The sequence below is a fragment of the Oncorhynchus keta genome, chromosome 14 (assembly GCF_023373465.1).
Source record: "Oncorhynchus keta strain PuntledgeMale-10-30-2019 chromosome 14, Oket_V2, whole genome shotgun sequence".
Classification (NCBI taxonomy): domain Eukaryota; kingdom Metazoa; phylum Chordata; class Actinopteri; order Salmoniformes; family Salmonidae; genus Oncorhynchus; species Oncorhynchus keta.
Window position 1 is genome coordinate 46,849,637 of NC_068434.1, and position 288,358 is coordinate 47,137,994.

The 288,358-nt window shown below is 42.3% G+C and overlaps 10 protein-coding genes across 16 annotated transcripts in view; 3 read left to right on the forward strand and 7 right to left on the reverse strand.

Annotated features, from left to right (window-relative positions):
* Window positions 1-8,398: 8,398 nt before the first annotated feature.
* Window positions 8,399-73,938, reverse strand: nf2a (NF2, moesin-ezrin-radixin like (MERLIN) tumor suppressor a). Of its 3 annotated transcripts, XM_035786258.2 has the most exons (16): window positions 73,130-73,938; window positions 71,239-71,364; window positions 70,911-71,033; window positions 64,487-64,570; window positions 57,069-57,137; window positions 56,314-56,396; window positions 55,603-55,678; window positions 46,840-46,974; window positions 46,529-46,603; window positions 45,511-45,624; window positions 45,170-45,292; window positions 44,531-44,748; window positions 35,510-35,615; window positions 16,771-16,889; window positions 15,434-15,593; window positions 8,399-11,269 (listed from the first exon to the last, which is right to left on the reverse strand). In XM_035786258.2, the coding sequence occupies exons 1-16, from the start codon at window positions 73,241-73,243 to the stop codon at window positions 11,219-11,221; spliced, it is 1,776 nt and encodes a 591-aa protein (XP_035642151.1). In that variant the 5' UTR covers window positions 73,244-73,938; the 3' UTR covers window positions 8,399-11,218. The 3 variants fall into 3 exon arrangements, 2 of the variants coding, with proteins under 2 accessions (XP_035642151.1, XP_035642153.1); XR_008064107.1 differs by lacking the exon at window positions 16,771-16,889; XM_035786260.2 differs by lacking the exons at window positions 8,399-11,269; window positions 15,434-15,593; window positions 16,771-16,889 and adding an exon at window positions 27,064-28,465.
* Window positions 73,939-82,202: 8,264 nt separating this feature from the next.
* Window positions 82,203-92,344, forward strand: LOC118393524 (F-box only protein 21). Of its 2 annotated transcripts, none has more exons than XM_052461828.1 (12): window positions 82,203-82,463; window positions 84,291-84,426; window positions 84,742-84,836; window positions 85,148-85,269; window positions 85,648-85,794; window positions 86,088-86,224; window positions 88,477-88,613; window positions 88,837-89,016; window positions 89,250-89,382; window positions 89,685-89,875; window positions 90,149-90,306; window positions 90,797-92,344. In XM_052461828.1, the coding sequence occupies exons 1-12, from the start codon at window positions 82,237-82,239 to the stop codon at window positions 91,072-91,074; spliced, it is 1,941 nt and encodes a 646-aa protein (XP_052317788.1). In that variant the 5' UTR covers window positions 82,203-82,236; the 3' UTR covers window positions 91,075-92,344. The 2 variants fall into 2 exon arrangements, with proteins under 2 accessions (XP_052317788.1, XP_035642156.1); XM_035786263.2 differs by having other exon boundaries at window positions 82,204-82,463; window positions 84,727-84,836.
* A 354-nt stretch (window positions 92,345-92,698) lies between these two features.
* Window positions 92,699-105,251, forward strand: LOC118393526 (calcineurin B homologous protein 3-like). The gene is made up of 8 exons (XM_035786267.2): window positions 92,699-92,928; window positions 99,977-100,046; window positions 101,184-101,264; window positions 101,548-101,687; window positions 102,123-102,184; window positions 102,384-102,491; window positions 103,142-103,189; window positions 105,102-105,251. The coding sequence occupies exons 1-8, from the start codon at window positions 92,865-92,867 to the stop codon at window positions 105,183-105,185; spliced, it is 657 nt and encodes a 218-aa protein (XP_035642160.1). The 5' UTR covers window positions 92,699-92,864; the 3' UTR covers window positions 105,186-105,251.
* A 2,681-nt stretch (window positions 105,252-107,932) lies between these two features.
* fbxw8 (F-box and WD repeat domain containing 8) lies at window positions 107,933-137,689 on the reverse strand. Of its 2 annotated transcripts, none has more exons than XM_035786266.2 (11): window positions 136,272-137,689; window positions 136,078-136,182; window positions 135,747-135,911; window positions 135,490-135,578; window positions 132,830-132,987; window positions 132,345-132,541; window positions 131,786-132,016; window positions 126,181-126,308; window positions 110,838-111,011; window positions 110,374-110,490; window positions 107,933-108,325 (listed from the first exon to the last, which is right to left on the reverse strand). In XM_035786266.2, exons 1-11 carry the CDS (start codon window positions 136,716-136,718, stop codon window positions 108,160-108,162), a joined length of 1,977 nt encoding a protein of 658 aa, XP_035642159.1. In that variant the 5' UTR covers window positions 136,719-137,689; the 3' UTR covers window positions 107,933-108,159. The 2 variants fall into 2 exon arrangements, with proteins under 2 accessions (XP_035642159.1, XP_035642158.1); XM_035786265.2 differs by having other exon boundaries at window positions 131,786-132,031.
* A 362-nt stretch (window positions 137,690-138,051) lies between these two features.
* LOC118394107 (RING finger and transmembrane domain-containing protein 2) lies at window positions 138,052-144,701 on the reverse strand. The gene is given in 8 exon segments (XM_035787359.2): window positions 138,052-142,498; window positions 142,745-142,881; window positions 143,121-143,149; window positions 143,382-143,718; window positions 144,005-144,368; window positions 144,371-144,417; window positions 144,420-144,496; window positions 144,688-144,701. Coding segments are annotated over 5 exon segments (561 nt in total). The 3' UTR covers window positions 138,052-142,498; window positions 142,745-142,881; window positions 143,121-143,149; window positions 143,382-143,659.
* Window positions 144,702-145,031: 330 nt separating this feature from the next.
* On the forward strand, window positions 145,032-148,381 carry LOC118393527 (SREBP regulating gene protein). Its single transcript, XM_035786269.2, has 5 exons — window positions 145,032-145,731; window positions 146,220-146,376; window positions 146,619-146,770; window positions 147,075-147,188; window positions 147,313-148,381. The coding sequence occupies exons 1-5, from the start codon at window positions 145,639-145,641 to the stop codon at window positions 147,394-147,396; spliced, it is 600 nt and encodes a 199-aa protein (XP_035642162.1). The 5' UTR covers window positions 145,032-145,638; the 3' UTR covers window positions 147,397-148,381.
* A 19,377-nt stretch (window positions 148,382-167,758) lies between these two features.
* Window positions 167,759-198,821, reverse strand: castor1 (cytosolic arginine sensor for mTORC1 subunit 1). Its single transcript, XM_035786270.1, has 9 exons — window positions 198,507-198,821; window positions 176,400-176,470; window positions 173,199-173,392; window positions 172,532-172,667; window positions 170,639-170,762; window positions 170,265-170,375; window positions 169,985-170,067; window positions 169,767-169,861; window positions 167,759-169,097 (listed from the first exon to the last, which is right to left on the reverse strand). The coding sequence occupies exons 1-9, from the start codon at window positions 198,617-198,619 to the stop codon at window positions 169,029-169,031; spliced, it is 996 nt and encodes a 331-aa protein (XP_035642163.1). The 5' UTR covers window positions 198,620-198,821; the 3' UTR covers window positions 167,759-169,028.
* A 1,807-nt stretch (window positions 198,822-200,628) lies between these two features.
* Window positions 200,629-207,086, reverse strand: nipsnap1 (nipsnap homolog 1 (C. elegans)). Its single transcript, XM_052460761.1, is given in 9 exon segments — window positions 200,629-200,672; window positions 204,588-204,625; window positions 204,627-204,669; window positions 204,942-205,036; window positions 205,195-205,226; window positions 205,663-205,771; window positions 205,773-205,801; window positions 206,661-206,686; window positions 206,996-207,086. Coding segments are annotated over 9 exon segments (507 nt in total).
* Window positions 207,087-214,068: 6,982 nt separating this feature from the next.
* lrrc74b (leucine rich repeat containing 74B) lies at window positions 214,069-230,514 on the reverse strand. Its single transcript, XM_035786271.1, has 11 exons — window positions 230,201-230,514; window positions 229,656-229,857; window positions 225,259-225,401; window positions 224,421-224,553; window positions 223,568-223,774; window positions 215,990-216,099; window positions 215,458-215,573; window positions 215,099-215,177; window positions 214,761-214,856; window positions 214,517-214,633; window positions 214,069-214,322 (listed from the first exon to the last, which is right to left on the reverse strand). Exons 1-10 carry the CDS (start codon window positions 230,360-230,362, stop codon window positions 214,517-214,519), a joined length of 1,365 nt encoding a protein of 454 aa, XP_035642164.1. The 5' UTR covers window positions 230,363-230,514; the 3' UTR covers window positions 214,069-214,322.
* A 490-nt stretch (window positions 230,515-231,004) lies between these two features.
* Window positions 231,005-288,358, reverse strand: part of nos1 (nitric oxide synthase 1 (neuronal)) — a 64,798-nt gene continuing 7,444 nt past the window's right edge. Inside the window, exons 2-29 of one of the 3 annotated variants that reach the window (XM_035786273.2) lie at window positions 288,290-288,358; window positions 283,145-283,274; window positions 280,018-280,155; window positions 278,173-278,318; window positions 276,710-276,872; window positions 273,406-273,497; window positions 267,524-267,665; window positions 267,091-267,230; window positions 265,778-265,952; window positions 250,306-250,407; window positions 249,853-250,047; window positions 249,580-249,665; window positions 248,498-248,642; window positions 247,285-247,389; window positions 247,097-247,155; window positions 246,533-246,649; window positions 245,739-245,913; window positions 242,556-242,691; window positions 242,324-242,402; window positions 241,948-242,141; window positions 241,500-241,669; window positions 239,642-239,852; window positions 237,553-237,640; window positions 237,091-237,212; window positions 236,682-236,830; window positions 235,574-235,768; window positions 234,757-234,875; window positions 231,005-234,195 (exon numbers count right to left, since the gene is read on the reverse strand). The exon at window positions 288,290-288,358 is cut by the window's right edge and continues 699 nt beyond it. In XM_035786273.2, coding sequence (XP_035642166.2) covers window positions 234,180-234,195; window positions 234,757-234,875; window positions 235,574-235,768; window positions 236,682-236,830; window positions 237,091-237,212; window positions 237,553-237,640; window positions 239,642-239,852; window positions 241,500-241,669; window positions 241,948-242,141; window positions 242,324-242,402; window positions 242,556-242,691; window positions 245,739-245,913; window positions 246,533-246,649; window positions 247,097-247,155; window positions 247,285-247,389; window positions 248,498-248,642; window positions 249,580-249,665; window positions 249,853-250,047; window positions 250,306-250,407; window positions 265,778-265,952; window positions 267,091-267,230; window positions 267,524-267,665; window positions 273,406-273,497; window positions 276,710-276,872; window positions 278,173-278,318; window positions 280,018-280,155; window positions 283,145-283,274; window positions 288,290-288,358 — 3,658 coding nt within the window. In that variant the 3' untranslated portion in view covers window positions 231,005-234,179. Of the gene's footprint in view, window positions 234,196-234,756; window positions 234,876-235,573; window positions 235,769-236,681; window positions 236,831-237,090; window positions 237,213-237,552; window positions 237,641-239,641; window positions 239,853-241,499; window positions 241,670-241,947; window positions 242,145-242,323; window positions 242,403-242,555; window positions 242,692-245,738; window positions 245,914-246,532; window positions 246,650-247,096; window positions 247,156-247,284; window positions 247,390-248,497; window positions 248,643-249,579; window positions 249,666-249,852; window positions 250,048-250,305; window positions 250,408-265,777; window positions 265,953-267,090; window positions 267,231-267,523; window positions 267,666-273,405; window positions 273,498-276,709; window positions 276,873-278,172; window positions 278,319-280,017; window positions 280,156-283,144; window positions 283,275-288,289 lie in introns of all 3 variants that reach the window. The other 2 variants (XM_035786272.2, XM_035786274.2) reach the window with 2 other exon arrangements.

Sequence of the window (288,358 nt, forward strand, 5' to 3'; positions counted from 1 at the left end):
CATAATTCCAAAATGTATCAAACAAATCATCTCTAAAGATTTCCATCATAGCACTTTAAATGAACTCTCTGCATCAGAGACTGAAGCCAAATTGCTGGGATGTGTGTGTCGCACAGAACTTGAGGATGCGGTTCCCTGTTTCTTGAGGATTGACCATGTCTGTCACCGTATCCAAACAGACAAAGTCATGTCTTTTGGGATACAATCAATAGAAAGGAAAGCAGAGCAAAGAGAGCATCTGGCGTGTCTCACAGCTCTGGTGTACAGAATACAAACAACAGAGGTACCAATTACATCCCTGTCCTGCTCCTCCTACCTCTCCGGTACTACCTCTGCTCCCTTGTGTACCACTTTACAGCTGCTGGGTCCCGGTCCTGACTCGCCAACAGAGCCATGGTCCAGAGAGCTCAACTATGGACCTCCCCTCTTTTGGGTGTATCTCAACATGTTTTTTTATTGTATACTGAGTATATCATGTATACTGAACAAAAATGTATACACAACATGTAACAATATCAGATATTTTGTTGAGTTGAATGAAATCAGTCAATTTAATTAAATGTATTAGGCCCTAATCTATGGATTTCACATGACTGGGCAGGGGCGCAGCCATGGATGGGCCTTGGAGCTCTGTTTAACTGATTGTACTGTTTGTACTTATATTTGTATTTTTTCAAACCTCACTTGCTCACCATTTTTACCAGTTTATCTGTACTGTTTTGTCTTGTTTACTTTGGTGTGAATCAGTGGCGATCAGTGCCATTTATTCATGACCATGGCCTTATTTCTATTACAACATACAGTGGGGCAAAAAAGTATTTAGTCAGCCACCAATTGTGCAAGTTCTCCCACTTAAAAAGATGAGAGGGGCCTGTAATTTTCATCACAGGTACACTTCAACTATGACAGACAAAATTAGAAAATCACATTGTAGGATTTTTAATTCATTAATTTTTAAATGATGGTGGAAAATAAGTATTTGGTCAATAACAAAAGTTTATCTCAATACTTTGTTATATACCCTTTGTTGGCAATGACAAAGGTCAAACGTTTTCTGTAAGTCTTCACAAGGTTTTCACACACTGTTGCTGGTATTTTGGCCCATTCCTCCATGCAGATCTCCTGTAGAGCAGTGATGTTTTGGGGCTGTTGCTGGGCAACACGGACTTTCAACTCCCTCCAAAGAATTTCTATGGGGTTGAGATCTGGAGACTGGCTAGGCCACTCCAGGACCTTGAAATGCTTCTTACGAAGCCGATCCTTCATTGCCCGGACGGTGTGTTTGGGATCATTGTCATGCTGAAAGACCCAGCCACGTTTCATCTTCAATGCCCTTGCTGATGGTAGGCTTTGTTACTTTGGTCCCAGCTCTCTGCAGGTCATTCACTTGGTCCCCTCGTGTGGTTCTAGGATTTTTGCTCACTGTTCTTGTGATCATTTTGACCCCACGGGGTGAGATCTTGCGTGGAGCCCCAGATCGAGGGAGATTATCAGTGGTCTTGTATGTCTTCCATTTCCTAATAATTGTTCCCACAGTTGATTTATTCAAACCAAGCTGCTTACCTATTGCAGATTCAGTCTTCCCAGCCTGGTGCAGGTCTACAATTTTGTTTATGGTGTCCTTTGACAGCTCTTTGGTCTTGGCCATAGTGGAGGTTGGAGTGTGACTGTTTGAGGTTGTGGACAGGTGTCTTTTATACTGATAAGTTCAAACAGGTGCCATTAATACAGGTAACGAGTGGAGGACAGAGGAGCCTCTTGAGACTCTAGGGGCAGTATTTCATTTTTGGCTGAAAAAACATTCCCGTTTTAAACAAGATATTTTGTCACGAAAAGATGCTCGACTATGCATGTAATTGACAGCTTTGGAAATAAAACACTCTGACGTTTCCAAAACTGCAAAGATATTATCTGTGAGTGCCACCAAACTGATGCTACAGGCAAAACCAAGATGAAACTTCAAACAGGAAGTGAGACAGATTTTTGAGGCACTGTGTTCCAATGTCTCCTTATATGGCTGTGAATGCGCCAGGAACGAGCCTACACTTTCTGTCGTTTCCCCAAGGTGTCTGCAGCATTGTGACGTATTTGTAGGCATATCATTGGAAGAATGAGCATAAGAGACTACATTTACCAGGTGTCCGCCTGGTGTCCTCCGTCGAAATTGGTGCGTAATCTCCAGCTGCATGTATTTTCCCATGTGATTCAGAAGAGAACAAACTGCCACGAATGACTTATCATCGAATAGATATGTGAAAAACACCTTGAGGATTGATTCTAAACAACCTTTGCCATGTTTCTGTCCATATTATGGAGTTCATTTGGAAAAAAGTTTGCGTTTTAATGACTGAATTTTCGGGGGGTTTTCTCAGCCAAACGTGATGAACAAAACGGAGCGATTTCTCCTACACAAATAATCTTTTTGGAAAAACGGAACATTTGCTATCTAACTGAGAGTCTCCTCATTGAAAACATCCGAAGTTCTTCAAAGGTAAATGATTTTATTTGAATGCTTTTCTTGTTTTTGTGAAAATGTTGCCTGCTGAATGCTAGGCTTAATGCTATGCTAGCTATCAATACTCCTACACAAATGCTTGTTTTGCTATGGTTGAAAAGCATATTTTGAAAATCTGAGATGACAGTGTTGTTAACAAAAGGCTACGCTTGAGAGCCAATATATTTATTTCATTTGCGATTTTCATGAATAGTTAACGTTGCGTTATGGTAATGAGCTTGAGGCTATAATTACGATCCCGGATCCGGGATTGCTCGTCGCAACAGGAGAAGAAGAAGAAGTTACAGGTCTGTGAGAGCCAGCAATCTTGCTTGTTTGTAGGTGACCAAATACTTATTTTCCACCATAATTTGCAAATAAATTCATTAAAAATCCTACAATGTGATTTTCTGGATTTTTTTCCTCATTATGTCTGTCATAGTTGAAGTGTACCTATGATGAAAATTGCAGGCCTCTCTCATCTTTTTAAGTGGGAGAACTTGGTCTGGTCCTTCTGTAGCTCAGTTGGTAGAGCATGGCGCTTGTAACGCCAGGGTAGTGGGTTCGATCCCCGGGTCCACCCATACGTAGAATGTATGCACACATGACTGTAAGTCGCTTTGGATAAAAGCGTCTGCTAAATGGCATATATTATTATATATTTAACTTGCACAATTGGTGGCTGACTAAATACTTTTTTGCCCCACTGTATACAGTAACCATGGCATTGGTGTACCAGGACATGTCTTTTACCTGTCCAGTCAGTGCAGAATCAGATGGAGGAGAGAAGACGAGAAGAGGAAGACCCTGATACTATTTAGATGCACCCCAGGAGAGGAGGCGGCTTCTGGCAGATAAACTATGCAAATCTCCCTCCTCCTCCATGTCCCTTCACAGTCTCTCAATTGCACCTCAACACAACAGACTAGTAAGCCTAAAACTGGGTCAGTAAAACAGGGCAAGAAAATAAAAAGATTTGTCTTGCCATCTAATTAATGCCCTCCGGACATGCAGTTCGTTCTGAGGTAATTTTTATACTACTATAATTTGGGTTTAAAAACAGACTGAAATCCCCCTGGGGCCCACTGGACGACTTCGTTAGTCTGACTAATAGACAACATTCAGGCAACAGCAATCTGTCACGACACTCTGAGATGGAGGAGATTACTGCAGAGAGAGAGAGGAGGATGTTTTGCAGGTAACAAACAAGAAATGCATCAGTACACGGGCAGAGCCCAAAGATCTGTATAGATAATGATTTATTATGATGGGATAAAGAATTGTAAGAACATCATTATGTCCAGCCTCCCCTCACCCACCCTGTCCCAAATAATAATCTCATCATTAATAATTTACTATTGGCTTCTCGTTAGTGACTCTCAACGTTGAGCACTCATTAGCATTCTAACACAGTGGAAACCCATAAACAGCTTTCTAGCAACAGCTGCACATTTTATGGGGCTGGGGGAGAGAAGATGACAGGGATAGAGAGAGGGAGATGATGGCTGATAGATAATGATAATGATGAGTTTGCTCACTACACAGCACAGCTGCAACAGCCGTCTGTAATTGCAAACAGAGAGAGAGAGAGAAGAGAAAGAGGAACAGAAAGTAAGACAGAGAAAGAGAGGCATTAAATAGATACAGTGCCTTCGGAAAGTATTCAGACCCCTAGACTTTTTCCAAATGTTGTTACATTACAGGCTTATTCAAAAATGTATTCAAAAATATTTTTTTCCTCAGCTATCTACACACCCCATAATGACAAAGCACATTTGTTGCAAATTTCGATAAAAAACAACAACTATTTTCTACATTGTAGAATAAAAGTGAAGCCATCAAAACTATGAAATAACACATATGGAATCATGTAGTAACAAAAAAAGTGTCAAACAAATATTTCAGATTCTTCAAAGCAGCCACCCTTTTCCTTGATGACAGCTATGCACACTCTTGGAATTCTCTCAACCAGCTTCACCTGGAATGCTTTTCTAACAGTCTTGAAGGAGTTCCCACATATGCGGAGCACATGTTGGCTGCTTTTCGCTCACTCTGCGGTCCAACTTATCCCAAACCATCTCAATTGGGTTGAGGTCGGGTGATTTTGGAGGCCAGGTCATCTGATGTAGAACTCCATCACTCTCCTTCTTGGTCAAATAGCCATTACACAGCCTGGAGGTGTTTGGTCATTGTCCTGTTGAAAAACAAATTATAGTGCTACTAAGCGCAAACCAGATAGGATGACATATCGCTGCAGAATTCTGTGGTAGCCATGCTGCTAAAGTTTGCCTTGAATTCTAAAGAAATCATTGATAGTGTCACCAGCAAAGCAAACCCCATACCATCACACCTCCTCCTCCATGCTTCACAGTGGGAACCACACATGCAGAGATCATTCGTTCATTTACTCTGCGTCTCACAAAGACACGGCAGCTGGAACCCAAAATCAGACCAAAGGCCAGATTTCCACGGGTCTAATTTCCATTGCTCATGTTCCTTGGCCCAAGCAAGTCTCTTCTTATTATTGCTATCCTTTAGTGGTGGTTTCTTTGCAGCAATTCAACCATGAAGGCCTGATTAATGCAGTCTCCTCTGAACAGTTGATGTTGAGATGTGTCTGTTACTTTAAATCTGTGAAGCGTTTATTTGGGCTGGAATTTCTGAGGCTGGTAACTCCAACGAACTTAACCTCTGCAGCAGAAGTAACTCTAGGTTTTCCTTTCCTGTGGCGGTCCTCATGAGAGCCAGTTTCGTCATAGCGCTTGAAGAAACTTTCAAAGTTCTTGAACTTTTCTGTATTGACTGACCTTCATGTCTTAAAGAGAAACGACAGTCCATCATTACTTTGTTTATTTGAGCTGTTCTTGCCATTATATGGACTTGGTCTTCTACCAAATAGGGCTATCTTCTGTATACCACCCCTACCTTGTCAAACAACTGATTGGCTCAAAAGGAATGAAAATCCACAAATGAGCTTATAACAGGGCACTCCTGTTAATTGTTATGCATTCCAGGAGACTATCTCAAGAATCTGGTTGAGAGAATGCCAACAGTACACAAAGCTGTCATCAAGGCAAAGAGTGGCTACTTTGAATATATTTAAAATATATTTTGAATTGTTTAACAATTTTTTGGTTACTACATTATCCGATTTATGTTATTTCATTTGATGTCTTCAAAATGATTCTACAAAGTAGAAAAGAGTAAAAAAAAAGAAGAAAAATCTTGAATTAATAGGTGTGTCCAAACGTTTGAAGTTAGTCAGTTAGGACATCTACTTTGTGCATGACACAAGTAATTTTTCCAATGATTATTTCACTTATAATTCACTGTATCACAATTCAAGTGGGTTAGAAGTTTACATACACTGAGTTGACTGTGCCTTTAAACAGCTTGGAAAATTCCAGAAAATTATGTCATGGTTTTAGAAGCTTCTGACAGGCTAACTGACATCATTTGAGTCAATTGGAGGTGTACATGTGGATGTAGACCTCCACAAGTCTGGTTCATCTTTGGGAGCAATTTCCAAACGCCTGAATGTACCACGTTCATATGTACAAACAATAGTACACAAGTATAAACCCCATGGGACCACGCAGCCGTCATACCGCTTAGGAAGGAGCCACGTTCTGTCTCCTAGAGATGAACATACTTTGGTGCGAAAAGTGCAAATCAATCCCAGAACAACAGCAAAGGACCTTGTGAAGATGCTGGAGGGAACAGGTACAAAAGTATCTATATCAGTAAAACGAGTCCTATAAAGTAAAACGAGTCCTATATCGACATAACCTGAAAGGCTGCTCAGCAAGGAAGAAGCCACTGCTCCAAAACCTCCATAAAAAAGCCAGACTACGGTTTGCAACTGCACATGGGGACAAAGATTGTACTTTTTGGAGAAATGTCCTCTGGCCTGATGAAACAAAAATAGAACTGTTTGGCCATAATGACCATCGTTATGTTTGGAGGAAAAAGGGGTTTGCAAGCCGAAGAACACCATCCCAACCGCGAAGCACGGGGGTGGCCGCATCATGTTGTGGGGGTGCTTTGCTGCAGGAAGAACTGGTGCCCTTCACAAAATAGATGGAATCATCTAGGACAAAGTCAAGGACAACAAAGTCAAGGTATTGGAATGGCCATCACAAAGCTCTGACCTCAATCCTATAGAACATTGTGGGCAGAACTGAAAAAGCGTGTGCGAAAAAGCGTGTCAGGAGGAATGGGCCAAAATTCACCCAACTTATTGTGGGAAGCTTGTGGAAGGCTACCTGAAACGTTCGACCCAAGTTAAACAATTTAAAGGCAATGCTACCAAATACTAATTGAGTGTATGTAAACTTCTGACCCACTGGAAATCTGATGAAAGCAATAAAAGCTGAAATAAATCACTCTTTACTATTATTCTGGCATTTCACTTTCTTAAAATAAAGTGGTGAACCTAACTGACCTAAGACAGGAATTTCTGGGGGGGGGGGAATTGTCAGGAATTGTGAAAAACTGAGTTTAAATGTATTTGGATAAGGTGTATGTAAACTTCCGACTTGAACTGTATAAGTGAGTGATATAAAACAACTCTACACCTTGACGACTTCACACCCTCCAGAGAACGCACATCTGACAATTTCACACCCGTTGTGCACATCGCCTTCTTTCCAACTGCCCTGAACTCCTTCAATTCTGGGGTCTTGTATGACAACAGCAGCCCCTACCCTCCTGCACCTCGCCCGCATCAGTGACATTCAGGGTGGGGAGGATGTATTCTTGGCCCTCAGTCCACTTGTGATAATGCGTGCTGTTGGACACAAAAGCTTGATAGGTTGCTGGCAAGGACTTACAGACCTCTGTTACTATCTGCTTCAGCAGGCAGGGTGACTGGATCCCTCTCCCAGATCTTCAACTGATCTGCATGTGCTCTGCATCAGGTGGCCCAACTTTGCACACCCTGCAGTCAGCAGGCTTGAACACAGGCTGGCTGAAGACATAGTTTGTGACAGTAGGATGGAATTATGGAACAGTTACAGGACATCACACTCACCCTCAGGGTGCATTCAGCTCGCACACGTGGAGACACTCACACACACAGAGATGCACAAACACATGCGTACACACACAAAAACCTACATCCCACAGGCACGTGCACACCAGTGGTGTAAAGTAAATAAGTAAAAATACTTAAGTCTTTACTTTAACATAATTACTTTGTACAACTTTTACTCCACTACATTTCAAAATAAAATATATATTTTTTACTCCCATACATTTTCCCTGACACCCAAAAGCACTGGTTAATGTTGAATGCTCAGGCAGGACAGTAGTATGGTACAATTCATGGGCCTATCAATAAATCAGCCAATGATCTGGCGGAGTCACTAAACACAAACACTGCGTTTGTTAATTACATCGGAGTGTGCCCCTGGCAAAAAGATGTTGTCTTGTTTACTTAATACAAGCCATTTGATGTATAGCAATTACTTGAACTTTTCACTTTTACTCAAGATTGACAACAGAGTACTTTTTTCCACCACTGTACTTAAGTAAAACCTGATACTTTTACTCAAGTAGTATTTTACTGGGTAACTTTTACTTGAGTCATTTCTACTAAGATATGACAATTTAGTAGTTCTTCCACCACTGGTGCAAACACACACACTTCAGACCTTGTCCTCATTATGAGATCTGAGCTGACTGCTACTAACTACATATTTGGAGAATCTGTTTCTTTTTTAAATATGTCTAACTGGGTGTGTGGGAGGTTGTTACATAACATTTTATTCATTCCAAAAGTATAATGTTATTTTCAGAGTGGCGTGGATAACATTTTCTCCATTGTGTGCAGAGGGGAAGAAGACCATTTTAGCAGGTTACGGTTGTTAGTCATTGACAAAATAAGGCTTCATACAACCTTGGTCATTCTTGAACATTTTAATTATTCGTCACAAATGATCAGTTCAAACATACAGTTTTTCTATAAAATAGTATAGTGTTTAAAAATGCACCTTACAACACACGCAAAATAATAGTATTTCAAAAATAAAAACACTGTTCACTGTCCTCGTTTAATGCCAACAAGAAAATAAAACTGTTTTCACAGATAAGACACATAACAATGCATTCAGAAAGTATTCAGACCCCTTGACTTTTCCACATTTTGTTATGTTACAGCCTTATTCTAAAATGGCTGAAATTGTTCAGGGGGAAAAAAACTATCGACTCACAATACCCCATGCTGACAAATGTTATTTTAATTAATTTAATTTTGAAAACTGAACTACGTATTCAGACCATTTACTCAGTACTTTGTTGAAGCACCTTTGGCAGCGCCTCAAGTATTCTTGGGTATGACGCTACCAGCTTGGCACAGCTGTATTTGGGGAGTTTCTCCCATTCTTCTCTGCAGATCCTCTCAAGCTCGGTCAGGTTGGATGGGGAACGTCACTGCACAGCTATTTTCAGGTCTCTCCAGAGATGTTAGATCAGGTTCAATTCCGGGCTGTGGCTGGGCCACTCAAGGACATTCAGAGACTTGTCCTGAAGCCACTCCTGCGTAGTCTGGGTTGTGTTCTTAGGGACATTGTCCTGTTGGAAGGTGAGTCTGAGTTCCTGAGCGCTCTGGAGTAGGTTCTCATCAAGGATCTCTGTACTTTGCTCCGTTCATGTTTCTACTCGATCCCGACTAGTCTCCCAGTCCCTAAAAAGCATCCCCACAGCATGATGCTGCCACCACCATGCTTCACCGTAGGGAACCTACCAGGTTTCCTGCAGACGTGACGCTTGGCATTCGGTCCAAAGAGTTTAATCTTAGTTTCACCAGAGATGGTTGTTCTTCTGGAAGGTTTTACCATCTCCACTGAGGAACTCTAGAGCTCTGTCAGAGTGACCATCAGGTTCTTGGTCACCTCCCTGACCAAGGCCCTTCTCTCCTGATTGCGCAGTTTGGCCGGGTGGCCAGCTCTAAGAAGTCTTGGTGGTTCCAAACTTCTTCCATTTAAGAATGATGGAGGGCACTGTGTTCTGTGGGACTTTAAATGCTGCAGACATTTTTGGTACCCTTCCCCAGATCGGTGCCTCGACAAAATCGTGTCTGAGCTCTACTGACAATTCCTTCAACCTCATGGCTTGATTTTTGCTCCGACATGCAATGTCAACTGAGGGACCTTATATAGACAGGTGTGTGCCTTTCCAAGTCATGTCCAGTCAATTGAATTTACTACAGGTGGACTCCAATCAAGTTGTAGAAACATCTCAAGGATGACCAACGGACACAGGATGCACCTGAGCTCAATTTCAAGTCTCATAGCAAACAGGCTGAATACTTTTACAAATAAAAACACAGAAATACCTTATTTACATTAGCAAACATTTATACAAACCTGTTTTCTCTGTCATTATGGGGTATTGTGTGTAGACTGATGAGGCAAAAAAATGATTTAATATATTTTAGAATAAGTCTGTAATGTAACAAAATATGCAAACCGTTTCAGAGTGCACTGTATTAGATCAATACAATGGAAAGGAATGCAAACTCAAGTTTGTTCAAGGAGCTAAAAAAGAAACATAACCCTAACATTTTTCCCAAAAGTACCAATGATAGGCTAGATCAGTGTTTCCCAATCCTGGTCATGGGGATTCAAAATGTTCACCCCACACATTTTCGTTTTTGCCCCATCCCAACTGAATAAACTAATCTAAGCATTGATGAGGAGCTGATTAGTTGAATGAAGTGTGTTAATGCTAGGGCAAAACAACAAAAATGTGCATCGCTGTGGGTCCCCAGTATCAGGATTCAGGAAAAATGTGCTAGAAGTACACCGGATTATTGTACTGTAATACTCTTACCATTCCTTCATCTTCACCCAGTCTGAGTTCAAAGGCTATTCCACTCTGCTTTTAAAGGGTAGAACAGAATATAGTGCACTTGGTACCTTCGTACTAGAGAACACCTATACAGAAATTCACTTACGGCAGCCAGAGGCTTGAGGTGACGTGATACGAGTTGATAATATTTTACTGTAATTTTTCAGTGGTATTTACCTGTTAATACTCATTATGCACTTATTTGAGTGGTAAGGATACTGATACATAATTAAACATACTTTACCTATCTGCTAGTAAATGGTGAATAGTATGTTCGTTTCAATGTATCACAAATAACACAAACTATAGTTATTGTAAGTATTGTTTGGTTATTTTAAGGTAAATATCAGGTAAGAAGTAGTGGAATGTAAATTAGTGTAACTCATGATTTGTCTCTCTTGGCCTATACAGTATGTAAACTCCAGTTCTGAAATTAGTTTTGACCTAGGCAGTGGTCCATCGTTTGACCACAGTTGTGGTGAGTATCTCCCAGCAAATGGAGCCAAAGGCCACGTAGTATGGAATATACTGTAGTGATAAAGTTTTTCCAGAGACATGTCCACACAGACACGCGTGCACGCACATGGACGTGGGCGCAAACAGACGCACACGCACGCACGCACGCAAACAGACACACACACAGTCAAGCATGCACACACACAGTCAAGCACGCACACACACAGTCAAGCACGCACGCACACACACAGTCAAGCACGCACGCACACACACAGTCAAGCACGCATGCACACACACAGTCAAGCACGCGCACACACACAGTCGAGCACGCACACACACAGTCAAGCACGCACACACACAGTTAAGCACGCACACACACAGTTAAGCACGCACGCACACACACGTCCCTGGTGACATCTATAGTTCTTCAAAGTAAGCCACTCTGGTCTTGGTGCTCTGTAGAGTTAGCTGTAAGAGAAAAATACATTCATTAGATCTCCAAAACACCATAAACATCTGAACAGGATCAGTTCTACTGCTGTACAACAGTGCTACGTCACATGAAATAGCAGCTGGAGTTAGTTTCAAAGTGGCAAAGACTGTAAAGGTGCCATATCCATTTACAAAAACAGACTAGGACAGGTTTTTTGATACTAGAAGTGACTTGTTAGCTGGCAATGTGGCTGTTTGTGAGGTGACATGATCCACCTAGGAAAATGCTTTTGCATGTACCACCTCACCCTCTTGACGGTCTGTGTTTACATTCAGCATTCTGACAGAACACGTTGAAGTCATTGTTTGTTTGTTATTTTGATTGAACCCCGACCATATCCTTATGGAACGCTGACACGTTTAGAATCCTGACTTAATCTAGACACTTGTTTACTCCTGGTTCCCTTAGCTGAACACAAGTTTCAACGTTTAAAGACGTTATGGGGAGAACAAATCGAATAGAGAGCGTTGTCGTCTTGCCGGACACTTAATGGGCATGATTGTCTTGTCCTGTCAAATACACAGCTCTGACTGTGATCTAAGGGAGTCACGATGACTGACATGTCTTTCTAGTCTACCTCTGCTATATACTTTGAAACCGTCTCAGAAGTTCGGGAGAGTACCACACGGCACAACGCCTCTCCCCCATGTGACCTACTTTTTGTGTGTATGTACTGTAAATTGTAAAGTATTTTGTCTGTAATGTCTTTTTCGTTGTGTGTCGGACCCCAGTAAGACTAGCTGTCGCCATTGGAGTCGGCTAATGGGGAGCCTAATAAAAATTGAAATAAAAAATATCAGAGGGAGCAGCAAGTGGTGGAGGTTTGAAGCACTACGGGATGAATCCAAAGTTGAGATTTGTGCATGTACTTTAACTCAATTCTCTGAACAAATATCCCATTGATATCAATGCGTGATTATGAGTTATATCACCTTATCTTAAGTCTGTTGGAATTCTTGATGGACAAGAATTTTAACAACCCCCCCTAAAACCTCTATAAACTGAAACCTAATTCAGTCAGGTAAAACAGAAAATGTTTTTTTTTTCTCCTGTCCCCCATTAACCTAATGTAACAGGCGTAAAATAAACACTTGAAAGGATGCCCCGCATTCTGGTCATGGCGAGAGAGAGAAACTGTCGGGGGAGGTTCTCTTCTGGGGACTGTAAATAGCGAGGCACGCGCCCAAAAGTGGAAATCGCATCACAGACTCTCTTCTTTTCCCCCTGAAAACTGGATGTTTCCAGCTTATCAGGGGGACTGCCAGCTTAAATACTAGAGTCGGGGGGGTTGGAATACATTATTGGTGCTAAACTGTTAGCTAAATCTGTAGACACGGGTGTTCAAGCTCATCAAAATATACAATATGAGGGAGAGAAATGGATGTGCACAGTCTCTGTTTATCATCTTCTATGCTTGCGCGGACCTAAAATCCCCAAATGTCCCCTCAATATAGCAAAACAAGGAAAATTATCCCTCGTGGAGACGTCCCCATGAGGACAAATGCGATGTTAAGCTTAGGTTAGGGTTTGGGTTAAGGTTATGGTAAGGTTAGAGAAAACAACATCATTTTGAATGGGCATTAATTTTAGGTCCCCACGAGGATAGAAGAACATAATGTGTGTGTGTGTGTGTGTCACCATATTATATTTTCCATTTCCTCTGTTTAGTCATCATGCTGATATTAATACAGATACTTACAATGAGCCATTTCGCAAAAAGATAATATTAGTTTTAAGAGTGTTGAAGAGTAAGTAAGCCTTGTCGAGCCAGTTAATATTCTCTAAAGGTTATTCAATAATGACTTTTTATCTATTCAATCACGACAAAGTCCATAGCAGCCTAAGAAAATCAACCTAATCTTTACCTCCTTGCTTCTCTTCCCAAACCCACAGTGTGAAGTTCATCATAACTTATTTCATTTGTAGCCAAATAAACTGCATGGTTTACAGAGTCGTAGTGGGAGGAACACACACAATATCATTGCGTGACTCCAAGTTTACTTCAATATGTGTTATTATATGAATATTTGCGCATAAAGGTGTTTCCACCACCATTTCTCGCATGATTAATTTTACCGACACAAAAAGATCCCACCGTGTCGAACGACAAAAATTATAAGGGCGGCATTTATAAAATTGTTTCCATCACAGCTGTCGAGATTTTTTTCATACAGTATGCTGTTACTTGCATAAAAACTGTGGAAGGAAACATGGTTAGTGATAGTTATTTCCTGCAACTTTCTGAAGAGACAACAAAAATTCCCTGTGTCTGTGAATGTGCAGTACTTTGTGTAGCCGTTAGCGATGATGCTGATGACATTTCTTCTGGTAGATGGAAAGGCTTTCGCAAATAACTCTCAATTAAACTACAAAGTAGACCATGCTTACCTGGCAGAATAATATCCGGATTATATGCATTAATCCAGTGGGTATTTGTTTTTGTTTTCTACCATCACCAAAACACTGCTAAACAACAGCCTCTTGCTAGGTGCTGCACTGGAGTTAAATGGTAACTACACCCAAAACTATCATTGTCCAAAATTATTCCCAGACCTAAAAAGTGGTCTCTTGATGTGGTTTCGTCACCCCGCTCCTCCGCTCTCTCCACTGGCTTCCAGTTGAAGCTCGCATCCGCTACAAGACCATGGTGCTTGCCTACGGAGCTGTGAGGGGAACGGCACCTCAGTACCTCCAGGCTCTGATCAGGCCCTACACCCAAACAAGGGCACTGCGTTCATCCACCTCTGGCCTGCTCGCCTCCCTACCACTGAGGAAGTACAGTTCCCGCTCAGCCCAGTCAAAACTGTTCACTGCTCTGGCTCCCCAATGGTGGAACACACTCCCTCACGACGCCAGGACAGCGGAGTCAATCACCACCTTCCGGAGACACCTGAAACCCCACCTCTTTAAGGAATACCTAGGATAGGATAAAGTAATCCTTCTCACCCCCCTTAAAAGATTTAGATGCACTATTGTAAAGTGGCTGTTCCACTGGATGTCATAAGGTGAATGCACCAATTTGTAAGTCGCTCTGGATAAGAGCGTCTGCTAAATGACTTAAATGTAAATGTTAAATGTTTAAGCATTGTTGTGAACTTAGAACATCCAAATGAGTTGCTTTTCTATTAAATAAGTGTGATTTTGAGAGCGAAAATCATTTTTAAAAAACAGGGGGAAATTGAAACTTGGAAAAACAAAACGGAGAAAACAGAATTTGAGAAAAAACTTAATCAGGCAAAAAAAATTATTGATTTTATAGGGCCCCTAAACCAGTGGTCCCTGTCGACTCCGGGCCTCCCTCCCTTTACTCCATTACCCTCTCTGCCTCCTTCCCCCTCTCCTCCCACCTTCTCTCAACCCGTCTGCACCCTTTCCTCTCTTCTCCTCACCCCTTCGCAGCCTCCCCTTATTTTTCTCAGGGTAAACACACAGATAGACATACCAGAGAGCCACACTGCAATGGCAGTGCAGTCTCAGTCCCCAACACAAAGAGTATTGCTCACTGGCCCCAGTTCAATTAAACAAGCAGTGACTAAGCCCAGCTAAAGCTCAGAACACCCAAGGTGTTTCCATCCATTCCAATGACTGATCGCAGTGCTAAAATCAATTAGTGCTACTCAAACAAGTTTATTTTACACACAGAGACAGAAGGGGTGGCAGGGGGAGGGAGAGGCATTTTGTATGGATGTGCCAAAGCTCACATTTCACCTCAATGGTTTTACAGATTTAGCGAAGAATCTGAGGGTTGCAAGATAACGGTTCAGGTTGTGAGCTTAATTTGTTAATTCCTCTTGATGATAGCAGAATAAATCTCTATGTGAAAGTAGTTAGACGGTTATCTAACGGTTATGTTTGATATGCAAGTCTGTGGTGTTTGAGTGGTAGGCTATATGAGGTGTGTGGGAGCAGTCTGTAAGGAGTGATGTGAGAAGTCTGTATGACAATTGTTTGTGTGAGATACACCAATGCATGTTTCATTGACACTGGATAAGTTCGCGACAGACATCACTGTACCTTTTTGAAGTTGCTGTGCTAGCTGGTGCCTCTCTTAGTGTTAGGTGTTTATGACGATTGTGTAGAACGTAATCCTATGTATGTGTGTGCGCGTGCGTGTCTGTCTGAGGAGATATAGGGCTTACCTTTTTGAAGTTGCTGTGCTTGCTGGTGCCCTTCTCAGTGTTCTCGTTGTGGAGTATATCCAGAGGCGTTTCTCGCTCCTTCAGCTTCAGAGACTCTATCTCTGTCTTCAGCTCATTCAGCTGCTCTTGAAGGTGCTTACTCTTCTCCATATACTCCACCCTGAGAGGACCACAGAAATAAGAATGACAATCCTCCACCTGGGTCATACAGGCCGAAACAAGAAAATATTATCCAAACTTAAGAATAAGATTCCCCCCCGTTCTCTGTTCCACAATGTTTTGAATTAGTTCTGCCCTAATGAATAGAAAGAATCCTGATCAAGACCTCCACAGATGAAAATTGTTGAGTTATTAGTCTTCCCATGTGACAATCTGTCATTTTGATTCATGAATATGACAAAAAAACGGTTGTAAAATCTTGAATAGCTGCTTGAATTTCATTGATTAACATGAAGTTATAGATATACAAACAAGACGAGTGAAAACAACATGTCTACATCATTATTTTCAGAACTTAAACATCATGAACGAGTACAACCTGTGCCACATCTTTACAAACAAATATCAATGTATTGTGACATTTCCGTACACTATAATATCCATTAATTATGAAATGAGTGCTTCTGACTGGAATGCGTCAACATTGTACCCCCATGAGTCACGGTCCATGACATTTCTGTGCTCAACGCGTGATAGAGCACACGGGACATGTCTCATTCTGTGGTGTACTGTACATGTGTACAATCAATCAGTATCTAATTGGATGAAGTCAGGTGGCAGGACAGAGAGAGTGGCCAGTGAGTGACTCACTTTTCCGTCTTGAGAGATGGGAGAAGAGGGATTAAAAGATGGAGAGAATTAGACAGGGAGTCGGAGAGAGCGACAGAGCAAGAGCAGGAGATGCGGTTGACAAAGACAGGCAGTCCGAGAAGGAGGGGGAGAAAGAGTGAGAGAAAGAGAGCTATGGAGAAAGATGAGGGACAGAGAGAAGAAAGTGACAGGTGAATACAGGATAGAGAGGGAAGGTTACTGTAGAGTAAGTACATCTGATTGGATGAAGTCAGGCAGAAAGAAAGGCAGTAATGAAGTCAGGTAGAAAGAGAGCCAGCTCCTCGAGATAGAGAGCAAGAGAGAAAGAGAGAGGGGGACGAATAGAACAGAGACGGAAAGAGGGACAAGTCTGTAATAGTGGTGTACATCTGATTGTTAATGCTGCAGGATGGAGCGTGGTGGTCAGTCACTCACTTATCCTTCTCGAAAGAGGAGAGAAGAGAGAGCAATAGAGAGAGAAAGAGAAGGATGAGAAGACAGAGAGAGCGAAGTGGTCAGTCACGCACTTCTCCTTCTCGATCTCCATGGAAAGGCGCTTCATGTCTGTGTCTTTGAAGTCGAAGCTCAGGTTCTCTCTGCTGAAGCTCAGGTCTGGAGGCATCGCATCACCTGGGACGGTCGAGGGCTGGGAGGAGGAGAGAAAGAGAGGTAGAGGGGTGGGGAGGGAAAAGAGAGAGAAAATATAAAATGAGAGAGGGGGATAGTGAGTAGCAGCAGAAGTGAGTGACAGAGAGAGAGAAGTAGACGAGAGAAGATAGATGGAAGAATAGGATGACAGAGAGAGGGATGGAGTGACAGATTCGGATGGAGTGACAGATTCGGATGAATACTTTGATATGAACGCAGACACACGTAACACACTTCGGAATGGTGATGGAGGCAAAATACCCTAGAATGCATTAGCCAAATCAACTATATGCCCTGAGCTTGTCTGATGCTTTAAGCTAAATGTTTGATGAAATAATTAAGACATAAATTACGAGAGCGGGTCCGACAGCAATTGATTTGATTGTGCCGGGCCTGGCTCAGACTTGCTGCTGTGTTAAAAAAAAGACAGCGAGTGACTAGCACCCGTTGTCGCTCTCTACTCCCTGCTGCAGCGCCACATAACATTAACAGTGTGTCCGCTGTCCGTGTTGCTGAAGCTGCAACATAATTACAGCCATTTCTGACTGAAAAGTTACTGTAAGTATTGAAATACGGTATTAAGACCAAACAGGATGTGCTCTTAGGCCTGCATTTCGATGGTGGTGATACCAGGCTAATATACTTAGCCTAATAAATAATGATCATAATAATAACAATAAGAAGGATATCAATGAATAAAATTGGGTTATTATTATAATAAATATAATTTCTGACAATTTGGAAGTGTAAACAGCAATAACTAAATTATAAATAATAAGAGAGGCTAATCTAAAAGTGTAAAGCCTTTATTACAGCATAGCAAAGAATAAAAACAGCAGAATTTGTTAGTCCGACATGTGGTTGCGTGAGGCTTGGTGCTCACGGAGTCAGTAAGATATTAAACATACACTCAAACAGGCAACAGAATCTGTCTTTTTAAAATTTGTATATATATGGATGATTTATAAAGCCAGGCACATAACAGTTATGCTATTGATTATAAACCTAATAAAGTTTATAATCACTTTTCAATAGGCAATTAAAGCAAGGGCTGTTTTCTCGTATCCTAACTCTGCTGCTGCCTCTGTCGCATTGTTCTCAACACCAATATGCTGGTTAACTTAGCTATTATTGCACACAGCAACATGGTCTTGGAAAAGTCACCAATTCAACCCGCACTGATGTCTTTCAGAACCATGGACAGAGACCACTATATCCAACGCGGGAGAAAGTGCATGTTATAAAAAAACATTTTTTTTTGTTATTACATAACCGTATAACCATATGCAATTTCAGTAGCATGTGTCTTAGACTTATGACTGTGCCATCCCCACAGCCTCTACAATGGATCAGTCCACTCAGACAGGTGCGACTCAGACAGGTGTTTTTTACATGGTTTTTTTAAACTTATTTTTGCTACTTGCTCGACTAAAGAAATCTTTGTCGACCATCAGCCTATTGACCAAACATTTGACCAGTCGACGAAATGAGGTCAGCCTAGTACACACAAGTAGGTCACATTGGGGAGAGGCGTTGTGAGGTGTTGCTTTATTTTTTTTTTTTAACCAGATTTGCTGTTCAATTGAGCTATACGAGATGGAAGGGAGTTCCATACACTCATGGCTCTGTATAATACTGTACGTCTTCTTGAATTTGTTCTGGACCTGGGGACTGTGAAAAGACCCCAGGTGGCTTGTCTAGTGGTAAGTGTGTGTGTGTGTCAGTGCTGTGTGTAAGAACACTCTACCAACAATTTGGAATCTCCAATACAATGTTTCTTATAAAAACAAGAAGTGATGCGTCAGTCTTTCCTCAACTCTTACCCAAGAGAGACTGGCATGCATACTATTGATAATAGCCCTTTGATTACAATGAAGAGCAAAACGTGTCACTCAGTTCTGGGACAGCTGCAGCTACAGTGCCTTGCGAAAGTATTCGGCCCCCTTGAACTTTGCAACCTTTTGCCACATTTCAGGCTTCAAATATAAAGATATAAAACTGTATTTTTTTGTGAAGAATCAACAACAAGTGGGACACAATCATGAAGTGGAACAACATTTATTGGATATTTAAAACTTTTTTAACAAATCAAAAACTGAAAAATTGGGCGTGCAAAATTATTCAGCCCCTTTACTTTCAGTGCAGCAAACTCTCTCCAGAAGTTCAGTGAGGATCTCTGAATGATCCAATGTTGACCTAAATGACTAATGATGATAAATACAATCCACCGGTGAGAAAAAACACCACCCAGATTGGCTAGTCGTGTGAGAAACTCGTCATCATGCAAGCGGTCAGACAAGTGAAAATGATGGTCTGTAAAGAAAACTTTAAGCTTGTCTCTCAATTTTAAAAAACGTGTCAATACTTTGCCCCTTGACAACCAGCGCACTTCTGTATGTTGTAAAAGCGTCACACACAGTCTGTGCTTGTATTTAGTTTTCATGCTAGTGAGGGCCGAAAATCCACTCTCACATAGGTACATGGTTGCAAAGGGCATCAGTGACTTAACAGCGCAATTTGCCAAGGCAAGAAACTGCCCATATCAGTGCATTGTGCAGAAAATACATAAGAGTTCAGGGGCTTTGCTTTAACAAAGTGATCAATTTTCACTGTTGTGTCCAAAACGTCTTTCATGCTGTCAGGCATTCCCTTGGGAGCAAGAGCCTCTCGGTGAATACTGCAGCATATCCAAGTGGTCATCGGGAGCAACTGCTTGTACGTGTGTTACCACTCCACTAGGTCTCCCTATCATGGCTTTTGCACCACAGATACCAACACATCTTGACCACCAAAGTCCATTTGATGTCACAAAGCTGTCCAGTAAAATATCCTCTCATGTTGTCCTGGTTTCCAGTGGTTTGCAGAAGAGGATGTCTTCCTTAACTGACCCCCCATAAACCTAACTGACATATACCAGGAGCTGTGCCAGGCCAGCCATATACCAAGAGCTGTGCCAGGCCAGCCACGTCTGTTGACTCATCCAACTGTAAAATTCACTGGCTTGTACGCAAAGCAGTAATTGTTTCAAAACATCTCCTGCCATGTCATTGATGCGTCCTGAAACAGTGTTGTTTGATGAAGTAATTGTCTGTATAGTTTTTTGGGCCTTTTCCCCCAGCATTGTCCCAGCCATATCCGCGGTAGCAGGAAGAATTAAGTACTCCACAATAGTATGGGGATTGCCTGTCCTAGCCAGTCGATAGCTCACCATATAAGATGCTTATAGCCCCTTCTTATTAATGGTGTCTGTTGCTTTTATACATGTCTTACGACTCGACAGTCGTCTTTATTCTCACTCAAACAACTCCCGTGGCTTATTTTTTAAATGGTCATGTTTGGTTTCTAAATGTCTGCGAAAGAGTGAAGGTTTCCCGTGAGAGAGTAACGGTTAATGTGATTATGACACTGTTTGTCGTTATATCATATTCCAAGCATTTAAAAATGTAATTATACATTGAACTTGAACCTGTAAAATAACTGGATTTTGCTGTTGGACACTTTTTGTATGGAGATCTGGGAAGTGCACTGTAACCTCGTAACATTTCGTATCTTTCTATTATTACGGTGTAAAAACAGTTTTCATGGGCACACATATCCAAAATAAGGTTGGAGATTGTAAAATCTAATGCTTCTAACCGAAAGAGCAACTTAAAGATGATTAACAAAACTCAAATCCATTCTGTCATTAACAGGGTTCTTCAATAATTATCCATAATAGTTGTTTGATGCGCATTTGAGGTCTAGCTGTTAAGTTACGAGAGAACATTCTCACACTACATCAGCTGATTCAGGAAATATTGTTCTGAATGACAATCAAGTGATAAAGGGCTTGTGTGATATGGCAGGCGATTGAACAACAGCCAAAGTGTTGGAATTAATGTTGATCTCAAGGATTGACAACGTTTGTGTGTGTGTTGTTACGAGGGGTCAAGATAAATAGCCGGTCTATTCCTGAGGATTCTTGAGGTAAGATTACAATGACAGCTGTAGTCTAGTTGTCTGTTTGACTTAGGGCAGATTTGTTACATTGAGCAGATAGTGTCAAGTTCATGAGAAAAAGTGATGGGCGATGGAACGCTAGCTGACTTGTGATGGGACAGTGAGTCTGTGTGGTAGAGTCATCGTCATGCACAACATGAGTGCAATGTGCATACAAAACATACACTTCTAAAGGCTTTCCCAAAAAAGCGTTCCGAATTAAACGTAGACTGCAATTAAAAAATAACTGGCAGAATGGTATCAATTGGGTGGGCGTTAATTTTGCAAACTCTCCCATCACACGTCTAGTAGCCAACAAACACCCTAGCGAAACAGTCAATTGCAAGGTGTGCAGTTGAATTAAAGGGGAATTGCAGCATTTTTTGCAAGGCACACAATTGAATTAAAGGGGAACTACACCAATTATATAAACTTGTTTTACTCAGTGGGACTACTGATATGGTTTAAGCATTTGTTGTTAATCTGTAAAAAGTGATTTTTAGAGGGAAAATCTGATTTTGTTTGGGAAACATTTCCTAAAGTATTCCATAGGCCGACTTGTTGTCCTTTATTTATGATTAATATACAGTATATGATATTATTATAATTGTACATAGCCTGCCAGAATACATTGTTAGACAGTTTTAAAATACACTTTAAAGCATTTGATTGGATTTTGTGTGCCGTATTTCAAAGTTCAAAGTTACATAATGGCATAAGTATAGTCTCAGGAAGTAGGGGTGATGCAGCACCTCCTGATAAATCAGTATTAAAATAAAAATGTATATTTATACTCCTGTATGTGCAGAGCGGGGAGAAAAATTGAGGACATATTAAACAAAGGACAAAACTACAACAAAACAGACATGAGATGTCCCTTGCTTGTAGTATACTAAAAGAGGAACGTTTCAAGGTGACTGTGAGAAGGCAAAAAAGCTGGGAAAAAATGTATAATGCCAGAGCTTCTCAGCAACAAAATAATATTTAAATGTATATCTATCCATTTTGAAAATTTGACCCCGATGTCACATTGGTCGCTTTATTTATAGAAAGACCCATTTACAGTGCCTTGCAAAAGTATTCATCCCCCTTGGCGTTTTTCCTATTTTGTTGCATTACAAACTGTAATTTAAATATATTTTTATTTGAAAGAATATGGCACCACAACAAACCTGCCAAAACTCACAGACCAGACAAGAAGGGCATTAATCAGAGAGGCAACAAAAAGACCAAAGATAACCCTGAAAAAGCTGCAAAGCTCCACAGCGGAGATTGGAGTATCTGTCCATAGAACCACTTGAAGCCGTACACTCCACAGAGCTGGGCTTTACAGAAGAGAGGCCAGACAAAAGCCATTGCTTAAAGAAAGAAATAAGTAAACACATTTGGTGTTTGCCAAAAGGCATGCGTGAGACTCCCCAAACATATGGAAGGTACTCTGGTCAGATGAGACTAATATGGAGCTTTTTGGCCATCAAGGAAAACGCTAAGTCTGGCACAAACCCAACACCTCTAATCCCCCCGGGATGGTGAAACTGGTCAGAATTGAAGGAATGATGGATGGCCCTAAATACAGGGAAATTCTTGAGGGAAACCTGTTTCAGTCTTCCAGAGATTTGAGACTGGGACAGAGGTTCATCTTCCAGCAGGACAATGACCCTTAGCATACTGCTAAAGCAACACTCGTCACCCGTCAAAGCCCAGACCTCAATCCAATTGAGAATCCGTGGTATGACTTAAAGATTGCTGAACACCAGAGGAACCCATCCAACTTGAAGGAGCTAGAGTAGTTTTGCCTTGAAGAATGGGCAAAGATCGCAGTGGCTATATGTGTCAAGCTCATAGAGATATACCAAGAGACCTGCAGCTGGGGTGAATAGTTATGCATACTCCAGTTTTTTTTGTCTTGTTTGTTTCACAATAAAACATATAGGCATGTCACATAAATCAAATGATAGAAACACCTAAATAATCTATTTTATTTCCAGGTTGTAAGGCAAAAAAATTGAAAAAATGCCAAAGGGGGTGAATACTTCCGCAAGTCACTGTATAAAGTATCTCAGAGTAAGAGCGATCTAGGATAAGCTTAACCTTTAGATTATAATTAATAAGAGGGAAGACCTGAACCTAGATCAGCACTCCTACTCTGAGACACTCTGAGGCAGGCCCTGTACTGTATGTTATGTACTGTACTCTGTAATACTGAGAAGTGATGTAATATATGAACACAATTCTCTTGTGGGCGGGCAGGCAGGCAGAGTGCAAAGGCTACTGTGCTGGAGGTGGACTAGCTACTGTACACCTAAGTGGTGGAAGGGTGATGAGTTCATCTACACAAGTCAGTCATTTAATGTAAAGAGATTTGGATGTGAATGCTGCTGCATCAATGACAGAATTTGCTGTATAGCACACTGTATTACTTATACAACTAATATACTGTATAATATAAGTACAGGACATGAGTAAAAACTAACGTGGGCATTGTTTAATGCGTTTCACAAGACAAAACATCCCAAGCATTCAAATGTATTTAATCAGGTGGGCGTTACAGGTGGAATAAAGGAACATACTAGAATATCAATGAACAACATATTCCTCTCCCTTTACTTTTGATGCCTCATAAGGGAAAAGTGAATATTCACTGTTTCGCATATTATTTTATTTTTAACATAGCAGTTCTCTTAATGTAAATAAAGGAACTTTTCAGAATAACCATTTCTGAACAAGGCAAAGAAGGTAGATGGCCTCAGTTCCCAGACTTAACCCTGGGTGTATTCTGCCCCAATGTCGGAGGTTAGTCAGAACTAAATGTTCAATCTTTTAAGGAAGTCATCTTTCTCTCTCGTTATTAGTCGACTGGTCGACCGAGAATGTTTTAGTCAAGCAGTAACACATATACACTACCGTTCAAAAGTTTGGGGTCACATCGAAATGTCCTTGTTTTTGAAATGTCCTTGGCCCATTAGTATTACCATCACTCCTGTGTTCCAATGGCACGTTGTGTTAGCTAATCCAAGTTCAGAATTTTAAAAGGCTAATTGATCATTAGAAAACCCTTTTGCAATTATGTTAGCACAGCTGAAAACTGTTTTTCTGATTAAAGAAGCAATAAAACTGGCCTTCTTTCAACTAGTTGAGTATCTGGAGGATCAGTATTTGTGGATTTGATTACAGGCTCAAAATGGCCAGAAACAAACAAATTGCCAAGAAACTGAAGATCTCATACAACGCTGTGTACTACTCCCTTCACAGAACAGCACAAACTGTCTCTATCCAGAATAGAGTGGGAGGCCCCGGTGCACAACTGAGCAAGAGGACAAGTACATTAGTGTGTCTAGTTTGAGAAACAGACGCCTCACATGTCCTCAACTGGCAGCTTCATTAAATAGTACCAGTCTCAACATCAACAGTGAAGAGGCGACTCCAGGATGCTGGCCTTCTAGGCAGAGTTGCAAAGAAAAAGCAATATCTCAGACTGGCCAATAAAAATAAAAGATTAAGATGGGCAGAAGAACACAGACACTGGACAGAGGAAGATTGGAAAAAAGTGTTATGGACAGACGAATATAAGTTTGAGGTGTTCGGATCACAAAGAATAACATTTGTGAGACGCATAAAAAATGAAAAGATGCTTAAGGTGTGCTTGACGCCATCTGTCAAGCATGGTGGAGGCAATGTGATGGCATGGGTTTGCTTTGGTGGTGGTAAAGTGGGAGATTTGTACAGGGTAAAAGGGATCTTGAAGGAGGAAGGCTATCACTCCATGCCCTGTGGACGGCTCTTAATTGGAGCCAATTTCCTCCTACAACAGGACAATGACCCACAGCACCAAACTATGCAAGAACTATTTAGGGAAGAAGCAGTCAGCTGGTATTCTGTCTATAATGGAGTGGCCAGCACAGTCACTGGATCTCAACCCAATTGAACTGTTGTGGGAGCAGCTTGACCATATGGTACGTAAAAAGTGTCCATCAAGCCAATCCAACTTGTGGTAGGTGCTTCAGGAAGCATGGGGTGAAATCTCTCTAAATTATCTAGAATGCCAAAGGTCTGCAAGGCTGTAATTGCTGCAAATGGAGGATTCTTTGACATACAATTATTATTTAAATTAAAAAACCTTTCATAACCTTATACGTCTTGACGATATTTCCTATTCAAATCTGTCGTTCTGCCCCTGAACAGGCAGTTAACCCACTGTTCCTTGGCCGTCATTGAAAATAAGAATTTGTTCTTAACTGACTTGCCTAGTTAAATAAAGGTAAAAATAAAAAATAAAATAACAATTTTGCAACTCATTTAATGTATGTTTTCCTGGAAAACAAGGACATTTCGAAGTGACCCCAAACGTTTGAACGGTAGTATATATATTTGCGCTCATCTCAGTGAACTAGTCCATTGGAGGCCTAGACTAAAAGTCAATTTATGCTTGATCCCAAAATGTGGTCCGAGGCTCCATATGGATGGTGTAATGCAATTGCGGAGCCTCCAGAGGCCAAATCGAGCTCCATACCACATCACCATGCTCCTCCCAAATTTTGTAGGGCTCTTGTATAGCTCCACATTGACATGATTGGTTGACGGTTTTCTATATCCTGTAAAAAAAACACAAACTCACTTCCTTGACAACAGCTCTGCACTGCTCCGCAAAGTGCAAGAAGTACGAATGCCCTGACTTCTGCTGAGGCCATATCACCGTAAATGCTGCATGGGCAATGCAGACGTCGGATTGACCATGCACTCAGATGCACAATGCCCTTCTTACTCCAGAATGCGCTCTCTCCCGCCAATTTGTGCACATTTATTGTATCAAAGCTTAATTCTGTTAATTGTTCGCGCTAGATTTTTAGCATATATCAATTCCACATTACATATTTCACCAGTAATTTCTAATCTCTGTCATTTCTGTTAATGCATACAATATTATTATTCCCGTTATCATTGTCGGAGTGGACACATTATTTGCAGAGTACACAACACTTGTGAGAAACACGTTTTGGTTCATTTCATTCCATTTACGAGGTGTCAATTTAGTCATTGTCTTTTTGTTTGGAGAGCTCCTGTCAATGTTGAGTCAATGTTGAGACACACACGCATTTAAGTAGGGCGATAGGCTTCCTGGCCTGCGTGCAAATGTAGGCATATAAATGTGCCCATTTGGGGATCTGATAGTATTTCTGATTGGCTTAACACACTACCACTAATGAATGACCTGTGGAGCTTCTCAAATTAATGTTTTCTTCACCTCAAATAGCAAGCAAACAAAGTCTGTTTTTACACCCATTGAGAATTACAATAGTTCCTCAATGTATTTGAAAAACCTTTCTAGCTCTCTCTGTTTCGATAATCAGTGTGAAAGGGAAAAATGTCATGCTCTGTTCGAGTAGAAACGTCATAAAATAAGCATACCTGATTACTTATCAGTGCTTGGACTGAAATAAATTCTGGTACTCATTTTGATTGCTGGTACTGTTTATATTTAGGTGCAGGAGCTCCACAATATGTGAGCTAATATTCTATAAAAAGGAACTGGAACTCAAGCAGCAGAACATTTTAGGTGCCGGTACTCAGCCCTGGTGAGCTCCTGCCAAGTCAAGCAATGCTTCTTATCCCTTGAGCAAATAGCCTACAGCTGTGTCTGTCCCAAGCTCACTGGCACTGGAAACTCTGAGGGCCCAGAATATTTTATAGGCAAGCTTCAAGCAGGACCCAAGTTAATTTAATAGTTACAATGTTTCAAGTTCCTTGCAGATTGGCTACACTTCACATGGCCTATGTGATTTATAGGATATTTATTTTTAAATTCAGGATATTTTCTACCTGCAGCCTGCAATGTTTTTATGTGTTGGCTATTTTTACATAGTTGGCAGAGTTACTTTTAGGTTTGTATCATTTTCATTTAGATATAATTTAGATTAACCACATGACAATGATTTAGATATGAAGTTATTATAAAGTAAAACAAACTGATTCACAAAAACCTAAACTGGCACCCAGATAGGTAGAAATGGTAAGATAAATGGGCATTCCACATTCGTGTAGCCTATTACCGGCAACTTCAGGAGAGCAATGGCAGAATCTGCGAAAGCGAGCAGGAGCAGGAGGAGAATAGTTGGGTCAGGTTATCTAGATCTCTGGCGCACTCAAGGCATTTGTCTTATTTCATAAAACCGTAAGCTTAAAGTATCAGACAAGCACAATGTATATTGTTGATTTTATTAAAAAAAACACATAGGGTGTGTCTATATGGAAAAATTACACAGGTGCCCATTTTTTGTAGCATGGGGGGTGTTTCTGTAGGTCAACAGGAAGGTGTTTAGGCGTCTATTGAGGGCCCTGTTCTCTTGTGATGTTATTAAAGCTTGCTCCTTTTGTCTGGACAAAACTTTCATCTCTTCATCACTGCAACGTCAGGCCATTTGCTGTGTGCGTCGACTGCAACTAAGAACATATTATCCTCCAGTGGGCCTGCATAGTCTATGTGGACTCCCTGCCAAGGCTCCTCTGAGAAGTCCCATAGCTGAGGCATGTTGCTCATCTTTTGACATGCAGAACGTCACTTGGCCTTGTCTTTGATAGCAGCGTCCGAACCTGGCCACCAAGAGTAGCTGTGTGCAATCTCCTTCATTCGCACCATGCCACAGTGCCCTGAATGAAGTTCAAGCACCTGCCTTCACAGAGTAGCGGTATGATGACTCGAAAGCCCCATAGCAAGCATCCAGACTGAAGTGTGAGCTTGTATCTCCTCACCAGGTAAGGCTTTAGGCTGTCCAACGGCTGTCCTCCTTTCCCACGAGTGACAATGTACACAATCTCAGACATCACTGGATCAGTGTGGGTGAACTTTTTCACTTGGACAGATGTAACTGGGGTGTGCGTCACTTCCTTGAAGTAGAAGATATGAGCCTGGGAGTGCTCAGTGTGTGTGACAGGTAAGGGAAGCCTTGAGAGGCCGTCTGCTGATATCATACCGGTGAGCAGATAACAGTAATGCCCATCGCTGCATGCGGCTGGCTGCGAGCAACGGAATACCGATGTGGGGACCAAAGATGGAGATGAGGGGTCTATGGTCCGTCAGCAGTGTGAACCGTCGGCTAAACAGAAACTGATTACATTTCTTAACACCAAACACGATGGCGAGTGCTTCACGCTCCATCTATGCATAATTGCTCTAGGCTTTATTTAAGGTCCGTGATGCGAAAGCTCCCATTCTGTGGGGATGGAGTTTCTGCAACGACCTTCACCTTTGATGTCACTTTGTGGAGCGCTGAACTGTTTGACGTGGCCCAGGTACTCAACAGAAGGCCGGAAAAACTTGAATTTGCCCTTCTGGACCCTCAGACAATACTCCTCCAGTCTCTGTAGTGTAGCGTCCAGGTTTCTTAGGTGCTCATGCTCATCTTTGCCTGGTGATGAATAGATCAAGGTAACACTGGACCCCGGTGAGCCCGCTCAGTATCTGGTCCTTAGGCCAGAGCTGAGGTGATTCCAAAAGGAAGAATCCGGTACCTGTACAGTCCTTTGTGAGCCACTATGGTCTACAGTTCTTGTAAATCTTAATCCACATGCATCTGTAGATAGACCTTTCTTACTGAATTTCTGTCCTCCAGGTACACCAGAAAAGAGAATCAATGAGAGGTAGTTGTTATTTTTCAGCAGTCAAATCAAATTATATTGGTCACATACACATGGTTAGCAGACGTTAATGCGAATGTAGCGAAATGCTTGTGCTTCTAGTTCCAACCATGCAGTAATATCTAACAAGTAATCTAACAATTTCACAACAACTACCTTATACACACAAGTGTAAAGGAATGAATAAGAATATGTACATGTAAAAATATGGATGAGCGATGGCTGAACGGCATAGGCAAGATTATGTAGATGGTATAGAGTACAGTATATACATATGAGATGAGTAATGTAGGGAATGTAAACATTATATAAAGTGGCATTGTTTAAAGTGACTAGTGATACATTTATTACATCCAATGTTTTATTATTAAATTTAATCAGTATGTTGGCAGCAGTCACTCAAGTTTTTAGTGATGGCTGTTTAACAGTCTGATGACCTTGAGATGGAAGCTGTTTTTCAGTCTCTCAGTCCCAGGTTTGATGCACCTGTACTTGATGATCTTTTTGGCCTTCCTGTGACATCAGGTGGTGTAGGTGTCCACGAGGGCAGGTAGTTTGCCCCCGGTGACGTGTTGTGCAGACCTCACTACCCTAAGGAGAGCCTTACGGTTGTGGGCAGAGCAGTTGCCGTACCAGGCGGTGATACAGCCCGACAGGATGCTCTCGATTGTGCATCTGTGAAAGTTTGAGTGTTTTTGGTGACAAGACAAATTTCTTCAGCCTCCTGAGGTTGTAGAGGCACTGCTGCGGTTTCTTCACCACGCTGTCTGTGTGGGTGGACCATTTCCGTTTGTCCATGATGTGTACGCCGAGGAACTTAAAACTTTCCACCTTCTCCACTACTGTCCTGTCGATGTGGATCTGCTGTTTCCTGACGTCCACCATCATCTCCTTTGTTTTGTTGACGCTGAGTGTGAGGTTATTTTCCTGACACCACACTCCGAGGGCCCTCACCTCCTCCCTGTAGGCCGTCTCGTCAATGTTGGTAATTAAGCCTACCACTGTAGTGTCGTCTGCAAACTTGATGATTGAGTTGGAGGCGTGCATAGCCACGCAGTCATGGGTGAACAGGGAGTACAGGAGAGGGCTGAGAACGCACCCTTGTGGGGCCCCAGTGTTGAGGATCAGCGGGGTGGGGATGTTTCCTACCCTCACCACTTGGTGGGCGTCCCGTCAGAAAGTCCAGGACCCAGTTTCACAGGGCGGGGTCGAGACCCAGGGACTCTAGCTTAATGACGAGTTTGGAAGGTACTATGGTGTTAAATGCTGAGCTGTAGTCGATCAGCATTCTTACATAGGTATTCCTCTTATCCAGATGGGTTAGGGCAGTGTGCAGTGTGATTGCGTCGTGTTTGGACCTATTTGGGCGGTAAGCAAATTGGAGTGGGTCTAGGGTGTCAGGTAGGGTGGAGGTGATATTATCCTTGACTAGACTCTCAAAGCACTTCATGATGACGGAAGTGAGTGCTACGGTGCGATAGTTGATTAGATCAGTTACCTTAGTCTTCTTGGGAACAGGAACAATGGTGGCCCTCTTGAAGCATGTGGGAACAGTAGACTGGGATAGGAATTTATTGAATATGACCGTAAACACACAAGCCAGCTGGTCTGCGCATGCTCTGAGGATGCGGCTATGGATGGCGTCTGGGCCGGCAGCCCTGCAAGGGTTAACACGTTTAAATGTTTTACTCTCGTTGGCTGTGGAGAGCCCGCAGGTTTTGGTAGCGGGCTGTGTCGGTGGCACTGTATTGTCCTCAAAGCGAGCAAAGAAGCGGTTTAGTCTGTCTGAGAGCAAGACTTCAGGGTCTGCGACGGGGCTGGTTCTCTTTTGTAGTCCGTGATTGACTGTAGACCCTGCCACATACCTCTCGTGTCTGAGCCGTTGAATTGCGACTCTACTTTGTCTCTATACTGACGCTTAGCTTGTTTGATTGACTTGCGGAGGGAATAACTACACTGTTTGTATTCGGTCATGTCTCCGGTCGCCTGCCCTGATTAAAATCAGTGGTTCGCGCTTTCAGTTCTGCACGAATGCTGCCATCAATCCACAGTCTCTGGTTGGGGAAGGTTTTAATAGTCGCCGTGGGTACAACATCACCGACACACTTGCTAATAAACTCAGTCACTATCCGGAAAATATCCCAGTCCACGTGATCGAAGCAATCTTGAAGCGTGGAATCAGATTGGTCGGACCAGCATTGAACAGATCTGAGCACGGGCATTTCCTGTTTTAGTTTCTGTCTATAGGATGGGAGCAACAAAATGGAGTCGTGGTCAAATTTGCTGAAGACGGGGTTAACGGTGACATCTTTTATGACTGGAACAACAGGTATAGCCCATTCACTAGATCCAATACTCCACTCTCGACTAGTCTTTTTAGCTAAGTTTCAACTTTTGGTTTTATGGTGTACGCGCTTTGAAGCATTTTGGCTTGCTGTCTGGTTACATGGTCAGTTTAACTTATGTCCTTCATACTTCCAAGTTCTCCATTGAACATATGCGCGTTTCCTTAATTTCCTCAAGCTTTGTGTCCTCTTCTGCAACCATGTGAATTTCTTGCCAGTTTATAGTTTGATATTTTTCAGCCATGTGCATCCTAGCAAAGCTGGATGGTTGTCATTCATGATGTAGATTGGTAGCTTTAACTTCTGTTTGTTACAGTAGAGATGAACAATCACGCTTCCTCTCACTGGAACAGTCTCAACAGTGTATGTTTTCAGCGTCATCTTTGTGGGCGGTGGTGTGAGGTGATGTAGTTTCTCCTTGTATACCGCCTCAGACAGCAAAGATACGGCTGCTCCAGTGTTCACTTGCATCCGTACTACTTTTCCAACCAGTAGCGGTGTCACCCAATATCTGTGTCCATTGTCTGAAATGGACAAAACATGCAAAGATTCGTCCCCTACTGACAGGGTATCAATTTGTTCATCCTCTGTGTGCTCCAATTTATGCACTTTCCATTGTTAAGTACTTTTGTTTGATTGTGCCTTTTTGCTTTTACATGCACGTTCGATGTGACCCTTTTCTTCTGCTGTCTAAGTACCAACACTCATTTGCTTGATGACTTGGTTTCCCACCGTTTTGTAAATCCGTAGACACCGTATGCACTTGGGTCGATGCACTTAGCTGGTGTGTCTTAGTTTGCTATTTCCATTGATGTACTCAATTATATTGCTCTCTGCAATGTTAAGTTACTTTCAGTCAAAAGGCGTTTCAAATCAAATCATATTTGTCACATACACATGGTTAGCCGATGTTAATGCGAGTGTAGCTAAATGCTTGTGCTTCCAGTTCCGACAGTGCAGTAAAATGTAACAATCCCCAACAACTACATAATACACACATCTGAGGGTGAATGAGAATATGTACATGTAAGTATATGGACGAGCAATGGCCGAGTGGCATAGGCAAGGTGCAATAGATGGCATAAAATACAGTATATACACGTCATGTGTAATGTAAGATATGTAAACATTATTAAAGTGGCATTATTTAGATTGACATTGTATACAGTGACTAGTGATCCATTTATTAGTGGCCAGTGATTGGGTCTCAATGTAAGCAGAAGCATCGGAGTTAGTGATTGCTGTTTAGCAGTATGATGGCCTTGACATAGAAGCTGTTTCAGTCTCTCGGTCCCAGCTTTGATGCACCTGTACTGACCTCACCTTCTGGATGGTAGCCGTGTGAACAGGGAGTGGCTCTGGTGGATGATGTCCTTGATCTTTATGGCCTTCCTGTGATATCAGGTGCTGTAGATGTCATGGAGGGCAGGTTGTTTGCCCCCGGTGATGCATTGTGAATACTGCACCACCTTCTGGAGAGCCTTGCAGTTGAGGGTGGTGCAGTTGCCGTACCAGCCCGACAGGATGCTCTCGATAGTGCATCTGTAAAAGTTTGTTAGGGTTTTAGGAGACAAGCTAAATTTCTTCCGCCTCCTGAGGTTGAAGAAGCGCTGTTGCGCCTTCTTCATCACACTGTGTGGGTGGACCATTTCAGTATGTCTGTGATGTGTACGCCGAGGAACTTAAAACTTTCAACCTTGTTCACTGCTGTCCCTTCGATGTGGATAGGGGGTGCTCCCTTTGCTGTTTGCTGAAGTCCACGATAATTTCCTTTGTTTCGTTGAGGTTGTTTTCCTAACACCACACTCCGAGTGCACTCACCATCTCCCTGTAGGCTGTCTTGTTGTTGTTGGTAATCAAGCCCATTACTATTGTGTCATCTGAAAATTTGGCCTGTCTGAAGTTTGCCAATGACCATCTGGATGATCCAGAGGAGGAATGGGAGAAGGTCATGTGGTCTGATGAGACAAAAATAGAGCTTTTTGGTCTAAACTCCACTCGCCGTGTTTGAGGAAGAAGAAGGATGAGTACAACCTCAAGAACACCATCCCAACCATGAAGCATGGAGGTGGAAACATAATTCTTTGGGGATGCTTTTCTGCAAAGGGGACAGGACGACTGCACCGTATTGAGGGGAGGATGGAGCCATGTATCGCGAGATCTTGGCCAACAACCTCTTTCCCTCAGTAAGAGCATTGAAGATGGGTCGTGGGTGGGTCTTGCAGCATGACAACGACACAAAACACACAGCAAGGGCAACTAAGGAGTGGCTCCGTAAGAAGCATCTCAAGGTCCTGGAGTGGCCTAGCCAGTCTCCAGACCTGAACCCAATAGAAAATCTTTGGAGGGAGCTGAAAGTCCGTATTGCCCAGCGACAGCCCCGAAACCTGAAGGATCTGGAGAAGGTCTGTATGGAGGAGTGGGCCAAAATCCCTGCTGCAGTGTGTGCAAACCTGGTCAAGAACTACAGGAAACGTATGATCTCTGTAATTGCAAACAAAGGTTTCTGTACCAAATATTAAGTTCTGCTTTTCTGATGTATCAAATACTTATGTCATGCAATAAAATGCAAATTAATTACTTAAAAACCATAAAATGTAATTTTCTGGATTTTTGTTTTAGATTCCGTCTCTCACAGTTGAAGTGTACCTATGATTAAAAAAATGCAGACCTCTACATTCTTTGTAAGTAGGAAAACCTGCAAAATCGGCACTGTATCAAATACTTGTTCTCCCCACTGTATATATATATATATATGTATATATATATATATGTATATGTGTATATACACTGCTCAAAATAAAGGGAACACTTAAACAACACAATGTAACTCCAAGTCAATCATACTTCTGTGAAATAAAACTGTCCACTTAGGAAGCAACACTAATTGACAATACATTTCACATGCTGTTGTGCAAATGGAATAGACAACAGGTGGAAATTATAGGCAATTAGCAAGACACCTCCAATAAAGGAGTGGTTCTGCAGGTGATAACCACAGACCACTTCTCAGTACCCATGCTTCCTGGCTGATGTTTTGGTCACTTTTGAATGCTGGCGGTGCTTTCACTCTAGTGGTAGCATGAGACGGAGTCTACAACCCACACAAGTGGCTCAGGTAGTGCAGCTCATCCAGGATGGAACATCAATGCGAGCTGTGGCAAGAAGGATTGCTGTGTCTGTCAACGTAGTGTCCTGAGCATGGAGGCGCTACCAGGAGACAGGCCAGTACATCAGGAGACGTGGAGGAGGCCGTAGGAGGGCAACAACCCAGCAGCAGGACCGCTACCTCCGCCTTTGTGCAAGGAGGAGCACTGCCAGAGCCCTGCAAAATGACCTCCAGTAGGCACAAATGTGCATGTGTCTGCTCAAACGGCCAGAAACAGACTCCATGAGGGTGGTATAAGGGCCCGACGTCCACAGGTGGGGGTTGTGCTTACAGCCCAACACCGTGCAGGACGTTTGGCATTTGCCAGAGAACAACAAGATTGGCAAATTCGCCACTGGCACCCTGTGCTCTTCACAGATGAAAGCAGGTTCACACTGAGCACATGTGACAGTCTGGAGACGCCGTGGAGAACGTTCTGCTGCCTGCAACATCCTCCAGCATGACCGGTTTGGCGGTGGGTCAGTCAGGGTGTGGTGTGGCATTTCTTTGGGGGGCCGCACAGCCCTCCATGTGCTCGCCAGAGGTAGCCGGACTGCCATTAGGTACCGAGATGAGATCCTCAGACCCCTTGTGAGACCATATGCTGGTGCGGTTGGCCCTGGGTTCCTTCTAATGCAAGACTATGCTAGACCTCATGTGGCTGGAGTGTGTCAGCAGTTCCTGCAAGAGGAAGGCATTGATGCTATAGACTGGCCCACCCGTTCCCCAGACCTGAATCCAATTGAACACATCTGGGACATCATGTCTCGCTCCATCCACCAACGCCACGTTGCACCACAGACTGTCCAGGACTTGGCGGATGCTTTAGTCCAGGTCTGGGAGGAGATCCCTCAGGAGACCATCCACCACCTCATCAGGAGCATGCCCAGGCGTTGTAGGGAGGTCATACAGGCACGTGGAGATCACACACACTACTGAGCCTCATTTTGACTTGTTTTAAGGACATTACATCAAAGTTGGATCAGCCTGTATTGTGGTTTTCCACTTTAATTTTGAGTGTGACCCAAATCCAGACCTCCATGGGTTGATAAATTTGATTTCCATTGATAGTTTTTGTGTGATTTTGTTGTCAGCACATTCAACTATGTAAAGAAAGTATTTAATAAGAATATTTCATTCATTCAGATCTAGGATGTGTTATTTTAGTGTTCCCTTTATTTTTTTGAGCAGTGTATATATATATGTATATATATACATATATATATATATATATATATATGTGTATGTGTGAGTGTGGGAGAGAGTAGACTTGTGTAGCTGGGTTGATGTGTAGGCGGGTTTGTAAGTGTATGTTGGCTGTTGTGTAAGCGGGTGTGTGTGGGTTGCATCCTTCCGTGGATGGATTTCTGAGTGTAAGAGCTGTTCTTGTGTAGGAGGATATGTGTGTTGCCTGCCCTTATGCAATCACATTTTTGTGAATATGTGTGTGTGTGTGTGTGTGTGTGTTTGCGCGAACGCACAAACGTGTGTGCCTGTGTGTATCCAGGCTGTTACCGAGTAGGTAGACTTGCTGGTGATCTCTAGCAGCTTGTGTTTGGCCCTCCTTTCAGAGTCCCTGGCTTCCTGCAAGTCCTGCTTCAGCTGATCAGCCTCCATTGCCCTGAAAGGAGGCAGGGAGGGAGATGGGGAGAGAGGGGGTCAGCAAGAGGCTGAAGTAAATAGACGATTTGTATAGAAGCATTGCATGTACACTTTTTTATACCATGTAATTACCATTTCTTCATTACACACATTCTATTTACTCTGTATTTATGTTAGTAAAGCACGGGTTGAATCATAACCCGCAGTACCCATGGGGCGGATGGGTTTAAGGTCATGAAATACTGTGTGGGTGAAGGGCGGGTGGGTTGATAATCTAAAGATAATCTTTTTCTAAATCAATCTTGTGCAATTTATATCTATAGGCTACATTGAGGTTCTTTCATTATTTTAAGGCTATCTGGCATTAGTGCTTAAGTCTATGCTTCAGGGCCTAACTTTACCTGCACCAAATAGCCTACACGCCAATCACTTTTGAGAACAGGCAGAAAGTTCAAGTCGATCCACTGAGACAAAAAGGACAACGTCAGAGTTTAATTTAATGAGAGAAAAGCTGTGAAATGGAGAGTTAAAAATAAAGAGAATGGGAGAGAGAAAAGTTCGGGAAAAATTTGATGAAGTGGAAAAGGAGGATAGCAGTTGTGTAATTTGTGAGACGCTATACACATTTGACAGTCACAAGATGGGGACTTAAAAATAGGCCTATTTCTAACGACGACACAGGGAGTAAGGAAGCAGATGGTGAGTTTAATAATAACGAACATAGAGAGTTACATGATAACAGAACTAATACTGCCTGATGACTGAGGTTGGTGAGGGCTATATGAATGGAGAGTAATCAGGGTGGTGATGAAGCCCAGGTGTGCTTAACGATGGGGAGCAGGTGTGAGCAATGATTGCCAGGTATGCAATGTGGGTTGCCAGGACCGGTGGTTAGTAGACTGGCGACATCAAGCCCAGGAGGGAGCAGGAGTGACACCTATTATACGTCAAGGGAACAGTAGCATACTGTTCAGATGGGTTAAATGGAAACTGAAATCTGGAAACCAACTGTAGGTCGATAAACTCTGTCTTTGCTGTGTCTTTGCTGTGTAGAGTAGGCCAACAGGCTAAACTGAAAAATAGAACCGCTATCAAATTAAAACGATTGCAGAGCCGCAAGGGTGTTTCTTTAGATAGTGATTCCGGAAGAAAAAAACAGTACTGCCACCAAAGGTATACATTACGGGACAGCTTAAAAACAATGCTGACCCAACAACAGCTCAATCAAAATGGCCCTCCCTTTGAACTGAGGCTACTTTTGTAGGGGAAACCCCTCCCATCAGAACATACCAAACACTTTAATTAATTAAGCAATTACCAACATCCAAGCCTACATTTTTTTCACTCAGCTAAACATATCATGAACTATATACATTGCACCTTTGAAATCTGTTTATCATGATACAATATTACACATTTACATAATCCCATCACTACTGACACGGTGTCTTCCAATACGCCCATTCCCATAAACGAGCCATTCGGGACAGGCACTACAAAGCCAACCCGATTGCCATAGCTCTGGTCCTTATCTCAGCACACCCGGAAGTTACAGAGACGGAGAGAGAGGAACAGAAACAAACAGCGTGCTCATCATAACATTGATAAGTACAATAAACATTGCTTAAATAAAACATGAACGCGTGTCTGTATATTGTTTATACTATAACAAACTGTTACTGGAGGTAAGAATAAAGTGTGTAATGTATGTACTAAGATAGAAGTTAACTTCACTGTGTTGACCCACATTGCTATAACGTAGCTGATAACTGAGCAGGGAGGGGGCGATGAGTGTGTGTGTGTTAGTGTACCAAACGCTGCCTTCGGCCAGTGACTGACTTTTCTGTCACAGTCTTAATATTAACTCCTGCAGAATTAAGCATTTCTTGCAGTAAAATTATACACAATGTGAATTGACTCAGGAACAGGAGCGGAGAAATATGATTTATTATTTTGGCATCTTGCGAGAATGCGGAGTTAAGTACCGTCTGAAGAGGTGCCATCGTTAAAGCACAAAATATCTGTAGATATTTATTTTTTTACCTTTATTTAAACAGGCAAGTCAGTTAAGAACAAATTCTTATTTACAATGACGGCCTACCCCGGCCAAACCCTAACCCGGACGACGCTGGGCCAATTGAAACAGAAACCTCCTTTTACTCTCAGTTCCAGACGTTCTAGACGACCAATTCTCATTGCTTTTAGCCGTACCCTTTTACTACTCCTCCTCTTTTCCTCTGGTGATGTAGAGGTGAATACAGGCCCTGCAGTGCCTTGCTCCACTCCTATTCCCTAGGCGCTCTCTTTTGATGACTTTTGTAACCGAAATAGCCTTGGTTTCATGCATGTTAACATTAGAAGCCTCCTCCCTAAGTGTGTTTTATTCACTGCTTTAGCACACTCTGCCAAACCGGATGTTCTAGCTGTGTCTGAATCCTGGCCTAGGAAGAAAAATTCTTAAATGTTCATCCCTAACTACAACATTTTCAGACAAGATAGAACTGCCAAAGGGGGCGGTGTTGCAATCTACTGCAAAGATAGCCTGCAGAGTTCTGTCCTACTATACAGATGTACTCAAACAATTTGAACTTCTACTTTTAAAAATCCACCTCTCTAAAAACAAGTCTCTCACTGTTGCCGCCTGCTATAGACCACCCTCTGCCCCCAGCTGTGCTCTGGACACCATATGTGAACTGATTGCCCCCCATCTATGTTCAGAGCTCGTGCTGCTAGGCGACCTAAACTGGAACATGCTTAACACCCCAGCCATCCTACAATCTAAGCTTGATGCCCTCAATCTCACACAAATTATCAATGAACCTACCAGGTACCTCCCCAAAACCGTAAACACGGGCACCCTCATATATATATCATCCTAACCAACTTGCCCTCTAAATACACCTCTGCTGTCTTCAACCAAGATCTCAGTGATCACTGCCTCATTGCCTACATCCGACCTCCACTCATCACTGTCAAACGCTCTCTGAAACACTTCAGCGAGCAGGCCCTTCTAATTGACCTGGCCGGGGTAACCTGGAAGGATATTGATCTCATCCCGTCAGTAGAGGATGCCTGGTTATTTTTATTTTTTAAATGCCTTCCTAACCATCTTAAATAAGCATGCCCCATTCAAGAAATGTAGAACCAGGAACAGATATAGCCCTTGGTTCTCCCCAGACCTGACTGCCCTTAACCAACACAAAAACATCCTATGGCATTCTGCATTAGCATCGAACAGCCCCCGTGATATGCAGCTTTTCAGGGAAGCTAGAAACCAATATACACAGTCAGTTAGAAAAGCCAAGGCTAGCTTTTTCAAGCAAAGGCTAGCTTCCTGCAACACAAACTCGAAGTTCTGGGACACTGTAAAGTCCATGGAGAATAAGAACACCTCCTCCCAGCTGCCCACTGCACTGAAGATAGGAAACACTGTCACCACTGATAAATCCACTATAATTGAGAATTTCAACAAGCATTTTTCTATGGCTGGCCATGCTTTCCACCTGGCTACCCCTACCCGGTCAACAGCACTGCACCCCCCACAGCAACTCGCCCAAGCCTTCCCCATTTCTCCTTCTCCCAAATCCCGTCAGCTGATGTTCTGAAAGAGCTGCAAAATCTGGACCCCTACAAATCAGTCGGGCTAGACAATCTGGACCCTTTCTTTCTAAAATGATCTGCCGAAATTGTTGCAACCCCTATTACTGTTCAACCTCTTTCGTGTCGTCTGAGATTCCCAAATATTGGAAAGCAGCTGCGGTCATCCCCCTCTTCAAAGGGGGACACACTCTTGACCCAAACTGCTACAGACCTATATCTATCCTACCCTGCCTTTCTAAGGTCTTCGAAAGCCAAGTCAACAAACAGATTACCGACCATTTAGAATCTCACCATACCCTCTCTGCTATGCAATCTGGTTTCAGAACTGGTCATGGGTGCACCTCAGCCACGCTCAAGGTCCTAAATGATATCTTAACCGCCATCGATAAGAAACATTACTGTGCAGCCGTATTCATTGATCTGGCCGAGGCTTTCGACTCTGTCAATCACCACATCTTCATCGGCAGACTCGACAGCCTTGCTTTCTCAAATGATTGCCTCGCCTTGTTCACCAACTACTTCTCTGATAGAGTTCAGTGTGTCAAATCAGAGGATCTGTTCTCCGGACCTCTGGCAGTCTCTATGGGGGTGCCACAGGGTTCAATTCTTGGACCGACTCTTCTCTGTATACATCAATGATGTCGCTCTTTCTGCTGGTGAGTCTCTGATCCACCTCTACGCAGACGACACCATTCTGTATACTTCTGGCCCTTCTTTGGACACTGTGTTAACAACCCTCCAGGCAAGCTTCAATGCCATACAACTCTCCTTCCGTGGCCTCCAATTGCTCTTAAATACAAGTAAAAGCATGCTCTTCAACCGATCGCTGCCTGCACCTGCCCGCCTGTCCAACATCACTACTCTGGACGGCTCTGACTACGTGGACAACTACAAATACCATTTACTTATAATCGGTCCAACTGATGCCATTTGGACATTTTGCACAGAAAATCTTTACCATATTTTTTGTTGTTGGGTTATTGCATTTTCTCCCCGGTCCCTAAATGTCTTTGCGCTGCGAAAGGAGAGCTGACAGAACTTTATCGATGTATGCTTCAATCTAGTTGACATTTGATCATTTATTACCTTCCGGTGAGCAACGGTTTATTTAGTCTTCAAGGGCAACATACACTGAGTGTACAAAACATTAAGAATGCATTCTCAATATTGAGTTGCACTCCCCTTATTCCCTAAGAATAGCCTCAATTTGTCAGGGTATGGACTCCACAAGGTCTCAAAAGCATTCCTTAGGAATGCTGGCCCATGTTGACTCCAATGCTTCCCACACGTTGGCTAGATGTTCTTTGGGTGGTGGACCATTCTTGATACACATGGGAAGCTGTTGTGTGAATACCCGTCAGCGTTGCGGTTCTTCACACAAACCGCTGCGCCTGGCACCTACTACCATAGCCCGTTCAAAGTCACTTAAAATCTTTTGTCTTGCCTACTCACACTCTGAATAGCACACAATCCATTTCTCAATTGTCTCAAAGCTTAAAAATCCATCTACACTGTTTGAAGTGGATTTAACAAGTGAAATCAATAAGAGACCATAGCTTTCACCTGGTCAGTCTCAGGGAAAGAGCAGGTGTTCTTAATGTTTTGTAGACTAGGTGTACAATGACAGAAGAGAAGCTGCATTTATCTAATTACAGACAAGTTAACTAACAGTCTACCTAAATGATAAGCAGGAACATATCTAAATTAGGTAACACATTTGTTTTATATTTTTATATATATATATTTTTTTTCATCACATACAGCATTCAGGAGGTTACGGATGGGTTATTAGCAATTGTGGGAGGGTGTGGGTGAACAAACATCTGGCCCACGCACCAATAGCGTGCATGTGTCCAGGGGCGGAACTTAAATGGGTGCGCCGCACCTATGGCAGCCAATGCAAAGGGCCCCCAAAAAACATGTCATATCACTTTTAAAAAATGGTCACAAGAATAGATGGTGCGGTATTACAACACAAAAAGCAATACTCTGTAAATCAGGTAGCGATTTTCCATACTGAATAACATTTCACACAGGAGGGGGGCGGGGCCTGGCGATGCCTTGCACCGATGAGAGTGAAAGCTAAGCTCCGCCCTGCTCGTATCACAACAAAACACTCAAATTTAAACTTAATCTAACTTCACAACAAAAGTCTGGCTAAACTTTAAACTGTTTTACCATTGAGCACCACATTGAAAGCATGTGTTCAACTTAGTTTTTCTTTTCATTTTTTGGGGGATCCAATTAGATGACCAATAATCGGTCGGGCCGATATTTATGGCCGTATTAGCCTATGGCCGTATTAGCCTATCGGCCCTTGAGTATTGGCGCAGCTGATATATAGTGCTATAGTGCCAGCGCACTTGCCTCATGTGAGACTCCTGCAGAGCTCCTCCGGAGCAACACATTGCTAGTTAGCCTGTCCTCGAGGAACCTCTGGGCTGCTTGCCCAGCTACCCACTCATGATGAATATAAATGTAGCACACTTTAATAATGCCCCATAGAATGTAGAAAGTATTAATTAATTTACTGTTAGGCAGTGTTGTACTCGAGTCCAGTCTCGAGACCACATATTGAGTGTCTCGGTCTTGTCTGTGTCGGATACATTTGTACTCGATCTTGACTCCGTCTCGGAAAGTGAGTAAAAATCTCAATCAGCTTCCATTTAATCAGCGCATAAAACCACTTCCCAGGCCAAATATATACTCTCCTTTCTTGAAACATTATCTTAACAGCCTTTATATCTATTATACACATTAGCGCAGTGGCGAACCTATAGGCCTTCATGTTCTTGATTCTGAAGACAGCAACTAATACCAGCGCACTCATGTAGGAGTGCCTTTTATAAAACGCAAAGGGCCAGTGGTGTAGTTGAGGCTATACGCAGGTATAAGCCGTATATACACACTTTTCCCCCCATTGGTTTTGTTCTGAATGAAAATCTGAAAAATCTATAGGAGTTTTCAAAAAAAAGGAAAACACTGAAATCCTTCGCTGGGCTGGCCGTTTGAGAACTTTTTGTTAATTTGAGTATACCCACTTCTCCAGGCACCACTACATATGGGCGATGGAAAGATAGCAGTCACACACAACATGATGATAAAGGACAAGCAGTCCATAAACTCTGACATAATAAGCCAGTAGCTCCCAATCGTAATACAAAAACAACCATTACAAAAAACATTTCTAAAATATGAACACAGAAATACTATACATTTTGAACTCTTATGGTGATTTGACTAAATTGCATGCGCAGTCTTGAATTGGACGCATTTTTTTGGTCACGGACCCCTTGTCCCCCTCCGGTCTTCACTCAGACTCGATTTGCTCTGGTCTTGAATCAGTCTTTAGGTGATCTCGAACACAACACTGCTGTTAGGCAAAACAATGTCCATACAGGCTGCAGTACTTCACAAAGCAACATACCGGTAGCTTGCTTGCTAACTAGCTAGGTTAACAAAATTCAGCATTCATAAAGCTAACTTTGATTGTTATGACGCTAACATCAGTTCACTACCCTAAAACTGAAAGCTAATAATGCTAAATATACTAATTTCAAAGCTGATTATCCACAACTAACTTTCCCTTGCTGAGCCAAAATGCCTGGCTACAAGATTAACAAGTGGTGTCTTTTCTCTTTCACAGAAGTGACTTAGTTTTCCTCTAAAGTGTTGATCAGTAGGCCTAACATGGTCCCAAATGAAAAGGAACACCGATTATTTGTCATCTGTAGCCCCATAGACTGAAATAAGCCAAAACGACCTGCATTGAATATGAATTCAGCTGTATTGTGAGTAGGCCTATGCCACCTTGATTTACCCAGTTTATCATGAGATTTACCAATATGTTGTTACATTGTTAAAAAAAAAGTAAAAATGGGTTGTAATTATTGATTTATTAATGCAACCAAAATTGGTTGTATTATTGATTTGTTAATGCATACATGTCTGTCTCTGGAAAAATGTACCATCAAAATTTTTACATTTAATTATATTTATTATCATCATAAAATATCTGCCATTGGCCCCCTTGTCCCCAAAAATCAGTACCTGCCCTTAAAACCTGTTGTGACTAGGGGCAGTATTTTCATTTTTGTAAAAATAACGTACCCAAAGTAAACAGGATATTTTTGTCAGGACAAGATGCTAGAATATGCATATAATTGACAGCTTAAGAAAGAAAACACTATAAAGTTTCTAAACCTGTAAAAATATTGTCTGTGAGAATAACAGAACTGATATTGCAGGCAAAAGCCTGAGAAAAATCCAATCCGGAAGTGCCTCCTGTTTTGAAAGCTCTGCGTTCCAATGCGTCCCTATTGAGCAGTGAATGGGCTATCAACCAGATTACTTTTTCTACGTATTCCCCAAGGTGTCTACAGCATTGTGACGTAGTTTACGCATTTATGTAAGTGGTCACCTGATGGCTCTCAGAGTGATTCTCGCGTAAAATACAGAGGTAGCCATTTTTCCAATCGGTCCTACTGAAAAACCACTTGTCCCGGTGGATATATTATCGAATAGATATTTGAAAAACACCTTGAGGATTGATATTAAACAACGTTTGCCATGTTTCTGTCGATATTATGCAGATAATTTGGAATATTTTTTCGGCGTTTTCGTGACCGCAATTTCCGGTCGATTTCTCAGCCAAACGTAAATAACAAACGGAGCTATTTCGTCTACAAAAATAATATTTTTGGAAAAAAGGAACACTGGCTATCTAACTGGGAGTCTCGTGAGTGAAAACATCCGAAGCTCATCAAAGGCAAACGATTTAATTTGATTGCTTTTCTGATTTTCGTGACCAAGTTACCTGCTGCTAGCTGGACATAATGCTATGTTAGGCTATCGATAAACTTACACAAATGCTTGTCTTGCTTTGGCTGTAAAGCATATTTTGAAAATCTGAGATGACAGGATGATTAACAAAAGGCTAAGCTGTGTCTCAATATATTTCACTTGTGATTTTCATGAATAGGAATATTTTCTAGTAATATTTATGTCTGTTGCGTTATGCTAATTAGTGTCAGTCGATGATTACGCTCCCGAATCCGGGATGGGGTGTCACTAGAGGATAAAAACCCATATTGGTTGTTCTCTACATCCAATGCACATCTTGTTGTGCTATTTTTCACCCAAAGAAAATAAATTGAAGTTGAGAAACATTTTATTTTACTTTACAATTTTGTAATTTTAGCAGACGCTCTTATCCAGAGTAGTGAGTACATACATTTTCATACTGGTCCCCCATGGGAATTGAGCCCACAACTCCGGCATTGCAAGGGCCATTCTCTACCAACTGAGGCACACAGGACCATCCATTCGACTCACCTCCTCTCGGACTCATCAGCCATCTTGAGGGCCATCATCTCCGCCTCCAGCATCTTCTGCTCCATCATTCTCCTCTCCTCCTCTGAGCGGATGGCTGTCACCTTGATACGCTGCATTTCGGCCTCGGCCTCACTAGCCTTCTGGGACAGCAGCGTCGCTTCCTCCTCAGCTATCTGGGCCTTCTCAGCCAGGAGATCTGCTGTCTCCTCAGAACGAAGCTAGAGAGGGGGACAGAAACAGACATAACATGTTCATAGAAGTTAATAAACATTTGTAAAGCAGTTTAGCCTCCCCCTCAGCTGGTCTGCTGTCTCCCCACTATGCAGCTACATAGAGGGATGGAAAGAGACAAGGCCTTCATAAGCATTTCATATGCAGTTCACAAACATTCATAAAGCAGCTACGTGGGCCTGCTGTCTCATCTGAAAGCAGTAAGAGGGAGGGAGGGAAAGAGAGTAAGACACACAAATCATTAACCACATGTTGTGTCATAGCAGAACAATTACAAAAACGACATTATTTTGACTCACAATCTTTAAGCAGGACCCAAAATTCCTGGGTAAACCATCCCCTTTCCAAGTAAAACATCTATTTATATATGAGATGTGTCTGGGTCTAGGAACACCCCACTGTTCTTACCAGAGCGTCATTGGCCATGTGGGCTTCATCCTGTAGCTGTATCAGTCTCCTTTCCAGATCGTCCCTGGCTCTCTCTGCCACCTCTCTCAGGTGCTTCTCCCTCTCTAACCGCTGCCTCTCCACCTAGACACAGACAGAGAGAGGCGGGGGCGGGGGCGTGAGCAGGTTACAGGTTTGACCAAGAGGGACATAGTCAGGATCACAAAGAGACAGAGGGCAGATGTAATGAGGAACAAGGGGGACAAAAGCAGCAGCTGTAAGGGCAGAAAGAGGAGCACAGAGACCGTAGGGGTGGTAAACCACCATGTCTCTTCCAACGACTCAGCCTCCATTGCTCATACCCGTTTCCTGGCCCTCTCCTCTCGGGCCTGGGCCTTCATCTGTTGCACCTCTAGAGAGTCCACCCTCCTCCTCCGCAAGAACAGGTCATGGTTCCCCATGCACAGCTGCAGGATCTAGAGAGGAACAATTAGGTGAGTTTAAGTACACTTCAAGGTCCAATGCAGCCATTTTCATCTCAATATCAAATCATTTCTGGGTAACAACAAAGTACCTTACTGTGATTGTTTTGAATAAAAAAATAAAAATAAATGTTTTAAATGCTTCTTAGCAAAAATACATTTCTCAAGCAAGAGAGTGGCATGGGTGGGGATGGGGAAACTGAAAACTGTCTGTTATCGGTAGAGAGGTTGGGAACTCTTTCGTATTGGTCTATTATAGTGTGGAAATATAAACTGAGTGTACAAAGCATTATGAACACCTTCCTAATATTGAGTTGCACCCTGCCTTTTGCCCTCAGAACAGCCTCAATTCATCAGGGCATGGACTCTACAAGGTGTCATAAGCGTTTAACAGGGATGCTGGCCCATATTGACTCCAACGCCTCCCACAAGTTGGCTGGATATCAAATTGGCTGGATATCCTTTGGGTGGTGGATCATTCTTGATACACACAAGAAACTGTTGAGCGTGAAACTCAGCAGCGTTGCAGTTCTTGACACGAACCAGTGCACCTCACACCTACTACCATACCCTGTTCAAAGGCACTTAAATATTTTGGCTTGCCAAATCACCCTCAATGGCACAAATACACAATCCATGTCTCAAGGCTTAAAAATACTCCCCTTCATCTACACTGATTGAAGTGTATTTAACATGTGACATCAATAAGGGATAGACTGACCAGGTGAATCCAGGTGAAAGCTATGTCATGGAAAGAGTTTTGTACATTCAGTGTAGAAAAGACAGGAAATCAAGTTTCGAAATCAAGCACTGGGCCTTTAAAAGCAAGAATCTAGCTCTCACATAATACAGTCAACAACAACAAAAAAACATGTTTCGTTGTCATCACTGTACTCACCAACTTGTTAACCTTCAACTTGGAGGAGTTGAACTTGAACACGTCTGTTTTCTTGTCCAGAGGCTTTATGGCAAACTTAATCAGAAAGTTGACAAGACACATTAAAACCTCAAAGTAAGAAGTTACACAAACTGTAAAAACAGACTTGTTCGATTCAGGGTTGGGGTCAATTCCATTTAAATTCAGTCAACTCAGAAAGTAAACAACATTACATTTGAATTTCTGTTTAATTCCTGAGTTGACTGGATTGAAATGGAACTGATCCCAATCCTGGTCCAATTTCAGAGGCTGGAGGAGTAACGATCCAGTACCTCTCTGTCGCTGTAGGAGATGTTGCGAATCTCATTCCAGGGGAAGGAACATTTGGGGGTTAACTTGTTGTCTGGATCGTAGATATGTAGCCCCAAGGCATCCACTCCCAGCAGGAGATCTGTTCCCTTCTTGTTCTGGGGGAAATAAAAGAACAGAGTGACTAATGAAGAAAGCGAGTATGAAACAAAGAAAGTTACCCACACACCCTATTTTTATGTATCCTTTTATTTAACTAGGCAAGTCAGTTAAGAACAAATTACTTACAATGACCCTAATAAAGAACATTTAATTCCATGTAATTTATTTAACCAGGATAGTCCAAATCAGTGACTTAGTAACACTTTCCACTATTTTCCAGGAAGTTTTGGGTGGTGAATGAAAAGAGGAAACAAAGCCCTCAGTAGCTGTGAGATTACCAGACTTCTCTAGTGTGTTTGTCTTTCTGACAGACAATTCATTACTCTCCTTTATGCTAATAAATACCAGCGGCGTTACAAAGTAGTGCTCTTTGTTGCCTGCTCTACTTTCTCTGTTGACTGTTCTACACTCGTGTCTATCTATCCGACAGGCAGTAGTGGCAGTGGCACAGCCTGGCAACCACAGGAGGTTGGTGGCACCATAATTCGGGAGAAAGAGCTTGTGGTAATGACTGGAGTAGGACGGTATCAAATGCATCAAACACAGGGTTACCATGTGTTTGATGCCATTCCAATCGCTCCGTTCCAGCTATTATTATGAGCTGTCCTCCCCTCAGGAGTCTCCACTCCTGGCAACTCAATTAATTATAGAGCTGGGCAATATGGGGAAAAAAAATCCAGATTGCAATAAATTGATGCAATAACGATAAATAGAATGATGTGTTTAGGGCTGACACCAATTAGTCGACTGGTCAATTGTTTGATCGTTAGTCTGTTAGTCGACCGAGATTGTGTTACTGCTCAACACACTATATGTGTGTATTTATTTGTGCCCATCTCAGTGAACTAATCCATTGTGGAGGCCTAGACTAAAAGCCGATTTATGCTTGATCCGAAAATTCGGCTCCATATGGAGGGTGTAACGCAATTGCAGAGTCTCGAGAAGCCAAATCGAACTCCGTACCGCATCGCCACAAGACTCCCAAATTTTGTAACAACTCTGTATAGCTCCACATTGACATGATTTGTTGACGGTAGAAACACAAACTCACTTCCTTGACAACAGCTCTGCACTGCTCAACGAAGCGCAAGAAGTACGAATGCCCTGACTTCTGCTGAGGCCATATCACCATAAATGCTCCATGGCCAATGCAGACGTCGTATTGACCATGCACTCAGATGCACAATGCCCTTCTTACTCCAGAATGCGCTCTCTCCCGCTAATTTGTGCAGATAAATTGTTTCATAACTTCATTGTGTTATTTGCATTTGATTGTTAGTGTATATCAATTCCCAGCAGTACATTTACCGTTAATTCCTAATCTACAATGTTTGTTACTATGGTTACAGTCATTTCTGTTAATGCATTCAATATTACTCCAGACTTCCCGTTATCATTGTCAGAGTGGACACATTGTTTGCAGAGTGCACAACCTATGCTAAACTTCTGAGAAACAAGCTTATTTCACCCCATTTATGCTGCTCGATCATCCTATTTTTCCAACTTAATTGAGGAGAATAAGAACCTAAATGTATTTTTGATACTGTCGCAAAGCTAGCAAAAAAAGCAGCATTCCCGGAGAGAGTATGGCTATCACTTTAGCTGTGATAAATTTGTGAACTTCTTTGACGAAAAGATCATGATCATTAGAAAGCAAATTACGGACTCCTCTTAAATCCTCATATTTCTCCAAAGCTCAGTTGTCCTGAGCCTGCACAACATTGCCAGGACCTAGAATCAAGGGAGACACTCAAGTTTTTTAGTACTATATCCCTTGACACATTGATGAAAATAATCATGGCCTCTAAACCTTCAAGCTGCATACTGGACCCTATTCCAACTAAACTACTGAACGAGCTGCTTCCTGTGCTTGGCCCTCCTATGTCAAACATAATAAATGGCTCCATATACACCGGATGTGTACCAAACTCACTAAAAGTGGCAGTAATAAAGCGTCTCTTGAAAAAGCCAAACCTTAACCCAGAAAATATAAAAAACTATCTCCCATTCCTCTGAAAGTTTTGAAAAAGCTGTTGCACGGCAACTCACTGCCTTCCTGAAGACAAACAATGTATATGAAATGCTTCGGTCTGGTTTTAGACCCCATCATAGCAGTGACACTGCACATGTGAAGGTGGTAAATTACCTTTAAATGGCGTCAGACCAAGTCTCTGCATCTGTCCTCATGCTCCTAGACCTTAGTGCTGCTTTTGATACCATCGATCACCACATTCTTATGTAGAGATTGGAAACCCAAACTGGTCTACACGGACAAATTCTGGCCTGGTTTAGATCTTATCGATCGGAAAGATATGTTTGTCTCTGGATGGTATGTCCTCTGACAAATCAACTGTAAATGTCAAGTGTTCCTCAAGGTTCCGTTTAAGGACCACTAGTGTTTTCACTATATATTTTACCTCTTGGTGATGTCATTCGGAAACATAATGTTAACTTTCACTGCCATGCGGACAATACACAGCTGTACATTTCGATGAAACAAGGTGAAGCCCCAAAATTGCCCCTCCCTGGAAGTCTGTGTTTCAGACATAAGAAAGTGGATGGCGGTAAATGTTTTACTTTTAAACTCGGACAAAACAGAGATGCTAAGAAACAAAGAGATCTTCTGTTGGATCTGACAATCTTGATGGTTGTACATTCGTCTCAAATAAAACTGAAGGACCTCTGCGTTACTCTGGACCCTAATCTCTCTGTTGATGAACATATCAAGACTGTTTCAAGGACAGCTTTTCCGCATCTACGTAACATTGCAAAAATCAGGAACTTTGTCCAAAAATTATGCAGAAAAAATAATCCATGCTTTTGTCACTTCTAGGTTAGAATACTGCAATGTTCTACTTTCCGGCTACCTGGATAAAGCACTAAATAAACTTCAGTTGGTGCTAAACACTGCTGCTAGAATCTTGACTAACACCAAAAAATACCATATTACTCCAGTGCTAGCCTCTACACTGACTTCCTGTTAAGGCTAGGGCTGATTAAGATTTTACTGCTAACCTAAGAAGCATTACATGGATGTTCTCCAACCTATCCTTCCGATTTGTAGTGTAGTAAGTTGGTGGTTGAAGATATCCCTTTAGTGGTGTGGGGTTGTGCTTTGGCAAAGTGGGTGGGTTATATCCTGCCTGTTTGGCCCTGTCCGGGGGTATTGTCAGATGGGGCCACAGTTTCTCGACCCCTCCGGTCAGCCCCCAGTATTTATGCTGCAATAATTTGTGTCGGGGGCTAGGGTCAGTCTGTTATATCTGGAGTATTTATCCTGTCTTATCCGGTGTCCTGTGTGAATTTAAGTATGCTCCCTCTCTCTTTTTCTCAGAGGACCTGAGCCCTAGGACCATGCCTCAGGACTACCTTGCCTGATTACTCCTTGTTGTCCCCAGTCTACTTGGTTGTGCTGCTGCTCCAGTTTCAACTGTTCTGCCTGCGGCTATGAAACCCTGACCTGTTCACCGGACATGCTACCTTGTACCGGACCTGCTGTTTTCGACACTCTCTCTCTCTACCACACCTGCTGTCTCTAACTCTGAATGATCGGCTATGAAAAGCCAACTGACATTTACTCCTGAGGTTGCACCCTCTACAACCACTGATTATTATTATCCAACCATGCTGGTCATCTATGAACGTTTGAACATCTTGGCCATGTACTGTTATTCCTCACAATCAAATGCAGACCTCATTATCTACCAAGGGAATTCTCTTCGATCATAATCACAGTAGTGTATATTCCTCCCCAAGCAGACACAGACGGCCCCAAAATAACTTAATTCGACTCAATGTAAACTGGAAACTACATATCCTGAGGCTGCATGTATTGTAGCTGGGGATTTTAACAAGGACAATCTGAAAACAAGGCTCCCTAAATTCTATCAGCATATCGATTGCTCTACCCGGGCTGGCAAAACCATGGATCATTGTAATTCTACCTTCCGCGACGCATATAAGGCCCACCCCCGCACTCCTTTCGGAAAAGCTGACCACGACTCCATTTTGTTGCTCCCTGCCTTTAGACAAAAACTAAAACAGGAAGCACCCGCGCTCAGGTCTGTTCAAAGCTGGTCTGACCAATCGGATTCCACGCTTCAAGATTACTTCGATCATGTGGACTGGGATCATTTCCGGATAGCGTCGAACAACAACATGGCTGAATACGCTGATTCGGTGAACGAGTATATTAGCAAGTGCATCGGTGATGTTGTACCCACAGCATCTATTAAAACCTTCCCCAATCAGAAACCGTGGATTGATGGCAGCATTCACGCAAAACTGAAATGGCCAACCACTGCTTTTAATCAGGGCAAGGCAACAAGGCAATCAAACAAGCTATTATGCGTCAGTATAGAGACAAAGTAGAGTCGCAATTCAATGGCTCAGACACGAGAGGTATGTGGCAGGGTCTACAGTCAATCACGGACTACAAAAGAAAAACCAGCCCCGTCGCGGACCATGATGTCTTGCTCCCAGACAGACTAAACAATATCTTTGCTCGCTTTGAGGACAATACAGTGCCCCTGACACCGCCCGCTACCAAAACTTGCGGGCTCTGCTTCACTGCAGCCAACGTGAGTGAAACATTTAAACGTGTTAACCCTCGCAAGGATGCAGGCCCAGACGGCATCCCCAGCCGCGTCCTCAGAGCATGCGCAGACCAGCTGGCTGGTGTGTTTACGGACATATTCAATCAATCCTTATCCCTGTCTGCTGTTCCCACATGCTTCAAAAGGGCCACCATTGTTCGTGTTCCCAAGAAAGCTAAGGTAACTGAGCTAAATGACTACCACCCCGTGGCACTCACTTCCATCATCATGAAGTGCTTTGAGAGAAAAGTCAAGGACCATATCACCTCCACCCTACCTGACACCCTAGACCCACTCCAATTTGCTTACCGCCCCAATAGGTCCACAGACGACGCAATCACACTGCCCTAAACAATCTGGACAAGAGGAATACCTATGTAAGAATGCTGTTCATCGATTACAGCTCAGCATTTAACACCATAGTACCCTCCAAGCTTGTCATTAAGCTCGAGACCCTGGGTCTCGACCACGCCCTATTCAACTGGATCCTGGACTTCCTGACGGGCCGCCCCCAGGTGGTGAGGGTAGGTAACAACATCTCCACCCTGTTGATCCTCAACACGGGCCCCACAAGGGTGTGTTCTCAGCCCTCTCCTGTACTCCCTGTTCACCCACGACTGCGTGGCCATGCACGCCTCCATCTCAATTATCAAGTTTGCAGACGACACTACAGTGGTAGGCTTGATTACAAACAACAACGAGACTGCCTACAAGGAGGACGTGAGGGCCCTCGGAGTGTGGTGTCAGGAAAATAACCTCACACTCAATGTCAACAAAACAAAGGAGATGATCGTGGACTTCAGGAAACAGCAGAGAGAGCAGCCCCCTATCCACATCGACGGGACAGTAGTGGAGAAGGTGGAAAGTTTTAAGTTCCTCGGCGTACACATCACAGACAAACTGAAATGGTCCACGCACACAGACAGCGTGGTGAAGAAGGCGCAGCATCGCCTCTTCAAGGCTGAAGAAATTCAGTCACCAAAAACACTCACAAACTTTTACAGATTCACAATTGAGAGCATCCTGTCGGGCTGTATCACCGACTGGTACGGCAACTGCTCCGCCCACAACCATAAGGCTCTCCAGAGGGTAGTGAGGTCTGTGCAACGCATCACGGGGACAAACTACCTGCCCTCCAGGACAGCTACAGCACCCAATGTCACAGGAAGGCCAAAAAGATCATCAAGGACAACAACCACCCGAGCCACTGCCTGTTCACTCTGCTATCATCCAGAAGGCGAGGTCAGTACAGGTGCATCAAAGCGGGGACCGAGGGACTGAAAAACAGCTTCTATCTCAAGGCCATCAGACTGTTAAACAGCCATCACTAACATTCAGTGGCTGCTGCCAACATACTGACTCAACTCTAGCCACTTTGATAATGGAAAAATGTTATATAATAAATGTATCACTAGCCACTTTAAACAATGCCACTTTATATAATGTTTACATACCCTACATTACTCATCGTATATTGGGGCGGCAGGGTAGCCTAGTGGTTAGAGCATTGGACTTGTAACCAAAAGGTTGCAAGATCAAATCCCCGAGCTGACAAATCTGTCGTTCTACCCCTGAACAAGGCAGGCCCTGTTCCTAGGCTGTCATTGAAAATAAGAATTAGTTCTTAACTGACTTGCCTAGTTAAATAATTTGATTTGATCTCCACCCAGCACAGCAAGAAGAGGACTGGCACCCCTCAGAGCCTGGTTCCTGCCTATGGAGTTTTTCCTCGCCAGCGTGCTTCAACATCTGCATTGTTTGGGGTTTTAGGCTGGGTTTCTGTACAGCACTTTGTGACATCAGCTCATGTAAAGAGGAGTTGATGAGTTCTCAATTTAGTCATTGTCTTTTGTTTGGAGCACTCCTGTTAATGTTGAATAATAACCTGTATGGTTATTATTTGTTGGCTTTATGTAGGCTATTTTTACATAGTTGGCAAAGGCAATAGAATTTACTTTGTAGGTTTGTATAGTTTATTTAGATATAATAACTGCAATCGCTCTGGTCAGAGCAAACTGCAAGTTGAACTCTGATAGACTCCTAAATTGATAGTGCAGTTTGTTTAAGCGATTTTATAGCTAGCTTGCAACACTGAACAAAAATATAAATGCAACATGTAAACTGCTGGTCCCGTGTTTCAGTAAAGTCTTTGAAATTGTTTGCATGTTACGTTTCTACACTGAAAAAAAATAGAAAATACAACAATTTCAAAGATTTTACTGAGTTACAGTTCATATAAGGAAATCAGTCAATTTAAATAAATTCATGAGGCCCTAATCTATGGATTTCACATGAATGGGAACACAGAGATGCGTGCTTCAACATCTGAATTGCTCGCTGTTTGGGGTTTTAGGCTGGGTTTCTGTATAGCACTTTCTGACATTGGCTGATGTAAAAAGGACTTTATAAATACATTTGATTGATTGATCTGTTGGTCACATACCTTAAAAAAATAAGTAGGGGCATGGATCAGAAAACTAATCAGAATCTGGTGTGACTACCATTTGCCTCATGCATCTCCTTCACAGAGTTGATCAGGCTGTTGATTGTGGCCTGTGGATTGTTGTCCCATTCCTCTTCAATGGCTGCGAAGTTGTTGGATATTGGCAGGAACTGGAACACACTGTCGTACTCATCGATCCAAACATGCTCAATGAGTGACATGTCTGGTGAGTATGCAGGCCATGGAAGAACTGAGACATTTTCAGCTCCCAGGAATTGTGTACAGATCCTCACAACATGGTGCCGTGCGTTATCATGCTGAAACATGAGGTGATGGCGGTGGATGAATGGCACGACAATAGGCCTCAGTATTTCATCACGGTATCTCTATTGTCAAGTCAAGACTTTGGTGACTACAAGCACGTAGATGAGCTTCCCTGAGACGGTTTCTGACAGTTTGTGCAGACATTCTTCAGTTGTGCAAACCCACAGTAGAATCAAGAGGCTGCTTTCAGACATTCCGGCAGGTGAAGGAACCGGAGGTGGAGGTCCTGGGCTGGTATGGTTACATGTGATCTGTGATTGTGAGACAGGTTGGATGTAATTCTCTAAAAACGATATTGGAGGTGGCTTACGGTAGAGAAATTCACATTAAGTCGCTGGCAACGGCTCTGGTGGACATTCCTGCAGTCTGCATGCCAATTGCACATTCCCTCAGAACTTGAGACATCTGTGGCAATGTGTGTGTGACAAAATGCACATTTCAGAGTGGTGTTTTATTGTCCCCAGCACAAGGTGCACCTGTGTAAAGATCATGTTTAATCAGCTTCTTGATATGCCACACCTGTCAGGTGGATGGATTATCTTGGCAAAGGAGAAATGCTCACTAACTGGGATGTAAACAAATTTGTGCAAAAAAATGTAAGACACATTTTAAAATTTCTAGCTCTTATTTTTACTAATGACATTTATATTTATGTTCAGTGTACTTCATATACTGATATTGACTGGTATTATTGTGTGTAACTACATTTGCTAGCTAGCTAGCAAGCCCAAATAGAGCATTGCATTGTGGGTTTTGTAGTAGACTTGAGCTACAACAGATTTCCACATGTTGCTACATGTTGTTGTAATGACAAAATTAAACATCCCCACATTTTTTCCCACAAAGTGTAATTTAACACTGTTTGGGGTGGATTATCCCTTTAAAAAACATCATGATGAAGTAGTAATACTGCAGTAAACCATGGTCACTTTTCTTATTAGTCACTCATGACAGACTGTTAGATTTGGTTCTCGGTGCCGAGATTACTTTTATAAAGCTTAAATCAATCCCACTATATTAGGATCCAGATATTTTATACTACAACCTCCTGAAGTACAAATTAGTAAAGGATTCAACTTTCATCTTATTTCTTCATTTGAGGATAATAGCTTCTTATTGGCTTACTGATAGATGCATCATCCAGGATGATGTTGATCATAACTTTCCATGAGCTTAACGCTTCTAACGTTTCTATGGGCTTATTGTATGGGCTTAACACCTCTCTCTTTGATTGGAAACAAGCAGAAAAGGTTCAGGCTCACCCTGATGTGAAAGTAATTGATGCCGTACATCTCCAGGTCCTGAGCTATTTTTAAGTACTCCATCTCAGCATCTTCCCTGTGTCAGGAGAAGAGAAGACGAGATCAGAACATCATGTGTCAATGAGAGAGAGAGACCTCTTTCTAACTCATGCATCATCATGTGTAATAGAGCAGTGGTTCCCAACTCCAGTACCCCTAACAGTACACATTTTTACTGTAGCCCCGCACAAGCACACCTGATTCAACATCAGCAGGGGGTTTCACACTAACGTAGAGAGTAATTCCCTGAATGCACTTGAAGTCACACTATGTGGTTTAGGCAGATAAACATATTCTGCTGCAACTTCAAACAGCCAGTTACGTTGTAATGTCATGATGAAAGTTAATTCATTAGCTTTTTTGTCCTTCTAGGTTGTCAGACCTGACTCTTCTTCTGGGTCATCTCCAGCAAGAAACAACATTTGCATACTTTGACAAAAAACACAACGTTGAGACTCGTTTCACTTTTATCTGATGTTCTTTTGATGTGGCTGGCAAATACAAGCAAGAGGGTAGATCCACAAGTGCATTTTCATGTCTGCCTTTGGTGTTAGCCCGAGTACATAAGCCTAATTCTAAGCAAGGGAGGAAAAAACTCCTAAGCACTGGAAACTGTCATAGGGAATCAGTGAAGACAGACCCTTTATTCCTAGACAGACATTGCAGCCTTACCTTGTTCTCCCTCTATGCTCAGCATAACAAGAAGTGATTCTCTCCTCCCACATCTCTGCTGTCATTTGATAAAGGTTGATCACCTAAAAAACAGAGGATAGGTAGTTACAACAATCACTCAAACGTTTATTCCAAACATATGCAGTACAATAACAGAAATGTGTTTTGTACATGTGTTCCAGGAAATCCAAGGAAAGTTTACCCCTTTTTCTCCCCAATTTCGTGGTATCCAATTGTTTTAGTAGCTACTATCTTGTCTCATCACTACAACTCCCGTACGGGCTCGGGAGAGACGAAGGTTGAAAGTCATGCGTCTTCCGATACACAACCCAACCAAGCCGCACTGCTTAACACAGCGCGCATCCAACCCGGAAGCCAGCCGCACCAATGTGTCGCCTGGCAACCTTGGTTAGCGCGAACTGCGCCCGGCCCGCCACAGGAGTCACTGGTACGCGATGAGACAAGGACATCCCTACCGGCCAAGCCCTCCCTAACCCGGACGACGCTAGGCCAATTGTGTGTCGCCCCACGGACCTCCCGGTCGCGGCCGGTTACGACAGAGCCTGGGCGCGAACCCAGAGTCTCTGATGGCACAGCTGGCGCTGCAGTACAGCGGTTAAGCCACTGCGCCAATGACGGTAACGTTATTACCGTCATTGATAATGTCCTTACCATTTCTGGCAGAAATTAAAACTACAAGGTTACTACGATGGTGCTTATGTATTGCAGCTAAAAGACTAATGGCAGTCACTCACCCTCTTTGGTAAGAGTTCCTCTTGAGCCAGAAAGCCTAGTTTGTGGACATTGGGGTCATAGTCTCCATACTGCAAAGTCAAGAGAGCAAAAGCAGTTAAAAGGAAATGGTCAGGCCAATAGAGATAATATGATAGTATATCTCTATCCTTTTATCCTTATAAGTTTATGATGTGATAAAGTCACAGTCGTAAGATGAGAGATGAATCGGTCAAAATGAACAGGGTCAGGTCTTCCATCAAAACACAGACTAATTTACTTGCAGCACACACACACACACCCCTTCCTGGTCGTCAGGAAATGGTGACATTACATAATGTCATTAAGATATGTTTCACAAATGAGAGAGGAATAACAATAGACGAGAGAAGAGAATGTCAAATACCTTCAGTGGTGACACAAAAATTACCACCCAAGGGCTAGAGAAAACTGTGGTAGTTCCTTTATAATGCAGTATTTGTTTATGTGTATGCGCGTGTGTCAGGAACACAGTTTCAGGACTGGCACAAAAAGGCCAAAGGAAATGGGTATAAAATTTGTGTATGGACCAGACACTGATGGGACCTGATGATTATGGCAGGTAGCCTAGTGGTTAGAGCGTTGGGCCAGTAACCGAAAGGTTTCTGGATAGAATCCCCGAGCTGACAAGGTTAAAATCTGTCGTTCTGCCCCTGAACAGTTCCCCGGTAGGCCATCATTGTAAATAAGAATTTGTTCTTAACCGACTTGCCTAGTTAAATAAAGGTTCAATTTAAATAACAGCTACTGACCATTTAGCTTTCATCAGTTGGAACTGAATGGTAACTAGGGAATCATGGTTAATGGCAAATTCATCATCATTCAGAAAAAGGACACAGTAGTAGTTTTGGAAGTGTGTTGGATACTGTTGGTTGTTGTAGTTGTATAGGAGGGTGTGTTGTTACTGTATTTCAATTCTAAACCTTGAATTACAAGACATTCAATTGACAAGAATCCCTTTTATATGCCAATTTATCAAATCATCGATGTCACCTGCCAGAGCAGACTAGTAATAACTGGTCGATCAGACCAATTCTGTGTATTGTATTCTATTCACACAGTGGGATTACATTGCAGGCTGCCTGGTGTGTCACACTCTCTCCACTCGCTACCCCACTCCCTCTATTCTTCTTCTGCTACCCCTGCTCTACCTACAGCCAGTGAGTGGATGCCTGGCCAGGCAACTTCCTGCATTTTGTTTTTAAGCAGTAGTTGCTTGAAACTCCCTATCAACATGTCTCTGGAGCGAGGTGCCCCGCTGAATACCAAACACGAGTCTATCCTGCACTGCCTAGCAGGATGATACTTTAGCCTACACACATACACACCAACAAATACACAAACCTTTCTTCTTCCTATAAACCCTTTTTCAGTCTACCCTCCTTCAATCGCTCTCCATCTCTTGCATGTCAATTACGCTTTCCACTGCTTATGATGTTTAGTGGTATCTGCTGTCATTGAAATCAGACTACAGACCTTAAATCTAAATCTGTACATTGCCCTTAACGCAACCTGCCTATAGGTTAAACCATGCCAGTTAGAATCACTTGTCTTTCCCGCAATCACTTCGCCCTCATCTTCTTCATAGAGAACATCTCATTCCACACACACACACACGTGGGGGGTGGGGGAAATCGATGTAGTTACATATTTCGCAATATTATTTTGACTCCAAGTATCGATTTGTAAATAATTATAATATCAAACAATTTCAGGGATACAAAATGCTGAGGGACCAAAAAGGTGACACTTTGTTTTTTTGCACTGAAACATGCAAAAAGAAATCCCTGCTAGGGGGAAATGCATGTTTTAACTAATTAGACAACAAAAAATATGATCTACATGATCAGTCTCTGTGTGTAAAATAAAAAGTGGTTAATGTGAACCTAACTCACAGCTAAAAAAAAAAAAAAATGTAAAGAAAGCAATCCAATGTTCTTCGTTGCCTAGACCTACTGCAAATGACACTTAGGTCTTGAGAAAAAAAACAATACACTAATTTGCAATTAGCCATGACAGCCTTTATAATAGAAAGCTTGTGACCACACATAAATATTGCACTTGAGGGAGAAAAAAAACATCTTCAAGTAGAAATAAAATGAAACAAACAAGCATTCTATTTTTGCTCTATTATAGTGGCCACTATAGTTGACATTGATCAAGTGCCCAAGTCTACATGTGTGCAAACATAACGTTCACTGAGTAAAAAAAAGTATAATCCCCCTCACACACATTACTGTCAAGTTCAACACAACAAAAACAATATCTTTGGGCTACACTGCACATTATTACACTGTACACTTTCTGCCTGTGGACATAGGTTCTACAATGTGCCAACAAAAGTGAGAAAGAGGAAAAGTGTGTGATGTTCCTTTCATCTCAATAGTGGCATATAGCTTAAGCCAGGCCCAGCTCCTGGCAGCTACACTTGATCCCTGAATCAACTTGTTTAACATGCAACGCCTCATTTTCACCTAATTATCTCATCCTCAAAATGAACCACATACTGTAGAGGGAAAACATTAGTTAACAGAAAATGGTTGAATCATTAGCTAATTAACATTTCACCGATTGCCAGGGTCCAGTAAGCAACTAACACGTTATAATTTGAGGAACGGCAAGGAGTCTACACCGAGGTATACACCGAGGTAACGACAGTTTCAGGTTGGATAATTCAACGAATATCCGCCTGTAGTTTTCCTTACGTCCACCAACAGCAGTTAGGGACCGTCAACATAGTGACAAATCACATTTTTCACATTTCAATAGCTCTTTAACCATTACTCCTAAAAACGTTCAAAACTGGTTGTAGCTAACCCGATGGCATAGACACACATTGCGCACACTTTTTTTGTCAAATTACATCTCGCACTATTTTAAATAATTTATTTAAAAAATGTTTTTTTTTCAATAGCTCCTTGGTCATGTGACCTAGTGACTTCAAACAAGGTTCAGAATGTACACTCAGTGGGCCTACACATTGCACACCCTTAAGTTTGTCCATTTTCATCTCTCTTTGAAAACATTCAAATTGCTCTTTGGTCATGTCACCACTTTGGATCCTATTCTTGGACAGTTAGAAGACACAATGCGTCAATGCAACAAACAAAAACATTACTAATTACTGTCCAAGAGTAAGCTTAACCTTGTGGATCTGTGGGTGTTTGGGCCAATAAAGTGCCAATTCTACCACTGACTAGGCTCTCATGCCCCTATGAACACGGACGCAGGGCAGTAGTTTTTAATCTAAACCAGACCTTATTTTACTGGAGTACACTAACCCCTAATTGGGGCTCTTTTCTTGACACACAGTAGCAGTTTACCAGATAAGAAGTCAAGAAGTAGATTGTAGTAAGGGTGTATTACGTTCTGTGCTGGCCCCATTGTCATATCCATTCTGGATTCTGAGTGGTAAAATCATAGCTGAATAGGGTTGGTCCTATATGCTACTTTTATTATTCTCCTGTAAATGGTTCAGTACCTACTATTTAGGCTGTGTGTAGAATGGGACATAAAGGAAATTACCTCTACTAGATTATAGTGATAAGGAAATCAGAATAGTATTTTGGCCTGTGTATTCATTAACCTATAACTAATCAGAACTCCATTATGTTTCCATAAAAAAAGAGAATACTTTCAAAATGAGAAGATCCTGCCATGGAAAAGACGACTGGGTGGACATAAAGTGGAAAGGAAGGGAAATAACACACACCATCAGCTACGGGGTCTTTAATGCAGGTTTGATTAGTTATATTTTCAATAATGAATGGTTAGCGGTTACGTGACAAAACTCGTATTTTATTTTTTGGTGTAGATGGCCAAGGAAGTTGCACAGGATTTCCCAACATCCCCTCCCAAATTGGTATAGAACCTTCACAAAAACACATGGGAGCAACTGCGAAAAGAAATGGCTGAGGATATACTAAAAATGTCTGGTATGTAATGACATTTAATTCAAAGTAAATGTATATTCTTTATTTTTATGTAGTTGTGTGGGACAACCATATGTTCAGTTCATGCCTATGATTTCAGAGTTCAACAAAGCCAACAACTGCTTCTTGTGTGTCATTGAAAGAACCTGGATGTGGCCCAAGGACTGACTGGGTGAGTAACTTAATTTAACATGTTTATAATCTTTTGACAACAGTGACGGCATGTAAGGCATTTTATGCTATAACACAGTGGATGGCTAATTCGTCATACTGAATTGATATTTGATATTATTTATAACATTTTACGCTTTGTTTTAGATTGAATGTTTTTTTCATGCCAACGGTGGTTCCATGTGCTGTGCCTAGGAATGGAGACAAAAGAGTTCAGAGTGAAGAACACAAACTGGAAGTGCTGTGAAAATGTATGCTATAACCTATCCACACTGAAGAGGCTCTGAAATGTACATCAACCAGGGATAAAGAGAAAGTTAACACTGAAATGTTTTGTACTTATTTGAAGTAATGCGTCTGTTGACATGTTGGAAAAAATTAAAGGTCTACAATTTTTCTTTAAATTTGTCAATATTCCATTTTTATTAATTGATTTTCTGGCCACCATTACTGTGGTTACATGTTCAGTATATGTATTGACCAGCAAACCCATTACAGCCTACCTCACTAGCTCACTCTCCATCCCGCCTTTGGACAATTAATAACATGAATCTCGTACTTTGCCCTTTTCCTTTATGGTTGATATTAACGATGAAAGGAGATATGTCTCTCTCCTATTGTGTACCGCTGTTAAATACTGTGGCATTTTTTTTTTTTTTTACAAAATGGGAAAATAAGTTATTAGAACTGATTTTATAGATAAATATTAAAGTTTTAACACTGGACAAAACCCCTAATTGTCAAACTAATATTAACAATTGTACAAAAATATAGAAGATACATGACTAGAGGTTATGCAATTTGGGTGTATATCCACTGAATGCTTCTTAGGTGTGTAATTGACATGACCAAGGAGCTATTGAAGTTTAAAACTATGAAAAATGTACATTACACTCTGTGATTATTTTACAGTACACAAACAAGTGTGCAATATATAAGGCTAGTCAGTGGGCATTCTGAAGTTTGTTTGAGTCCAGTAAGTCACATGACCAAGGAGCTATTGAATTTTTTTTTTAATGTAAAATCAAGTGAGCCAAAAATGGACAAACTAAAGGGTGTGCAATATATAAGGATAGTCCGTGTACATTCTGTACCTTGTTTGAAGTTATTAGGTCTCATGACCAAGGAGCTATTGAAATTGTACATTTTGCTAAATGTATGTAAAAACATTAGATGAAATGTCAGATGGCAAGAGAGATGAAACACCAGCTGTGTTGAGATTGAAAGGCAATCAATCCATTTGAGTTTTGGGGGTCTGTGCATACCTAATAAAAGAAGAAGAAAAACATTGATGGATTTATATTACATACAGTATCTGATGAATTCCAATTGAATAAGTCATGCATGGAATTTAGAATTGTAAGTCGCTCTGGATAAGAGCGTCTGCTAAATGACTTAAATGTAATGTAATGTAAATTGGACAAACTAAAGGATATGCAATGTGTAGGCCCACCGAGTGTACATCCTGAACCTTGTTTGAAGTCAGGTCACATGACCAAGGAGCGTAGTCAGTGGACATTCTGAACATTGTTTGAGTTAAGTAGGTCACATGACCAAGGAGCTATTGAAATTCGAATGTGGAAAAAAGTTTGTACTTTGTTTACGCTCCCTAACTAATTCAACTAGGAATATAAAATGCTTTTCCCACATGTTTATTAGCTTTGGAAAGCGAATTAATGTCCACATCGTGAAAATAAGACCTGTGCAATGTTGTGTGCAATTTTTCCAACATCATGACACTTAATTGGAATCTGTGGCTCAAGTGGTTTGAAAGCGCAAATATCAAACTTGAAAGTGTCTTTACCTCGTTGTCGTATACCAGTTAATACTACAGCGAATTTGTTAGGTTACTAATTTTAGCTGTCTGACTTTATTAGCAAGCTCATTTTCACACCATAAACTCAATTATTTGATCAGATAAGTTGGCTAATGTTGCTCAACATTTCTCTGGCTAGCTAACGGGGAATTAGAGCCAGCTAGCAAGATACTTAAACTGTGCTAATACTTGTTCCACCACACTTTCTCCACCACCTCAACATTTCCAAATGGCAGTAGTTTTTCGGTTACAGCTCATGAAGTACGCTTCATCATCTTCTCACCCCCCGTCTCCGTGGTCAGGCTTCTCACCTAACGTTGCCTCTTCGTTATCGTCCAGGGGACTCGATACTGTAACTGGCAAGCTGACTTTACAGAGCACACGCTGATGCTGCAACTAGTACATTTGTTGGCTCTTCATTCTCAGTCACCTGCTTCTCAGAATTATGTTAAGTAAACGCAGCCAGTAGAGATCTAACTCCCTCAAAAAAACTTCTCATCGGAGCTAAACAAATCACGTAGGTCAACTATTTTGGATTCAATATAAAAGGTGACTAGTTTGCATCCCTGAACAATGTTTGTTTTTTGATAGGTAGCGTTAGTCAGCTATACCGGTGCCAAAAGCCAGGTATTTTTCATTCAGTGGTAGCTTGTCCTACATGGCATATCAAGAAACTGATTAAACAGCATGATCATTACACATTGCACCTTGTGCCTGGGACAATACAAGGCCACTCTAAACTGTGAATTTGTGTCACACAACACATGTATGTGAAGTCAAGAAAGTTAAGCAGATAAACTAAAAGACCATCAACGTGGACTGCTGATACACTGAGAGCATGTTACCGTTTCTGCCATGTCCAGTTCAAATGATCTGACAGGAGAGGAGAGCTGGCCTGATGTGATTTGTGGATTAGAGATGGGATGTGTCCCAAATGGCACCCTATTCCATATATAGTGTACTACTTTTGACCACAAACATATGGCCATGGTCAAAAGTACTGCACTATAAAGGAAATCTGGTGAAATGTTGGACACAGGCTTGGTCAACAGTCGTCCTCTTTCACCCCCAGGATTCTAAATTGGCATTAGGTGGTGAGGCGTGGATACTCAGCCAACAAGCCCTTTGAGATGAATCAGTAGTTTCTCTGGAGGACCTCTGTCAAAACCTGCAACTTGTTGTTTAAGAGAATCCCTTTTGGGGGAATCTGGAGACAGACAGGTTTGGAGGGATGCAATCCTTCAGCAGAATGGTGTGGGGAAGTTCATTTGGAGTCTTTCTTTGCAAATGACTCTCAAGGCTTGCTGTCAGGAGGGTCATTGAGCTTGGCACTATATTGTTCAGCAGGGCTTTCAATTAATTATAGACGGATAAATGGATGAATAGACTGAGGAACAGACAAGTGCATGGAATTGACAGATGGATGTGTGGACAGACAGGTTTATTGATTGTAAGAGGAGAAAACAGAGTTAGTGATACAGACCTTGGCCTGGACGGCATAGGAGGCCAGCAGCACAGAGGCTTCAGGAGGGCAGTAGATCTCCTCTTCCAGGATATTATTCTTCACCTGAACGGAAACAGAAGAGTGACAAAATCTGACCTAGAGTATAAAAAGTTACTCTTCGGATCAACCCAAAAAACTACTTCAACTAATTACCAGTAAATTAGTTGAATTTGAAAAACATTACATTTCCTCAAATCTACCACACACACACAATACCCCATAATGATAAAGCAAAAACTGTTTTTTTAAAAACATTTTTTGCAAATGCATAAAAATAAATCACTTTTATGAAATATCACATTTATAAAAGTAGTCAGACCCTTTAATTCAGTACTTTGATGCACTTTTGGCAGCAATTACAGCCTCGTGTCTTCTTGGGTATGACACTACAAGCTTGACACACCCTGTATTTGGAGAGTTTCTCCCATTATTCTCTGCAGATCCACTCAAGCTTGGTCAGGGTGGATGGGGAGCGTCGCTGCACAGCTATTGTCAAGTCTCTCCAGAGATGTTTGATCGGGTTCAAGTTCGTGCTCTGTATGGGCCACTCAAGGATATTCAGAGACTTGTCCCGAAGCCACTCCTGCGTTGTCTTGGCTGTGTGCTTAGGTTTGTTGTCCTGTTGGAAGGTGAACCTTCGCCCCAGTCTGAGGTCCTGAACGCTCTGGAGCAGGTTTTCTTCCTGGATCTCTCTGTACTTTGCTTTGTTCCTCTTTTCCTCAATAGTCTCCCATTCCATGTCGCTGAAAAATCTCCCCACAGCATGATGCTGCCACCACCATACTTCACCGTAGGGATCGTACCAGGTTTCTACCATAAAGGCCTGATTGGTGGAGTGCTGCAGAGATGGTTGTCCTTCTGGAAGGTTCTTCCATGGTTCCAAACTTCTTAAATTTAAGAATGATGGAGGCCAATGTGTTCTTGGGGACCTTCAATTATGCAGAATTGTTTTTGTTCGCCTTCCCCAGATCTGTGCCGCGACACAATCCTGTCTAAGGAGCTCTAGGGACAATTTCTTTGAACTCATGGCTTGGTTTTTGCTCTGACATCCACTGTCAACTGTGGGACCTTATATAGATGAGTGTGTGCCTTTCCAAATCATGTTCAATCAATTGAATTTACCACAGGTGGGACTTCAATCAAGGATGATCAATGGAAACAAGGATGCACCTGAGCTTAATCTCGAGTCTCATCGCAAAGGTTCTGGATACTTATGTAATTATTCTTTCAGTTTTACATTTTCATACATTTGCAAACATTTCTAAAAACCTGTTTTCACGTTGTCATTATGGGGTATTGTGTGTAGATTGATGAGGAAAATGTTTCATTAAATCCATTTTAGAATAAGGCTGTAACATAAAATGTGGAAAAAGTCAAGGGGTCTGAATACTTTCCGAATGCACTGTACAACCCAACTCACTTTTTAATTTAGAAATACTTATGTAAATATACAGTATTCAATCGTGTTACAAGCAATTGAATAACTTCACTGTTATCCAAGACATTTACTTGGTTCAATAACTTGAGATAATGTTTCAAAATATTTTCTTTATACAAGACTTTCGCATGTAGAAGCCACAATATTATAACCATGGATTGGCTACTTTAACATAGTAAGCTTGTAACACTACAGATGCTGGCAGTGAACTAGTTTAAGTTTGACTATACCACAGTATTATTGAATACTCATTTCTAATTGTCTAGAAGGCCATTCTAGAATGGACATTAAAAGCAGATAACGAAGGAGTGGGTCTGTAAATATAAATATATTCGAATGAAGGACTGGGTCGCATCTCCAGCAACCAAAAGATGAGAAAGTATTTATTTTCTTAGAAAAAATGTAATATCAACGGAGGGGGGAAAGTATTTCTACCTGTAAATGTGTGCTTTCATATTGTTTTCTTTGGCAACTGTGGTATAAGCAGGATTCTGTACATTAACTTAGAAATCATCATCCATTATTTCCAAGATAATGTAGACGGTCTGCGTTTATCCCGTACATTAAGGAATACAATAAGACCACATTAACTGGAATGACACTCACTCTTCCCGGGTGGCTAAAACAAACAAACTGAAAGCTACGCCCCCAACTCTCCATATAGGCTGCTATCGCTACATTGCCCCACCGCTATTCAATGCGCATGAGGTGTTGAAAGCAATTTAGAAGCTGTCATTCAATTCCAAATATCACATTGATCTATCGAATTTGTTTTCAAATCGGCATGGGGGGTATTTTATTTATTAGTTATTTTACCAGGTAAGTTGACTGAGAACACGTTCTCATTTGCAGCAACGACCTGGGGAATAGTTACAGGGGAGAGGAGGGGGATGAATGAGCCAATTGTAAACTGGGGATTATTAGGTGACCGTGATGGTTTGAGGGCCAGATTGGGAATTTAGCCAGGACACCGGGGTTAACACCCCTACTCTTACAATTAGTGCCATGGGATCTTTAATGACCTCAGAGAGTCAGGACACCCGTTTAACGTCCCATTCGAAAGACGGCACCCTACACAGGGCAGTGTCCCCAATCACTGCCCTGGGGCATTGGGTTATTTTTTTAGACCAGAGGAAAGAGTGCCTCCTACTGGCCCTCCAACACCACTTCATACCATATATACCGGGGTATTTGGAAAAAGCCACGGGATAGTTTTTCAATATCAAAAATATATTTTATTAGCATTCTGGTAATATTGACCTAATACAGCCCAACAGTGGAGGTGTCATAAAACCTAGCGGTCAAACAGGAAAATGGTTCCAATCGTTTTCCACCTTTTATTTTTTCCCATAGGGGCTTTTACAAACACACATAAGGTCTAGCTTACCCTGGCGTGAAGTTCTGTTTCGGACAAGGTGACTTTTATAAATATTGTAGCACGCTCAAGGGTGTGGGGTTCCACGCCACCAAGTTCAATAACAAAACACCAGCAGCACAAATAGAAGGGAAATGGGGAGTTTATTAGAGATATTGCTACACTGGGGAATTCACCAATCACCTCACAGTCCACAAGCCGTTCTCTGTGTCCGTTCCGTTTTCCAGGGGTAATCCTCACACTCGGGTCCTCAGCCAATCCGGTCCGGTATACAAGGGGGTTGGTACGAAAGTCCAGGTCACAACAGGTAATCACACATAGTTCTCTCACTCTTCATAACGCGCTTGGCTCTCTCCTACTCTGCCCCTTTGTGCAGGCTGCTTCCTCCTTTATCCCCAAGCACTCCCTGGCTTAACGACCTACAGCCTCACCGCGTTGGGGCAAAAAGTCCATATAAGGCTCAGGGGTGGAGCCAGCGACCTGCAAGATATTTCCCCTAAATTACCACTCCCCTCACCTCTCCCTGCCGTCTGCCACCCCTAGAGCATCCCTCCTGGAGAGGGCATCGGCATTTCCATGGGCTGCACCTGATCTGTGGACGACAGAGAAAGCAAAGGGCTGTAAGGATAGGAACCAGCGGATGACCCGGGAGTTACTGTCCTTATTCTGTGACATCCAAACCAGTGGTGCATGGTTCATTACGAGGGTGAAGTGCCGTCCCAATAAGTAATACTTCAGCGTTTCTAGCGCCTACTTGATCGCTAGACATTCTTTCTCCAACTGTGGAATATCGTTGTTCCCGTGGCAACAGCTTCTGGCTAATGTACATGACTGGGTGTTCCTCACCTTCTTGGAGCTGTGATAGGATGACACCCACCCGTTTCGGATGCATTGGTCTGAACCACCAGTGGTTTGGAAAAGTCCGGTGTCACCAGCACGGGTTCAGAACATAGTGCTCCCTTTAGGTCCTGAAAGGCTTTCTGTCTCCTCGATCCACTTCACTTGGGCAGGCAGACGGCTCCTAGTCAGATCGGTCAGGCTGGCTACGGAGGCAAAGTGGGGAATAAATCTATGGTAGTAACTAGTCAACCCCACAAACGTGTGTACCTGCTTCTTGGTGAGGGGGCGAGGCCAGTCCTGAATCGCCTCCACTTTCTTCACCTGGGGTTTGACACATCCCCTCCCGATCGTGTACCCCAGATACTCAGCCTCCCTCAGGCCGAGCCAACATTTCTTTGGATTTGTTGTTAGCCCCGCCTTCCGTAAGGCCTGCACTACCGCGCTCACCTGGTTTAGATGGGTCTCCCACTCACTCCCATGGACCACAATATCATCGATGTATGCCGCCACGTACTTCCAATGGGATCAGAGAACCCGGTCCATCAACCTCTGGAAGGTGGCCGGGGCCCCATGCAGCCCAAAGGGCTGCTTCTTATAATGGAACAGTCCATCCGGGGTGGCGAAAGGAGTTTTCTTCCGTGCCTCGGGAGCTAAGGGCATTTGCCAATAATCCTTTTGTCAGGTCGAGCGTGCTGATAAATAGGGCTGTCCCTAGCCGTTCGATCAATTCATCAATTCGGGGCATGGGGTAGGCGTCAAACTTTGAGATTTTATTTACTTTTCTAAAATCATTACAGAATCGAATGGTGCCGTCTGGTTTTGGCACCAACACTATGGGGCTGCACCACTCACTATTCGACTCTATTCGATTATATCAGCTTCAAATTGTTTTTATCTTGGTCCTGACAGCCTCTCTCCTTGCTTCCGGTATGTGGTACGGGTCTCAACTTCACATTTTCCTGGGTTCGGTGATGATGCTGTGCCAGATCGGTGTGTCCTGGTTCACTGGAGAACACATCCTGGTTTCGGACGAACAACTCCCTCAGCTCCTGCTTCTGGACTTGGCTCAGCTGCTCCTCCATTGTCACCTCTGCCGGCTCAGTCTATGTGGTAGCCTTCTTCGGGGAAATAGAGTACATCACGTGCATTCCATTTCTTTAGCAGGTTTACATGGTAAATCTGGGTCAGATACCTACGTCCCGGCTGTCCTGACCCTATAGTTGACTTCATCGGGCCAAAAACGTATATTCTGAGGTGGGGACCAACACCAACACTTTGTCTCCTGGCTGAAAGTCCCTTCACTGTGCCCATCTGTCTCTTGGGCCTCCAGCATGTGTTCCCGTACCAGGGGCCACAGGGTTGCCATCCGATCTCTCATTTCTCCCATGTACTCCACCAAGGTTCAGTGGGGCGACCAAAGCTCCATCCCACCAAAACAGGCGAAACTTTTCAAACAGGGCATTATCCTCATTTTCACCATTATTATTCCAAACACATAGTGTGGAAATATATATAAAACACAGGAAAATCAATGTTTTTGACTGCACTGGGCCTTTAAAACCTAATTGATAAATGTGATTAGTTGAATTGGATAGCAGGGAGACCATTGTAACAAATCTCATCTCGCGTGAAGGGATAAAGGAATTGGGGATATGTCCCAAATGGCATCCGATTCCCTATGTAGTGCACTACTTTTGACAGGGCCCATAGTACTCTGGTCTAAAGTAGTGCATTACATAGGGAATAGGGTGCCAGTGTGTCAGTACTGGGAAGGAATTCCCTTCAAAGTATTAGGGCAGGGGAGAAAGGGCACTGTTAAAATGCAGTACATTGATTCCACATGGCTGAATACAATCAGAGTGGGACAATGGGAAAGTGTATTACTGAGAGTGCTCTGGACTGAGAGGGCTTTGGATCTGGTGCTCACCAACCATAGCAGTCAAAGGAAGTAGATGTGAAAGTTTGCCCTCTATTGGCAGTCTGCCTGAAGAGACCCGTGATATAACTTCAGAGAACAGTAATGTAGCTGCAGGTGTATTATATTGCCCATTTCAATGGGATCACTGGTCAAGTAAGTACATGAGCGCACAAGTGGAGTATTATTACATTGATGTACTAAGTGCCTAAAGAGATAAATGTATGTGCATAGTGTTTCAAGATCTGTAATATAACTGTATGATTCTCACAGAAACATTTGAGAGCTTTCTATAAGTTAACTGACCAAAATTCCCCTAGGTATTTCTGAGATGAAAAACAATTTAAAACATTCTTTAAAAGCTGCTAGCGAGGTGAGGCAAGCCAGTGGAAAGATTGCCAACACATAAATCCATCTGTAATCTATGAGCATGTTCAGCATGTTCTGAGAGGCATGTCAGTTGGATTTGAAGTGTACATGCAGGACTTGGAAGAAGAAGTGTCTGTCCCAAATGGCACCCTATTCCTTAATTAGTGCACTACTTTATAGCAGTGTCTTGATAGGTGTCAATTGAGAATCCAAACCAGATTTTCTTAAGAGGCGGTCCAAAAGGGAAAAATGCATGCTTGTTCAAAGATCCTAGATGAAAAGTTTTGAAAATGAGAGGCTTTCATAATGTATCTCCAAAACGATTAATGATAATATCAGTGAAAATTACACTGACGAGCTACTTTCTTGGTGGCTAACTCCCATAAAAAATAATAGCCTAGAGTTTTTACAGTGAAACATATGGATTGAGTTGATGAGAAAGAATGAGTGTGCCATGCATAGTCACCTGTAGGAAGAAGAGATGCTGAGTGATGTCCTGAACCAACTCCTCCTCTGCATTCTCAGGGTAAAACTTGGCCAGGAAATGAAGGGTGATTGGTTCCTCCTTGGACACATCGTGGTCCAAAACCTGCAACAGAGACCAAAACAACATGGACAACTCAATTAGTCAGACAGTTTCTTGCCAGGCTCCTGACATTCCTAGAAGATGTATGGCTGGTAAAGAAGACTACATCTCGATTCAACTCACAGTGTTCACAAACAATGTAAGGGACACTGAGTACCAACCAGCACATCAATCTACTTCAGCAAGACCATCTGTTGCTGAGATTTACCTTCTTGTCCATCTTGATCCAGGCTACAGTGTCTTTGACATCATACTGGAACCCGAAGAACCACGTCTCTCTCAGTCCCAGAGCCCGGCACACCAGATCAAAAAGATCTTTCCCCTTCCATTTGACCTGAAAAACAGGATAGCAGCGTGAATTGATATTAGGATAAATATGGGAAGTCTCATGATGTGGGTGGAGTGAATGATTGACAGAGCAAATAGCATCTGCCGAGGGCAGTATGAAATAAAGCAGAGGGTAAGATAAGTCATAATAGTCATGATGAGAGTCATGAGAGGTGACAAATGCCTTTGCTCAGGCTGGACATAGACAGTCCATCTTTCATAAGCAGGGAGCCGCTAAAAGTATTTCTATAACCATTCAGCTCAAAGAGGCATATCAGATGCACGTTCATTCTCAATTAAAAATGATTTAATCTCAGATTGTTTAACTTTAAAATGCACCAATAGAACTTTAACAGTACGCCAATTCAGGCTGAGCAAGAGAGAAAAGTGCCTAGGATATCAGCTCAATATGAGAAAGAAATTAAGGACAACTGAAGTACAGTCAAGGTCAATTTAATAATGTACTTCAAAAATGCAAACACTCAATAATTACTATTTATCAAGCATATCATTTATAAAATTATCATCCAGGCACAGACAGTAATCTAAGCAAACCTGCAATTGATGTTCTATAGGTCTGTGTTATTAACAATTTCCAACAGTGGTAGCGTTCAGGCTCCCTCACTTGTTAAGTACTGATGGCCTTTCCAAGTTATTATGCATTCTTAACATAGACTAAGGCCCAAGGCAATGTTAAGTTGACTGTTATGTTAGTCAATTGCACTACAGTGGCTGAAAGGCAAAGGACTAAAAGTAATCTAGGCCTATTCTATACTGTACATCTGCATAGGTATTATCCTAAAGCCTATAATTTCTTCTTTAGTTGGATTCGAGAACAACATCTACATTTCATTACCCTCTTTTGGTTAATGGATTGTATTGAAGTGATCTTAAAAAGAGTAACACAGAGGTTATCTATCTGCATACTGTTGTTTCCTCGAGCCTAATATGAAGAAAATATCTTGCAGATTTTACACTGTGAATCATTCTTGCATTACATGGTTATTGTTTTTCAATTATATAGCCTACTAAGTTATTGCTATTACACAGGTAGTTTCAAATGATGTAGTTACTGTAGCCCAGTGTTTCCCAACTCCAGTCCTTGAGTAACCACAACAGCACACATTTTTGTTGTAGCCCAAGACAAACTCACCTGATTCAACTCAATGAGGGCTTGGTTATTAGTTTACAAGTTGAATCAGGTGTGCTTGTCCAGAATTGAGAAACAATGCTGTAGCCTATAGGGTCAAAGTAAAACAGGAGTGTCAGCTGTGTTTTAAACAGATTAAACTGACACCTGTAGATTCTAGTGTGTCCCAAATGGCACCCTATTTCTTATGTAGTGTGCTACTTTTGATCAGGACCATCTGATCAAAAATAATGCACTGCATAAGGAATATAGTGCCATTGGGACATAGTCTGAGGGATAGCCAAGAGGTTCAGGGTGATGTCATGCTGTTGAGTGAATAGAAGAAAACAATTTTATTTAACTAGGCAAGTCAGTTAGCAACAAATTCTTATTTACAATGACGGCCTACACCGGCCAAACCCAGACGACACTGGGCCAATTGTGCACTGCCCAATAGGACTCCCAATCACAACCGGTTGTGATACAGCCTTGATTCGATCCAGGGTGTCTGTAGTGATGCCTCAAACACTGAGACACAGTGCCTTTAGACCGCTGCTCCACTTGGGAGCCCGCAAGCAACGACATTATTCATGTTCGTAGCAACTAGGCTACACATTGACACATACAGAAAGGGAGCACACACCTCACAACTGAATTCCATGTCTGCATCCATTGTGGTGATCCTGACATTGAAGTTCTTGGCTTGTTTTCTTCTCAATGAGTTGAGTCCCATTTTAGCTGCTAAGGCACTTGCCATGTTGACAAACCCTCAATTTGTTTAGCTAGACTGACTATAACGTTAGTTATAGCTAGTGTACATGTATAATGTGACGACGTCAACAGGTGCACACAATGGCGTCATAACAAGAATATCATGTGCTTTCCCATTCTATTCGTAGTCTTTTTTAGAGGCTATTTATAATAGTCTAATAATAATAGACTAATTTACATACGTTATATTCAGTGTAATCACAGTTCTGCGAGTGGGGAACCTTAGGGTTGCGCCAAAATATTCGCAAGCTAACTTAGCTAATTTAGCTTTTCAGCTATAACTTCAGCAATTTACTGTACCCAAATTTGTAAATCTAGATTGGTAAAATATATTCACTATGGCATTATCCAACACATTTTACTTCCAGTTGTGCTATTTGGACAGCTAATTGGCTTGATATAGCGAGTTAGATCGCCTAGCGAACTTTCGGATGGGGAGCTTCACCTGTTTTGTAAACATACCCACGCGCTAACTCGTAAATTCGGTTGTTTCATACTCGGAAAACGGGTTCCCCGTTGAAACAGTAATTTCGTCCTAAAGTAAAGTATCCTCGCACTAATGGAAGGTGATTTATGTCTTCTGAAACCTTTTAATTACAATAACAAAAAATCTGAAAATTATTAGCATACAATGCTAGCAGCTAACTAACTTCCTCATTCGTTGAGGGCGGTCCTAACATATCTAGCTGTAATCAGAGATAGAAGAGGAAGCGAGACACCCCACTCGCAATAGTTTTTTTTTTTTTTTTGGGGGTCAAATGTAAGCATGTAAGCCAATTAACTAAGTAGACCAGACCCAGCTGCTATTGCGTTGGTGTCTACTGGAGATAAACCCAATTAAGTAGACCGGAACTTACACATTTTTTTTCAACGGTTAATGACCTGAGTGACCAATCTTCATTTACTCACCATCTTTACTGTAATGTGAATATTCTTCTTTGGGTTGTAACTTGTGCATCCAGCGCCATCCTTTGGTTAGAAAATGCCAACAGATGAGAATGACATTGATCACACTGGTATTTTGTGGCCAACAGTGGGCAATATATGGGCAGTAACAGCGTCATGGGTTCACTTCAGTCAGTTTGCAAAATAAATGTATTAGTAGTAACTTAAGTGTTAGTAGTAACTTAAGTGTAAGTACAACGGTAAAGACAAAAGCACTTAACCCAAAATGTTGAATGTACAGTACACTGGACCCAATTCTACATGAAGTGGAGATGTATCTGTCTTAAAAATCGAATTTCTATATGCAACATTGTCATGTACATAAACATTTATGTTTTCGCTTTTATTAACTCATTTATTCAGCATATTAATTGGCATAACGTTATGTTATGCCAATGAATATGCTGAATAAATTAGTTAATAAAAGCGAAAACATAAATGTTTATGTACATGACAATGTTTCTCCCAATCAGCCTGTCTGCTGTCACGGGGAATGATCGTTCATTTTCAAGCCTCTGCTTACTCTTCCTGTCTTTCCTCTGCTTACTCTTCATGTCTTACTCTGTGTGTGTGTGTGTGTGTGTGTGTGTGTGTGTGTGTGTGTGTGTGTGTGTGTGTGTGTGTGTGTGTGTGTGTGTGTGTGTGTGTGTGTGTGTGTGTGTGTGTGTGTTACTTGGTAATTGTATCTGGAGAGTGATGAAGATTACCGATGCTGAAAGCTTCAGACTCTTCTCAAGTAATAATGTGCTCAACAACTCACATAATAAGTTGCATGGACTCACTGTGTGCAACATGATGTTTGAATGACTACCTCATCTCTGTACCCCACACATACAATTATCTATAAAGTCCCTCAATTGAGCATTACATTTCAAACACATATTCAACCACAAAGACCAGGGCACACCTATTGGTAGATTGATAAAGACACTTTGGATGGTCTATCAATACAAAGATACAGGCATCCTTCCTAACTCAGTTGCCGGAGAGGAAGGAAACCACTCAGGGATTTCACCATGAGGCCAATTGTGACTTTGAAACAGTTACAGAGTTTAAAGGCTGTGATAGGAGAAATCTGAGGATAGATCAACAACATTGCAGTTACTCCACAATACTAACCAAATTGACAGAGTGAAAAGAAGGAAGTTTGTACAGAATAAAATATTCAAAAAAATGTATCCTGTTTGCAACAAGGCACTAAAGTAATACTGCAAAACATTTTAATCAAAGCAATTCACTTTGTCCTGAAAACAAAGTGTTATGTTTGCGGCAAATAAAAACATGTTTTTACTTTGTCATAATTGGGTATAGTGTGTCGATGGATGAGAAAAAAATTGATTTAATCCATTTTGAATTTCAGGCAGTATCACAACAAAATACAGAATATGTCAAGTGGTATGAATGCTTTATGAAAACACTGTAAGTGCGTGAATTGGACCATTTTTCTGTCTTGTTAATGTAGCACATGAGCTCATGGGGTGTGTGAAACTTACTCCTCAGCCTGAAGTGTTGCTACATGCACCGCCGAATTGTTAACTGACCGTTGGCGCCGACTTTTAAGGTGCTTCGGGAGGGCAGTCACCTTCAGGCCAATGATGGTCTTTTGAATGTCAACATTCTCACCATAAATACATTTAATATATTCTATCACAAAAATAATAATTTGGTTGTGTTTATGAAGGTCTTAGGTAACAGAATATGAAATTAAATGTATTTCAAAGAACTGTAGGCTATTTGGAAAATATGGCGCCGATAGAGATGGCAGCTTCGCTTCTAGTCCTTAGGAAACTGCAACATAAAACTGTTTTTTATGTATTATTTCTTACATTGTTAGCCCAGAAAACCCTAACCTCTCTGTGCACCAAACCCGCTACATAAATAGTCATATTAAACATTCATGAAAATACAAGTGTCTCACATGGGTCGAAAGCCTAGAATCTTGCTAATCCAACTGCGTTGTCAGATTTAAAAAAGGATTTACTTGCGAAAGAATACAATACAATTATCTGAGAACAAAGTCCCATAAAAAACAACTATTTCAAACAGCACAGGCGTAACAACATCACAAATTGCAATATGATAAATTGTCTACCTTTGACGATCTTCCTCTGTTTGCAATCCCAATGCTCATTGTTACACAATGAATGGTCTTTTATTTGATAAAATCCATTTTTATAGCCTAACACGAAACATTTTGTGAACAGCTTGTGTCGTGAATTCCGTCTCATTCCATTTTAGTCGACACATTCGATGTAAATACACATACTAAACGTGACTTTTCCAGTCCTGTTTGGTTTCATTGCAATCAACTGGTTTGTTTGTAACACAACCAAACCTGATGGGTCATTTTGCGGGATGTATTGACTGAAAGAAATCGATTTGAAGACAACAAGTATTGACATCATTGTGCACCAATGATATGACCGCTGTTTCGTTAATTGACTGTATTTTAACCCAATGACCACTGATCGTCTTGAAATCCAGCTGGTTAGATAGCCAATGAGCTGAGGTAAACGGTAATATGTAATGTTTATGTGTTGGAAGACCAACCCATGTAGTAAACTCTGGCGTAAATAGGGTCATTCCGGAAGGAGCCACGGATGTTACGCACAGCATTGTTTTGGTAAAGCGCATCTTCAGCTGTTTATATATCAATCAGTATGGCGACTAAGTCAGGGAAAGCTAAATCTAAGTCTAGATATACAGATGTACACACAATTTTAGAATAAATTGATCAAGAAAGTGAGACAGAGATTGTTGGAGGACGACTCGTTTAGCGATTCCCAAATGGAGGAATATTTTTTGAACGGAGAGGACACCGTTTTGGACTGGTAAGTTCTTCTCATGCTAATGCCGTTGTTTGAAATGAATCATGTAAAATATTATTTGTGATTTTTATTTATTTTAGTAGCAATATATAAAAATGTAATGAAATGTGTAAAGTACACGTTGGCTATACATTGTGGGTGGGGGTATGTTTGCATATATGTTTATGACCCTATGTTTGTGTGTGTATATATGCATATTGTGGATTAGAGGGTGTATGGCCGAGATGCATGTGTCTGCCGCTCCACCCTACCCCCACATGAAAGCCTATTTGAGGCTGTTGAGGGGAGGGCAGGCCCACAACAATGGCCAAAGTGAAATGGAGACAGTAGATACAGCTGGTCTGTTGTAATATAATAGAGACAGTAGATCTAGCTGAAATGTCATAATATAAAATAGACAGTAGATCTAGCTGGTCTGTCATAATATAAATGAGACAGTAGATCTAGCAGGTCTAAAATAATATATTCAACCTTATGTTCCCTGTACTCTATATATATCTGTTTATTATACCTGTTGATACAGGGCTCATATGTGAAACTATTCTAACTGAACATTTTCTTTCACAGTGACACTGACTCCGAATGGGAGCCCCCAGTGCCAAGGTGTCCATCCCCCACTGAAGCTGGTTCATCTAGCTCCTGCCACAAGTGGTGTTCATCTGCACAAATTTATTTCTGCAGGCATGGATGTGCCTCAGGGCCAAAAGGGCACAGCATGGAGGCGTTGCTGTGTTCTTTGCAAAATGAAGTCCCCCATCACCTGCACCACATGCTTGGTGACCCTCTGCTTTACAGCAGAAAGAAACTGCTATGGCACCTGGCATCAGCAGTACAATATTGTGTAGAGGACTGAGGGTCTTCCAAATATTGAAAGTGTTATTTTGTAAATGTATATATATTTTTTTCATGTTTTTTCTCTGAGGGGGCGGGGGGGGGTGTTAGAATACCATTTTGGTATTTTGTATATAGTTATTCCATTCAAAATGTATCACTTCACCAATTTGGCCACTTGGGTACATTTGGGCTACTTGTGTGGGACACCTGGGTGACTTCATGATAAATGTCATGTAGCACACTCATTTTGGAAGTTATCATTCTGAAACTTTGCACAAGTACTGTTGCCCTCTTATGTTTTTCACTGAAATTGTCCCCATCATCCTCTCTGAATGTCTGTTTTGTCTTGTTCATTTTGCAGATGATGATACAACAATAAAATGAAAAAAACATATGTTTTTTTTCATTGTATTATCTAATCCAGATCTATTGTGTTATATTCTCCTACATTCAATTCACATTTACACAAACTTCAGAGTGTTTTCTTTCAAATGAATCCAAGAATATGAATATCCTTGGTCCTGGGCCTGAGCTACAGACAGTTAGATTTGGGTGTGTCTTCAGGCAGAAATTGATTTATTTTACCTTTATTTAACTAGGCAAGTCAGTTCAGAACAAATTCTTATTTTCAATGACGGCCTAGGAACAGTGGGTTAACTGCCTGTTCAGGGGCAGAATGTCAGATTTGTACGATGTCAGCTCAGGGGTTTGAACTTGCAACGTTCCGGTTGCTAGTCCAACGCTCCAACCACTAGGCTACCCTGCCGCCTCTGTAAGAGGTTATGTGTTATTACATACAGTCGGGAAGGACTATTGGAAATCAGAGAGACGTTAACTTACCAGCACAACCAGCATTATGACCAGGAATACGACTTTCCCAAAGCGGATCATTTGCCTGCACCTCCCAAGGCATTTGAACTAATTCCAGAGGATGTCCCAAAACAACACTGCTGGAGGAGAGGGTGCCGGAGACTTCTTCTAGTGAGGCTTCGGATGCGCACACACTCCCCCACTGCTTCTGAGTATATTACACGCAAATGTCCAGTCCCTAGTTAACAAAGTTGACAAAATCAGGGCAAGAGTTGCTTTCCGAAGTGATATCCGGGATTCTAACATACTCTGTTTCACGGAAACATGGCTAGCTTGGGACATGCTGTCAGAGTCAGTACAGCCAATGGGATTTTCAGTGAATTGCGCCGACAGGAATAAACGGGGGTGTATGTTACATGATTAACAACTCATGGTGTAATTGTAACAACATACTGGAACTAAAGTCCTTTTGTTCACCTGACCTAAAATTCCTCACAATTAAATAGACCGTATTATCTCCCAAGATAACTCTCCTTGGTTATCGTCACAGCCATGTATATCCCCCCACAAGCGGATACCAAGACGGCCATCAAGGAGCTTCACTGGACTTGCAAACTGGAAACATATTCTATTATTTTGGGCCGGCAGCCAAATGCAACATGGCGCCGACAGAGATGGTCGCCTAGCTTTGCATTCTTCTGAAACTATGCAGTATTTTGTTTTTTTGTGTATTATTTCTTACAATGATACCACAGGAAATCCCCTTCTCATTAATGGATATCCTGGGCCGAAGGATATCCTGGGCCGAAGAGACGCACTGGAGACCAGGCTCGCTGAGCCGGCACCATCCGTCCTGGCTGGATGTCCACTCTAGCCCGTCCAATGCGGGGAGCTGGAATGAGAGTGACTGAAACCCGGAATCGCTGTTTGACACATTCCTGCACTGATTATCGGAGGAAGTTAAGGATGAATTAGCAGTCCGGGAACTACCGACGGATCTTGACTCACTCATTACTTTGACCATCTGGATCGATGGGCGGCTACGAGAACATAGGAAGAAGAGTAGGTCCGACTCCACTCGCCTGCCAAAGGATTCCATCTCGCCTCCGAGGCATCCCAGAAGTCCTCGACGTCTCAATTACCGAGAGGACCCGAGGTTACCCGATTTCCACCGCGTGTCTCCGAAGTCTGATGAGTCACCTCCTCCGGAACCGATGCAACTAGGCAGAGCTAGACTGTCCCCAGCCAAACGTCTACACCAGCTTCACACGAAGAGTTGTCTGTATTGCGGCACTACTGGTCAATTCGTGTCCTCCTGTCCACTAAAAGACCAGGCTCACCAGTAGGGGCGAGTACTCTGGTGGGCCATACGGATAACTTTTCCTCTCCCCTTACTCGCACCCCTTTCCATGCCATCCTGCTGTGGGGGAACCAGTCGGAATCTGTTCATCCCCGCTCAGCCCCTCTCCATTCCCATGGACGTTAGAGCGCTGGACGGGCGCTCTATAGGCCAGGTTACCCACAATACCACTCCCATCAACCTACGAGTGTCAGGGAACCAAAGTAAGGCAATCCAATTTATGCTAATTCAGTCTCCTAAGGTTCCCGTGGTATTGGGATTATTTTGGCTCCAGCGATACAATCCCCTCATAGACTGGACTGCTGGTGCCATCATGGGCTATACGTCACGGCGTTCGTCACCGCCTGCATGGTCTGTGTGCAGAACAAGACTCCTCGGCAAGCTCCGGGTGTTCTCCTTCAACCACTGCCTGTCCCTCACGGTCCCTGGTCCCTAGACTTCGTAACGGGTCTTCTCCCATCTGATGGCAACACCACCATCCTGACAGTAGTGGACCGGTTTTCCAAAGCCGCCTACTACATTCCTCTCCCCAAGCTACCCTCTGCCAAAAAGACAGCCCAGAGCATGGTGCAGTACGTCTTCCGGATCCATGGACTCCCGGTGGACATGGTCTCCGCCTGGGTCCTCAGTTCTTGCCCAGGTTCTGGAAGGCGGGTTGTTGGCCAGCCTGTCCTATGGGTTGGACCATCAGTACAACGGCCATTCGGAGTGAGCCAATCAAGATCTGGAGACGACTCTTTGCTGCCTCATCTCCGCCAACCCCACCACCTGGAGCCAGCAACTCGTGTGGGTTGAATACACCCTCCCCTACTCTTCCACTAGGCTCTCGCCTTTCGAGTGTTCCCTGGGTTATCAGCCCCCACTCTTCCCGGAGCAAGAGGAGGAGGTCGGCAAACCCTCTGCTCAGATGTTTGTCCACCGGGGATTCCAGTACCTGGTTGACTGGGAGGGTTATGGCCCAGAGAAGAGGTGCTGGGTCCCCTCACAACATGATGCGGCATCCCCCGTGCTTCACGGTTGGTACGGTGTTCTTCGGCTTGCAAGCCTCCCCCTTTTCCTCCAAACATAACGAAGGTCATTAGGGCCAACAGATTCTATTTTTGTTTTATCAGACCAGAGGACATTTCTCCAAAAAGTACGATCTTTGTCCCCATGTGCAGTGTCAAACCATAGTCTGTTTTTTTTAATCGCGGTTTTGGAGCAGTGGGTTCTTCTTAGCTGAGCAGCCTTTCAGGTTGTGTTGATATAGGACTCGTTTTACTGTGGATATAGGTACTTTTGTACCTGTTTCCTCCAGCATCGTCACAAGGTCCTTTGCTGTTGTTCTGGGATTGATTTGCACTTTTCGCACCAAAGTATGTTCATCTCTAGGAGACAGAATGCATCTCCTTCCTGAGTGGTATGACGGCTGTGTGGTCCCATGCTGTTTATAATTGCATACTATTGTTTGTACAGATGAACGTGGTACCTTCAGGTGTTTGGAAATTGCTCCCAAGAATGACCCAGACTTGTGGAGGTCTAGAATTTTTTACGAGATCTTGGCTGATTTCTTTTGATTTTCCCATGATGTCAAGCAACGAGGCACTGAGTTTGAAGGTAGGCCTTGAAATACATCCACAGGTACACCTCCAATTGACTCAAATTATGTCAATAAGCCTATCAGAAGCTTCTAAAGCCATGACATCATTTTCTGGAATTTTCCAAGCTGTTTAAAAGCACAGTCAACTTAATGTATGTAGACTTCTGACCCACTGGAATTGTGATACAGTGAATTATAAGTGAAATAATCCGTCTGTAAACAATTGTTGGAAAAATTACTTGTTTCATGCACAAAGTAGATGTCCTAACCGACTTGCCAAAACTATAGTTTGTTAACAAGACATTTCTGGAGTGGTTGAAAAAGGAATTTGACTCCAACCTGTGTATGTAAACTTCACGACTTCAACTGTAGATGTTACCGTGACATACAAGCCTTTAACCAACTACTAATCACTACTGTATACAGCATATACTTGTCCTGCTGCTAACAACATGTATTTTATTTTATGAAATACTCATTTACTGCATAATATAAATATATTAAATTCGTTTTTTTATTGAGTCATTCTCCTCCCCTCGGTTTTGGGTTATCTCGAAGTTCAGCCCCCTGCGCCAGAAAGGGGCGTGGCTTGTACAATGAGGTAACCGGAGTAAACAGTAAAGATGGCGACATCTGGAGCAGGAGGAGAGGGGTACTCCGGCCTGAACGGGATCGTTTCCGAGACAGAACACAAAATAATGACAGACCTACCGGCCGAGTTACTCGAGTACATATTATGCTTCCCTGTCCTCAAGCATGTCGACATTTGCAACGTTTCCTGCAGCTGCAAGCGGTTACACGACGTTTGCCACGGCAGGGGGAAGGTCTGGGGACACCAGTACAAACTCAGGTGAACTGACATTAGCTTGCTTGCATAATCCCACGAGCTAGCTAGAGACGTAGCTATCTAATGCTAGATGGCATCTAAATCGCAGTTGCCCCTCTAAAATACGAAATTATTTCTAGCAGTACAGTAAGCACATATCCGTCATAGCGAGCTACTGTCGCAAGGGAGCTGTCAAACGGCCGTTGACATTCGGCTGATGCACCAAATTCGACATCACGCAAAGTAACGTTAATAGCTAGCTAACTAACGTTATGTATCCAGCTTAGCTAGGTAGCTACCATGTCCAGGGGCTTATATAAGAAGCTACTAAAATATCTAGGTCACAATTAACCATTTCACAATTATTGCCTTGCACATTATCGTGCCTCTGAGGACAGACAGTAAAGTTGTGTGACCTTGAATGCTTGGAAATTGTGATTGAGGTCTTGTGCAGTTCTTGCCAAAAATCAGTTGGCTTGCTGGTAGTTTTTTTCTGACTGAGTCCCCTGTATGGTTAAAGTTATGGCAAACCACTGCTGATTTTGAATCTATTGGAAGAATTGTTTGTAAGCCAGCCACTTGTTACTTCATAGTAATTAGACCTTAAAGAAATGTTTAGTGTCATTCTGTACCATGCAAGTGATGGGCTAATAATAAACTTAGCAAAAAAGAAATGTCCTTTCACTGGTAATTGTGTTTATTTTCAGCAAACCTAAGATGTGTAAAATATTTGTATGAACATAACCAACAAATTCAACAAATGAGACAGACTTAACAAGTTCCACAGATATGTGACTAACAGAACTGGAATGTGTCCTTGAACAAATGGGGGGGGGTCAAAATCAAAAGTAACAGTCAGTATCTGGTGTGGCCATCAATTACTGCAGTGCATCTCCTCATGGACTGCACCAGATTTGCCCATTCTTGCTGTGAAATGTTACCCCAGTCTTCCACCAAGGCACCTGCAAGTTCCCGGACATTTCTGGGGGGAATGGCCCAAGCCTTCACCCTCTGATCCAACAGATCCCAGACGTGCTCAATGGGATTGAGATCTGGGCTCTTTGCTGGCCATGGCAGAACACTGACATTCCTGTCTTGCAGGAAATCACGCACAGAACAAACAGTATGGCTGGTGGCATTGTTATGCTGGAGGGTCATGTCAGGATGAGCCTGCAGGAAGGGTACCACATGAGGGAGGAAGATGTCTTCCCTGTAACGCACAGCGTTGAGATTGCCTGCAATGACAACAAGCTCAGTCCTATGATGCTGTGACACACCGTCCCAGACCATGACGGACCCTCCACTTCCAAATCAATCCCTCTCCAGAGTACAGGCCTCGGTGTAATGCTCATTCCTTCAACGGTAAACATGAATCCGACCATCACCCCTGGTGAGACAAAACCGCGACTCGTCAGTGAAGAGCACTTTTTACCAGGCCTGTCTGGTCCAGCAACGGTGGGTTTGTGCCCATATGGGACATTGTTGCTGGTGTTGTCTGGTGAGGACAGGCCTACAAGCCCTCAGTCCAGCCTCTCTCAGCCTATTGTGGACAGTCTGACCACTGATGGAGGGATTGTGCGTTCCTGGTGTAACTCGGGCAGCTGTTATTGCCATTCTGTACCTGTTATTTGGGTTATTGCCATTCTGTAACTGTTATTTGGATTTTTACGAATTATCTTTGAAAGACAGGGTCCTGGAAAAGGGGTGTTTTTATTTTGCTAAGTTTATTTATGAATTTGCACCCAACATCCATTAGCCTACTAATTGTTCACTGAACTCAACTCTACTAATCTGACACATACAATGAAATTCACTGTATCTGACTGCAATCTCTTTTCCTACACTCCCCAGATGGCCAAGATTGCAGAAGCATTACCGCCAGAATGAGTGTTGCGATTGGCTGAAAGAATACAGAACGCGACACACTGTTGGTCTACAAATACGACGAACTGTTGTATCCATCTCAAAGAGATTCTTCACGGAAGTTGTAAGTAATGACATTAGCAGTAAGCTGTCATGGTTATTGCCATTCTGACTTAGCCAGGCTAGTTTGTGGAGACTGAACTAGTGTTACTAACATTGTAAGAACTTGTAAAGAAGTTAGTGACAGTCGTCTCTTGGCCATACTAATCCACCACATCATGGTGTCTGTGATTTAGCTGCTGTGCGCAACTGCGCACGTGATTGTGTGTGTGTGTGTGTGTGTGTGTGTGTGTGTGTGTGTGTGTGTGTGTGTGTGTGAGGTTGGCTGGCCTGGTTAGCACTAACCCAGAGATCTGTAACACAGCCTTGCGTTGGCCAGGTGTTGGGGGACAGCTTTGCTGAGATTGAGTCCCTCGGGGCCCCTGAGCACTTCTGTGAAGACGAGCTGCTTTCCATACTGAACTCAGATAGGAGGTAAGAGCCATGTCTACACTCCAGTCCAGCACAAAAATCTATCTTTGGTCATTGGTTCTGTTTTTTATGTGTTAATGCTCCCTGGAGCTTTGTTTTATGTCCATTGTAACAATATGACTTAAATGTAAATATTTTTTTCTCCATCTCTTCTCTCCCTCTCTTGCCTTCTCCATCACTCTCTCTCTCTATTAATCTCTCACATTTTCACCTTGCTTGTCCTCTCTCACCTTTTTTCATTCTTGTGCCTTCTCTCTTTCTTTCTTGTGCCTTATCTCTTTCCATCCCTCGTCTCTCTCATCCCACTCCCATAGGAAAAGCCTGACACTGAAGTACTATGCCAAGAAAATCCTTTATTTTCTTCGCCAGCAGAACATTCTGAGGAGTTTAAAGATGTTTCTGGAGCAGCCTGCAGAGCAGCAGTCAGCACTAGAGGGTGAGTCATGAATATGGTGTACTTACTGTAGTACATGTGGAGTGGGCCTATTCATACACTGCATTTATATGTATCATACTCTCATGACTTGTATTCAGTGTAGGCCTAAATTAAGGCAGACAGCTGAACATGGGCCTAGCCATACTTATTGTTATTATTATTATTATTATTATTATTATTATAATACTGAGTGTTTGGAGAAGAAAACAAACAATGGCCATTTTCCCCCCATTGTGGTTTTTGAAGTCCTATGATTGCATCACCGTTTGCATTAAAACCCATAGAGAGAGAGAGAGAGTGTTAATAACAAAGCCATAAAGAAATGTAGTGTATAACCATGTGTTTTTTACAGTGCTCTATTTTCTCCTCCTGCTGTAGGAGCTGTGCTGGTGGACCAGTATTGTAACCCCCTGGCAGATGTGTCGTTGGACGGTATATCCTCCCAGCTGGAGGAGATCACTGACAAGGTCAAGAAGATGCTGCGGATGAAGAATTCCTCTCATCCAAGCCTGAGGGTCACACAAGGTTGGTCTGAGCTGGAGAGAAACACATGTTGGAATGTTCTGTTTGTCTCTCAGGAATTAATACAAAGAGCTAATATAAAGTCAGGCATTGTCAGACCTCAAAAGTAGTCTAATGTCGATTTTAGTGCATTTTCACGTCGACAAATTTAGATTTTGTAGTTAACTATCAAAGTTCACTATCTAACCTAGGAGCTTGTGAGTGTATTACATTGTACCATTGTATTTGACCTTAGTACATTCTCAGCACCGTTCTTTGCTAATACTTAACGATGTGATCCTTTGTGTTCTGTCTAGGTGACTGCTTTGCTGTGGAGGACTTTGAGCTCGAGAGGCAGGTGGTGGTTGCCCTCAATGCTGTTTTGTACGAGCAGCTTCAGTACAAGGGCAACGAATGTGATTACTACAATCCCCTCAACTCTTACATACACCAGGTAGGTGCTTTCATCGAGAGGCTATAGAGGTCTTGGATGGTGATTTACATTTGTTGTAAGTTAGTGCATTCATCTTAAGATAGCCAGGTGGGACAACCCCATATCACAGTTATAGCAAGTAAATTCTTCCTCGATGAAGTGTCTATCAGCAAAGCCAGAGCTAGTAAGGGGGAAAATGGTTAAGTACGAGTGTTAGTTCACTAAATGCTTCTTTTTGGGGGGGTGGGGGTGCGAGGGGGGGGGGTTCTGTGTGAGTATTGAAGATGCTCTTTGAGAGGTAGGGTTTCAGATGTTTTCAGTCCTAGCTTCAGGGGGATGTTGGTTCCACCATTATCGTGCCAGGACAGAGAAGAGTTTGGACTGGGCTGAGCGGGAGCTGCCCTCCTGTAGGGGTGGGAGGGCCAAGAGACCAGAGGTGGCACAACAGAATACTTCGGTTGGGGTGTAGGGTTACAGCATGACGGTAGGGAGGGAAGTTCATTTTGCTGCTCCATAGGCATGTACTATGGTCTAGTAGTGGATGCGAGCTTCGATTGGAAACTAGTGCAGTGTGCACAGGAGTGGGGTGACATGGGAGAATTTGGGAAAGTTGACACCAGACGGTGCTGCAGCATTCTGGATTAGTTGCAGGGGTTTGATGGCACAAGCGTGGAGCCCAACCAACAGCGAATTGCAGTAGTCCAGACGGGATGTGACAAGTGCCTGGATTAGGTCTTGAAGCAGGCAGACCTTCCCTGTGAGGAAGAGTAGCTCTGTCTTGTTGAGTTTGAGGTGGTGGACTGACATCCAAGCTGAGATATCTGCCAGGCACGCAGAGATGCATGTCGCCACCTGGGTGTCATAAGGGGGAAAGGAGAAAAGTAATTGCGTGTCATCCGCATAGCAATGATGGGAGAGACCATGTGAGGATATGATGGAGCCGAGTAACTTGGTGTATAGGGAGAAGAGGAGAGTGCCTAGAACCGAGCCCTGGGTGAGACCAGTAGTGAGAGTATGTGGTGCAGACACAGATCCTCTCCACGTCACCTGGTAGAAGCGGCCTGCCAGGTAGGATTCATGAGTGTACAGAGCCTGAGACGCCCAGCGCTGAGAAGGTGGAGAGGAGGATCTGATGGTTCAGTGTCAAAGGCAGCAGATAGATTTAGGAGGATGAGAACAGAGGAAAGAATCAACTTTGGCAGTGCAGAGAGCCTCCGTAGTACAGAGAAAAGGGCGGCAGCGTAGCCTAGTGGTTAGAGCGTTGGACTAGTAACCGGAAGGTTGTGAGTTCAAACCCCCGAGCTGATGACAATCTGTCGTTCTGCCCCTGAACAGGCAGTTAACCCACTGTTCCCAGGCCGTCATTGAAAATAAGAATGTGTTCTTAACTGACTTGCCTGGTTAAATAAAGGTCAAATATATATATATTTTTTAAAAGCAGTCACGGTTGAGTGACCCATCTTGAAGCCTGACTGGTTAGAGTCAAGAACATATTTCTGAGAGGGATAGCGAGGGAGTTAGTCAGAGACAGAATGCTCTGACTAAGAAAAGAAAGAAGGGATACCGGTCAGAGGGGTCAAGTGTTGGTTTCTCGTGGAGGGGAGAGACTCAGGACATTTTAAAGTCAAAGGGTCGGGGACAGTGGTCAGGAATGGGAGAAGTTCATGATCAAACGCTGCCGGAGTCCAGGAATTCCACTGGGTTGTGCATGCAGGGTAAATTAGAAGGATTTCAGCCAAGGGGTGGGGAGCGTCTGTAAAGCCTACACAGAGAGGAGCGAACTGGGATAGAAAAAAAGCGCATAGTTGCCAAAGCTACAAAAGAGCAAAATGAGATCATCTGAAAATAACTAGGTAAGATACTCCTGGTTGACGTGTCAACAATCATCTGCAAATTATGAGCAGTCAGCAGTGCACACACTAAGTAGGCTACTGGGAAGACAGGCAGCACTTAAAGTAGATGGCCTTAGCTAGCAAGAAGACCGTACTAGACAACAACAGATTAAGACAAAAATTATACTTATCCGTCCTAGAGATTCAAGGAGTCCTCCAGCTAGAGCTATAGATGTTATCCTCGGCCTGTAAGCGTCTCAGAGTAGGATTGCTGAACTTCCTAGATCAGCACTCCTACTTTGAGTCTTTTTGAATATGGGCCCTTTATTATTTAAATAAACTGAGTCTATTGATACTGTTATCCTCACCTTTTAATGGACAAAGTGGCTCTTTGAACTCTGGCTCTTCCTTACAGTCCCATGTCTTCTATTCCCTACCTAGGTGTTGCTCCGCCGGACAGGCATTCCCATCAGCCTGTCTGTCCTGTACATGACCCTGGCCAGGAAACTGGGGGTTCAGCTGGAGCCCGTAAACTTCCCCAATCACTTCCTGCTTCGCTGGTGCCAGCATCAAAGAGGGTAAGGGCCAGAGTGTGAGAGGAAGTGAACGTAAGGCATATACTTTAATGATAAGCCTTTAGTTCAGAACTAGTTCATGATTGGGTGAAATGCAGCATTGCTCTCCCAAAATGGCTGGGTTTCAATATACCTAATGTGGCATCGTCTGCGTTGCATACAAAAATTGCCTCAAAAGGTACTTATTTTTTTACTTGTATTGATAAAGCTACACATCTTATTCCAGGAGTGGGGACATCTATGACTTTGTGTACATTGACGCTTTCGGTAAAGGCAAGCAGCTGACGGCTAAGGAGTGTGAGTACCTCATCGGTCACCAGGTGACTGCAGACTACTACAGTGCCATCAGTACCACAGAAGTGCTGCTAAGGATGGTGGGGAATCTGCTCAACATCGGCAAGCGAGGGTAAGAGTTGTGGACTTAGGGATGTGATTTTTCTTAAACTAATCAATAACTTTTCTGACATCTTCTATCTGTACATCCAAAATCTTATTTTTTCCTTATTTTCTATGTTGTCCTCAGGATCTCATCCTTGAGGTAATGTTAGGGTTAGAGTTGGTCAAAAATAAATTCCTACACTCAACTGTCGCTGCTCTGGTATGAAATAACATTGTGTATCACTGTGCTGTGTCATGCAGGGAAGGCAATGAAAAATCCTACCAGCTGCTGAGAGACTCTCTGGATCTCTACCTCACCATCAACCCAGACAACGTTCAATACCTTCTACTACAGGCCAGACTCTACTTCCACCTGGGCATCTGGCCTGAGAAGGTTAGCATGATTTCTTAAGATGGCACATCATGAACCCAAGTACATGTAATTGGACCATATGCCTTTTACCTTGGCTTTGATCATGTTCAAAGAGGCAGCACATTTAGAGTTTATTTTATTTTATTGGGCAATCCATTTTTGTAAGAAACAATTTGTCTTCTATCATTTGGCTATTGGTCTGCTTCTCTAACATCCAGGACGAGCTGCCTCTACTTTCTTACTACGGTGCAGAGGACAAGTTTCCCCAACTGATAATGATTGGTGTCTGCTTGATGTCTCACCCCTCTCCCTTCCTCCTCCAGGTCCTAGACATCCTGCAGCACATCCAGGCATTGGACCCGTCCCAGCATGGGGCGGTAGGCTATCTGGTGCAGCACACCCTGGAGCACATCCAGCACAAGAAGCACCCGGTGGAGCCAGAGGTGAAGAGACGCAGCGCCTCCGAGCACGTAGAAGTGCAGTACAGCGTAGGCCTGATCATGAAACACAAGAGGTGCGTCTGAGTTCTGTACGAGGCAGTCAGTCACTCTTTCCACTTCCTTTATTATTTTGGTCTTCTTTCCATCTGTCCATACTCCACTACACCTTTTCGATAAATGCAGACATGTATCTATTTACTACATTCCCATAAGTTTAAGTTTGTATAGTATTGCCCTGTAGTGTGACTCGGGTGTTTTGTATTGATAAAGCCCATGTGTTATACTGTACCCCATCTCTCTCTTGACACTGAGTGGCTGCCCCCCCCTCCCCTCCCCCTCATTGCCAGGTCTGGCTACAACTGTGTGATCTATGGCTGGGACCCCAAGTGCACAATGAGCCAGGAGTGGATCACCACAATGAGGGTCCACCAGCTGTCCAGCGGGGCCAACCAGCCATTCTACAACGTCTTAGTGCAGGACGGTACCTGTCGATACGCTGCCCAGGGTACGTCTCCTCTAGACACACTAACATACATTCTCATTGTGTCAGGGCAGTGGTAGTTAGTTAAGAAGGTGCTCTAAGATGTAAGAAACTTGACAAATGTAGTACTTGAAATGCTTATTGAAGAGTTCTACATGCTGGATGAGTAGAATACCTATCTGCTAAGGTGTAAGCCTATATGTTTTTGCATGAATATGCAGCTGTCTTGTACAGCAGTGGTTCCCAACCTTTTTCGGTTACTGTTCCACCAACTCAATTTTGCTCTGCTCTGAGTACCCCCTCATGTGCATTTTACCAGTAGGCCTATGGTCTTATGAGAGACTTCTCAAGTACCCCCTGTGGATAGACCAAGTACCCCCGGGGGTCCTAGTATCCCTGTTTGGGAACTACTGTTGTACAGTAACTTGCCTCCACTCAGTTTAAGATTTGATGTCACATGATACCATACTTAAAAAAAAAAAGTATCTTTCCGCCTCTTTCTCCCATCTCCCAGAAAACCTGGAGCCTCATTCCGCTCCTCTGGAGATCGCCCATCCGGAGGTGGGCCGCTATTTCTCAGAGTTCCATGACAGCCACTACGTTGCCAACGAGGAGTTGCAGACACGCTACCCAGAGGACATGGCAGAGACCCTGGGCACTGTACGGGACCTCTACCACAGACTGACGCCCTCCTCAGGGCAGGCCTCAGAGCAACAGGAGAGCCCTAAAGGCACCGGGGGCTCCTCCCAGGACCAGAAGAGCCAGGAGAACCAGGAAGCTATGCCCATGTAGCTTAGCGTCCACTACTTCTCTGCCCTTTCCAAAACAACCCCTAGCCCGTACCACCTAGGCACCTGTGTAGATCTGAAAGGATTGGATGGGTATAAACAATGTCAGAATTACAACTAGCCTATCATAGGGCATAGTGGAGCTACTACTAGACCCTTCAGCAGGGATCGATTTGGCCGCGAGCGGATTTCGTTTATTTTTTTTCTTGAGGAGCTGGAACATAATTACAAATCATTTGTAAACTGCAAATTGACCACAAGAAGCCCAACAGATATAATATTTGACTAAAACATAATAATTTCAAACCCTTTCTTACATTTGTATACGATCATATGTTTGGGAATACTTGAACTTATTTCCCAAATTAATATAACTTGGAGCTGATTTCCTGGTGTTTTTACAGTTTTGTATGTCCAACAATGAAAATGCAAAAAAAGATACATAAATATATATTTGGTTGCTCAGGTTTTAATTGGGGGGCCAAATAAAGCCTACTGCGGGCCAAATTCAGCCCATGGGCCACCAGTTGGGGAACCCTGGGCTAGGGGTTGTTTCTAGATTTTAAGCCCCCTCTCTTCCCCATCCAATTCCTTTACTTGACAACGTCCTGTCCAGAACCATCAGGGCCCCTGTTCACAAACAATCTCAGAGTAGGTAGTGCTGATCTCGGATCAGGTCATAGCTGTCAGTATAATCGTATTCACTATGATCTAAAATGCTAAACTGATCCTAGATCATCACTCCTAGTCTAAAGCGATTTATGAATGAGTGCCCTGGAATGCTTCAGTACCTGGATCATGTGCTGTACCACCGATTGCCAACCAACGCCAGTAAAAGCCAAAACCCCTTTTCTCTCCACCTTCATCCACCTTCAAGAAGATTTACAAAGCTTGTCTCCTTTACTCTCGCTCTCAATCTTTCTTCACCTTCCGTCAAGATCTTCCCAGACCATCACCCTCTCTCTTTTACCTCCACATGAAACACTATCAAAATGAACGTTACAATGTGAAAATTAACATTTCTGTTACAATATCTCTTTCAATCTTACATTATAATAATGATTCATGCACTTACGAAAGGATGACTTTCGAATTTCTAGAACATGTTATACTTTTTTTTCTTTTCTGTACATTTCCAAGTAAAACATTGTAGGACTTTTAAGGGCTCACAGATGAGCTGTGTAAAAAGAAAACCACTAGGACTACAATGACTTGAAACAGTAGAGTGGTGAGACTGGATGAAATGAAAGGAAAAAATAAAATGTTTCAAGGTTTATTTTGGTCGTTCTATGTTATTTACAACAAACGTTTGTATCGTCTCTTCAAGAGCGTACTAAAGAATAGACATTCTAGTAGCCTGTGTATTTTTTGACGAAGTAACGTTCTGATGAAATGCAAATTGTGCTACAGTTGCTATTAATGACTAGTGGTTCATGTTCTAAATGTATGTATGTTCCAAATTTCTCTAAGGACAATTAATTGAATTCATTCTGCATCCACTTCTGGACAAATGTGTTCAGGACCTTGGTAATCCCAGAAGTGACATTTATTGGTCAACTAACTACACGCAGAATCTGCCCACGGGAGATTAGGACCTTGGGGATAACAGCAAAGCATCCCTCCCGACAGACCATAATAAAGAGTACATGTGTTACTAACTTCTTTATGACAGCAGAGGGAATCGCTAGTTGGTAGGGAGCACAGTACAGTAGGAGCGCGAAAAGTCCACAACTCGTAGTACACTCTTGTAATAATTTCAATGCGCAAGTGTCGCTCTTTTGGGGAAAAACCGCCATGGGAGCCTCGCAGTCTGCGCGCACTGAACATGAGTTCCAAGATCTGGTTGATCGAACTGGATGTAAGTAACCTGGGCTATATTATAAGTATTATTCAAATCAAAATGTATTTGTCACGTGCGCCGAATACAACAGGTACTTTACAGTGAAACGCTTACTTACAGGCCCTAACCAACAGTGCAATTTTTTTAAGTAAAACATTGGTATTGTTGAACAATAGAACATTTAGGAAATTAAAAATCAGTAAAAAGACTGAATAATAAAAAAAGACAGTGAATATTAATAGCGAGGCTATATAAAGGCACTGGTTAGTCGGGCTAATTGAGGTAGTATGTACATGTATGGTTAAAGTGACTATGCACATATGATAAACAGAGAGTAGCAGTATCGTAAAAAAAGGGGTGGTGGGACACAATGCAGATAGTCCGGGTAGCCAATGTGCGGGGGCACGGGTTAGTCAGGCAAATTGAGATAGTATATACATGTAGGTATGGTTAAAGTGGCTATGATAAACAGAGAATAACAGCAGCGTAAAGGGGGGGGGGACACACACGTTGAAAGTGGCAGATCTACCTTTTAGTAATCTATGGCCTCTGGTTGGGGTGTGTTTGTATAGTCAGGTTGGGGACGACGTCCTCGATGCACTTAGATTACACTGTTTCTATTGGATTATTATCAAATGCACACAAAAAACGAATTTGATCTTGTCGCGAAAATAAATAGCTTATCCTTAGATGAAGGACAAATAGCATAAATGCCTCAATTTCATAGTTCAAACTGGAATTATGAATGGCTTTGTAGTGAGTCTTCCGAAGAGCATACAATAAGACACTGTATTGTAGCTGTTTTCACATGAATAGACAATAGTTGGATTGTCTTTCTGTCATTCCATTAAAAATCTAAGAGTGGTAGACTACTCCTTCCAAAAAGCTTAAAGGACAGATGGACAACTGTTTATTTAACAAGTTGAATTGAATGCCATGCTACTTGCCAATATGGTGCCATGTATGGTGAATTTCCTATTGGAGTAGAATTTGTGATGATTTCGAGTGCAGTATTACTGTAAATTATGTAACTCAAATCCATTGACAGTCAAATATCACACTATTTTTGGAAGTGACAAGGGTAAAAAAATACATGTTTTTTTAAAAGTGGATTAATTACTCATTTGATAGGATGATGTTCTGCAAATTTGGTCTGTTGCAACAACATTTGTTGTGCTTGGAACATTGATCTGTTCACTCTCATCAGCTGGCCTCTGTTATAAATGGGAGAACTGTGCTTCCTCCTCCCACAGTGTAGAAGGATGAGAGAGGTCAATCAAGACATAAAGCAATACTCTGATTTCGAATGTTCAACATAAAATGTTTAGATTGTAATAAGTGTAATAACTTAATACAGCATGTTGGTTATCCAGAGTGTGATAACTCCTAAAGTAAGATAATGGTGAAGAAACATGTTGCGCATTATGCAGCTGAATGGTATGCAAGTATTTGAACTGAAGTTCATAACCATGTCTTCCCTGAGTGCTGCTTCCATGGCATTTGTGGGGAGGCTTGTGTTTTTCAGTGATCCTGAAAGCTATACAGGTGTGGTTCCGATCTCAGGAAGGTTCAACAATGCTGGGCAGGTTCCAGGTGAGAGGCCAGACAAAACACCTGGCCCTCCAGGTTGGGGGTTGGGCGTGGGGCTAACAACCCCACCCAGTAAAAACCACCATGTTACAGAAACCGCAACAACTTCCAAAATTCAGGAAACTCTTGCCAATCTGTAGGCACTTTGACGGCTTTAGATGAAAGCCGTACCCTGGAAATCGGGAGCTCGTTGAGGAGTTTTCTAGGGCCCATAACTACAGTCCGTCTTGGAGTATGGAACATCTGCACCATGTTTGAAACTTCAAAAACAGCTCAAGTTATCAGGGAGATAGACAAGTACAATGTGGACATCCCGTGTGTAAGTGAAAGCAGATGGACTGGTTAAGGGCGCAAGGTGACAAGTGATGGCTCAACAATTTTCTTCTCAGGAAAGGACGATGCCCACCCCAGTGGTTTAGCTCTCATTGTTAGCGAAACAACTGCCAAATCTCTCTTGGAATGGGAACCCATCAGTGACCAGCTTATCAGAGCAATATTCAACTGCAAGGTCACCATCCTGCAGTGCTATGCCCCCACCAACGAGACAGAGGAAGAGGACAAGGATGACTGGTATGAGAAGCTACTGTAAGCTCTATCCAATGTCCCACAATACAATGTGTTCCTGATAACTGGAGATATGAAAGCGAAGGTTGGAGCCGATAACACCGACTGTGAGGAGGCCATGGGGCAACACGGCTGTGGGACCGTCAATAACAACGGTGAAAGGCTTGCCGACTTCTTCCTCAATAATAGCTGTGTGATTGGTGGCACACTCTTCCCTCACAAAGACATCCATAAATGAACATGAAGATCCCCAGATGTTCACACTGTCAACCAAATCGACCACATCAATATCAACGAGACTTGCCAAAGGTCTCTATAGGATGACAAGGTCCACCACCAGATGTCAACAGCAACCATTACCTGGTGGAAGCTGTGAGCCACAAATGCTGTAAAACAAGGGTGGAAAATATTCAACATCAACACCTTGCCTGAGATAAAGAGGGGTATACTACAGATGTAGGATCTTAAATTTGATCCAGTTTGCTACAGCATGAAAGTAATCCTGCACCAAAAGGAAATGTGAATTATTATGTGGATTATTATAATTAATGGATGTTTTTGTAGGGGTTGATATATTTTCTTTTATACATTCGTAAGGGAAAATCAAGTTTGTAATTTACAATTAGACATTTCTTACTTCAGAAGCCTTTTTAAACCTCAAATACAATAACAATTAAAAAATGTCCTGCATTGCTGGAAAGTCATCCTGCAATAGGGTGATCAAATTAAGATCCTACATCTGTACAAAGCAGTTCGCAGTTAACCTGCTAACTTGATAAACAACCAGAAATAACTATTGCATTTCTGAGGGGTATACTACAAAGCAGGATCAATAAGTTAGCCAGGTATATATTCTGAAATAACTTTTTTATTTTTTTGAAAGATAAGCTAGAAATGGGTATTGTTTATTTGACTAAACAACCAAAAACGCATACCTACGTTTAGCTTTCTAGAGTTGGCCAAAGTAAAATTGTTGAATGCAAAATCACCTAGGTTGATTGAGCGAGCACAGTAGCAACGGTCATCAAAATTGTTAAAATGTTTTACAAACACTTTTAATAAATGCAACAGTTGACCAATCGAACAATGGATGAAGATACTCCAAACTACAATGTTTTTAATCCATCAGATATTGACTGTATTATAGCACATAAAACATTTTACTGGCACGGACAAATAATGAATCAGGGTTGAAGGATTTTGGTGGGAATTCAGGTATTCAATTTATTGTCAGATGTCACCTTTTCTTTCTTAGAATAAACTAATATAAACATTTTCAAATGGTAATCAGGTATTTTGTAAATATTGTGTGTTAAAATAAATACAAATATAAGTGCATTATTTGCATAAATACACTGGGTATACAGTATTTGCATATACAGTGCATTTAGAAAGTAGTCAGACCCCTTCCCTTTTTTGTTACGTTACAGTCTTATTATTCTAAAATGGATTAAATAAAACCTTTTCCTTAGCAATCTACACACAATACCTCATAATGACAAATGAAAATGAGGATTTTAGACTTTTTTTGCAAATGTATTTATTATTTACACAAGTATTCAGACCCTTTGCTATGAGAATCGAAATGTCGGGAAACAGGGTGCATCCTGTTTCCATTTATCATTCTTGAGTTTTTTCTACAACTTGATGGGGTCCACTTGTGGTAAATTCAATTGATTGGACATGATTTGGAAAGCAACACACCTGTCTATATAAGGTCCCACAGTTGACAGTGCATGTAAGAGCAAAAACCAAGCCATGAGGTCGAAGGAATTGTCCGTAGAGCTTTGAGACATGATTGCGTCGAGGCACAGATATGAGGAAGGGTACCAAAATATGTCTGCAGTATTGAAGGTCCCCAAGAACATAGTGGCTTCCATCATTCTTAAATGGGAGAACTTTGGAACCACCAAGACTCTTCCTAGAGCTGGCCGCTTGGCCAAACTGAGCAATTGGGGGAGATGGGCCCTCTGAGTTCCTCTGTGGAGATGGGAGAACCTTCCTGAAGGACAACCAGCTCTGCAGCACTCCACCAATCAGGCCTTTATGGCAGAGTGGACAGACGGAAGCCACTCTTCAGTAAAAGGCAAATGACAGCCCTCTTAGAGTTTGCCAAAAGGCACCTAAAGGACTCTCAGACCATGAGAAACAAGATTCTCTGGTCTGATGAAACAAGATTGAACTCTTTGGCCTGAATGCCAAGCGTCACGCCTGGAGGAAACCTGGCACCATCCCTACGGTGAAGGATGGTGGTGGCAGCATCATGCTGTGGGGATGTATTTCAGCGGAAGGGACTGGGAGACTAGTCAGGATCGAGGTAACGATGAATGGAGCAAAGTACAGAGAGATCCTTGATGAAAACCTGCTCCAGAGCGCTCAGGACCTCAGACTGGGGCAAAGGTTCACCTTCCAACAGCACAACGATCCTAGGCACACAGCCAATTCAATGCAGGAGTAGCTTTGGGACAAGTCTCTGAATGTCCTTGAGTGGCCCAGCCAGAGCCCGGACTTGAACCCGATCGAACATCTCTGGAGAGACCTGAAAATAGCTGTGCAGCGACGCTCCCCATCCAACCTGACAGAGCTTGAGAGGATCTGCAAAGATGAATGGGAGAAACTCCCCAAATACAGGTGTGCCAAGCTTGTAGTGTCATACCCAAGAAGACTCAAGGCTGTAATCGCTGCCAAACGTTCTTCAACAAAGTATTGAGTAAAGGGTCTGAATAGTTATAAAAGACTGAAATGTCACATTTACATAAGTTAGCAAAAATGTCTAAACCCCTTTTTTTACTTTGTCATTATGGGGTATTGTGTGTAGATGATTAGGGGAAAAAAATAATTTAATCCATTTTAGAATAAGGCTGTAACGTAACAAAATGTGGAAAATTAAAGGGGTCTGAATACTTTCCGAATGCAATGTATTCATACATCAACATAAATGGGTGGAACTGGGCTGAAACCACCAAAAACTTGCTCTGTCTAGGCCTATCTGCACTAACCTGCGCTGTCTAGACTGCCTCATTAATGACTGTTGTTGTCACATTCTTTACATTGTTTGTGAGATCAGACATAATATCACTATAATCAGCGTTCATTTTTGAAGGTTGCTTTCATTTCAGAGCATCTAATTTGTAAACATTTCAACTCTATTCAATTATTTTTTCAATTCAACAAAACAAAACACCCATCAAAATAAAGTTATATATTTTTGTGATGTTAGTGTAGAGACGATACGTTAAAAAGGTAGACTCAGCAGTGTGACATAGATGCAGAAAGTAAACAGCATAGTGGGTCAATTTCTGCAAAAAAACTGACCCCGTTTCACTGTGCTATCTGGGCGACACACTCATGTAATGTCTCACAAATACCTATAGGTCTTGGCTTTGTCTGATAAATACTGATACTACTATAGCAACATGTCTGATAAATACTGATACTACTATAGCAACATGTCCTTTGCTTAAGTCATTCCACACACAAGCCCATGCCTGAGAGGCTTGAGGATTTAGCAATTCAAGGATTTTTATTATCTGCTTGAAAACATGACTAACAAATCTGTTATCCTTCCCGTGATTACATTGTTGCAGTAATTGCACTGATATCTCTGTTCACAAACATGGATTAAGAGTTGAGCCATGAGCTTGCAGTGCAAAGTCAAGGTTGGCTGAATACAGATGCAACTCAAAGGGTTGAGAGGGAAAACAGAAGAGTCTGAAATGCAATACGCAATATTGCTGTATTGCTGCATACACACCACCCACGTAAGTCTATAAACCTGCCTGTGCAATAGTTTAGTGTGTGGCATTGTTCTGTGTGGTTGCTGAAGCATTCACCTTCAGTAGTTGTTGCTACTGCAAACATTAATCTTGTCAAGGGCATTTCCATGTCCTATAAGCACTAACGTGAAGTTCATAGGAGCACATCAAATTTGGTGTCAAATTAAAGCTAAGAGTCTATATATTGTTTTTTATTAAGGCTTTTATAAATTCTTTAACTATTTTCCATCCTAAAAATGTAGAATAAGGCACTGATTTCTGGTCAAACAGATGGACAAGGGGTCTTGGCAAACAGAAAGTCTTAATTCGGAGTAGATATTTAACAGAACTTTTGGAAAATGTGGTCACAAAAAAACTGAGGGAGATTTTACCTTAAGTATGTTATCAAATCTGCACTGTCATTTGAGTAAATGTGTTTTTGTAAAAATGTCAGTAGAAATTGATAAAAGTAGTCCTTGTGCATATGGTTTAACTTTTCAATCAATGGTTTTTGTTTGGCATACTTTTAAAGTGAAAAATAGAGTCTCGCCGTCATTCTATTACCATGAAATGATTCTTATGTGCATTCAACAAGCACTGTGAGGGCAAAGCACATTCCACCTTTGAGAAGTCAAAATAAGCACCATTGTATGCAAAGTTTCCACTCAAAGTAAAATATTCTTTAACTGTATCTTGCAACCATAACATTAAAATGTTGTGCAAATATAACCCCCTGTGATCCTTTATTTCGAACATTTGCCCACAAAGAAGTCAATAATTCAAAGTTCCCTTTGAAAGCAAATATAATCTCATTAGAGTATGTTTGTTTTTCTATTAGGCCGATTGTGTTAAAAAAACAAAAATCATTATGCGGATTGTGTCGTAGGCCTATTGTTGTCACAATTCTGGCCATTTCTGAAGAGGTTTATCTGTTCTGTACCCTTTTGCACCCGAATCCAAAGTTCATAATTGCTACAGGTCATTTACATGTTTTACACTTCAAAACCAATACATACCATACCAGAAAATATTTGGTAAAGATATCCAGCTAGTCTTGAAGGGTGGGGTATCTACCCTCAAGTTATTATGCCTTTAATAAGTCTTAAGTTGCTAATGCTAATTTACTCTTCCAAACTACTGTGATTGTTTCCATTCAGTTTCCCTGGAGCAGATTGGCAACCTCAACAAGAGATTCAGACAGCTGAGCAAGAATGAGGAGACACTAAGGTAGTGTCACCAACAACATATATTTACAGTACATCATCGGCTGTTACCCATCTCATCTATCTATCTATGGTGGTCCTTCTGTAGCTCAGTTGGTAGAGCATGGCGCTTGTAACGCCAGGGTAGTGGGTTCGATTCCCGGGACCACCCATACGTAGAATGTATGCACACATGACTAAGTCGCTTTGGATAAAAGCGTCCGCTAAATGGCATATATATATATATATATCTATTCATATACTGTAAAACCATTCTGGAAATATTATGTATTTTGGAATTTACCTTCAAATATGTTACGTAAAATATAGTAGCAGTTCACTTACTGTATTTGTGAATGTACAAAATAGAATGTCACACAAAGAGTACAAGGTCAAAAAATAAATAAAAGCACATCCTCTAAAGAGGGAAAAAGTTTGTTGTATTTCAAATGGCTTGTAATTCCACCCCAAAGAATACGTTACCGTATTGTATTTTTGGAGTGCCAAAATCCTTTTGACCACTAGTGGGTGCATGGTATTGTTGTTTCTGGCTACATTTGTGCTGTACCAATTTCATTGATATGTAGTAGTAGTAGCACCCCATCAATTAAATGTCTATAGGGGACAGATTGGAATGGAAGCAAGTCTTAAACCTTTAATGGTTGAGTATTTGCCTTTGCCATGTAGTCACTGTATGGAAGCCTTTGTTAAATGCCTCTAAAGTGTAAGTGCAACATTTGTTTTTTTATAACACTTACATTTCTGGAGGACTTAACACAGGCTTCAAAGTTGGCAGTCATTGGTATTCTGTAAAATGTAAACACATTACCTAGCAGCAAACCTGCTTGCAAAGACCACTTATCCTGGACATTTTCTTGATACTGTCCGTTACAATAAGCCTATGCTAGAGACATTTGAAATTAAACAAGTATTTCTAATATGGTATTGTTGTTTCTGGTACATAAACATATGCCTTGTAAGAGGCTACATTTGTCCTACCTGTTAGTGAGAGGGCTGTATCAATGTAATTGATGCTTGTTGACAGTAACCTTAATATAATACTTGTTAACAGTAACCTTGGCCTTTGGCAAAAGGCAGTAAACATCTCACATGATAATGTAGTTGTTACTAACATATTTTCATGTCATGTTTTCTTTTGCAGTCGACAGGATTTGGCGAGCATCTCTGCTCTAGATAACAATCCACTCCGGGCTCAAATTATTAATGCCTTCTTTGACAAAAGGTGATTATATAGCCGAAGTACAATATTAATATTGAAATCTCTCGTTTAATACATACTGTATTTACTGTCATTAACTGTTAAAACCATGTTTTTACACAAGAGGACAGTTTTGTTCATGAGGTAATCAGTGATGATGTAAAGGCCTTAGTTTTGAAGCATGTTCAACACAGGGCAGTCGGAGTGAATTCACATATACATGTAACTCTATACCTGTAGCCTTGGTAACCTCACCGGTTAGTCTGGTTTAACCAGACTAATGCCTCTCTGTGTTTACTTGATTTAGAAACCTCCGTCAGAATGAGGCGGGTACGGTCCAGGTGATTGGCTTTGAGGAGTTCCTTATGGTCATGTCTCACTTTCGTCCGGCAGCTATGCACATCACAGAGGAGGAGAGGGAGAAACTGAGGAGGGAAAAACTACGCTGTATGGTTTGGTGATGAGTAGAGTGACTTTGCTGAGACTTGTGTTTGTGCCCAGAGCTAATGCCTAGGCTTTAGCTCAGTGGGCTAGTGTGGTCTTGACTGAGTCATGCATGTTTTCTATAAGGGCTATTCTAGATAGAATCATAACATTGATTCAGTTCTCTAATCATACTCTAGTGTAGAGTCAAGATTGGGTCTGGAGTAGACCAGCCAGTCTGTCTTGCTCCTACTTATCATGGATGCAGCTCAGAAAGCCAATTCTCATAATCATGACTTCTTCATCCACCCTGATGTGAAATGAGCCATTAGGCCCCTATCCTGCCCCTGGAACCCTTCCCAGTCGATGATGAATAGAAATCATAGTAGAGACCTGTTGCACTCTCTTTGGGGATAAAATAGTTAGTAAAAATGTCCTATTTTGCTTGTTCGTCTTCAGTTGTGTTCAACATGCATGACACAGACAGTGACGGCACCATCACTCTGGAGGAGTACAGACGGGTAAGGCCGCCCTTTTCTACTCTCTCCTCACCATAATCCTCCATGGGCCCCAGGGCGTGTATTCACAAAGCATCTCAGAGTAGGAGTGCTGTATTAAAATCAGGTTCTCCCTTGTCCATGTAATATGATTCCTTATGATAAAAAAAAGGCAAAACTGATCCTATGTCAGCACACCTGGTGTGCTCTTTTCTTCCTCTAGGCGGTAGAAGAGCTCCTGTCTAAGGCTGGCACAATCGGGCAGGAGACCGCAAAGGCCATTGCAGACGCCGCCATGCTGGAAGTTGCGAGCACCACAAGGGGCAAAATGGTAACGGGAGTTATCACTTAATCACTAATGTTTGTACCCTTATGACCAAAGAGTTCATAAAGTGCGTAAGATACAACGATAACACAATTGATTACAGTGAACCACACCTTATTTTTAAGTGCAAAAAAACTGCTCTGCTTTGTGCCGTGCCTAAGAACAACCCGTGGCCGTTATTCATGATAGTCCACAGGTCCTCATGCCTTATTGCTTAAAGTGGCAAACTGCAGTTCAAACAACGTGTGTACAATAAAATAAAAAGGACATTTCATGCTTAAACCTTAATATTAAACACCAATGGTTTTCACTAAGTTGATGATTTTTATTTCAGATAATTTGTACAGCTTTGATACTATAATTTTTTTTTTTTTTTTTTTAATCATCTTATTTGATTATTTCATATATTATATACGTGATAAGGCCACACAGAGAGACATATATTATTAGACACCTGTGATCATCTCAAGTACCCAAAAGGCCCTAAATGTCATTTTATACAATTCCAAAGAAACATTGAAAGTTAACTCAATTCTGGTAGTTTACTGTTACATTTGAAAAGTTCCAGTAATATACCCTCCCTTTGCAACCCCATGTAAAAATGTATGTCGCAATTGTAGATTTCCCCTTTAAAATTGGGTTACTTTGTTTTTCAGGAACCTGATGAATTCTATGAAGGAATCACTTTTGAAAATTTTCTTCAGGTATGGTTGTATATACAGTACAGTATACAGTGAGTGTACAAAACATTAGAAACAACTGCTCTTACCATGACAGACTAACCAGGTGAAACATATGATCCCTTATTGGATGTCACTTGATAAATCCGCTTCAAACAGTGTAGATGAAGGGGAGGAGACAGGTTAAATAAGGATTTTTAAGCCTTGAGACATGGATTTTGTACACAACATGACCAAAAGTATGTGGACACCTGCTCATCGAACATCTCATTCCAAAATCATGGGCATTAATATGGAGTTGGTACCCCCCTTTGCTGCTGTAACAGCCTCTACTCTTCTGGGAAGGCTTTCCACTAGATGTTGGAACATTGCTGCAGAGACTTGCTTCCATTCAGGCATAAGAGTATTAATGAGGTTGGGCACTGATGTTAGGCGATTAGGCCTGGCTCGCAGTCGGCGTTCTAATTCATCCCAGAGGTGTTTGATGGGGTTGAGGTCAGGGCTCTGTGCAGGCCAGTCAAGTTCTTCCACACAGATCTCGACAAACCATGTCTGTATAGACTTCGCTTTGTGCACAGGGGCATTGTCCTGCTGAAAAGGGCCTTCCCCAAACTGTTGCCACAAAGTTGGAAGAACAGAATCGTCTAGAATGCTGTAGCGTTAAGATTTCCCTTCGCTGGAACTAACTATTCCTCCTCCAACAAACTTTACAGTTGACACTAAGCATTGGCGCAGATAGCGTTCTCCTGGAATCCGCCAAACCCAATCCGTCAGACTGCCAGATGGTGAAATGTGTTTCATCACTCCAGAGAACACTTTTCCACTGCTCCAGAGTCCAATGGAGGCGAGCTTTACACCTCTCCAGCCAACGCTTGACATTGCGTGTGGTAATCTTAGACTTTTGTGCGGATGATCGGCCATGGAAACCAATTTCACGAAGCTCCCGACAAACAGTTCTTGTGCGGACGTTGCTTCGAGAGGCAGTTTGGAACTCGGTAGTGAGTGTTGCATCAGAGGACAGACGATTTTTACGCACTACGGGCTTCGGCACTCTGAATGGCACACATGGCAGTCCCGTTCTGTGAGCTTGTGTGGCCTACCACTTCGCGGCTGAGCTATTGTTGCTCCTAGATGTATCCACTTCACAACAACAGCATTTACAGTTAACAGGGCAGCTCAAGCAGGGCAGAAATTTGATGAACTGACTTGTTAGACAGGTGGCATCCTATGACGGTGTGATGTTGAAAGTCACTGAGCTCTTCAGTAAGGCCATTGTAATACCAATGTTTGTCTATGGAGTGTGCTCGATTGTATACACCTGTCAGCAACGGGTGTGGTTGAAATCGAAATCCACTAATTTTAAGGGTTGGACACATACTTTTGTATATATAGTGTATGTGTGCCATTCAGAGGGTGAATGGGCGAGACAAAATATTTAAGTGTATGGTAGTAGGTGCCAGAACTGTAACGCTGCTTGGTTTTTCACACTCAGTTTCCCGTATGTATCAAGAATGGTCCACCACCCAAAAAACATCCATCCAACTTGACACAACTGTGGGAAGCATTGTCAACATAGGCCAGCATCCCTGTGGAATGCTTTCGACACCAAGGAGGGTTCACGCCCTGACGAATTGAGCCTGTTCTGAGGGAAAAGGGGAGGGTTTGGGTGGGGGAAGAGGTGCAACTCAATATTAGGAAGGTGTTCCTAATGTTTTGTACACTGTGTACAACCTCTTCCCCACTTCCCCATTTCACGAGCTATTCAAATTGGCTATTGATATATTAGTTGAAAAAAGGAAATGCCATTTCACTTTTGAGTTATGCAAAAGAATGCTATTACAACACAGTGACATTTGGTGTCTTAGTATACTGCTATACTTTATATATTGAATACTGCCATATCAGTCTTATATTCCCCTACATGTTCTCCCCACAGATTCTTAAAACCTTCGATATTGAGACAAGGATGCACGTTCGCTTTTTAAACATGGACACTGCAACCATGCGATGTGGAAAATGAGTCCCTGTCTCCTTTAAAATACATCTGGTACTGATGTTTTTACAGAATGAATCTCTCCGGTCTTCCTCTGAGATGAAGCCAAATACCTTTTTTTTTTTAAACTTATGAATGATTGATGGGAGATCCACTGTGATATACAGTGTCTTCAGAAAGTATTCATACCCCTTGCCTTTTCCACTGCTCCAGAGTCCAATGGCGGCGAGCTTTGGACTTTGACATAATAGGGTATTGTGTTTAGGCCAGTGACAAAAATGTCAACAATCCGTTTTAAATTCAGGCTGTAACACAACAAAATGTGGAAAAAGTCAAGGTGTGTAAACACTTTCTGAAGGCACTGTAAGTGTACAATATCGTCTACATACCGTATGTTGTACATTTTAAAATGACAAACTATGCTGAAATATATTTTAAAGGTTTGGGTTAGACATTTGCATTCATTTCAGTGCCGTGCAATGTCCTTGCAGTATTTAGTGCTTGCCTGTGACTGAATACTAACATGCTTTCAGCTAAAAGTAAACACATACACCTCCAGTGCCCCAGATGAATCCCTTCATTACCACCCTCCGCACTCTCTCATGTCAGCGTTATGTATACATAACAGTACAGACAGAGGTTCACCCGCCATATGGATCACTGAGAGGACCGGGGTTGGCATCCAGGGTCACTTTTATTCTGGCTCTGTGGGGCACAGTGCATTCCGACAGGGCTTCAGAATACACGGAAGACTCAATTTATTTAGTTCACCAAGCTTCATTATTCCTGTGTCCTTTCAGTGGAGTCTCACCATTCTACCCTCTAAAATCAAAGACCACTTACAAATAACCACTTTTATGTATTACTCATGCTGAAAACATTGATCCTTAAAATAAATGTTTAAACACATTAGATGAATATTGTTCTTTATATCCAAAGAACCTGTAATAGCCTTTGCAATAATGTATACGCACGCATATTGTAGTCATTAATTAAAAATAAAGAAATTATGAGATGAAGAATTGTTGGAGTTACTTGTGTTTTGCTTCCATCTTCTTGTGAAGACATAAGACTGCCATCTGCAATTCCACTGAAGTAAATTAAGTGAAAGGACCATGTGACCGTTGTTGCCCATCAATTTATGGAGGATGTCAGTACCAACTTCAATGTCTAGTTAAAGGTCCAATGCAGCAGTTTCTATCTCAATATCAAATAATTTCTGGGTAAAAATTAAGTACCTTACTGTGATTGTTTCACAGTAAAATGGTAAAAGATTAACAGAAGTAGCTTCTTAGCAAAGATACATTTCTCAAGCAAGAATTTAGCTAGGAATAACTGGGAGTGGTAAGGAGAAAACTGAAAATGAGCTATTATTGGCAGGGTTTTGAAACCATCTTTCTTATTGCTCTATTAACTAATTTACAGCATGGTGATTTCACCAAACATCTATGCCACCAAAACAGGCTAACCAAACACTAAAAGAGCAATATCATCATGCTCAAATTTCACAACCTCAATGTGGAAATATATATAAAACACAGAAAAATCACATGTTTGACTGCACTGGATCTTTAACAAAACATGATCCCATCATAAGATGAAATCCATTCAGAATTCATTGCTCTAGGAAAAAATTGCAAGATTAAATCAAACTCCTTAACAGTCCAAGGAAACATGAGCTTCTTTTAAAAATAAGGACAGCTACTAATTAAAAATCAGATTCAGTTTGAAAAATCAAAAGCATATACAAAAGCTGATTTGCTTTGTACATACTGTCTACAGGGCTGGTGGTAGGGGTCTGCAGAGCTGGTGGTGGTAGGGGTCTGCAGAGCTGGTGGTGGTAGGGTCTGCAGAGCTGGTGGTAAGGGTCTGATGGGTCGGTGGTAAGGGTCTGATGGGTCGGTGGTAAGGGTCTGAAGGGCTGGTGGAAGGGGTCTGAAGGGCTGGTGGAAGGGGTCTGAAGGGCTGGTGGAAGGGGTCTGAAGGGCTGGTGGTAGGGGTCTGAAGGGCTGGTGGTAGGAGTCTGAAGGGCTGGTGGAAGGAGTCTGAAGGGCTGGTGGAAGGAGTCTGAAGGGCTGGTGGAAGGGGTCTGAAGGGCTGGTGGAAGGGGTCTGAAGGGCTGGTGGTAGGGGTCTGAAGGGCTGGTGGTAGGGGTCTGAAGGGCTGGTGGTAGGGGTCTGAAGGGCTGGTGGTAGGAGTCTGAAGGGCTGGTGGTAGGGGTCTGAAGGGCTGGTGGTAGGGGTCTGAAGGGCTGGTGGTAGGGGTCTGAAGGGCTGGTGGAAGGGGTCTGAAGGGCTGGTGGAAGGGGTCTGAAGGGCTGGTGGAAGGGGTCTGAAGGGCTGGTGGTAGGGGTCTGAAGGGCTGGTGGTAGGGGTCTGAAGGGCTGGTGGTAGGGGTCTGAAGGGCTGGTGGTAGGGGCCTGAAGGGCTGGTGGTAGGGGTCTGAAGGGCTGGTGGTAGGGGTCTGAAGGGCTGGTGGTAGGGGTCTGAAGGGCTGGTGGTAGGGGTCTGAAGGGCTGGTGGAAGGGGTCTGAAGGGCTGGTGGTAGGGGTCTGAAGGGCTGGTGGAAGGGTCTGAAGGGCTGGTGGAAGGAGTCTGAAGGGCTGGTGGAAGGGGTCTGAAGGGCTGGTGGAAGGAGTCTGAAGGGCTGGTAGAAGGGGTCTGAAGGGCTGGTGGTAGGGGTCTGAAGGGCTGGTGGTAGGGGTCTGAAGGGCTGGTGGTAGGGGTCTGAAGGGCTGGTGGTAGGAGTCTGAAGGGCTGGTGGAAGGAGTCTGAAGGGCTGGTGGTACTAATAGTAGGGGTTTGAAGGGCTGGTGGTAGGGGTCAGTGGGAGGGGTGAGAGCCAGACAGGATGTCATAGGGCACGACCAGGCCAATGCTGTTGTTGTAGCCAGATGACTCCACATTGTTGGACCTGCAGATGGGCAGAACATGGGCTGGTGGAAGGGGTAGGCAGGGCTGATGGTACTAGTAGTTGGGGTCTGAAGGGCTGGTGATAAGGGTCAGTGGGAGGGGTGAGAACCAGACAGGATGTCATAGGGCACGGCCAGGCCAATGTTGTAGTTGTAGCCAGATGACTCCACATAGTTGGACCTGCAGATGGGCAGAACATGGTCCTGGGAGGTGGAGTCCTCTGAGAAGTCATAGTGGCAAATCACTCCCCTATGTCTATAATGTGGACACACAAGAATTGGGGCAGTTAAAAAACAAAACAACAAACAGACTCTCATAGAATTAAACAGAAAGTATTCACATCTCTGGACTTTTTCCACATTTTGTTGTGTTACAGCCTGAATTTAAAATGGATTAAATTAAGATTTTGTGTCACTGGCCTACACACAATACCCCATAATGTCAAAGTTTGAATTAAAAATGAAAAGCTGAAATGTCTTAAGTCAATAAGTATTCAACCCCTACGGAAAGCCTAAAGTAAAAATGTGGTTAACTACTCACACAATTTATTTTTAATCATTTTATTTAACCTTTATTTAACTAGGCAAGTCAGTTAAGATTTTTTTAAATTTCCAATGGCGGCCTACCCCGGCTAAACCCTAACGACTCTGGGCCAATTGTGCACCGCCCTATGGGACTCCCAATCGCGGCAAGTTGTGATACAGCCTGGAATCGAACCAGGGTCTGTAGTGACGACTCTAGCACAGATGCAGTGCCTTAGACCGCTGCGCCACTCGGGAGCCCAAGTGAGTTGAATGACGACCTAATTTCTGTACCCCACACATACAGTTATCTGTAAGGTCACTCAGTCAAGCAGTGAATTTCAAACACAGATTCAACCCCAAAGACCAGGGTGGTTTTCCAATGGTGAAGTTATTAATTACACTTTGGATGGTGTATCAATACGCCCAGTCACTACAAAGATACAGGTGGCCTTCCTAACTCAGTTGCCGGAGAGAAGGAAAAAGTTCAGGGATTTCACCATGAGGCCAACGGTGACTTTAAAACAATTACAGAGTTTAACGACTGATGGAGGATGGATCAACAACATTGTAGTTACTCCACAATACTAACTTAAATGACAGAGTTTAAAGGAGGAAGCCTGTACAGAATTAAAATATACCAAAACATGCACCCTGTTTGCAATAAGGCACGAAAGTAAAACTGCAAAATAATGTGGCAAAGAAATTAACTTTACATCCGGAATACAAAGCTTTATGTTTGGGGCAAATCCAACAAAACATATCACTGAGTACCACTCTTCATATTTTCAAGCATGGTGGTGGCTGCATCATGTTATGGGTATGTTTGTCATCGGCAAGAACTAGGGAGTGTTTTGGGGTAAAAATAAATGGAATAGATCTAAGCACAGGCAAAATCCTAGAGGAAAACCTGGTTCAGTCTGCTTTTCAACAGACACTGAGACAAATTCACCTTTCAGCAGGACAATAACATAAAACACAAGGCCAAATATACTGGAGTTGCTTACCAAATCGACATTGAATGTTCCTGAGTGGCCTAGTTACAGTTTTGACTTAAATTGGCTTTAAATGCATGGCAAGACTTGAAAATGGCTGTCTAGCAATGATCAAGCTTTTCATTTAATTTCTTATTCAAACTTTGCGGCAGGGTAGCCTAGTGGTTAGAGAGTTGGACTAGTAACCGGAAGGTTGCAAGCTCAAAATCCCGAGCTGACAAGGTACAAATCTGTCGTTCTGCCCCTGAACAGGCAGTTAACCCACTGTTCCTAGGCGGTCATTGAAAATAAGAATTTGTTCTTAACTGACTCGCCTCGTTAAATAAAGGTTAAAAAAAACAACAACAACCAACTTGACAGAGCTTGAAGTATTTAAAAAAATAATAAATGTGCAAATATTGTACAATCCAGGTGTGCAAAGCTCTGAGAGACTTACCCAAAAATATTTTGTTGTAATCGATGTCAAAGGTGATTCTAACATGTATTGAATCAGGGGGTTGAATACTTATGTAGTCAAGATATATTAGTATTATATTTTCATTCATGTTTTACAAATGTTGACAGACTATTTTGTGTAGATCGTTGACCATGTAAAAAACAAGTGTAAACAGTTTAATCCCACCTTGTAACACAAATGTGGAAAAAGTAAAGGGGTGTGAATACTTTCTGAAAGCACATCTATGCAGACACTGATCTCTGTGTAATATGGAATCTTCAGTAAAATAAACAAGTATCTTGCTAAACTCTAAATGTATAAATTAGAATTTTGGGTGGTGTTATTAGGGACCTGCGGTGGGCTGTGAGGTCGTCATCTGTGATGCAGGCCCCTCGTGGAGACTTCTCGTCTGGGATGTTGGCTGTCACCAGAGTGCTAGTGTTGAATCTCAAGTGTCTGACTGGGTGCCTGCAAACAGATAGGAGGGAGAAACAAAAAACACAATTTTTTATTACTAACAATTTGATTTTTACGCACGCACGCACGCACGCACACACACACACACTAACGAGCTGAAAAGGGATCAATCAATACTGATGTGCCCGTTTGGTTTGCTGCCAATGTCAGCCTGATAGGTAAATGTTGCGTATCGCTGAATATTTTAGCAATGCATACTTGAAAGTGACAGGAACGGCAAGACACTTACATTTTTATATTTCAAGTACTGAATAGCACATGTAAGAATTCTACCTGCCTTTTGTGGCACAAACAAATAGATGTATGAGCAACCAATATAAAGAACTCTGCTGTCCCACCTGTTGTGCATCTCCCACAGTTTAGCTCCCATCCTCATCTCCCAGACGCAGACCAATCCCTCACCTCCGCCACTCACAATCTTCCAATCGTCTGCCTGCACGGAGGTCACGCCCATGTGGTGGGCATACAGCGATGTGACAGAGGAGCCGGTGCGCAGGTCAAACACCCTCACCCTGAAACAGAACACAGCAAAATCAAGTAGTCATTTCATCTCAGGAAGTGATGTTGCAGGAAGTAGGTCAGACAAAGGTGGTCGTTTCGCTCCACTACTGAAGACATGAAAGGATGCATCTTTCCTAGGCTGGTCCCAGATCTGTTTGTGCTCTTGCCACCTCTATTGTTGTTATTTTCAAGCCATGGGACGACAATGAGTGCCAACAAGGAGTTGGCATTATAGAACCAACAGACCGGCACTCAGGCCTCATCTTAACTAGGTTACCAGAGGAAACTTGGTGCCTCCGAACAATGCATTACAAAAACAACAACAGAAAACCTATAAGACATGATCAGAAAAGACAGGCCAACAAAGACAGTAATAAACACCAACACTAGGTGACATTGAGGGGATTTAATCTGCTTCCTCTACTTTAGACCACTTATAAATGTACGTTTAATTACTTTAGCCACCAATAACACTCATTCACTCACAGCACCAAAGCTACAAATATTGAAGATGTTTTGAACTGATTAAACACGGTGCTGTTGTAGCATTAATAGAACTAAGGAGGATTCTTGGGTCTGGTTTGACGAGCCAAACATGCCCCACGGACCTCCAGCTCCATCTGTTGCCATCACTGCTTTAGTTTATTGGGTCCCACCGCACAGCAGCCGGAGGATGACTTCATGCAAAAAGCTTTCCAAAAGTTCATTACCCAAATTTAATTTATTTGGGGGTGAGCAGATTTAATTTCCGCTGCAATAAATTAAACGAATCAGGGTTGCATAGCTAAATGGGCATTAGCATTGTAACTAAGACGTATGGTAAGACATGAGTTGTGTCCCAAATGGCACCCTATTCTCTCTATATAGTGCACTACATCTGACCAGAGCCCTATGGGTCCTGGTCAAAAGTAGTGCACTATATAGGGGATAGGGTGACATTTGACACACTGACATGGCTGCTGAGTAGTGTTGTTTCATGGGCGCTCACGCTTCAGCAGAGGGGTTTAAAAGTTACTGTCTGGCAGCCTCCGACAGTCATAAATCTAATGTTTGGAGCGAGCGCTGGTCTTCACTGAGCTGCCAGTGGACAAGCTATTTCACATTAATCAGCATGATCCTTGTTTTCTACTAACCAGTTGAATGATAGGGGAAAAATATATATATATTCCACCAAAATAAACATACCCAAACACGTTTTGTTCACCATGAGATGGCCATAACCAGTAGCTGGTAACGTTGCATAGTTTTAGAAAGGTCAGGAACTCACCCTTCTGGTAATAAAAAAATAATAATACTCACTTTTGAGGACAAACTCAAGTATATAGTACAAATATTACGAGAATATACAAATCGTATATGAATGGTCAGTTCAATTCTATGAAATGATTTAGTTTTCTTTTTTATGTTGAGAGAGCTAAATCCGGCTGAGAATATGACAGTGAGATGAAACTACGATGAACAAAAATATAAACGCAACATGTAAAGTGTTGGTCCAATGTTTGAAATAAAAAATCCCAGAAACTTTCCATAGGCACAAAAATCTTATTTCTCTAAAATGTTTACATCACTGTTAGTGAGCATTTCTCCTTTGTCAAGATAATCCCTTCACCTGACAGGTGTGGCATATAAAAAGCTGATAAAACAGCATGATCATTACATAGGTGCACCTTCTGCTGGGGACAACAAAAGGCCATTAAAATGTGCAGTTGTGTCACACAACACAATGCCACAGATGCCTCAAGCTCTGAGGGAGCGTGTAATTGGCATGCAGGAATGTCCACCAGAGCTGTTGCCGGATAATTTTATGTTCATGTCTCCACCATAAGCCACCTCCAACGTCGTTTTAGCGAATTTGAGGCTGTTCAACCGGCCTCACAACCGCAGACCACGTGTACCCTGCCAGCCCAGGACCACGGTGTTGAGGAGTATTTCTGTCTGTAATAAAGCCAGTTTAGTGGGGAAAATCATTCTGATTGGCTGGGTTCCCTACTGGGTGGGCCTGGCTGCCAAGTGAGTGGGCCTATACCCTCCAAGGCCCAGTCATGAGCATGAGGTGGGTGGGCCCTTGCCCAGTCATGAGAAATACATAAATTAGGGCCTAATGAATTTATTTCAATTGACTGATTTCCTCATATGAAATGTAAATCAGTAAAATCTTTGAAATTGTTGCATGTTGCGTTTATATTTTTGTTCAGTATAGTATTGCTGCATCCGTTAAATCAGTGGTCGCCAACCGGTCGATTGTAATTGAATGGTCGATCTTTAAGGCATTCCTAGTCGATCACCATATATTTCTGTAGAAAAGTCAACGAACGATTAAGGCGCTCCTTTTTAACATTTGTGTGAAACTGTTACCGTAGGTGCACTTGATTCAAAAGTCTTGCGCACCGGGTAAGCAAAGTTTCCCCATGAGACTAAATCCGCCTACCCGGCTGACCGGCAAATCTGTGACTAAAATTGAGTGCACCTACTGTGCTGCCCAATCGGACAGCTTAAATCACTGTGGCTACAGAGCTTCCATGACTCTGGCCACAGCCAAGTTTAATAGACTACTTAGCCTACGTAAGATTTAATAACTTTTAAAACCGTGACCACAGAGAGGACAGTTGCAAATCATTCAGCGCCTTATGTCAAGATTACATATTTTAGAGTATCAACAAATGTCGGTACATAGAAGTGTCTTACATCGTCTGAAAGCTTAAATTCTTGTTAATATAACTGCTCTGTCCAATTTACAGTAGCTATTACTGCGTAAGAAATACCATGCTATTGTTTGAGGAGAGCTCCTAACAACAATACCGTTTTTTCACCGCAATAGGTTTGATAAATTCACCTCTGAAGGTGAAATGTGTACTTCCATTCATAAATCTTGCTCTGATTTATTATCCAAAAGGGTCCCACAGATAACATGAAGTGTTGTTTTGTTAGATAAAATAATTTTATATTCTAAAAAAGTCCATATAGAAGGCACGATCGATTTTGTATTTCCACTCATTCAATTTGCAAAGAAAATAATCTGACAATCTCACCCTAAATATTGTTTCAATGAGTCAAATCACGTTTGTATCTATTCCTCAGAGATCATTTACATTACATTTAAGTCATTTAGCAGACGCTCTTATCCAGAGCGACTTACAAATTCATAGAAGGTAACAAGACTTCACTATTTCATTAGGGGTGTAATATATCCTGTAGGATACCATATTTGATCAGAGAGCGACGCCTTCATGGCACACCGCTGGCGCGGGCGGCCATCACTTGAACATCTAACTTTGTCAAATAAGCAACAAATCAGGGTCAAACAAAGCTAGCTAGATAGACAATGATCTGGGCTTTACGGGAGTAGCAGGAAACCATGTTTATGTCGTAAAATGTAGCTTCTAACCTTGTACGACAGCATGCCTTTTCATTTTGGAGAAAAATTATGAAGGATATTCAGAGTTATGAAAACTGGTTGTTTTGCAAATGTTGAACTTATAAAATGGCTACTAATACTTGGAAAGCTAAATCAAAGTCCAAGTATACAGATTTGACGACATTCTTGCAAAAAAATAGAGTATGAATGTGAATGTCTCCTTTTGCCCAAATGTACATGGGGACTTCACACTAAAATACTTGAGGATCAGTCATACTCCAAGTTATCCATCTGAAACTTTGCACATACACTGCTGCCATCTTGTGGACACTATCGGAATTACAACCAGAGTGATGGCTATAACAGACTCATCAATCTACACACAACATCCCTTAATGACAAAGCAAAAACAGGTTTTTGCAAATGCATTAAAAATACAAATCTGAAATATCACCTCTCACATAAGTACTCAGACAATGTATACTCAGTACTTTGTTGAAGCACCTTTGACAGCAATTGCAGCCTCGAGTCTTCTTGGGTATGACGCTACAAGCTTGGCACACCTGTATTTGTGGAGTTTCTCCCTTTCTTCTCTGCAGATCCTCTCAAGTTGGATGGGGAGCGTCGCTGCACAGCAATTTTCAAGTCTCTCCAGAGATGTTCGATCGGGGTCAAGTCTGGCCTCTGGCTGGGCCACTCAAGGACATTCAGAGACTTGTCCCGAGCCACTCCTGCATTGTCTTGGCTGTGTACTTAGGGTCATTGTCCTGTTGGAAAGTAAACCTCCGCCTCAGAGGTCCTGAGCGCTCTGAAGCAGGTTCTCTTCAAGAATCTCTCTGTACTTTGCTCAGTTCATCTTTCCCTCGATCCTGACTGGTCTCCCAGTCCCTGCCGCTGAAAAACATCCCACAGCATGAAGCTGCCACCACCATGCTTCACCAAGTTTCCTCCAGATGTGACGCTTGGCATTCAGGACAAAGAGTTAAATCTTGGTTTAATCAGACCAGAGAATCTTGTTTTTCATGGTCTGAAAGTCTTTAGGTGCCTTTTGGCAAACTCCAAGCGGGCTGTCATGTGCCTGTCATGTGCCTGAGGAGTGGCTTCTGTCTGCCCACTCTACTATAAAGGCCTGATGGTGGAGTGCTGCAGAGAGGGTTGTCATTCTCAAAGGTTATCCCTTCTCCACAGAGGAACTCTGGAGCTCTGTCAGAGTGACCATCGGGCTCCTGGTCACCTCCCTGACCAATGCACTTCTCCCCCGATTGCTCAGTTTGGCCAGGCGACCAGCTCTAGGAAAAGTCCTGCTGTTTCCAAACTACTTCCATTTAAGAATAACGGAAGCCACTGTGTTCTTGGGGACCTTCAATGCTGCAATATTATTTTTGGTACCCTTCTCCAGATTTCTGCCTTGACACAATCCTGTATCGGAGCTATTCGGACAATTATTTATTTAACCGTTATTTAACTATGCAAGTCAGTTAAGAGCAAATGATTGACTTCCGGCAACGATGTGGCGAGGAGCAGCAGCTAACTGTAGCTCAAACTATATTTTAACTAATTATTCAACGCCTATTTACACATTTTGTTATTTAATTGTCCAAAATTTCAGTTACATGGTAAATTTACTTAGAAATGCACATAAGCAGACACTTTTGACAAAAAACACAAATGTCATCTCTACCTGCAGCTAGCAAGGAAAACGGTGAAGAAAAACAACCTGGTGACCCAGTTCTAAATGAGATTTGCGAAATGCACAAATATCTTGAAGAGAAAAATGACATTCGGAGACATACACTTCAGATCAGAGGGTTACCCGAAATCCACATAAATATGGAAGATTGTGTGAAAGACATTTTACACAACCTATTTGATAAAACACCGGAGGATGTTAAGTTAACAATATGCCCATCGAGAGAACACATCGGAAACCGACGACACTGCGCCCAGGACCAGCCCCACTGACAGGGAGAAGTTCCGGCTCAGAGCCAAAGAGCGTAGGACTTTTCAATGGAAGGAGACCAAAGTGGAGTTTTCCCCTGACTTTTTGAGGCATATGTGCATGAAAAGGGGACGGAAATACTCGTTGCAATATCCTGCCGTGTTCTGGGTTACTTTGAGAGGATCATTACGTCGTTTCACAGACCCAAAAGAGGCAAAGAATTGTGTCATGGACATCAATGAGGCCAAACACATTGTGTAGCGTGGTAGGCTATGGTTCATCACGGATGGACTAACATTTTTCTCTAAGGCGATATAACTTCCCATGTTGTGAGTAACAGTCTCATTGAGTGTTTATTCTACGAATGCTGCCTATAATTTATCTTTCTGCTTTACAGCTGGCATCATTATACTACTGGATTAAGCAGGACTATAGTCCAAGCATATCATTCTGTATTATGGCTATAGTGGGGAGAAACATATATAAAGCTTTCATTCTAATAACAGCAATAGTGGGTCAATATAGACCACAACAGGTGTGTTTGTGCCATGAGTGATGGGCACAAGCCAAAGTGTTTGTCAGTTTATTTTATCATTATTATGACTTATAGCGGTCTCTCTTTTGTAGCTGACCTCAGTTTACATTCCTGTCTTTTGGATCTATACAGTTCATGTATCAGTCTTCACGAGAAAGGTAATCTCTTCTCTTTGCGAGAATAACGATCAGCCCGTCTTTATGTTGGATGTTTTGATTGATTAATTTAGGTGGTTTTCCTCTGGTACTGGGGGGGGATTATAAATCAGGTCCCTGATGCTTTTTTAGATAAATCCAAAATGGGTCTAACCAGGACCTCAAACTCAAGAAGCAATTAAAATACTGTGTAAAGATGTTGGTCTTTATGATATATAAAGATTGTAATTGATCAATCCAACCGCTCGCACATTATTTTCAAAAAGCCACACTGTTTATTCATGCATCGACTACTTTCTGATCTCACACTCTCTCATAGATAAAGTGGGTGCTTACAATGTGGGCACGATAGCTATGACAGATCATGCACCCATTGATCTGACTGTTGAAATATTGGCAAATGAACACCAGCCTCTTACAGATCGAGGCATTTTTTTGAATTCCTTAAAACACACTTTACGATATTCTTTGAAACAAACAACAATAGTGCGAAACAGATACATGTCTGGGAAGCTTTTAAAGCGTACATACACAAAGTAATGATACAAAGATCAGCTACCATTAAGAAATTAGATAAACAGAAAATGTATAAACTTGAAACAGAGCTTAAAATGCGAGAGAGGGAATATTGGTCCAATCCTAGCAACATTTCTCTGGTAAATCTGACAAACAAAAGCTGAATATTTTATTCAGTAAAAAATATAATATTAAATATAATATAATAATATTCCCTGTACAGGCTGAAATAGAGATGGTACGAATCTAATGAGAAGGCAGGAAAACTGTTGTCCAGTCAATTGAAATCTAGAGAAACAGCTCGGCAAATAGGTGGAATCAGAAATAAGACAGGCAAGCCGATTACCAATCATAAAGAAAAACAATATTTCGAGACTTCTTTCAGGAACTTTATACTTCAGACGGTCCTTTAGATATGCAGAAAGCAGAGGCCTTCTTTCAGAATCTGAACCTTCCTAAATTAACAGAGAAAGACAGGAATTGGCACGACCGCCCTATTACTTTGGAGGAATTGACCGAAACTATAAGACAAGCACCCAGTGGTAAAACTTCAGGGTTGGATGGGATACCTAGTGATTTCTATAAAAGGTTTGCAGAGCAGCTTAGCCCAGAAATATTGAAAACATCGATTGACACAGGTGAGCTTCCACCTTCTATGAGTGATACAGTAATCACCCTAATCCTCAAAAAGGGAAAGGATCCCCATAAGTGTGGGAGCTACTGTCCAATTTCTTTGATAAATTGTGATGAAAATTGTCTCATCTCCATTTTCTGTAGGACGAGGCACGAAACAAGGTGACTGTCTCTTGCCCCTCCTATTTATCATAGCATTAGAACCATTAACAAAAGCTATTAGGCTGCATCAGTCAATCAAAGGGACTAATATGGGAGGTAGGGAGAATAAACTACTGCATTATGCAGACAACATATATTATTAATATCAGACCCCCAACTCTCCATACCGCCTTTACTGGACCTTGTAAATGCATTCTCAGAGATATCGGGCTATAAAGTAAAACCGGACCAAATCTGAAGTAATGCCTCTATCAAAACATTCTGAGAAATTACCTCCTCAGCTGGAGGTTTCAATGGGTCCCTAAAAACTTGAGGTACCTGGGGATCGTGTTAATTCCTGGTCTAGAGAACATGATTTCTGAAAATCCTGACCCACTATTGAACAAAATTCAACTCCAGTTTAAGAGCTGGGATAAAGTACAAATCTCATTATAGGGTAGGATACAGGTTATAAAGATGGTCATAGCTCCTAAACTGAATTACGTCATCAGCATGTTACCACTATCCATACCGGTCTATACTTTTAAATCCATGGACAAAATTATTACTGAGTTTGTTTGGGCCAGTAAAAAGGCCAGGATGAAACTAGTGCGATTACAAGCAAAGACTGAGAAGGGAGGAATAAAGCTCCCTAACATGCAATTGTATTAAGAAGTCTTTGTAGCTTCCCAAATAGGCTCTCTGTATTGAGAACTCGACTAGGCCAATCTGGGTGGACATGGAGTAAGAACTTAATGCCACATTTCGGAGCATCAGATTATTTGAGTCAACAAAAGGTGGGACTCCAGAATCCAATACTGTCCCATACTAAAAAAATATATGGAGCCAGATTCATAAGAGAGAGATCTTCACCTTTCTTGATAAGTTATGCGTCGTTATGGAACCACCCTAAATTGAAAATAGGGGGACACATGGTTTTCTGGAAAGGTTGGTATAGAAAGTATCAAGAAAACACTGTTACCTCTTTTGAAGAGCTGAGGTCCAAGTATAATACAGAAACAGGACTTTTGAAGGCATCTCCAGCTTTGGTAGGTTGAAACAACAACAAATTCCTAGTACATAAGCGTTAAGATCCTATGCAAATTACTACATACCGCAGGGCTTATACAGTGGGGCAAAAAAGTATTTAGTCAGCCACCAATTGTGCAAGTTCTCCCACTTAAAAAGATGAGAGTCCTGTAATTTTCATCATAGGTACACTTCAACTATGACAGACAAAATGAGAAAAAAAATCCAGAAAATCACATTGTAGGATTTTTTTATGAATTTACAAACAAAGCACGTGGTTTTTTGTGAGTCCGCCAGATCAGAGGCAGTAGCGGTGACCAGGGATGTTCTCTAAGTAAGGGAAATGTATGGAGAAAACAAGACTACAAGCAAGTTGAAAGAGCGTGCTTCTACTTGGAGTAGCTGTACCAGCTAGCACATTTGGTTCCTTGGAAGTTGTGGAGTTGGTTTCACACTGGTGGTGGGAACGAAGCCATATACTCCTGACCGGGAACAGAAGTGAACATTTTGCCTGTTCTGGGAATGTTTATTTTTAAGTTGCATGAAGGTTCTGAGAACATTTGACTCTGGTTTTCCTGGGAGGTTTTATTAACGCTCAGAATGGAAATAAGATATTTGGAGATTTATTTAACGGGGAACTGCCCCCCGCTGATTTGGCCTCAATTTTTTTTAGCTTGCTCCTCAAGAAATGCTGGCGGCTGTGACAGAAGCCAAACGTAAGTTAGCTTGGGGTGTGGTTTGATGTGGGTGTTTTTTGGGTGTCTCCTTGACACCACCAATACACACCCATCTGTCAGAACTTCCCCTGCAGCAGTTTCCCCCCACTCAATCACAACAAACAAACCTCCTGCAGGTTAATAATTACAGGAAGATGTATGGTGAGATGCCGGGGGAAGATTTTTGTTATTTATTCATTCTTTATTTATTCAGGGGAAAAAAACATTGAGATCAGGTTCTCATTCACAAGGGTGCCCTGATCACAACAACACAACAATCAAACACAAGATGAAACAAAACAGCAATCAAATGACCTTTGAATAATTGATTTAGAAAGCCCTTTTTACATGAGCAGATGTAGAAAACCCCAAACAGCAAGCAATGCAGATGTAGAAGCACAGAGTAATATGAGAAGAATGCAATTGCTGAATTTATGTAGATATTAAAATGCAGTAACAGGTCCATGTAGAATAAACAAACCGTTACATAATACCATAGGCACAGTATCTGTATCGGCTGGTCCCTGGGACCAGGAAAGATGAAAGGTGCACATTGTTATATTAGCAGAACACTGCTTCTGTCTACATTTTGTCTGGTGGTAATGTGGCTACCTTGGCAAAGATGTCAGAGTGGTCATACCTTGCTGTGTGGTGTCCTTTATACAACATGAGTTTCCTTATCATAGAAAAAACACAGGGTTTCTCCTCCCCATATAGACTGATACCATTCAATTGAATCAAAAAAAGGACAATACGAGTACAGGTTGTGTCAAGTAAAATGTTAATGCAGAGTGCCAGGTCTCTCTCCATTCAGAGACATCAGTATCGAGCCCTGTAACATCATCTTGCAAGTCTCCACGTGCTGTCTCCATACACAGTGGGGGGGGGAAGTATTTAGTCAGCCACCAATTGTGTAAGTTCTCCCAATTAAAAAGATGAGAGAGGCCTGTAATTTATCATAGGTACACTTCAACTATGACAGACAAAATCAGGAAAACAAATCCAGAAAATCACATTGTAGGATTTTTTATGAATTTATTTGCCTTTAAATTGTTTAACTTGGGTCAAACATTTTGGGTAGCCTTCCACAAGCTTCCCACAATAAGTTGGGTGAATTTTGGCCTATTCCTCCTGACAGAGCTGGTGTAACTGAGTCAGGTTTGTAGTCCTCCTTGCTCGCACACGCTTTTTCAGTTCTGCCCACACATTTTCTAAAGGATTGAGGTCAAGGCTTTGTGATGGCCACTCCAATACCTTGACTTTGTTTTCCTTAAGCCATTTTGCTACAAATTTGGAAGTATTCTTCGTGTCATTGTCCATTTGGAAGAACCATTTGCGACCAAGCTTTAACTTCCTGACTGATGTCTTAAGATGTTGCTTCAATATATCCACATAATTTTCCAACCTCATGATGCCATCTATTTTGTGAAGTGCACCAGCCCCTCCTGCAGCAAAGCACCCCCACAACATGATGCTGCCAGCCCCGTGCCTCAAGGTTGGGATTGTGTTCTTCGGCTTGCAAGCATCCCCCTTTTTCCTCCAAACATAATGACTGTCATTATGGCCAAACAGTTCTATTTTTGTTTCATCAGACCAGAGGATATTTCTCCAAAAAGTATTATCTTTGTCCCCATGTGCAGTTGCAAACCGTAGTCTGGCTTTTTATGGCGGTTTTGGAGCAGTGGCTTCTTCCTTGCTGAGTGGCCTTTCAGGTTGTGTTGATATAGGACTTGTTTTACTGTGAATATAGACACCTTTCTACCTGTTTCCTCCAGCATCTTCACAAGGTCCTTTGCTGTTGTTCTGGGATTGATTTGTACTTTTCGCACCAAAGTACGTTCATCTTTAGGAGACAGAACGCATCTCCTTCCTGAGTGGTATGACGGCTGCGTGGTCCCATGGTGTTTATAATTGCGTACTATTGTTTGTACTGATGAACGTGGTACCGTCATGCGTTTGAAAATTGCTCCAAAGGATGAACCAGACTTGTGAAGGTGTACAATTTTTTTCTGCGGTCTTGGCTGATTTCCCCATGATGTCAAGCAAAGAGGCACTGCGTTTGAAGGTAGGCCTTGAAATACATCCACAGGTACACACCTCCAATCGACTCAAATGATGTAAATTAGCCTATCAGAAGCTTCTAAAGCCATGACATCATTTTCTGGAATTTTCCAAGCTGTTTAAAAGCCCAGTCAACTCAGTGTATGTCAACTTCTGACCCACTGGAATTGTGATACAGTGACTTATAAGTGAAATAATCTGTCTGTAAACAATTGTTGTAAAAATGACTTGTGTCATGTACAAAGTAGATGTCTTAACCGACTTGACAAAACTATAGTTTGTTAACAAGAAATTTGTGGAGTGGTTGAAAAACGAGTTTTAATGACTCCAACCAAAGTGTATGTAAACTTCCGACTTCAACTCTACATAGACCACTGGTAGGGGTTGGAATTTATTTTATTATATATATATATATATTTTTTTTAAATGTTCCTTTTGTTGTTATAGTTATTATGGGGGAGGGGGGTTATGGGTGAAAAAAAGTTTCCTTTTCCATCTTTGTGTGCGGTGTGTTTGGGGGGTGTTCACGCCCCCCAAATTCTTTCCACATTTTGTTACGTTGCAGCCTTGTTCTAGAAAGGATTAGGTTCTTTTTTATTTGGCCCGTCTTGGTGTGGGGCTATGCCGTGAAGCGGGTGGGGAGTCTGGGTGCTTTCCGGGTGCTCTGTATTATTCATGTCCGTCAAGTTATGGTTTAATGCCAAATGTATGCATTGTTGTTATATTGTAAAAGGAAACAATGAAAACTATAATTACGAAAAAAATAACATTCTTATTTACAAAGACGGCCTACCCCAGCCAAACCCTAACCCAGACGACGCTGGGCCAATTGTGCGCCACCCTATGGGACTCCCAATCATGGCTGGTTGTGATACAGCCTGGTATCTGACCAGGGTCTGTGGTGACGCCTCTAGCACTGAGATACAGTGCCTTAGACCACTGAGCCACTCGGTGCTTGATCCCTTCGAATTCATGGCTTGGTTTAGTCTGACATGCACTGTCAACTATGGACCTTATATAGACAGGCGTACCATTCCAAATCATGTCCACTCAATTGAATTTACCACAGGGGGACTCCAATCAAGTTGTAGAAACATCTCAAGGATGATCAATGGAAACAGGATGCTCAATTTCAAGTGCCATAGCAAGGTGTCTGAATACTTATGTAAATAAGGTATTTATTTTTAATGCATTCGGGTATTGTGTGTAGATTGATGAGGAAAACATTTCAGTTAATCCACTTAAGGCTGTAACGTAACAAAATGTGGAAAAGGGAAGGGGTCTGAATACTTTACGAATGCACTGTAGGCCAGAAAATGTGACACGTCACTCCCTATGCAATATGCAAACATGGGGTCTGAAACCTGACACTTTAAGTCAGCCCTGCGAAAAGAGAAATGGGGCTTTCCTGCACTATAAGACATGGGACCATTTGACGTTCACAGCAGTGGAGGCTGCTGAGGGGAGGAAGGCTCATAGTAAACGGTTGAAATGGAGTTGCTGGAATTGTATCAACCACATGGAAACCATATGTTTGATACCATTCCATTGACTCCATTCCAGCCATTATTATGACCCATCCTCCCCACAGCAGCCTCCATTGGTTCACAGAGCACTTTGTACACAAAAATGTCAGTTGCAACGGGTCCAAAACTCCTCTAAGTCTCCCAAATAGGGGGCTTAACATCTAAGAGGCTATACAACACCTAAGAGGCTATACAACACAGTAATGTGAGAGTGGAACTGTAAACCAGATGAGGAATGACATTGAACCTTATGTTCAAGTATTTGAGTGTCTGTCATCTTAAAGGCCCAGTGCAGTCAAAAACACGATTTTTCAGTGATTTATATACATTTCCACACTATGAGGTTGGAATAATACTGTGAAAATTATTATATCCTTTTAGTGTAAGAGCGGTTTGAAAAGAGTCCGATTTTTGGCCTTCCATGGTGACATCACCAGGCGTTAAATTAGTTAATAGCCGTCTGACAATAACACATGTTCGGTTTTCCCTCCCCACTCAGACAGTCCTAACAAAATGATTGCTTGAGAAATTGACCCTTCTCTAAGCCCCACCCCAGAATTTTGGCCAACCAATGGATAGCAACTCGGACAAACTCACGTTTCAAATGCATGAAAGCCAATGAGAGCTATAGCAAAACTGAGTTAATAAAAAAAAGCTAAATTGTTTAAATAGCTAACGTTAAATTGCTTAAACAGTGCACATGGGGTACTTGCTACTGTGATTCCTAAAATGCAAAGCCTATTGGAGTATTTTTCTAATCTGAAATTATATGTTATTAAAAGTTACATTGTTTGCTAGCTCAGCTGGTTAGAGCTAGCGATCAGTCTCTGACCACCAAACGTTGTTAACGCTAGCAAGCCAGCCATTTAATATAACTTTGTTCTCTCGAAATGTATGTTAGCTAGCTAGGTTTGCTATATTATGAATCCAACTATCATCTGCTGTCGACATCAGGATACGACTTGAGAGAATTTTTGCTTCTTTCTGAACATTTTAATTGAAAATAGTAAGGTGCTTCATTGTTACACAGAAATTAGTTGATATTGAGATAACAATGGCTGTATTGGACCTTTAACACCAGTTGAGCTCAATAAAGGTATGTTTAAAACTAGACTGGCAATTATTGAACGTTTTACCACAGAATGCATGAGATTACACTTGATTCAATGAAATGGAAAGGCTAATAGAGGAGACAAAGCAGACAGTATATTTTTCTTTGTTTTAGGGTTGTGGTTTGTTATTTCCTATGGGTACAAGACTACTGGGCACGACCATGGCTCTCTCTCCATTCCACCCCCCCCATCCCTTCCTCTCTCCCTCCCCAGTCCCCAAAATCCTTCCTGTTTGTTCAGATGTGGCCCAGGCAATTATGATCAAGGCAGTATTCCAGACAGCCCCGGCCTTATCAGGACCCTCGTTTGCGCCCTAGAAACTTCAGAACGAGAGTGAGAGAGCAACTAATTTGGAGAGAAGAGAGACCGAGAGGAGGAAGAGACGCATTAGGCCCTGGCCTTTGGCCATCCTAATGGACAGCTAGAGCAGACCCGCTGCCTGCCTTCTCATCTCCCTCGTGCCCCTTTGTCCCTGGCACATCAGACAAGGCCAAATGGTCACAGCCAAGTTGGCCTCCGACTGCCTACATACAAGACTACTTAATCAGAGAGAGGGACATAGGTAAGAGTCTCCTACTTTGTCTATTATTCTTACAGATGGGGTCGTACTTTACGAGAACGGCTGTGCCCAACGAGATGTAGTGCTACACATGCTTTCCTCGCTTTTGGCTGTCTACTTAAGGCCTGATGAATTTGGTGAAGGAGTTTGATTTGTAAGGATTCTGCCAAAAGTGCTATGCTTTCACCTGCCAACTCCTGTCCCGCTGTCAGGGACAAGTGCAGATGAGGATGGCTCTCTTTTGTGTCTTTCTTTCCCCATACTGACGGCCAGGTTGCAGATGCAGCGTGTGTGTGTGTATACAGCGGCTGAATGGCGAGGCCACTGGACAGAAATGTGGAGACTGCCATCGTCTGCCACCCTGCTGTTTCCTTCACAAATACCCCCAGGTGATGGGCTGGCTTCAGATAACACACTGTCCACCCCGACCGACGCTCGTTGCAACAAAGAGTATTTCACAAAGAGTATTTCACTTCCAATCATTAATTAGGTCCCCCCTCCCTCTCTCTCATAACCAATTTTTATGATTTGTTTTTCAAGGTATGCCAGTGGTGTGAAAAATTGCTTTTCTTTTCACAACTTTGCAAAACACCTGATCCCCCGAGAAGTACGCTGTGATTTGCACCTCCACGTTCCAATATTCCTAATCAGTTGTAATTATGTGTTGAGGAATATTGTGTTGTGATAAACAGTTATTGCATCTGACTTGAACCTGGAAGGTATACCCAAGGGAGCCACAGGCACTACAGTGGTGCTCAAACTTGTCAGACAAAAGTATGTGAGACAGATTTTAACACCATAGTGCCTATGTGTGTGTGTGTGTGTGTGTGTGTGTGTGTGTGTGTGTGTGTGTGTGTGTGTGTGTACCCAGCTGGTGTGGTGACACATACAGCGGCCCCATACCTCCTATCTTTGTTTCCACAGATGAGCATGTGAGGAGGGCTGTCTCTCAGGTTGACACAGGAGAAGTCTCCCGCTGAGTTCCCCACAGACATCTCCGACTGGCCCGTCTCTAGGCTGTACACATGGATCTGAACACACACACACACACACACACACCAACACAGTTAAGACTCATTCATTACGGTTGCAAAAGTTAGCACCAGAGGCAACACATAGAAGTTAGTTGACAATGGCTTCTGTTGCTACAGACATATTTACTCATCCCTATACACTGCAGCAGGAGTTAGACAGCACCTGCATATGAGCAGATAAAATGTAGTAGTGGAAACAGCGGAGTAATGTACTCTAAATCCAGCAACAGCGTCAGACTTAAGGCAGTAAAGACAAGTTGATCTTCACAACTTTCTAGTCATGCACACACTGGGCTGGACGATATGGACAAAATCCATATCACGATAAATTGACCGAATTATCACAATAACGATAAATAGAAAGATGTGTTTATAACATTAATGTGAACCAGTTCTACATTTTCTTTACATTTTTATATCCCCTTAAAACTAGGCTACTATTATTACTTTGAACGTTGTGGCTATCAATTGTCCCATTAACAAATCACCCATATTAGTAGACTTATTTAATTTCAAACTTCACATTTCTCCAGTATAGGCATCTTATCGTAAGGAACAATATCAGCAAAATGTCCACGATAGGTGGTTGGTTCAGTCGGTGTCGCTCGGTTTATCATCCCAGCTCTATCACCAACACGCCCTAATACACACACAGCACTATTGGCAAAGTCTGAGAGCTACTGAATTATGCATGCCATTATGAATCTCCTAAGATGCCTTTCAGAAGTGTGCCGAGTTAAAAGCCCACTGAGAATCACTCACACTTGTCTGTCTGAGCTCATAGACTTCTCACAACACTTTCCTTCACCTCACATTTACAAAGGAATTAATCTCTGTGCTGTTAACAGGCAGAAGACAATGCTTTGTAACAGATTCTAGACTGAGTTCAGGCGGGTATGCGGAGAGCCAAACACAGTACTTGGATCAATACCGACAGGTTATCAGGATGAATGAGTGAACAGAGAAGAATGCTCAAATGTGGGGAAATTAAGATCATCTAAAAGAAATGCAATGGTTCCATGTCAATAATCATAAACACTACCTTTCCTTTGCAAAAAAAAGATTCCGCTAAGAATGCAGTATTGCAAAACTAAATTAAAACAAGTTTGACAATGATAGGAGGGCAATTGACCCACAAACATCCCTATTAATTCAAATAGAACAATTGAGTGTGCTCCCTCCAGTCAGAGAGAGAGAGAGAGAGAAATATAAGAGAGAGAGTGGGGAGAGGAAAGAGAGTATGTAAGAGAAAGGGAAAGGAACCGAAAGAGGGAGAGAGATTGAGATGAAGAGGAAAGAGAGCAGGCAGCATGATGTAAAGGCTTAAGAAAGTGCCAGCTGTTTTGTGTCCCCTATTTGGGCCACATAGCCTTAATTGTGAGATGGCCCTGAGTGGAGCAGCTTGATGGGGGGTAGGATGAAAGGGAAGGAGCGGTAAGGGGGGCTGTCTGCCTGCATGTCTTTTTTTCAATTAATCATCACCTTTTTTTGGGGAGGTTTGATTAAAAAGCATCCCAAACCAGCAATTATGTGGAGGAGCCATCAGGGCAGTTTAAAGCTAATGTCCAACCAGTTAAGTGGGCACCTCAGCATGTGTTGATGAAAGGAATCATGGCTTGGCTACAGCAGTCATCGGGTTAATGTGCCTGACAGGAAAAAAAATAAGAAAAAAAGGAACCGCTAATCTATAATTTGTCCTAACCCACTCCCTTCACCAGTCCCTTTGTTTGGTAAACAAACACATATGTCCCTTATCTATTGTCAAATAATGCAATGAGTTGATGAGTTCATGTTGCATTAGACTTTCAGGTGCATTGTTTAAAGGGGCACGTGAGAAACGTGATTTTCTCATATTTCCACACTATGAGGTTGAAATAACACTCTGAAATTGTGAAAATTATGATAAATGCCATTTTTGTGTAAGAGCTGTTAGAAGAAAAAAAATCAGCCTCATGAGATGGGATGGAACTTTTGGCCCACATCATGACGTCACAAGGTGATCTGATTATAATAGACCAATGACTGTTTATCTGGGTAAGGGGGTGGACCCTGGACCATGCTATCAGCCAATCAGGGCTGTGTGTGTAAATATCTTCACATTTCTTTCCGAACGCCCACACAGTCTGAGCATTTCAAGGGCCAAAGGAGGCTCAGGGAAATAAATGATAACAAATATATTCTGTAGTTAGTTTCATTATATAAACACACAGTGATTTAAATCACATTGGTGATTTAAAAACATAATTACAAAGACAGCATGGAGGCTTTAATAAGCTAATGCTTTTAAACAAGACTGACATGGACATAAATTTCGCTCAGAGTTTGAAGATATGCCTACAAAGCAACCGGTCCGAAGTGAATCAAGAACATTTATCTAAACGACAAACGGAAGAGGTCACACTTTCCCCTGAACAAATATACACTGAGTGTACAAAACAGTAGGAACACCTGCTTATTCCATGATATAGACTGACCAGGTAAATCCAGATGAAAGCTATGATCCCTTATCAATGTCACCTGTTAAATCCTCTTCAATCAGTATAGATGAAGGGGGGGAGACAGGTTAAAGGAGGATGTTGAAACCTTGAGACAATTGAGACATGGATTGTGTATGTGTGCCATTCAGAGGCTGAATGGGCAAGACAAAGATTTACAGTAAGTGCCTTTGAACGGGATATGGTAGTAGGTGCCAGGCGCAACAGTTTGAGTGGGTCAAGAACTACAACGCTGCTGAGTTTTTCACAATCAACAGTTTCCCCTATGTGTCACGAATGCTCCACCACCCAAAGGAAATCCAGCCAACTTCACACAACTGTGGAAAGCATTGGAGTCGACATGAGCCAGCATTCCTGTGGAACGCTTGACACCTTGTAGAGGCCATGCCCAGATTAATTGAGGCTGTTTTGAGGGCAATAGGTGGTGCATCTCAATATTAAGAAGGTTATGTACACTGCGTGTACGTAATGGTTGTGTTCTGTGTAACCTATGTAATGGTTGTGTTCCGTGTTAGGTCTATAAGCTGTGCCACCTGTGGTTTTACCAGCTCTATCTGAGTGGCTGCAGGGTACAGGGTAACAGGAGCCCAGTAGAGAGCAGCTGAGCAGATGTCCAGACCCCCAGGTCCACTAGCAAGGGAAGGATTGAGGAGTTGGGGGTGTAGGTCCCCTGGCAGGGGAGAGGGAGTAGTAATGAGGACCTGGAGACTGACTGCTAGCTGACTGGCTGACTCTCGCAGACACCAGACAGACATAAACAGTCCAATAGACAGTCATGAACAAGACACAGATATAGACATAAGACACAGACAGACACATGTAAAAGACAGAGCCAGGAAAGGCAAACAGACAAGAGAAGAGTGGCACATTGTTTGACCTGGATAACAAAGACAATTCATGTCATAATACATTCAAAACATTTAGCTAGTAGAAAAGCAACCAATCATTGTGATGACTCACTTTTCAGTGTGAAAATAGAGATAACATGTCTGGATGCCACCACCATTTCTTTGACAGCTTTTAATTAGGCATATGTCTTCTCATTAAATAGCATATAACACATTCTGCCTCGCCAGAGTCTGTTGGCAATTCTTACTTCCCTCTTCGCAGTAGGAAAATGCTGTCAGAAACACTATGAAGCCGATAGACTTGTTAAAGCGGATTAAAAGTTGTAATTTTTTAAGTTTAATTAGTGAAGGGAAAACGTGACAAACATGAATTGGCATAATTTTGTGACGATGAGCTAGCTAGGTCTATAGTGGAGAATGAAAACAAAAGAAACTCAATGCTCAATGACCAATACCATATCAAATTTACAAACTTAGAGATGTTGCCTTAGATTACTTGATTGGATAGTGAAACTATTCAAGTAGCCGGCACTATTTTGGACGGAAAGACACACCAACAAAACGTGTACCAAGATCTATGGAGCTGGTGGTCTCTTGATTGTAGAAGCAGAACTCCAGTTCATAATATGATTTAGTTTAGCTGTAATCTCTGTTAACCCAGCAGTAAAATCGAGTGTAATTTGGTCCAATGCGTGATCAACTTCTGTGTTCATACTTAGAAATTGAAAAGTTAGAAATGGATAGTTCAGGCAAAAGTCCCCCCCTTCCGATCTGTTTGGTCACACACGCAAAGCACTCGAGGCAAAGCAGTAGAAGCACCGCCTTCGCCCAATCCTGATACGTCCAAATAACCAGTGACGATACCCAAAAAAATGGAAAGAATGCCGCTCGTTATCTCGCGCATCCCATTCAATCCCGGCAGATTCTTTGGTCTACATGCAGAAACTGCCCACGGGAGATCAGTTTAGCTGTAACCTTGAGAGGAAGGAGTAAAGTTATCCCTCAGACTTTCTCTATGGTCCACTATGTGGTGCTGTAGGGCTAATATAACAACATCAGCAATGAGAACATTGTAATGATGTCAGGGGGAGAGTCTGCCAAAGACCTGTCGAACCAACAGAGAGAGGCTCCATTTGGGACCGGTCCCTAGTCACTTGACTAATTACTTAAGTACCAGTATCGGTGCTAAACAAAACATAAAACTTTTAAGAGGAGAGAGACAGACTGAGGTTTTTATCTAAGTGGATTTTTTGAAACAGTGAGATATTCCTTTGGTCACAAAACAGAAAAAAACAGCTCCTTGCAAAAAATTGTCTTGAAATACACTGGAAAGCATGACAATGGTTTCGTATTGAAACCCAAACCTGATCCCTGAGCAACTCTTTTGTCTCCTGGGTATGTAATCTGCAGAGGGATAAATAAAGGTATGAGCCTCCGTTAGGAGCAGGGTCCTTAGATACAAGACATTAATAGACGCAAACAGTAACTTCTTTGGGAACAAGAGACTAAACTTGTTTAGTGTGCGTGTGTGTGAGAGAGTTTGTGCATTAAGAGAGTAAACTAAATACTACAGTAATTAGGAACAATACCCCGTAGGAGTAGTTCAGCTATTTCTATGCCCACAATCCTCAGCGGGTGGCCCCATTTCTGTCCCAGATTCCCCAAGTTGGGATGCACCACCCCATTGGGGTCCCAGAGACTCTAAATACACTCAGATTGGTGCATTGCTACTCAGACTCAGAGAGATGCAGGTTTTGGGGTGACATAATAGGGTTGCAATTAATTTAGGACTGCAATTCAACCCTATACTAACATCAATAAAAGCCTAATTCAAGGTTGGCCAATTTGTAGCCGTCCAAATGTGTTGAGTGCTTAGAAACATAATGGTGTGGGCTTCAGTTTTGGCTTTGCACATAGCTTTGGCATAGCTACCTCAATTTAACCCTGTTCCCAACTCCAAGGACAGTAGAACAAAAGCCACAGCTGGGTTGTATTCATTAGGCATCAAAATAAAAATTGTGTAAAACGGCCCGGAACAGAAGGGGACAACCTTATCTTTATTTGACAAGTTGTGCCCTGATGAATAGGACCATGTAAAAAGACTATTTTAGTACACTGTTGATGCACCCACCTTGTTGCCTCCATCGTTCATGGCCCAGCCACAGCTCTTGACCCCCAGGGCAGCGTGAGAGGCCGAGGCATCCAGACAGGTGATGGGGTGGCCGTAGACGGTGTGGAGCACCCGGGGTTCCAAGTCCTCGGGGGCCAGCAGGAACACAGTCTCCCCAGCAGACAGGGCCACCAGGGGGACACTGTCCCCTCCTCGCCCCCCGGCCCATGGCACCACAACCATAGACTCCACCTGGGACCAGAGTCTCTGTTAGAACAAGTTACAGCAAATTTATTCAGCCTGCTGACTACTGTCACAGGGAGTGAAACGTCTAAAGTAGCTCCCATATGAAAAGTTCAGTTGCACTGTTAATGAACAAACTAATATGGTATAATGGATCGACTGTGACATAAAGTTGAAATTGAAATCACAACAGCACACTGGATCAATGTAGACACCCTATCATTGCTACAGGGAATTGTATCATAATCCTCATTCAAATTATAAAGCTGATGGTGCTTTTCCAGACAAATCAAAGACAGACAGATAGACAGAGGGAAAGAGAGCAGGGTAGACTCACAGGTTTGGGTAGCGTGGCCTGGCAGAGGGTCCTCCAGTAGCCCCTCTCATCAGGCTGGTCCAGCCGGACGTCTAGCCCAGCAGCAGTAGCCAAGGTGGGGCTCTCCAGGCTCAGAGCCAGGGCGTGGACCCTCCCAGGGATCTGGAAGTGGTGGACGGGCTCCTGTCCCGTCTCTGTGCTCCACACATCCACACATCCTACACAGGAGCGGAATATACAGTTAACATGTACTCAAAGACTTCTCAGTGTGGCCATCCATGTGTCCATACACCTTAGTGGAACTTGGTAATAAAGTGTGAACTGTACATCTGCCTCCTGCCGGTCATTATCATGCCTTCTAACAGAGGCACCAGGGTGGTTATACCTATCAAAACCGGCAAAGACCACCGACCAACAGGTGGCGCTCCTTTTCAATGCCCTAAACTGGAAGGCTAGCCAGTAAAATAGCCACTAAGTTGACTGCAGAGTTGAGGACCCTCACTCACCATCGTCATAGGCAGCCACAGCCACAGTGTTGTTGACCCGGATGTGACTGACGTGAGGTCTGGGGGTGACGTCTGCCGTCAGGGGGCTTGGCTTCAGGAAGGAGGCTGCAGAGTCCCAGTGGAGGGTGTCCCACAGTCTCACGTCCCCTGACGTGTACCTGAGGGGACAAAAAACAATGTAAGCGACGCTAAATTTTTATTTTGAAATGACCCAAGGCTCCATTTAAACAAGCAGCCCAGTTGATTTTTTTTTTCACTAATTGGTCTTCTGAAAAAAATTGGATGTTAAAATATCTTATGCAATTGGTCAAAAGACCAATTAGTGGAAAAAAAGATCAGAACTGGACTGCATGTCTAAACACAACCTATGAAGCATGAGGATGCATCTTAATTTTCCCCATGAAATATGCTAACTGTGTACCATGGTAACCATCCGTGCATTATTATGTGAATATGAGTGGATGTCTGTGTGCTTATGGGCAACATGACAGTAAATGGGTGGGTGATGATGTGGTTCAAATGTGTGAGTATCTGTGAGTCTCAGTCAATTGGAGGCATGGCAGAGATAACACAGCCTTTCCAGGGGGTGGGTATGGTGGCAGCTGAGTCCTTCACAGACGGCCTGGGACGAGCCACGCCACCCCAGGCACAGCCATATACCCCAGCACCAGCTGCCCTGGGCTGCCTCAGACAGACCGAGACCCTTTCTGGTGCTGGAGCCTGGATGTGGTTCAGGATTCGTGCTGAGCTGGGCAGCTGGAGAAAGCTGCAGACTGACAACCACAGAGAGTGGCACCAAAGGGCTGCTGGATAAAACCTTTCAGCTATTTAGCTACTAACAACACTGTGGCACAAACATGGTATGATAGCAAGCTTCCCCCCCACTAACTTAAACCACATCAGCTAGCTACTGTACCACCTACTTCAATCAGCATCCGTATCCCAACATGAGGAAACAAGAGATAGAGAGAGACAGATAGAAAGGGGGCTAAAACACTCCATCTGACATCTCAGGGTTTGTTAGGAAGGTAACAACAGGCGCACACTCTACATAATTAGTGCATTATCTTTCAGCCAAGAATCAACAGGAGAAATGTATGCCCCAGCTGGCACTTTTCTACATCCAAATCCTCTCTGGAAACTTCTGACATATCAATTCCAAGGAAGATAACAACCTACAGTTCTGCTTCATCAGTGCATCTACAAGATCCTACATAAAAGTGAGAGAAATATTATCTTGTGTGTCATTACAAAATGTCCACAAAAAAGCAACCTTGGTTAAAAAAGGATCCTAATTTCAAAGGGTTGCTAAAATCTACAATGAGTATCTTAGAAAATCAGTCATCCAAATCTCTAGGTGTGAATAGATGGTAGGTAAAAAGAATTTGCAGCAGCAGGCAGGCCTCTGTTGTCTGGCTGAGACTGTCTCTCAAAATGGAACCCTATTCCCTATATAGTTCACTAGTTTTGACCAGGGCCCGTAGAGGGCTCTGGTCAAAAGCAGTGTAATATCTATGTGGGGAATAGGATGCCATTTGGGACACAGGCTGAGAGTTCACCGGGGCCAGGGGAGAATTTAATCAGACCATCCCCTGGGCACCAGCCTCCTGATACAACGTTTACCAGATTCATTTCAGCAGCTGAGTACTCAAGTCACGCTATCATCCTACAGTAATGGGCCCAGTCAGTTTAAGTAGCTTACAAGTTGAATTTAAAGAGTTTGAGAAAAAAGGAGTCCAAAGACAAGTGGTGGGTCTATTTTAGTACAAAGTCAGTTCAGCATCTCAATTTCTATCGATCACCATTTATTGGGCTGAAACTGTGCTGATCACCACAACTGCTGACATTAAAAACTAAGGATGGGTATTTTAAATGATTTCACTATTCAAATAATATCATGGTTTGTTTTGGAATCCGGATAGTCTAAATAAAAAAAATACATATTTTGCTCTACTCTCTTAACCAATCAGAATGATGCAACATGCCACAACAGCAGACAGTGCTCAGTTGTTTTCAGGGTACAATATCAGTAGTTTTTGGCTAACAGTAGCCTAGGTGAATAGTAACAGTGAAAGAAGTCTGATGCTCTCCATCATATAATGTTGTGTTTTCTGGTGAGTGTTTCGCATTGATATGTGTCAGGTCTTGTGGAACCCTGCGTTGGTGCGCGCCTATAGGCTAATCGTTATTTGAAGTGGGGAAAATACCATACTGTTGTCAGGGCTGACCGGAGGGATAAATGTGCTATGATAGTAAAATGCCCTTTAATTTAAAATGCAACCCATAGAGCATGAGAGAGAAAGTTAGCTTGAAAAGAAAACAATCCCATTGTATATCCTCTGAACTGTAATCTACATTTAGTGTACAACTGTAAATAATGTTCTGTCAAAGCCATGTGACGTCTGAAGCAGCAGTAGCTCAATGTGCCATACGTAAACACTACATTCTAAAGTTTGTTGTTTTATCAAATTATGCATTTCAAATGTCATGATATATCCTTGTGTAACAACTTAACATGGACAATTTAATTCAGACGAAGCTTTTTCAGTGTTAAAATAAGCATTAAAAAAAAGTGTTGGAATACTAACATCCAATCGCATATCCAGATATTTGATTAACCGTGCCCATCCCTACTAAAAACAGGTTATGTTATATCTTACCCAGCAACAACATAGCTGTCACAGGAACTGACATCACACAACACTTTCCCCAGCTCGTACTGCAGTTGGCTGATTGATCCAACACGATTCTAGGAGTATGAAGAGACACAAAACATGTCGTTTCTAGACATCCCTATGTAATTACAATGCTGTTACTACAGTTAATACTCTACAGTTTGATGGGTGTAAGGGCAACTTCAGGTGAAGTGTTGCCAAAGTGTCATCTCAGAAAAGTATTTAGTTAACTGAACCCCTACCTTCCAGTTGGAGCGCACAGTGTTTTCGGAGTTCCTGCAGTCTCGTAACATGCTCTTCCAGCAGGGGGAGTCAGAGACAGAGGCCCCGTGGTGATAACCCTCTGTCTGACACATCCTAAACCACAGCACCTCATCCTCTGCCAGGACCCCCCACGCCTTGCTCACCTGTGAAAGTATCAGAGAGGCTATAATGAATACTCATTGATCATCATATACTGTATATCAGAATAGATTGAACAAATCAGTGTAAAGTCAATATTCAGACCACTTGAATGTCATTCAAGTGACAACAGAGTCATTATGATTTTTATGTGATTGAAAATCAGTTTACCTGAGCACATCGCCCCAGCTCTGTCCGACTGAGGTACTGGAAGATCTTCAGAGCTAACTCGTAGGGCAACTCAATGTCAAAGAAGGGAATGTCATTTGTCTCATTCTGCAAAAATAGGAAAATGCCAATGAAATCGAGATCCACACAATGTCTAGTGGTAGGCTGCCTCACAAAGACTATCACCCTCATCTTACCAGGTCTTGAATGAATTGATCCACTAATTTGTCACCCTTGTTAATTTTCCTCTGGGGTTGTTGTTGGGAGGTGTTACAGGCGCTTGTCAGACTGTGGTATTGTCTCTTCCTTCGAGTCCTCTCCTCCTGGATCCTCTCCAACAAGGGACTGGTCCTTCCATCTAGCAAGCCCTCGGCTATCGACACATACTCGGGTTGGTCCTCCTTTGGAGTTTTTGCTGCAGACAAAAATGCATCCTGTCCTCCCTTACTGCTCCCCTGTGATGTCGAATCCTGTCTTTTTTCTGGTTCACTTCTGTTCTGACCAAAATCTTCAAAGTACCGTTTTAATTTAGAGTCTTCCCGACTTGGTTGAAGAGTAACGTTACAATTCGAATGCGCCTCGTTTTTAATCGTCAGTTCTTGCTTCCAATGCTCTCTGAACGCCAGAAGCTCGTCTTCTGCCATGTTTTTCTAACATAGTTACAACAACATACATATAGTTGACTTGTTATTTTTAGACAAAATTACAAATTGGTAGGGTTAAATTGTTAGTAGCTGGCTCGGTAACTTATATAGCTCATGCTAAAACTAAAACAAACACTGAAGTCCTGGAACAAAAACTGTCCGACTAGAGATACTTTGCGGTCTTAAGAGTTCCGCGATGTTTCATTCCTCATTGTTTATTTTAGGCGTTGCGAACTGTGGTGCATTATTACAATATTTCATTTAAAAATAGAATAACTGGTACAATTAATAAGATTGACATGAAAATACATCATTATCAAATAGCATAAAATTCCGATTGTGTAAAATGTCTAGGGGCAGTAGCCTGTATTGTACTGATTTTAAATCCTATGATTATCCAATTAGACATCGCTATTCCTCCATCCTATCAAACAAAAGGCTCGTCAGATAAGATGAGACGACGTTTTTTTAAGAGTTAATGATTACCTCTCTCTTGGGAAAAGATGATGTAAACCTCTCACACCATGTGACTCTTTAATCGTGTATAACGAGAGCGAGAAAGAAACACAGCCCAGATCTGATCAGATCCGGACAGTAAAGAGGATAATTTTATATAAGAGCGGATCAGAGGAGGGGACATATAAAGAAGATAGAGCGATTTGTAGAGAAGATGTGCTGGCTCCCGATAGACGAGCCTCTGCCTCTACCCGGCGACGTGATGGTCTGTGCCCAAGGAACCTCGCCATGCTCCGGGACCCAGTCACTCGCCTCTCGCCTCAGGTGGATCGGGGATGAGATGGATAAAAACTGGACGGTTGGATCTCGAGATAACAGATATAATGAGAAACTTGGGTTAAATAGAGAAGCACGCTTTAGAGGCTTTGTATGCACAGCAATACAAATCACCGTCCTCATAATCTTTCTTAGAAAGCGACACCTGTAGATGTAAGTCACTGCAACGGCAAAACCAGCAACAGGTAAGCTTCACAGGTGCCCATCACATGTTGGTTTGGCTATGAGTAATGCAAACAAACTTGGTTGCGGGTGAAGACGCTTTATTCTCGACCTTCCCAACAATGTTCAGCAGGTGATTTGCGAACATGTGGTTAAAGAAATGTAATTATAGTTGGTGTGAGATTTAGTTTATTTACAATTTAGTATGTATCATTGATGATTATTTATCTATACAATTGGGGTTTTATCTCAATGAGTATGTATCACGGAGTCATTCATACAACTATGTTGGGCTATTCACTGAGGATAAACTTCTTCTAAATATGATCTAAATGTTTTATTATACGCTCAAAGCAATTAATATTTATCCACTGTAGATGGTGCCTTCAGGATCCTGAGGAGAGAGAGCTGTCAGAATATTTGCACTGAGAAAAAGGATGACAGCCAGCCACAGCCAGCCGAGGTTCAGTGTGCACCGAGGTCATAATAACCATGCCCCAAAATCGGCAAGACAGTTCGGAACAGGGTACATTTTTTTGTACTTTGTTGGCTAAGGAAAATGTTGTGCTTCGGAATTCATGTGACATAACATTATGTCACAGAGATTAAGTAACATTTTCAGTTCTTGTTTTATGGGTATAAAATGTAGTACTGTGTGAATACATTTTTAATTGCGTTATTTCCCAGTTTATTTTGTTTGACTCACTGCTTGGAATTCAGTAGGATTTAACAGACATAAATTGTGTTAGTATAATATAATTTTTCCGAGAATAAAACGGTGACGTCATCCTCCCTTGACCGTTACCAAAGGAAAAACGTACTAGAATTGCCCACGCGACTGTCATATGTGGACGACCTTACACTTGAATTATCGATGCACTAATACACGATGTCAATTACCTAATTGAAAAAGCTTATTTGTATTAAAAAAATACATGTTTCTACTTTTTAGACGCCTGTCTCGTTTGAGCAATCTGGAAATGGTGCTCTGTGGAGAAATAGCACTACTTTTTACAAAAGGTTCTGTAATAATTAGAGACCATGCAAAGTCTGGATTATATCCTTAATAAATATGAAAGTCAATTTGTAAAGGTTTTTTTCTGCAGTAATTTTTGTTAGGTGAATAATGATGTTAGTTGTATCAAATATTGATAATGAAAAAAATAAGTCAAATCAACTGTTCTATTTTTTGAACTTTTGAAATTGGCTGGGGGCTCAGCATTGTTAAGGCAGATAATGTTTATGAAACCATGCAAGAAATCTTGTGTGCAAAAATAAGGGCATGCTATTCATGTTTACAGTACATAAGCTGTTTTTATATATCGCAAAAAACTGTAGTTTTCAATTGCAGTGCTGAATCTGTGTCTTTTATAAAGAATGTGTTCTTTACATGCTATTTACATTTGTATTACATTGTGAATTCTGTGCTCACTCTGGATAATAAAAGTTTCAAAGTAAAAATGCTTTCATGCTATCATTGTTTGGCAAATGAAAAATCTGATACATACTGAAAACACAACTTGTGTTTGAGTTTCTCAAATGTTTTGGTAGGTCTGATGTCATCAAACATAAGCTGTATCTTTACTAGAACTCAGGTGAAATGTATAACACGTAAATTACGCAAGAATGGCAACATTAGTGAAAGATCTACGAAATACATCAATCAGCAAATGAGCAATTAATGTGCTGACATAAGCTACCCTGTACAATAATACTGACCAATACCACACTGCTGTGCTGCATGGAGATAAGTTCACATTCTATTTCTTTGCAAGGATGGATGAGACAACTGTATAGACTGTAGAGTTTAGACTCCAACGGGCAACACAGTAAGGGCATACTTAAATGACTTATTCCTCTAATGTCCTCCAGTGGAAGCTAATGGCTGTCAATCCCAGCTAGTAGATCTGGAAGTGGGCAGAGGTGGTGCCTATGACCACAGAGTGGGCATGTTTGCTCACGGTCTAACCACAAATACAGACACTCTTCACAGAACACATGCTAGGTGGGAGAGACAAACACATGGGCTTTACACTCACATTCACTTTGGTTTACCAAAAGGAGTATGCATTGAGTATTGGTCAGTTATTCAATACAGTATTGATCAGTAAGGCCACAGAAAGAAACAAAAGAGTCATGGACAGTGACTTTAGCATCAAGCTACACCACACTAAGGGTCATATAAAACCATTTTTTAAATTGAACTTTTATTTAACTAGGCAAGTCCGTTAAGAACAAATTCTTATTTACAATGACGGCCTACCCCGGCCAAACCCTCCCCTAACTCGGACAACGCTGGGCCAATTGTGCGCCACCCTATGGGACACCCGATCATGGCCGGTTGTGATACAGCCCATACTGTTAGTCGGCTTGTGGTTATCATGGTTAACACCGGAGAATGGTGTTATAGTAAAGTATGTAGTAGCAGAGTTTATGGTTTGATGTATGTACTCTCACATGCCAGAGAAGAGCTATGGGGTTTCTGAAGTCACCCTGACAAATAGTACACATCTCCAGCCTCACTGCACTGCTGGCTGCTGGCCCTCACACCCTAAACCCTATGGGTGATAGAGCATCAGGTAGGTGGTCACAAGGAGACAAAGCTTGTGTTTACATTCCCATACCATACAGCAGGGATTATCAACTAGATTAAGCCGCGGCCCAAACTTTTCTTGAGCTGGCGGTCGGGGCCCCCGGAACATACAGTAAATACAAATAATTTGATGACTGCAAATTGACCACAAGAAGCCCAAACAGATATAATATTTGACTAAAACAATCATTTCAACCCTTGCTTACATTTGTTTATGATCACGTGTCTCCCTATTATGGAAATACTTGGGAACAGAGTTCCAAAATTAAAATAACTTGGAGCTGATTTCCTGGTGTTTTTACAGTTTTTTATGCCCCCCAAAATGTAATAATAATAATTCTCAATTTGTTTTGCTCTGAAAACCCGGGGGGCCAAATAAAACACCCGCAGGCCACCAGTTGGGGAACCCTGCCATACAGGGTCAACTGTATACAGTATCTTTATTCTGATGTTGCAATTTAATACGGTACATGTAGTAAGATGATTCAATCAGAGTGCAAGATCAGGCAAAACCCACTGACAGTTGAAGGTTTACAACTGTACCTAGTAGTGTTATAGGGCAGTGATGTGGGCTGGTATTTGGCCCTGATACTTTTCTTTACAGAAAGTAATAATTTCTCACCTGAGAACTGCAGAGAATTCCCATAGCCCTGCGTATGGCTGATACTCGTCCACAGAGGTCAAACGACTGAAAGATAAACATATTACACAGTCAAGGCACTAGAATCGGGTGCATTAGTGCAGCCCTGGAACAAAAGCCTGCCTCTGGACCAGGTTGGTGACCACTGTATAATATACTTAAAACATGAGAAACTCTCACTCTGAAACATTACAAATTCTTCCCTGAATACAGTGCCCTAGTGATTACTTTTTTATGATTCCCTTTCTGCTCGACTTAATGACTCAAACCCGGCCCCACTCTCTCTCATTTTCTATTCTTTAACCACTCACTGATGGGCAGTGTCCTGTCCCATTTTGCAATATTCTGAGGACACACCTCTGTGAACAGTTCTGACTCAGTTCTGTTCTCATGAACTAAGGGATTAAATACATATAAAATATGTTGTTCCATGTGGTGAATTTGTTATTCAATTCAATTCATTTTTTTTTTATACTTCAAGGGGTCTTAAAATTCAAAATCAAATAGCTAAATGATCATCCCCCAGCTTTGACAGGGCTTAGACTTTTATGGGTTAAGAGCAGCACACTATAAGAGTTTTAAAGCAGCACGCTCCAGACTAAGCATTGCCGCTGGCCTAGGCTCCACAGGCTGCAGCTTCTTTCCTCATTGTCCCTTCCTGCCCCTAGTCCTGGCTACACACACACACACACACACACACACACACACACACACACACACACACACACACACACACACACACACACACACACACACACACACACACACACACACACACACACACACAACCACTTGATATGTCAAACTAAAACTGGACTCCAGCCAGAAACGTTGAGCCACAGAAGCAGTTCTAAAGCATTCTGGAACTTTCTGCTTGTTTTGTTTCATTAGTGATGCTGACCTCTCAACCTACCAATCATAGCCTACCCAGCAGTTGGGTACGCCACCGTTATAAATAATTCCTATCAGCTGCTAAAAGCATGTTTTCATTCAATCTTGCTGCATGGTTATTAGAAAATACATTTCCCTGAAGTGGGAGTGCACTGACAGTGTCAAAAATGTAGCCAACAAGCAATGTTAAAATAACAGTAGAGCAAAGTAAATCAAATACATTTACAACCCACCACGGTATACAGTAAATCAATGTACAAGAGTCTGGTCTTTTTCTGTAGGCCTCCACTTGTACCGACTTGCATGTTTGTGCTTGTGAGATCATTAAATCAGTCCTTCCGTGGATGGAAGCAAAAGCAAAAGCACGAAGCAGAATGATTGGCTGATGTGTGGCCATGACTTCATCGGCTGAAAGTGGGCCACTTGGGCCTGTTTCAGGACAAGGTTTGGTTGGGGCAGAGGGTGGTGGGAAAGGTGGGGGTTGGTTGGTCGGTTGGTTTAGTGATAGCGTGGCGCGGGTACCCCAGCAGCCGAGGAGGAGTGGGAGCACACACAGCAGTAATGGTCCAGCCCCAGGGAAGGATGACCTCACCTCTGCACCCCCCCCAGGGAGAAATGAGCTCAGTGGCAGCAGCCTCACTCTCTGATTGGCCTGTTTATCAGCCGAGTCAAAATACACTCTGTGACCCCAACGGGCAAAACCTGCACGCAGATAGAACACCAACAGATAGACAGACAATGACAAATACACACTCTTTCTGTGACCACAACATGTTATAAACAACACTTTAGTGTGGATAAGACACCAAAATCAACACACACACGCTCCCACATTGTGACCCCCAGGACATAAGTGAAACTTTAATGAATATAAAACACACAAAAGCTGTGTCCCTCAGGACACCAGAAAATAGTATGAATATAACACACACTCACACAGGCTCTTACCATGGATTTAAAGGCCCGGAGGATCTTGGGCAGAAACAGGGCCGATGGTGAAGTACTTTTGAGAACAAAGTCAGTGATCCCCATCGCCCAGATCAAAGAAGTCAAAGCTGTTGATGTTGGGCTTTGCAAACATTGGGCTGAGGTGGGGGGAAAAACAGCAGCGATGAGACATGAGACTTCAGTTCTGTACAGGTTGAGGTTTGATCATGGATAGACGTGATACATTATGTCTAGTCTCTATTGGTTACAAGGGAAACTTTCATTGATCAACAGAAGATTTAGTAACAAAAAATGAACAAGGTAACTCAAATTTCATAAAACAAAACTAAATGTGATAACAGGTGAAATTATAAATAAACACAAAATCAATACTCACATGAAACGTAGTCACATGGTGACATATGCCTAAAGACAATGAAAATGACATTAGAGCATAAAGGACAAAAATGTATGAATAAATTACCACACGGATTCTGTACACACACAGATAAGAAAGAAAACCAAATCAACGACAACAATGTCAAACAAAATCAAACAGTTAACCTAATGTATAGGCCTAAACATTCAGTGGTTGACAATGTCACATTTTTATAGTGCCATATGAAGAGACAACCAAAGAAACATGGTTTTACCATACCTGTTGTACAACTGTGCAGCATTGAATGTGTAGTAGAGATACAAGATTTTTCTAGATAGGAGCATGATCATCCACAGTGCTACAACCACAGACCTCTCCTCCTGATACGCAGACAGACAAATAGTAAATAATCAAATGCATTATTAATCAATAATGTATGTATGTTCTCACGAGCTGAGCCAGAACCAATTCTCAAGCTAGCTATTTATGTAGACTAGATAACACTCAAGAAATATGCTCAAATGTTTATAAATGTAAAAACCTCAAAACTATAAGAGTTATGGTCTCAGATCGAAGTTGTATAAAATGTGAAGACTACCCGTAGCGACACCAGGTGCTTGAATGTTGAATTGGCGAAAGAGAGAGAGAGATACAAAATAGTTATCAGTCAGTCACACACACTATCTGACACTTCCCAAGTTCCCAAATGTTCCTTATTCCACAAAACTCCATTACTATACAATTACAAAGAAACTACTAACTACTATTAGGCCAAGAAGATAGTTTAGTATGAAAACTATTTGACTAGGCAACAAAAACATTAGAAATCAGAGTAGTAATTTGTGTTTCTACATTGGTATAAGAGTCCCTTTAATTTATTTGTAATCTAAAACCAGTCTTACCCAGCTTGTGCTGAAAACAAACTTTATTTAGGAGGATCAGGAGGAATGGGAATTCCCTCTGCAGCCAGGTGACGACAGACTTCAGATCCGATATGGCTGGTGCTAGTGTAGAGGGCTCCTCCGAGACCACCTTCCTGTTCCCATGCCTCTCTATGGCCCCTGCAGCCGAGTGCAGGAGGGAGGTACTGTGCTGGAGTGGCTGGTGGTGATGAAGTTGCGAGGGCGGGCGGGGGAGGTATTGCCCACCCTCAGTGTGGTGTGGACCCCTTTCCTCCCTGGAGGAGACGGTCATCTGGATGAAGACGTCTTGGGGAGTCCCCAGAACCAGGCCAACTGCCTGGAAGTTAGCTGAGGGCACGCCAGACCAGAGGGAACCCCGACCCCAACCAGGCCAGAGAAGAGCTGCTGGGGGAGGTAGGAGAGTCAGGCTTCAGACAGTCAAACAAGCCTTGGTCCAGGCTGCTTTATGATCCCAGGGTTTGGCTATGGGTCCTGGAGAGCAGAGGGGATCAGCTACATCTTTTGACGGTTCAAAGACTGTTGTTTAGTCTATTTGCTGCATTGCCTTTCAATGAATTTGGTTCCTGAAGGTAACATGTCTTATCTACCTTCCTCTTTAGTGGGAAATGTCAGGTTATGATGAACCTGCAGAGAGGTCTGTGTCCTAGAATGTAGACTCGAACCTTTCTGAGGGCATGCCATCGGTGTTACTGCTATTGCCTCCTCTGCATGGCACATCCAGTCCATCCCCATTTGATCCAGGTCTGTGGTAGGGTGCAGACAGGGGGGTTGGCTAGCCTTTTATTGCGACATTATAGCTAGCCGCAGATATATTAGATAGATTGTGGCACTATCACACCACCATTTACATGTAAATGGTTTACTGATTTTTCAGATGTATATGGTTGCTTCCTAAATGCATATTTTTGCAAGGAAATTGTTAAGCTCACCTGAATCATACCCCTGTAGCACACACCCCTGCGGCTGCCAGGCACGCAACTATGTTTTCCCTGTATGATGACGTCAGTGAAATTGTAAATCAACCAACTGGCGTTCACTTTCCCACCACGCCACATCCGAGTTTGGAAAATGTTTTGATGGTGGACGTCAGATTTAAAAAATGTTCGTTTATTTCCGAGGCTTTCTCTGTAATTTCTCTGAAGTGAATTTCGGCAACGGGTGTCTCTTGTAGAGTTATAGCCAGTTAGCGATGAATCTTACAGCAGGCTACTAACGTTAGCTAGCTAATGCTAACTCTAGCAGCTGGATGAGTACAGTAGCTAGCCCAGTGTCGATAGCGTGTCCACAGGCTAACAAAGCAGTCTTTATCCAAAACGGTTTGCTAATATTTACTTTTTTAGCTAGCTACCTAGCACTACGGAAATATTTTTTTTACAGCTCATGTATTCACAGCTACCACGTTTTCAAGCCTAGTATTGCTAGCTAGCTAGCAAAATGGGTTAGTTTGCGGTTATGGTGTTGACCAAACAGTTACTGTGTCATAGCCAGACACCCCAGTTCAACTGCAAGTCTCTACTGAACAGTTTATCCAGCTTGCTTGTTATTGGAGCATTCCTGCAATTAAATTCCTCTGGCTGGACAGGGTGGTCGCGGGGATCTCCTAAGGTCATGCCATGGTGCTACGAAGATTACTGAGAAAACGTTGGGTGCTAGGTGTGGTGTTTGGACTTTCTTTGATATACTTCTTAACCAACACCCTGAAACAGGTATTTAAACTTTTGACATCTCAGCTTTATGTCCAGCTCAAAGAACTGGAAAACAGATATTATCTTTGTCTGTACAGGCCTACGTTAGCCTAGACAGAGAGTCTGAGGTCCAGCTCGGGTGGGTATAATTTGTGGAACGTTCTAACAGGAATCTGTTCCAGAAACTCCGTAAAGTAACTTACAAGTTGCCAACAAACGCATACAAAGTCGCATGATCAATTCAGCTAGCTGACGAATAGGCATCAACTCACCACGTAGCTTATTTTTAAGGTTTGTCCATAGGTTACCAGAGTGAGGACAGACATTTTATGGAATTAACGTGGTGAGTGAAAAATTAATTAAATAGCCAACTCTTAGTATGCGTTGTTTGTTGACAACCTTGTTATTTACGAAGTTTTTTAAACAGATTCCTGTTGGAACATTCCACAAATTATACCCACCCTTTGGCTATACAAAACCTGTGAGATGAATTGTGTTGTGTTATGCAGGAGGAGAGAACCATAAGGGATCGCACCCTGTTGGAGGCCAGGGATCCGGACCACCGGATCCCATGGAAGGTCAGGTTTAACCTGGGCAACAGTAGCAGGCCAATCACTCAGTGCCGGAACTCCATTCAGGGCAAGTCACTGCTCACAGATGAACTGGGTAAGTTATTAACCTAACTGGACTCATTCACTCACTTGTAATCCCTTAGGAAATAATGGCTTTATCTCAATCTGTATTTCCACGATTCCTTACATCCTGTCTCCTCCCACCGGACCTTCTTCTCCAATGTGTTTTGATGAGATGGGATTCAAGGAAAGATGAATTAAGAAAAGCCCCTATCATGAAATACAACTTCAATATTCAAGTCACTGACTAATCTATTGTATGTAATGGTCCACCAGGTTATGTGTGCGAGAGGAAGGATCTGCTGGTGAACGGTTGCTGTAATGTCAACGCTCTGAGCTCCAGACAGTACATCTGTAAAAGTTGTCTCGCCAATGGCTGCTGTAACATCTACGAGTACTGTGTGTCCTGCTGCCTCCAGCCTGACAAGGTATTCAAACTGTGGCACTCTTGTTGTGCTGCACCCAATAGCTAAATTGTTTGTTCCAAATGAGAATTTGCTGGAGGATGCATGACTTTTCAGTCAGTGGTATCTTACCTTTGACTCTTCAACTCTACATTGTTTTCATCTTAACCTTTTGTAGTGGTTGAGTTATAACTAATCCATGTTAGAAATTCCAGATTTTGATCTGACCTTTATACCTCTCTCTCTGATCTCTTCACCCAAATTTCCCTTTCTTTTTGATGTTCTCTCTCCCTCACTCACTTGCCCTCTCTCTTTCTCCCTCTCTCAGCAACTTCTACTAGAGCATTTCCTGAACAGAGCTGCAGACGGCTTTCAGAACCTCTTCACCGCCGTGGAGGACCACTTTGAGCTGTGTTTAGCTAAGTGTCGAACTTCATCGCAGGTATGTTGAGTTGTGTACATGAAACAAATGCATACCTCCCTGACCCTTCCCACATGCTTTCATGCAGAGATGGTAAGAAAAACATTCTAATGGTTGTGTTTACCTTCTCATTTTGCTAATGCAGAGTGTCCAACATGAAAATACCTACAGAAATCCACAAGCAAAATACTGTTATGGAGAAAGTCCACCTGAACTCCTGCCAATATGATTGTTCGATCCTCTGGGACCTACGAGACTGAAAATAAACTAATAATTGTCCAACTAAGAGCTAAGGGACACACCTTGATGCTGCTTGAGAAGACTGGCTTCATCTTGTGTCCCATACTGGCCTTGAACAGTCTGATACCATACAGTGCCATCAAGAACACCAGAGCTATATACTGTATAGAGGGAGTTTGGCAAACTTTGACTGACGACAACGGACACCATGTTGAACCTTTCGATATAATAATGTGAGTAATCGTCTCGACATATGGCTCTGAAGAACACTATCGTAACCTCACAACTATGGACAAATACTTTATGATTTTTCTATATTATTTACACTTCATAAGTGCATAGCTTCATAACGTCATCAGTGATGATCATCAGGTCTCATTCGCTCACCAGTTGGGATTTGCCTCATGCTGCCCATTGTTTCACATCATGGGCGTGTTCATTAGGGCATGCAACTGAAAGTGTTTTAAAATGTTTTGCAACAGAACTAAAATGTGGGTTTCTTATTGGTTAAGTCCCTCCCTGTTTAAGTTGTTTTCTTCCAAATGAACATGGCCCATGTTATAAAGGTTTTTATTTCAAGCCTGATCAATGTACTGAAGGATGGTATTAGTTAAGTATTCATTGTTGAGAAACAAACTACAAAGAATGTGTCATCACTTCTGTGTAATTGTGCATGCATATTGACTGACGGCTATTTAATAACGTGACTGAAAGTAATCGGCTCACGGTTTACGTTGCAATGTCTATTTTTTAGACCCTTTCAGAATAATTAACAGTATTGCATTTTGTATAGAAATTGTATCTATTTTACACTATTAAAGAATTCTATATTATGATGACTAAAGACCCTATAGTTTATCTGGGGTCAGAGCGCTGTATCAACATGTAGAATTGGCATATTTTGATTGAATATATGACAAAATAACTTTTTCAACATTGTTTTTTTCATTGTCAATATACATACATTTTCTTTCTGCTGTGCTGTTGTTACCTATCATTTTGACATGGGTTTAACAGCTTGATCTGCTTTACCATGCTCTGTCCACCTGCCTATGCTATAATTGCCTGGCTACGCAAAGTCCTTGCTGCAGTCAACTGCTACGCCACCCCCATCGAGGTTCTTTTTTGCAGTGAGTCTGGATCTGATTTGAGTACCTCCCCGACAATTTCTAGAATCGAACACATTCTAACTTTTCGGATCAGTCCCAGAAACTGGTGGTTTTGGCAATAGCCAGAACACGTGTAAAGCCGCGTTTTTCACACTCTGCTGATTGGTAGTGATGAGCCAATAGCTGATTACTTTGTTTTATACAACCCCCTCACCCCCCCTGATTTTTACATCGCCACAAACGACTTCAAGGATGGCAGTCTCATGCTGAAGTATTTAGCGAACATAGAGCAGTGGAAGAATTCAGTTAGTCTTCAGGAAAATGCTATACACCCTGGAATACAGTGATTGGACACCAGGGGCCTCAGTTTCTATGCAATATAGAAACATTTTAAAAATTGGCCAACGTACAATCACTGGAGAATGAACTGGAGGATCTCCGTTGAGACTATCCTACCAACGGGACATAAAACATTTTAATATCTTATGTTTCACCGAGTTGTGGCTGAACCATGACACGGATAATATACAGTTGGCTGGGTTTGCCGTGCATCGGCAGGACAGAACAGCTATGTCTGGTAAGACGAGGGGTGGGGTTGTGTGTTTATTTGTCAATAACAGCTGGTGTGCAATGTCTATTATTAAGGAAGTCTTGAGGTATAGCTAGCCTGAGGTAGAGTACCTAATGAATAGCTGTAGACCACACTAACTACCAAGAGCAGTCTATTTACCATCACAAATCGATGCTGGCACTAAGGCCGCACTCAACGAGCTGTTTAAGACCATAAGCAAACAAGAAAAATGCTCATCCAGAAGCGGCGGCCCTAGTGGCTGGGACTTTAATGCAGGCAAACTTAAATCCGTTTGACCTAATTTCTACCAGCCTGTCACATGCAACAAGAAGGAAAATAATTCTAAACCACCTTTACTCCACACACAGAGATGCATACAAAGCTCTCCCTCACCCTCCATTTGGAAGATCTAACCATAATTGTATCCTCCTGATTCCTGTTTATTAGCAAAAACTAAAGCAGGAAGTACCAGTGACCCACTCAATACGGAAGTGGTCAGATAACGCGGATGCTACGCTTACAGGACTGTTTTGCTAGCACAGACTGGAATATGTTCCGTGATTCATCCAATTGCATTGGTGAATATACCACCTCAGTCACCGGCTTCATCAATAAGTGCATTGACGACGTCCACAGTGGCTGAACATACATATCCCAACTAGAATCAATGGATTACAGGCAACACCGCACTGAGCTAAAGGCTAGAGCAGCCACTTTCAAGGAGCTGGACACTAATCCGGACACTTATAAGAAATCAAGCTATGCCCTCAGACGAACCATAGAAGAGGCAAAGCATCAATACAGGACTAAGATTGAATGCTACTACAGCGGCTCTGATGCTCGTCGGATATGGCAGGACTTGCAAACTATTACGGACTACAAAGGGAAAACCCAGCCACGAGCTGCCCAGTAAAGAAAGCCGACCAGACAAGCTAAATGCCTTTTTATGCTCGCTTCAGGGCAAGCAACACTGAAGTATGCATGAGAGCACCAGCTGTTCCAGATGGCTGTGTGATCACACTCTCTGTAGCCAGAGAGACCTTTCAACAGGTCAACATTCACAAGGCCGCGGGGCCAGACGGATTACCAGGACATGTACTCGGAGTATGCGCGAACCAACTGGCAAGTGTCTTCACTAACATTTTCAACCTCTCCCTGACTGAGTCTGTAATACCTACATGTTATAAGCAGACCACCATAGTCCCTGTTCCCAAGATAGCAAAGGTAACCTGCCTAAATGACTACTGCCCTGTAGCACTCACGTCGGTAGCCATGAAGTGCTTTGAAAGGCTGGTAATGGCTCACATCAACACCATAATCCTGGAAACCCTAGACCCACTCCAATTTGCATAGCACCCCAACAGATCCACAGATGACGCATTCTCAATCGCACTCCACACTGCCCTTTCCCACCTGGACAAAAGGAACACCTATGTGAGAATTCTGTTCATTGACTACAGCTCAGTGTTCAACACGACAGTGCCCACAAAGCTCATCACTAAACTAAGGACCCTGGGACTAAACACCTCCATCTGCAACTGGATCCTGGACTTCCTGACGGACCGCCCCCAGGTGGTAAGGGTAGGCAACAACACATCTGCCACGCTGATCCTCAACACGGGGTCCCCTCCTGTACTCTCTGTTCACCCACGACTGCATGGCCAAGCATGACTCCAACACCATCATTAAGTTTGCTGACAACACAACAGTGTTAAGCCTGATCAATGATGAGACTGCCTATAGGGAGGAGGTCAGAGACCTGGCAGTGTAGTGCCAGGACAACAACCTTTCCCTCAATGTGAGCAAGACTAAGGAGCTGATCGTGGACTACATGAAAAGGAGGGCCGAACACGCCCCCATTCACATCAACGGGGCTGTCGTGGAGCGGGTCGAGAGTTTGAACTTCCTTGGTGTCCACATCACCAACAAGCTATCATGGTCCAAACATACCAAGATAGTCGTGAAAAGGGCACGACAAAACTTTTTCCCCCTCAGGAGACTGAAAAGATTTGGCATGGGTCCTCAGATCCTCAACAGCTTTTACAACTGTACCATCGAGAGCATCCTGACGGTTTGCATCACTGCCTGGTATGGCAACTGCTCTGCCTTCGACCGTAAGGTGCTAAAGAGGTTATTGCGTACTGCCCAGTACATTACTGGGGCCAAGCTTCCGGACATCCAGGACCTATATACTAGGCGGTGTCAGAGGAAGGCCCAAAAAATTGTCCAAGACTCTAGTCACCCAAGCCATAGGCTGTTCTCTCTGCTCCCGAATGGCAAGCGGTACCGGAGTGCCAAGTCTAGGTCCAAAAGGCTCCTTAACAGCTTCTACCCCCAAGCCAAAAGACTGCTGAACAATTAATCAAATGGCCACCCGGACTATTTACATTGACCCCCTTTGTTTTTACACTGCTGCTACTCGCTGATTACTATCAATGCATAGTCACTTTACCCCTACCTACATGTACAAATTACCTCGACTAACCTGTACCCCTCGTATAATAGCCTTATTATTTTGTGTTACTTTATATTTCTTACTTTAGTTACAAAATATTTTCTAAACTCTTTCTTGAACCGCATTGTTGGTTATGGGCTTGTAAGTAAGCATTTCATGGTAACCTGTTGTATTCGGCACGTGACAAATAAAATTTGATTTGAAAATAATACTTAGGAACATAATTTAGAATGTGTGTTAGCATAGAAAAAGTGTGATTTATCAAACAATCTTACGAGCTTCATGCACACACTGGTAGGAGATAACCATAGATAAATACCAATATTGTTCTCAAAGCCTCAGTGCTCGTGAGTGACCATGGCTGTTTGTGTTTCGAAATTGGTCAAAATAATCCCTTTAACACATGGGGAATATACAACACCCTACCATAAAATTCAATGGCGAAACAAAAAAATAAAATAAAATTCTGAGACTGAAAAAGAGGTGCTAATGTCTGCGATTGAGTTCAAACAAAATGTTTTATTTCACTCATTCAGTTGTGGCTTAAGCAGTAAAAATAAAAGCATAGCTACAAAGAGAGGACCATTAGGACAATTCAGGTTGCTTTAGCAATGGCAAAATACTACAAATGAGTAAAAAACACTCAACAATAAGCTATCTTGTAGACTTATAAGCCAACATTGCTGTTCTGCAGAATTAACGAGTCGTGTGTTCTACCTGGCCACCTTATTCAACAGCGTCTTTTGAGCATCACATAACCTATCAAATGCACAAAGTGTGGAAGTTTTTTCTGTTCACATGCATAGTTAAAATCACCATCCCAAAATGATTTCATGGCCATGTGGATGCTGTCTATTTCTCTGTTTTATATTTGGGAACCCATTGATGGCGGCATGGCAAACACCCCTCTTGACTTCACCCAGTTGTGCGATGGTATTTTTATAAACATTTAACCTTCATTTAACCAGGCAAGTCAGTTAAGAACAAATTCGGCCTACACAGGCCAAACCTGGACGACTATGGGCCAGCTGTGTGCCACCCTACGGGACTCCTAATTACAGACGGTTGTGATACAGACTGTATTCAAACCAGGGTGTCTGTAGTAACGCCTCTAGCACTGAGATGCAGTGCCTTAGACCGCTGCACCACTCGGGAGCCCAGTATGTTACTGTTAGTTTAGCTGATTATTGCATCCAAGACATTGGCTCATCGAGGGATCCGAGATGCCGATCAGCAAGCTTCCTTCGGAAATGTGCCCATTGCCAAAATCCCGAGGGGATAGGGACAGTGGCGATTTTAGCATGTAAATCTTGGTGGGGAAAACTCCTAATTTTGGGGGGGTTGGTGCATGCCCGCAAAGCCTCGACACAACACTACATTTGTGGGCAAAAGTTCGGAGAATGACACAAATATTAATTTTCACAAAGTCTGCTGCCTCAGTTTGTATGATGGCAATTTGCATATACTCCAGAATGTTATGAAGAGCGAGCAGATTAATTGCAATTATTGCAATTGCAAAGTCCCTCTTTGCCATGACAATGAACTGAATCCCCCAAAAACATTTCCACTGCATTTCAGCCCTGCCACAAAAGGACCAGCTGACATTATGTCAGTGATTCTCTCGTTAACACAGGTGTGATTGTTGACAAGGCTGGAGATCACTCTGTCATGCTGATTGAGTTTGAATAGCAGACTGGAAGCTTCAAAAGGAGGGTGGTGCTTAGCATCATTGTTCTTCCTCTGTCAACCATGGTTACCTGCAAGGAAACATGTGCCGTCATCATTGCTTTGCACAAAAAGGGCTTCACAGGCAAGGATATTGCTGCCAGTAAGATTGCACCTAAATCAACCATTTATCGGATCATCAATAACTTCAAGGAGAGCGGTTCAATTGTGTGAAGAAGGCTTCAGGACACCCAAGAAAGTCCATCAAGCTCCAGGACTGTCTCCTAAAGTTGATTCAGCTGTGGGATTCGGGGCACCACCATTACAGAGCTTGCTCAGGATTGGCAGCAGGCAGGTGTGAGTGCATCTGCACGCACAGTGAGGCAAAGACTTGGAGGATTGCCTGGTGTCAAGAAGGGCAGCAAAGAAGCCACTTCTCTCCAGGAAAAACATCAGGGACAGACTGATATTCTGCAAAAGGTACAGGTATTAGACTGCTGAGGACTGGGGTAAAGTCATTTTCTCTGATGAATCCCCTTTCCGATTGTTTGGGGCATCCGGAATAAATCTTATCCGGAGAAGACAAGGTGAGCGCTACCTCAGTCAGTCCTGTGTCATGCCAACCGTAAAGCATCCAACCGTAAAGCATCCTGAGACCATTCATGTGTGGGGTTGCTTCTCAGCCAAGGGAGTGGGCTCACTCACAATTTTGCCTAAGAACACAGCCATGAATAAAGAATGGTACCAACACATCCTCCGAGAGCAACTTCTCCCAACCATCCAGGAATAGTTTGGTGACGAACAATGCCTTTTCCAGCATGATGGAGCACCTTGTCAAAAGGCAAAGGTGATAACTAAGTGGCTCAGGGACAAAACATCGATATTTTGGGTCCATGGCCAGGAAACTCCCCAGACCTTAATTCCATTGAGAATCCTCAAGAGGCGTGTGGACAAATAAAAACCCACACATTCTGACAAACTCCAAGCATTGATTATGCAAGAACGGGCTGCCATCAGTCAGGATGTGGCCCAGAAGTTAATTGACAGCATGCCAGGGCGAATTGCAGAGGTCTTGTAAAAGAAGGGTCAACACTGCAAATATTGACTCATTGCATCAACTTTATGTAATTGTCAATAAAAGCCTTTGACACTTATGAAATGCTTGAAATTATACTTCAGTATTCAATAGTAACATCTGACAAAAATTTCTAAAGACACTGAAGCAGCAAACTTTGGAAATTAATATTTGTGTCATTCTCAAAACTTTTGGCGACTGTACATTAATTGCACTATAACGGTGACAAACGGTGCCCACAAACTGTTAGGGCCTACATAAAGCTGTCCCAACAGAGCTTTCTTTTCAGCACCATGGAGTGAATCCTTACCACTGCTACACTTGGCTATCAACGGAGCCTTGTCAGCCTAATTTACTGCCTTTAAAAAAAACATAGCTCATATGGCTGACTTGCTTAAAAAATATATGGTTTCTACTGACAAGTGAGATGTACAAACTATGGAATAAGGGAATGATGAGCGGAGAAGAGGCAATCCGTAATTTCGATTAAGACAATAAGTGAGCTAGGATGGACGTAGTCAATATAACTATTTGTTCAGCACTTTTGAAATGTACAGCGACAGAATTCACGACATGGGCCGTTCTTACAGTATTCTCCCTGTACACCAAGTCAGAACCGTATGATAACTAAAGGGGGCATATAAGCCGACAATGAAAGCTCTTACAATATTAGATGATTACATTTCTCTAATACAGGCTATAGGTTACATGTGCACCACCAAGTCAGAACAGTAGGCTAAGTTATGAGGGTGAAGGGACCAGCTTACTACACAACATACACTTAGTGTTACTTTCTTAGCTACAGTATCTCCCTGGTATACTACATAATTTATGCAGCAGCATACAAGACCATTTTGGACATACCTTGTTGTGCTGTGCTCACTTGAACAGGAAGGTGGTGCGGCGGCGGTTCTTCTTGTTGGAAAATTGTCATCAAACTATTTTTTTTTTTCTGGATTAATGGTGCTTTCAAGACAGCTGGGAACTAAGGGAAAAAACAAGGTAGAATCATGACGTTGGAGTTCTAGAAAGAGGCCGGCGTTCCCGACTTGGAATTCTGAGTTGGATGACTGTTCAAAACGTATGTTCCCAGTCGGAGGTAGTTTTTTTTTCAGAGTTCCCAGTTGTCTTGAACACACTGAAGTCAGAGATTTCCCAGTTCCGAGTTTCCAGTTGTTTTGAACGTGGCAGAAGTCATGCTAGATTGACAGCATGGCCAATGTATTCAACCTGTTCTGGCCCATGGCATGTGAATGTTTATCCTTTTAAGCTTGGAAAAGAGACCATTAAACCCAGACTTTGACTACAGGTGCAGGTGTGGAAGCACGGTGGCTAGGAAAAACTCTCTAGAAAGGCCAGAGCCTAGGAAGAAACCTAGAGAGGAACCAGGCTATGAGGGGTTGCCAGTCCTCTTCTGGCTGTGCCGGGTGGAGATTATAACAGAACATGGCCAAGATGTTCAAATGTTCATAGATGACTAGCAGGGTAAAATAATAATAATCACAGTTGTTGTAGATGGTGCAACAGGTCAGCACCTCATGAGTAAATGTCAGTTGGCTTTTCATAGCTGAAAATTCAGAGTATCTCTACCGCTCTTGCTGTCTCCAGAGAGTTGAAAACAGCAGGTCTGGGACAAGGTAACACATCCGGTGAACAGGTCAGGGTTCGATAGCTGCAGGCAGAACAGTTGAAATTGGAGCAGCAGCACGACCAGGTGGACTGAGGACCGCAGTCTAGGTAGTCCTGAGGCATAGTCCTAGGGCTCAGGTCCTCTGAGAGAGAGAGAAAGAAAGAAAGAGAGAATTAGAGAGAGCATACATAAATTCACACAGGACAGCATAAATACTAGAGGCTGAGACAGGAAGGGTTGGGAGACACTGTGGCCCCGTCCAACGATACCCCCGGAGAGGGCCAAACAGGCAGGATATAACCCCACCCACTTTGCCAAAGCACAGCCCCACACCACTAGAGGGATATCTTCAACCACCAACTTACTATCTAAAGGCCGAGTATAGCCCATGAAGATATCCCTCACTGCACAAATCCAATCCGAACAGGAAGATCACATCAGTGACCCAACCCACTCAATTGAGGAGCACCAGTAAGCCAGTGTCTCAGCACTTGTAATAGGGTTTGAGGCAGAGAATCCCAGTGGAGAGCGGGGAACCGGCCAGGCAGACAGCAAGGGCGGTTCGTTGCTCCAGTGCCTTTCCGCTCACCTTCACATTCCTGGGCCAGACTACATTTAATCATAGGACCTATTGAAGAGGTGTCTGCGTCTCACATGGGTCGGCAGACCATTCCATAAAAATGGAGCTCTATAGGAGAAAGCCCTGCCTCCAGCTGTTTGCTTAGAAATTCTAGGGACAGTAAGGAGGCCTGCGTCTTGTGACCGTAGCGTACGTGTAGGTATATATGGTGGGACCAAATTGGATAGATAGGCTTGCTCCTACCTATGTAATGCTTTGTAGGTTAGCAGTAAAGCCATGAAATCAAATTTTGGGGTTCTAGTCAAGATTCTAGCAGCCGTGTTTAGCACTAACTGAAGTTTATTTATTGCGTTATCCGGGTAGCTGGAAAGTAGAGCATTGCAGTAGTCGAACCTAGAAGTGACAAAAGCATGGATACATTTTTCAGCATAATTTTTGGACAGAAGGTTTCTGATTTTTGCAAGGTTGCATAGATGGAAAAAAGCTGTCCTTGAAACAGTCTTGATATGTTTGTCGAAAGAGAGATCAAGGGCCAGAGTAATGCCATGGTCCTTCACAGTTTTATTACAACCATCAAGATGAATTAATTCTCAGATTCAACAGAAGATCTCTTTGTTTCTTGGGATCTACTAGAACTAGCATCTCTGTCTTGTCAGAGTTTAAAAGTATAACATTTGCTGCATGGTAGCCTAGTGGTTAGAGCGTTGGACTAGCAACCGGAAGGTTGCATGTTCAAATCCCCGAGCTGACAAGGTCGTTCTGCCCCTGAACAGGCAGTTAACCCACTGTTCCTCGGCCGTCATTGAAAATAAGAATTTGTTCTCAACTGACTTGTCTAGTTAAATAAAGGTCAAATAAAATAAAAATGTCAAACACAGGCTTCCAGGGAGGGCAATTTTGGGGCTTCACCATGTTTCCTCGAAATGTACAGCTGTGTCATCCGCACAGCAGTGAAAGTTAACATTATGTTTCCGAATTACATCACCAAGAGGTAAAATTGAGGAACACCGACAGTTTTCAATCTCCAAAAGAATGTGGTGAATGTCTAACAATACGAGGACAGATGTAGAGCCTTGGTATGACACCATTAAAAGGTCATTTACCACCTTCACGTGTGCAATCTCAGTGCTATGATGGTCTAAAACCAGACTTACGCGTTTCGTATACATTGTTTGTCTTCAGGAAGGTAGCGAGTTGCTGCACAACAGCCTTTTCATTTTTTTTGAGAGGAATGGGAGATTTGATATAGGGAGATAGTTTTTTGGGGGGGTGATTTTCTGGGACAAGGTTTGGATTTTTCAAGAGAGGCTTTATTACTGCCTCTCTTAGTGAGTTTGGTACACATTCGCTGGATAGAGAGCCATTTATTATGTTCAACATAGGCGGGCCAAGCACAGGAAGCAGCTCTTTTAGTAGTTTAGTTGGAATAGCGTCCAGTATGCAGCTTGAAGGTTTAGAGGCCATGATTATTTTCATCAATGTCAAGATATATAGTATTAAAAAACTTGAGTGTCTCCCTCGATCCTAGGTCCTGGCAGTGTTGTGCAGACGAGACTAATAGTGAATATATCAACACTATGAAATAACACATGGAATCATGTAGTAACCAAAAAAGTGTTAAATATAAAATATGTTTTGATTTGTTTATGATTCTTCAAAGTAGCCACCCTTTGCCTTGATGGCAGCTTTGCACACTCGTCACATTCTCTCAACCAGGAGTTCCCACATATGCTGAGCACTTGTTGCTGCTTTTCTTTCACTCTGCGTTCCAACTCATCCTAAACCATCTCAATTGAGTGGAGGTTGGGTGATTGTGGAGGACAGGTCATCTGATGCAGCACCCCATCCCTCTCCTTCTTGGTCAAATAGCCCTTACACAGCCTGGAGTTTTGTTGGGTCATTGTCCTGTTGAAAAACAAATGATAGTCACATTAAGCACAAACCAGATGGGAAGGCGTATCGCTGCAGAATTCTGTGGTAGCCATGCTGGTTAATTGTGCCTTGAATTCTAAATAAATCACTGACAGTATCACCAGCAACGCACCATCACAGCTCCATGCTTCACGGTGTGAACCACATATGCGGAAATCATCCGTTCACCTACTCTGCTTCTCTCAAATTTGCACTCATCAGACCAAAGGACAGATTTCCACCAGACTAATGTCCATTGATTGTGTTTCTTAGCCCAAGCAAGTCTCTTCTTATTATTGGTGTCCTGTAATAGTAGTTTCTTTGCGGCAATTTGACCATGAAGGCCTGATTCACCCAGTCTCCTCTGAACAGTTGATGTTGAGATGTGTCTGTTATTTAAAGTCCGTGAAGTGTTTATTTGGGCTGTAATTTCTGAGGCTGGTAACTCGAATGAACTTATCCTCTGCAGCAGAGGTGACACTTTCCTGTGTCGGTCCTTGTGAGAACCAGTTTCATCATAGAGCTTGATGGTTTTTGCGACTGCACTTTGGTGGAACTTTCAAAGTTCTTAAAATGTTCCATATTGACTGACTTTCTTGTCTTAAAGTAATGATGGACTGTTGTTTCTCTTTGCTTATTTGAGCTGTTCTTGCCCTTTTACCAAATAGGGCTGTCTTCTGTATACCACCTCTACCTTGTCACAACACAACATATTGGCTCAAAAAACATTAAGAAGGCAAGAAATTCCACAAATGAACAAGGCAACTTGTTAATTGAAATGCATTCCAGGTGACTACCTGATGAAGCTGGTTGAGAGAATGCCAAGTGTGTGCAAAGCTGTCATCAAGGCAGAGGTATGTGGCAGGGTCTACAGTCAATCACGGACTACAAGAAGAAAACCAACCCAGTCACGGACCAGGATGTCTTGCTCCCAGGCAGACTAAATAACTTTTTTGCCCACTTTGAGGACAATACAGTGCCACTGACACGGCCTGCAACGACAACATGCGGACTCTCCTTCACTGCAGCCGAGGTGAGTAAGACATTTAAACGTGTTAACCCTCGCAAGGCTGCAGGCCCAGACGGCATCCCCAGCCGCGCCCTCAGAGCATGCGCAGACCAGCTGGCCGGTGTGTTTACGGACATATTCAATCAATCCCTATACCAGTCTGCTGTTCCCACATGCTTCAAGAGGGCCACCATTGTTCCTGTTTCCAAGAAAGCTAAGGTAACTGAGCTAAACTACTATCGCCCCGTAGCACTCACTTCCGTCATCATGAAGTGCTTTGAGAGACTAGTCAAGGACCATATCACCTCCACCCTACCTGACACCCTAGACCCACTCCAATTTGCTTACCGCCCAAATAGGTCCACAGACGATGCAATCTGAAACCACACTGCACACTGCCCTAACCCATCTGGACAAGAGGAATACCTATGTGAGAATGCTGTTCATCGACTACAGCTCGGCATTCAACACCATAGTACCCTCCAAGCTCGTCATCAAGCTCGAGACCCTGGGTCTCGACCCCGCCCTATGCAACTGAGTACTGGACTTCCTGACGGGCCGCCCCCAGGTGGTGAGGGTAGGCAACAACATCTCCACCCCGCTGATCCTCAACACTGGGGCCCCACAAGGGTGCATTCTGAGCCCTCTTCTGTACTCCCTGTGCACCCACGACTGAGTGGCCACGCACGCCTCCAACTCAATCATCAAGTTTGCGGACGACACAACAGTGGTTGGCTTGATTACCAACAACGACGAGACGGCCTACAGGGAGGACGTGAGGGCCCTCGGAGTGTGGTGTCAGGAAAATAACCTCACACTCAACGTCAACAAAACTAAGGAGATGATTGTGGCAGAGGGAACACCCCAAACAGCAGAGGGAACACCCCCCTATCCACATCGATGGGACAGTAGTGGAGAGGGTAGTAAGTTTTAAGTTCCTCAGCATACACATCACAGACAAACTGAATTGGTCCACTCACACAGACAGCATCGTGAAGAAGGCGCAGCAGCGCCTCTTCAACCTGAGGAGGCTGAAGAAATTTGGCTTGTCACCAAAAGCACTCACAAACTTCTACAGATGCACAATTGAGAGCATCCTGGCGGGCTGTATCACCACCTGGTACGGCAACTGCTCCGCCCACAACCGTAAGGCTCTCCAGAGGGTAGTGAGGTCTGCACAACGCATCACCAGGGGCAAACTACCTGCCCTCCAGGACACCTACACCACCCGATGTTACAGGAAGGCCATAAAGATCATCAAGGACAACAACCACCCGAGCCACTGCCTGTTCACCCCGCTATCATCCAGAAGGCGAGGTCAGTACAGGTGCATCAAAGCTGGGACCGAGAGACTGAAAAACAGCTTCTATCTCAAGGCCATCAGACTGTTAAACAGCCACCACTAACATTGAGTGGCTGCTGCCAACACACTGACACTGACTCAACTCCAGCCACTTTAATAATGGGAATTGATGGGAAATTATGTAAATATATCACTAGCCACTTTAAACAATGCTACCTAATATAATGTTACATACCCTACATTATTCATCTCATATGCATACGTATATACTGTACTCTATATAATCTACTGCATCCTTACGTAATACATGTATCACTAGCCACTTTAACTATGCCACTTTGTTTACATACTCATCTCATATGTATATACTGTACTCGATACCATCTACTGTATCTTGCCTATGCTGCTCTGTACCATCACTCATTCATATATCTTTATGTACATATTCTTTATCCCCTTACACTGTGTATAAGACAGTAGTTTTGGAATTGTTAGTTAGATTACTTGTTGGGTATTACTGCATTGTCGGAACTAGAAGCACAAGCATTTCGCTACACTCGCATTAACATCTGCTAACCATGTGTATGTGACAAATAAAATTTGATTTGACTTTGAAGAATCTCAAATATAAAATATATTTTGATTTGTTTAACACTTTTTTGGTTACTACATTACTCCATATGTGTTATTTCATAGTTTAAGTCTTCACTATTATTCTACAATGTAGAAAATAGTGAAAAAACCTGGAATGAGTAGGTGTGTCCAAACTTTTGACTGGTACAATATATATTCAAGAGATGTTATATATTATATACAGTACCAGTCAAAGGTTTGGACTCATTCCAGGGTTTTCTTAAATATAGTACATTAAAATTGTAATAAATAAAATATGATTTAAAAATAAATAGTATTTGCCGACCTCCAAAATGAGTGAATCCTGAGACCTGATTCTTCTCACCAGGATTTAGGGCTTCTAGAATCTATGGTACTCTGGAATCGACTATAGATTCCACCCAAACCACAAGTCCCGGGACTGCTTCCTCGCAACAATATTTTAAAATACTGAAAGACATTATGAAAGTGCACAGTGTCGGATAGTAGTACTTTCTTTTTCTGTATACTTTTCAATCTAATATAATTAAATGTGTTGTAATGGAGTGTAGCTGTGGGCACACGTTGCATAATATAACCTGTTGTTGACTTCATATAGAAAATCTCATATGCCATGTCTTCAGTTTTTATTGCTTATGTTGTCAGTAATATAGCTAAGAATGAATTGCTTAGCCAAGTGAGTGTGGCCAGTCTTATATTCATCTTGCTTCATCATATGGTACAAAAAGTACTGTCGATATGGCAAACTTCCTTCATACAGTATCTTACAATGTGCTATCATAATAGGTGAAACCCCATCAGAAAAATAAATCAATATGTTTCCTTTTTAAATAATTATTTGGTCAACTAAACACAATTTTGAGTTTGTTGGCTTATGAATTATATGTCTAACCCTCCACTGAATCATCCTTTATTTTTCTCATTAAATTTAGCGGTTTCTCAACTTCAGGAAGTTTACGGGCAAGAAAGTGATGCAACTACTACCAAAGTAATGCAATTGCTTCATGACCTGAGTCATGTTGAGTGTAATCAATTCAAATTGTATTGGTCACGTATTTAGCAGATGTTATTGAAGATGTAGCAAAATGCTTTTGTTCCTTGCTTCAGAAGTGCAGTAGTATCTAACAATACACACAAATCTCAAAGTAAAAGAATGCAATTAAGAAATAGATAAATATTAGGATGAGCAATGTCGGCATGGCATTGACTAGAATACAGTATGTAAACATTATTCAAGTGACCAGTGATTCCATGTCTATGTACATAGTGCAGCAGCCTCTAAGGTGCTGGGTTGACTAACCGGGTGGCAGCCAGCTCGTGACAGTGACTCAGTGAATTAAGTTCAGGGCAGGGTACTGGGTGGAGGCCGGATGGTGATGGCTATTTAACAGTCTGATGGTCTTGAGATAGCTGTATTTCAGTCGCTCTGTCCCAGCTTTGATGCACCTGTACTGACCTCTCCTGTATGATAGCGGGGTGAACAGGCCCGTGGCTCGGGTGGTTTATGTCCTTTTTAGCTTTCCTGTGACATCTGGTGCTTTAGGTGTCCTGGAGGGCAGGCAGTGTGCCCCGGGTGATGCATTGGGCAGACTGCACCACCCACTGGAGAGCCCTGTGGTTGCGGGCGGTGCAGTTGTCGTACCAGGCAGTGATACTCTCAATTGTGCATCTGTAAAGATTTGTGGGGGTCTGAGGGGGCAAGCCAAATTTCTTCCGCCTCCTGAGAAGGCTGTTGAACCTTATTCACCACACTGTCTGTGTGGGTGGATCATTTCAGATTGTCAGTGATGTGTACGCTGAGGACTTGAAGATTTTCACCTTCTCCACTGAGGTGCCGTCAATGTGGATGGGGGCATGCTCCCTCTGCTGTCTCCTGAAGTCCACGATTAGCTCCTTCCTTTTGTTGATGTTGAGGGAGAAGTTATTTTACTGGCACCACTCTGCCAAGGCACATCCTCTTCATTGCTGGTATTCAGGCCTACTACCGTTGTGTTGTCTGCAAACTTGATGATTGAGTTGGAGGTGTGGGTGGCCACGGGTGAACGGAGTGCAGGAGGGGGCTGAGCACACACTCTTGAGTGGCCCCTGTGTTGAAGATCAGTGTAGTGGAGGTGTTGTGGACCTTCACCACCTGGGGGCGGCCCGTCAGGTTGGTCTATTACCCAGTTGCACAGGATGGGGTTCAGACCCAGGGCCCCGAGCTTAATGATGAGCTTGGAGGGTACTATGGTGTTGAAGGCTGAGCTGTAGTTAATGGACAGCATTCTTACATAGGTATTCCTCTTGTCCAGATGGGAAAGGGCAGTGTGATGGCGATTGTATCGTCTGTGGATCTATTGTGGCGGTATGTAAATTGAAGTGGGTCTAGGGCAGGGTGGAGGTGATATGATCCCTAACTAGCCTCTCAAGGCACTTCATGATAACAGAAGTGAGTGCTATGGGGTGATAGTCATTTAGCTCAGTTAACTTTGATTTCTTGGGTACAGGAACAATGGTGGACATCTTGAAGCAAGTGGGGACAGCGGACTGGGATAGGGAGAGATGGAATATGTCCGTAAACACTCCGGCCAGCTGGTCTGCGCATGCTCTGAGGATGCGGCTAGGGAATGCCGCCTTGTCTGGCAGCCTTGCTAGAGTTAACACGCTTAGATGTCTTACTCATGACTGCCACGGAGAACAAGAGCTTACAGTCCTTGGGAGCGGCCTGCATCGGGGGCACTGTTATCTTCAAAGCGGATGAAGGTGTTTAGCTGGGAGCAAGACATGGGTGTCCACGATATGGCTGGTTTTCCCTTTGTAATCAGTGATTGCTTTTTCACCAGAGGGATCGTCTGAGACCAGCCAATGAAACTGTGGGTTTGCACAACCAAAGAATATCTGCGCCAAACTGTCAGAAATGGCCTCATGAAACTCATGTGCATACTCATCGTCCTCAGCAGGGTCTTGACCTAACTGCAGTTCGGCATCGTAGCCAACTTCTTTGGGAAAATGCTCACCTTCGATGGCCACTGGCATGCTGGAGAAGTGTGCTCTTCACGGATTAATCCCGGTTTCAACTGTACCGGTCAGATGTCAGACAGCATATATGGCATTGTGTGGACAAGCGGTTTACTGATGTCAACAGAGTTCCCCATGGTGGCGGTGGGATTATGGTATAGGCATAAGCTTCGGACAATGAACACAATTGCATTTTATCTATTGGCAATTTGAATTCACAGAGATACCGTGATGAGATCCTGAAGCTCATTGTCGTGCCATTCATCCACTGCCATCACCTCATGTTTCAGCATGATAAAGCACAGCCCCATGTCGCAAGGATCTGTACACAATTCCTGGAAGTTGAAAATGTCCCAGTTCTTCCATGGCCTGCTACTCACCTGACATGTTACCATTGAGCAAGTTTGGATGCTTTGGATCTACACGTACGACAGTGTGTTCCAGTTCCTGCCAATATCCAGCAACTTCAAACAGCCATTGAGGAGTGGAGCAACATTCCATAGGCCACAATCAACAGCCTAATCAATTCTATGTAAAGGAGATGTGTTACGCTGCATGAGGCAAATGGTGATCACCAGATACTGAGTTTCAGATCCACACCCCTATTTTTTTTTTAAGGCATCTGTGACCAACAGATTTATTTCTGTATTCCCAGTTATGTGAAATCCACAGAATAAGGGCCTAATTAACTCATTTCAATTTACTGATTTCCTTATGAACTGTAACTCAGTAAAATCTTTGAAATTGTCGTTGCATGTTACATTTATATTTTTGTTCGGTGTACTATTACAGAGAAACAACTTTAAAATAAATAATTAAACAAAAAAATACATAATTTTAAACAGGACGACTCCAAGAGGGCATGTGCACTTGTGCCACCTATGGTCCTGACTTCCTCTGTTCATATCAATCTCATAACAAATAAAAAAAAATCAAATTGACAGTGTGCAGTTTTCAAAAAAAGGCCATCGAGACTTAACTTGATATAGCTGACACCAAAAGTTCCAAATTTAAACACAAACCCATATAGCAGACACATTTATACAAAATAACTTACAGTACATGAATGAATGAATACATTTTTAGTATACATTAAATATTTATGGCATTACTAACACTTTAGTATAGTGTCAGCCTGTTATGTGTGTTCTGAGGATGCAAGGAGGACGTCATGAGATGTGAATAATAGGGGAGTCAGTGGCTGTGTTCCAAATGGCATCTTATTCCCTATTTAGTGAACAACTTGGGCTCTGCTCAAAGCAGTTCACTAAATAGGGAATAGGGTGTCATTTGGGACACAGATTCTCAATCTCTGGAGAATTCTGACCTTCCTGGACGTCATAGTACTACTTCCTGTTCTTCTACCCCCTCACCAACCACAGCTCTCCAACCTCTATGAAACACCATTTGAGTCAGAGGGAGATGCTCCCTCAACCTAGCCTAATTTAGGCTCCATAGACGAGGAGCAGTAGGGACAGCAAAGACCGGGATGGAAATGTCTATGTTCCTCTCCATGACGAGTGAATTGAGTAACTTAAAAGTGAATAACAAATTTGATAGTGTTCCTTGCGGTCCCTGATTTGTTTAAAAAATAAATTAGAACTGAAAACAAACTCAAATAAATAGATGTAAATATATACTGTGCAGTAATCAAACCACAATCTTCTTTCACATTCACATTACTGGCGATGGGCCTGTGTCCCCTTATTGTTGATTTACATGAAATTCCTGAATAAATTAACTAAAATCACCCTTAAGTGACAAAAAAAAATCACTCTCTCTAACCCTCACATACAGTATTAGCCTTAAAGCCAGCAACTTCCAACACCGTGGCCAGAAAGTCCTTATGCCGGTCTAGCACTGCCCAGCCATAAATCTTCTTCTCATACTCCTCACAGGACACGTCTTGGGGCACCTTGGTGGACACAGTAGTGGTATTTGAGTCCAGAATCTGCAAGAGCTTCTCTACGCGGCCAAAGAGGTTCTGGAGATGGTTCATGGAATCCCTCAGGAGCCGCAGGAGTATCTGACTCTCATTATCTGAGGCCTCCAAAAGGTCAGTCATGTATTTGGTTACTGTGTCTATGTGCCAGTGGAAGAGCATGGCTCTGTTGTGGATGTTCTGTAGCTTCACCTTATGGGTGGAGCCAGTGATGGTTGTTGGTGGGACTCCATCCACGCCTGGGGCCTGCTGATCGGTTGGGAAGCCATTTGTTTTGATCTGGAAGCACATAAAACAGTGGACTTTCATTTCAATTGCACATTATTTTCAGCTTGGTAGTAAACACAGCAGCATAAAATATACTGCTAAAGTTTATAATAAACAAAGCAATGATTATTCCACAGTTAACCTCTTCCCCAGGCTAATTGCTACCGAATTTAACAGAGAGATGGCTGGTAGACAATAATAATACACAGTAGTTACACAGGCGAGCTAAGAGCTTGACTATCCCTCAACGCTCTTGCAAGTGAACAGTACTTGTTTTGGTAGATTAATGCAGTTACAGGTATAACTTTCCCAGGAATAATACACCGCAGTTTGAAATATTGTTCTGAGATAACACCACGCAATCTTTAGTTATTTAGTGGGGAGTTCGCGATTGTCACTGTGACCAATCCAGGGTTTAAACCCTGATCCCCTGTGGTCCTCAAGATTGTGTTAGCCCACTGAGCTAAAGGCCAGGCATCGGGTCAAGTTTCAGACAAAGATATTCACCGAACCAACTCAGTTGCATCTCGTTACTTACGTAAGTAGTCAGGAGGATGCCAGCTTCGTGATCCAACAGGTTGGAAAGCTCTACGATCTTGTCTAAAGCCTTCTGACACTTGTCCATGTCCCTAGAGTGGGGTGCAGCTCGTACCGTCTCCAACTTGATCACAAGGAGAACACATATGAACACTGAGGAAATTCAAAATGTACAATGTAAGGGACACAGCACGAATGAACACTTAGGAACATGATCGCACACACACGTAAAAAAAAAAAAATGCTGTGTATCTAGTCACCAGTAAAATGACCAAATCATGAAACCATAGATTATTCCATTACCAAGCAAAGTATGTGACAAAGGATTAATATACACAAATATTAAGTATACATATTTACCAAAGTCTGTTAGAGTTGTTCTATGCTGGTGAGCCATGGAGACACTAATGGTGGGTTGATCGACTAATACCATATGACTGGCGTCTCTAAAACAAGAAGCATTCTGATGGAAACAAAAATGTATTCTGTTAAAAAAAAAAATCACATAATGGTTGTCATGAAGACATTGCATCACCAAATAGTGTGACAAAGTATGTGTAATACGTCTCACCCCATGTCCAAGGTATTTGTTGTGTAAATTCATTCAAAACAAAGTAAATGTTACTATAAATGTTATCTTAACAAATTGGTGACAATGTATTCATAATGAAGTCCAGAAATACATGAATTCATTCAATAGTCTTTATTGAATAAAGCAGTACATTTTACAAATATTTCACAGAACATTTTGTTTTTTATTGTACAAAATGTCATTGTACCAAAAAATATATATATTTCTAATGATATTAGAAGCTTCAATATCAGTCTACAAGGAAATGAAAAACAAAGTTGTTTATTGTGCAAATTGAAAAACAAACTGTAACTAAGACAGTGTTGATCGTATCAAAGCTACAAAACTAAAGAAATGTTGACCCTTAAAAAAAAATCTGAGTAACTTATTGATGTTGGAACTGCATCACGGCATTGAATAAAACCGCACTTAAAGTGGGATTTTTGTAATATCTCTTGTAGTATTGCGTGCATGTTTTCCAAGAAAATACAATTCTGATAATTGTTAAAAACAAATCTATTAACAGAATCATTTCCAAATACACTATAAGTTTGAACCTTTTTGAATGTCGTAAAAAACATAATTGGCCAAAATAACACTCGGTGCTGAGATTTCAAAGAGTGTCTTCAGCTATTGGGGGTGCGATTAGGAAATGTACGTGCCCTACTACACGTAGAATTTGTGAAGATGTGGCAAATATGACGCACCAATGGAGAATGTTTTTTTTACCAAGCATAAGTTGTGCTTCACATAATTCACTCACACAATTCATTTGACCTTTGACACAAAGGGGGTCTTTGACACATACTATTACGATATAAACAACACTGGAAGACTCAGCCGTGTTGTTTACAGTCCTAGTAACATGTTTGTGCCCTGCGGCAAGCAGGAAAGTAACAAAGTCCTCACGGTAACACTTTCTAAAAAGGCTACAGGTATAATGTGTTATTGCTCGTTATAAGAGTGCATGCGCCTTTATAATAAAGCGTTATGACAAGGCTTAGGCTATGATAGGTATCCCCCTTTCTCTTTAATGTTATATCGCTCTATGTAGGACATTTACAACCGACTCAAAATTGCTGTTATTTAGTCAGCTCTTGTTATGGGGTGATAAGACATAAGGGGGTTATATAGGCTTATAACAAGTCTTAGAATGCATTCATTATACCTGCAGTCCTTAAGTACAGTTTTACCAGCATCACAACTGGACTTTAAGTTCACGAATTCGCTTATCCCCTTATCGGTGCATTGTCATGGCAACAAAGTTCATAGTTAATACTGCTCATGCTGCAGTGCTAGTCTAGGCACAGAGTTAGCATCTCCCTCCAGCCCTGTACTGCCCCAGGCCCAAGACACGGAGAGGGGCGTAGTACGGACCAGGCCGCCATCAGCAGGCTGGCTCTTTCCTGTGCTGCTGGAGCATCTCAGTCACACTCACTATGTCCTCTTCAGGGACCTAGAGTAGAACACAGGAGAGATGAGGTTGCAATTCCTATTCCAATGCCATCAGCATCTTCAGCATGAGAAGCATTCTAATTGATGGCTCATCGCCATCAAGTGTAAGGTTTCTGTGGGGTTTTCCTACATAGGATAGACCACAGGGGTATTTTAATAACACATCATATTAGTAAAAGCATTTTATCTTGGGCTTGTTGACTGACATTTGAAGATAAAAGGCTAGGGGGAGTTCAAAACAGTTTGTTAAGTCAGACATTCATCTCCTCGCGTCAAACTATCAGTGTCATTCAAGTGCCAACTATGTAGATAGCGCAGAAAGTCACTGCTGACGTCAAGTTGTAAAGTCTAAGGGAAGCCGATGATTTAGCATTATCTGGTGTTGATACTTCTATGACAAATCAGAAATTAAATATGTATTGAAGAGCTGCTGATATTCTTGTAATTTCTGTAACCAGATATGTCAAAGTCCTGTTACACAAAAATCTGCTAGTGTAGTTTAGCCTTAGATAAATTATCATGGCATTCATTACACACTAGCCTGAAACTCTGGCAAACAGTGCCCTCCACTGGTCAGAATCAGAAAATACCCCCTTCTAGAGTTCTGAATGCCAAGTTGCAAGGAGTAATGCTTGGTGTAACTCACATCAGCAGTTTAAGGCTTACTCACCAGGGCATGGTCGAAGCTGAAGGTGCTGATATAATAGGCGGAGATGTCACTGTCGGCTAAAGGCTGGGATATCTGGGCAACAATGCCACACTCATCTGGAAAACAAGGCGCAGAGAGAGAGAGAGAAGGAGAGAGAGATACACTAAAATATTAGTGGGTGTGATTGAATCCCAATCCCATATTATATTATTAATAATTAGGATTAAAGGGTGGCCTACCGAAACCCAGAGGCTGTCCCCCAATGCGCACCATCCTCCACAGCTCCCCGGAAGAACTTGTGAAGAGAAGATCAGCAGGGAACCTAACAAGAAGAGAGAGAACCTGATATGTCCAACTGCCCACCGACACACAGATGCAACAGCAGGGACCACCGGTAGTCTCTTCTCCCTGCCACTGTAGCGGTGCGCCCAGATTCTGGTGAGCGAGATAATCCAGTGTGTCACGTGAGAGCTTCAGGGCAGCTCAGATTTAAGAGAGGTGAAAGGAGATGAGTCTTACTGTCGCTGTGCCTCAGTGTCCATGACCAGAGAGACGTAGCCATCGATCAGGGAGAAGGAGAAGAACTTGATACAGTCCAGATCCTGGCTGGGAAGAGCGCCCTCTTTAGGACTGGGGGAGAAAATAGTTGACACTATCAGGACTGTAGGGTTAATGTCTCCAGACAAAAAAAAAAAAAAATCCAGTCCTTATTAATTAGTTCATTATTAAATAGTTTACCTGATATTTTGCTCAAAGGTAAAATGTACCCCCTATTTTACGATCAACTCTGTGTTAATGACTGGTTTTACACAGTGGTTATCTTTTGTATTAGTAAGGCTATAACTGAGAAAAGGTCAACAAGGAAGGGCATTGCATGCAAGAGCAGGTTTCACCTGCTGGAGTAGAAGAGCGCGTCGATAAGTGTGGTGGCAATGGCAGGCAGAGTGTCTGGGTCTAGACTCATCACACAGAACTGGTTCGGTGGTATCAGCACCGGGTGCACTGTAGGCTGGGGGGCTGGAAACAAAAAGGAGAATATAGAGTTGGTTTTCGTTTACAAATTTCAACCATGTGTGAATGAACCCTAAGCACTGGGACTGGAGAGTGGTCTGAAAAGCAGTAAAGACAGTAGCTACAGTGCATTCTGAAAGTATTCAGACCCCTTGACCTTTTCCACATTTTGTTAAGTTACAGCCTTATTCTAAAATTGATTAAATAAATGTTCTCTCTCTCCTAACTACACACAATACCCGATAATGAAGAAAGCGAAAACAGATGTATACATTTTTGGAAATTACTCAAATCACAGAAATACCTTATTTACTGAAGTATGAGACTTGAAATTGAGCTCAGGTGCATCCGGTTTCCATTGATCATCTTTGAGATGTTTCTACAACTTGAATGGAGTCCACCTGTGGTAAATTCAATTGATTGGACATGATTTGGAAAGGCTGTCTCTATACGGTCCCACAGTTGACAGTGCATGTCAGAGCAAAGACCAAGCCATGAGGTGGAAGGAATTGTCCGTAGAGCTCTGAGACAGGATTGTGTTGAGGCACAGATCTGGGGAAGGATGTCTGCAAAAATGTCTGAAAAATGTCTGCAGGTCCCCAAGATCACAGTAGGCTCCATCATTCTTAAATGGAAGAAGTTTGGAACCACTAAGACTCTTCCTAGAGCTGATTAGGGGTCGAAGTGCCTTCGTCAGGGAGGTGACCAAGAACCCGATGGTCACTGACAGAGCTCCAGAGTTTTTCTGTGGCGATGGGAGAACCTTCCAGAAGGACAACCATCTCTGCAGCGCTCTACCAATCAGACCTTTATGGTAGAGTAGCCAGATGTAAGCCACGCCTCAGTAAAAAGGCACATGACAGCCCGATTAGAGTTTGTCAAAAGGCAAATAAAGGACTCAGACCATGAGAAAAACAAGATTCTCTGGTCTGGTGAAACCAAGATTGAACTCTTTGGCCTGAATGCCAAGTGTCACATCTGGAAAAAATCTGGCACCATCCTTACGGTGAAGCATGGTGGTGGCAGCATCATGCTGTGGGGATGTTTTTCAGCGGCAGGGACTGGGAGACTAGTCAGGATCGAGGGAAAGATGAACGGAGCAAAGTACAGAGACATCCTTGATGAAAACCTGCTCCAGAGCACTCAGGACCTCAGACTGGGGCAAAGGTTCACCTTCCAACATGACAACAACCCTCAGCACACAACCAAGACAACCCAGGAGTGGCTTCGGGACAAGTCTCAATGTCCTTGAGTGGCCCAGCCAGAGCCCGGATTCAAACTCGAGCTAACATCTCTAGAGAGACCTGAAAATAGTTGTGCAGCAACACACCCCATCCAACCTGGCAGAGCTGGAGAGGATCTGCAGAAAATAATGGGAGAAACTCCACAAATATAGGTGTGCCAAGCTTGTAGCGTCATACCCAAGAATACTCGAGGCTGTAATCACTGCCAAAGGTGCTTCAACAAAGTACTGAGTAAAAGGTCTGAATAAATGTGATATCAGTAAAAAAAATAAAAAAAACTGTTTCCACATTTGCAATGTATTTCAATTTTAGAATAAGGCTGTAACAAAACGTGGAAAAGGCGGTTTGAATACTTTCAAAATGCACTGTATGCATCAGCTATGAGTCAGAGATAATGGATTTAACTGCATGTCGAATCCAAAACGGGTTAACTTTCGTGTTAATGTACATTTGTAGCACATTCCATCAGTCTCCCTCTATCCTTCTCTCCCCATCCTTCCCCCTACCTCACCCCTCTCTCCTGAACCGTACCTTCTTTGCCGTTCTTCTGGAAGCCATTGCGGACATCTTGGCTGAGTACAGCTGAGTACTCTCCCCCCACCTCTCTGTAGATGTTGAACTCTTCCTCCAGAGTGTGGATAACTACAGCCAGGTCCTTCTCCCGCACCTGAGGAAACAACAACAAAAAAAAGCTTACTTTGTCATCAAAATAGACTAGTTGCCTACCTGGCTAAACACTACCACCCTCGTGTAATACGCTCCCTCCCTCTTTTGACACAACCAGTCTTTTGCCTTAACAGAGCCCATGAATTCTGAGAACTATGTCAGGAATTAACATATTTGCTGACGGGGCCGTCTGGCACTACGTCTGTTATTTCTGCCCACTTAACATTTTCACTGGTGAGATGTCAACAACTGCTATTAGAATATTCAGCTAAGTTCCGGTTCTCAGTACAGTGGCTGTTAATACCTCACATGTTAAAATGTCAAGTTGACAAATAATACAGCCTATCGCTTAGCAACTCTGTCACAGTTAGACACCAAGGCCATGTTTAGGAGGGTGTAACAAAACAGAATTTCTGTCTGGACATTAAGTCCCATTATGTTGTAGAAGAACAATAAATAAAATCGCATCAGCCAACCCAATCAGCCCCAGGTATAAACTGGTCTGAATTACAGCCGCAGTTTGCGGACTCACCAGGATGAAGTCCGTCTGATAGGTGGACAGCATGAAGACTGACACGTGCTGCTGGGCCAACGGGGCGATGACGGATTTGGCAATCTTGGTCACGCCCACCGCTTGTGAGCTGTTGGAAGCGTTGCCGTTGGAGATGACGTTGAGTGGCAGCCACACAGAACTCTCCACCTGAAGGTGCTCCGAGGGCTGTAGCTCTGGAGGGGGGAGTATGGGAGGGGTGAGGGTCACGTCAGGACAGGGAGCAGATGCACGCAAACAACACACACAAAATTGGACACATGCCAAATGCAAAGTTGTTATTTTACCAACCTAGCCTCAAGCCATGTCTACACAGCTGCTTTAAGTAATTTCCTCTGAACTCCACCCCACTGCCAGTGCCTTCCTTCATGGGGGTCTAAAATACCTATGCTATTTATAAACTATCACTCAGCTGAGTTACAACCAGGAAGTGGATCCTATGTCATGACATAGAAACAAGTTGAGACTAGGATGGCGCTTCCCCAAGAGACTGATCTAAAGTCAGTTTCGTAGTTGTACCTCTAAGTGGTTGAGATTAAGATTTGGGGAGGGTAAGGTGATTCTGGAGCAGTAGGCTACTTCGATCACTCGACTGCTTGATGGCTATTGTGTGCGTGTGTGTGTGTGTGTGGGGGGGGGTCTGGACAGGGGTCAAGAGTCAGGGTTCAACCAGACCCTCTTCTAACTCTCCGCTGTGTTTGCATCAGTCTATTCACACTGGATGGGCACGGGCCAGGGAAAACAACACTGTTCCCTACTGGGCCTAGAGGGTCTAAACTGACCCACAAGCAGGATATTGCTCATTCCTCACCTTCATTGCAAAACAGCGTTTTAATCAGATATTTGGTGAAAAGTGAATATATTTCCTATGGTTGCATACTTTAATGTTTCACAATTTTTATTTGTATGAAATTCACCGAGTAGGATGGTCCTGGTGCACAACCACGATGTACAGCTGAAGTCAGAAGTTTACATACACTTAGGATGGAATCATTAAAACTCATTTTTCAACCACTCCACAAATTTCTTGTTATTAAACTATAGTTTTGGCAAGTGAGTTAGGACATCGACTTTGTGCATGACACAAGTAATTTTTCCAACAATTGTTCACAGACAAGATGATTTAACTTATAATTCACTATCACAATTCCAGTGGGTCAGAAATGTACATACACTGAGTTGACTGTGCCTTTAAACAGCTTGGAAAATTCCAGAAAATGATGTCATGGTTTTAGAAGCTTCTGACAAGCTAATTGACATCCTTTGAGTCAATTGAAGATGTACCTGTGGATGCATTTCAAGGCCTACCTTCAAACTCAGTGCCTCTTTGCTTGACATCATTGGAAACTCAAAAGAATTCAGCCCAAGAAAAAAGTCTGGTTCATCCTTGTGAGCAATTTCCAAATGCCTGAAGGTACCACGTTCATCTGTACAAACAATAGAACGCAAGTGTAAACACCATGGGACCACACAGCCGTCATACCGCTCAGGAAGGAGACACGTTCTGTCTCCTAGAGATGAACATACTTTGGTGTGAAGTGCAAGTCAATCCCAGAACAGCAGCAAAGGACCTTGTGAAGATGCTGGAGGAAACCGGTACGAAAGTATCTATATCCACAATTAAATGTGTCCTATATCGACATAACCTGAAAGTCCGCTCAGCAAGGAAGAAGCCACTGCTCCAAAATCACCATAAAAAGCTATACTACGGTTTACAACTGCACATGGGGACAAAGATTGTACTTTTTGGAGAAATGTCCTCTGGTCTGATGAAACAAAAAAATAGAACTGTTTGAACATAATTACCATCGTTATGTTTGGAGGAAAAAGGGGGAGGCTTGCAAGCTGAAGAACGCCATCCCAACCATGAAGCACGGGGGTGGCAGCATCATGTTGTGGGGGTGCTTTGCTGCAGGAGGGGCTGGTGCACGTCACAAAATAGATGGCATCATGAGAAAGGAAAACGATGTGGATATATTGAAGCAACATCTCAAGACATCAGTCAAGAAGTTAAAGCTTGGTCGCAAATGGGTCTTCCAAATGGACAATGACCCCACGCATACTTCCAAAGTTGTGGCAAAATGGCTTAAGGACAACAATGTCAAGGTATTGTTGTGGCCATCACAAAGCCTTGACCTCAAACCTATAGAAAATGTGTGTGCGAGCAAGTAGGACTACAAACCTGACTCCGTTACACCAGCTCTGTCAGGAGGGAATGGGCCAAAATTCACCCAACTTATTGTGGGAAGCTTGTGGAAGGCTACCCAAAATGTTTGACCCAAGTTAAACAATTTAAAGGCAATGCTACCAAATACTAATTGAGTGTACGTATGTAAACTTCTGACCTACTGGGAATGTGATGAAAGAAATAAAAGCTGAAGTAAATCATTCTCTCTACTATTATTCTGACATTTCACATTCTTAAAATAAAGTGGAGATCCTAACTGACCTAAGACATGGAATTTTTACTCTGATTAAATGTCAGGAATTGTGAAAAACTGAGTTTAAATGTATGTAAACTTCCGACTTCAACTGTTTATGTAGTTAGACACAGGCTAATTGTACTGGATTGAACCATGTATGCATTCAGCTCTGAGTTTTCTAAAGGAAATTTGTTTGTTGCTATGTTACTTTATGCTCTATAGCATTATGTTTCAAATGTGTGAAGTGAACTTCTTGTTCTTCATCCCCTGAAGTAATTGAACACTTGTTGACTGGGAAACTAAATGGTTTATTCACAACATTAACAGGCAGTTACAGGACCCTTAAATCACTAATGAAACATCACTCTCTCATCCCCTCCTTCTCTTTCCCCCTATTGCTCTCACTCTGTCATTCCCCTTTCCATCTCTCTATTCCCCCTCAAAGGGCCACTGTTCTGATTAGAATAATTTGTCAGAAGAAGCCCCTTGTGGCTTCACTGCACCAGCTTTCTTTCACCTCTTAAAATAGAAAGAGAGAAGGCCCGGAGGCAGTATGCGCCAGTAATATCAACTACATCGGTGAGAAAAAGACACCGGGAATAATATGAATCAAAGATAAGAATGGGCCATAAAACACATGTGATGTGATGTTGAAGTTGTTACAGCATGTTAAGGGAGTGTGATTGAGAATAGGCCATGAATGGAGATTTGTTAAGTGGTGCCTCTGGTTAACTTGGTACGAAGTAGCGGAATCATTTACCTTTAAATCCCTCTTCATCGAGGACGACAGTGAAGTTCTCTGGGGTCTCTGTCAGACTGAAGAACTTGCATCTGAGAGAGACGGAGAAAGAGCGAAAGGGATAGACAAGAGGCAAACCGCTGGCCAATCACCAAGCCAAGCTCTAGTCTTCCCCCAGCTTGGTCTGCTCTGCTCACAATGTGTGTACCCAATCCAACAAGGTCCTGCTCTGCTTCAATCACCCACAGTTTTTTTTTAATGATCCTGGAGAGAGCAGAGCCAGACCTGTTCTAAGATGGGATGGCAGGACAGTCATTCTTTCGAGGGCCCCACTTGTTAGGCCGATTGCTGTGCAGCCTAGCAGTGGGAGCACTGGGGACATTAAGGTAAGCAGGGAACTTGGACTGGATTCACTTCAGGCCTGAACCCAAAATACTTAAGTCTCAGATTTTGGGACAGGGGGAGTTTCAGGGACACATAGTTGTCTTTGTGGCAGGCGGTCCCCTGCCCAGCAGGAGAGAGATCCATTCAGGAGAACTATGGGATGAGATTGGACCCTAGGCAGAATACAGGAATGTACTGAAAGAATAATGATATGGGTCTCATTAAACCCCACCCCTCTCCCCTGCAAATCGGTAGTTGCAAAACGAAAGAGAACAGACATAGCCTAGTGCCAGATCAGTTTGTGCTCTAGGTCTATATACTAGTCAACTTCTATGGTCATTGTCATCAGTGCAAAGCTGCAGAGTCAGACCATCTAATCTTCTGGATGATTAAACTGTGCAACATCCTTCCCTTTAGTTCCCTCAGCAACATCCCCCCCATCATCATCCCATCTCCCACCAGCTGCATTACACTAGAATACGGTCCTACTCAGCAAAATGTTATCCATTGTTTCCAAAGGAGAGTTGTGTGTCTGAAATGGCACCCTATTCCCTACATAGTGCACTACTTTGACCAGAGCCCTATGGTAGTGCATAAAAAGTAGAGCACTGCACATCATACAGTAAAGAATAGGGGAGCCATTTTGGACGCAACCAAAAAAAAGACAGCTCCACCCAGCCAACTGTAGAGCGAGCAAGGTTTCGAGCTAACTTAGCAGCCCATTGTCTCCTGCCACCTCCTAGCCAGTCCTTCCCGTTGACCTCCCACGCTGTCTTCCTGATAGGTTTTCCACTTGTTATTGTTAAGCCCGCAAGAAGGGAGAGAGGACAGTGCTAGCAACCCTCTGTCTGCTTTGTTTAGGCTAGCCTTCTCATGGAAAAAGCATTAAAAGCTCATTTTTTTTATACGAGTGGGAGAGTGCATTATAGTGAGCCTAATTGGTAACAATTTACTTTGACTTCCTATTCATAACATTAATTAACTATAAACAATTCATGAACTTGTTATAACAGGTCCCAAACGCATTATTAAAGGTTAATGAAATATATGCACAGCACATTCATGTCATTCTATGCAAGAGATCATATTTAGGCATCTTAATAGATGCATCATTACAATGACAGCGTAGTGTCATTATGGCTGTTCTCAAAATTGTGGTTCTGCCATACCAGCTCTTAGTGAATATGACAAAAAGGCCAAACCACGTTTAGAAAATTTAGCTAATATGTAGCCGGCCTGTACCAGCTCCATTTCCCCCACTGGTCAGTACAGACCCTTGACTTAGCTTCTTTTTCTTCTCACTGAGGTCAATGGTGCATGAAAATCCTGACGGGGGTTGAATCCTCAAGGTAAATTCTACGGATCAACTCGTGTAGTTGAGGATCATGTCATAACTCTTTCGCAACGCATTAACAGCCCTCCACATCACAATTAACTTGGCCATACTGGTCTATAAATGCACACATGAAAGATCTATGTATGAATTATATGCAGTCAATGTAATGTAATTTCTATTTTTCCATTCATAAAACATGAATTTATAAACATGCCTCACTTATCAAAAAGAGCACAGACATTTTCCAGATGTAGCTAGCACATTCGATGTGGACATCGCCAAAGAATATTACTATTGCCATATTTCAGTATTAATTTCGTATTTAAAAAAAAAAGATTAATAGCCTAGTGGTTAGAGTGTCGGGTCAGTAACCGAAAGGTTGCTGGATCGAATCTCCAAGCTGACAAGGTAAAAATCTGTAGTTCAGCCCCTGAACAAGGCAGTGGGTTACACTGTTCCCCGGTAGGCCGTCATTGTAAATAAGAATTTGTTCTTAACTGACTTTCCTAGTTAAATAAAGGTTAAAATTTTACAAAAATATTCAAAGCATTAAAATTTAATTCCCCATTTCAGACTCGTAGCAATAATTATTTAAGTGACAAAACATACTAAGACAGGGTGGTAAAGATGGCTAAAATTGACGTACTAATGTAGCTAGCTATCCCCCTGGCTATGTCAACACGAAAATGATCTTTTTGGTCTTAATGTAAAATGATGTTAGGTTTACAATCACATTTTAGGAAGAGAAATAGGTGGGGTTTATGACTTTGTGGAAACTAGTGATGACCCAGGAGGAGAGAGTGAGAGGTCACTTTAATGTCACTTCCTGGTGACCTCGCACTTATTTTGTAAAACATTTTTAATAAAAAACATTTTTTTATATTAACATTACAGGAGTTTCCCCTTGAAATCAGACATGTCCATGGTAAGGACAACCTGGTTGCTGATTGTCTTCCATGGATGGGCAGTCAATAAGTTTTGTGTTTAGCCAGTATGTAGCCCTGGCACACATTTTGTTTTGACTGAACATTTTGCCATATTTTAGATAAGGTTTGTTTTGGTTGGGCTCGTACCAAGGGGGTGAGAGTTATAGAAATGTACATTAGTTTTAGGCTGCTATATTAAAAATAAAATGGAAACAATGTTTATTAAAAGAAAAGATTAATTCCAGGGGTTTTATTTACTTGTACTATTTTCTATATTGTAGAATAATAGTGAAGACATCAAAACTATGAAATAACACATAGGGAATCATGTAGTAACCAAAGAAGTGTTAAACAAATCAAAATATATTTTATATTCTTCAAATAGACACCCATTGCCTTGATGACAGCTTTGCACACTCTTGGCATTCTCTCATACAGCTTCATGAGGTAGTCACCTGGAGTGCATTTCAATGAACAGGTGTGCTTTGTTAAAAGTTCATTTGTGGAATTTCATTCCTTCTTAATGCGTTTGAGCCAATCAGTTGTGTTGTGACAAGGTATGGGTGGTATACAGAAGGTTGCCCTATTTGGTAAAAGACCATGTCCATATTATGGCAAGAACAGCTAAAAATAAACAAAGAGAAACAACAGTCCATCATTACTTTAAGGCATGAAGGTCAGTCAATCCAGAACATTTCAAGAACTTGCAAAAACCATCAAGCGCTATGATGAAACTAACTCTCACGAGGGCCGATACAGGAAAGGAAGAAGTTAACTTTAACTGCACTTAAATGTTTCAGAGTTCAAGTAACAGACGAGAGGGGAACCGATTAAAATCGGCATGGAATGCTGCATCAGATGACCTGGCCTCCACAATTACCTGACCTCAACCCAATTGAGCTGGTTTGGGATGAGTTGGACCGCAGAGTGAAGAAAAAGCAGTCAAGTGCTCAGCATGTGGGTACTCCTTCAAGGCTGTTGGAAAAGCATTCCAGCTGATGCTGGTTGAGAGAATGCAAAGAGTGTGCAAAGCTGTCATCAAGGCAAAGGGTGGCTACTTTGAAGAATCTCAAATATATTAAGATTTTTATCAACACTTTTTTTGGTTACTACATGATTCCATGTGTTATTTAATAGTTGTCGTCTTCACAATGTAAAAATATTAAAAATAAAGAAAAACCCTGGAATGATTAGGTTTCCAAATTTGACTTGTATTGTGTGTGTATGTATGATTTGTTTTGTCGAAGTGTTGACAGCCAGTAAACACCATGTTTATATTGGACAAGGCAATGCATTTAAATAGTGTCGCATTTAAGTGGATCATGTTGTGAAATTGAAGTTGTTTTCTGTTGGTTTTGTCCAACAAAATATATATGTGTTGTCTTAAGGGGGAAGGTGTTACAGGATTTGGTTTTTCCATTTATATTTCAAGGTTGGACTTTAGCACTTTGGGCATACCGACTGGTGTCACCTCGTTAGTCAGTATGTGTTACACCTGTGTTGGCTTGTCATCTCGTTAGTGAGAAGGTGTTTCATCTGTGTTGGCACAGGTGATATTTAAGAGCTGCTGGCCCAGTGCTCCACTTAACTTGAGTTGGGGAGGGTTAACACCTTCAGTTAGCTCGCCCCATTTGACTTCTTAAATGTATTATTTTTTATTTAACCTCGTTTTTCTTTTGCTCCACTTTTTGGTTTGCTTCCAGTCTAAATTTGGTGTGGTTTTTATTTTTGTATGCCTCTTGGGCAAATGTATTGGGCCCTCCTGGTGGGTGTTTAAGGTCCCAGTTGTTGTTGCTAGTCATCTTTCAGTGGACACCCCATGAGTAGCTTTCAGAACCCCTCCCAGAACCCGACCCGTTTCATTTTGTTTGTTGTTAGGGACTTGTTCGTTCTCCCTTCCATTTGATTAACTATTTTTGGTTTCACTGACAGGGATGTTCCCAAGCAAGAAACTAAAAATTGCCACTCAAACAGCAAGCATCCCCCTTTTTCCTCCAAACATAACAACTGTCATTATGGCCAAACCGTTTTATTTTTGTTTCATCAGACCAGAGGACATTTCTCCAAAAAGTACGATCTCTGTCCCCATGTGCAGTTGCAAACCATAGTCTGGCTTTTTTATGGCAGTTTTGGAGCAGTGGCTTCTTCCTTACTGAGCAGCCTTTCAGGTTATGTCAATATAGGACTTGTTTTACTGTGGATATAGATACTTTTGTACCTGTTTCCTCCAGCATCTTCACAAGGTCCTTTGCTATTCTGGGATTGATTTGCACTTCGCACCAAAGTACGTTCATCTCTAGGAGACAGGACGCATCTCCTTCCTGAGCGGTATGACAGCTGCGTGGTCCCATGGTGTTTACACTTGCGTACTATTGTTTGTACAGATGAACGTGGTACTTTCAGACGTTTGGATATTACTCCCAAGGATGAACCAGACTTGTGGTCTACCATTTTTTTCTGAGGGCTTGGCTGATTTCTTTTGATTTTCCAATGATGTCAAGCAAAGAGGCACTGAGTTTGAAGGTAGGCCTTGAAATACATCCACAGGTACACCCACCATTGACTCAAATGATGTAAATTAGCCTATCAGAAGTTTCTAAAGTCATGACATCAATTTCTGGAATTTTCCAAGCTGTTTAAAGGCACAGTCAACTTAGTGTATGTAAACTTCTGACCCACTAGAATTGTAATTATTTCACTTAGAATTCACTGTATGTGAACAATTGTTGGAAAAATGACTTGTGTCATGCACAAAGTAGATGTCCTAAACGACTTTCCAAAACTATAGTTTGTTAACAAGAAATTAGTGGTGGTTGAAAAAAAAGAGTTTTAATGACTCCAACTTAAGTGTATGTAAACTTCTGACTTCAACTGTATGTCCTGTTTTTAAAAGGTTTGAAATGTGCAGAAAGAAGTACAGTGTAAATAGTGAAATGGCTACCTTACAAAATGTTTCATTAGTTTTATGACAAATTTGTAACTTTTATTTACAGAGTTGGAAAACGTGTTGACATTGTGCCAGGGGCTTAACTAGCCGCTAGCTAAATTAGCTAATGAATAAGGGGGAAATGCTAGCTTGCTTTACCACCCTGTGTGATTATGTTCTACTCACAAAAATAGTTCTGAGTCTGAATCTTTGAATATTAACCTTTGTTAAATCTTAAAGAAAAGTCATACAGATAAATGCCAATAGTAGGATTCTTTGACGATGTCCTCAGCAATTGATTTATGTGCTAGCTACATCTGGAAAATTGTAATAAAATGTTGTATTTCCTTGAACATTCATTCTGTGTTGTGTCCGTATTCCTTATGATAAGTGAGACATGTTTATAAATGCAATTGAAAATGCTTTATGAATGGTTAAATAGAAATAACAGTACATTGACTGCATATAATTTATAAATAGACCTTTAATGATGGTGTTCTAGATCATAGTGGCAAACTGCACAGTTAATTACCATAGCCATAAATGCTTTATGAATGGGGGAAAAAAATGACTACTTTGACTGCATAGAATTCATACATAGATCTTTCATGTGTGCGTTATACACCAGTATGACCAAGTCGATTGGAATGTGGAGGAGGGCTATTCATGAGTTATGAAAGAGTTAAGATATGACCCTCAACTACACAATTTGATCTGTGAAATATATATGGTTTGGCCTTTTGACATATTCACCAAGAGCTGGTACAGCAGAAGCACACTTTTGAGAACACCCATAATGACACTACGCTGTCATTGTAATGATGCATCTATTAAGATACCCAAATAGAATGATATGAATGCACTATAGATATACTATGATATATTTTATTAAGCTTTAATAATGCGGTTGGGACCCGTTATCACACATTCATGAAATGCCTGTGTATTATAAATGCATTATGGATATGTAGTCAAAGTAAGTCGTTACCCCCTAATTTAAGCAGGCACTTTAATGGTTTGGAGCCGGGTCTTCAACCCCCTATCTGCGTAACACCGTTGATGGGTTAGTTTCCTGTTTCTGTGGTAATCATTCAAATCTTTCTATGAAGCTTCTTCAAAACATCTGAGGTACTGACAGGGTTAGAGGCTAGGCTTAGATGAGAAAACTAAGCATTCCACTCTATTATGTCCCCAGTTCACTGCATGTAGCAACAAAGGCACAGTCATACCTTCATGATTGGTGATGAACAAGAAAAAACAAGTTATTTCTTTGGTGGTGTTGAGTGAGCAGACGTACAGTACATTTGTGAGAGGGAGAGAGAGTCTCGAAGAATTTCACTCAAAATGCTGTTTTTACCAATGAAGTAAGGGGAAATGAGAACTTGATTTTGCAACTGATTTTTCATTGGAAGAAGTGGGAGGGATGTGAGCCATGATGTCATTCTGTTATGAACAATCACTCACCATTGCTAGTGACAATGGTGTGTATGTGAGCGTGCACATTAACTGAGGCGCAGTGGACAGGGTCAAAAGAAAAAAGTTCCTTGGCGTGCACATCCCCGAGGACATAAAAATGGTTCCAACACACAGACACCGTGGTGAAGAAGGCGCAATAGTGCCTCTTCAAACGGAGGCGGCTGAAGAAATTTGTCATGGCCCGTAAGACCGTCACACACTTTTACAGATGCACTATTGAGAGCATTCTGTCGGGCCGCATCACCGCCTGGTACAGCAACTACACCGCTTTCAACCCTATGGCTCTCCAGAGTGTGGTGCGGTCAGCCCAAACGAAGACCATTAAGGACCTCAGCCTCCCAAGCCATGGTCTGTTCACCCAAGGGCTGTTGAGGTGACCATATTACCGCCAAACCGGCAGTCACTAGTCATGAAGGCAGTCAAATTCCACATGACCGTTTTGTCACGGTAATTAAGCTTCTCCAATCTCTGCTGATGCTGCTCATTAGTAGCCTACCAAACTTGCTAACTGCCTGGTACTCCATTGTCCCTCTAATCACTTTGACATCAATGCAAATGTCTTCAAAAATCTAATCAAACACTCCATGAGAGCCCATGAGCTCATGTTGCGCAACATTTCTATAGGCTATTCAATTGCGGGAGAAAACACTGATGGCCACTAATAAAAAGATGAGGATCAGCGTTCTATTATGCTAGGCCTACTATATTTCTCAACTTTCCTAATGTTAAGCACATTGCTTATATTTACAACAGGAGTATAACCGACCTGGCTGGCATGAAAATAAACCATGGGGAAAAGCATCCTCCATTCACTATTTAAGTGCATAGATGCGCCTGTATCGAAATGCTGCCCCGGTTCGATACAGGTGCATGATAAATGATCCATTCTAAATCAAAAACATCACACTTTTTAAAAATATATATGTAAAGACAAGATTAAATCAAGAATAGTCTTATGGGTGACTATTGTCACTTGTGAATTATACATTATCACTTGTGAATGATGCCCAGCATAAGAAACAATGTCTTTTTTTGCGACTTTTTCTAATCAGTCGCACACCTCATATAGTCTAGCCCATAGGCCTATATATTTTAACAAGGTTTGTATCGCAACTAAAATGGCCAAATAACTTCTAGAAATTAAGCACATTAATCCACTTTACAAGGGGCTGGCATACATAAGCAGTGTGTGAGTTCAGTTTGGGGAAGATCATTTTTCACCATAAAAATGCACCTTTATAATAAAAGTGATAAAGGTGTTTTCCCAGGACAAATTAGCTAGCAACAGCAAGCTAGCTAAATAGGACAAATTAGCTAGCAAGTGTAAGCTAACTAGCTGAATTGCCAAACATGTTTAATGCTTTTCAACCTGTCCCCAAATTAATGTTATTGGTTCAGAGTTTTGATATTTTAACCTGCGTGTCGTGATCGCGTTTGGCGTAGGGGGACAAAATACATTTATGCACGATAGCGCACACGCGCAGCCGGTTTGGGTTCCGTGTAAGTCTGAATTAGTCCTGCTAGGTGACCTAAATTGGGACATGCTTAAACCACCTGACCAAGTCCTAAAGCAATGAGACTCCCAAAATCTTTCTCAGATTATTACCAATCCCACAAGGTATGACTCCAAACACCCAGAAAAGGCTACTCTCCTCAATGTTCTCCTCACAAATAATCCTGATAGGTCATTACAGAAAACACCAGACTGGTACCTTAGTGATCACTGTTTTACAGTCTGTGTTCGTAATGGCTGCTCAGTGAAACGTCCTGTCCTGATTTGTCATAGACGCATGCTAAAAAACTTTAATGAGCAAGCCTTCCTTCATGACCTGGCCTCTAAATTGGTATAGAATCAGCTTGATCCCCTCTGTCAAAGAAACTTGGATCTTCTTTTTTGATATCTACAGTAATATTGTTAAGAAACGCCCCCATAAAAAAATGGAGAATTAAAAAACAGGTTCAGCCCTTGGTTTGACCATGATCTTGCCATGTGTTGCTACTATGTTGTTGTCATCATGCTATGTTGTCATCGTAGGTCTCTATGTAGTGTTGTCTCTCGTCGTGATGTGTGTTTTGTCCTGCATTTTTATTTAATGTATTTTTAGGGCCTTCCTCTGACACCGCCTGGTATAGAGGTCCTGGATGGCAGGAAGCTTGGCCCCAGTGATGTACTGGGTCGTACGCAATACCCTCTGTAGTGCCTTGCGGTCAGAGGCAGAGCAGTTGCTATACCAGGCAGTGATGCTCTCAATGGTGCAGCTGTAGAACCTTTTGAGGATCTGAGGACCCATGCCAAATCTTTTCAGTCTCCTGAGGGGGAATAGGTTTTGTTGTGCCCTCTTCACAACTGTCTTGGTGTGCTTGGACCATGTTAGTTTGTTGGTGATGTGGACACCAAGGAGCTTGAAGCGCTCAACCTGCTCCACTACAGCCATGTCAATGAGAATGGGGGCGTGCTCTGTCCTCCTTTTCCTGTAGTCCACAATTCTCCTTTGTCTTGATCACGTTGAGGGAGAGGTTGTCCTGGCACCACACAGCCAGGTCTCTGACCTCCTCCCTATAGGCTGTCTCATCATTGATCAGGCCTACCACAGTTGTGTCATCAGCAAACTTGATGGTGTTGGAGTCGTGCCTGGCCATGCAGTCATGAGTGAACAGGGAGTACAGGAGGGGACTGAGCATGCACCCCTGAGGGGCCCCCGTGTTGAGGATCAGCGTGGTGGATGTGTTGTTATCTACCCTTACCACCTGGGGGTGGCCCGTCAGGAAGTCCAGGATCCAGTTGCAGAGGGGGGTGTTTAGTTCCAGGGTCCTTAGCTTAGTGATGAGCTTTGAGGGCACTATGGTGTTGAATTAGCGTAGCCCACAGCCATTTGTAATAGACACATCAGGACAACTCAGAGTATGCTATTATTTTCTTCTGAAATATACTACATTTTCCTCATACCATGCTTATTTAGACCGGTCTAAAAGAAATCACGGATTTCTTGGGAAGGTGTAGGCTATATTACATTGATTTCTTAGATTTCTTTTATAAATGGCTTGTAGGCTGTGTGGATTCCAGGAGATACTAAATGTGTTTGTTAATTAAATGATAAATTACGTGAGACAGACAGTTACTTGACAATCACCGGCTGATGAAATTTTGTGACCGCCACAGCTCTAGTTCACCCTGCTACCAGCTAGCAGACAGACGGTACAGGTGCATTAATGCCGGGACCATGAGAAACAGCTTCAATCACCAGGCCACCAGACTGTTGAACAGGCATCACAAGCCGGCTACCTGCTCAGTCCTCTGCCCTGCACCTTGAGACTAATGCCCCAAGTATATAGAGATATTCAACACTGGTCACTTCTACAATCTATGTACTGTTTATATACGGTTGCTTCCTCACAGTGTGTATGTATACTGTATTCTCGACATACTGTAGGTATATTAGAATGAACTACTACTGTACATACCATTTTATTTTCCAAATGATATACTGTCCATACACACACCGCATATTTATATCCTGGATTCTGACACTGCTCACTAATATATTACTTTAGATTGTTAATTTGACATTTGATTTCTTGTTTTGATTTGTTTTATTATGTGTGTATTTGTGTTATTTGCTAGACATTCTACTGCACTGTTGGAGCTAGTAACATAAGCATTTCGCTGCACCTGCTATACACCGAGTGTTCAAAACATAAGGAACACCTGCTCTTTCCATGAAAAATGGACCAGGTGAATCCAGGTGAAAGCTATGATCCCTTAAATGTCACTTGTTAAATCCACTTCAGTCAGTGTAGGTGAAGGGGAGGAGACAGGTTAAAGAAGGATGTTTAAGCCTTGAGACATGGATTGTGTATTTGTGCCATTCAGAGGGTGAATGGGTAAAACAATATTTCAGTGCATTTGAACGGGGTATGGTATTTGGTGACAGGCGCACCGGTTTGAGTGTGTCAAGAACAGCAATGCTGCTGGGTTTTTCACAATCAATTTCCTGTGGATCAATAATGATCCAACACCTAAAGGACATTCAGCCAACTTGACAACTGTGGGAATCATTGGAGTCAACATGGGCCAGCATCCCTGTGGAACACTTGACACCTTCTAGAGTCCATGTCCCGACAAAGAGGCTGTTCTGAGGGAAAAAGGGGGTGCAACTCAATATTAGGTAGGTGTTCCTAATGTTTTATACACTCAGTGTATAGCAAGTGTCTTCTCTTAAACAATGGCTAAAGTTTACCCAGCTCTCCCCGTTGCTAGCCCAGGGCCCACGGGCAATCGCAGTATAAACCTTGGGCACCGACCATGACTGCCTACTGGAGCAGGCAAGTGGAAAGGTCTCCATTGTTTTTGGTTCAGAGGCGGCATTGTTGCGACCCATGCTCTCTCGTTAGCAAGCTGCAGAGAAAAACTTGCCTTGCCCTTCGGTCTTTGTACCACAGATTGGAGAGTAGTCCTATTCCGTTTATGGAAGATTCCATTTGCAAAATAAATCACAACTTTAATGTCTCACAGAATGGACAAACAAAATATAAATTAAAAATGTGTGTGTGTCTATAGTACCCCTTGGGGTTGTGTATACCCAATAAAGCAGACTTGTAAATACTGACATGTTGGAGAAATAAGCAAATAAGAAGTGTCATGGATGTAACATGAAATGGACAGGCTTTTTGGGGAGACTGAACATATAAGGTCTGTGAGTTTGTAAGTCTTAAGTCAAAACATGGATTGCCATTTTGAAGGAAAGGCTTGGCTGAACACAAACTATAATTTTGAAAATACTGACATTTCCATTATTACTTTAGGAGGAAAAACAACTAATGGATGTTACAGTCTGAAATGGGCATTAACATCTTAAAGATGTCTTGATCAAAATCTATTATAACACATTGGTTGTCATATGTAATGTTTTTTAAAAAATGGCAGCAGAAGGCATTGGAGAGTATAATTACAGGTAGACTGAATAGTATACAAGACCAGGCAACACACCCTAATAGATTATATGATATTTTCTCATATCTCAAAATATACCTTTATCAGTTTACCAATTTAGACACAAATACTTTTTTTTTTCTATTACAATTTCTGGAATATTGTAAAAATAGATAAATTATTTATTAAATATAAAAATGTGCCTACTGTATACTATACTGACAATCCACTTTTCTGGACACTGGATGAAGTCTGTATACTTTGGCGTTCATTTGATAAAGACACTCCAGGACTCGTGATGGGGGTGAAAAATCAAGTTACATATTTCAATATTATTTTTGGACGATATATCGATATAGGTTAGTGTTAAACTAGCGCGAGTCAGCTGTACCTGCACCAAAACGCTGGTATTTTTCATCCTAAAGCTTGTTCTCCATATTCTTTTTAAATAGTGAGCCAATATGTTCAGGGCTTCTATGTCTCTGACTAGCTAGGTTTCCATCCAATTGGTGACAGATTTTCATGTGAATATTCTAATACGCATAAAGAAAATATTCGCATTTTCCCTGCAGTAGTGTGTTTACACCAAACTGACTTGAAGAGAAAATGTAGTGCATTACAAAATGTAATTTTTCACTTAAGTTTTCATATGCCAAATAAAAATCTATATTTATTGGAAAGGTAGATTAAGTTTATAGCGTGCACTTTCAACACCCTGTGAAGTTAAATTATGATTACTTCATCTCAACCTAATAAACTATAGTTTTCCGAGTCGTAGTGGGAGGACCACACACACCATTATCATCGCGTGACTCCAAGTTTGCTTCAATATGAGGGTTATTATATCAGCATTTGCACAAAAAGGCGCTTCTTGGAGCAACGACGGTCCTTTTTCGCGAATGCGCACCGCATTGATTATATGCAACGCAGGACATGCTAGATAAACTAGTAATATCAACCATGTGTAGTTAACTAGTGATTATGATTGATTGATTGATTTCATAAGATAAGTTTAATGCTAGCTAGCAACTTACCTTGGCTTCTTACTGCATTCGCATAACAGGCAGACTCCTCGTGGAGTGCAATGAGAGGCAGGTGGTTAGAGCGTTGGACTAGTTAACTGTAAGGTTGCAAGATTGAATCCCCAAGCTGACAAGGTACAAATCTGTCGTTCTGCCCCTGAACAAGGCAGTTAACGCACCGTTCCTAGGCAGTCATTGAAATTAAGAATGTGTTCTTAACTGACTTGCCTAGTTAAATAAAGGTGTAAAAAAATGTAAATGTTAGATAAATAAAAATCTGCCAAATCGGTGTCCAAAAATACAGATTTCCAATTGTTATGAAAACTTGAAATTGGCCCTAATTAAAATCTGCCATTCCGATTAAAATCGGTCAACCTCTAATGTGAACTTCCGACTTCAACTGTATATACAGTGAACTCCAAACATATTGGGACAGTGAATGATACAATGACTATAAGAGGTCAAAGTGCAGACTGTCAGGTTTCATTTGAGGGTATTTTCATCCTTATTGGGTTATCGTTTTAGAAATTACAGCACTTTTTGTACAAGGTCCCTCCATATTAGGGGAACAAAAGTATTGGGACAAATTCACTGGTGTATTAAAGTAGTCAAATGTTTGGTATTTGGTCCCATATTCCTAGCACACAATGACTACATCAAACTTGTGACTCTACATTGCGTGCTAGGAATATGGTAACAAATACCAAACTTTTCACTACTTTAATACACAAGTGAATTTGTCCCAATACTTTTGGTCCCCTAAAATGGATGGACTATGTACAAAAAGTGCTGTAATTTTAAACAGTTCACCCGATATGGATGAAAATACCATCAAATTAAAGCTGTATCATTTCAAACCTAAAGTGCTGAGTACAGAGCCAAAACAACCTTAATTGTGCCACTGTTCCAATACCTTTGGAACTCACTGTAGTAGATGCAAGATGTTTAATCATTTTTTTTCCTGGCTGATGCATATGCAAGCCAGGCCAAGTCATTAACAATTACAGAATAAAAGGCAGGGCTCAGCAAAGAATTGCCACTGCAGCCGCCATTCATTCAGGGCACAAGCTGAACTACTATATTCAGTCCTTAAAGCGGAATACTTCCATAGAGCTGCCTTTGTCTTTAGGATATAGTCAAGTCAGGACAGGAGCCTTTGGTGAAGTGATTAGGTCCCATTGAAAGTAAAGTGCTTCCATCATCATATTATGTGATAACAGACACATGAACAGGGAAAGTGAAGTGTGGGTGGCTATATAGGGTGAGTCTTGTGGATGATCTAATCACATTACCCAAAGGCTATCTGTATCCAACAGCTGAGTCGGTATTATTTTGTTTGTTGGCATTTATTTTAACCAATTAGGCAGCCTACACCTAAGACACTAATATTTTAAATGCTAATACAGTGAAATATGAATGTCTAAAAACACACAATAGACTGACTGGAAATGTGATTTCCCACAGTCAAAGTCCTGCAATATGCGCTAAGACGTTAAGATTTGTGCAAACTCTACACAGTTCTGTCCTGTGAGAGAACATCAATAAGTTAGGCAGAACCATGTGTAAGTATGCCCCCAATGCAATTCTAAAGTCTAATACAGCCACAGCGCAATTTCAGATTTGTTTAATATATAATTGTATTTTGTTGAAGTTGTATAACATTCTGACCTAGTTTAGCATCTAGTCCAAATATGGCATGATTGCACAATTTGCTCCTCCCATCCTATAAGTAGAAACTCAAACAGGAAGTACCTGTGCTAAGGTCAAGTCAACGCTGATCTGACCAATCGGAATCCATGATTCAAGAATCTTTTGATCACGCGGACTGGGATATATTGTGGGTAGCCTCCGAGAATCACGTCGACGAATACACGGATCCGGTGACTGAGTTCATCAGGAAGTGGAAGTGTTTAGGCTGTTGTACAAACTGACTATTAAAACCTACACAAACCAGCAACTGTGGTTAGATGGCAGCATTCGCGCAAAACTGAAAGCGCAAACCACCACATTTAACCATGGCAAGGTGACTGGGAATCTGGCCAAATACAAACAGTAGTTATTCCCTCCGTAAGGCAATCAAACAGGCAAAACGTCAGTACAGAGACAAAGTGGAGTTGCAATTCAAAGCAATAGATACAATAGCCATCGCACTGCCCTAGCCCATCTGGACAAGAGGAATACCTATGTAAGAATGCTGTTTATTGACTATAGCTCAGCATTCAACCCCATAGTACCCTCCAAGCTCATCATTAAGCTTGAGGTCCTGGGTCAGAACCTCGCCCTGTGCAACTGGGTCCTGGACTTCCTGACGGGCCACCCCCAGTGGTGAAGGTAGGAAACAACCCCTCCACTTCACTGATCCTCTACACACGGGTCCCACAAGGGTGCGTGCTCAGCCTCCTCCTGTACTCCCTGTTCACCCATGACTGCATTGCCACGCACATCTCCAACTCGATCATCAAGTTTGCAGACAACACAACAGTAGTAGGCCTGATTACCAACATTGACGAGACAGCCTACAGGAAGGAGGTGAGGGCCCTGGGAGAGTTGTGCCAGGAAAATAACCTCTCACTCAACGTCAACAAAATGAAGGAACTGATCGTGGACTTCAGGAAACAGCAGAGGGAGCACGCTCCTATCCATATTGACGGGACCACAGTGGAGAAGGTGAAAAGCTTCAAGTTCCTTGGCGTACACATCACTGACAATCTGAAATGTTCCACCCCACACAGTGTGGTGAAGAAGGCACAACAGTGCCTCTTCAACCTAAGGAGGCTGAAGAAATTTGGCTTGGCCACTGAAACCCTGACAAACTTCACAGATGTACAATTGAGAGCATGCTAGTGCGGCAACTGCACGCCCCGCAACCGCAGGGCTCTTCAAAAGGTGGTGCGGTCTGCCCAACGCATCACCGGGGGCAAAAATACCTGCCTTCCAGGACACCTACAGCACCCGATGTCACAGGAAGGCCAAAAAGATCATCAAGGACGTCAACCACCCGAGCCACTGCCTGTTCACCCTGTTATCATCCAGAAGGCGAGGTCGGTGCAGGGATCGAGACTGAAAAACAGCTTCTATCTTAAGGCCATCAGACTGTTAAATAGCCATCAGTTAGCTTCCACCCGGTTATGAAACCCTGCACCTTAGAGGCTGCTGCCCTATATACATAGACTTGGAATCACTGGCCACTTTAATAATGGAACACTAGTCACCTTAATAATGTTTAAATAATGTTTACATACTGCATTACTCATCTCATGTGTATATACTGTATTCTATTCTACTGTACTTTAGTCAATGCCACTCCGACATTGCTTGATCTAATATTTATACATTTCTTAATTCCATTCTTTCACTTTTAGATGTGTGTATTGTTGTGAATCGTTCTTAGATACTACAGCACTGTTAGATACTACTAGGGCTGCACATTTTGGGGAGTACTCAGAGGCGGAAACTTTACGTGGGAATTGACGGAAATATGAAAATTAATACCATTTAAAATGTAGATGTTTTTTGCATTGGATATATATACCATATCACATGGAGACAGAAACAAACTTTATACCTTATCATAAGTAGACATAATTGCAAATTATTAAATCCTTCTAATAGAAATAAAAAACAATTCAGTGTTGAAATTAACTTTAATTAGATGAGTTAACACTTTACATGGGATGATTTCACTGAACAAAAGAGAATATTGAATGATCCCCAATGATCCATCCATCTCCCAAAAACATTTAACATACATCTGTAAAATGATAGTCTAGAAACTAAAGATTTGGTTGTCTTCCTCTCAGGCTTCAATGTCTTCTCCCTGGACCTCCTGAATGTCCACCTCTTGAATATCAGACTGAGGCCTCAACTTCACTGTCACTTTCCAACCTTGTTGAGGATAACTCGTTGTCAGGCTCAAAAAAGCCTTACATTTGTCCGGGTGGCCTCCAATTTCTCAACCTTTGTATTGATCAGCCTGTTGCACGCTTTAGTGTACGTGTTCCCAAACAAGGACCAGTTGCGCTCTGAGGCGGTTGATGTTGGTTGGAGAATGATGGAGGCAACAGGGGAAAGAGCCACAAAGTCCCTTCGACCAGGTGGCTGATGAGATATGTTGGAACGACTGCCATATTGCATCTCCATCCCAAAGCCCTTGCTTGGAAGTGTACTTCGCCAGACTGCCAAGAACCTTGCCCTCATCCAGGCCAAGGTGGCGAGACACGGTAGTGATGACACCATAGGCCTTGTTGATCTCTACACCAGACAGGATGCTCTTGCCAGCATAATTGGGGTCTAACATGTATGCTGCGGCGTGTATGGGCTTCAGGTAGAAGTCTTCACGCTTTTGCATGTATTTCAGAACTGCAGTTTCCTCCGCTTGGAGCAACAGTGAAGTGGGCAGGTCAGTACGGATTTCCTCTCTTACATCTGCAAGCAGAGTCTGAACATCAGACAGGATGGCATTGTCTACCTCAATCTGTGCAATGGCTGCTGCTATAGGTTTCAGGAGTTTCAGGCTGCTTACTACCATCTCCCAAAATACATCATACAGGAGAATCCTCTTGATGGTGCTGTCCATTACGGCAGACTGATGTGGCCATTTCTTGGAGACTCCTTCCCCTCCAGGAGACTCTCAAACTTGATGACAACACCACCACAATGAGTGTTGCTGGACAGCTTCAATGGGGCGCTCTTATTCTTCTCACTTTGCTTGGTGAGGTAGATTGCTGCTATAACTTGATGACCCTTCACATACCTAACCATTTCCTTGGCTCTCTTGTAGAGCGTATCCATGTTTTCAGTGCCATGATGTCCTTGAGGAGCAGAGTCAATGCATGAGCAGCACAGCCAATGGGTGTGATGTGAGGGTAGGACTCCTCCACTTTAGACCAAGCAGCCCTCATGTTCGCAGCATTGTCTGTCACCAGCGCAAATACCTTCTGTGGTCCAAGGGTATTGATGACAGCCTTCAGCTCATCTGCAACATAGAGAACGGTGTGTCTGTTGTCCCTTGTGTGTGTGTGCTCTTGTAGAATACTGGTTGAGGGGTGGAGATGAAGTTAATCATTCCCTGCCCACAAACACTCGGCCACCCATCAGAGATGATTGCAATACAGTCTGCTTTCTCTATGATTTGCTTGACCTTCACTTGAACTCTGTTGAACTCCGCATCCAGCAAATGAGTAGATAAAGCATATCTGGTTGGAGGGGTGTGTGCTGGGCGAAGAACATTCAGAAATGTCTTCAATACACATTGCCTGTGAGCATCAGAGGTGAACTAGTTGCATACACAGGTCGAGCAAAACATTAATCAGAATTTCTCTGACTACGTTCCTCCATTGAGTCAAAAAAATCTCTGGTTCCTGGAAGACCATGAGCTGTTGCTATCGATAAGGTATCCAATTCATCATTTTCACCTCAAATAGAAAGAGGGACTTTTGTCAGAGGATGCTTGTTGTGAACGCTGAGGGAACTTTATATGCACTTCGCCAGATGATTCTGCATCTTTGTTGCATTCTTCGCATATGATTTGGCACAGTATTTGCAAATGTGCAAACTTTTCCTTCTACATTAGCTGCAGTGAAATGTCTCCACACATCAGATAGTGCCCGTGGCATTTTCCTGTAAAGATTAGGGAAAAAAATGTAAATTTAAAAAAATACAAATCCATGTACAGATAAATAGTTAAGCAGTTATGTTAAACAACTCCTTTGTAAGATAAATATTTTAAATTAAACATGTATGGAAACAGGTGAATTAACACTCAGTTAGCAGGCTCATGTAAGCTAAAACACAGATCGTAGCAAAAACAAATTAGCAGAAATTGTTAACATGTCAGAAATTATTTAAACACACTTTGCTGTAGGCTACTATTTGGTACTTCCGGCGCCGACAGAGATGGCCGCCTCGCTTCGTGTTCCTAGGAAACTATGCAGTTTTTTGTTTTTTTACATGTTATTTCTTACATTAGTACCCCAGGTCATCTTAGGTTTCACTACATACAGTCGAGAAGAACTACTGAATATAAGATCAGCGTCAACTCACCATCAGTACGACCAAGAATATGTTTTCCGCGACGCGGATCCTGTGTTCTGCCTTACAAACAGGTCAACGGAATTGATTCCATGCAGCGACCCCAAAAAAAAAAAACTTCGTAAAAGAGGGAAACGTAGCGGTCTTCTGATCAGACTCCGGACACATCGCGCACCACTCCCTAGCATTCTTCTTGCCAATGTCCAGTCTCTTGACAACAAGGTTGATGAAATCCGAGCAAGGGTAGCATTCCAGAGGGATATCAGAGACTGTAACGTCCTCTGCTTCACGGAAACATGGCTCACTGGGAAGACGCTATCCGCGGCGGTGCAGCCAACGGGTTTCTCCACGCATCGCGCCGACAGAAACAAACATCTTTCTGGTAAGAAGAGTGGCGGGGGCGTATGCCTCATGACTAACGAGACATGGTGTGATGAAAGAAACATACAGGAACTCAAATCCTTCTGTTCACCTGATTTAGAATTCCTCACAATCAAATGTAGACCGCATTATCTACCAAGAGAATTCTCTTCGATTATAATCACAGCCGTATATATCCCCCCCCAAGCAGACACATCGATGGCTCTGAACGAACTTTATTTAACTCTTTGCAAACTGGAAACCATTTATCCGAAAGGCTGCATTCATTGTAGCTGGGGATTTTAACAAAGCTAATCTGAAAACAAGACTCCCTAAATTTTATCAGCATATCGATTGCGCAACCAGGGGTGGTAAGGCCCTGCCCCGCCCCCCTTTCGGAAAAGCTGACCACGACTCCATTTTGTTGATCCCTGCCTACAGACAGAAACTTAAACAAGAGGCTCCCACGCTGAGGTCTGTCCAACGCTGGTCCGACCAAGCTGACTCCACACTCCAAGACTGCTTCCATCACGTGGACTGGGACATGTTTCGTATTGCGTCAGATAAAAATATTGACGAATACGCTGATTCGGTGTGCGAGTTCATTAGAACGTGCGTTGAAGATGTCGTTCCCATAGCAACGATAAAAACATTCCCTAACCAGAAACCGTGGATTGATGGCAGCATTCGCGTGAAACTGAAAGCGCGAACCACTGCTTTTAATCAGGGCAAGGTGTCTGGTAACATGACCGAATACAAACAGTGCAGCTATTCCCTCCGCAAGGCTATTAAACAAGCTAAGCGTCAGTACAGAGACAAAGTAGAATCTCAATTCAACGGCTCAGACACAAGAGGCATGTGGCAGGGTCTACAGTCAATCACGGACTAGAAGAAGAAACCCAGCCCAGTCACGGACCAGGATGTCTTGCTCCCAGGCACTGACACTGACCCAACTCCAGCCACTTTAATAATGGGAATTGATGGGAAATGATGTAAATATATCACTAGCCACTTTAAACAATGCTACCTTATATAATGTTACTTACCCTACATTATTCATCTCATATGCATACGTATATACTGTACTCTATATCATCGACTGCATCCTTATGTAATACATGTATCACTAGCCACTTTAACTATGCCATTTTGTTTACTTTGTCTACATACTCTTCTCATATGTATATACTGTACTCGATACCATCTACTGTATGCTGCCCTGTACCATCACTCATTCATATATCCTTATGTACATATTCTTTATCCCCTTACACTGTGTATAAGACAGTAGTTTTGGAATTGTTAGTTAGATTACTTGTTGGTTATCACTGCATTGTCGGAACTAGAAGCACAAGCATTTCGCTACACTCGCATTAACATCTGCTAACGATGTGTATGTGACAAATAAAATTTGATTTGATTTAGTTAACAAAAAAATAATGTGTCATAAAATATTCACCCCACCCAGTATTGTAAAAAATAATAATATTTTAAAAACTTACCAGAAAGCTAGTAGTCCTTGGCTCAGACAGTGTGGTAGTGTGGGCTCAATAGCATCTCATTAGTGTGCAAGATCTTGAGAATCAGCTCTACATGTGATGGAAGAATGCACTGTGCATGCAGAAAGTTGCAATTTCATTGAATTGGGGATAGTTTAACCAAAATATGCCACAAGACCAAGAATTGCCTTGTGTATCCCACAAAAAGCTTTTATAAGCTAACTTTTTAGATGAATTTAAGCAAAATTACAAATTCCCAAGCTTAATTTCCCATGGAAAATTTCCAGAAATTTACTGGAAAGTTTCCAACCCTTTGCAACCCTAGATACTACTGCACTGTTAGCACGAGGAACACAAGCTTTTCGCTACACCCACAATAACATTGGCTAAATATGTGTGTGACCAATAAAATTGTATTTGCATACGTTTGAGTCACTTTCAAATGGGGACTTTTATTTTGAAGGCGAACGACAATTGCACTCTTGTGGCTAATCCGTATTGTGGCTATCTTCACATAGGTCCAAGCTAGAATGTCTGCAATTACCTCTCGAAAACTCTAGGCGGCATTTTGCTTTCTCCCTACAGTTCTCAACTATTACCTTAGCCCAGGACTTGCCTGATGTTAACTACAATCCTGCCGTTGTGTCTTAACATTTTGAAACGTTAATTATCGCATGTGAAAATGCTTTCGAAACATATGGCCCTTATCTTTCATCTGCAATAAAGAATCCTTCAAATAAAAAAAGATGAACTGTTACAGTGAAGTGTAACACAGATCTATCCCGCTCTATGGGTGCCTCCATCCGATTAAACTATAGTACGCTTCCAGTTAAGTTCAAACACAGGTGTTAGGACCCTCTTGTCTTCTATAAACAAGCGCTGTAACATGGAAGGAGATATGGCCAGGTGGGATCACTAACCCTATCACGGTGTGTATAAATTATACCTTTAAAATATATATATCGCTGATATGAAAGATAAGGTCCTTATGTTTGCAAAACCGTACATGTATGTGAATGTTCAGACTGAGCGTCAAGGATCACGAAATGTATCCTACAGAAGACGCCTTCTTCCAATGACCCTTATGTTTAATGTAGTCAATGGCACAGAGTCATGATCATGGGCTCGTCTGCCATCAACAGTGACCTGGCAATGTTTTTTTTAGTTATTGTACTTTTTTGCACGTTTTGGGATCGGACGGCTTCAAATGAACAGATCTCTTCACACAAATAATCTTACCTTGTTCTTTTCCGCAGAAATATGAGTTTGATCAGTGGGTGAGTGAAATTCACCAACCCATTTTTGCAAATGCTGGTCACTCGCAGTCTGTGATCCAAAATGTGCAAATCCATGGTTCTGAATAGCGCAATCCTGCCTGAATCTGTCTAGAAAATCATTCAGTTCCAGGCACGATCCAATAAAAAATTGATGAATTAATGTTGACTGTGTTATTTCATTCCCTTGGATTACAAACGCCCGCAGTTTAGTTGGGACTGTGTCTTGCATCAGTCAGTCACCGATACAGAGAAAAACATGCTACGCAATCCGACTCCACTCAACTACTCTATATTCAAATAAAAGACACGGCCTCATATAATAACACGCCCCCTGGTCTTAAAGCTACAGAGGAAGCTAATATATTATAAAATGAATAAACGTGAAAGTTATAAAATAGGCCTATCTGATATTCATAGTAGCCTATTTATCACATCCATAACCCCAAAACATTTGCAATTCTAGAACAGTGAACAGTGCTTGCAACTTCGGGTCTGCATGCCCCAGTATCTATGTGTTTGAGATGAGTAAGATGGAAGCTCCGATTCAAACTTCCATTAGACAGCTCTCCATTCGACAGCTCTGCAAGCATTACAATGTCAAAATATGTTCTTCACTCAACAAATATTGAGTTTCACTGAACTTTCATTTACTCCCGTTACCTCTGATGTATTTCCAAAAAACGTCTAAATAAAAATGCACACACAACCATAAAAATGCCTTTTTGGCATACTCTATATGTCAAGACAAAGTATTACATGATCATGAAATAAAAGGGTCTGAAATGATGATCAGTCAGTCAGTCTGATCTGAAGCATGCATTTATTTCTGGTCTATTCTAACTAGGGTTGCAAAGGGAGGGTATATTACTGGAAACTTTCTAGGAATATATGGAATCTTATCAGATGGCATCGAGTGGCCTTTTTGCATATTTCAAATGATCACATATGTTGTAATTATCTCTGGCCTTATCGCATGTAATATATACAGTATATAAAGCAATCAAATAAGATGATTTTAAAATAAAACAGTTGAATGACAAAGCTATAAAACATCACAATTTGGTGAATATCACTGGTGTTTAATATGAGGGTTTCAGCATGAAATGTCCTTTATTTGTTTTATACACTTTTATTGATTTTACTCTGTCCGTATGTCTTTGTTGTAAATGTTTTGGGGCCAAACTAGTGGCAGAGTTATAGATAAAATAATGCCATTATTGATTAGATGCTTTTTTTCATGAACTAGGCCATTTTCTCTTGAACCATATGGTCCATCTACTAGAAATGAATGGACAATATGGACACAGATAAACATTGTTATACTATATATGAATACATTTTATTAAAAATTATTAAAATACAATACAAAGTAACCATAGACTGCCTTAGATTACCTAGATCGTGTCAACTTTGGTAAATTACCGGTAGCTTTGCAACCCTAATCCTAACAGACTGAAGCAATTTACATGTATGCCCTACATGGCTAACATTAATACTAACTTACTAACTGCCCACAAGCCTGTCATTCCAACAGAAGCTAGCCAGCTAACTAGCTACTAGCTAGTAGTCAGCTAGCGGTCATCAGCTACTTTTAGCCCGGACAACTCTCGCCAGTCTGCACAGCGTGACTCAAACCAGAGCAAATCAGACTTATTTTTCTCCATATCTCCGGATTCCTACCGCAAGCGCTGAACCTTCCCCCCCACCCCACCTTGATCACTGCAGCAAGCCTGCTATCCGAGTGGCCACTCTCTGTCCCGAAGCAAGAACCAATTAGCCTGGAGCTAGCCTTGCTAGGCCCATCTGCAAGGCCCATCTCTCGGCTAGCCGTAGAGGTCCATCAGCCACTCCTTGGGCTTCAATACCTATTTTGCCGACTGGCATGGACCCTCACTGACCCATCACGACTGGACTACCGACGTGATTCGCCCAAGGGGGTCTCTTAACTGGCTCCTGCATCACGACATCCCCTGAATGCCCATCTGCTAGCCTGCTAGCCGCGGCCTGCTAGCTGTCTAGTGCACATCGGACTGTTACCTTAAGAGGCCCATCGGACAAAATCTTTGGCCACTATACCTATTTTGTCAACTGGCCTGGTTTACCACACGGAGCCCTGCTGATCCGTCTGCTGACGTAACAGCACGAGGGGGCCACAACAGACTTTCTTCCGTCGCGACATCCCTCAAAGACCCTTCTGCTAGCCCCGGCCCGCTAGCTGCCTGAAGTCACTCACTGGACTCCTATGATCACTTGGCTACGCATGCCTCTCCCTAACGTCAATATGCCTTGTTCATTGCTGTTCTGGTTAGTAATTATTGCCTTATTTCACTGTAGAGCCTCTAGCCCTGCTCAATACGCCTTAGTTAACACTTTCGTTCCACCTCCCACACATGCGGTGACATCACCTGGTTTAAATTATATTTCTAGAGACAATATCTCCTTCAACGTCACCCTATGCACAGGTTTACTCCCACTGTATTCACATCCTACCATTCCACAGTCTGTATATTATGCCTTGAATCTATTCTACCGTGCCCAGAAATCTGCTCCTTTTACTCTCTGTTCTGAAAGTACTAGACGACCAGTTCTTTTAGCCTTTAGCCGTACCCTTACTCTACTCCTCCTCTGTTCATCTGGTGATGTGGAGGTTAATTCAGGCCCTGCAGTGCCTAGTTCCACTCCCATTCCCCAGGTGATCTCATTTGTTGACTTCTGTAAAAGAAAAAGCCTTGGATTCATGCATGTTAACATTAGAAGCCTCCTCCCTAAGTTTGTTTTTTTCACTGCCCTTGCACTCTCTGCCAACCCGGATGTCCTAGTCGTGACTGAATCCTGGTATAGGAAGACCACCAAAAACGCTGAAATTTCCATCCCTAACTATAACATTTTCCAACAAGATAGAACTGCCAAAGGGGGTGGAGTTACAATCTACTGGAGAGATAGCCTGGAGAGTTCTGTCTTACTATCCAGGTCTGTGCCCAAACAATTTAAGCTTCTACTTTTAAAAATCCACCTCTCCAGAAACAAGTCTCTTACCGTTGCCGCTTGCTATAGACCACATTCTGCCCCCAGCTGTGTCCTGGACACCATATGCGAATTGATTTCCCCCCATCTATCTTCAGAGCTTGTCCTGCTAGGTGACCTAAACTGGGACATGCTTAACACCCGGCCATCCTTCAATCTAAACTTGAGCACAATCTCACACAAATTATCAATGAACCCACCAGGTACAACCCCAAATCCGTAAACACGGGCACCCTCATAGAAATCATCCTAACCAAGCTGCCCTCCAAATACACCTCTGCTGTCTTCAACCAGGATCTCAGTGATCACTACCTCGTTGCCTGCGTCCGTAATGGGTCTGCGGTCAAGCGACCACCCCTCATCACTGTCAAACGCTACCTAAAACACTTCAGCGAGCAGGCCTTTCTAATCGACCTGGCCCGGGTATCCTGGAAGGATATTGACCTCATTCAGTAGAGGACGCCTGATTGTTCTTTAAAAGTGCTTCCCTCACCATCTTAAATAAGCATGCCCCATTCCAAAAATGTAGAACCAGGAACAGATATAGCCCTTGGTTCAGACCAGACTGCCCTTGACCAGCACAAAAACATCCTGTGGCGTACTGCATTAGCTTCGAATAGTTGCAATATGCAACTTTTCAGGGAAGTTAGGAACCAATATACACAGGCAGTTAGGAAAGGAAAGGCTAGCTTTTTCAAACAGAAATTTACATCCTGTAGTACTAACTCCAAAATGTTCTGGGACACTGTAAAGTCCACGGAGAATAAGAGCATCTCCTCCCAGCTGCCCACTACACTGATGCTAGGAAACAACCACCGATAAATCTGCGATAATTGATCATTTCAATAAGCATTTTTCTACGGCTGGCCATGCTTTCCAATTGGCTATCCCTACCCCGGTCAACAGCCCTGTACCCCTCACTGCAACTTGCCCAAGCCTCCCCCATTTCTCCTTCAACCAAATCCAGATAGCTGATGTTCTGAAAGAGCTGCAAAACCTGGACCCCTACAAATCAGCAGGGCTAGACAATCTGCATCCTCTCTTCCTAAAATTATCCGCCAAAATTGCTGCAACCCCTATTACTAGCTTGTTCAACCTCTTTCGTATCATCTGATATCCCCAAAGATTGGAAAGCTGCCGCGGTCATCCCCCTATTCAAAAGAGGGAGACACTCTAGACCCAAACTGCTACAGGTCTATATCTATCCTATCCTGCCTTTCTAAGGTCTTCGGAAGCCAAGATAACAAACAGTTCACCGACCATTTCGAATCCTTCCATACCTGGTCATGGGTGCACCTCAGCCACACTCAAGGTCCTAAATGATATCATAGCCACCATCGATAAGAGACAATACTGTGCAGCTGTGTTTATCAACCTGGCCAAGGCTTTCGACTCTGTTAATCCCCACATTCTTATCGGCAGATCCAACAGCCTTGGTTTCTCAAATGACTGCCTAGCCTGGTTCACCAACTACTTCTCTGACAGAGTTCAGTGTGTCAAATCGGAGGGCCTGATGTCTGGACCTCTGGCAGTCTCTATGGGGGTGCCACAGGGTTCAATCCTCGGGCCGACTCTTTTCTCTGTATACATCAATGATGTCGCTCTTGCTGCTGGTGATTCTCTGATCCACCTCTAAACAGACGACACCATTCTGTATACTTCTGGCCCTTCTTTGGACACGGTGTTAACTAACCTCCAGACGAGCTTCAATGCCATTACAACTCTCCTTCCGTGGCCTCCAACTGCTCTTAAATGCAAGCCAAAACAAATGCATGCTCTTCAACCGATCGCTGCCCACACCTACCCACCCGCCCAGCATCACTACTCTGGACGGTTCTGACCTAGAATATGGGCGGCAGGGTAGCCTAGTGGTTAGAGCGTTGGACTAGTAACCGAAAGGTTGCAAGTTCGAATCCCCGAGCTGACAAGGTACAAATCTGTCGTTCTGCCCCTGAACAGGCAGTTAACCCACTGTTCCTAGGCCGTCATTGAAAATAAGAATTTGTTCTTAACTGACTTGCCTAGTAAAATAAATTTACAAATAAAAAAATAAAAATGTGGACAACTACAAATACCTAGGTGTCTGGTTAGACTGTAAACTCTCCTTTCGGACTCACATTAAGCATCTCCAATCCAAAATGAAATCTAGATTCGGCTTCCTATTTCGCAACAAAGCATCCTTCACTCATGCTGCCAAACATACCCTAGTAAAACTGACTATCCTACCGATCAAAATAGCCTCCAACACTCTACTCGGCAAATTGGATGAAGTCTATCACAGTCTTGTCACCAAAGCCCCATATACTACCCACCTGTATGCTCTCGTTGGCTGGCACTCTCTTCATATCCCTCGCCAAACCCACTGGCTCCAGGTCATCTATAAGTCATTGCTAGGTAAAGCCCAGCCTTATCTCAGCTCACTGATCACCATAGCAGCACGCGCTCCAGCAGGTACATTTCACCGGTCACCCCCAAAGCCAATTCCCCCTTTGGACGCCTTTCCTTCCAGTTCTCTGCTGCCAATGACTGGAACTAAATGCTAAATTCACTGAAGCTGGAGACTCATATCTCCCTCACTAGCTTTAAGCACCAGCTGTCAGAGCAGCGCACAGATCACTGCACCTGTACATAACCAACCTGTAAATAGCCCATCCAACTACCTCATCACCATATTGTTATTTATATATTTTATTTTGCTCCTTTGCACCCCAGTACCGCTACTTGCACACTCATCTATCACCCCATTGTTAAATTTGCCATACTGTAATAATTTCACCACTATGGCCGATTTATTGCCTCACCCCCCTTATCCTATCTCATTTGCACACACTGTATGTAGACTTTCTCATTGTATTATTGACTGTATGTTTGTTTATTCCATGTGTAACTCTGTGTTGTTGTTTGTGTCTTTGCTTTATCTTGGCCAGGTCGCAGTTGTTCTCAACTAGCCTACCTGGTTAACTAAAGGTGAAATAAAAAAATAAAACATTCTGAGGTGTGTGTGTGTGTTCTCTCCTACCTGTGAAATACACACTAGAATCCCATCCCTCCTTCAGCAAGAAAGTTTTTGGTCTCATCTCTGGACTGGAGGTCTTTATAAACTGAAGAGATTAACTAATGACATAGAGATATTAGTACACATGGATAAGTATGAACATATCTGTCAGTAGTTTTGATAACTCAATGTCATGAAAAAGCACAGCATCTTTTCTCATATTTTATGTGAATGATGTGACAAAATGTGAGTCCATTGCTTCATCAACCATCTACAGTAAATAAGAAAAGTAGTCCAGCTATGTGCACAATCTTTTCTTTTCAATTGATTTGATATATTATATACATTGCCATTACCATCATCAGCCTGCCTACTCACCCCACAGATGATGAACTTCATACAGGTCTCCTACCTGTGAGAAGAACCCTCCAACTGCCTCGTCATTCTCCTGTCTGTATTTGATCGCCCGTGCCTTAGCAAGATTATTCATAAATACAGTTAATATTGGACAAATTTGACATTCTAGTGAAACATTTACTGGTTAGGTATTGTGTACATAAATTCCATGCATTTTGATCAACTGCACCTGTATTTCAAACAAAGAGAAGTTGAGGTCTCATCAAAGTCTTACCAGTGATTCCCTCATTCGATCATTGTTCCAGGCTTAAAAAGAGACACACAACAATAAAGTATGAAGACAGAGAGATTTGAACTTCATAACCACGTGTGGCCTTTACACACTGGATGCACAACAGCATCAGATTCACACACCATACTCATTGACAGTCAGGCTCTGCAATCCAAACACACAGTACTGTAAACAATGGAGTGTGAGGCAGGCCTACATTCTCATTACATACACAGTTAAGTCAGACCTGTGGGTTTTGTTTGAAGATAGATGTTTATCTTCTTGGGTATGTTCTCTATGACCATAGATTGTATATGTCTCTGGATCTCCTCGGGTATAATCATGTTTCATGTCTCTGGAGGAACTAGGGACTAATGTTCTAGATAGAATGAAACATTATTACAAAGGGTAGTGACTTACCTTGAGTTTGTATGAGCTCATTTTGTATATTTGGTTCATGCCAGGACTTACCTTGAGTTTGTATGAATGTATCTTTAAAATGTTCTGTCCCAGTCTGGGTGATGGCTCGTTCCAGAAACAGAACTCTAAGAGAAGCTGGTTCTGCGTGAGACGAGCAATTTATCATCTCCTTCTGGAACTCCAGATACTCCTTCAAACAGTTACATAATGTTTGAGATTTAGGAATTAGTCTACCAAAGTTGCCACTTCGGCCAGCCGGACAATGCTTTTTACATAAATCACTGCCTGGTCTTATAGACTAGACATAACATAGTCAATGAAAATACAGGACAGTCAAATTAGGGGAAAGGGGGGCACCTTGTCAGTTGTCCAACTGAATGTATTCAAATGTGTCTTCAGCATTTAACTCAACCCCTCTAGTATGATATGTTAAGTTTGGTATGGTTACATAAGAAAGAAGGTTACTGATCGTATAACACGAACGTCTAGCAACCCAAAAGTTCTGTGTTCGATACTCATCACGGACAACTTTAGCAATTTAGCTAATTAGCAACTACTTACTGCTTTTTAGCTATTCTGAAACTACTTAGCATGTTAACTAACCCTTTCCCTAACCGCCAGGCTAATGTAACGTTAGCCACCTAGCCATCTGACTTAGCTAACATTAGCCACAACAAATTGGAATTCATAACATATCATATGTATTGCAAATTCGTAACATATTGAACGAATTGCAATTTGTAACATATCAGGCAACTTGTAATTCGTAACATATCATACAAATTGTCATTCATAACATATGCGAAATCGATGATGGACATCCACAAATTAATACATACCATACCAAACATAACATATCTAACTAATTTGAGTGTCCCGGATTTGAATTTACTATGGTATGTGTCCAGGTTGTAAAACAATGACAGGATACTCTGACAAAAAGTTAGATTTGAGATCACTTGATATGTATTTTGAATGATACATTGTGATATTGGTTTATCCAAATATAATGATTTGTCCATGTTAAAACATATTTTTTAAACCCCTACTTGATTATTGTTCAATTTGGGGTAGCCTGCTGTATACCGCATAGGTGCACTGTAACAACAAACCAGCAGGTGTCACTGTTGCATTGGTCAAACTATTTAGACAAAGCTAGACTAGAGAGAAAGTTGAGTGTCATCATTGTACAAGAGTTCCGCCTATCGCCACGAAAAGGTATGTGATAACCATTCATATTAGATCAGGGTTAACATAAGATAACTTTCGGTTACATATAAAAAGAAAAACATTGGATAATGTTAAGATTAGGGTTTCATGAGATTTCACTGCCTCGTTTGAAATTGCACTGACACCTGAATTGACTGTTTCTGTCACTACTTACCCGCTTGGTCCCCGTACCAGGTATTCCAGCTCCCCACCATCTCACAGGAATAGTCCTGGTCTAAGTGGAGCTTGCTCTGCACCTCAGCCATGAGTTCACAGGAAAAGGTCAAAAGACACAATATCCACAGATAGCGGGATATGCCTGTATCACCCTCTACTGTGAAGTCAAGTCAGTGAAAGATATGTGAATGGCCAAGAGAGGAGTCAGTTAGCATTTACAGCACACAGGAGAATAAACTAAAAATGAAAGATGAATCTTATATGCCTGCAGACACTCAGTCTTGACATTGTGAACTGAGAGAGAAAGGAACAGAATTACAGTGGGTGGACATTAGGCTATAAAAAAATGATATCACATACTCATCAGCTTCCTCTGTACAGTATTTTATTGGACTAATGTGTTATTGCTCTGCAATCATTTAGGATCATCATCTTTCCAACCCAATTTCCCTGGTGTAATTCCAATGTCAAGTTGAACAAAGCTACTGACAGACACTGGTCAGTGCACAAACTAACAAACTATCAAAGATACTTGCAACTGTAGGCCTTTCTGAGACAATCAAAAATCAACAAATAATGGCTCAAAAAGAACAAAATTAATGTAAAATGAGAAGTAGAAATGAAAAATACATTTTTGTCATGTAATTACACATTTTCACTTTATTTAGCCATGTTGGTGCTGCAATTATTTTCCTGTAGTAGGTCCCTCTGTGAAATATGCATTGAATTAGAATAATAATTTCACTGAGCCGTATGATGAAATGTCAAACAGAGGCTATGCTGTGCACTGAATCCAATTCAGTATAATTTGCTGTACAAATTAGGTTATGTTTGACCCTGAATCGCCCCTCTAGAGCAGTGGTTCCCAAATGGTGTGGTGTGCCACTACAGTGGGCATGAGTGCCCCCCCCCCCCAAAAAAAATATAATAATAAAAAATAATATTGGATTTAAAAAATGTGGAACTCATTCCAGCTTTCAACTTACTCTTGAAAGCTGTAATAGTAGAATGTATATATTTATTTTATTTCACCTTTATTTATTAACCAGGTAGGCCAGTTGAGAACAAGTTATCATTTACAATTGTGACCTGGCCAACATAAAGCAAAGCAGTGGGACAAAAACAACAACATAGAATTACACATGGGATAAACAAACATACAGTCAATAACACAATAGAAAAATCTGTATACAGTGTGTGCAAAATGAAGCAAGGAGGTAAGGCAATAAGTAGGCCAATAGTGGTGAAGTAATTACAGTATAGCAATTTACACTGGAATGATAAAAAAGAGCAGAAAAGAGCAGAAAAACAAAAAAATATGGGGATGAGGTAGATATTTGGTTGGATGGGCTATTTACAGATGGGCTGTGTACAGCTGCAGCGATCGGTAAGCTGCTCTGACACCTGACGCTTAAAGTTAATGAGGGAGATATGTCTCCAGCTTCAATGATTTCTGCAATTCGTTCCAGTCATTGGCAGCAGAGAACTTTAAGGAAAGGCGGCCAAAGAAGGTGTTGGCCTGGAGTGTACCCGTGAAATATACCTGCTGGAGCGCGTGCTACGGGTGGGTGTTGCTATGGTGACCAGTGAGCTGAGATAAGGCGGGCTTTACCTATCAGATTTGTAGATGACCTGGTTTGGCGACGAATATGTAGTGAGGACCAGCAAACAAGAGCATGCTGGTCGCAGTGGTGGGTAGTATATGGGGTGACAAAACAGATGGCACTGTGATAGACTGTATCCAATTTGCTGAGTGGAGTGTTGGAGGCTATTTTGTACATGACATCGCCGAAGTCAAGGATCGGTAGGATGGTCAGTTTTGCGAGGGTATGTTTGGCAGCATGAGTGAAGGAGGCTTTGTATGTGAAAAGGGAAGCCGATTCTAGATTTAACTTTGGATTGGAGTTTGTGCACAACATTTGAGAGAAATAATATTTTTGTGCATTCGGAACATTTCTGGGATCAATTATTTCAGCTCATGAAACATGGGACCAACACTTTACATGTTGCATTTCTATTTTTGTTCAGTCTAGCTGTTTTACCCCCCCCCAAATTACCCCCACGAAATTGCTCTAATCCACTGCACTGCTATTGTACTTGTACTGTACCCTCTCATTCCTTGTTCTTAATTATTAGATTCAATATTGCCTACACATTCAATAGACCATTATTTGTTGGACACTGAGCACCCTTATAATTAGGATACGATTCAAAGTTGGTACAATAATTGCGGTTCTGTTCATAACCTCAAAGTATTTTGTTGCACTCTCTAAGATTTAAGTAACATGTAAGCATTTAAAACTTCCAAATTCCAAGTAAAGTTTCCCTTTACCTTATGACCTGCAACTTGACAGCTAGCCTGCGATCATGGGTCTCAGTCTTCCGTACAGGGGAGTTTTGTTAACCTTTCAATGCATTGATTTAAATCAGGGTCAGACAGGGTGATTATTGGTATTGTTAAACAAATCTATTTTGAAACAAAACTATACACCTCACACACATTTTAAAATGTTTTTAATAATCTTTATTAATTATATAATTATGAAAAATATTCATAACATTTCAACCATGAGGCCAAAGAATGCAGTCATTGACTGCAGGAAAGGGCTATGAGCCCCGATGCTCGGTCTGATCATGAACACGCATCGCTTGTGATACGTTTTTGGAAGCATAAGGACCTTATCTTTAATATCAGCGATAAATAATTTTCAAAAAACAAAATGTTAAATTGATACACACCTTTTATAGGGTTGGGGTTAGTGTTCCCACACTGTCATATCTCCATGTTACAACGCATGTTTACGGAAGACAGACAGAAGACTGATGGACCACCTGTGCTAATTAGCTATCTAGCATGCTCCGAACACCTGTGTGTAATGGAAGAAGGCCGCTATTGCTGATCAAAATGTTTTTCTTTGTGCTTCCTAACCAATGCTGTGCTGTCTAGGCCTACAGTAGCATTTCAGGAGAGTCAAAGAATTCTTCAGAATTATTTTTTTAAAATTCGGCCTTGTCCAAAAAATGTACTATCTTGCGTGCCGGACTAGCCTACAAAAAAAAAAGAAAAGGCTCCTGGAGAGTCCTTTAGGGGTTCTTCAAATTGAAACTATGGGGGAACCCCTAGAAGTTCTTTGAAGAACCCTTTTTAATGGCTCCTCGAAGAACATTTTGAAGAACCTTTTGGGGTACATTTTTGAACTATTATTATTATTAGTAGTAGTATTTATTAATAATAATATGCATAACAATAACAACAATAACACATTATTTTAGTTCTCAGTGTTTATTATGATTTTAGTAGCAAAGCACAATTAACAAAAAAAATGAGGTGAACTCCAAGCAGAGCCCAAAGTCCAATGGGTATATCCTCTGGCATGTTGATGTTGATGGGTTGATGTTCTCCGCATCCATATCCAGAATGATTTTGCAGTGCATGGTGATCGAACAGGTTTCCTGTTATATTCAGAGGTCTGGTAGGGAGAGGGTGAAGTCTGTGAATTCAATTTTTTTTTTAATTATACAGATGATTAACAAAACATGCACACGACAGAATTCATACCTTTGATTTTTGTGGGGAAAGTGACTAAAAAAGCAAAACGGTTTTGATCATGGTTTTCATACACATACCTTGTCCATAATGAAGAGGCCTATGGGATATTCATTGGAGGTAAGGGAGCAGGATGGTAAATGTGATCTACATAACATACCAATACCAGTTGACATACCTGTGTATGCCTCCTCCTCTGAATACATGCAGACACAGACACAAAAGTGAGCAGTTCAGTCATCTGCACGCAATACAGCTCGCCTTAACATATTGTTATAGCCTGCATATTCTTACCTCTTTGTTGACTTACATCCATTGAATTGTGTCCATTTCCTGTTTTCGAAAGATTGGCACAAATATGAAAAGATAGATTGTATCATCATCATAAAACAATATCAATGTAGATCATATAAGGGACACAACTTACCTTAAATTGAGGAGACCTTTACATTTTTCAGTTAAGTGCCTGCACCTGCTGTCCTCTCAAATTGAAATGTTTCATTTGGGCAGATAGGTTCCTGCAAGAACCCCCACCAACTAAGGAGGTTCCTCAATGAACCCCACCTCCTTTTCAGAGCTAGGAACCCTAAGAAGAATCCTTGTTGAACCCCAAATTATGAGAATATACCTGTTTGACAGATGAAATTAGGCTATCGGCTGCTATACAGTATAAAAAAAGAGAACATTCCATATGGCCAATTGCAAAGAATCTGCAGAATTTGCGATCAGGAAACAGACTACTGTGTCAAATCTGCTGAATTGGAGAATCGCTTCTTGAATCGGGGCTACAGCGCTCAGATCCTGAAAGATGCAGGTACAAGGGCCGGATGACTTGACAGAGAGAACTTGTTGCGAAGGGGAGAGCCTTGTGATACAACAGAGAGAGTTTACTTTGTTACAAACTATATCTCTGAAGCAGAGAACATTACAAAAATCATTAAAATAATTGGGGAATCATCCAAAGTGATACACTACCATTCAAAGTCTTCCCAAAGCCACCAGTTATAAGCTTTAAGAGATGTCCTACCCTAAGTGACAAATTAGTCCACAGCTATATTCCTGGTGACTCTTAGAAAACGTGGCCAGACCACAAGCCCAGGGGCTCTTTTAAATGCAACCAGTGCAGAAATATTGCACAGAAAAAGTATTTTGTTGACACAGCTTCTAAAACGGAGTATCAAATCAAGCATTTCATTCACTACAAAACCACTCATGTCATCTACAGATTGGAATGTCCACAGTGCAATGTGTTCTACATTGGACAGACAAAGAGATGCCTTCAAGACCGCTTAGCGGAACACAAGTAGGCCATACGGGGAGGCAACGAAGACTAACCTATGCCAAGGTACTACAAGTCCTTACACCATGGCGACCCTGCCTCCCTACAAGCTATGGGTATTGATCATGTTCCGGCCTCAATTAGAAAAGGGGACCATCTTAAACAGCTAAACCAGAGGGAATGTTTTGGGATTTAAAAACTACAGGCCACGAATTACCCTGGTTTAAATTAAGATATTGATTTCTCACCTTTCTTGTACGGTCGTGAGAGGCCCCTTTGCTGTCATCTAGTGGACATGTTGCTCTATTGCCCTCAGGTATGTTTAGACTGCGGTGGTCAATATTTGCTGTGATCTCGTGTACTATAAAATTGGTGGCTCTCCTATTGTTACCACATTGCCCAGTCATATTCAAGGTTAGAACTACTTTTATAGGGGCTGGTGCTTGTAGCATTGATTTGCATTTTGATAACATATCTACAGTATTTCACTTTTTTATATGTACAGTATTGCTTACGAGGTGTTGTCCAATGAATTCTGTAATCACTCCGTCTTCAAATCAGGATTGATTGGAAAAAGGTGTTCAAAAGAGGACATTGACGAAGGCCATGCAGCCAAAATGCATCTGAGTTTTTAATCTTCGTTTCCATTGAACATGCCATACAAATATATTTTAATTAACTGTATGGAGAGAGAGCCTTGGTCTTCCTTTCTTTTTGACATATGTAGATTTGTTGGCCAATTCCTCCACCCTCCATGCACTCTTCAAATAGCCTAAATTCCATGTCAGTGACGGGCTGTTAAAGTTAAAACCAGGACTCGAATTGACGGGATATGAGAGGGATAGGCCTACCTTTTATTAAAGAAAATGCAAAAAGCACAGGCACATTGTTAGTTTAAGATTTTGCAAAAATGTTATAAAGTGATCAATAACAGCACTTTGGTCCGCAATGCTTTATGCTAGAAACAAGCTGTAAAATACACCGGAAAGACATGAATGCATATGGGGGATATCATTGTTTAATTTCTTTGACATTCAGAGACTGAGCTACAATCTTTTATAGCCGGGCAGACAGAACATGGTTGCTTGGGAAGTAATCTAATTCTGTCATTATCAATTGATTAAGCTATTTACATTCTGTACAATAGAAGATGTTTAAACTCAGACAGCTTTTAGAAAACACTTGTTACCTCTGTTGGGTTAAGCCAAGGAAGAAGAGTAGCCAGCAGTTAAAGCTTACATTTGTCTGTGTCGGTCGCCCTAACTGTCTGGGGTGGAAAGGTAGGCCTACTGTCTGGGGTGGAAAGGCAGGCCTACTGTCTGGGGTGGAAAGGTAGGCCTACTGTCTGGGGTGGAAAGGTAGGCCTACTGTCTGGGGTGGAAAGGTAGGCCTACTGTCTGGGGTGGAAAGGTAGGCCTACTGTCTGGGGTGGAAAGGTAGGCCTACTGTCTGGGGTGGAAAGTTAGGCCTACTGTCTGGGGTGGAAAGGTAGACCTAACTTTTGAAACTACCATGCTCAGATTCCTTATGACATTTCTGATTTCATTATTTGCAAACAGGGAGAGTTTCGTTGCAAATAAGACACACTGATTTGGCATTGGAGGAATATGATAAGATGAACACATAGGCCTATCTCTCTGTCCATTCTTAGCCTGTAATTTCAGTAATTTGTGTGGTATTAAAAAATATTTTGTAAATACAGTATGTAAAATTATGCAGAATTGCATGACAAAAAGCTATTTTTTCTCTCAGACCTGGAAATACAATGATAGATCAATTCAATACTTTTCCCACCCCTACTGTCGTCCATAGTGGTCTGTGAACCCATAATCTTCTGGCCCCCAAGCCATGTGTTGCCATGTAATGCTTACAGGACTAAGAACAGTTTCTAAAACGGCATAAGGCTCTGGGTTGTCCAAGAAGTGAGGTAAGGATGTTCTTTGCTATCCACTTTATGTTTTCATTATTCTTTTGGGTCTAGGGGAGGGTCACTTGTTATTTTTCAAACGTCTAGGGAGGGTTTAGGTCAAATAAAATTCGCTGAAGGGATGGCCATCCATTTTCATCTCAGATAGGTCCGATTTTCTCTATCTAATTACAAATAACATTCAAATACAAATAACATTCACACCCTAATTGGAGTGTCCAGGTTGAAAATATGTGTGTGATGATCTGGTGGGTAGGCCCTATTATCTGTACACATGGTCCAACACAGACCATATAGAAATGTACACATTACAGATAGTATGTGAAAGCATTATATAATTTATACAGATCATGATGTTCCCAAAAATGCAATACCCATTTCCACAAGCTAAGATGTAAAGTACAAGTACTGTAGTTCTTCAATACAATTGACAAGTTGTCTTGGTGCTGTAGGTGAGAAAGGTTGTCAATGCATTGTGCATTCAATTCACCTAGAATTCATAAACATCTGATATTCCAGATGCTTTGCTGTCTTGAAGAAAGTATTTCCTCTTGATGGGTCAAACCTGGCCACTAAGGAAATAAAACATAAAAACAAAACTGTATTAGTCTAACAACTATTAACTTGTTTCATTCAGACTCCCTTCATGGTTGGTGATTCTCTCTAATAGAACAAACCATTGTAATGTTTCACTGCTTTGCAAAAACAATATAGACTTTGGGTAGTTGCTTGGTAATGCAAAGTAATCAAATGGAAAACCTCTCACTTAGGCCTTTGGTTTTCTGAATGTGTCGATTCTTCCTCCGTGTTTGACTCTGATGTTTGGGAATATGTCTTTTAAGGCAACGTACAAATCCTCAAAGTCCTGATTCACTGTTATGTCCTAGAGGTTAAAGTATACAGAGACACACATTATCAGGTGAGTGGCTTTGCATCAATAGGTAGGTGGTGTGTTGTGAAAGGGTATTTTATCCAAGTGACAATAACACAAGTGAAAATCCATGACCTACAGAAAAGTCCAGGCACTCCATAGCTGATTCTGCGTTTCCCTGGATTGCTTTCAGGACTCCGTAACACCCGGCAGTCTGTATAGGATTCCTCCCCATCTGACCAAAGGCAGGTCAATTAACATAGAATCACCAAAGATAACACTGGCAGATATTAATAGACATAGTATCAAGTATCATTTTTTTGTCTTTCTACGACCTTGTTTTTGGGGCTGCTTCTTGAGTGTTTATCTTGAAAAATATAGTGATGAGCCATTTTATCCCACTTTTACCATTTTCTCCCTCACGCATATCCCCCACTGCTTTCCATACTACAGCCAATCTCTTTTTTTCTGACTTACATTGAGTTTTTTTATTGTCTTGTTTACTTTGAGGCCCATGGTGAAGCGGATCGCACCTTCAGGGGGTATTCGATTGTTACTGTGGGAGATATATAAAAAAAACAATAAGTGTTGGGGGGGCGAGCAAAATAAAACTGTTGCCTTTCAAATGACGTCTTCACATTTTGATATGATTGCAGTTGTCTTGTAGAAAGTTTTGCAAACAAATTTCAACAGGTAGTAAGTAGTCATCCGTCGAAATAAAAAGCTTTACGCCATACCGTACTGCCTATATTACGACCATCTGTTTAATAACTTTTAATGTTAATTGAGAAAAGTGTATAAGCATTACAATTAAATACAGGCAAAAACCTTTGTACCTTATATTGAGGTCCTCTAGAGTGTTGTTGTCTTTGAGAGCCTCTCCTAAAGCTACGGCTCCATCCTTACCCAGGCCGTTGTAAGACAGATCCAGTGTTCTGAGGAATATGTTGGCCTGGGACATTACAAGTGAATGGTATTATTACAAACTATTTCACAGTACTCCGGAACAGAATATCTGATTTAACTGAGCTCATTTAGAGTTTCATGAAATCATTTGAACAAGATCAGATACTGTAGATGTTATCTCGGCAACCCAGAACCAAAATCTAGTGCCAGAGCTTGTACGTCTGTCCACAAGAGATTAGATGAAAAGCAAAGTTTTATCAAATATCATAATATCATAATATCATCATATGTATAAATGGGTTGAAATGATCTATTATAAAGGTTATTACGTCTTGTGTTAGCCTCAGGCATTCACAAAGTGAGGACTAGGTATGTTACTGCAAAGCCGCCTGAAATCAACAGATACCTATCTATGTACTAGACCTAGATTTCATAACATGTACGCTAGGTTATATGATTTACCCCAAGGCCTTTAGCCAAAGCCACCGCTCCTTTCCCACGTATACAGTTCCAGGCCAGACTCAATGATTTCAGCCCTGTGTTCTCAGCGATAGCATGTCCCAGGACCTGACCTGATGAGAGAAAAATAAGCTGTGTCTCAATAGTCTTAAGTGGCCTCCTCAATGGCCTCCTCAGTTTTATGTGTCCCCCTTGTCTCCTCTTCTTGTCACCTGGAAGCAATATGGTGGATCCCTACCACTACCAGGAATTTGCTTTCACCTGTCCACCTTTCTTTTCTGTCAGTGTATATGAAGGAGAGAAGAGAAGGAAAGGAATGCCACTTGAAACGGAGATGCACCCCAAGAGAGTGGATTATCCTCATTGAGGAGTAAATGCATTTCTATGACAATGATCATGTCTCCTTTCAACACATATAATTCACTGTTATAGACAGTGATGGCTCTCTATTTACCTAATTTTGCTCTGTGGAAAGGCAATAACAGTCAAGAAAAACGAATAAAATTTCAGTGTATCTTCAATGACACTGTTAATCATCATGGGTCAATATTCAAGACTGGTGTTCCTATGACAACGATCACAACGTATGAGAAAATGATATATAATTTATTAAATCAGTGATGGGAATAGTACTAAGTGTCTGATATGAGTGTATGATTCAAAACTAATACACACGGATCCTTTTAGAAGAGACAGTGAAGATAATACGAACACACACACTACCCCCTCCACCCACACGTGGAAGACACTTCCCATGTGGGAAAAACATTTTATGTATATTTCTCAATAATTAGAATTATACTAAAATGGTATTTGAATTAGAATTCCTGTATTTTCTTTACATAAAAAGTATATTTATAATGTATTTCAAGTATTCTTTTGCAACTACACTTCCACTTATTAACCACATCAACTATTGTAAGTAGTCACGTAAAGGTCACCTTGATTGAAGCAGTTGTGGCCCTAGCTACAAATTAGTGATGGGTCGTTCGCGAACGTGTTGGCTCTAAGAGCCGGCTCTTGTAGGTGAACGTTGGGAGCCGGCTCACATATCAGAAGAGCCAAATCTTTTTATAAAAATATAAAAAATATTAAGATATGAATAATCAAAAGATTTAAATGAATAGAATTAACTAATTCAAAGAAATAAAAAATAAATAAAATAATATAGGCCTAAATGCTCAAGCGCACGCATTCATTCTGACTGTCTGCTCAGACAAACAGCCTCACCCGTTGTTCCTGTCAATCAGACACAGTGTCAACCAATGAACCAAAGAAGGAGGGATGACTGAGCCAATTAACTCATAGTCACACACTTAGCAGCCGAGGACAGAGAGGAAGGACAGCTGTGAAAACAACAGCTGGAAAATCAGTCAGAAGCACAGTAGCATTTGGATGCATTTTAATAATGTAGACAATGTTAGAGCACGGTGTAGAATTTGCCAAAACAAAATCTCATATAAAGCCAGTTCTACGCACAGCCTACACCGGTGAACTGTGCACCCAACTTTGAAGCTAGTTGTAGCGGAGCTTCGAGAAACTAGCGGGCCTCCTAGTGATAGTGGTGGAGCCAGCACCTCCACACGTGGAGATGTATCCACTCAGTTAAGTAGGCCTACTCCGCAACCCACAGCAACACAGTCTTCTATGGACCAGTTTATGCCAAAGTCTGTCTGTAGCAAAACAAGGCCAAATTGATATTGCATTGGCTAAAACGATTGCAACCGATTTCCAATCATTTTCAATCGTGGAGGACAGAGGTTTAAGAAATTATAGGTTTAAGAAATCCAACGTACACAATTCCAAGCAGCAAAACCCTTTCAAAATCACTTATTCCACAACTGTAAGAGAGCACACAGGCTTCAGTGCGGGAAAGAGTCCAAAAAGCTACTGCAGTTTGCATTACCACTGACTGCTGGATATCAAGGGTAACCACTTCTTACATGTCGGTTACATGTCACTTCATTGAAGATTTTTCGATGTCTAGCTGTCTTCTGGTCTGCTTTGTGTTCAGCGACAGACACCTCAGAGAACTTGGCAGAGGAACTGTTGAGTGGCCAGAGAATGGCAAGTAGATGGAAAAGTGGTCTGCTGTATTAGCGACAATGCAGCTAACATAACCAAAGCCATAGATGTTCAAATGGATCCATCATCCATCTCTTGCCAACACAATCAACCTGATTGTAAGAGATGCTCTGAAGGTGATGAAGCCCACTGTGGACAAAGTGGAAGCAGCTGTGGAATACTTCCACAGGAGCACAGTAGGTGCTGAAAAACTAAAGTCTACAGAACGCCAGATGGGGATAGCTGAGCTGAGGCCTAAACAAGACTGCACTACAAGGTGGAATTCAACATTTTACATGTTGAAGCGGTTTCTTGAGTCAAAGGATGCCATCATCTCTACCCTGACCAGTGTCAATGCACCTGTTGATGCTCTGACCCAAGAGGAATGGGAGGTGGTGGAGGAGGTGTGCAGAGTCCTGGAACCCTTTGAGCAGGTCACTGTGGAGAGGTACATTAAGCAGTTCTTACTGCATCATTATTTAATCCAGTATTATATATGTATATGAGCAGTAGATGAGAATGTAGTATCAGTAGACAAAACATGAACTAATAAGTTACTGTTCTTTTTTCAGCTATGTGACAGCCTCAAATTATATTCCTGTGATAGGGTCTGCAGCGAATCACACCCAGCCACTAGAGAGAAGCAAATGTAACCACAGGACATGCGACAGAGTTGATGGACACCCTATTTTCATCAATGGACAGAAAGTTCCACAGAATGGAATAATAATCACGTGCTATCAGAAAGTGCTGCACTTGACCCCAGGTTTAAGAAGTTAGCCTTCAGTGATGCCAGAGCGATTGATGAGACTCTTCAAAGAATAACCTCAGCAGCAGGGAGGGACAGCCCCAGCAGTCAGTTGGCTCAGGCACCAGAGCAACAGGATGAAGAGGGATCAGATGGAGCAGAAGCACCAGCACTAGTGCCACAAACGTCTGCTGTTTGGATGCTGTTTGACGAGAGAGCAACTGGGGATGCAGCACGAAGGAATCCCTCAGCAGATGCCATAATGGAGGTCCGATCCTATTTGGAGGAGCCCATCCTACAAAGATCTGCAGATCCTCTGAGCTGGTGGAAGAACAAAGCCTCTGTCTACCCACGGCTTATGAAAGTCATGACAGGGAGACTCTGCATAGTGGCCACATCTGTTCCCTCTGAGATGGTCTTCTCGAAAATGGGACAAATAATTACTAAGAGGAGAAACCGCATCAGCCCCTCAAGTGAGGCAGCTTGCATTTCTGAATGCAAAAGTCTCATAAAAGTAAAATATGGTCAGCATTGCTGTGTGCTGCTGGCTATAACATGGCACTAAAGAAGAGAGATAAGAGGGACTAGTTTAATGTTTTAAGTGGGTTGCTGCACTTTTGCACATTATTTATTTTTCTTTGATATGGTGCAATATTCCATTATTATGTTGTTCAGATTGTATTAGTTTTGAATGGTTAGATGTATATGCACTTTGTTTATATACATACAAAATATATACTTTAAATGCAAATGTTCAATAGCATAATTTTTCATAACAAACCAATGCATTTTTAAATACATTGTGGGTAAGGTAGTGTATGGTTTCATTTAATAATTTAATTAAAACTCTTTTAACACCAATCATTTTTCAAACAGTTCAACTTCAAACATTTCGAAAACATATTGTTTCAAGAAGATGTTTGGGAGAAAAAAATATTCATCTGTTTTTGGTGAGCTGCGCCAACCACACCTGCTCACTGAAAAGAGCCAGACTTCCCATCAGTACTGTAAATCACAAAGTGCACTATTGGGATTTCACTCTTTAGTTGTTCATATTACGGTAATACATTTACATTTTAATAAAATAAGTAATATATAAGGTATAATTAAAAGTACAACATTATTAATTTTGAAAATGAAAATGAAAACATTTAAATAAGCTAAATATGAGGAACAAGATCATGTAATAAATCAAAACATCAGTGTCAGAAAAGGATGCTGGGTAATATGCAAATTATTGTGCACGTATTATTGAGGGGAGGTTAGGGTTATTATTGAGGGGGGGGGGTGAGAAGGATTACTTATCCTATCCTAGGTATTCCTTAAAGAGGTGGGGTTTCAGGTGTCTCCGGAAGGTGGTGATTGACTCCGCTGTCCTGGCGTCGTGAGGGAGTTTGTTCCACCATTGGGGGGCCAGAAAAAAAAGTATACTCTCAAGAAACATGTTCCTCAGCTGTACATGTTTGCTTATGTGGAATAAACGATCTTTGTCAACTTTCTCTGCACTCTTCTGAACAGGAATTCAGAAAGTACTTCAAAACTCATTATTGGCACTGAAACTACAGTGCCTTGCAAAACCATTCATACACCTTGGATTTCTTCACATTTTATTGTTACAAATTATTGTTAATTGTAATTTTTTCCTTCAACAATCTACACAAAATACTCCAATCTCAAAGTGGAAAATTTCTCCCCCAAAAAATGGTAAAGATTGATAGAAATTAAATCACTTGAAATTAATTTAATTGTATTTTCTTTGGTCAACAATCTACACAAAATACTTTAATCTCAAAGTGGAAGATTTCTCTAAATAAAATTTGTAAAGATTGATAGAAAATAAATAACTAAAATATAGTCGTTGCACAAGTATTCAACCCCCGGAGTCGATATATGTTAGAAACACCTTTGGCAGTGATTACAGCAGTGAGTCTTCTTGAGTAAGTCTTTACGAGCTTTATACACCTGGATTGTGCAATATTAGCCCTTTATTATTTTCAGAAATCTTCAATCTCTGTAAGATGTTGGTGCTCATGGCTACACAGCAATCTTCTAGTCTTGCAATAGATGTTCAATCAGATTTAAGTCAAAACTGTAAGTTGGCTACTCAAGGAACATTCACTGTCTTCTTCGTGAGTGTAGATTGTGTTCTGAGTTAATGACTTACTGAAAGGTGACTTCCTCTCCCAGTGTCTGTTGTAAAGCAGACTGAATCAGGTTTTCCTCTAGGATTTCTCCTGCTCTTAGCTCAACCTGTTTCTTTTCTTCCGGAAAAACTAACAAGTATTTGCCGATGTCAGGCATACCCATACCATGATGCAGCCCCAAACATAAGGCTAGTTCAATATTTCTTTAGTGCCTTGTTACATACAAGATGTATGTTTTGGAATATTTTTATTCTGTATATTTATATTCTTCTTTTCACTCTGTCATTTAAGTTATTCATTGTGGAGTCACTACAATGTTGTTGATTCATCCTTAGTTTTCTCGCATTACAGCCACTGAACTCTGTAACTGTTTTACAATCACCAATGGCCTCATGGTAACATCCCTGAGCAGTTTCATTCCTGTGCTGCAGCTCATTTCAGAAGGTCCTACTTGTCTTGTCTTTGATGTGTCTGGGTCGTTTAATACATAATCCACAGCATAATTATTAACTTGACCTTATTAAAGAGATATTCAATGTCTGATTTGATATTGTTACCGATCTACCAATCACTGCCCTTTTTATGAAGCTTTCGAAAGGCTCCCTGGTCTTTGTAGTTGAATATGTGCTTGAATTTCAATACACGACTGAGGGACCTTACAGATGTTGTATGTATGGGGAACAGAGGAAGGGTTAGTCATGAAAAAATCATGTCAATCCCTATTATTTCACACAGAGTCCATGTAACATATTCTGTGATTTGTTAAGCCAAATTTGACTCCTGCAGTAATTTAGGCTTGCCTAAACAAAGGAGCTGAATACTTATGCAATGACTATATTTTAGTTATTTAATTTTTATTAATCTTATTTTTTATTATTTTACTTTGACTTTGACATTGCAGAGTATATTGACTTCGTTGTTGACAAAAAATAACAGTTAAATCAATTTTAACGCCACTTTGTAACGCAGTAAAATGTGAAGGAATCCAAGAGGTATGAATGCTTTAGCAAGGCACTGCCTACTTAGTGTACTTGATCACTTTCATAAAAAAATTTTTTTTTTAAATCAACTTAAAAACAGTGTGTATTTTCGATTAATATAATAAATTACAATTAGTGTACAGTTTTAATGAGTGTGTTTAAGTTTAATGTATATTTCTAGTGTACTAAAAGACTGAAAAAAACGATGAATATAAAGTACACTTTTAATAAGTGTATGGAAGTGCAATGATATTATATTTCTAGTATATTTCACATATACTAGAAAAATACATCTCGTATTTGAAGTATATTATTATAATTTTTTTGTATTGTAAAAATGTGTATATATTCCATTTCTCAGGCCTGCAGTCTTTTCAGTTGTCTGGAACAGATTTCAGTTGTCGGGAACTGTTTTCTACGCCCCACTGGATAGCGATAAACAGATACATTTGAGCGATTGATAAGGGCATTTAGAGCTTGAAATTGAAGTGATTCACTTTTGTTGGGAGTTATAGTGGATTACATTAATTTGTTTATCTTACATGCAAGTGCTGTGAACTACACCAGAGGTGACTGTAGAGTGGAGGTTGTTATCCAGTATTCTTTAGAAAAATATATGTAATTTCTCTGAGACCCTCAATGAAATGAACTTCTTGAATGGAGAAAAAAAAATCCTCATCCAAGAATAGGAAGACGTCATGTTGTTTAGGGCCTATATTGGAATTTGTTATGGTCTTTCATGTCATGTTGTTTAGGGCCTATATTGGAATTTGTTATGGTCTTTCAAAGTGTCTCAAAACAGCCCAACTTTATGGCTTAAGATGTCTCGAAGGTTACGGCTGGGTATGCTTTTTACAACATCTGTTGGGTGTTCCTCAAAGCTCTGATCTCAGACCACTACTGCTCTAATTATAATCATAAACTGGGAGGTTCGAGCCCTGAATACTGATTGGCTGACAACCATTGTATATCAGACCGTGTATCACAGGTATGACAAAACATTTACTTTTACTGCTCTAATTACGTTGTTAACCAGTTTATAATAGCAATAAGGCACCTCGGGGGTTTGTGGTTTATGGCCAATATACCACACCCCCTCGTACCTTATTGCTTAAATGCACAATTCCTCTCCAATTACCACCTCACCCAATCCAAGACACACAACTATTAAATGATGTACCTCCCAAGGTGTTGTGGCTGGCTGAGGTGGGTACCCTACCCAAACTCTTTCCCTCTCTGTCACCTCTTCATCCCCTTCATGCCCAGGGTATCCAACCCCTAATGTACTGTATGTATGTATGTATGTATGTATGTATGTATGTATGTATGTATGTATGTATGTATGTATGTATGTATGTATGTATGTATGTATGTATGTATGTATGTATGTATGTCCAGGGTTTGGGTTAGATAGACACACTTCTACAACCCTACTGTACCTGCTGTGTCTCCCATCATGTTGTGGCTAAGGTCTCACTCACTCACTCACACACACACACACACACACACACACACACACACACACACACACACACACACACACACACACACACACACACACACACACACACACACACACACACACACACACACACACACACACACACACACACACACACACACACACACAGTGCCCAAACCCTACCTGCTGCATCTCCTATGGTGTTGTGACTGAGGTCTAGGGTCTCCAGCTTGGTGTTGGAGGTCAGGGTCTGGGCCAGGTGTTGTGCGGCCCGGTCAGCCAGCTCGTTCCCAGACATGTTGAGTGAGACCAGTGTGGTGTTCTCCTGCAGCATACTGGACAGGGTCTGGGCACCACACTCCCCCAGCCTGTTCTCCCCCAGGTCCACCTCTGAGAAGGAGACACACATGTCACAGAGAGGTCTGAGGTCATACAGGGTTAGAGTAGAGCAGAAGGTTGAGCTGTTAGTTGTAGTTTGTGAGTATCTGTCCTATCCTCTTATATGGTATAGGTTGTCATTAATGTATTAATCCTGTTTTAATGTTGTCTGCCTGCCACATTATAAAGATTATTCAATTGATTTGTATTTGTTGAAACCACTTTGTTCTCTCATCAAAGCTACAATGTTTAAAATCGAATGTAATCAAATGAGTCATCTGCCATCTTTTGTTCAGGTGAGATACATCACCTTAAAGCATCACATTCCACTTTCGTTGGCAGCAGTTAACCTATTATTCTAATAGCAGTGTCATAAAGGCATTGTGAATGACATTTATTAGTTCTGAATTAGAACCATTGGAATTGTGGTTGTGGATTTAATGACACACTCAGCGGTGAAACAATTTCTCCCTTGGATCATGAACTGTGTACGGAGCTTGCTGCTAGCTAGACACTGACTGAATGTTAAATAGGTCCCGAGGTGTCGAGGCACGACAAGGATGGCAGTGAGTGAGGTCGGCGCGCGGATGGGTGTGGGTGGCACCGCCGCCTTCCTGAGTCCCCTGGGCCTCAGATTGGAGGTTGGTGGAGTGCCCACCTGTGATGTAACAGTTCTCCTTTAACATCTCGGCCATGGCAGCCCCGCCAGTCCCTTCCATGCAATTATCCCTGAGGTTCAGCTTCAGGAGGGAAGTGTTGGTTACCAAGGAAACCGCCAGTGCTTTGGTGCCCTACAGAACACATTTCACACAAAGACTATTTAGTTTGTTTCTCTCTCTCTCTTTTGTCTTTTCTCTCTCTCTTTCGTCTCCTGTTGTTTTTTCCCCCTCTTTTTTAAAAATGGAAATAGGATGTGCTCTCGAGAGCAGGTGTGTGCCTGTATGTGTGGGTTTTTGCCTCTTTTACCAGGTACCTATTATGAAAACACCTCACCCATCTAATGGGTGCCAGAATGACCTTGTTCTTTATTGCAGGACCTCTCATATCCTCTAGGCTTTTGTTGCACAGTTTAATAATAAAAGAGATGCTCCATGGTTTAGACTAATGAAGCAGACAGAGGTCACATGGAGGGAGGCGTGGGTTCAGGGAATGAGACCGTCTAAGAAATTATAGTTTTGCCTGGCTAAAGAGAGAGTACGTGGCTGTGCAGATGATATGAAAGATAGCTTCAGGCTCCAGTCAGTCAGCCGTATCAGTACATTTGGTGTTAAATAGTATCCAGAACATACAACTATCTACTTAGCATTTAGATAACAAGCATATGGCTGGCTACTGTGGTATTTCAGTGCTGTTTTAAGTGCACAGCTTTTGCAGATGCAAGGTAGCGTTAGCCTCAATGATACAGAGTTAAGTAAAGAGTAACTGAATGAGGGAAGAGACCGTGGAAGGGAAACGTTTTGCATTATTAAACAGGGCACTGGCCTGGTCAGTCTTACTTGAGGCCCGAGGCCATGGTGCATCATGGTTAGCTCAGTATTGCCCATGTGTTTCAGGAAATAGGATACAGGGACTACGTTGAACATTCTACACGCCTCCCTGTATCGAGTCTGGCCCGTCGGGTCATACGCCTCCTTCACATCTGCAACAGAACCAAGCAGACACAATACATATACTTTAGCTGGGCATGAATGAACTTGCCTGACACAATGTCTCAAGTTTTAAGTAGAATATAAACACACGGGAAGTAGAAGAAGGTAAGTAAGCTACAGGGTCAGTTCCAGGGTCAGTGCCAATACCATATTTATAATGTGAAGGGATGCTGGAGTGGTAGGGGAAGATATGTTTAGAGGTAAGGTGGCTAGGCATCAGGATATATGATAAACAGAGTAGCAGCAGCGTATATGATGTTTCTATGTGAGTGTGTGTGTGTCTAGATTCAGTAGGAATGTGTGTGCGTGTTATGTATGTGAGCAAATTAAGTGTGTGTGTGTGTGTATTGGAGTGTCAGTGTGAATGAGTGAGTGTGTAGAGTGAGTATGTGAGTGTGCATAGAGTCAGTGCAAAAATACAAAATGAAACAGAAGGGTCAGTGCAGACAGTCCGTGTAGCCATTTTGTTTGCTATTTAGCAGTCTTATGGTTTGGGGATAGAAGCTGTTAAGGAGCCTGTTGGTGTCAGAGTTGTTGCTCTGGTATCGCTTGCTGTGCGGAAGCAGTGACAACAGTCCATGGCTTGGGTGGCTGGAGTCTTCAACAAATTCCCGGGCCTTCCTTTCACACTGACTCATATGGTCCTTGACGGCAGGGAGCTTGACCACAGTAATGTACTGGGCTGTCCACACCACCATCTGTAGCGCCATGCAATCAAGGGGGATGCAGTTGCCATACCAAGCATTGATGCAGCCAGTCAAGATGCTCTCAATGGTGCAGCTGTATAACTTTTTGAGGATTTGCTTGAGTGTGGACCATTTTATGTCCTTAGTGATTTGGACACCGAGGAACATGAAGCTCTCGACCCGCTCCACTGCAGCCCTCCCCCTCCCCCCCATTGCCTGTAGTCCACAATCAGCTCCTTGATCTTACTGACATTGAGGGGGTAACTATTTCCTGGCAGAGTGGAAATACTCTGCCAGGTCACTGACCTCCTCCCTGTAGGCTGTCTCATCGTCGCCGGTGATTGTATCATCAGCAAACTTGATGAGGATGTTGGAGTCGTGCGTGGCCATGCAGGCGTCGGTGAACAGAGAGTACAGGAGGAGACTAAGCACACACCACTGCGGGGCCCCCGTGTTGAGGTTCAATATGGCAGAAGTGATGTTGCCTGGTGTCGGCCCATCAGGAAGTCCATGATCCAGTTGCAGAGGGAGGTGGTCAGTCCCAGGGTCCCAAGCCTGTTGACGAGTTTGGAAGGGACTATGCTCTAATCAATTAACAGCATTCTCACATGGGTATTCCTCTTATCTAGGTGGTCTAGGGCAGTGTGGAGTGCAATTGAGATTGCTTCGTCTATGGATCTGTTGGCGCGGTATGCAAAATTGGAGTGGGTCTAGGGTGTCTAAGATGATGAAGTTGATGTGTGCCATAACCAACCTTTCAAAGCACTTCATGATTACAGATGTGAGTGCTACAGGGTGGTCGTCATTGTAGCAGGTAGCCTTAGACTTCCTGGGAACAGGAATGATGGTGGTCAGCTTGAGATGGGGATCACAGACTGGGACAAGGAGAGGTTTACATTTACATTTTACATTTAAGTCATTTAGCAGACGCTCTTGTCCAGAGCGACTTACAAATTGGTGCATACACCTTATGACATCCAGTGGAACAGCCACTTTACAATAGTGCATCTAAATTTTTTTAGGGGGGGTGAGAAGGATTACTTACCCTATCCTAGGTATTCCTTGAAGAGGTGGGGTTTCAGGTGTCTCCGGAAGGTGGTGATTGACTCCGCTGTCCTGGCGTCGTGAGGGAGTTTGTTCCACCATTGGGGGGCCAGAGCAGCGAACAGTTTTGACTGGGCTGAGCGGGAACTGTACTTCCTCAGTGGTAGGGAGGCGAGCAGGCCAGAGGTGGATGAGAGGTTGAAAATGATTGTGAATATGCCTACCAGCTGTTCTGCGCATGCTCTGTGAACGTTCCCTGTGATACCGTCCAGCACCGCCGCCTTACGAGCGTTGACCTGGACTGCCACATGCAGCGGGCGTTTGAGCCTGTATAATAGGATTCTACCTTGTTCCTATATTGTCCTCTTGCTGGTTTGATGGCTCTGCGAAGGTTGCAGCGGGACATCTTGTACTTGTTCGTATCCTCAGCCGTAGCCTTGGGGTTTGCTGCAATAGCCCTGTGTGCGGTAGCCCTGTCCTTCAGTTTAGCACCAACCTCGGTGTTAATCCAGGGCTTTTGATTGGGGAAGCAGCGAACCTTCACTGTGGGGACGTCAGCGATGCATTTCCTAATGAAGCTGGTGACGGCGGTGGTTAGCTAGTTGATGCTATTGGCGGAGTCCTGGAACATATTCCAGTCAGCGCTAGCAAAGCAGTCTTGTAGCGTAGCATCCGATTTAGAGGGCCATTTCTCAACAGAGTGCATCACGGGTGCTTCCTGTTTGAGCGGCTGCTTGCAAACAGGAAGCAGGAGTATAGAGTCATGATCTGCTTTGCCAAAGGGGTGATGAGGGAGGGCCTTGTACGCTTGTTTGTGGGTAGAATAACAGCGGTCTAGGACATTATCACCTCCAGTGGCGAAGGAGATGTGTTGATGGAAGTTGGGCATTGTGTCTTAATGACGCAGAATTCAATTCACCGCCAACAAGGAAAGCAGCCTCCAGAGGCAAGGTTTTCTGCTTGTTTATAGCCTCGTACAGTTCATTAAGTACTAGCTTGTTGTTTTTCTTGTCCTGAGGTGGAATATTTAGAGCAGTCACGATAACAGCTGAAACCTCCTTCAGGAGGTAGAAGGGTATTCCAAGACGGGTTAACAATGGGTCAAGACTTAGAGATGCTAGAGTCAGCACAACATTTGCTGTTGATGAAGCGGCATACCCCTCCCCTCTCGATTTCCCTGAATCCAATATCCTCTGCTCGGTGAATGGAGAATCCATCAAACTGTATTGCTTTGGGGGGTATCTTGTCCGAAAGCCATGCTTTTCAGAATGGCAGAGAGTCCCGTTGAAAGCAAATCTGCGATCGGAGGTCATCCATCTTATTATCAAGAAACTGGGAATTGGCCAATAGAATGGAGGGCGGTTTTCCCTTCACCTTAATCTCCCCAGGGTTCTCCCTCTCCTGTCTCTTTTTTGCTGACGTTTCCTCTTGAATTACACAAAGAGCCCAGGGCAGATGGGTTGAAGTGGACGTTGAAGCCAGAATTGAGTTTAGTAAACGTGATGTTCAAAAGTTATTTTCGAGCATAATAAATGATAACGGATGCATTCCGTGCAAAATAAATAAAAATAAACGCCAAAATAGTTGGGTCAGAGCTCACAAGACGGCAGCCATACAGTACGGCGCCATCTTGAAAATGGAACCAATAGAATAGTCCCAACACAGCAAACTCTGTCCACTGAGCACTTCAGACAAACTAAGGCAAATGCTCAAAATATTTGAAAGATTTCAAATAGTATCTGAACCCAGATCTAAACCAGCAATACGTTTCTCCAACAGAGCCGCTCACTATCAAAACATTGAGTTAAAGGACTTGGCATCTCTACATATCCCTCTGAGACATTCTAAGCTGTCAATGTGACTTTGGTCGATAAAGTCCCTTGCGGTTGATTTCACCACGTCTGGGGACTGGGTAGTGGGTTATAGCTCATTCATGTACCAGATGGCCTTCACTTATGGTGAAAGAGGCCTTACTACAAAGCCTAGATGAAGTAATTAAGATGCAGAACAGGAATATATGTTTGAGCAGGAGTGTGTGTAGGTGTTTGTTTCTGCATCCCTTCAACTGATCAGTAGGAAAAGCGAAGAGGGGGAGGGGAAGTGAGAGATGGAAAGAGAGAGAGACTTATTGGGACAGTTGCTCATGTTCAATGCATGATCTAAATATGATCAAATGATCACAGTAGGGGCTTCAGAAAGAAGATGAGGTTTATTTTAAAGAGTGAGAGGGAATATGAAATTGTAAACAATGTCTTTCCAGAAAGTGAGAGAGAGCGAGAGAGAGAGATACAAACAGAAAGAGCATGTGAAAGTGTGATGATCTATCAGAGATGAAAAGGTTCATGTCAAACACGACTCATCAGTTAGCCATTTCTCATAAATGAGAGTGGCAAACCACACGCACGCTCTGCCCCTTAGCTCTCGTACACCCTTTTATCAGAACTTGTGATTCACCTACCTTTCTCTCATTCTCTCTTTTATTAAGAACTCGCAGGGCTATGATGTGCTACCTACCTCCCAGCTCCAAGTCTGTGTCATAGTCCTCATCTGAAGCTGTGATGACACATTCCTTCCCCCTCTCCTGTGAGTCTCCATCACCAACTCCACTGCCCTCTTCTTCCTCCTCCTCCTCCCCCTCATCCTCCTTTCTCTCACCCCTGACTGACACCTCCCCCTCAGGGCTAGAGTGGCGGCCGGACCCTGACCGGGTCACTGTCTGCAGCAGGGAGTGGGAGAGAATGTGGCTGAGGCTCAAATAAAAGACACTGATCATACTGTAGCAGCTGGTTTTAGAATAATAGTGGAGACATCCCTGTATTAGAGATGTACTCTAAGTACAGGGCGGCATAACTCAAACTCTCGAGAGCTGTAGTACGCTGGTATTTATTCATGCCTTTTAACCAGAGGCGAATCAAGCAAACCAGTAGGACTGTGTCCCTCAAAGTGGATATTGACAATAGTAAAAGACAAGAGACGAAAAAACATTCTCCAGTGGCACACTACCAAATCTATATCCTCCATCTATTAATCTCTCAAGTAAGATCCACCTGCTCATTTACCTGTCGGTCAACACTTCCCCTACTGAAAGCTTTCCTGGGTCTGCTGGGTGGTCGGCTCCCTATCCCACCCAGCTGCGCTCTCTCGCTCTCTGTCTCCGCGTCATCATCCTCCAGCACAGACGGCAGCAGGGACTCTTTGGCCAACTTCTTCCCAACGACCATGGTTCCAACACAATGGACTTGGCTTGTCTTCCACCCAATCTATTTTGCTGCTTGTAAGCTTTCCCAGGTAGTTTTGCTGATGTAAACCTAAGTGTGTTAGAAATCAGTGCAGTAAACTTTTTGGCTGCTGCCGCAACATACCTTGCTCAGTAGGAGGGTCAACCTAGTAAAAACTATTTGACTGGCAAGCGATTCAGCTAATTAGGAAGTTGTGGGCTTTTCACTCTGGCTCACACCCACCAATCCACAGGAGGCTGAGGACACAGGGGCTGATTTAATGTTGGACTAATTTACTTTGTTGTTAGGTTACCATGGTGCTGGATTGTATCTCGAGCTGAGTGCCACTGCCTACACTTTGCATCTCGGTGCCTGTATTGTACCAGAGTCCCTACCCTGTTGTGAAGGCTTTGAGAATGACAACAAGAGCAGGAAGCGCACAGAGCTGGCTAGATTGCAGTAATTATAAATCAGTTCAACACAGAAAAAGGCACAGGACATGGATTGTACACAATAGATCTCCTATACATACTTAATCTTTGAAACAACAATCCAAGCTGACCTTAAACTTCACTATCCACATCTCACTCATTTTTGGTCCCATGACACTAGTTTAAAAAAACTAAAGAAAATACAAACACGGTATTGACATACTGTTAATACTTTTTTTAATTAAGTAAATGCAAAGTTCCTTGCAGTATGCATTAAAATGGAAACCGCCAAGGTCGATCAATTCCACACCAAGGAGCATATAGCAGAGGCTGTTTGGGTTGTTGGAGTTTAGCAGCAGCGATACAAACACAGAAACCCCTTGAGCACATCAACCGTCTGTCCCATCACACTGTATGGATGGATGGAGTCACAGTCGTAATGAGTGACACAGTGCTGGTAGGTAAGACAGAGCTTTTTTTTCTTTAAAGAGGACAGAGGTACAGTACATCATGCATTCAGCTGGTGCTGTGGTTTTTCCCGTGCCTAAAGGATATCAGGGAGACCACTGTAGTCCTTGTTTGTTTTATTATGGGTTCTTTTTTACCAAGCAGAAGAGACATAACAATAATAATAATTAAATCAAAATACATTCTTAGAAAAAGTTAGTTCAAATAGTTTCGTTTTGTTTCTGTCTTTGTCTTAGTATATATGCTATATTTATAGATTTTTGTTTTGTTTGTGTTTGTTTGTTGTCGTTGCACGTTTTACAGAGTTTTGGCAGCCCTCATTTCAAATCCCCCAAAACCTGCTTAAACAAATTAATGTGGAAGAAGAAAACATTCAGCAAGAGGAACAATTAAAACAGGTTTGCCTATTTATCCCCACAACAAAAACAAAAAAGTTCCCCCCATTCAAAACGTACTCTATATGCGCCAGTAAGTAGCAGAGAGATAGAACACAGAAAGCCATTACGTTTCAATCATGCTGGTGGCCATTTTAGTTTGGAAACAAAAGGAAGTACTTAAGGAAGAAAAGAAAATCCACAGGTTACTGCGGAGTTGGTTACCACTGATAACCAATGTCACCACAAAACGTCAATGACATGTTTAGAATAGAAACAGCAGCCCTGCAAAGGCATGGCCTTCAAATGATGCTCAGTGAAAAGTGGGAAACGAAGTAAAAACAGTGCTTTAACACGAGCTTGCGCCGCAAAGCCGTCAGCAATGAACATATCATTTGAATTAAGATATCATCCTTAACCTTATTTAATAATTAAGTAAACTCAACATAGTTGAATTGTAATGACAACACTCAAACGCAATGACCTGTATGATCTATTTCTTGACCTTGAGAATGCAAATCAGAATTGGTTGGGTTTGCAGAGGGCACACATGCTGTAGCATTCAAGGTTGGTGTGTGTGCAGGGGGGAGGCAGAAGGAAGGTTCATTTAATTCTCAACAAAGACAAAGAACATGCGAGGGTATAAAGTGGATGGTTCCAGCGAATGGAGAATGCATGCAGACAAATACATTTTGTTTTTCGACAAAAAGTACTTTAGTATTTTGTCGTGGTTATCACACAGCATTCATGGACGCATGCACGCACACACACACAGCACTTGATAGACCTTCAGACAGGTGTCAGGTCTCAGGGAGGAGAGGGGGAGCTGTGGCAGCATCACAAGTCATGTGGGCAGGCAGTTGGAGGTGGTGGCAGAGAGAAAGAGGGATAGAGTTACTGAGTGAAAGACCGAGAGACGGACAGACAGAGGCAGACAGACATGAAGGAACGATAAAACCATAAAGCAACACTCATCTACTCGTGCACTGATGTTAACATGAGATTTCTGCTGTTTGAGATTTCTTCTATTCGAGATTTCTGCCTCGTGAGATTTACGCCACTCTACTCTAAATCCAGATCTGATAAGACAAGACACTGCAGGGTTCCTTCACATTGATAGTTACATACAGATAGCCATGTATGAAACTCTGGTTACATGGAAGGTTATAATGATGGTAAAAATGGAGATCGCAGGGATATGGTATTGGTTGGTCAAGGAGAACCAGCAAAGTATAGCAACCCAACACCCAACCTCTTGATTAATTTGAAATCATGAATCCGTTCCTTCCTCTTTCCCCATTGTAAATACTATGCAAATTACTTTCAAGCCATTAGACAGCACCCCAATACCTCAGCATTTGGTCTTAGCGAATAAATAGGATAGGAAGGCAGTCAGATATGTACCATGGACTTTTCCTTTGATAATATTGTATACCATTTATAAGATGCAGAGCCGTCTATATTATACGTAGTTGTTTTTGTGTGTAATATACTTAAATATTGGTTATGAGAATGTATACAAGAGATACACATGCATAGGCTTTCCCATGGCATGACAGGACATTTCAAACATTTCAATGGCTTTCATCCACATCTATATGCAGTTACTGTTGTGAAACCAGACCACAAAATGGCGACAACTTATACTCTGACAGGCAGACGGAGAGACAGACAGGCAGGACACAGAGAAAGCTGACAAGAGAAGCAGATGCATTTTAATGGACTTTCAAGGAGAGTCTGAACACTATTGTAGTTTTGGATGACCGTGTGGCCGGAAGGTTGAGGTTATAGGTTAACCAAATCCAGTCCATAGTTATTCACTGCTCTCTGAGCATAGCCTGTCTGTATCTAGTTCTCTCCCTCTTTCATTCTCTCCATCCCTTTCTCTCACTCCCACACTCTTACAAAACCTTTAAAAAAAACAATTTAAAAAATAAAAAATAAAAACTGGAATCCCAGTTATGAACAATACACACCAAAGCAGGCTAGACCAGCTCTGACTGACATGGGTTTGGCCTTGTATACACTGAAATGCACCAGAGTCAGTTGGTTGGGAATGGAACTTAAACTGATTCGCCAATCAAAGCATTGTGACCTTGTTTCCAGGTACCACAAGTAGTCCTGCAAATATAAAAGTTTAGCAAAAGGTTTTGACTAACATTAAATAGCTAACAAACAGTATGATATATTTATTAACTAATATTCTCATCTTGCTCATGCATCAACAAAGTGGCAGGTATAATACTGGGTGCACATTATGATGCATAATGAAATCAGAAAGTAATCAATTTAACAAAACATCAATGTTCTTGTAAAATAAAATATTTCAAACGTTACTACAGACTAAGTGCAGAGCCTGACTGACCATGACGAAGCAGAACTGGTATAAAAGAGAACAAAAACAAACCCAAAGATATTCTTTACAGTACAAAACTTGGCACAGTATTATCGACCAGCTGTGGTGTCACTCATTTCCCTGCTCCACTGCTGCATACGGCCCTTCCAATTGGTCCACATCAGAAAGATCCGGAAGCCCCACTTATGGTTCTACGAGCAGAACACCCTGACAGAAACAGAGAGAGAGAGGGCAAGTGAGAGAGAGGTTACAGGCATTACTCATCCAGCTCACTTAGTAACAAGGGTTTTTTGATCACAACACTGAGAAATTCAAGTGACATTTCACACAGAACCACTGCGGCTGGCCTATACAAGCCGCCATACGTTATTTTGCAGCTTTTTAATGAGGCATTGTGCAAGTCAGCCTTAATTCTCCACTCCTCTTATGACAAGTGTATATGGATAAAAAAAAAGGAGGCTCTTATCTTTAAAAGCACAAACGCAGAGTGAGTGGAGAACATAACAGAGCCCCTCGCTAACACTGCAATCCGGTTAGTTGAGTTGGAGCCCTTTTCAACTGATTTCTATGGTTACCCGTTCTGCATTTTGAAAACGGTCGTAAATCAAACCAGAGGCTGTATCTCCAGTGTATCTACAGCTTTGCAGGTCCCTCCTACAAGTATGGCACAAACATGCAAAGACATCAAAGACGTCTTGGCGACAATTGGTCACCGTGAAAGAACTAGAAGGGAACAGAATGGAAGCTGTGGGGGGACTCTAGACTCACTCGTCAGAGTCCTTTTTGCTTTCCTCGATGTAGGCGATGGATTCTGAACGCAGCCGGTTGGTGACCTCATAGGTACGCAGCGTGACACCGAAGATGTCCTCGTGATAACGGTTCTCGTCCTGCGAGGAGAGATGATAAGATTTGTGAGATAAGATGGGCACAGAATGATACAATAAACAAAATGAGGTTAGACGGGCACAGGAAGATACCATTGATTCAGTGTGGTGAGCTTGTGGACAGATAGAAAAGACAGATACAGTGATGTGTCACTACACTGTCACTGTACAGTACAGCATTGCATTCAAAAAATGGTTCAAATCGCCAAGGCTTAGATAAAAGCTTTCATCAGTTGATCAATAAATTGGACATTTTATGTTGCAGGCAGCGCTTTCAAAATGTGTATGATTATATACCCCCTCTGCTTAGTCAAAAGTGACCTAGCCATTTTGCTCATGTGACCCTTTGATTTCAATATTTTACGTACAGTACGCAGTCTGTACAGTTGGTTGTCTGGTGGTTTAAAATTGCTTATAAAAATCTTTGAAAGTTGTGTTTTTGGTTTCCCTTTCTTTGAGTCATTAAATGTAAGAGCCCTCCTTTCAGTTCTCTTTTGAATCCCACTGAACAAAATTCTGAATGCGTCGGTCACATTCTGAAAATCATCCACAAGTAGGTATTAAGGAGTGCAGTCATCTCAAAAAGTGACCCTTCCAAGGTCTAAATCTAAATTCCTTGACTTAGTTACTTTGTATGTTTTGTCCGTCAGGTTGGTTCGTTTGTTAACAGTGTACAATATAGTGAAGCATATTGTCCCTACTCGGAGTTTGCTGATGTAGAACCCAGCGTCCTCCAGTGTCATGTTTCCCTGCAATTTGATGATCTGCTGGACGGTCTTGAGGACATCCCCGGCCATACCCACGTCCCCACACACATAGATGTGTCCTCCCTCCTCCCTCAGACACTGGTACACAGTCTCTGACAGCTTCTCACGAAGCACATCCTGCACATATTTCTGTGTCAGAGACATAAGGGAAGAAAGAGATCGAATGAGAGAGATTTAATAGAATCATATAGCGATTAACAGGGAGAGAAAGATACAGGCTCATAGACAGTTGAAGGCAATGAACAGATTGTAGTGATTGTGCGTTGGGGTTGAGGATAGTTGTGCATAAAATGGTGCTCCATGTGAGGAGTGAAGGGGAAACAAAAGGGATACACAATTCAGAAATCCACATGCACACATACATCTCCCACATGACCTCTGTCTGTGTTGCTGTGTCTTTACTGTCAGAGACACATGTTCGTGTTTAACCCTCAGGTGCATTTTTTTTGTCCCTGATGAAATCTAATTAGCATAATAAAAACATCCCCATAAAAATCTGTTTAAGCTAAAGATGTGTTTTTTTTGGATGAGCTGTGCTCAATCCGACACATCCTCCAATGGCAGCCTTCCACATCTGTGGTGGAATGAGGTCAAGCTACAGCGGTGTTTCACAAACCAGGAGACATTTTCCCGAGTTTCCCGAGAAAAAAAACAAAAAAAAACATTGGTCTTCTCACCGAAAATGTATGTCGTGTCCGAACAGGTTTGCACAACAAACTAATATAACCACTGTAAAAAGATAACACTTACAAACACGTACGCGTCAGTGATTTTGTTCTACGACCCCCACAAGCGTCACGGGACTCGTCTGACGTCGGTACCGCCGATCTGCCAACTTATAATGTCCGTAGTGTTCGAACAGTTTGGGCTAAACACTAATATGGGAATTATTTGTATTTCATTTGAGGGGATACCTAAAATGGGTCCTAAAATTCAAAATCAAATAGCTAAACGATCCTTGGTATGACCATCTTACAACAATTCCATACGTTAGTCCATTTAAAGTCTACTAGGCTAACTAAATCTTTAATGTTAACAGTACCTTTGGTCTACCAGGCTCTCTGGAGTAGGCTGTGTAGAGCTCTTTGAACACCTCCTTGTTCTTAGCCTGGATAGTCTCCTCCTTGTAGATGTGGTCTATCTGGGACTGCCGGCACCCAAATACCAGGATCATAGGGCAGGATTTGATCCCTACGGTAACAAACACATTACTTTGTAAGTTCAGATCCTAACTTCATCTTTCAACTGAATTACAATGTTGGAGTCATCTAGACTAGTGTTTATGTATGTGTTCAAGCTCTGTAAAGTTGAATAAACACAAGTGATACTGGCAGCAGTGTGTGGGTTCTCCTTTTCTTTTAAGTCCTTATCAAATCATTTCCACACATACGTATGTATACAAGTAAGATCAGGTGAGTAAGTGCTTTTCCTATTCTAAAATATAAACAAACCATTGCGTTCGTAATCGAAAAGTTTCTGTTCCCAGAAGCTTCTGAAGGGGGCGATCCCAGTGCCTGGACCAACTAGGATACACGGAGCTCTGTGGTCCTTTGGCAATCGGAATGTAGGAGCACTACAATCAAAGTCATTTCCCCATTCAATTACAATTCAAGACATAACATTAAAAAAAAATACATTTACAAAATGATTGTAGAAAACACAATGTCAACTACGAATCAGGCTATTTTTAATAGCCCTAGCATCAAAGTGTTTTTCCTCAATGATTGTATTATACACACACACACAGAGTCAATGTTGTATATGAATCATATACGGTGCAATCATATATTATGAATACACCATATGACAATGTTGACATTTGTTACAGTCCAAGATATTCTCCACACACACACACAACACACACACACACACACACACACACACACACACACACACACAGCAACATTTTATACCCTCTAACAAAGCAGGGGACCATTTCTTCTGCCTCTATTCTGTTGAGCCATGATGAACACACTCCATGGTGGATAGGGCCTTCTCCATCTGAAAGAGAGGCAATTGCCCATCATCCACTTTACTTGCGTACCTCCTCCTCTCCACTACTCACCACGCAAACGGACACTGAAGTAGAGTACACATAATGCCGTTCCCTGGGCTAAAAGGGTGTTTGTCTCCAGTGTAGGCAAATGGCTAATTAAACGTCACTCTCAGCATCACGCACATCTCGGAGAACGAGAAACAGCTAGAAAAATGCTTGTCGCCCAGCTGTTTGTGTTTAATAACTGTCGGTTGAGGTAAATTGGTGCCGATTTAAGTCACGTCGAAGCATGAGAAATAATCTGTGGTTACTTACAATGTATTTAGTGTAATAGCATGCACAAATACAAACATATAAACAGAAACCAACTAACTCAAAACCAGTAAAGCATATGTCAAAATATAGAGATCTTAGACGTTATTGTCCAGTATTCAGACCCCTTGACTTTTTCCACATTTTGTTACAGCCTTATTCAAAAATGTATTAAATTATCAATCTACACACAATACCCCATAATGACAAAGCAAAGACAGTTTTAGAAATGTTTGCTAATTTATTTAAAAAATCTAATTAAAATATTACATTTACATAAGTTGTTGAAGTACCTTAGGCAGCAATTACAGCCTTGAGTCATCTTGGGTATAACGCTACAGGCACACCTGCATTTGGGGAGTTTCTCCCATTTTCCTTTGAAGATTCTCTCAAGCTCTGTCAGGTTGGATTGGGGGCGTCTCTGCACAACTATTTTCAGGTCTCTCCAGATATGTTCGATCAGGTTCAAGTCTGGGCTCTGGCTGGGCCACTCAAGGACATTCAGAGACTTGTCCCAAAGCCACTCCTGAATTCTTGACAGTGTGCTTAGGGTCGCTGTCCTGTTGGAAGGTGAACCTTTATGGCAGTCTGAGGTCCTGAGCGCTCTGCAGCAGGTTTTCATCAAGGATCTCTCTGTACTTTGCTCAGTTTGTCTTTCCCTCGATCCCGACTAGTCTCCCAGTCCCTGCTGCTGAAAAACATCCCCACAGCATGATGCTGCCACCACCATACTTCATCATAGGGATGGTGCCAGGTTTCCTTCAGACGTGATGCTTGGCATTCAGGCCAAAGAGTTCAATCTTGGTTTCATCAGACCAGAGAATATTGTTTCTCATGATCTGAGAATCCTTTAGGTGCCTCTTGGCAAACTCCAAGCAGGCTGCCATGTGCCTATTACTGAGGAGTGGCTTCCGTCTGGCCACTACCATAAATGCCTGATTGGTGGGGTACTGCTGAGATGGTTGTTCTTCTGGAAGATTCTCCCATCTACACAGAGGAACTCTGGAGCTCTGTCAGAGTGACCATTGAGTTCTTGGTCACCTTCCCGACCAAGGCTTTTCTCCCCCGATTGCTCAATTTGTCTGGATTTCCAGCTCTAGGAAGAGTCTTGGTGGTTCTTCATCCATTTAAGAATTTTAGAGGCCACTGTGTTCCTGGGGATCTTCAATGCTGCAGAAATGTTGGTACCATTCCCCAGATCTGTGCCTAGACACAATCCCGTCTCTGAGCTCTACGGACAATTCCTTCGCCCTCATGGCTTGGTTTTTGCTCTGATACGCACTGTCAACTGTGGGGCCTTATATAGACAGGTGTGTGCCTTTCCAAATCATATCCAATTAATTGAATTTACCACAGGTGGACTCTAATCAAGTTGTAGAAACACCTCAAGGATGATCAATGGAAACTGGATGCACCTGAGCTCAATTTCAAAACTCATAGCAAAGTGTCTGAATCCCAATATAAATCAGGTATTTCGGTTTTAATACATTTGCAAACATGTTTTCGCTTTGTCATTATGGGGTATTGTGTGTAGGTTGCTGAGGATTTTTTTTTTAAGTTACATTTTTTACATTTTATAGCCTTATTCTAAAATGGATTTAAAAAAAATGCTTCTTCATAAATCTATACACAATACCCCATCTACACATAATTCATTCTACACCTCTAAGCCAAGCCTAGTAGTCAGCCCTTACCCCTGGTTTTGTATGACACCACGGCCACGGTGAGGTGTATCTCCCCAGGGTGGACGTCCGGTGAGGAGCTAATGGAGTAGTATCTGGGCTGGAGCAAAGGCAGTTGTGTCAGCAGCAGGGTGGATGGCATCTGAATAGAGGGGAACTCCTCCAAAACCTCCACCATAGTCGGGTTGTTGTACCACTTCCATTCCTCATACTCCTGCAAGCCCTGGAGAGGAAAGAGGGGAGGAGGTATGTTTGTCTTGTACATTCAATATACCCTAATGTAAGGAGCCAGGCAAAAAAATAAATGTATTGCTTCAGAGAGAAGGAGTTATTATGTTCCTGTTCCTCCAACTCCACGCACCTAGAGGTATTCCAGTTAGGTATTCCAGACATATTCCAGTTAGATGCGGCACTCACAACAAGCTAATCTAATGCCTCTCCTGATGTGATTAAATGATGTATTATAGACTTTACATATTTTTGGGCTTTCTGGCTTTAGTCATATAAACTTAGCCTGACTACCTTGTGTAACCCACAGACACTGGGGGCCATGCAGCTCTGGAGTTGAACAGACAAAGAAATAGCAAGGGCAGCCAGTAGCTAAAGATCCCACTGTGGCTTGTTGTTGTTTGTTATTCCTCCTCCCTTCAAATTCTATTCTCTTTTTTAGTTTTTTAAGAATGAGTTGAACCGTGAAGAGTGAGTCACTTACTCGCCTGGCCAATGTAACGTTTTTAACACAATGGACGTGCTTTTTCCTTCTTCTGTGGGAGTCACTGTATGGGGAGAGAATAGGCCTGTGGTTTACCAGGCGTGGGGCTTAAATTCCATAGTGTCTGAGCCAGCCAAAACTCACCTACTCTAAGGTTATTTTCAACAAGAGCAAAGTCTATGGCATCCCATTAATGATTTAAAAAATAACCCTGGGTTAAACGTTTGGATTTTTAAAACAGAAAAATAAACATTGTAAAGTCCAATACATCGAGAGGAAACAAATTATTGTAAGGAAAAACGTCACCATTGTAAACAAAAACAAATCCAGGAATTGCAAGTAAAAAATAGTAAACAGGAATTTTTTATAATATATATATATATATATATCTATTTATATTTATGTGTCATTTACAACAATCTGCTTTGCTTTGTTTGTAAGTTTTCCTCACCTACATTTGCCTTTCTCAGGTCTTTTCTTCGACTCAGATTTCTACGGTTACAATACTTTTTTCCTACGCTTTCATTTTTGAACCAATGTGGGGGTGTGGTTAGTAACAAACAACTGTTACTATTGGTCAATACATTTGGAGTGACAGTTCAAAGACCACACCCACAGCCTGAACTATAAGACCAGAGATGGTAAAGAAAGCCTTAATCTCTCCATTATCTCTGCTCAGAATTCAAACAAACCTACCAAGCCCTGCCGAATAGCCAGCAGCAACAGCCTGGCACATTTCCCCCTTTCATCAGTGGCTAAAACTTGTAAAAGTTAGTTATGTTTATTTTCATAGGCGAGGGAGAAAAGTTGTAATATCGGTCACCATCACATGCCTATTATTAGCTAACGTTACATACTGCCCACGGAAGGCATGACAAGCCGGTGCGAATGACCAGTGCACCTTGTATCAAGGTGCTTCCCAACGGGAGTTGCTTCCCACTGGGCAGCTGTATCTCATGTCGCCAGCGGTAGATAACGAAGCCAAGCAGCCTACACAATAAATCATTTGTAAAATTTGGTAGTAAACACCTGGATGTCACCGGGATTCAGTCTACTGCGCAATGGGGAGAGAAGCCAGGGTCGGTAGCATGAGTCTTCCTAACACTGAATTACTTCATATAAACTGTACTGAACTACACAGTTAAAACCCTTCATTACCTTACTGAGAGTCTCCAACTTCTTCCTCTGCTTGTCATTGGTGGCGAGGGAGGCAAACTGCTGCAGCAGGACAGGGCTGGGGGGTGTGGTGATGTCCAGGAAGTACTGGAAGGCCTGGTAGATGGTGCAGGGGGGAATCCGGGGCTCCTCTAGCCAGTTACTGATCACACCTTCAGAAGGACAAAAATAAACAGGTAAAGAAAAACACCAGAAGAGATGCATCAAAACTTTGATAGTACAGTATTAGCCTTTTTTTGTGTGTATTACATTACCCTAAGAGGATTGGAGGATTGAATCTGGTATCAAACTCAGCTTTATTCAATTCATTCAAGTCCCATTGAGGTTAGAAGACCTCTTTTCCCAAAGGTGTCCAGGCCAAGGTCATGTTTTTGTCTGCAAGGGCATTGCTGGCTAAGATTATGAAACTAGGACCCAGTAGACTACTAACCCAGGGCTGTGTTCCTCTCCTCTAGGAACTCCACCTTGACGATCTGATTGACAGGTGGGGCATCCTCTAGCTTCTCTATAAGGGCCGTAACCAGGTCCTCATGGTTGCCAGGGAAGATGCCCAGATGGTCGCCGGGCTGGTACGTCAGGCTGTCCTCGTTATTTGTGTGAAGTCGAACAAATATGGTGGAGCGACTGCTAGGGGATTCAGAACAGTGGTTACAGTTTGTAACTATTGTACAGTTTGGAGTTCTACAGTAAATCTACAGTAAATTGCGTATGAAGTACAATTTGCTACAACTGATTGAGACTAAGAAAAGTCCTATTTGAAAATGTTCTCCAGTCTAGTCTACAGTATTGTAACAAAATCCACCCACTTGGATGTGGAACTTTGTAGGTTTTCGCTCTGTAAGATCTTGGCTCCATAGACCTTCTTCTTGTGGATGCTGTAGAGTGCTGTTGGAGGACACATTCACAATATGAAGCATCCATAATATGACATTGGAAGCCTTAAAGGGTTTACGGAGGCTACATTAGACCTAAAAAGTTAGGTTTTGTTTACAAAGTCCTCATTGAAACAGTGTTTAACTTGTGTTGTATTTTGTTTACCTTGTGTTAGTGCAGGGGCCTCAGCTGTGTAGGTGAGGCGGAATTTGCTCTTCTTCCAGCTTCGATCATTACTGATCAACGAATCATGTGCCTTCTCAATGTTCACGTCTCCAATGCAGAACACATCACAGGCAGCCTTCAGACAGACAACCATAGGCGCTTGTAAGGACAAGTAATCATAGCTGTGTATAGTCCATTATGAAGACCTTTACCATTAGAGTGTGTATGTATGTGTATGTGTGTGTACATGTGTGTACAGTATACACACAGTACCAGTGAAAGTTTGGACACACCTACTCATTCAAGGGTTTTTCTTTGTTTTTACAATGTTCTTCATTGTAGAATAATAGTGAAGACATCGAAACTTTGAAATAACACATATGGAATCCTTTAGTAACCAATAAAGTGTTAACCAAATCCAAATATATCTTATATTTGAAATTCTTCAAATAGCCACCTTTGCCTTGATGACAGCTTTGCACACTGGCATTCTCTCAACCAGCATCATGAGGTAGTCGTCTGGAATGCATTTCAATTAACAGGTGTGCCTTGTTAAAAGCTCATTTGTGGAGTTTCTTTCCTTCTTGATGAGTTTACAGCTGCAAGCCTCTTGGGGTATGTCTCCATAAATTGGCACATCTAGCCACAGGGATTTTTGCCCATTCTTCAAGGCAAAACTGCTCCAGCTCCTTCAAGTTGGATGGGTTCCTCTGGTGTACAGCAATCTTTAAGTCACACCACAGATTCTCAATTGGATTGAGGTCTGGGCTTTGACTAGGCCATTCCAAGACATGTAAATGTTTCCCCTTACACCACTCAAGTGTTGCTTTAGCAGTATTCTCAGGGTCATTGTCCTGCTGGTGAACGTCCGTCCCAGTCTCAAAAATCTGGAAGACTGAAACAGGTTTCCCCTTAAGAATTTCCCTGTATTTAGCGCCATCAATCATTCCTTCAATTCTGACCAGTTTCCCAGTCCCTGCAGATGAAAACATCCACACAGCATGATGCCGCCACCACCATGCTTCACTGTGTGGATGGTGTTCACGGGGTGATGAAGTGTTGGGTTTGTGCCAGACATAGCGTTTTCCTTGAAGGCCAAAAATCTAAATTGGCCACTCTTCCATAAAGCTAAGCACTGTGGAGTGTACGGCTTAAAGTGGACAGATATGGACAGATACGCCAATCTCCGCTGTGGAGCCTTGCAGCTCCCTCAGGGTTATCTTTGGTCTCTTTGTTGCCTCTGATTAATGCCCTCCATGCCTGGTCCGTGAGTTTTGGTGAGCGACCCTGGGGGGGGTTTATCCCTTTTTCTCCCCAATTTCGTGGTATCCAATCGTTTTAGTAGCTACTATCTTGTCTCATCGCTACAACTCCCGTACGGGCTCGGGAGAGACGAAGGTTGAAAGTCATGCTTCCGCCGATACACAACCCAACCAAGCCGCACTGCTTCTTAACACAGCGCACATCCAACCTGGAAGCCAGCCGCACCAATGTGCCGGAGGAAACACCTGGCAACCTTGGTTAGCGCGCACTGCACCCGGCCCGCCACGGGAGTCGCTGGTGCGCGATGAGACATGGACATCCCTACCGGCCAAGCCGGTTACAACAGAGTCTCTGGTGGCACAGCTGGCGCTGCAGTACAGTGCCCTTAACCACTGCGCCACCCGGGAGGCCCCCTTTCATTTTTTTAGAATGGATTTAATGGTTCTCAGTGGGATGTTCAAAGCTTCTGATAATTTTTTATAACCCAACCCTGATCTGTACTTCTCCACAACTTTGTCCCTGACCTGTTTGGAGAGCTCCTTAGTCTTCATGGTGCCACTTGCTTGGTGGTGCCCCTTGCTTAGTGGTGTTGCAGACTCTGGGGCCTTTCGGAACAGGTGTATATATACTGAGATCATGTGACACTAAATAAAGTCCACCTGTGTGCAATCTAACTAATTATGTGACTTCTGAAGGTAATTGGTTGCACCAGATCTTATTTAGATTTTTTCAGGTTTTTATTTTTTAGAATTGTTTTGAAATAAGTAATTTTTTTCATTTCACTTCACCAAGTTGGACTATTTTGTGTATGTCCATCACATGAAATCCAAATAAATAGCAATTTAAATTACAGGCTTTAAAGCAACAAAATAGGAAAAATGAATACTTTTGCAAGGCACTGTACCCCTGCAGCAGAGGATAAGTTCAGTAGAGTTACCAGCCTCAGAAATTGCAGCCCAAATAAATGCTACAGAGTTCAAGTAACAGACACATCTCAACATCGACTGTTCAGAGGAGAGCATGTGAATCAGGCCTTCATGGTTGAATTGCTGCAAAGAAAACACTACTAAAGGACACAATAAAAAGAAGAGACTTTCTTGGGCCAAGAAATATGAGCAATGGACATTAGACCGGTGTAAATTTGCCCTTTGGTCTGGAGTCCAAATTTGAGATTTTTGGTTCCAACCGCCGTGTCTTTGTGAGACAAGGTGTGGGTGAACGGATGATCTCCGCATTTGTATTTCACACTGTAAAGCATGGAGGAGGTGGTGTTATGGTGTGGAGGTATTTGCTGGTGACACTGTCAGTGATTTATTTACAATTCAAGGCACACTTAACCAGCATGGCTACCACAGCATTCTGCAGCGATACACCATCCCACCTAGTTTGAGCTTAGTGGGACTATCATTTGTTTTTCAACAGGACAATGACCCAACGCACCTCCAGGTTGTGTAAGGGCTATTTTACCAAGAAGGAGAGTGACCTGGCCTCCACAATCACCTGGTTTGGGATGAGTTGGACCACAGAGTGAAGGAAAAGCAGCCAAAAAGTGCTCAGCATATGTGGGAACTCCTTCAAGACTGTTGAAAAAGAATTTCAGGTTTGAAATGCATTCCAGGTGACCACCTCATGATGCTGGTTAAGAGAATGCCAAGTGTGTGCAAAGCTGTCATCAAGGAAAAATATATTTTTTGTTTAATACGTTTTTGGTTACTACATGATTCCATATGTGTTATTCCATAGTTTTGATGTCTTCACTATTATTCTACAATGTAGAAAATAGTAAAAATAAAGAAAAACCCTTAAATGAGTAGATGTGTCCAAACTTTTGACTGGTATTATATATATTCATGCATGTGCATTACATTCATGCATGTGTGTGCGTTATATGCCCCATAAGGAATCGCCCAGTCACCCCACCTTGAAAACCTTCTTGGCCCAGTTTCTGAAGGACTCTTCCTGGCCACACAGCTCATCTCCCTCCCCCATGCGTAGGATGCGCTCCCCCCCCAGCTCCTCGAGCAGCGTGTCCACAGCGTGGGCAAAAGCACAGAAGTGTGGGTAGGCTCTTGAGCCAAGGCCAAACACTGAGAACCTGGAGAGAGAGAAAGAACAGAAAGAAAGAACGAGTGAGAACGAGAGAGAAAACGACAAGTACACAGGCATGCAAAGACACACTGATTTGATTCAGACAACCATACATCACCATCATCTGGCATCAACTGCATCATCAAGCTCAGTTTAGGAGCCTGATATTGCTGATCTACAGAGGGAGTCATACTCTATGGCTATGACAATGTCATCCTGTCTTATGTTTTGTTATGTGTTAAATGTGTAACCAAAGTATGTATGCCTAATAAGCTAGGTCTACTGTGTAGTCTAGGAATGCTATGTTTATGTCGGCAAAGTTTTTTAACCATTTAATTAAAAGGACCACAATGGAAATGTGTTTTTCAAACGTTTGTGTGTCATCTTTGATGATTTTAAATGCGTGGTTGTATTGTGTTTGAAATTGTCAAATCACTATCCATCTACATACAAGGGAATTGATCAAAATAGCCTTCTTCCTTCCTCAGTATTCACAGAACTCTATACAGACAGGCAGTCTATCCCGTCTGTGCTGGGAAACACAGAGGTGGAGATGGTAAAAGGTAGAATCTAGCCCTTCCATCCAATCAGATTTTGTTTGACAATCTTGGGCTTGCTTACTGTACCTGACGTTGGCGAGGGGTCCGGTGCTTTCAAAGTTGACCCTGGGCTCAGGTTCATCACTGGAGGATTTGCGGGTGTCTGAGTAGGAGGACACGCTGTTGAAACGCACCTTGTAACTCCTGAGAGAGAGGCAGATACAGGGACAACAAGTACACTCGCAATATAGAATAGTACTTTATTAGTCCATTGCAGAGACAAATACTTCTGTTCTCCACCCAACCCCAGGCAAAAAACAAACACCCATTTTCGAGGAGCACAGGGTCAGTCGCAGTGCAGCACCCCTAGAGCTATTTTAGGGGTTAATGGTCTTACGCAAGGGCACAAGTACACTCCCTCTCACAGAAAAAGATCTATTGCAGTTAAGTGATTAGAAGTAAAACTGTGAATCTGTATGAGGATGTCTGAGGATTACTGCAGCCATGATTACATCCCAATTGGCACCCTATTCCCTATATAGTGCACTACCCACTATGGGCCCTGGTTAAAAGTAGTGTACTATATAGGGAATGTGGTGCCATTTGGGACGTATACCATAAAAAACATGCTCTGTTTGAATGGGCACTCACTTTCGGTCCTCTGTGTTAGATGTTGGATGTCTCATCTCCATCAAGGCAGCTCCGAATTTCTATACACAAACACACTCAGTCAATCATTTGCAGGTTTACCTTATGTAAATGTAACCAAAATACAGATGGTATATACTGTAGTTGTGTGAATTAAACACACACACACACACAGTACTGGTCAATCATACCTCTCCATTTTCAGGTGGATCTCCATTACCAAAGGTGCTGGTCACCGCCAACACAAGTGTTTCATGCTCCAGGTCCACCATGTCGTACTCATCCATTGACATTACCTATAGTAGTGGAGCGTGTCAATCAAGATATCATTGTGATGTGAACCAGAGCCATTTTGAAATAAAACAAAATAGAAAACGCATTTAAAATTTCCCACAAACAAAGAACGGCAGATATTCAAGACAGAAAAATACTCAGTTTTACCAAAATACCACAGAGACACTAAGGACAAAACCACATTTCAAGTTACACATTTCAAGTTACAAGGAAGTAACTTCTCTTCAACCTTTCCCTCCTCTGTCAAAGACCACATAAACATTCCACAAGGTCATGTGCCCAGGACCTGAGGCCATAGAGGACTAGTATCTAACGAACACTACTTGCATTAACAAGGTGATAATGTGCCGCAATACAATTAACACCCAGGCATCAGACTCGCCATCTGACTCTAGCAGCCTTCATGCCTACGGGCCATCATGCTGAGAGAACGAGAGGAAACAGGGGATGGACAAGACGACAGGGAGGAAGAGAGGAAATGCACAACCCAGCCCAGTCATTCATCCGCTCTGCATCTGCCTGTCTGACTCAAGTACAAGAAGATCCTTTCCTCTCGTATGATTGATTACATTAACAAATAGGAAGAAGAAACAGAAGATGTGATGTCCTGGAGGGAAACACTAGATGATTGAGAACCGCAGAGCTGTGTGTTTTTATTGTGATTTTTTTCCCAAACACATTTACACAGCCCGCAGTGTTTTATGATCTTATCTTAAACTACAGCTCAACGCTTGGCTGGGTTGATTCCGTCGCTGTGTCCCCTGGCGCTGTGCTGCATGAGAGAGAATGGGAAAGTGACAAAAGACACATTTCCGTGCAACTTCGCCTTCTTGGTGTGAAAACTGTCTCCTCGCTTTTTTTTTCAAATCTGCAGGCCTCAGCTTTGTCATTCAAGAAAGTCCCCCCCCCAAAAAAGACATGACACAAACTCAGTCAAACTGTGTGGTTTACCTTTGCCTTAAAAAAGGCATGCTTCAAAATCTCAAAGGAGTTAAGGGGGAAGTTTTGAAGTAGGCTTTTTTTAGGTTCTATTCAAGATCACAAATAGACATGACACATCAACTCAAATTGAACTTGTGTGGTAGCTATATGAAACATTTAAAAAGTTACCTTTGCATCAAAGGCATGCTTGAAAATCTCACATAAGGTTTTTGCATAGTCTTGAGACTTTCCGGTCTCGGTGGCGAATAGTATCGTAGCTTTGACTCTCTTAGCCATGGCCTGGCCCATTAGCTTGGCTGAAAACTTCACAGCCCTGCACACACAGAGACAATACATTTATAATTCACAACATAATAAAATGGCTATAAATAAACACTTTAAAATGGTTCATTCATGAAAGGTTTGATATCATGTAACCAGAAATAAAAAACGGAAGTTAAATCATAGGCACCAGTGATCAAGGGCAAAACAGACCTCGTTACACCCCCCCCCAAAGTCTTCTAAACTCAGATGCCTACTGTAGCTTACTAGCTTCCTTCCGTGCTCGTGTGGTTCGCTCGAGCAGACAGGCAGTGCTGCATGTCATGACTAAACAGCGGATGGCAATCATAGCTCGTAGTATCCTCGGGGCAATTCCAATAATAACTCAGAACCCACCCAACGCACGAAAGAACGAAAAAAGCTAAACGCTTATATTTCACCATTGTTCTGATTACTCCCTTTGGGGTTGATTGAGTGAATTACACCATTGAGTAGATCAGCTTCCTCTCCTCCCTGTGTCTGTACCACTACCTCATCTCATCCCATCCCATTCAACGAGTGGCAAAAAAAGGAGCATAAGAGCAAATGGAGGATAAACAGACAAAGGTGACCAGCTGGCCCCCCTATAATATAATTCTACCCTTCAACCGAAGAACCATAAATCTCTGTTTTGGAAAAAATTAATATTTCTAGTTGTGTAGTGAATAATCCAGAATCTTGATATGACAAAGACTATAAATAGACAGCATGTACAATACATTTCCATGACTGTCTAGAACTCTGGACATTACAGTGGAGCTAATAAGATACAAAATCAGTAACATACTATATTTAGTCATAATTCTCAGTCCCAAATGGATGACTAGGAAACAAGTGGGCACTTCAGTCTAAAAAGCAAGCAGGGCTGCACAGGCGACCTCTGACCCCAATCTAGGTGAAGCATAATGTTGTCCTAAGGCGTAATGAAAAGACTCTCTCTCTCTACTCACTTGGCCAGTTTCTTGAAGCCAATGGCTCTTTTCTTGGTGGGTGTCCCATTGTTTACTTTCCACACATGGTTATTCCATGGGTCAGCCTGTAGCAGAGAGACATAGTTACAATAGTCTTAGCATACAGGTCATTGGATGGCATTACTGTACATTTGAAGGACATATTCTGATCCTGACCTGGGGTCAAATACATACTGTATGTGAAATACGCTGCTAAAGTATTATAAAATATTTTACTTTGACCTGGCCACACAAACTTTCCTTCCTCCTCACCTGATACTCAAAGGATGGCGTGAGGCGATAGTTGAGCATCTCCTGGTGAAAAACTGGGGTGATGCTTCCAGACATTGGGGGTACAATCCAGACCCAGTCCCCCGGGCAGCCCCCCCGCACCCTGATCTCATTCTCCATGTGCTTCATGAAGGACTCTGTGGCAGAGTGGTGGTCCACTATGGTTACCTTAGAAGACTGGGAACATATAATGGCGATCAGTTCCTGTCTGAGGAATTCAATCATTGCAATTGTTTCAGGTTGACATTTAGTAGTACATACTATTTCACCTTTATTTCTCGTCCCTCGTGACAGCCTTAACATTGGTTCTGGGTGCCGAGATTCCACAATTTCTAACATAATGTAAAGACTTCTAAAGAAGAATGCTTTAGGCTTTAATTTATATACAGTCTAGAAATGTGCAGATAATACAATAGAAGAACACTTGGCAATCACCTGAAAACTGTAGAGGACTGCTATGTTGATCTCCACCAGTGCCTGGTCCTTCCACAGAGAAGAGGTCTTTCTGGTATCCAGAGCCATCAGACTGGCCACTTCCTATTGGACAGGGCAAGACAATACTGTAATAACAATAACTGTTGTTGATAACTTAAGGTTATTTGCGTAACCCCAGTTCTCCGATATTACGAGTGAGACATCGCACTATGCCGATTCACCAGAAGTAGCTTGAAGGAACAATTATACACGTCTGTTGGAGACCAACAGGTCGAGTGGGGAAATGATGGAGCCTCTCCCCTCGTACTAAAAAAGCCCCTTGCCTGCCCTCTGATCATTCTTGAGTGTCAAACTTCCTTACACTCTTGCGAGTAGGGGACTGTGGTGAGATGTAGAGCTGGGACGATAAACCCAAAATGATCGACACCGACCATACCGATCACTTATCGCAGGCATTTAGCTGATATTGTTCATTACGATAAGTAGCCTATACTAGAGAAATGTGAAGTTTGAAATGAAATAAGTTTGCTAATATGGGTAATTGTTAATGGGACAACTGATAGCTACAACCACCGTAGTAGTAGTAGTACAAAAAAAACAACTGGTGCACATTAATGTTATAAACTTATATTTAGGTATTGTTAACGCATCAATTCAGGCAATTTATCGCGACATGGATTTTTGACAATGACGCCCAGCTCAAGTGAGATGTCTCACTCATAATATCAACATCATTTTTCAATTATTTGCTTTAACATCTCACTGTGGGATATGACCAACTCCTGTAATCACACATGCTCTACGAAGAAGGACAGTCTCAATATTAACCCAGAGGCAATGAGGACAGTAAATCAAAAGTACGCGCCAATGAAGGCACAGTGATGTCGTTAGAACTTCATAAAAGTAGGAGGGGATGCCCAACAAGCCGCATCACAAATCTCCTGCAAGAAGATGCCCTTGAACAGTGCCCAGGAGGTCTCTAGTAGATTGAGTCTACATGCTTTTGCGGCACAGCTGGACTTCAGGCTAGAAGGTTTGAGACCTGCTCCCTGCCTGTTTCATTACAGTATTCTGTATTGGCATTACCAGAGAATTTAAAACCTTTTTGTAATAACATAGTATATGGGATTTGATTTTAAGAAATTTGGCTTAATTCATTTCATTAATATTATGGTGTTTCCATTCAGAGAAAATTTGTCAGTTTGAAAATTCAGACCGTTTCGCTCTCGGAGCGCACACTGGACGTTCGGGCCCTGAAGAGTAGGGTTGATTTGAGCGTTGACGGCAGTCAAGCACCCAAGCTAATGTTGGCTAGCTACTTCCAGACACAAATGAGACCACTAACCATTTTACCCACCCTAGCAGAGCTGGTAAAGCAGTCGTTTTGAAGTAATCGCAAAAAAACAGGCTTTATTTTAGTGCATTCTTCACCCTGCCAGCTCCTATTAGTTCAATTGAGCACCGTGGCACCAACCTGCCTTCCGAACGTTCTATTCCCAGCTTATTGTTCAACGTGACAATGCCTGCTTCGCTATTTTTGGCATTGAGACCTGCTCACGTTGTTTTATAGTTAAAATGTAAACAAAAATCATATTGGAACTCTGCGGTCTTCCCATTGTTTTCTATGGGGGAAATATAGGCATGTCTGTCTATTTGGCCAAATATCTTGCAATGTGTATATTTAGATTTTTTTCAAGTCAGGTGTAACCAGTGTGAAATTGCAGGTATGTATGCATGCGTTATGATTAACGAGACGTGGTGTGATCATAACAACATACAGGAATTCAAGTCCTTTTGTTCACCTGACTCAGAATTCCTTACAATCAAATGCCGACCGCATTATCTACCAAGAGAATTCTCTTTGATCATAATCACAGTCGTATATATTCCCCCCCAAGCAGACACATCAACGGCCCTGAAATAACTTCATTTGACTCTATGTAAACCACATATCCTGAGGCTGCTTTTATTGTAGCTGGGGATTTTAACAAGGCTAATCTGAAAACAAGGATCCATACATTTTACCAGCATATTCATTGCGCGACCCGGGCTGGCAAAACCCTGGATCATTGTTATTCTAATATAAAGACCTCTCCCGCCCGCCTTTCGGAAAAGCTGACCACGACTCCATGTTGTTGCACCCAGCATATAGACAGAAACTGAAGCACCCGGGCTCAGGTCTGTTCAACGCTGGTCCGACAAATCGGATTCCACGCTTCAAGATTCCGTCGATCACGTGGACTGGGATATGTTCTGCAAGTGATATGCTGGGATATGTTAGCAAGTGCATCGGTGACGATATACCCACAGCGTCTATTGAAACATTCCCCAACCAGAAACCGTGGATTTGATGGCAGCATTCGCGAACCACTGCTTTTAATCAGGGCAAAGTGACCGGAAACATGACCAAATACAAACGGTGTAGCTATTCCCTCCACAAGGCAATCAAACAAGCTAAGAATCAGTATAGAGACAGAGTCGCAATTCAATGGCTCAGACACGAGGTATGTGGCAGGGTCTACAGTCAATCACGGACTACAATAGAAAAACCAGCCCCGTCGCGGACCACGATGTCTTGCTCCCAGACAAACTAAACAACTTCTTTGCTCTCTTTGGAGGACAATACAGTGCCACTGACACAACAAACTACCAAAACCTGTGGGCTCTCCTTCACTGCAGCCAACGTGAGTAAAACCCCCGCACGGCATCCCTGGCCGTGTCCTCAGAGCATGAGCAGACCAGCTGGCTGGTGTGTTTATGGACATATTCAATCAATCCTTATCCCAGTGCTGGTCCCACATGCTTCAAGAGGGCCACCATTGTTCCTGTTCCCAAGAAAGCTAAGGTAACTGAGCTAAATGACTACCGCCCCGTAGCACTCACTTCCGTCATCATGAAGTGCTTTGAGAGACTAGTCAAGGACCATATCACCTCCACCCTACCTGACACCCTAGACCCACTCCAATAGGTTCACAGACAACGCACTCACAATGCACACTTACCTAACCCATCTGGACAAGAGGAATACCTATGTAATAATGCTGTTCATCGACTACAGCTCAGCATTTAACACCATAGTACACTCCAAACTTGTCATTAATCTTGAGTCCCTGGGTCTCGACCCAGCCCTGTGCAACTGGGTCCTGGACTTCCTGACGGACCGCCCCCAGGTGGTGAGGGTAGGTAACATCTCCACTGCGCTGATCCTCTACACAGGGGCCCCACAAGGGTGCGTTCTCTGCCCTCTCCTGTACTCCCTGTTCACACATGATTGCGTGGCCATGCATGCCTCATCAAGTTTGCAGACGACACTAGTGGTAGGCTTGATTACCAACAACGACGAGACGGCCTACAGGGAGGAGGTGAGGGCCCTCGGAGTGTGGTGTCAGGAAAATAACCTCACACTCAATGTCAACAAAACAAAAGGATATGATCGTGGACTTCAGGAAACAGCAGAGGGAGCAGCCGCCTATCCACATCGACGAGACAGTAGTGGTGAAGGTGTTAAGTTCCTCGGCGTACACATCACAGACAAATTGAAATGGTCCACCCACACAGACAGCGTGGCAAAGAAGGCGCAGCAGCGCCTCTTCAACCTCAGGAGGCTGAAGAATTTAAGCTTGTCACCAAAAAAACAAACTTTTACAGATGCAATCGAGAGCATCCTGTCGGGCTGTATTACCACCTGGTACCACAACTGCTCCACCCACAACCTTAAGGCTCTCCAGAGGGTAGTGAAGTCTGCACAACACATCACCGGGGGCAAACTACATACCCTCCAGGACACCTACAACACCAGATGTCACAGGAAGGCCAAAATGATCATCAAGGACAACAACCACCTGAGCCACTGCCTGTTCACCCCACTATCATCCAGAAGGCGAGGTCAGTACAGGTGCATCGAAGCGGGGACAGAGAGACTGAAAAACAGCTTCTATCTCAAGGCCATCAGACTGTTAAACAGCCATCACTAACTGAGTGGCTGCTGCCAACATACTGACTCAACTCTAGCCGAGCGATGGTTATTGATGCTTCAAGGGTAGCTGTTGTCTATGTGTGTAGAGGGTCCCTGGTGTGAGCCCAGGTAGGGACAAGGAGAGGAACGAAAGCTAAAACTGTTACACGGGCACCATTTTAAAAACAGGAGAATCTCCTCTTTGTAATTATGTAAGTCTGGGCAGTGAGCTTGTTTGTCATCGATCCCTAGACCAGAAATAGTCAGAAATGCTTATTTTTTTCCCTAATGTTTCATTACGCAAAAATAAGCACAGTTGACACCTTTCGAGGTGCGGATGTTTACTTTCTACACAAGTATTTTTTTTCCAGTTTCGTCCGACGAACAGATTGTAGTGGTAAAATAAAAAGGGATACATTTAATGGAATTCTAAGCATCACTCCAGTCAAAACAGCCTGTGCGAATGTTAGATTTCATTCATTTTCTATGGACTCGCGCTAGTGTTCCAGTTTAGCCAACTTTCTTAAGCCATTTTTCAGCCTTGGGTGAATTTTGACTCGTTCTATTGTCCAGCCTATAGATAGCCAGAGCGAATTTACAAAAGCACCTGAATATCCATTGAGAAAGCACAAAGACTATACCATTTAGCTAAGATGGACGAGAATAATAAAGTCAATAAGTTAGCCTATAGTTCATCTTTATTTTTTATTTTACCATTATTTAACCAGGTAGGCTAGTTGAGAACATGTTCTCATTTACAACTGCGACCTTTCCAAGATAAAGCAAAGCAGTGTGACACAAACAAACAACACAGAGTTACACATGGAATAAACAAACGTACAGTCAATAATACAATAGAAAAAGTATATATATATATACACACAGTGTGTGCAAATGAGGTAGGATAAGGGAGGTAAGGCAATAAATAGGCCATAGTGGCGAAATAATTACAATATAGCAATTAAACACTGGAGTGATCGATGTGTAGAAGAGGAGTGTGCAAGTAGATACTGGGGTGCACAGGAGGAAAGTAAATAACAGTATGGGGATGATATGAAGCGAGGGCCAGCCAACGAGAGCATACAGTTCGCAGTGGTGGGTAGTATATGGGGCTTTGGTGACGACACGGATGGCACTGTGATAGACTGCATCCAATTTGCTGAGTAGAGTGTTGGAGGCTATTTTGTAAATGACATCGCTGAAGTCAAGGATCGGTAGGATAGTCAGTTTTATGAGTGTATGTTTGGCAGCATGAGTGAAGGATGCTTTGTTGCGAAATAGGAAGCTGATTCTAGATTTAATTTTGGATTAGATGCTTAATGTGAGTCTGGAAGGAGAGTTCACAATCTAACCACACACCTAGGTATTTGTTGTTGTCCAAATATTCCACACAAGTCAGAACCGTCTAGAGTAGTGATGCTGGACAGGCGGGCAGCGATTGGTTGAAGAGCACACATTTAGCTTTGCTTGCATTTAAGAGCAGTTGGAGGCCACGGAAGGAGAGTTGTATGGCATTGAAGCTCTTCTGGAGGTTTGTTAACACAGTGTCCAAAGAAGGGCCAGAAGTATACAGAATGGTGTCATCTGTGTAGAGGTGGATCAGAGAATCACCAGCAGCAAGAGCGACATCATTGATGTATACAGAGAAAAGAGTCGGCCCGAGGATTGAACCCTGTGGCACCCCCATAGAGAAGGCCAGAGGTCCGGACAACAGGCCATCCGATTTGACACACTGAACTATATCAGAGAAGTAGTTGGTGAACCAGGCTAGGCAGTCATTTGAGAAACCAAGGCTGTTGAGTCCGCCGATAAGAATGTGGTGATTGACAGAGTCGAAAGCCCTGGCCAGGTCGATGAATACAGCTGCACAGTACTGTCTCTTATCGATGGCAGTTATGATATCGTTTAGGACCTTGAGCGTGGCTGAGGTGCACCCATGACCAGCTCGGAAACCAGATTGCATAGAGGAGAAGGTACGGTGGGATTCGAAATGGTTGGTGATCTGTTTGTTAACTTGGCTTTCAAGGACCTTAGAAAGGCAGGATAGGATAGAAGTCTAACAGTTTGGGACTAAAGTGTCTCCCCCTTCGAAGAGGGGGATGACAGCGGAAGCTTTCCAATCTTTGGGGATCTCAGACAATACGAAAGAGAGGTTGAACAGGCTAGTAATAACAATTTCAGCAGATCATTTTAGAAAGAGAGGGTCCAGATTGTTTAGCCCAGCTGATTTGTAGGGGTCCAGATTTTTCCGCTCTTTCAGAACACCAGCTATCTGGATTTGGGTGAAGGAGAAATGGGGGAGTCTTGGGCAAGTTGCTGTGGGGGTGCAGGGCTGTAGACCAGGGTAGGGGTAGCCAGGTGGAAAGCATGGCCAGCTGTCGGAAAAAATTATCGGTGGGGACAGTGTTTCCTAGCCTCAGTGTAGTGGGCAGCTGGGAGGAGGTATTCTTATTTTCCATGGACTTTACAGTGTCCCAGAACTTTTTGGAGTTTGTGCTACAGGATGCTAATTTCTGTTGGAAAAAGCTAACCCGTTTCCTTCCTAACTGCCTGTGTATATTGGTTCCTAACTTCCCTGAAAAGTTGCATACCACGGGGGCTATTCGTTGCTAATGCAGTACGCCACAGGATGTTTTTGTGCTGGTCAAGGGCAGTCAGGTGTGTTTCTATATTTTTTGAATGGGGCATGCTTTAAGATTGTGAGGAAAGCATTTAAAGAATAACCAGGCATCCTCTACTGATGGAATGAGGTCAGTATCCTTCCAGGATACCCGGGCCAGGTCGATTAGAAAGGCCTGCTCGCTGAAGTGTTTTAGGTAGCGTTTGACAGTGATGGGGGGTGGTCGTTTGACCGCAGACCCATTACGGACGCAGGCAATGAGGCAGTGATTGCTGAGATCCTGGTTGAAGACAGCAGGGTGTATTTGGAGGGCAGGTTGGTTAGGACCTATGAGGGTGCCCATGTTTACAGATTTGGGGTTGTTCCTGGTAGGTTCATTGATAATTTGTGTGAGATTGAGGGCATCAAGCTTAGATTGTAGGATGTCCAGGGTGTTAAGCATGTCCCAGTTAATGTCACCTAACAGCACAAGCTCTGAAGATCGATGGGGGCAATCAATTCACATATGGTGTCCAGGGCACAGCTGGGGGCAAAAGGTGGTCTATAGCAAGCGGCAACGGTGAGATACTTGTTTCTAGCAAGGTGGATTTAAAAAAATAGAAACTCAAATTGTTTGGGCACAGACCTGGATAGTAAGACAGAACTCTGCAGGCTAATTCCGCCCCCTTTGGCAGTTCTATCTTGTCGGAAAATGTTATAGTTAGGGATGGAAATATACTGGCAAGTTTGATTTAGAACTACTAACGTTAGTTAGCTAGCTAACATATTTTTGAGATAGCAAAAGCTCAGGTTGCCCAGCCTGGCGGAGATACAATCTTCGGCAAAATAATTTGCAAGGTGATTCGTGCAAAAATATTATTTGAAGATGTACTGTTGTAATGATATGCTATGTGGTTCGTAAAGACAACGTAGCTAACAAATTGTCAGCCAACAGAACGTGCAAGGTAACTTATTTGAAAAGTCATTACTTTATGACATTGAGTAGAAAGTTACCCCTTGGTCGTTAGGGCAAATCTGGTCTGTGATAGGGGGGTTCACACCTAGCTCGGCTATTAGACTATTCTTTAGTAAAGCTTGAATAGTCTATTGTTCAGCTATTAGCCCTGCTCCCCAACTTGCAACAAATTGCTGTTCCTATCGCATTCCTTTCCCCTCTTCCACACGTCATCATTCTGCTCCTGAGTGGCCCGCTTGTGGGCGTGCTGGCAGGATATGGCAGCATTTTCGGTTGTGCGTCTCAAATCCTCCATACTGTAGCAGGTTTGTATGAAGGTGTGGTTATTCACAGGCAAATTGTTATATGCTATGGAGGTACATTTGTGTCTTTTTGTCGAGAGCAAAACCTTTTTTATTTTCAATCAAAAATAATTGTTCTGAAAGCAACTTTCTTCCGACACAAAGGAAGTCAAAGCGGACACCTACGAAGATGGCATCTCAGGTAAGCAGCACTGGGCTGTATTGACGTATCCTAAAAAATGACAGCTGCTGCTTTAGATTGAACGGTCATTTCTTAGTTATTGTTTTCATATCTCTGTTTTCATTACTTTCAGAGTGAGCTGACCAAGGGGTCGAAAATGTAGATATTGCCAGATGTTCACTCTCTGAGAAACAGGCCGTGGAAGCTTTATTGCTGGCAAAAGTGTCCATAACCAGAGGTAATTAAACTGTTCTGTGTTCTTTTTCTCCATCTCTGCCTGTCTTGTTGTACATGTTCATCCCTCTCCCCTTCTCCCTAAATCTTCTAGGTTAGATCAGCTGTTTTGGTGAACCCCTCCCACATCTGAACTGGCTGACACAGAGGGCACCGCATGATCATAGGTGAGATGTCACTTGGTCGGGTCAAAAGGAAGTATTATTAAAGAGATGCTTTACATTGAAATATAGACAGAGATGTAGTAGTCCCAGAGTTAATGATCCAAGGTCAGTTTTGCATTTCACCTCCTGATTTAAGATGACTGACCGTGTTAGAATAAATAAAAAAAGGCTTAATCATGCTCTCTCGTCTGCAGGTATGTTTTGATGTGAGAGAGGAAGCCTGTCCCGTCATCGCCACCTCACCCGCACTTAAGGTAACCTTCGGGCCAACTGGGGACCCAAGGCTGGTTAGGAGACTGCAATTGTGATGAACTGAGAGAATATTGGGGAAGCACTGTAATTCATGAATCATATGCAATCTGCTGCTGTTCTTACCTCTCTCCCCACCTCATCTTTCTTCCTCGTTTTAAAATGCACACCATATGTGCATTGAAGTACAGAATGAACTTGTATTTATAATATTACAATTATTATAATGCATTTATAACACCTGGAAAATGAACTTCTTTCAATAAAGCGTTTCACATTCTCCACTGGTTAAAATTAAGTATCTCATTGAAATAATATCCTGTGTCCTCAGATTAATGCAGATGAAGGGAGTTAGATATGCATAGTTTTTTTCTGTATATATGAATTACAAATCAATCATGTTTCTAGTCTATTGCATAGTTACCATGTGTAATCATTGATGTCCCAGGAGCGGTAAACACTGTTGAAGTGTATAATTGTAATACATACAAGCAGACACAGCATCATTCAAATAATGGTGTTTGATATGACTGAAAAATAATGTCTCAGAGATTCATACCTGAATCGCACCTTTATTTGCCAAGGAAGAGTACACGATCAGTGAATATATTCAATGTACAGGCTACAATGTGGGAATCTCATGCGTGGTAATAACTACAGTACATGTGTATATAGGACTTGCATCCTTGGCACAATACAGTTATTATATTCTACTCTATCCATAGGCTTCATTAATGCCATTCAGACTTGAATTTGAATAGCTGAGGTTCATAGATTGGTATGAATATTAGTTCAAAAACGTTTTAGGGTCCATACACAGAACGGTTACATACTGTAGCTAGCTACACATCCATAGGCATAGTTATTTTTATCCTCCACTACACAATAATCAAGTAAATAGTTAGCTAGCTATGTTACTTCAACTGCATTGCAAGGCAAGCTTACACAATTGTATATTCAATTTGCAGTAAATGCTTAAGCTAGCTAAATTCTTTACATCCACCTTTTCACAAGATAACAGCCTGGTTTGCTGGTTCTCAGGAGTCCCAAAAACATTAAACATGAATTACAAATTCATTCTCCTAACACTAGCTAGGCTATTTCTGAAAATCGCTATTTAGCAAGTTAACTTAATGACAAAGGAATATGCACAAACTTTTGTCTCTACATTAACTAACATATTCCTCTCAATTGTAAAATGTTTTGCTTGACTCATTATGATGTTATAACAACTTACATCTGGTTCTACCGTAATGTTTTGTCAGCCACCTTTGTTGAAGAACGCCACAAGGAGGGCTCTCATCAAAATTCGTCATTGGAACCACTCAATATGATTGGTCATATAAAAACCTTGGGACCCAAATGCATAATGAGTGCTCCAACTACCCCTTGTGGTGGTCTGGAGCAATGAAGCCATGACGCAGGGTACCTCTACGTCCCGCGGTGCAAGCTCGCAACTTTTAAAGTAGGAACCACTGTAGGTCCTGGATGGCAGGAAGCGAATCCCCAATTATGTACTGGGCGGTACGCACTACCCTCTGTAGCACCATAGTCAGATACCGAGCAATTGCCATACCAGGCGGTGATGCAACCGGTCAGGATGCTCTCGATGCTGCAGCTGTAGAACTTTGAGGATCTGGGGACCCATGCCAAATTGTTTCATTCTCCTGAGGGGGAAAAAGTTGTCATGCCCTTTTCATGACTGTCTTGGTATGTTTGGACCATGATAGTTTGTTGGTGATGTGGACACCAAGGAAGTTGAAACTCGACCCGATCCACTTCAGCCCTATCGATGTAAATGGGGGCCTTTTCAGCCCTCCTTTTCCTGTAGTCCATGATCATATCCTTTGTCTTGCTCACATTGAGGGAGACATTGTTGGCCTGGCACAACACTGACAGGTCTTTTACCTCCTCCAAATAGGCGGGCTCATTGTTGTCGGTGATCAGGCCTACCACTGTTGTGTCATCAGCAAACTGACGGTGTTGGAGTCATGCTTGGCCAAGCATTCAAGGGTGAACAGGGAGTACAGGAGGGGACTAAGCACACACCCCTGAGGGGAACCGGTGTTGAAGATCAGCGTGGCAGATATGTTGTTGCCTACCCTTACCAAATCCAGGATCCTGTTGCAGAGGGAGGTGTTTAGTCCCAGGGTCCTTAGCTGAGTGATGAGTTTGTGGGCACTATGGTGTTGAACGCTGAGCTGTAGTCAATGAACAGCATTCTCACATACGTGTTCCTTTTGTCCAGGTGGGAAAGGGCAGTATGGACTGCGATTGAGATTGCGTCATCTGTGGATCTGTTGGGGCGGTATGTGAATTGGAGTGGCCCTAGGATTTCCGGGATGATGGTGCTGTTAGCCATAACCAGTCTTTCAAAGCACTTCATGGCTAACGACGTGAGTGCTACGGGTTGGTTAGTCATTTGGGCAGGTTACCTTAGTGTTCTTGGGTACAGGGACTGGTGGTCTGCTTGAAACATGTTGGTATTACAGACTCAGTCAGGGAGAGGTTGAAAATGTCAGTGAAGACACTTGCCAGTTGGTCCGTGCATGCTCAGAGTACACGCCCTGGCAATCCGTCTGGCCCCTCTGACTTGTGAATGTTGACCCGTTTAAAGGTCTTGCTCACACCGGCTATGGAGAGTGTGATCACAGTCATCCGGAACAGCTCTCATGCATGCTTCAGTGTTTCTTGCCTCGAAGCGAACATAAAAGGCATTTAGCTCCGCTGGTAGGCTCGCATCACTGGGAAAATCACGTCTGGGTTTCCCTTTGTAGTCCGTAATAGTTTGCAAGCCCACATCTGACGAACTGCAGAGCCGGTGTAGTCGGATTCAATCTTAGTCCAATATTGACACTTTGCCTGTTTGATGGTTCATCTGAGGGTATAGCAGGATTTATTATAAGTGTCCAGATTAGTATCCTGCTCCTTGTAAGAGGCAGCTCTAGCTTTTTAGCTTGGTGAGGATGCTGCCTGTAATCAATGGCTTCTGGTTGGGACATGTACGTATGGTCACTGTGGGGACAACGTCAATACTCCTCAATGCCATTGGATGAACGGAACATATTCCAGTCTGTGCTAGAAAAACAGTAGTGTAGCATCTGCATCGTCGGACCACTTCCGTATTGAGCGAGTCACTGGTACTTCCTGCTTTAGTTTTTGCTTGTAAGCAGGAGGATAGTTATGGTCAGATTTGCCAAATGTAGGGCTTGGGAGAGCAGTGTATGCGTCTCCGTGTGTGGAGTAAAGGTGGCCTAAAAACACACAAGTCTGGTTTGGACCGTGCCTCTTAAAGGTGTATACCAATTGCATTTATCTTCCCAAGGCAAGCTGGGGATAGCTATGAGGAGTTTGCCGTATGCCATTGATGCTCCGCTATAGGCGGAAGAGCGGCTTGCCCCTCATCCTTCGCTGCTGTCTAGTCGATGAAGAGCCCCCCTTCTCCTGGGGCCAAGCCCTGGAAAAGTCAGTGAAATTCCTTGGGGTAGCCATCATGATGCCAGCGCATGAGGGATGGGTCTGCGAGGCAGTCTCATCGCTTGAGTTAAGAGTGGGACGAACCACATTGGGCTGCTCTGTGCACTCTACGGCAGAGGGTGTTCACAGCAAAGAATACACACAATGGATGCATGACACTGAACACTGCTTCCGCATGTTAGACACCCAGGCAGACGACATACAGGGAGTGTGTCCTTACCTAAAATGGTCACCCTGCATTGACAAGATTGTGCTGGTACAGGGGCCTTGCTTGGTACCCACTGGGCCGAGCTAGCAGGTTCCATGATTCCAAGAAACAGCTAATCCGAGAACAAAGGGAAAAGAGACTAGGCTAGAAGCCTAGCTAGTTAGCACAGTGCTATCAGGATAAGCTAATCCTGTAAACAATGTGAACATAGCTGGCGATCACCACATGGGCTGGTAGCATAGCTAGTTAGCACAAAGTTATCCAAAGGAAGCTATTGCTCTTACAAACAAAAGAGTGGCTCTCGACCAATAAGCAGTGATGCTAGGATGGACAGTCTACTCAACGCCGGTGGAGGGTTTAACAAAACGTACGAGCAAACTAGTAACTACCCTTCCAGGTAGATAAGCTAGTCGGTAGGATAGCTAGCCTTGCCGAGAGCTAGCCAGGTTAGCTAAGCCTTGCAGCTAAGCTATCCAAGTCTCAGCAGCTAGCAGTGTGATGCTAGCTACAACAGGAGATGAAGGAATAAAAGTGGTGAAGCAAAATCTTACCTGAAGCAAAACTGTTCCTTTTGGTGAAGTCACCCAACAATAAAGATAACCCTGCACTCGGCGGTGTAACCTTAATGGCACTGAAAAGTTACAGGAAAACCCATAGAGCCGTGCTGAAGAGAGCCAAGTATAACTTTTCTGTGAGGAAGAGAGGTGAAAATGACCAGAGGGCAGGCGAGTGGCTCATTAGTATGAGGTTAGGGGCTCCCTCATTCGCAAATCGACCAGTCTGTCTCGAACAGACGTGTATGATTGGTTATTCGAGGTACTTTGAAAAATTCTGGTTTATCCCCACGGTGACAGATAATTGAAAGAACTGAAGCTAAGTTGGGGCCATACTGCCAAACAGGCTTTAGACCATCAGAAGTGGAGAGATCATGTCTCTGCCTTATCTGCCAGAAGGCACAAACAGGATAAGTGAGATTTCAATTAGGGTGACATTTTACTCTTCTTATCGCTGTTCACAAAATGCTATCGTATTCACTGTTACATTGAAGATAAGCATTCAACATTATCCTTCAAGTAAACTAGTGTGAAAAACCTGTGACAGGTAAGTCCTGTTGTTTGTAAAGCTACATAGAAAATGGACAATCCAATACACTATATAGAAGACAAGCAACTAATGTTATCCCTCATGTGAGCAGGTTGTGATTAGGCTATCCTGAGTGACGGGTAAGTGGTTGCAGTCAGTATCAAATCACATTTCACAATTAGCCCGAATACCCTAAAGACATAATTTTACATTCTAGAAATGGAGAAATGTTCTAAAAATGGAGACATTAAAATTAAAATAAACAACCCTTTTAGAAGTGCCTCATGTTCTACATCAAAAAATAAGAACTAGCTCACAATATCATAATTTTGTATATGGGTAAACCTGCATTTAGCAGAAGGGAGTGCATGGGGCTTGAGATGGGAACATGAGACGAGGGGAAATTACTGAGAATAGCTCAAGTTACTCTACGCCTGGGAACTGAAAACAAAATATTACCGCCATTATAATGGTTATGCTAATACGTTGGCTGAATACCAACAGCACAACCAGATCCGTACATATTTTATCCACGTATTATATCTACAGCCTCTAAGCTTGACAATGCTCTAGTCACCGTGCTACAGCATACAGTTTGTGAAAAGACAAGATATCGTCGGACCAACAATAGAGTGAAGACTTGCTGCTTCCAAGAAAACTATCCATTTTGATATAAAACAAATAAAATAATTTAAATTAATTAAAATATTATACACCCCCCCTTTTGCCCTCAGAACAGAGACTCAATTATTCAGGGCATAGACTCTACAAGGTGTATAAAGTGTTCCACTGTCACGCCTTGGTCATAGTATTTTGTATTTTCGTTATACATTTGGTCAGGCCAGGGTGTGACATGGGTTTAAAATGTTGTGTTTCGTATTGTGGTTTTGTAGGCATTGGGATTGCGGCTGAGTATGGGTGTAGCATAGGTTTGGCTGCCTGAGGCGGTTCTCAATCAGAGTCAGGTGATTCTCGTTGTCTCTGATTGGGAACCATATTTAGGTAGCCGGGGTTTCACTGTGTATTTCGTGGGTGATTGTTCCTGTCTCTGTGTAGCGTTCACCAGATAGGCTGTAATAGGTTTCACGTTCCGTTTGTTGTTTTTGTATTTATTTAGTTATTTCATGTATCGCTTTTCTTCATTAAAGACATGAGTAACCACCACGCTGCATTTTGGTCCGACTCTCCTTCAACAGACAAACGCCGTTACATCCACAGGGATGCTGGCCCATGTTGACGCCAATGCTTCCCACAGTGGTCAAGTTGGCTGCATGTTCTTTGGGTGGTGGACTATTCTTGATACAGACGGGAAACTCTGGACCATGAAAAACCCAGCAGCGTTGCAGTTCTTGACATAAACTGGTGCGCCTGGCACCTACCACCCACCATACCCCATTCAAAGGCACTCAAATATTTTGTCTCGACCATTCACCCTCTGAATGGCACACGTACACAATCCATGTCTCAAGGTTTTTAAAAAATCCTTCTTTAACCCATCTCCTCCCCTTCATCTACACTGATTGAAGAAGATTTAACAAGTGACATCCATAAGGGATCATAGCTTTCAGCTGGTCAGTTTGTCATGGAAAGAGCAGGTGTTCTTAATGTTTGGTATATTGTTTGGTATATTTTGATGTGTTATGGAAACCTATTGCATGAATATTGAGAGTACAAGTGATGAATGTTAGCTCTGCATGTATGCTGTCATGGTATCAGATTAATCCGCCACACTGGTAAGTATTGAAGACGTATCATAACATTTATTTAAAAGCCCTAACAGATTACAGTAAAACTATTATAGATTCTAGATTTACTTCTATCATAGTAAATTGTATAGTAAAAAGTCCACTCACAACTCTTGCGAATTCCCTTCCAAACCCCATGCATAACATATGTAACACTAATACCTCATGTAATACCTCTCATTAGAACGTCAAAATAGTGGCATTTAACCATTGTAACGAGAGCTGTTAAAGTCCCTGAAACCAATCTCGGTGCCAATGTACCAGCCACCAAAGGGATGCTTATAAATGTTTAGAAATGCTTTAGAAAATGATCATAATACCTCCAAGATGTTGTAACGAGAGCTGTCACAGAAGTCCCTGACTCCGATCTCTGTACCCATGTACCAGCCACTGAACGGACAGGCGGTGAATTCCAGCCCCCCCACCTCTAGCAGCATGCTAGATACAGCAGGTAGGCTGTACCACTTCAGATTCAAATCCTTGAACCAATCATACCTGTACAAGCATAGAAAGACAAAGAGATACGTTCAAATGAACAGTCAAGCTTTGGAGGAGTGATGGTGAATGTGACATATCTTGACTAATTGATTCAAATAAATAGGTTAGTTTTCCAGGCATATAGAGGATGTTTAAGGATACATATTATATACAGCTTTAATTGAAGCTTGGCTCCTGACTTGGCTCCTGTTGTTCAACTCAAGGTGCTTCCATCTCAACAATTCTATACTGCTAAGAGTTGAACATTTTACATTCTGAATCGATGTAAAAGTGCATTCTTATCTTGGTGAAAAGCCGACATATTAGCATGGATCTTGTTCTGGAGGCAGCTCTGCAAAGTGGCCAGTAGTTGGCACAGCCAGTCATAAAATCTGACTTTAAACCACACTGCTACGTTTTTACAATATAGCCCATTTTGACTTTGCAGTTGGCCTATCTAAGCGGAAATCACTCAGTTGTGCCTCCAGGACAAGATTCATGACAACAAACTGCAAAAAGCCGTGGGAAGAGATTAGTGACAAAGCTTACATTCTGATATTGAAGGTTTGTATAGCACGTCAAGGGAAAGAAAATACTGTATGCATGTACAAAGAAATTAAGGATTTCTCCAAGAGATTCTAGATATCTGCCTACTGTGATGTGGAGTGTATTGTTCTACAAGGCAATTTGCTCCTCCACTGTAGTTAATATATACACAGCCAAGAAGTACAGGAGCGCAGCCAAAACTAACATTATCACAGCAAAAACACCTGCAATCACTTCTGAAATTACTGGCCCTACATCCATCTACCTGGTGCTACACAGGCTCGGAGTTGCCCATGGGGGACAGTCTACGCAGTAGCAGAGAGCCATCAGCTTCATGGCAACAGAGTTGAGGCCAACTAAACTGATGCAGGGGGAGATGGGGGGTGGCGAAGGACAGTTCTGGGAGCTTGTTTGATAGAGGATGCCATATGCAGGGGATGAAACTCCCCCTGTGCCTGAAGACTGGTGACATTGAGAGTGTGTGTCTGTGTGGTATGTTAGTGGTATGTTAGCGTGACAATTGGAACACACCCCAACCCAGCCTCTGTTCCTGTATCACTGTTATGAAACTTGGACGTGTATGTGAGTGTGTGTGTGTGGTCTAACTCACTTGGGATGGGTGATCTGCACCTCCAGAATAAGGTCTTGAGGGATCTCAAACAGCTCTGGGTCGTTCCCATTGGATTGCAGCAGAAGGGGCAGCACGTCGAATCGACCCTTGGGAGCCTTCCAGCCCTGCTGGATGCAGATCTAGTAACCAAAACATTTAATAAACATTTTACGTGGACTCACTAAAGTAGATGTGTAACTCCTGTTTGGTGGTTTCCACTCCAGTTTTAGTCAGAGCTTTGGCCTTGCTCGGAGGCATGCTATATAAAGACATTGAACACACTCAGGTTTTGTGATCTACTGTAAGTGGTTCAGTGGGTTGAACCTGACTAGGCAAAGTTTGAGGATTCAAATCCCACGAGGGACACATATTCCATGCTGTTACGAACAATAATTCACTTTGAATAACAGTGACCAGTGTCTTTTTACTCTACCTCAGTGAATTCCACGCTGGCTGGGTCTCCCAGAATCTGACCATCGGGCTGCTTGTAACCGGCATAGCGAATCAGCTGTGTGTTCCATACCCGAAAGTCGCGCTTGCCATCTGTCCTCTGAGGAAATATGGTAATGGCAGATCTGGATAGAAATAACCCACCAGCCCCCAGAGAGAGAAAGTTTAAATGACGAGAGTTTAAAGACAGTATCTATAGATTAGCAATGCAACAAATGAATGTCTACCCAACCACATATCATCTAATGGTTTAGGGCAGTTTAATTTAGGAGGTCGTGGGTAAGGCAGGCTAGGAAGTCTGACAGGGCCAAAGCTCAGTTACCTTTAGTCCCCCACTACTTGAACCTATCCTGTTGGGTTAAGCTAATGCCATGACTGGGCAAAAGGGTTGATTCTACTAATCTGGCTGTAAGTCTTCGTCCCAAAGGACCCAAATATCTCTGGGCACCAATCTCTATGCTTGCCTTACAGAGGAGAAACTAGTGTCCTCTATAGTCAATACAAGCCCAAACAAAGAGAGGAGAATTTACTATATAAAACTCAAATTGTTTTGGGGTCTGAATCTAAGCAGAAGCAGCCTGGCTGCAGATCAGTTTGTGCTTCAGCCAACTCCTTCATTTGTTGTTATGCCGTACACAAACCCGACAGAGGCTTAAGAGCAAACTGATATGCCATCAGGCTTCTGTTACATGCTTACAGTGGCTAAGTATTATTTGATGTACAGCATCAGCAGTCTTTGGGAATGTGATGTGACTAACTCAGTGCAGTGATGAGTCAGACACATACAGTAGGGGAGAGTGGGGTATCTTGAGCCATTTTTTTACATTCAGCACCACTACGTCAAGGGAAATCATCATTCTTTCTAAGAAAGATAACTACATATTTCAGGATGTCTTGTATCCCTGAAAATAATCAGAATTCATGTAAAACATGTGTTTTGAAAACATAGCTTGTCCATAAAAAAGCGGTCTCTTGGCACAACTTATGGGCTAAATTGAGCATAGGGACAGGGTAAGTTGAACCGCCTTGGGTAAGTGAGTGATAGTGTCCTGTGATAGTGGGTGATGGTAGGTCAATGTTTAATTCATGGAATTGGGCTATGGTATATCATAAATGTATGCCTACATTCTGATATAGATATCCCTGTTCAATATCACTTAGCCTTCCATTTATTCACCAGTTGTCTGGGACAGGGATGTTTCCACATTTTTGCAGATGCAAGGAGGTTACAACTGTTCAGAATGATGATATGATACAAGGTTATGATTAATAAGTTGACTGTTAGATGTGATAGGTAAAATAGTTTAAAAGTTTAATTTGGGAGATGGTAACTCTTTATAGAACTGCTCTCATGGTGCCCCAGATCCTAATGAGTTAATTGTTACATGATTCATTTAAAATCTGGTAAGAATTAAACATATTTAGGTAATTAGATAAGTCTTCAGATTAATGTTAATGTCAAATCACGACAGTGGCCATTGGCTCAGCTAACCCCAAGACAAACTATTTTACTATATTAGTCCACAGAGCTACAAGGATGCACTTTGATGCTCGGTTTAGGACCTCATATTATAGCATCAGGAAACCTACGGTGGTTACTCAATTAAAAGTTTTGAGATTATGCCACGGCACTTAAGAGGTCATTTGTGGTTTAGTAAGTTACCATGCGTCACTGCTTCATTGCGGTGGTCTGGAGCAAGGGGGAGTTAGAGCACTGATTATGCTTTTGGGCCCCAAGGCGCTAAATGACAATGAATGGGCGATAAACCAAATAGAAACTGATAATTGTGCACGACTTCAAAATTTAATTTCAATGAACCCGTTGTTACTCTAGGGGCAGTATTTTCATTTTTGGAAAAAAAAGTGCCCGTTTTAAACGGGATATTTTGTCAGGACAAGATGCTTAGGATAGAAAACAAACACTCTAAAGTTTCCAAAACTACAAAATCTGGGAGTCTTGTGAGTGAAAACATCTGAAGTTCAAAGGTAAACAATTTAATTTGATTGCTTTTCTATTTGTGACAAGGTTGCCTGCTGCTAGCAAGGCATAATGCTATGCTAGGCTATCGATAAACTTACACAAATGCTTGTCTAGCTTTGGCTGTAAAGCATATTTTGAAAATCTGAGATGACAGGGTGATTAACAAAAGGCTAAGCTGTGTCTCAATATATTTCATTTGTGATTTTCATGAATAGGAATATTTTCTAGGGATATTTATGTCCATTGCGTTATGCTAATTATTGTCAGGCGATGATTACGCTCCCGGATCCGGGATGGGGAGTATCAAGAGGTTTTAACTGAATGATGGATGAAGGTGATTGAATTTAGAACAATAGTGTAAGAATTGCTATTCCTCTGTCCTGCACGCACACCGGAAATAAATACACTTTGTTTCTACTTGGTCAGAAGAAGCTGTAAGCTAATGTTTTTATTCTAAGAGAAACTAACATGTTCAATTATATTCCAAGATATTCTTAAAATATATGTGTTGACTGAATATATTCAGCAAGTGGTGTTTGCTAAATAATCAAGTTGATGGTGCAGTCGTATAGCCTTGGCACCTAAATAAAGCTGAGTGACTCACTCATTCATGGCTTGGGATCAAAATAAGTACCAACATTTTCTGATCGTGAAAAATGTCAAATACTGTATAAGCGATTATAAAAAGTCACAACCCTACAATTGATCGCTAGTTTTGGTCTCAAATAAGCACGGTCTTTAACTAAAATAAGAGGAGAGTCAGGTTGAGAACAACCTATTTAAATTATATAAAAAATATTACATTTTATTTGGAAAGGCATGCCAGACAATATCAAAAAGGGCTGTAAGGCTTGGGGGAGTTACAGATGAATGTTTTCAGTTGATGCTAAACAAGTTTGATCGAGTTTAAAAATCAGGAGACCTACATGTCGAAAATATATTTTTTAGATATACTGTAAGCCTACCGTTGGTGTTGTAGGTCTTTCATTTATTTAACCTTTATTTTACTACATAAAATGTTTACTTACTCTGCTTGCATCTTGACCCAGTTTATGCCCTCCTTTGTAATGCAAATCTGGGCGGCAGTGTGTTTTGGTCCGAGAACACCCTTTTCCGGCTTACAGACAGTTATAGAGCCAGACTCTTTTTATGGTGCTACCCATTCCAGGTTTAGGACTGTAACCACCAGAAGACATGGAAATGAGCCTGAGCTGAGAGGATCACCAAAACTTAAAATGTATTTTGGTTTCAGTGCATTTAAAAATAAAGTGTCTTTGACCAGTGCGCCACTCGGGAGGCCTCAGTTGATTTTCTTTAAAAAATATTTTTATATAGCCTATCAATGTGTAGGCCTACTGTGTAATAAAATGGATCCATAACTAATTACTATGGGAATAAACATCACTGAATGACTGGAAATTTTGGAACAAAGTAGGCTAATGAAGAAATTGTTGCTTACTGGAAAATACTCTTTCAAAATGAATGGAAGAGGCAAGTGGAAGGGGGAATTTTTTTTTCAAACATTTGTTTTTCACAACGGCTATTAGCAGGACAATAGACACGATGTGGTCCCAAAAACAACTCTGACATAGGGTCCAGCATATCTCTTGATACACACAGTAACGTGCTAATTGAGCGCCGAGAGCCAATCTGTTATCCAACGATTACTTTAATAGCCCAGCTACTGCAAGTGTGAAAATCCTCCCAACAAGCAAAAGCCTACCCGCTTAGCACCGTTTCGCACTGCTCTGAGACAAGCAAGACGACTTAATAAACATATACATTTTTAAACAGTTTAATTATCCCTGCATTATTCTATAAAAAACCCTTAGATATTCATTTAGAATCCTCTAAATTGAATTAGATATACTACTGTGCAAGGACCTTATGTATCTGCCAGTATTTTAATTTAGAGATTGAGGTGACGAAAGGTGTATGTAGATGGGTAACTGCCTTCCCAAGATCTCTTACCATGTTGTACAATTGTGTGATTAGCCTACCAGTTGGTGTAACTATAATGTTGATACTCTTGAGGAATTTTGCTCCTCACTATCACAATATTAAAAACGCTCAAATGCATTCATGAATTCAATCGCTTTAGCCATCATGTTGCGATTCATCTGATGAAGGATTGATTCGATCTATATGCCCAGGACGAGAGTAAAACGGGCAATAAGACACACTACAAGAAAGGGAACACATAACCGTAGAATTGCAAGTTGGAGGGCCATCTCACAAGTGCAGATTGGAAGGCCATCAAGCGAAACAGACCAATGAAGCACGGGTAAATGGCAGGAGTATCTATGACTCTGAGGACTGGGTAGGGTAGGGGGCCCATGCCCTCCGCTTCTCCCTTCCCTCTGCATGGGGTTCTGGGCCGGGAGGGTGGCTTCGGCTCTCGCCCGAGCTCGGATCCCCGCATCTCCTTGTCGCCTGGGTTGTGCCCGACCGGCTCAATCCCCCCTTTCCCCGTTAGGCACGGCCACATGGCGCACCCCCAATATCAAGGTGCACATGGGCCTATTTATATAATGAATATGAATTCGGAGGGCAGAAATGATTCAATATTAAAGCATTAGACCTCTCACTAAAGGCGTCAGTCATACAAAAGTTATACTTAAATGCAAACAGGTTGGAGATAAGAGTACATGGCCATAAAGGCTAGATAAGTTTAAGCTGTTCAAACATTCATAGATGACCAGCAGGGTCAAATAATACAAACAGTGGTTATAGAAGGTGCAACCGGACAGCACCGTAGGAGTACATGTCAGTTGGCTTTTCAAAGCCGAGCATTCAGAGGTCAAGACATCAAGTGCATGTGCGAGAGAGAGAGGATCGAAACACAGTAACGTGTGGAATATATCAATAAGAATGTCAGTTTAATATGCAGTGCAGATCACCTCCTATTACCCTTCTCAGAGTTTAAAAATGATGTGTGTTCAATTATTTGCGTCATTGTGGCATTTAAAGCATATTGAAGATAAACAATATGATTTGAAGCAATAGCCTACCCGTGTGTGGTCAACTATTTCAGCACTATTTTGCACTGCTCTGAGACAAGCATGGGGAATGGTCTTGCATAATCAATGACGTTTTATCTCTGTTTGGGTATTGGTTAGACTACAATTTTGGTGTAGAAACGTTAGGAAACGTTAGGATTATTTTGCTCTTAGTACTGTAGCCTACTCCCAACCGGTCACGTTGTACAACCCCGAGGGTTTATTTTTTAATTAAGCAACATTTCTTAAAAATCAATCCCTTATACTATGTTCTCACAAAAAAAAGGATTTCAATTCTCTAGTGCAGCCCATATTAAAGACTGTCAAATGCTTCTCAAAGATGTCCTCTGGTGGTCAAACTAGCATTAATGGCAACAATGGCTGACAAATGACGTGCTATAGAATTCTGCGGCAGCCCGCAAGGTGTGCTGCAGTACGACAACTTTTATAGGAAGAACCACTGTATAACAAATGAATTTGACTTAGTGAAAATCTGTTTCTGCCCTTTTGTGTATGCTTTCCTAAAACCAAAGTGGGGCTCAACTAACCCCCTCTCTCCTATGATGTTTATTCATTGGGGAGTAAAGACGTGAGGTCATGACATGTGTTTAGGCTTGGCAGAGCTGTATTGGACTGATGAAGGACTGATCCTGGCTGGGAGTAGTCAACCAGACTAGAGAGACGCCGTTGACATTGACAGGGAACATAGAGGAACAGACAGAAAGAGGGAGGTTCAAGGTGACAGAAAGGGAGGGGGGAAAGGTAAAACAAAAAGAGAAACTGGTCAAAGAGAAGAGGGTGACAGACCAGACGAGCAGAGGAAATGACACAGAAAGACAACATTGAGTAAAAGGCACGGGGATAGACAGAGCAGTGCCGACTCACCTCAGGTTGCCTTTGTTAGTGGCATACTTGATGTGGTTGCAGATGTAATTGTACATTCCATGAGCCGTTGTGCAGTCTCTGGCATCAAATACCTGTTAGAAAAACATGTAATGAAATAAAGATCCCGCTGGGCAAAAACTGGTTGAATCACAGTTGTTTCCACGTCATTTTAACCCACCATCAATGTGAGGACGTTAAATTAACGTGGAAAACTGACTACATTTGCTCAACTAAATGTAAATCAAAACTAAACGTTGAACTGACGTCTGTGCCCAGTGGGATACTAAATGCTACCACAGTTTGAGTGCAATGCTTCGACCTGAAGGTCTTCGTCACTCATAAAACAACTCAACACAAAGAATCCAAGGATAGATCTATTCGAGGTGTGCCATTTCTAACGCTTCCTGTGCTTTGGTTTCTGCGTCTTATTTCCAGTTATGGAAAATGTATTTCACAGCGGTTTAGATGGTACAATGATTCTCTACACTATACTTGCTTGATTTTTCACATAAACTGAAATTAGCCTAACTATTAGAATTTGAGCAACCAGGATATGGTTGCTAAACGACCTGGCCCGGGTATCCTGGAAGGACATTGACCTCATCCCGTCAGTTGAGGATGCCTGGTCATTCTTTAAAAGTAACTTCCTCACCATTTTAGATAAGCATGCTCCATTCAAAAAATGCAGAACCAAGAACAGATACAGCCCTTGGTTCACTCCAGACCTGACTGTCCTCGACCAGCACAAAAATATCCTGTGGCGGACTGCAATAGCATCGAATAGTCCCCGCGATATGCAACTGTTCAGGGAAGTCAGGAACCAATACACGCAGTCAGTCAGGAAAGCTAAGGCCAGCTACTTCAGGCAGAAGTTTGCATCCTGTAGCTCCAACTCCAAAAAGTTCTGGGACACTGTGAAGTCCATGGAGAACAAGAGCACCTCCTCCCAGCTGCCCACTGCACTGAGGCTAGGTAACACGGTCACCACCGATAAATCCATGATTATCGAAAACTTCAATAAGCATTTCTCAACAGCTGGCCATGCCTTCCGCCTGGCTACCCCAACCTCGGCCAACAGCTCCGCCCCCCGCAGCTCCTCGCCCAAGCCTCTCCAGGTTCTCCTTTACCTAAATCCAGATAGCAGATGTTCTGAAAGAGCTGTAAAACCTGGACCCGTACAAATCAGCTGGGCTTGACAATCTGGACCCTCTATTTCTGAAACTATCCACCGCCATTGTCGCAACCCCTATTACCAGCCTGTTCAACCTCTCATGTCGTCTGAGATCCCCAAGGATTGAAAGCTGCCGCAGTCATCCCCCTCTTCAAAGGGGAGACACCCTGGACCCAAACTGTTACAGACCTATATCCATCCTGCCCTGCCTATCTAAGGTCTTCGAAAGCCAAGTCAACAAACAGGTCACTGACCATCTCGAATCCCACCGTACCTTCTCCGCTGTGCAATCTGGTTTCCGAGCCGGTCACGGGTGCACCTCAGCCACACTCAAGGTACTAAACGATATCATAACCGCCATCGATAAAAGACAGTACTGTGCAGCCGTCTTCATCGACCTTGCCAAGGCCTTCGACTGTCAATCACCATATTCTTATCGGCAGACTCAGTAGCCTCGGTTTTTCGGATGACTGCCTTGCCTGGTTCACCAATTACTTTGCAGACAGAGTTCAGTGTGTCAAATCGGAGGGCATGCTGTCCGGTCCTCTGGCAGTCTCTATGGGGGTGCCACAGGGTTCAATTCTCGGGCCGACTCTTTTCTCTGTATATATCAATGATGTTGCTCTTGCTGCAGGAGATTCCCTGATCCACCTCTACGCAGACGACACCATTCTATATACTTTCGGCCCGTCATTGGACACTGTGCTATCTAACCTCCAAACGAGCTTCAATGCCATACAACACTCCTTCCGTGGCCTCCAACTGCTCTTAAACGCTAGTAAAACCAAATGCATGCTTTTCAACCGATCGCTGCCTGCACCCGCATGCCCGACTAGCATCACCACCCTGGATGGTTCCGACCTTGAATATGTGGACATCTATAAGTACCTTGGTGTCTGGCTAGACTGCAAACTCTCCTTCCAGACTCATATCAAACATCTCCAATCGAAAATCAAATCAAGAGTCGGCTTTCTATTCCGCAACAAAGCCTCCTTCACTCACGCCGCCAAGCTTACCCTAGTAAAACTGACTATCCTACCGATCCTCGACTTTGGCGATGTCATCTACAAAATGGCTTCCAACACTCTACTCAGCAAACTGGATGCAGTCTATCACAGTGCCATCCGTTTTGTCACTAAAGCACCTTATACCACCCACCACTGCGACTTGTATGCTCTAGTCGGCTGGCCCTCGCTACATATTCGTCGCCAGACCCACTGGCTCCAGGTCATCTACAAGTCCATGCTAGGTAAAGCTCCGCCTTATCTCAGTTCACGATGGCAACACCCATCCGTAGCACGCGCTCCAGCAGGTGTATCTCACTGATCATCCCTAAAGCCAACACCTCATTTGGCCGCCTTTCGTTCCAGTACTCTGCTGCCTGTGACTGTAACGAACTGCAAAAAAAAATTAAAAAAATAAATAAAAATTGCTGAAGTTGGAGACTTTTATCTCCCTCACCAACTTCAAACATCAGCTATCTGAGCAGCTAACCGATCGCTGCAGCTATCTGAGCAGCTAACCGATCGCTGCAGCTGTACATAGTCTATTGGTAAATAGCCCACCCATTTTCACCTACCTCATTCCCATACTGTTTTTATTTATTTACTTTTCTGCTCTTTTGCACACCAATATCTCTACCTGTACATGACCATCTGATCATTTATCACTCCAGTGCTAATCTGCAAAATTGTAATTATTTGCCTACCTCCTCATGCCTTTTGCACACATTGTATATAGACTCCCCCTTTTTTCTACTGTTTTATTGACTTGTTAATTGTTTACTCCATGTGTAACTCTGTGTTGTCTGTTCACACTGCTATGCTTTATCTTGGCCAGGTCGCAGTTGCAAATGAGAACTTGTTCTCAACTAGCCTACCTGGTTAAATAAAGGTGAAATAAAAAATAAAAAAATAAGTGCTTTTGAATAGTGCATCTTTAACATAGTTCTTTTTTTTTAATTGGAAGGGAAACTTCACTTCACCTCACTTATATTGTATGTAATTATAGGTAATATTTAATAAAAATCAGTATACAATGGGCAGTTACTTTAACATTGAGCATCGAGTTTCTGACCTATAGCTTAGACCACTGAATTCTGCCTACACAGCGCATTTAATCTGAGTTTCCTACTTGTAGTTTGGACCACTGAATGCGTCCTACACAGCGGGCAGCGTTCCTCCAGGCGTGCTTGGCTCCATAGATCAGCTCAGTGTCCTTCAGCTGGTACGTCCCTGAGGCCTCAATCTCCTTAGTCACCTCCTCCAGCCGGTCTACGTGGGCCTTCGAGCCAAACCTGATGCACACAGCCACGAGGACAGAGAGAAGTAACCCAAGGACATGTAAAAAGAACTGGATTTAGAGTATTTCTTGCATCACTACAGTGGTAGGCTTGATTATCAACAACGAAGTGGGCCTACAGGGAGGAGGTGAGGGCCCTCGGAGTGTGGTGTCAGGAAAATAAAGACTCAATGTCAACAAAACAAAGTAGATGATCGTGGATTTCAGGAAACAGCAGAGGGAGCAGCCCCCTATCCACATCGACGGGACAGTAGTGGAGAAGTTCCTCGGCGTACACATCACAAATAAACTGAAATGGTCAACCCATACAGACAGCATGGTGAAGAAGGCGCGGCAGCGCCTCTTCAACCTCAGGAGGCTGAAGAAATTCGGCTTGTCACCAAAAAACTTTTACAGATGCACAATCGAGAGCATCCTGTCGGGCTGTATCACCGCCTGGTACGGCAACTGCTCCGCCCACAACCGTAAGGCTCTCCAGAGGGTAGTGAGGTCTGCACTACCTGCCCTCCATGACACCTACACCACCCGAAGTCACAGGAAGGCCAAAAAAGACCATCAAGGACAACAACAACCCGAGCTACTGCCTGTTCACCCCGCTATCATCCAGAATGTGAAGTCAGTACAGGTGCATCGAAGCGGGGACCGAGAGACTGAAAAACAGCTTATGTCTCAGACTGTTAAACAGCCATCACTAACATTGAGTGGCTGCTACCAACATACCGACTCAACTCTAGCCACTTTAATAATGGAAAATTGATGTAATAAATGTATCACTAGCCACTTTAAACAGTGCCACTTTATATAATGTTTACATACCATACATTACTCATCTCATATGTATATACTGTACTCTATACCATCTACTGCATCTTGCCTATGCCGTTCGGCTATCACTCATTCATATATTTTTAAGTACATACTCTTATTCATTCCTTTACACTTTTGTGTATAGACAGTAGTTGTTGTGAAGTTGTTAGGTTTGATTATTTGTTAGATATTACTGCATGGTCAGAACTAGAAGCACAAGCATTTCGCTACGCTCGCATTAACATATGCTAACCGTGTGTATGTGACAAATAAAATGTTATCAAAACATTGTACACAGATGCATGAGAAGCACAGAGAGAAATACTCTAAAATAACACATTTAGAGTAATATTTAAATAAAATGTATGTGAGGAAAAACAAAATGGCATTTGTACTACTGATGGGAATGTTTGCAACGAGGGATGCAGGCAAGTACATCCAAAGGTTATTAAAGTAGCTAAAGTATATGGTAAGTGTAACTTCATTACCTTTTGATGCTGGTGTAGTACTGGTCTATGAAGTCAGTAGCCAGCGGCAGCAGCTCCTCTTTGGTTCGAGATTCGTCCGGCTTGCGGCTCCCCTGGCTAGGTGTCATGATGGACCCGAAACACACACACTCAGTGCAGAGCGGCAACTGAAAGGCAATGTGGATGACATCACGTCAAGGCTCTGATGACATAAAGTACTGAATTTCCTTGTGGTTTCCTGACGCAGGTCCTTCGTTCAGTTCACATGGATTCCATAACACCTGGAAAACACTTCTCCCTCCCATCTCTTGTTCTCCCTCTATCACGCTCTCTCTCCTACAGATGTATTAATGTAAGACTAAAGTAGAGTAATTGCTTCCCACCCCCCCTAGTCCTGTCAGAACAATCAGTCTGTGTGCTTTACTTAAATGTCTTTTTTTTTTTTTAAATTGAATCTTTATTTAACTAGGCAAGTCAGTTAAAAACAAATTCTTATTTTCAATGACAGCCTAGGAACAGTGGGTTAACTGCCTGTTCAGGGGCAGAACGACAGATTTGTACCTTGTCAGCTCAGGGATTTGAACTTGCAACCTTCCGGTTACTAGTCCAAAGCTCTAACCACTAGGCTACCCTGCCGTCATGAAGCCCACTCATTTACCATTCCATTAAATATGCAAATTGGTACATCCATTTTGAATGACAAATTATTCAATAATCAATGGGTATATAACTTATGCCCAATGAGCTTAGTTCAACTGTACCCCATCATAACCCAAAATATAAGCTTGCTTTACGTCAAGGTCAATCAACATCGCCTCAAACCATGGTTAAGACTTGAATTTTGATATCATGGATGGTCATTCCTTGCATCTATAGCTCTGTCTACGAATCTGAGAGCAGTTACATTTGTCTAACCCCATCCCTCAGCTTTTTACCAAAAGAGTGGCTGGGTGCCTGCTAAGGACTGAATTAGTCATGGAGTCATAGTGGCAGCCTTCAATTGAGCAGAGAACACACAGACCGGAGAAGAAACGGAAAGAGGCCAGAAGAAAGAGTAACAGAGACAGAAAAAAAAGGAGACTGATCACCACCCAGACCAACCTTGTGTGGTCAGAGGAATACAATTATAAGTGAAGTGCGCCGTCACTTTGGGTAGCTGTTAATGCATTCGCCAGATTAGAGGCAGAGGAGGAAATAGGGAGAAAGCGGTCACCCGAGCACAAACCCAGAGTGGAAATTTAACAGTAACTCAACAGCGCTGCTGCTAAAATGGGCAGTCTAGTCACGCTGGCTGAACCAGCCACCCACTCGCACTGTCCAGCCAGTCAGGTTGTCCCAAACCCCCCCTTGCCCTGCTCAACCATCCCAGCCATCCAATTCAACATGACGCTCGCTAAAGTTGCGAGTCCCAGAAGTAAACAACATGCACAATTACATGGCCGGTGAGCATGACTAGGTGATGGAAGGGAGAGAGCGAGAAAGAGATATATTAAGAGAGAAAGAGGGAAAGGAAAAGAGGGTGATGAGCAGAGTCAGAGTGTTCAAAATAAAACAAAACAAATCACTCGCCTCACTACATCCGCTCGCCATAAGGCTCTGAGCATTCATGCCACACAGCTGTCCTTTATGGCTTAGACAGAACATTCTGTGATACATTATACTTCTGAAGATGCACCATTAGAATCCTATTCATTGGGATACATAGTAGGCTGTCGTCCGATAAGTTGCTGAAGCAATTAGCTAGGCTGGTGTTAAAACACCAAGCCTACGCTGCAGTTATCTGTTCGGATAAATGACTAAATGCTTAGGTCTTGCTCTAGGGGGTTGCAGTTAAGCACCAGACAAGAAGAAAAGCCAGTTCCGTACCTTACTAGAGCTGTGGTGTAGAGTGTCATTGTAAGTGACTCCAGTCTCCACATTCTTGATCTTCATGAAGCGTGGGCATTTGGAGGGGCTGCCATTCATAAGAGCCTTGTTAGGGGAGATCCTCCCCTGTGTTGGAGGCTAGAGGGATGAGACGGATGTTTAAGAGAATTAATACATTTTAGTCTGTAGAGTAGCGCATAAAGCTTCTACTGTAATGGCCTTTGAACCCACCTCTGAGTATAGGTTTGAGATGATAACAACTTTAGGTAGAGAGGGAAAAGGAGAGAGAGAGGCTGTGTTGACAATTCTGATCTTTTGCCACTAATTGGTCTTTTGACCAATCAGAGCAGATCTTTGGCAATAAAACTCATCCACAATTTTTTGTTGTTGTATTGGGCTGTGTGTAAACGCAGCCAGAGACCGATAGAGAAAGTCCATATCGTGGACTGAAAATGTGAGCTCCAACATAAATCCACCAGCAGCATTCTTTTCTCAGCCGTCTGAATCCCAATTCTGACCTTCTTGCCATCAATTGGTCTTTTGACGAATCAGATCAGATCTTTTGACAATTTTTTTATTTAACTGGGCAAGTTCATTAAGAACAAAATCTTACTTAGAATGACGGCCTACCCCGGCCAAAACCTAACCCAGACAAAGCTGGGCAAATTGTGCGCCACCCTATGGGACTGCCAATTACAGCCAGTTGTGATACAGCCTGGAATCGAACCAGGGTCTTTAGTGATGCCTCTAGCACTGAGATGCGGTGCCTTAGACCGCATCCACTCGGAAGCCAAAAACGTCATAATTGGGCACCTGTGTAAACGCAGCCAGTGAGAGACAGGAGAAACACACCCCCATCAGGTAGAAAGGTAATCAGCATCCTTAACACTAGCATGATTGACTGCTAATTGCCAGCTCTCTCAGCTTGTCTACTCTGATGTGGTTATTAAGTGATGATCGCTTGAATGAAAGTAATTTACCACAAGTTTGATTGTTGTATTGAATTGATTCTGAAGTGCTCAGGTCTCTCCATGCGGCCGAACCTCAAATCAAAAGGAAATCAATCCCACACCTTGTAATACCGCTCATCATCATCTCTCAAGACATTATTGCAAAACCACGTGGTGAAGGCACCTCAAACAACAGGCGTAAATTGTAGTGCTCGCTGAGGGGATGAAAGCAAAACGTCAATCGAGGCCCATTGAATTTTCAGAGAATAGGAGGAGACCCATCTGAATTCATTTGATTCCTCAGAGAGAGAAGTGATTCTGTGCCCATTACGAAATGCTCACCCACCCAGACAGCGATAGGATGCATACAAACGTGTGCCATTGTCATCTCCAAGTTCCTCTATACAGAAAGCCTTATTGTGCAGCTAGGCCGCAGATAGAGAGCTTATTACCCCTGTAGTCAAACAGCCAGAGGAAGGCAGACGAGTACAATTACACTTTACATGTTAAGTAGGAGAGAGAACGAGAGAGAGAACATGTTCTTAACTTAACATTAAGAACATGAATCATGAATTGGGGGAATGAAAAAAAAAAAAAGAATCAGTTGACAGAGTTTGACTGGTTGAACTCTTTTCAGTGACATTATGCAGAAGAGCACAGGATAAGAGAACTTCTGCCACGGTGCTACTTATGCTTATCCTGAGGTGCATCAAAGGAGAGCCAAGCGACATCTCCAGAACCCGGTGGCGGTATCGTGACAGAACATTCTGCCACTTCTACTTATTAACCAGTCAATTATACAGTAGAAGCTTTAGCAGTGAGCTCAGCACAAGACACAGCCAGAGTCCAGGACAGTCCTCCCCATAAAGTAAGAAATAATCATTCCAAGCCTATCATCATGTCATCAAGCCCTTTCAGTCTAAATGAAATACGAATTTCAACTCTACAACCGTGTCATTTGGTAGTTCTGTAGCCTCCTGTCTCTTGTAGGATGGAGAATGACATATTGCACAACAAGTGGATGTCCTGCTTCACCATATTATCAAGGAAATATGGAAAATGGCTGAGAGAATCAAAAGGTAATTTATAACAATCATACATTTTTCTCAGACTTTTTACATGTTAGTCATACACCTCTACACTCTCCTATGAGTCAGAAGTCATGGCAGACACACACACATACTGTAGGCCATCTGGAAACACAGCTCTGCATGTACCTACGATGGCGCCAGTACGCCTGGCTGAGACACACACCTCCCCCATCCCCACTACACACACACACACGCACATATCCCTCCAGACCTCAAAGACCTAAATGGAGGGGACCTCAAAATACCTAATTTGGAGAGGGCCAAATCAGAGGAGAAAGATGAATCAGCTCCCTCTGCAACCACAGCTGCACACATTCATTAATTCCTTCGATCATGTCTCTCCATCCGGCCTCATTCACTACGAGAGCAGGGGGCTCAAGCAGCCCAGCCTACGTCACAAGTGGGTGGATCATCATGGGACCATGTGCGGATTATGACGCAAACGTGCATGTGTGTGTAGGCACACACACACACACACACACACAACCCAGACCACTGGCTCTCTCTCTCCACTTACAACCAGACTCTCCATATGAGACGTGTAAACTGGCTTTCATGCTCTGACAGCCATCAGCCGGAAGGATCGAATGCCCAGGTGATGAGATCTTGAGCCAAGAGGGGCTTTGCCTTGTTGTTATGATACACATTGACCCGCATTCACAGTCACACTCGTAGAAAGCTCTAAGAGTTCCAAGAACAAGGAACACGCAATATATAGATTAGGGGGTTCTAGAAGCATATGTCATGTGCGACTGCCATGGGCTAGCATGCGCTTACACACACATATGGGAGGATAGGCTTTCACAAGCGGGTTCACTCGAAAGGCATGTAAGTACACATTCATAAACATATGCACACACTTATAAAAAAATGGTTCCAAAAGGGTTCTTCGGCTGTCCCCATAGGAGAACCCTTTGCGGTTCCATGAAGAATAGTCTGTGTAAAGAGTTCTACCTGGAAGCAAAAAAGGGTTTTCCCAAAGGGTTCTCCTATGTGGACAGCCAAAGAACCCTTTGGGGGAAAAAAAAAGGTGCTAACTAGAACCGAAGAGTGCACACGCACACAAACATAGTTGAGTGTTTTTACCTCGTCCTTCTCAGAGTAAGGGTTGGTGAGCACCGTCTGCATGTTGTTGTCCTTCCTCCACAGGTCTTCACACACACTGTTCTTATCAGACGCCAGCTGGGGTGACATACCATTTCCCATACCAAGGTCCCTGCAAGGCACATACAGTTCCGTGAAAGGTAGGTGTGTTAACATCTGGTATTAAAACCCACTATTTACGTCTTCACTTTGAGAGACGAGATCAAAACATAGATGAAATGCTCCCTTGAACTAAATCAAAAACACTGAGAACTTGCCAAACAATTGCTTAACATACAATAACTAATTTACTACGAATACAATGACAGTTGCTGTGGTGACAAACATATAGAAACAATAACCAAAAAGCACTAAGAGAAACAATTCCACTAAAACAACATACAGAGGAAGTATATCTAACTAAGATCTATGGGCAAGCAGAACTACATCGAACATCTGGGTCTTTCCATGAAATGAGTCTCTTTCGATATGTTAAGTAGAAATTATGCACCAATATTGAATTGTAAAAGCCTGCTAAATTAAGTGGCATTTAATATGGAAAATGTATACTTTTTATATGAATAAAGACTCGCTAAAGTGCAAAAATGATTCATTTTGTTATGTACCTCTGACTTTCTACTGTAGAAGATTTTAACTCACTTAAACTGGAGAAATGTTTGGGTTTTCACCATCATTGTAAGGCCCTAATTATTTTGGTTGCTTTGACATTCATTTCTGAAGATTATTTATTTCATTACGGATTCATTTCAGGCTAAAAACAAAAGAAACCTGTCCCTCATTTTAAGGTCAACCCTGTTACGTAGACTGAACTTTAAATGTTTTACATTGAGCATCGAATAGTTATATCAGTGTAAAAGTAGGCGAGCTGGTTCTCGTCTTTTTGGCCATTTCCTGGTGTTTTGTGGTTTTGTGGTGGAATATTTAGTGGATTACCCATAGATACAGGCTGGAAATGTTAACAATTAATTTAGATTTTTTTTGGTGAAGCTTGCATTACACATAAGATTCCATTCCGCCTGTCGCAAGATCATTTATGGCTGATTTAAGAAGAAAAAAGTCAAACCTGTTACTTTATTTGGCACTTAATATAGTAAAAACATATTAAATGTAACTCGAGATGGGAAAACATGTTTATGAAGTTGAACATGTGCTATTCATGACAGAGTGTTAAAATTAACAAATTACACTACCGAAATGGGACTCATTTCGTAGAACGACCCATCTATGTCCAAGCAGAGATTAGATAGACAATGGGTTTTTTCATAGCCTTTGTGTGCAGTGGAAACCCCATGAGACGTGAATAATCACAGCAGCAAACTCATCAGCGTGTGATTTGAGGTTTGCATTGCTTCACAACACCCACACATCTCCTCTCTCATGAGCGCATGTCCACGCTAATTGTAAATCTTCAGTCGCACGTCAGATCATTTCTCTCGCCCTAAAACACACCACAGGGCGCCAAACAGTCTCTCCCTCACACTGCGTACAATTAATTCCTTCAATTTGCTAAACAACCATATTCATCGCCTCCACAATTCTGTAGACCTACTCAGAAACAAAAACAAAAAAAAACACGAGTAGTTATTATACATTGCATTCCGAAAGTATTCAAACCCCTTTTGTTATGTTACAGCCTTATTCAAAAATATATTACGTTATTTGTTTTTGACAATCTACACACAATACCTCATAATGACAGAGTGAAAACCAGGTTGACATTTTCGCACATTTACTCAAAACAAAAAACAGAAATACCTTATTTACATAAGTATTCAGACCCTTTGCTATGAAACTTGAAATTGAGCTCAAGTAAATCCTGTTTTCATTGATTATCCTTGAGATGTTTCTACAACTTGGAGTCCACCTGTGGTAAATTCAATTGAATGGACATGATTTGGAAAGGCACTCACATGTCTATATAAGGTCCCACAGTTGACAGTGCATGCCAGAGCAAAAACCAGGCCATTAGGTCGAAGGAATTGCCCGTAGAGCTCAGAGACAGGACTGTGTTGAGGCACAGATCTGGGGAAGCGTAACAAAACATTTCTGCTGCATCGAAGGCCCCCAAGAACAGTAACCTCAATCATTCTTAAATAGAAGAAGTTTGGAACCACCAAGACTCTTCCTAGAGATGACCGCCCGGCCAGAATGAGCAATAGAGGGAGAAAAGCCTTGGTCAGGGAGGTGATCAAGATCCTGATGGTCACTCTGACAGAGCTCTTAGAGTTCCTTTTTGGCGATGGGAGAACCTTCCAGAAGGACAACCATCTCCGCAGCACTCCACCAATCAGGCCTTTTGATAGAGTGGCTAGACGGAAGCCACTCTTCAGTAAAATTCACGTGAAAGCCAGCTTGGAGTTTGGGGATGTATTTCCGCAGCAGGGACTGGGAGACTAGTCAGGATCGAGGGAAAGATGAATGGAGCAAAGTACAGAGAGATCCTTGATGAAAACCTGTCACAGAGCGCTCAGAACCTCAGACTGTGGTGACGGTTCACCTTCCAACAGGACAACGACCCTAAGCACACAGCCAAGACAACGCAGGAGTGGCTTCGGGACAAGTCTCTGAATATCCTTGAGTGGCCCAGCCAGAGTCCGGACTTGAACCCAATTGAACATCTCTGGAGAGACCTGAAAATTGCTGTGCAGCGACGCTCCCCATCCAACCTGAGAGCTTGAGAGGATCTGCAGAGAGGTAATTAGATAAACTCCCCAAATACAGGTGTACCAAGCTTGTGGTGTCATACCCAAGCAGATTCAAGGCTGTAGTCACTGCCAAAGGTGCTTTAACACAGTACTGAGTAAAAGGTCTGGGGGGGGTTGCCGGTGTACTGTGTGTACATTATTGAGGGATTTAAAACAATCTAATCAATTTTAGAAGAAGGCTGTAATGTAACAAAATGTGGAAAAAGTCAAGAGGTCTGAATACTTTCCGAATGCACTATGCATAGTTTGTCATTGACTGACTCCATTATATTGTAGTGGTTTTCAGGGTGTTATTTTAACGAACCTAACAAGGGTGTGTTAGAAATATTTTGGCAATTTTTATTGTGGGAATTATGAGCGCATTAGAGCAAAAGGGCTGGCTTTTGATGAATAAATAAGTTTGAAGCTTGACCTCTCACTGGCCAATCAGAACATGCTCCATGGCACACACAAAGTTCAAATAGTGTATTTACTTTTATAATCAACTACAATTTCGAACGTTAGTCCGCTATAGCCTAGGTTGTTAAATAGGCTACAGAATCCAAATATAGGCCTATCCCATCTTTGCTAAATACATTGAACACGTTTTCAGTCCACATTTTTCTAAGTAACTGAATGGCTTCAGTGTAGAAATATATTGTTAAACAGAGCATTCACATTGATATAGGGCCTAGGCCTACTGTAAATTGTGTTATAGCGGAGCCATGGATATGCCAAACGTTGTTAATAAGCAAGAGAGTGAATAATTTAAATCAAAATGAAACAAACTTGTTTTAAATAGGCCGTCAAAATACTGTTAGGCCTACAGGCACCATAATTGCTCCCTGTGGGTATATACTATTAAGGCAATGCTGACAATGGAAGGTTTTACCCACGTAAAAACTTTTCACAGAAGCTGGACAAAGATCCAATATAAAAATAAAATATCCACTCACCGTTATACTGCTCCCAAATATAAATGTTTTATAAACATACTGGAACCATGTTACAGACCACATTCGCACGGCCCTAAATTCCATTGCACGCAACCTGGAAGTATTCATCATAAAACCAGGATGGTGAATAACTTTGGTTTTTAATCAAATGTAATTAACCAGCCTTCGTTATAGCCTTTAGGCATACGTCAAGGGTAGCCTACGGAGGGTTTTAGTTTTTAAAATCATATGAAACGGAAAACAAGCAATTGTTACATGAAACTACGTTCTAAATATAAGGTCAACCAGTATCATCTTATCACATGATGGGCATATGGACACATGTAGCCTACATGGATTTCTTTATTATTTTTTTAATGCACCAACCACGTTACCTCTATGACCTGCTTTACGCTGGTCTTAAATCTCCCAACATGCGCTGCATGAAATTCTCACTTTTGCGCTTGTTTTCAAGGACACTTCAGATATTGCCACCCCTCCCTCCTCAACGCAAGCAAGCTGATATTAGACAGGTAAATTGCTGAACCTGGTGCGGAAAACGCCAGAGCGTGCCGAAATTGCAAACTAATGTGTTTGGCACTTGCGTCGCCGTAGCACCGGCCGAAAATAGAGCCATCAGCGTGAAAACAGCTTTTGGTAAATAGCTCTAGTTAATATGCTGTTCTATTTCAATTCAACAGCTATCAACTTATTAGCGAGATGATACTGCGCAAATAGTCAGAGATAACAGTGAAAGCCTGCCCTGAGTCAATACCGCCATTTCATTTTCTATAATCATTCACCTCTATTGGGTGCTCTTTGGAGAGCCTCTTCAGTGATTGAGCTTTGCAGTGTCTGAACGTCATCATAACCCTAACAAGGAAATCAGGTTAGCTTGCCAAATCTTTCCCGTCTCAAATGCCAACACGTTTTCAGTCTGCCCTTTTAAAATACAGGAGGCATTTAAAGCTAATTTGTTGTTAAGTACCATAGCTCATTTATCAACCACAATAGAATTTCCACAGTGCTTTGTTTTGAGGTAGACTTAAAGTACATTTTTACATCCGTTTTCCAAAGAAGCTATGATTAATTTGAGGATGGGAACCAGCAGAGCACACATAGAGGGGGTTGACGCAGTGCTATTGATTGAGGTACTGTATGTACCATGCTCTCTCAGATTTTGATTGGATACATGTACACAGGAGGTGTAAGATGTCAGTGTCTACAGTATAATCACTACTGCAGGCCTTTGAGTGGGTTACAGTCAACAATAGGAACTCTCCAAAGAAAATAACCACAAGAATCAGATGGATTAAAAGGTTTCAGTCACGGCCCAATTGCTCCCTGATGTGAATAGAAACAAACACACTAGAAATGTAGAGATCTATAATTAGCCTGCAGTAATATTCTCATTCTACCATCTAACCAACTAACTGATCACTGTGTTGTGGCGTTGTGATGTGTATGTATGTACGGTCGGGTTCAACAGGTTCAATAGGTCAGCTCACCGGTCCACCTGCACCTCAGCGTCCCTGCGCTCTATGGTCCTCTGTTCCTCTCTGTTGATCTCCCTCTTA

Coding starts and splice junctions, on each gene's coding strand:
- LOC118393527 (XM_035786269.2), top strand. CDS start 145,639: ATGGTGCTACGAAGATTACTGAGAAAACGTTGGGTGCTAGGTGTGGTG. Junction 146,377..146,618: donor ACTGCTCACAGATGAACTGG/GTAAGTTATTAA, acceptor ATGGTCCACCAG/GTTATGTGTGCGAGAGGAAG. Junction 146,771..147,074: donor GCTGCCTCCAGCCTGACAAG/GTATTCAAACTG, acceptor TCCCTCTCTCAG/CAACTTCTACTAGAGCATTT.
- nf2a (XM_035786258.2), bottom strand. CDS start 73,243: ATGGCAAGTGCCTTAGCAGCTAAAATGGGACTCAACTCATTGAGAAGA. Junction 55,679..56,313: donor GAGCATAGAGGGAGAACAAG/GTAAGGCTGCAA, acceptor CTCCTGACACAG/GGAAGATGCTGAGATGGAGT. Junction 46,604..46,839: donor TCTCCTACAGCGACAGAGAG/GTACTGGATCGT, acceptor TTTCTGATTAAG/TTTGCCATAAAGCCTCTGGA.
- fbxw8 (XM_035786265.2), bottom strand. CDS start 136,718: ATGGCAGAAGACGAGCTTCTGGCGTTCAGAGAGCATTGGAAGCAAGAA. Junction 135,579..135,746: donor CTGTGCGCTCCAACTGGAAG/GTAGGGGTTCAG, acceptor TCATACTCCTAG/AATCGTGTTGGATCAATCAG. Junction 132,988..135,489: donor GACAGCTATGTTGTTGCTGG/GTAAGATATAAC, acceptor TTGTCCCCTCAG/GTACACGTCAGGGGACGTGA.
- castor1 (XM_035786270.1), bottom strand. CDS start 198,619: ATGGATTTGCACATTTTGGATCACAGACTGCGAGTGACCAGCATTTGC. Junction 176,471..198,506: donor TTTCTGCGGAAAAGAACAAG/GTAAGATTATTT, acceptor CGTCTCTCTCAG/ATGCAAGTTCTTCAGTCTGA. Junction 169,098..169,766: donor TCAGCTTCGACCATGCCCTG/GTGAGTAAGCCT, acceptor GTTCTACTCTAG/GTCCCTGAAGAGGACATAGT.
- LOC118393526 (XM_035786267.2), top strand. CDS start 92,865: ATGGGAGCCTCGCAGTCTGCGCGCACTGAACATGAGTTCCAAGATCTG. Junction 100,047..101,183: donor AAGAATGAGGAGACACTAAG/GTAGTGTCACCA, acceptor TTTCTTTTGCAG/TCGACAGGATTTGGCGAGCA. Junction 101,265..101,547: donor AATGCCTTCTTTGACAAAAG/GTGATTATATAG, acceptor TACTTGATTTAG/AAACCTCCGTCAGAATGAGG.
- LOC118393524 (XM_035786263.2), top strand. CDS start 82,237: ATGGCGACATCTGGAGCAGGAGGAGAGGGGTACTCCGGCCTGAACGGG. Junction 86,225..88,476: donor TCAACTCTTACATACACCAG/GTAGGTGCTTTC, acceptor TTCCCTACCTAG/GTGTTGCTCCGCCGGACAGG. Junction 90,307..90,796: donor CTGTCGATACGCTGCCCAGG/GTACGTCTCCTC, acceptor CCCATCTCCCAG/AAAACCTGGAGCCTCATTCC.
- lrrc74b (XM_035786271.1), bottom strand. CDS start 230,362: ATGGTCGTTGGGAAGAAGTTGGCCAAAGAGTCCCTGCTGCCGTCTGTG. Junction 224,554..225,258: donor ACCATGGCCTCGGGCCTCAA/GTAAGACTGACC, acceptor TGTGTTCTGTAG/GGCACCAAAGCACTGGCGGT. Junction 223,775..224,420: donor GGAGAACTGTTACATCACAG/GTGGGCACTCCA, acceptor TCTCCTTCTCAG/AGGTGGACCTGGGGGAGAAC.